We start from the raw sequence: 288,358 nt of genomic DNA on the forward strand, positions 1-288,358 counted from the left end.
ACACCTGTGGCCGCGCCGGTGGCTCCAAGGCCGAGCAGCATTGCGATGGTTATGCCTGTTATTACTTCTCTCTTGTGCAGCCGGCTAGGTTCTTCAAAAGGGTGGTACATTTCTTCTTCTTGGTGATACAGGACTCTAGGAACAATTAAAACTTGGACACAAAAATCAGAAATTTGTCACCCTGACTTTCAGTAGGGCAAGGGCATCCCTCCCCAACAAGGGTGGACATTTTGGCATAGCATATGGGAAAAGGGTCATAGTTTTCTCCGGTCCTCTTTTGGTGCGGAGCATTATCGCTATCAGTTGGGTGCTTTTTTTGGGCCCGAGATAGTCCCCCAACTCCGCCCACCATAGGGACCTCCTCCAGTTCCCAATGCATAGGCCAGTACGTTTCTGGGACAACGGTAACATCTGATCCCGTGTCAATCAAAAAGGGGAGACGAATAGCAGAGTCACCTGGGTTGTTATGGAGACAGCAAACTCCCCACACGATCGGCGGGTGGCTGCCCACTTTCATGGCCAAAGCCACCCAGGGATCTCGCTCCCAGGAGTTTGTTCCTGCTGTGCCTGGAGCGCAGACAGGTTTAACTGAGCCATCGGTTGAGCTGTGGAATTGGTCATTTCCCAGGGGGGCAGTGGGTGCGGGAGCTCCATGGCCCATTGAGGATTGGCATAGCTGGGCCGCTTCATGTCCCGAGTGGGAGGGAGCTGTGTGCGGCCTGGATGCCCCCTCCCCCTCCCGTTTCCCTGGAGCTTGGATCTGCATTCTCTGGCAAAATGTCCATTTTTCCCACATGCCCAGCATGGCCCCCTAGGTCAGGTCTGGCGTGGGGGAGCCGCTGTTGATGGAGGCTCTAATTGGGGGCAATTCATTACAACGTGGCCTGCCTGGCCACATTTAAAGCATGCCATTAAGCTGGTTATTTGTTGCTGCCTGTTCCGAGCTTCCCCTCCCCCCTCCCAAAGACATGTGCTCAGAGGTCCTTTGTTCCAAGCGCGGGCAAAGCCAAATGTAACTCAGACTCTTCAGCAGTGTCTGATTGGCCGGTCACCCCGGGTTCGCCCCCCAGTCCTCCCCTTTCCCCTTCTCCTAATAAAAGATGGTCGAGGAGAGGCCACGCCCTCTCACTCAGCTCAGCGACTTTCCTGCGAACATCTCTGGTTGTCTGTCTCGTTTGAAAGCTTCTAACTGCAGGGAATTGAGCGGGCAGGGAGCTATATTTCTCCCTCTTTGCTTCTGCTGATGGTATTTGCTCTGCAGCTGATTCAGGTACCGATTTTAGAGCTACCAAAGTGCTAGATCGCCCTTGCTACCTCTCAAGGCTGCTCGGGGCTTTCTAAGGCATTGAAATACAAGCGCTAGCCGGTATAAAGCTGAAAAGATACCTTCCACAGTTATTGCAGGGCAGACGGCTGCCTGGATTGGGGCCAGATGTTCTTCTTTTGCGACATGCTTAATCATATCTGCAATACTGGACCCGGCTGGTAATGACCGTAAAATGTCCTTGGTGGCAGAATTGCATTGTTGACGCAAGCATTCTGCCACCACAGGGCCCTTTGCTTCTGGGGGCAAAGCAGAGGAATCGACTGCTGCTTGGAGGTGGTCCACAAACTGTGTGAAACTTTCGCTCTCGTTCTGCTTTATTGTGGACCATGGCGATGGTCTGGCAATAACTCTGGAAGCAGAGCGAATAGCTTCTCTAGCGGCGCGGGTAGTTGCCATGACTTCGTGGGCCCGTAGGCCCTCGGCCTGCGCCTGGGGTGTGATCATGGTTGGGTCCGTGCCCATTAGCCGCTGTAAGCTGGAGCCGTGGAGGAGGTGGTCTGCCCCAGCTACTAAGGCTAGTTGCTTTGCGCAATTGTCTTCCCACTCTTGTTTGAAAACAATCATCCCTGCCCCATCAAAAATTAATCTGCAGGTTTGTTTAACGTCAAATGGGAGCATGTCATCCCCTCCAAAAAGGCTGTCGATGAGAGTGGAAACCATAGCCGAATTAATCCCTCTGTCTGCAATTGCTTTAACAATTGCTTGCATATCTTTAGGATTTATCGGTGAGTAAGTCCTCTGGTTTCCGCCTTGCCCTCCTACCCGGACCGGGAAAGCTAGCGTGGCTGAAGGGGCCCATTCAGCACAGGCTGTTTTTATCTTTCTCCAGTCTGTAAGCGGAGTACGTTCTTTTTCAAATTTCCCCTTGTCCCGAGTAGGAGCGCGGTGGTTATAGCTTTTATCTATTCTTAAATAATCTTTGTCGGAGTCGGAGTCGGTTACGGACCATTCGTTGGGCCACTCGCTCCAGCTATAGTCCGACTCGGAGCTGGAAGTCGACTGACTGGATACTTCCGGGCTCCGGAGCTTTTTCACCAGGCTCCTACCCCGCCCCTTTCTCTTAGGATTGGGCCGTTCCTTCCCGCTGGGCTCGCCCCGCCTCCTGCTGAGGGAGGCCCTTGCTATATATGGGCATGTTTCCGGGCGAGCGCTCTGGTCGGCCTTGGTTCCCCCTCCGGGATTCCCTCCCCTTTTCTGTTCACGCACGTCTGCAGTATCTGGCGGACCTTCTTTGATCCCGCCGGCCCCATCTGCGTTACCTGGCGCACCACCCCCGCTCACGCTGGCTGCCTGTTTGTCTCCCTGCGCACCTCCCCCGCTTGTGCCGGCCGCGTGTGCGCCCCCCCCCCCCATCCCCTCCGGGGTCGGCGCCATTCTGCGGGGCATAGGGCGGGGGTCTCGCCCACGCCGTTTCGGACTCCGCTTTAACGGCAGCCCCCCGTGCCTCCTCCACCAGCCCGCCCCAGAATGACTGCACCCGCTCCTTTCCCTCTGTAGGTAGGGTTGGGCTGGGGGGCCGTGGAGAGGGTCCCTGCTCCTGCGAGCCTCTACGCTCGGCAGGGCTGCTTTCATCCGTTGTTTGTGTAGCCGCCCTGACTCCCAGCCGAGGTGTGGCTAGCAAACAGTTCCGTGTGGCTTTCCAGGTCTCCTGCTCTTGCAGGGCCTTACACAAAGCCTGCACGACTTTTCCCCATGATTTAAGGTATTTCCCTGAACCCAAGGACATTGTTTCGTCGGCCAGAGCCTTGGAACATTTGTCCCATACTTCTGGGTGGAGTATATCCACCGGTCGGTCTATGACCCCAATTTCCAAAAGCCTCGCAACAGAGAGAGTAAAATCTTTTGGCTTGCAATCAATGCCCCATTGCTTATGAATCTGAGATACAACCTTCGCGAGAGCTTCCATCCTCCTCCCTGGTCCGGGAGCGTGCCCCCCGCTGGGCTGGTCCTGCCACCGTTCACCCATCCAGGCGAATTCCCGATCCCGATTCCGATTCCGGATTCCCGGGTTTCGGCACCACTTGTTGCCTCTCGGAGGCGTAGCGACCTGGTTCAGGAACGGTACGACGACCACCTCAGGTCGTTTGGGCCATCAGCTCACAGGCACCAATGTGGTGGACAGCAAATGGCGTTTATTCATGGGTTACATAGGGTTAAATAACCTGGGTTTACTGCGTCACTTCCTTCTGGTCACATATTACCTGTAGAGGGGAGGGGTTCTACCTGTCCCGCACAATGCAATATCTTCCGAATGCCTGTCCCTAATCTCCTACAGACCTGTGTCGTGATTTTGCAATTCTCAGGGGATTACAGCGACAGACTATCGGCTCCATTGTCCCAGCATTGCAGCAGCCATGCAGAAATCTGCTCACCTGACTGGTGGCTGTAATCTTTTCACAAGTCTCGAAGTTCTAATGAGGTCAGGGACTGAGTAACTTCGGTTTCCTGTTTGACTTGCATCACTCCCTTCGATTTCTTTGTTGAAGGGCCTGCCTCTTGATCTAACCCCTCTTCCTACTATTACTTCTTCCTCTTCTTCCTCCCTTACTAATTGGTGGTATAGGCCTGCAACTTACCTTGTCCATTTGTTTTGTTTTCACTACTGGGACAATTACTGTAGTTGTTGTGGTTTGTGTCCCTGCCTCAGCCATAGTGTCCTCAAACACAGTTTGGGTTCCTGCCTCAACTACAGTCCTCTGAGAATATTGGACAGAGGCTCGGTAGGCCCAGGCCAGGCCCCAGTACAGGGTGAGAAGCTGCTCAGATTCATGGGAGTAAACAAGAAACCCTTCCATCAGTCGGTGGACCAGTTTCTTAGGGTTGTTTACCTCTTTAGGAGTAAATTCCTAGGCAATGGGAGGTGATAACTGCCCTAGGAACCTGCCCAAATCCCTCCACACATCTTTCCACCCAGGAACTGGGTGCCTCAGGGCAGATTTTAACAGCTCCTCACCCAAAGGTTGTTTCCTCTTGTACCAGGATGATGACAAATTCCATGAATTCCATAGTGTAACAATGGTATTGGCTAATACTATTAATAATATCAGGTAGCTTATATAAGGATTGGCAATGACCATAGGAGCCTGCAGTAAAAAATCATCCATATTCAAATTCCCCCTGGGCAGAGAGGAGTTATTCATTCATACTCATTGTTTGTTTCAACATGTTCCCAAACTTAGCAAAATAAAGATAAGCAGTGTGGCTGCCGAAGGCCGTGTGCCACACAGAAGTTTACTGCATATGTTTCCATCCAGCCAGTTGTGGCCTCAACCATGGTGAGGATATAACTCTTACCTTGGCTTGTTCTTGGCAATGGCCCAATGTAATCAATTTGCCAGGCTTCACCATACTGGAAACCCAGACACTGCCCTCCACTCCAAGGAGGCTTCACTCGTGTGGTACACTTGATGGCAGTACGTGTTTCATACTGATGGATAAATAACCTGTGTGATGGCCTCCATGATCAGGTCCACCCCTCGACTGTGAGCCCATCTGTATGTTGCATCCCTTCCAAGATGCCCTGATGTTTCGTGGGCCCATTGAACTACAAATAACTCACCCTTTCTTTCCCAATCTAGCTCCACCTGAGCTATTCCAATTTTGGCAGCCTTATCTACCCATTCATTGTTTTGATGCTCCTCAGTGGCACGACTTCTGGGCACATGGGCATCTACATGACATACTTTCAGAGTCACGTTTTCCATCTGTGCAGCAATGTCCTGCCATAATGCAGCAGCCCAGATGGGTTTACCCCTGCGCTGCCAATTGCTTTTCTTCCACTGCTGCAGCCATCCCCATAGGGCATTAGCCACCATCCAGGAGTCAGTATAAAGTATGGGCCACTTTTCTCTCTCAGCAATCTCTAAGGCTAGTTGAATGGCTTTCACCTCTGCAAATTGTCTTGATTCACCTTTTTCTTGCTCCTCGCCAAAATTCATTTTTCGTCAGCTCATGTCCCTCCTGCTACTTTACCTCCTGTAACATACAACTTACACTATAGGTGATTCTTACTCCAAGGTTAAATCTCCTTGAGGTATACAACGGGTCTCCCACTGGATCACAGCCTCCTCCAGGCATCCACCCGCTCTGGCATGGGCACCTCCTCCATAGGCTGTGGGTGGATCTCTGCATACTCCATGGACCTCCATGGGCTGCAGGGGAACAGTCTGCTTCACCATGGTTTTCACCATGGCCTACAGAGGCATCTCAGCTCCGGTGCCTGAAGCACCTCCTCCCCCTCCTTCTCCACTGACCTTGGTGTTGCCATGTTGTTTTCCCTCACATGTTCTCAACCCCTCGTCTTCTCTGACTAGAAGCAAAATCTTGTGACTTTGTTTTTATTTTCTTCTTAAATATGTCATCGCAGAGGTGTTACCAACCTCTCTCATTGGCCCAGTTTTGGCCAGCAGCATGTCCATCTTTCAGAGCCATCAGAGATTGGCTCTGCTGGACATGGTGGGAAACTTCCAGGAGGTTCTCACAGGAGCCACCTCTGTGGCCCCCCTGCTACCAAAAACCAGGCCGGGCAAAACCAATACAGTGGAGTTTTTCAAAGCCTCACTCCCAGGTATCCCTGGTGTGTTGGTGTGACCCAGCCCTCTGCAGGGCTGGGGCTTCGTAATGCCAATCAATCCCAGCCCCACCCCTGGATCTAGTTCCCTGAAGAGTCAGACTCAGGGAGTGGCTCAGAAGCCTAAGCCGCACCCCCCCGGGCGGTGCCCGGGCACAAGCTGCCTCCCCCGGTTTGGGAAAATTCTCGGTTACTCGGTTGTTCATTGGTTCTGTTATAACCCCCGCCTCTCGGTTTACCCCAGTGGTTCTTGTTACATTGTATCCTCCCCCTGGCTTGTAACTCATTGGTTGTTTTCCCCTTTCACCAGGGTTTTCAAATTGCCTATAAAACTGAGGACAAGGCTCCGAGGAGCCATCACATAGGATTCCAGCCTGTTTGGGTTGCAAAACTTCTAACAATAAACCTGTTAGAAGCCAGACCCGAACAGCCTCTCTCTTCCTTTATCTCCGAGATAATGTAAGCCAACATCATCAGCTCCTGCTGTGTTTCCTCTGCCGAGAAGCCAGCTAGCTAGCCCAGCAAGCAGCTCTTTTCCTGATCCCGAAGTCGCTTCTGCGACGGGCAGAAGTAACACAGCTGGACTCCCTCTGACCTGGGGCATGCCAGAGTTGGTGCTTCGAGCACCAAACCCTGCGTTACTGGTGCAGTGTGGACGACAGTAATTTTGTTGCTTAGCTAAATTGGGGTTTTTTTTAGATTAAGCAAAAAATTCGTTTTTCCCTTTCCCTGGCCTTGGAGACTGCGGCAACAATCCTTTGGCGGCCTTTGCTTTTTTTTCCTGATCTGTTCCGTTTGGTTTTGGCCCGAGATCAGGGAGCTGACGGGAGATGAATCAGCCGAGACTGGTGGGTAGCCATGGGGGGGCTGGTCCATCTTGGCCCAACCTTGGAAAAGCCGACCTAGCGAAAGAAACAACCCTAAATCCACCAGCTTCATCTGCTGTGAAGGGGAAACCAACATCAGAGATTCACCAGGTTCCCATCTGTTTTTTTTCTTCCTGAGCTGCTGCATGAACTTTTTGGTTTTTTCTTCCCTGAGACAGAAGCTGGGCGCCATTTTGTTCCTCCCCACCACGTGGTCAGCCGTTGTTTTTTCTCTTTCCCTTGAAACCTAAGTGGTATGTAACAAAAGGTTAACCACAAGTAATATTGTAACAAGATGTGCAGGTAAAGCAAGCAAGATAGCAGAGGAAGTGAGATAACATGCTCAAGCAAAAGCAAGATAGCAAGTGTTAATGGAACTTGCAAACTGCAAAATTAGCTAAAAACAAGTTAGTCTGAAAAACAAGAGCACAAAGCATGCTCTGAAGATAGAGGTAAAAAGTTCAAACGTGAGGAAGACTACAGAAGTCTTCATCAAAAGACCACCAGAAGACTGATGACCACCACAGAATGAACTGACACATGCATGAAAACAACAAACTGTTATAAAACCATGACACAGCTTTATGCAAATATGAATATGCTAATGAGATGTTGTAATCGTGACGTTACGTGGAAAGACTTTTAAAATGTAACCAAAGGCTAAAGAAGAGTGAGTGAGTTTTTGGTGGAGAGATCCCCCTCACTCCCAGAGCTGAATAAACAAATACCTGCTCTATAGCCATCTGACTATAGTTTTATTTTCTTGTCTAGTTTTGGGCATCGCCCTGGCATTTTTGAGTTCTTTTTTTGTTTCGGGGGGGGGGGGGGGGTAAGGTTCTGACAATTCAATATCTATCATTCATTAATTTTTTTTCCATGTCGTATGGGCACTTTGTCAATAAACAGTTGGGGTTTTTTCACTTTCATCCACGAATATTCATTTCTTATCGGTGGAAAGAGATTTCTGAAACCCTTTTCTTTAGAGGAAACACTCATTCCAGCACGTTTTCTCCTAAACTTGTCTCTAAACCGAGACAATGCACTTCAGCTGGGCTATTGATGTCACCCCCAGCGCTGGCCTGCTGCCCATAGGCCTGCCTCTGGTGAGCCTGGTCTTATCCCCTGCCCCCTTCAAACCTAGTTTAGAGCCCTCTCAATCTGCCCTGCCATCTCATGGGCTAGAATCCTTTTCCCCCTTTTAGACAGGCAAACCCTATCTGTCTCCAGCAGGCCTGGTGCTGTATAAACTGCCCCATGATCAAAAAACCCACAATTCCACTGATGGCACCAGTCTTTAAGCCACGTGTTGATCAGGTGAGTTCTCTTGTTCCTTTCAGTATTCTTCCCTGCTACCAAAGGGATTGAGGAAAACACCACTTGCACTCCTGTCCCTTTACCCAACTGCTCCAGTGCCCTGAAGTTCCTTTTAATCATCCTTGGACTTCTCTCATCAAGCTCATTGCTGCCAACCCAAACAGCCAAGTGGGTAATAATCAGAAGGCTGTACCAGACATGGGAGTTTCCTATCAATGTCTCAGGCCCCAGAGAGGCAGTAGAGGAATGGGTCTGACTGGCATATCAGGCCCTCTGTTCCCCTCAGAAGGAAATTGCCTATGACAATAACCCTTCTTTCTTCACTGACTTCTAACCCTTGATAAACCAGTGTCAATAGCAGGCTGGTGATCCTTTAGCATGGACTGAGTTTAACGGTGCCTGTGTCTCTGCTTGTGTACATCTGCCTGGGTGTTGCTTTGGGAATCCCCTGGTTAGCAAGGTGACAGAAATAAATTTACTCTTTGTGTTTTAGCCATGGGTTTGTGGTTATCCCAGCTGTTATGGATTGAATGGGAGCTTTAGACAAGGCCTGTCTTAGACTCAGATTTTTGGCAGCAGCTTTATTTAGATGACCCCCACCTAAATCACTCTGGCTCGCAAGTTCTTAAGAATGGCCAATTAGGTCTACTATAAAATGAATAATTTCTTGAATAAACAGGAGGTAACAGACAAAAGGCCTTAAACAGAGTTACTTACTACACAGTATAAAACAAAAGAATTACTAGTAGATTACATAAAACAGTGCACAACATTAAGGTACCTATATTAAAGCTACCAAAGAAATAATATAGGTTAGGAGTCAATGTAACTTACCACCAAAATGACAATAGTGTACACAGAGTCCTTTCACTCAGCCCTCAAAGGAGTAACCACAAAGGAGGCATCCCAGACTTTGGGGACAGACCCCCATACATTTCCAGGGAATGTGCAGATTTCTGCTTTGTGAAAGTTTGGTGTAACTTTTATAGTTTGTAAAGTGGAATGTCTGTCAGTCAGAAATTCCAGCTTATCTTTCCACATCTCGATTCCTCAGCAAGGTGTTTACTGTCAGCTGAAAGCATCAATTCCATGGCACTGAAATAACTCACTACAAGGCAAACTGTCCTGACTTATTTCATCAAGGCTCATGTGAGGCTTATGTGAGGCTCATGTGAGAGTGAGATGCGCTGAGTTATTTAATCAGCTAACAAGCAATAGATAAGCTCTCCTGTGGGGGGGAGAGATGCCCTGCTATACCAGCTGCCTGCCTTTGATGACTCACAGAGACACGTATCCTGTGAAGAATATATGTATGCTGCCCTGATGAATAGGGATGGGATCAGGAAACCTAAGGCACAGAGAGAGCTGAATTTAGCAAGGGATGAGAAGAATAATAAGAAGGGATTTTACAGGTACATTGGCCATAAAAGGGAGATCAAAGAAAATGCACCCCATCCAGTAAATAAGACAGGAGAACTGATAAGAACAATCAACATGGAGAAGGCTGAGGTACTCAACAATATTTTGACACAGTTTTCAATGGTAATTTCTCTTCCCACATCTCTCGAGCCCCTGAACCTCAATGCTGGTACTTAGACAACAAAATCTCTCCCACTGTAGCAGAAAATCACGTTCGAGACAACTTTAGGAAACTGAACATACACAAGTCCATGGGACCCCACAAGATGCATTCCAAGGTCCAGAGGAAATTGACTGATGTAGTTGCCTGCACCTGAGTTGTGGCAGTTCCCAGTATCAATACAGACTGGGAGATTAATGGATTAAGAACAGCACTGCAGAGAAGGACTTGGGGATATTGGTGGATGAAAAATTGTATGTGAACTTACAATGTGCACTTACAGCCAAGAAAGCCAACCATATCCTGAGATATATCAAAAGAAGTGTGGCCAACAGGTCGAGGGAGGTGATTCTTACCCCATACTTTGCTTTCGTGAGACGTCACCTGGAGTACTGCATCCAGATCTGGGGTCCCTGCCCATGGCAGCATGTTGGACTAGATGATCTTTAAAGGTCCCTTCCAACCAAAGCCATTCTATGATTATATGATTCCATGATTCTATGATTCTATTAATACATTCAGGTTGTTTAACTGTCTCCCAAAACTCAAGGGTCCTGTTATTAAAAACTGTGTATTTCCTGTTGTCAGAGACTGGAATCTTATGGTTCATGGCTTAAACATTATTATGAACCTTTTTCCTGTTATGGCAAAACTGTATAAAAAAGCCCACCCCTCTGTTACAGTGCGGATTACTGCAACACAATGTATCAAACAAGGAGGCCCATGGAAAAGAAATATATATGGACCGATTCTTGATAGATGTTTCAGAGGTGTTTATTTCTCCAGCCGCATGGCCGGAGGTTTGCCGAGGAACTGCTACAATCACGGGACCCGAGGATCCTTGCCGGTGCAGGGGAACACAAAACAACCAATGGGGAACGAGGCTGACCAGGGGCTAGGGAAACCCCATGTCTACCCCCCAGGGCCCCTCTCCCAGGACCACATGGCAGGGGGGAAGGGACCCTGACATTTCACCCGTTTTATTTTAACAAAAAGAGATTTAAAACTTAACATTGAAAACAACAAGGACAGTTTCAAAACAAAACAAGCCACCCTCCTCAGTCTTTGAATGTCCAAACAGATTCTGTGGAACATCTTAAGGCTGACAGAAGGGAGACAGGACTCTCCGAGCATGCTTTGTGGGGAAACTGAGGCAGGAGAGGGTTTAATTTCTTCCCTCCCCCTTTTCATCCCCCCCTCTGCATCAGAGCGGAGTTGTAGGGAAAGGGAATTGTATAGGGAAGCCATGGGGTGAAAAACGGATTAGGAATAAACTGGGGATGGGGTAAACTTAGAAAAGGGTTTATATTGGATATAGGGTAAAAGGGGAAAGTAGGTTGTGGGTAGGGAAGTTGCTGGGATGGATATTGTTTATAATTTTGTGCATAACGGCTGCCTTTGACTGGAATACCCCCAGGCCCAGTAACATTTGCTGCTTGTAAACCCTTCTTTCCTTGCACTATATCAAATTGTACAACTTCCCCATCTCCTACACTTTGCAGGTAATTTTTAGGGTTATTCCTTTTAATGGCAGTTCTATGGATGAATAAATCTTCCCCTGTATCATCTTGTGTTATAAATCCATAGTTGTTTTTGACATTGTACCATTTCACAGTTCCTGTGACTTTCGTGGCCACAACTCCTCCTATCACGTGCTTGCGTGTTTGTCATGGCTGCTTGTCCTGCGTGGTTGCTGCCTCGCCGACTCCGATGTCTCAGCCGGGCCCCCGCATTGCGGCTGCTCCGCGCCCTCCGAGCAGCGCTGCTCCGGAGCGTGTCTGGGCTCTGCACTGCCCCGCATTGCCATCACCGCCGGTCCCGCGCCCTGCGAGCGGTTCCGCTCTGCCAACTCCACGCTGCTTTGAGAGTGGCCACGTTTCGGCTCCCTCACTTGCAGTCAAGTGGTTGGGGACCCTGAGACAGGGATGGGGTCCACAATAAGGCACGAGCTCCCAAGGGGGCCGGGCACATCCAGCACAGGCACCTCCGCCGGCACGGCTGCAGTCACGCGCTCCTGGGATGGCTGCCGCACGGTCTCGGCCATGGGATTATGGCCATCCTCTGCTCTAGGGGTAATGGGACCATAGAAATGCTCCTCAAGAGCTTCACTGATTACAAGGGATGCACGGAGAGGTTCTATCACCAGTGCATGTTTTGTTTGATCCCTTATCTCATCCCAGATCTCGTGCCAAAACCACCCATGATTAATTCCAGTAATTCCAGGAGGATTAATATCAAAAAGTAAGTCTCGAGAAATATAAAAGAAATTTTTGAAAAGCCAGTTAAAAAAATGTTCTAGATCTCCCAGTTCCAATACTTTCTTGTTTTGTTGTTCAAGGATTCCTTTAACTTCTAGATACATTTTTTTCTGTGGCTCAGAGAGCCACATTTCCCACAATTCTTCCATAGTCCAGAGAGAATATCCAAACCAAGGTGAGAAGAGAGAGATCTAGAGTGGTTTTTACTCACGAATTTCCTGTCCTTAGGGATCGGTGTCTTGCCAGCAATTCGCCACCATTTGTTACAGTGCTGATTACTGCAACACAATGTATCAAACAAGGAGGCCCGTGGAAAAGAAATATATATGGACCGATTCTTGATAGATGTTTCAGAGGTGTTTATTTCTCCAGCCGCATGGCCGGAGGTTTGCCGAGGAACTGCTACAATCACAGGACCCGAGGGTCCTTGCCCGTGCAGGGGAACACAAAACAACCAATGGGGAACAAGGCTGACCAGGGGCTAGGGAAACCCCATGTCTCCCCCCCAGGGCCCCTCTCCCAGGACCACATGGCAGGGGGGAAGGGACCCCGACACCCCTCCTTGAAGATACCTGACTGGAACTTTGGACTGTGAGTTAAGCCATGTAGATAAGATAAAGGGAACACTAGTGTTCAGTCATCTCAGGTCTAGGAAGCAGTAAACAAGGCTGAGGGAAAAGAATGCATCCACAAGAAAGCCAATTGCAACAGAAAATCATCCCTGGCTGGGTTGGGGTGTGGGAGACCACAGCCCGCAGAAGCCAGGTTTACACAGATTCCCCCCCAACCGAGGGGGGAGGAGGAGATTTCAGGTGTGTGGCGTAACCTCTGGTCGGAGGCACTGAACACCCATCCTCCCTTACACAAACTGTTCCATCTGTGAAACCCCCAACCCTGGAAAGGCCACATCCACGGGACATTCACGTGAGAGGCAGCTGAGGGGATGTCATAATCCATCAAGGACCCCCCGAAGTACCCCCCCCAGAGTCATTCCTGAAGCCTTGCACCACAGCATTCATATGATGCAAAGTGATGCAACAGACCCAGAGTCTGCTGCAACAGAGTGTCAGACTTGCCCCCCCTCTGGGAGAGGTACCTGGACATTCCCGCCTGGCCTGAAGGTATATTAATCCATTGGATTCTATGCTTTCTGGGGGACACTCACCACCAAGAAGACCAGCTGGAGAGGATCATGGGGACACCAGTGGGATCCATGGAGTGGTAATATTTTATGTAATGTCTCTGTCACTCTCTTTCTGTCCCTCCAGCTCTTTTATATTTCTTTCTCTTCCTTCTTCTCTCTCTCTCTCTCATATTTACTATTAAATAAAATCCATACTATTGACTTTGGCATATGGTCTTATTTGCACCTTAATTTGGGCAGAGGCATTTCTAATAACTTTAAAAACTGGACCGTAACACCTGTTAACACCATCACTTTTTTGCATACCAGAAAATTAATGCTAAAAGTAATGCCTCTGTGACACTTCATATTACAGAAGGATGGCAGAATTCTTCATGTTTTTATCTTAGGGCTTCTTTGGAATCACAATAAGGTGCAGACTATTTGAAAGCACACAAGAGATTCATTGTTCTGTTCAAATTTTTAATTTGAGCCTTATATCTTTATTGCATTTTTTAGTCACTTTTGACCCAGATTGATCCTTAGTCTAGCTTTGCTGAACTAAATGGATTTACACTGGGAATTAATTTGGCTCATTATGGTAACATCTATTCAGATGTTTTCAATGTTTTCTTCATTTTAAAAGAGTGAAAACTTACTCCCACAAATAATATTCCCTCAGGGAAAGGGAGATGAAAAAATACAGAGAAAGAAACAAGAGAGTGTATTGGTTTTGCTTGGCCTGGTTTTTGGTAGCAGGGGGGCCACAGAGGTGGCTCCTGTGAGAACCTCCTGGAAGTTTCCCACCATGGTCAGCGGAGCCAATCTCTGATGGCTCTGAAAGATGGACATGCTGCTGGCCAAAACTGGGCCAATGAGAGAGGTTGGTAACACCTCTGTGATGACATATTTAAGAAGAAAATCAAACCAAAGTCACAAGATTTTGCTTTGTAGTGGTTTGGTCCAAAATACTCATTACTATTTGCCTTCTGTGAGATAAGAATTAGGAGAAACGCAAAGCAGGCACAAAACTTGAAAGAATATATAGAAGTTTATTAACAGACCTAAAAGAGGAAAAAAAAAATAAAATCATACCTCACCTTCAGAACACTTCTCCTCCCCCCACCTTTCTCCCTTCTCCCACTTACAATGTAAAAAGACAACCCTTGAGATGTTCAGTCTGTTTACCACTTCCATAATAACCTTGTTCAGTTCATTTAGGAAGAGGAGTCTCTCTTGCTCATGCTATGAACACATTATCACAATGAGACAGCTGCCCGGGTTGGTTCTCTGCTTGCATCATGTGAGAGTCCCCTCCCACAACTTGCAGCTTTTCCCACAACTGCTTTCGAGGGTCCAATCTTGAGCTACTGGGGTAAAATTTTAAGGTTGAGCTGTTCAGAAACAAAAGTTCTCTTCACCCATCTCTGGGAGAATTTTCATCTCTAAGAATAGAGGCCCTCCTCCTTTCCTGGGAGAAAAAAAAGCATCTTCATCTCTAGGACTATCTCTGGGAGTATCTCTAGGAACAGAGGTCTTTTCCATTTGGAGCAAGAGTCCTCATCGCTTCCATCTCTCCCTGTTCAAACTTCTCATCAAATTACAGCTGCTTCAGCATTTGCTTATTCCAGCACAGGTGCTTTTGCTCACAAGTACAGTTTGAATGCTCCACCCCCCATGCTTTCATGAAATTAAAACGGGTACTCTGATATATCATAGTCTATCACCACCATAGCTTTACAACAGATTTTCAGCTTTAAGCATCTCCTCTTTCCCCTCCCTCAGGTTTTCAGCTCTTCACAGCACTAAAAGGGTTAATCTCACCCAGGTCTTGCAGCTGGAATGTCGCTTATTGCTGTTGGTGACATGATCTTTGCCGGGCACTGGGCAGCTTCAGCTGAATCTTCAGCAGCACTGGAGAGGGGGGGCCGCTCTGTCTGCACGTAGCAGGGCTGTGGGGGGACCGAGGGTGGAACAGGGCTAATCGGCTCCAGGATGGCTGTGGCCTGGCTTGGCCTGGCCCGAGTGGGGCCTAACCTAGGCCTGCCGGGCCCCGTACGGGCCCTGCAGCTACTTGTCCCAGCGCCGGAAACAAGACAGCCCTTCCCCAGGCTTTGTCCATTCTTAAATGTGGACCACAGAGGTGGTCAAAATTTTAAGTGGCTTAAAAAATTGTCCATATTCAAACTAGCCAGCTGATAGGTTCTGTCAGGTCATAGAGGAGCTGTAAGCACCTCTTTGCAAGAACATCACTTCCGGGACTATGCTTGCTAACCCATGACAGCTTCTAGTCAGAGAAGAGGACGGACTGAGAACATGTGAGGGCAAACAACATGGCGACACTAAGGTCAGAGGAGAAGGAGGGGGAAGAGGTGCTCCAGGCACTGGAGCCAAGTTTCCTCTGCAGGCCATGGTGAAGGCCACGGTGAAGACCATAGTGAAGCAGGCTGTCCCCCTGCAGCCCATGGGTCCACGGGAGATGCAGAGATCCACCCGCAGCCCGTGGGGGAGGTGCCCATGCCAGAGTGGATGGATGCCTGGAGGAGGCTGTTGTAACCACTGGGCTCTGTCTAGCAGACTGCTGTGGCCTGAAAGCTCAGCGAGGGTTTCCTAGGGCCATGCAATTAATTGCATCCCGGAGTCCATTTCAGACAGCCCTACGATCTGGCTCCGGCAGCTAGCAGCGTTACAATGCAGTGGATGGTAAAGAAGGTAGAGAAGGGTCTCTCATGAGGGTTTGAGATGGCTTTAATCACATCTTGTCCCTGAAATGTTCAGAGGTAGAGATACAGCATGGTCTGGGTGCGGGATGGTTTTGTCAGGGGTCCAGGGGCGGTCTCTGGGTGGGGTTGGGGTACAGAACAAACCGGGAGAAACCGAGGGAGTGGCCAAGGCCAGGGAGGGAACGGGGGGAACATACAGAATTAGGGGGTTAACAGGCCACCACAGGCTGTGATCCAGTGGAAGACCCAGTGGAGAGAGAGGGCCCTTGCTTCCAGGCTGGAGCAGCCTGTCCTTGGAAGACTGCACCCCATGGAAGGAGAGACCCACGTCACAGCAGTTTTGGGAGGACTGTTTGCCCGTGGGAGAGACTCATGTTGCAGCAGGTCTGGTAGGACTGGTGCTTGTGAGAGTGGACCCACGTCGGAGAGTTTCATGGAGAAGCATCTCCCGTGGGAGGGACCCCACAGTCTCACAGGGGAAGGACTCCTCTCCCAGAACAGCAAAAGAGAATCTCGGTGATGGACTGACCAAGCCCCATGCCCTGTCCTCTGCACTGTCGATGGGAAAAGGAGGGAAGGGCTGGGGGAAAAAGGTGTTTTTAAGGGCTTATTTTACTTCTCATTATCCTCCTCTGATTCTGTTAGCAATAAAATAACTTTGTGTCTTTGAGACTGTTTTGCCCTTGAAATGTTTTTCTCCCAGTCCTTATCTCAACTCATGAATCCTTTGTTAACTTTTTTTTCTTTCTCTCCTCTGCCCAGCTGTGGCAGAGGAGGGTGAACGAGCGACTCTCATGGGTGCCTGGCGCTGGGTCAGTGTCAAACCACAATAGAGAGAGATAAAAATACAGAGAGATAAAGAAGTACAAACAACAAAACTCTCCAATAATTATGATGGAGCCCATGCAGGAACAAGTTTTCTGGCAGGACCTGTGGCCCTGCAGGGGACTCACACTGGAGCAGTCCATTCCTGAAGGACTGCAGTCCATGGAAAGGATTCACAAAGGGAGTTAGTGGAGGACCGTCTCCTGTAGAAGGGACTCTATGATGGAGCAGGGGAAAAGTGTGAGTAGGAAGGAGCCGTAAAAACATGTGATGAACTGACTGTGATCCTTGTTCCCTGTCCCCCTCTGCCACTTGGTAGAAGGTAGAGAAATCGGGAGTGAATGTGAGCCTGTGAAGAAAAGAGGGGTGGGGGTGGAAGTGTTTTAAGACTTGTTCTTATTTCTCATTACCCTACTCTGACTTCTGATTGGCAATAAACTAATTTCCTTGAGTTCAGTCTGTTTTGCCCGTGATGGTAATTTCTGAGTCATCTCCCGGTCCTTAACTGATGAGCCTTTAGTTATATTTTCTGTCCCTCATCCTGTTGAGGAGGGGGAGTGATGGACAGGCTTAATGGGCACCTGCCATCCAGCCAATGCTAGCCCACCACAGGTTGCCATGTAACGTTGCACAAATACTTGATGTTTTTTCCTGTACAGGTCAAAGAATCATTGGGATGAAAATGGTAATTTAAAGGAAGAGAGATTTTATTGAAATGGAAAAAAGAGAACTGAAGGGCATGAAAGCAGCTGAAAAATGATACTGTATTTGACTGTCTAGGAAATGGCTGGGTGTTTTTGGGATGTCTTGCCCGTTTCCTAAAGAATGAGATATATGTGTGTTGCTTAATCTAGCCTCATATCCGGGTGGCTGTGATAACAAGGTTATGTCTATTCTAATGGGTTTCTTAAAATTTGCCAATTGTGCAACATCAGAGGTTCTAGGGAGAGCACCAGTACAGGTGATTTTTTTTTTTTTATCAGTGGTATTTAATAATGCATGATACATTCTTCTATAGCTTGCTTGCACTAAAGGTCCTACTGATCCCATATAAGTTCTTTAAAAAAGAATCGATTTTGCTTAGTGATTGCAACTTTGGTCTCCTATTGCGGTGACCCAGCCCACTGTTGGGCTGGGGCAGTTGAATGCCAATCAAATCAGGGCTATCCCTTGGGTGGATTTCCCCACGCAGGACAGTGAGTCGGAGGGTGGGTCAATGGACGGCACAGAAGCCTAAGCCGCATCCCCCTGGGTGGCACCCGGGTTCAAACCACCTCCCCCTGTTTGAGAAAGTTCTCTGTTATTCGGTTGTAACTCCCGCCTCCCGGTTTCCCCCATTGGTTCTTGTTAACTTGTATCCTCCCCTGGCTTCTATCTCATTGGTTGCCTTCCTTTTCCCTGCCGTTTTCCACCCCCTACAAAACTGAAAGCAAAAGCCCCTCGGTGCCTTTTTTTCTGGTTCCTGGACCCTTTAACAATAAAACTTGTTGGAACCCATACCAGAGGCCCCTCTCTTTTCCTTTGCTTCCAGATTAACGCGAGCCAGACCATCGGCCCCTGACGTGCTTTCTTTGTGGAGGAACCAGCACGCGTGCCCAGCCAGAGCCTTTCCTGCTACCGAAGTCAGTCCTGAAGGACGTCGCAGAAGTAACACTGCATCCCCTCTGACTGAGGGCATGCCAGAGCTCGTGCTAGCGAGCCAGGGACACTGTTAGGTTGGCGCCCAACGAGGGGCCCACGCGCGTGGGTCCCCGTGACATCCTTGCTGTCAGTGGACAGCAAGAGTAAACGACTTTGGAGCCACCAACGCCTCTCACTGCGGCACACTCTGTTTTAAGAGGAGTGCGCTGAGAGGAGCCTGCCAACTCCCGATCCCAGAGAACAGCTTGTCCTGGAGGACCCCACCCATGCTTTTTAGTTCCAGGACCGTACGTCTGTGACTGTGAATTTGTACTGAACTGAAATTTGTGTGAGTATCCCCAGTCCCTGGGAATTTTAGTTTCATTTTCCTTTTTGCGGGTGGTGGGTGGAAAGAGTGTTGAGAGAGCAATGGGCTCAAAACTCTCTCAGCCTCAAAGAGAGGTATGCATCCAAGTTGCAGAGTCCCTTAAAGTTAGTGGGTTTAAATTTTCAAAGGCGTTGTTAAAACAGTTTGCCCGCTGGCTTTTCTTTTACTTTCCTCCTCGCTTGCTTTCTGGCAGGCTGTAGGCGATAATATCGCTGATTTGAAGCAGAGAGGGAACACCTCTGGAGAAAAGTTTTTCCCCCCAGTTTTCGTCATTCAGGACTTGCATAAAATGAACCAGAAAGTAAAATAAAAGCCCAGAGTTCTCCCCAGTTCTCCCCGTATTCCTCTTTCCTCTCCTCATGTCCCTCTTTCCACTTCCCCTTCATTGGAAAAACCAAGAGAGGAAAAATGCCCAGAGGCACAGGGCTGCTACCTTCTCCGTGACCCCTCTCAGTCTTCTCAAATACCCCATCAAAATAGCCCTGGCCAGGCTGCTTCGACTTCTTCCCAAACCCAGTATCCTATGTCCTTTTCCCTGGTTGTAAGTCTAGAAAATTGTTCTAAGTGCCATCCGCCATTTTGCCCCCCCATCCCACATGCCTACAAAATGGCGGAGACCGCATGGCAAAGTCTGCCTTTTTGCCTTCTTCTTCCCACAATCCCTTTCCCCCTCCTCCTCTCAACCCTTTCCTGTTTCTACCCCTGGACATGACTGTTTTGAGCTCCTCCCACATGTCAGGTACCACCCCCTGTGTCGGGAATCCCTGCCCTTCCTGTGACCACTCCTCCTTGTCCTCGGTTCCTGCCCACTGTGACGGACCTTCCAGCTCCCACGCCCCCCCTTCCGGTTCCCACGCCTCCTCTTCCAGTTCCCACGGGGTAGAAACCGGAACCAACACCATCTTGAAATTGGATCCGGGAGCCCCCTCCTATCCCTTCGCCACTCCGGTTACCTATGACTGCGCTGGCAATAACCCCACATGGAAACCTTTTGACCCCTCTGGGCTCAAAGAGCTTTGCAAAGCCCAGAAGGAGTTTGGGAGGGAGAGTCAGTATTTTAAGAACCTCCTGCGGGTAACTCTCACCACTACAGTGATAGTCCCATATGACCTCAAAAGCATTTTTTCCTGCTTGTTTTCCCCATCCGAATTCCAAATGTGGGAAGAAGGTTGGAGAAAGCAACTAAGAGAGGTCCTCCCGATCCTACTGCAGGACCCAAACAATGCAAGAGTTTCCATGGCTCACCTTACCGGTGAGGGGTTGTTGGCCAAGCCACGGAACCAGGCTCTAAACACACCAGAGCCGGTCCTGAATGCTGTAAAGCATGCGGCAGAGCAAGCATTTTTAATGATGCCCCCTAAATTGGCACCTCAATTGAATTATACAGAGATTCGGCAGCTACAAAATGAGCCATTTATTGATTTTGTTGATAAACTGAGGCTCGTAGTGGAGAAACAAGTGGAAGACCCAAAACCAAAAGAACATATTATAACTCAAATTGCAAAAGCTAATGCAAATGAAGCCTGTAAAAAAGTGATTTTCCATTTGATCCTCCACTGACCCTAAACTAGATGATTCGTGCTTGCACGACATTAGTCCCAATTAACCAACCAAATTTAAAACCAATGGGGAATGTAGTAAGAACCGCTAGTGTTTCTGAAGCAACAGCACCCCAGGACAAAAAGAATTCTAATTGAGTCTGTCACAGGTGTGGTAAAGCAGGGCATTTAGCCCAGAATTGTAGAGCCCTGGCTCCAATTAATCCGAATTTTTGAGCTGTCTCCTCAGGGCAAATGACATCACCTGCCTTCATTGGGATGCAGCCAAAAAACTAAGGAAGCAGCGCGGATCTGCTGCCCTGCGTGTGGACACAAATGAAAAAGCCACAACCAGAAAAACTGTTACCATGACCACCGCAACTCAAATGGACTCAGTGACACCCCAAAGAGTCATTGTGAGTTGCGAAAACCTGAAAGACTGTATATTGCTTGTGTTGGGAGATGTTGTACATGTGCCATCTGACATCTGTGTACCACCAGAAATTGTCCAAGTGGGGTCACAAGGGTTTTTCACGATAAACATCCAGTGTGTTAACCCGCCCTTTTTCCTTGCTGCTAACCAGGTTGTTGCCCAAGCCAGCCTCATGCCCAGCAGTCCACTACAGAACTACAAACCCTCTGTCATCTGGGCTGAGGTAGTTGGGAATGACAAACCTATGCTTAACTGCAAGCTGTCATGCCAAGGCTCGGACATCAGCCTGGCAGGAATGATGGACACAGGAGCAGACGTGACAGTCATTTCCTCCAATGATTGGCCGTCACACTGGTAGTTGCAGCTGGCAGAAGGTATCGTGACTGGTGTGGGAGGGTTGATATCTGCCCAGAAAAGCAGGACGATTGTCCACATCGAAGGTCCAGAGGGACAGATAGCATCGGTCCACCCGTTTGTAATTAACTCTGGGTTTACATTGTGGGGCAGAGATCTCATGTCCCAATGGGGGGCCCGGGTCAAAATTCCATCTCGACCCCAGGATTTTTAATAGGGTCCACTGCAGAGCACCCCATCCAGAAGTTAAATTGGATCACTGACAAATTTATCTGGGTGGATCAGTGGCCTCTGAAAAAACACAAATTAAAGGCACTCACCGCACTTGTAGAGGAGCAATTGAAAAAGGAAAACATTGAACCCTCCAATAGCCCTTGGAACTCCCCGGTATTTGTAATCAAAAAGCCAGGGAAAGACAAGCGGTGCCTTCTCCACGACCTGAGAAAAATAAATGCAGTCATTGAGAACATGGGACCTCTGCAGCCTAGAATGCTTTCACCCTCCATGCTCCCTAGGCAGTGGAAGTTAGCAGTAATTGATATCAAGGACTGCTTCTTCCAGATCCCACTACACCCAGACGATGCGCCTCGGTTTGCCTTCTTGGTACCTTCCATCAATGAAGAGGCCCCCATGCAGCGCTACCAGTGGCAAGGTCTCCCGCAAGGCATGAAAAACTCACCCACCATCTGCCAGTGGTATGTAGCTTGCATTCTGTCCCCCATCTGAAAGTTGGCAGCAAAGGCAGTAGTGTTCCACTACATGGATGATGTTTTGGTGTGTGCTCCTAATCAAACCTACTTAGACTGGACATTGGAGAAAGTAATTGAGGCCTTAGAGGCAAATGGATTTGAAATCCAGGCTGAAAAGGTCCAGAAGATCTCTCCATTTAAATACCTTGGACTAAAATTCCATGAACAGACTGTGGTTCTCCAACAAATCAAAATTAATGATGATCCCAAGACCTTGCAGGAACTCCATCAGCTGTGTGGGTCCATAAATTGGGTGAGGCCGCCCCTAGGGCTGACGACAGAAGATCTCGCTCCTCTGTTCAACCTCCTGTGAGGGAAAGATGACCCCACATCACCTAGGCATCTAACAGAGGAGGTGAGACAGTCCATCTGTAAGGTACAAGAAGTGCTGTCGTCTCGGCAGGCACACCGCAGCGCCCCAGGTCTGTCTTTTCTATTTATTGTGTTAGGGGAAATGCCATACCTCCGCGGGCTGATATTTCAATGGGACGAAGTGCAGAGAGATCCCCTGTTGATCATCGAGTGGGTTTTCCTCTCGCACCAGCTGTCCAAAAGTATCACAATGCCACAGGAGCTCATGGCTCAGTTAGTGATGAAGGCTAGATCCCGCCTCCGCACCCTTGCAGGGTGTGACTTTACATGCATCTACTTACCAGTGACAACTAATTCGCTTGATCACCTAATACAAAACAATGTGCATGTCCAATTCGCCCTAGACAGCTACTCAGGCCAAATTTCTATACACAATCCAAAACACAGAGTGTTTAATTCACTCTTCAAACTGATTCCAAAAGAAATTCAAAGCCGGAAACCCTTAGATGCCCTGACAATATTTTCAGATGTCTCCAGAGCGTCCCGCAAATCTGTAATCTCTTGGAGGGATCCTCGCACTCAGAAGTGGGAGTCTGATGTGCAGGTAGTCGAAGGATCCCCACAAGTTGCAGAACTTGCAGCCGTAGTCAGAGCATTTGAGCGGTTCAATGAGCCATTTAATCTGATAACTGACTCAGCCTATGTTGCAGGTGTAGTTTCCAGGGCAGAGAGTACTTTACTAAAAGAAGTTTTAAACCCAAAAATTCACAATTTGCTTTCAAAACTGATTCAACTGATCTCCCACCGAAAGCAACCATTCTATGTCATGCATGTAAGATCACACACTGACCTGCCAGGATTTATTGCTGAAGGGAACAGGAGAGCAGACACCCTAGCAATGCCAATCGAGTTAGTGAATCTGCCTAACAGATTCCAGCAAGCCCAGCTGAGCAATGTAATGTTCCATCAGAATGCTCCAGCTCTCATCTGAATGTTCCACCTCACTAGAGACCAGGCGAAAGCCATTGTGGCGACATGCTCAAACTGCCAAAACCACCAACTTCCATCATTGGGTCAGGGGGTTAACCCCCAAGGCCTAGGCAGTTGCAAAGTATGGCAAACAGATGTCACCCACTTCCCCCAGTTTGGCCGCCAGAAATATATTCATGTTTCTGTGGATACCTTTGCTGGTGCGACCTTCGCCTCAGCTCACCGTGGAGAGAAAGCCAAAGATGTTGTCAACCACTTAGTCCAGGCCTTTGTTGTGTTGGGGACACCAAAGAAAATTAAAACTGACAATGGCCCAGTGTATATCTCCGCATAATTAAAAAGATTCATGAGCGAGTGTGGTGTGGATCACATCACTGGCATCCCTCACTCGCCCACAGGCCAATCCATCGTGGAAAGGAAACATCAGACACTAGAAAAACTGTTAGAACAACAAAGAGGCGGCAATGAAATCACCACCCCCATCCTAAGACTTTCTAAAGCATTGTTCACTTTAAACTTTTTAAACTGTTCCTATGAGGAAATATCATGAGACACTTCACAAACTCTGCTAAAAATAAACTAACTGAGAGACCTGAGGTCCTAATTAAAGATCCTGACACATTACAAATACGTGGCCCATACCCCCATGTCACCTGGGGTAGAGGCTACAGGTGTGTTTCACCTCCCTTAACCAGCTGGTGATGCTGTGCCTGATGCCCTTCAGGACACAGCTGGCCCTCCTGGCTGCCAGGGCACTGCTGACTCATCTTCAACTTGCCATCAACCAGGACCCCTAGATCCCTTTCCACAGCAGTGCTCTCCAGAGCCCTGTTCCCCAGTCTGTACATCCAGGGTTGCCCTGTCCCAGGTGCAGAATCTGGCACTTGTCTTTGTTAAACTTCATATGGTTGGTGATTGCCCAGCCCTCTCATTTGTCAAGGTCTCTCTGTAAGGCCTCTCTGCCTTCGAGGGAGTCAACAGCTTCTCCCAATTTAGTGTCATTGGCAAACTTACTAAGTATACCTTTAAGTCCTGCATCCAAGGCATTTATGAAGATGTTGAAGAGAACTGGGCCTAAAATGGAGCCCTGCAAAATCCCATTAGTGACTGGTCGGCAGCCTGATGTTACCCCATTCACTATAACTCTTTGTGCCCAACCCGTGAGCCAGTTGCTCGCCCATCACATGAGGTGTTTATCCAGTTGAATGCTGGATATTTTGTCCAGAATGATACTGTGGAAGGCTGCATCATAAGTTTTACTGAAATCCAAAAAGATTACATCAACTGTCTTCCCTTGATCAACTAGGTGGGTGTTGGGGTTCTAGGAGTTCTCCTTTTGTTTTTCTCTTTCTCTTAAAGAATTTTCCCCATACATTGCCAAGAGACACTAAAGACTGGGTACTTAAGAGAGACAAAAGACCTAGCCACAGGAGGAGGAGTCCAGCTGGCTACCCTCTTCTACCTGGGGTTTTCTCATGTAGGGCGGACATGCCATGAGATTTGGACTGGGAAAAGGGGGTTGGGTAGATTGCCTAGCTCTCTTGCTCTCTTGGCGTTCAGAGGAGAGAGGCTGCTGTCGCTGTGGGGAGAATTCGTCGCCACTGCGGGCTTCTGTTTTCGGCTGCCTTCCTTCTACTGCAGAACCCCGGGATCCCAAGCCTGCCTTTTCCCTGCCCCGCTGAAAGCCAGGCCGCGGCTGCCCTGCCCCTGCCATTCCTTTGCCACTACTCTGAGCCTTCACTACACTGTAGCTCCGCACGCCCTGCCTGCTCCGGAGTTTGGTGCATCTTGCCTATCACCCGGGATTTTTTTTGTGCTCATCCCTGCTGTTCCAACCTGCTGTTCCCAGAGGTCTTGCTGAGACGCTGGGATCGGCTGCCCCTGGGAGTTTGTGAAGCTTTTCTTCCATCCCTTCCTGTCTCAGCCAAGCCGCCATTACTACATGTTCCCTGAGCTCGCGCCACAGCACCCCCTGCAGCTGCAGGGGAACCATCACACCTGCCCTGCCCACCAGGAGCTGCCAGCGCCCCTGCTGTCTGTGACCATCACTGCACCAAAGGGGAAAGTGCCTGACAGCCGAGAAGGCTGTCACTGGGTTTGTGGTTCTGTTCATTGTTACTGCCATAGTTATTGTTGCTTGTTTGCCTTGTTATATATATATATATTGGTAAAGAACTGTTATTCCTATTTCTCATATCTTTGCCTGAAAGCTCCTTAATTTCAAAATTATATTAATTTGGAGGGAAGTGGGTTACATTTTTCCATTCTGTGAGAAATGAGACAACTCTTAAAAAGATTAATTTATTGAAAACAGAAAAATTGAAAAATTACAAAAATTAGAAAAAAATATAAAAATTTGGGATCCTATGGCTCAGTAGATAGTATGCCCCAGGAGCGCAGGGATTTGAGATCTTCTGGCTGAGACAGCACTAGACCTCAGGTAGAGAAAAAGAACTTGCAGTGCTGGGCTGACTTTAAAAAAATTACTAAAGGCCCCTTAAAAGGAGTAAGGCTTTGAATGCCCAGCACCGACGTCTACTACAGCTAGCCTGCAGAGAGAGAGAGGAAGAGGCCCCGCCTCTCTGCTTCGTTCTTTTTATAGTGTCTTTGCTCCACCCCCAGTCCGCCCACAGCCCGCCTCTTCAGTTTAAAGTGATTGGTTCTTTCCCTTTGATAGATCATCTCCTTCCACCAATGGCTCATCGTTGTCAGAGGGGTGGTATTAGTTGAGATAAGGGAGCTACAATGCCTTCATTAAAATTCAGGTATTCAGGTTGCCATGGAGCTTGCCTGCAGAGTAATGGCTCTGAGGCTAAAAATAGCTGCTGGCTATTTGAACTGAGGTTTTTTGGCCTTGGAATCAGAATGCAAGTGAAAACACTTAAAAAAAGGAAGGTCTTAAAATACATCCAACACATCTTAAAACACTTGTAAAAGTATACAGTAAACACAGGAAAGGTAGCTCTTATGGTGTACCGGTGGTTTGAAGTTTGAAAGGGGCAAGTTAGTGATTTTTAACTGGGGAATTTTTAACTGGGAAGGGTGCAACTCTCTTAATAAACTACTTTGAACAATTGAAAACACTGATAATGGAACTGAATTTTTGTACCTGGGCTGATGGGTTAATTTTAAGATTTAATCTAAAAATATTTAACTCAAAATTAATTAATTAAAGCACTTAATATGCAAAGACCAAGCACAAATAGGGATTTCATGTATGACACATTCCAAGGGAGGCTTCTGCCTTCCTTAGCAGACACCTGTCTTTCAAACCAAGACAGTGGGTTACCTTGTCATGGAAGGAAATTAACTTTGACAAGCAGGACTTTCCCCTCATGAAGTTGTGCTGGCTGTGACCAGTGACTGCATTGTCTTTCAGGTGTTTTTCAATAACTCCCAGAATAATCTTCCCTGTAATTTTACCAGTCACCGAAGTGAGACTGATAGGCCTTTAGTTTCCAGGGTTATCATTCTTGCCCTTCTTGGAAACTGGGACATTTGCCAGCTTCCAAACAACTGGGACCTCTCCAGATTCCCAAGACCATTCACAAAGCATTGAGAGAGGCCTCACAATGACATCAGCCAGCTCTTTGAGTACTCTCGGATGAATCCCATCAAGTCCCATAGACTTTTAGGGATCCAGCTGGAGGAGCAGATCCCACACAAGTTCGGGTCAATTGGGAGTTTATCATTCTCAAAGCCACAGTCCTCCAGCTCAGGGCACTGGGACCCCCTTGGTCTGTCATCAGGGTTGAAGACAAAGAAAGCTTTAAACACCTCTGCCTTGTCCATGTCCCTGTTTGTGAGGTGACCATCCTCATCCTCTAATGAGCTGCGGAGATTGAAGAGGCATGGACTCTGCTGGGTGTTGTAAGCAAAGGCAGTTTATTGTACAAGTTACCAGCGTTTTATAGTTTGCTACTCCTGGGCAGATCCATAGGCTCAAACCCCCCTGCCCCATTCCCATAGCAACACTATCAAGTCCTTGCAGATTCCCTCTTGCGACAGCAGTGTCCTGGCTAATCATCCTTTTGCGCCAGAGGCTCGGGTTATGGCGTCCTGTTGTCCTGGGTTGCAGTGTATTCTATTGCCATCCTCGGGGGCTGTTGAAACCAGGAGGAGCAGTGTTTCCTTGCCTCCTCCCCCCAGACTATCTTTCTGTTAATGGCCCATCATTGTCCTGCCGCATGACTCAGAGATAACTCCCTCCAGACCATCTTCTGTTAATGAGCCTAATCAACACCTGGCCTCATGACTCATCATCCCATTGTGAGATGCTCCACCCAGAGGGAGGAACCAAGCATTCCATCCTGGATATAATCTGAGATTCTGAACACCAAAGACATCCTTTCTACTGGATTCCCAGAGGACAGGAGCTACATAACCACCACTGGACCTTTTGAGGAAGAGCAGACCTCCTTCTACAGAATCACCTCTTCAGGAGGACTGCAGCCACCATTCTACCGGACTGCTACCACCACCCTGATTAACAGGGTGTCAGGTTGTATCCTGACTCAGTTTAACCCAGTGTTTTCTACCTTTAATTTTTTTTTCCTTTTATTTCCCTATTAAATTGTTATTCTCACTTGGTGTCTCCCACTAGTTTGTTTTCAAACTAGTACACCTGTTCATCCCATGTTTTGCCTCTTCTTCTTGCCTTGGGCTTTGTTTCATCTCTGCTTCTTGTTCTTGCCTTGAGTTTTTATCTGTCCCATGGCTTTCGCGGCACCAAGGCTAGAAGGTCTGCACAACTACCAGCTTTCGTCACTCTCTGTCTCCTGTCAATTTCCCCTCTCTGTTCAATGATCATTATTTGCTTTATTGATTTATTAAATAATCTCTGAATACATGAATCAAGCAAGGCAAGCATATCACTATGATTAACAGCACCCCTAATATAAACATTCCCATCTTGACTAAATTTTTGATCCATCTAGTGATCCCCCAGTCTCCAAAAAGCCTATTCAACCAATCAGCACTCTCTTCTACTTTTAATTTGGCTACACTATCTTGTAAAGCTTTAATACTCATGTTAATAGATTGTGAGTGATCAGAAAGGTTCATACAGCACATTCCATAAAAATCTTCACATCCATGTCTGTGCTAGAAGCAAGAAATCAACAGCAGCTCTATTCTGCAATGTAGCATGTCTAATTGAATCAACATCGGTTAAAAATCCTGTTAAAGCATTAGTTTGTTGAGCTAGCCAGCAGCCTAGCTTGTTTAACAATACCAGTGCCTTTCTGGCCGCTACTCCTGGAGCAAAAAAGGAGGCTGCCCAACGTCATTATAGTGACCAAAAGTTGAGGTTATCATCACAATCAGGGGCAAATGTATGAATACTGCGCTTTTTTTCTGCGGAAATCTATGTTGCAAAATCACGGATCTGTTAGGTGTTAACAGTGAGAGTCGCCCCAAACTGCAGAGGCCTTCCTTAATATGTGATGGAATAGCAGCCCAAGCTCTGTCTCCACAAATAAAAAACACTCCTGCTGGTAGTGATAGTGGGGCATTAGTAGAGTGAGAGATAATATTAGTAGTGTAATTACAGCAAGCACTTGCATTTCTAAATATAGGCTGGGTCGGAGAAACATCCCATGCTTTAGATTGGTTGGTCTTGAAATAATTAAACTTAACACAGAGGTCCATTTTTATGGACCCCAAAAGCTCTATTTCTTGGGGTTCAAGAGTTTCATTAGGGAGATATGGGACCCATTGGTCCCAAGCATTGGCATGATTCTCTGAATCAAGAATGTGAGCTTGAGAAGGATGTGGCCACTCATCTAAAGGTAAACCAACAAGGCAAGTAGAAAATAGATTCTCAGGAGAGGCCGTGGCCAAGCATAAGGTATCCTGCTCTGTTAGATTGGTTAAAGTTCTCCATACATTTGGTTTTGGCTGATTAACAGGCCAAGCAAGCGTAACAGAAAGAAGCATTAATACTAAAAAAGCTTTTGTTAGCATAAAGCAAACTTTATCTTTTAACAAGAGTACTGCTAGAATATTTGGCCACTGTAGTGGGCCATTGTTCAGCAAAGACTTCCAAGTGTTCAGGCAAGCCACAGCTGTGCCCAAACACTAGAGTCTTTATCTATATATCACTGATTCAAGAATATTAATCCGTTTGTGTATTTTGATCAGCTGGTTGTTCGATGAAGGGTCTGATGTTCTTGGCTGGAACCCAACGAGGACCGGTATCTGTGGAAACACAAGCATAACCCCTTCCCCATGTAATGAGGGGAAATGGACCTATTATTTTCCCACTTTCTGGGTCTTTTACAAGGACTCGTTCTTTCTGCCCTGTGTCTAATGACGTTTCCTTAGAAGTAGAAAAGTGTTTTATTATAGGGGGAACCTTGCTATCACCATAGCAATTTAAAAAATTAAAAACGTACAGTGCCTTGTGTAGCCTTCCCATTGGGGTGCACCCCTGCATCCCCCCTTTCTGTTGTGCTAAAAGATGCTTAAGTGTTGAATAAGCACATTCAATAATTGCTTGTCCTGTAGGGGAGTGAGGGATGCCCATAATATGAGAGATTCCCCATAAGGTGAAAAAGGAGGAAAGTTGTTGAGAAGTGTAAGCAGGACCATTATCAGTTTTAATCTGCTGGGGAATCCCTAAAGCTGCAAAAGCTGCCAAAAAATGGTGGCAAACATCTTTCGCAGTTTCTTCTGTGTGGCATAATGCAAACAATGCACCTGAAAAGGTGCCAATAGATGAGTGAATATATTTGAGGCGGCCAAATTCAGGATAGTGAGTGACATCCATTTTCCATACCTGGAGGCTTTGTAGGCCACGTGGGTTAATTCCCGATGAGCCCGTCACAAAATTATGACGCTGACAATCAGGGCAAGCAGCAATGATATCTTTCGCTTGTTGGCACTTTAAAGCAAATGTGCAACAAAGGGCTGCAGCATTCTGGTGAAGAAAGGAATGGCTAAGTTTGGCTTGTGCAAAACGATCGGGAAGTACCTGAACAGGTAAGGTAAGCAAATCAGCTTGTCGGTTTCCTTCTGCTATAAAACCAGGTAACGTTGTGTGAGAGCGAACATGCATAACAAAATAAGGATGTTGTCTGGTGTCTAAAAGGAAAATTAATTGTTGCAACCACTGAAAAAGATCAACATTAGAAACTTCTCTCAAAACAGCAGCTTCAGCTCCTTCAACAATACCTGCAACATAAGCAGAATCTGTTATCAAATTTAAAGGCATGGGCCATTTTTGAAAAGCACAAACAACTGCAGCTAATTTCACAATTTGTGGGGACCCAGAAACTACAATCACAACGGAGGCCCGTGTACCAGTCTTATCATCCCTCCAAAGTAAAACAGATTTGTGGGATCAGCCAGAGCCATCAGTAAATACTGTAAGAGCTTGTAAAGGCATCTCACTGTGCTTGGGTTTTAAAAGAATATTAAAATTAGTAGTTAACAATTTATGAGGTGGTGAATGGAGGGTAATGTGACCTGAAAAATCAGCAAGTGCAGACTGAAAAGGTCTTGATGTCTGTAAAAGCCAATCCAGAAAAACAGTAGTTATAGGTACACAAATTTGTTCAAAATCACGACTTGACAACATTTGCAATCTCTGATGTGCCCTAATGATAAGCTGTGCAAACATTTCATGTTGATTAACAATTGTCTTTGTCAACTAATGAGGTAAAAAAATCCATTCAATGATAAGCAAAGGGTTGGCTGTATTAGGATCTCATTGGTAAAACAAGGCATGTGGCTGTCGTGAAGGGTTTAAAAGAATCAGTGAAAATGGAAGATCAGGTGCACATCGTGATGCTTGCCTATGGGTGATGGCATCTGCTACCTTTTGCAAGGCCAATTGTGCTTTATGATTCAAATGTCTTGGGGAAGACAAGTCAAGCTCTCCTTTTAATAATGCAAAAGGGGAGCTAGATCTGAATTTGTGATTCCCAGCAAGAGCCTTACCCAATTAATAGCTCCTAATAATTTCTGTGCTTCATGTAATGTAGAAATTTTGTTTTGAATTTGTAATTGCTGTGGCTGTACAGTTTGGAATCTAATATGCCAACCTAGATGTCACCACGGGGTCATTTGTTGAATCTTATCCTAGGCTATTTGCAATCCTGTACATTTTACAGCTTCTGTGGTAAGGGCCAAGGTTTCCTTCATGCCTTCTTGTTTTTCAGCTTGTCTTGGGGTGACTTTATGATGTGTATCCTCTATCGCTGCTCTATGCCCAGAAATTAATTTTGTGCCTTTCTGTGCCTTTAAACTGAGCCTGAGAGGGGGGACAGAAAAAAAACAGAGCAAACTTTTCAAAATAGTTGTTCAAGGACGCAGATACACACTCGTCTGCATTCTGCTGCTGCGGTACAAAGAGCGGAGGAAGCGCCCTTCTTGCTTTTCAGCCAGCTTTTGTCTCCTTTTCTCCAGAGAGAGATGGAGAGTTGAACTTTGTTTCCCTGCGACTTTGGTTTTTCCCTTCTTCTCTTCTGGACTGTTTCAACATCAGAACACATCGGGAGAATTTCCACCGAGGCCCCAGAGGTAGGCCCACACCAACCCAGCTCCGAGGAGGAGGAAAGAGACCACACCTACAGAAGGACTCTGAAATCTTCCGAGTCTTGAAAAGGATAATAATGCTAAATATTAAAATCTCTCGCTGTGGAGAAAAAACCTGGGAAAGTGTTAGAGTCCTCCCTTTGGTCTCCTCTGATCTGGGACTTGGTCCAGGGCCAGGCCCTCTGTCCTTGGTGGAAAGTCCTCCCGATGTGTTCTGATATTGAAGCAGTCCAGCAGAAAAGGGAGAAAATCCAAAATTCTGGGGAAGGAAAAAAAGTTCAACTCTCAGTCTCTCTCTGGAGAAAAAGAAGCTGAAAAACTGGCCAAAAGCTGACTGGAAAACAGCAAGCCAGGTACTTCTTCGCTCTCCTGCCGCAGTTGAAAAAAAAAGTCTCTATTTCTGTGTGACCTTGAACAAGCTGCAAACTGCTTTGAAGAAGTTTTGCTCAAGTTTTCCTCCCCCCTCTCAGGCTCAGTTTAAAGGCATAGAAAGGCACAAAATTAATTTCTGGGCATAGGGCAGCAATACGGGATACACATCATAAAGTCACCCCAAGATGTGTGTTTGTTAAATAAGTAGTTTTTTATCTCTTTCACTTTCTTCCAAGGAAAATTATTTTTTTTCCCTGAACCTGGTGGGGGAGGGACGGCTGTAACCTGCCTTCTATCAGAGGATATTTTCCTCCAATTTGTCCAAACCGGCACAATTAATTAGTGGCGCCCAATGCATGGCTCAAAGGAAAGTGAAAAAACCTGTACTAATTACATTTTGGTCTGAATTTAATTACTTTGTGTTGGGGTAAAGTAGTCACCATGTTGCTTGAGTTCATAATGTCTCTCTGCCTTGATGTACTAATGCCTTTCTGGTCCCTAGGCCTGTTTGCCTATCCACAACTTGCTCCAATCTTGTCCCTGATACGTAACTTTTGCCAAGCAGGGGCACGAATCTGGTTTCCTATTTTGCTGTGCTCGGTGATAATGATTTATAAGAAGTTAACAGAGGTACAGGCAGTTGTTCAAACTGTGTATGATATGTGGTTTCTCTGTCCTAACCCCAGTCCTAGTTTCAGTAGCCTGTTTTGGGAGTTTATTAGTAATTGCACCTAGTTTATTAGAAGACGAGGAGATGGGGTTTCCCAGCCTTTCATCTCCCTTCCCTTTAAATTTGATACATTATCTTTTGAGAAGGTTAAGTTTCCCCTGGATCTTAAAGAGACCACCTTCCTGGTATTTTATCTGGTAAGCTTCCTCTATGTGGTTCGCAGCTTGTCTAGAATGAGAGCTCAGATTTCCAGGGTGACTGATGAGACACCTGACCCAGAGGTGGAAAATCCTGAGTGGTGTGGGGAATGGGAGGATATGGGCCAAACCCTGAAGGAATTCTCTGACCCAATAGCTTGGAATTTCCCATCTGAACAAATTCAGAAACCAGCTGAGGTAGGGAAATATCTGAAAGAGAAATACAATGACAATTCTAATGAGAAAAAAATTATTGCAATATGTTGGGCTTTGGCATATGCCTATCGCACACTGCTAGGTACTGTAGAGCAGCAGGTAAAGGTAGAGGGGCAGGAAGATAAATCAGCAGACACCCCAGTCACTCAGGCTGCAGATAAACCAGACAGCAAGCCTAAGCTATTAACAGTAGCTCCTGTCACGAGGAAAAAGCACACAACCAAAACCGATTGCCCAGTGAAAGATGAGGGTGATGCAGGGGAAGGAACCTCAAAGCCACCAACTGACTCAGGCACAGAAACCATTACTGAGTCCATGTCCGTAAAGGACCTTCATAGCCTAAGAAAGGACTACACCCAACGGTCTGATGAATCCATAAGTTGGATGGTCCGTATTTGGGATGCTGCAGGTGATGATGTGATGCTGGACGGTGCTGAAGCGAGGCATTTGGGAGCCCTGTCACGTGATCCAGCTATCGACCAAGCGATAATAAGGGGGGCTGACTCTGTCAGTCTCTGGACATGGGTCTTGAATGGCGTGAGGGAAAGATATCTGTGCACAGACAATTTCTATATTGTGAAAAACGAGGTTCACTCTTAGTAAAATTTTAAGGAAAGTTTAATAAAAGGAACAATTAGGAGACAATAGCAAAAAGGGTATTGCAGCCGGGTGCTTTGGCAGAGATCCAAAGGCACAACTCTACATCCAAAAGATCATCTTTAAAAGTACATCTCTTATTGCATATTCATTACAATCATACATAATTCATAAATTCTTTGGAGTTTCTGTGTATCGTCCCATCAGCCTTATCTTCCTCCTTGGTTCCATTCAGTCTCTGCTCCCTCCATAAATTCTTCTCTCTGGTTTCGGTTCTTCTTCTCCTCTGATAAGATACTTCAGGAATGTGAAGGCTTTCTCTACCTATCTTTTTTAAATTGACTACAGAAACAATAGACATTCTATATCATGTATTACATTACAGAACCTAGGTAAAGTTTTTCTAACATTAAGGAACATGAAAAAAGCCAACATCACAATACATTCATAACAATTATGTAACATGCGAAAAGCCAACATCACAATACCATTTATAACATATATGCAGCCAACTCAGTGGAAGACCATAGAACAAGGGATCCAACACTTGAGAGAACTAGCGGTGGTAGAGATTGTCTACACACTTGGCCCAGGATTGAGGAGTCCAGACAGGGTCAGAGTTGACCCCGTGATGTGGCAAAAACTCATATGACTTGGGCCACAAGAATACGCTTCTGCTTTAGCAATAATGAAACCGGATGACAGTGGGAATGAGACTGTGCGGGATATGGCGATGAAGCTCTGAGCATATGCAGATGCCATGTATGGCCCAACACATGCAAGAATCGCGGCTGTGGAAACACGTATGCAGAAAATGGAAGATAAGATGGAGGACAATCACCAGGAATTTAAGAAGGAGATTAAAGAGGGCCTTCTCCAAATCTCCGCAGTACAGATCAGAGATTCTGATACCAAATGCAGACGTCCCCCAGAGAGAGAGAGAAGGTACATCCCACAAAGGGAGCTGTGGGATTTCCTGTGTGACAGTGGGGAAAACATGAGGAGGTGGGATAGACAACCCACTTCTGCTCTGGTAGCACGAGTGCGTGAATTGAAGGAGCACAAGACTCAGAAAGGAAGTTCCACCAAAATGGAAGTAGCTTCAATTGCCTGTAGCCGAACCGCCAGAAATGATGGAAGAGACGATGACATGTCCAATCCCCTTGAAGGAACTTCTGAAATGTATGCCCAGGGAAAGAAGGATAACCAGGCATAGAGGGGCCCCGCCTCTAGCCAGGTAGAGGCCAGGGAATATTACTGCAGGCCTAGGCCCTATTACCATGTCCCGCAGCTGTAGGGAGGAGGAGGAGAGAAGATCCATCAGGAAGGAATTGTGCAGCAAGATTGATTTATTTAATTATTTTACAATCTCTTTTGTAGACTTTTTTCTTAATAGCCTAATTGGACAAGGATCAGGCATCCCTTGGGAATAATTGGCTAAAATCCTAAAACATCCATTGTCAAAATATTTTTCTACTGTACCATAAACAAGACTTTTCAAGGCTGCAGGTGGTTTGGTTGTTTACACAACTCTGCTACCTTTTCTGTGAGAGAGAAAAGTTTCTGACAGACTTAGAAAATAGCAAGAAAATCCTTGCTAGCAGCATTTTTGTATTGACAAGGGAAAACCTTGTTTTTCGGACTGTGTGGATTCGTTGGCCTGGTACATCAGAACCACAAAAATATGATGCCTTGGTTGACACCGGTGCGCAGTGTACAATAATCCCATCGCAACATGAGGAGGTATAATCTGTTTCTATTTCTGGTGTAACAGGTGGATCACAAGATTTGACCCTGGTGGAAGCTGAGGTGAGCCTGACTGGAAATGAGTGGAAGAAACATCTCATTGTGACTGGTCCAGAGGCCCTGTGCATTTTGGGCATAGACTTCTTCTGAAGCGGGAATTTCAGAGACCCAAAGAGTGCCAAGAATATTTCTCTGCCTGTTTTTAAGGGTTCTTACCCCCCTGAAGAACACTGTTTTAGCTTCAAACCTTGGAAAAAATTACCAACAGTCAGACAAGAACTAGAAAATACACTGGTGTGAATTAGGTGATAGGCTACTATGTAAGATTGTCACGGGGTGAAAAATTTAGAGGTTTTGGGCTTCTCTTTGTAGTACATAGATAAGAGTAAAAAAAATCAAAATTGAGGATTGTTGTTGTTCTCTAAACCTTCCTCTCCTTCTTCTACTACTCCATATTCTGCAGTAAAAGTAGTTTGGAATGATTGGATAGAAATTCCGCAGTTCCTAGTCATGTTACTGAATAATTGGTAAGAAAGTGAAAATAATGTACGTTTTTTAGTAACTAGTGGTTAAAATACCTTTAAAAGGCTGGGTAAATCTTGATAATCAGTCTCATTCCTACTTTTCTTCCTTTTATGCTGTACCCGGGTCACACTAGTGGCTCTATTCCTCTGATAAGACTTAATAAACAGCTATCTGGAAGCACTGAAACTAAAGGAGACGTCTCGGTTTATCTCTCAAACTCCTTGCAAGGACTTTCAGCAAATTCTCTCCCATCAGGAGAGACTTAATTTACGGCACGGTAAAGTGTCACAAAGGGACTCAAGTGGGCTTTTGGAATAGGTGCTGTGGAGACAGAGGGCATTAGGCAATTGAACACCTTGCCTGAATTATCAGAGAACCCATCTGCAGTAGGCTTTCTGAAGGTGGAAGAACAAAGAGTACCAATTGCCACCCCGACAGTGCACCGCCGGCAGTACCGGACAACTCGAGATGCTGTGATTCCCATCCACAAGATGATCCGTGAGCTGGAGAGCCAAGGGGTGATCAGCAAAACCCACTCACCCTTCAACAGCCCCATCTGGCCTGTGCGCAAGTCTGAATAAGAATGGAGATTGACTGTGGACTATCGTGCCTTGAATGAAGTGACTCCACCGTTGGGCTCTGCTGTGCCGGACATGTAGGAGCTCCAGTACGAGCTGGAGTCCAAAGCAGTGAAGTGGTATGCCACCAGTGACATTGCCAATGCATTTTTCTCCATTCCTCTGGCAGCAGAGTGCAGGCCTCAGTTTGCCTTCACATGGAGGGGTGTGCAGTACACTTGAAACCGGCTGCCCCAGGGGTGGAAGCACAGTCCCACCATTTGTCATGGACTGATCCAGACTGCACTGGAAAAGGGTGAGGCTCCAGAACATCTGCAGTACATTGATGACATCATTGTGTGGGGGAACCCTGCAACAGAAGGGTTTGAGAAAGGAGAGAAAATCCTCCAGATTCTCCTGGAATCTGGGTTTTGCCATCAAGAAGAGCAATGTCAAGGGACCTGCCCGAGAGATCCAATTCCTGGGAGTGAAATGGCAAGATGGACGGTATCAGATTCCTACCGAGGTCGTCAATAAGATCACAGCAATGTCTCCATCAACCAACAAGAAGGAGACACAAGCTTTCCTAGGCACCATAGGCTTTTGGAAAATGCATATTCCTCAGTACAGCCAGATTGTGAGTCCTCTTTACCTGGTTACCTGCAAAAAGAATGATTTCCATTGGGGCCCTGAACAGCAGCAATCCTTCGCCCAAATCAAGCAGGAGATTGCTCATGCGGTAGCCCTTGGCCCAGTCAGAACAGGACCAGAAGTGAAGAACGTGCTCTACTCTGCAGCCGGGAGCCATGGTCTGTCCTGGAGCCTTTGACAGAAGGTGTCTGGTGAGACTCGAGGTCGACCACTGGGATTCTGGAGTCGAAGCTACAGAGGGTCTGAAGCCAACTACACCCCAACAAAGAAGGAAATCTTGGCAGCCTATGAAGGAATCCAAGCTGCCTCAGAGGTAATCAGCACTGAAGCACAACTCCTCCTGGCACCCCGACTACCGGTGCTGGGGTGGATGTTCAAAGCAAAGGTTCCCTCTACCCACCATGCCACCAATGCCACATGGAGCAAATGGATTGCTCTCATCACACAGCGTGCCCATATCAGAAAACTGATTCGCCCTGGGATTTTGGAAATAATCACAAATTGGCCTGAAGGTGAAAACTTTGGTCTCACTGATGAAGGAAAACAAGAACAACTGACATGTGCTGAAGAAGCTCCACCGTACAATCAATGGCCAGCAGAAGACATAGGCTACGCTCTTTTCACCAACAGTTCTTTTCGCATAGTAGGGATGAAATCAAAGTGCAAAGCAGCTATATGGAGTCCCACATGACGGGTCGCAGAAGCTACTGAAGGAGAAGGTGGGTCGAGCCAACTCGCTGAACTCAAAGCTGTTCAACTAGCCCTGGACATTGCTGAAAGAGAGAAGTGGCCAAAGCTCTACCTCTACACTGATTCATGGATGGTAGCCAATGCTCTGTGGGGTTGGCTGTAAAAGTGGGAAAAGGCTAATTGGCAGCGTAGGGGAAAACCAGTCTGGGCTGACTGGAAAGACATCGCTGCCCAAGTAAGAAAGCTAGTTGTGAAAGTCCGCCATGTAGATGCCCATGTCCCCAAGAGTAGGGCTAATGAGGAGCATCGAAACAATAAGCAGGTAGATCAGGCTGCAAAGATAGAAGTGTCACAGATAGACTTAGATTGGAAACACAAGGGACAGTTGTTCCTAGCTCGATGGGCCCATGATGCCTCCAGTCATCAAGGCAGAGATGCCACCTATAGGTGGGCACGAGACTGAGGGGTGGATCTAACCATGGACAGTATCTCCCAACTTATTTATAGTGGGATATCCCCAGCCACTGCCCTGGAGGGATGTCTGCTGAGATAAGGAGATTGAGTAATCTCTCAGCAGGACTCCCTGGAAAGGCAACTACTTTTGAGTCATGGTGAAGAAAGGTAGACCCACAATCCTTTGGGAGACACTATGCAGATTTTTCTGTAACCCATTAGTCTGTCCCAGACCCTCTGTAATCCATTGGTCCTCTTGCTGATCCCCGGTATCCCTATAAAGGCAAGCTCCCTCGAATCCCTCGGGGGAGGTCGTCCGTGGCTCTTCCCTTTGCCGGAGGGGACCCATAATAAAGCTACCTTCATGCGGAACCAGCCACATGGACCTTCTCGTCTCTCTCTCTCGTCTGGTTTGGCCTAGAGGCTGCCTTGCAGAGCTGAGCTGAAACCACGAGCTGATATCACTAAAGAGCTGACAGCCTCTGCAAGGGCTCCTCTGCCAGCAGCTGAGAGGAAGACACCGGACCCCGGGAAGGCGATTCCTTTCGGGACCATCTCCCCGAACCGGTCATCTCTTCCTGGGTCACAGCCTGGGACCCCCCTCACCAGCTGTAATAACTGGCGCCCGAACGGCCATTGGACCCCGGAGCTCCGGACCTGGCCTGAGCTGCGTCTTCATCGCCAAGACAGAACCAGCCGTTCGTGTGCTGATCCTCTGAAGATAGACTGAAGTTTTAGCAGGCCTTTCGGACGGGGACAGTTCGAGATCCTCGCCTCCGACCTAGGACAAAGTCCCTGAGGATCGGACTGCCAGACCATCCCCCCAGCAGACCTTTCCAGGAGCCAGCCCCACCAGAAAACGGGATTTGTAAGTTTTAATTTGGGGCTCTGCTCTCCTCTTGCAAGCATTTTAAGTAATTCTGGGGGTTTTTTTCTCTCTTTTTCTGCTGAGGGAGGAACTTAAGATGGGACATAGGCAAGCTAAACCCAGCCTTTCCCAAACTGAGAGAGACCTATACCCCTTTCTTCTGACCCTTCTCTTAAAATCTGACTTTAAATTCCGTAAAGGTATTCTTTCTAAGAAAAATCTTAAATCTTTCAGTAATTGGATATCTCTAAATTTCCCACATGCTACCACAGATTCTGTTCTTTCTGATTCATTCTGGGACAGTGTGGGGAACAAACTGTATTCCTCTCTGATGCCTTTTCCTGGTCTTAAAATCAAGAGGCATACACGGTTAGAAGGGGAAAAGGGATTTTACCTTGGTATTTATTTTAAGGATCCTTAGATGTACACGTCTAGGTCATATGCATCGAGATGCACCCCACCGAGTCTATCTCTGTGTCTCTCCTTCTCCTCCCCCCCAACATTGGGTATAACATTATAGGTTTTACTAATTAGCATATCTATCAAAGATTCCCCAATGAGAGGCTCAAGTGAGCCCCCCCTCTCCAAGGAACCTTCCCCTGGATGGTTCTATCTTGGTTTACAGAATGTGTTCTGGAGAGGACCTTGGGGTCTGGGGCACACTAATCCCTAATTACGAAGCTTCTAAAATGTTTAGTCTCTTAGCTTGACAAACAAGTCCAAGAATGTAGGCAAAAAGCACTAGGAATACAGAAGTTGTAAAAGGTATAACAGGGGTATAAAAGAAAAGGCAAAAATCTTCATGGCATCATTTCCCCCCTTTGAGAGACTAACAAAACTCTATCTTGTCTAGTCTCTACTCTACTTTTCTACCCGCAGAACCGGTTTACACAACCGGCTGCTCCACAGGAAATTACATAGATAATAACTACAATTACAACTATTATGAATATTTCTTTCACCCAGGCCCAGTTTGGTAACCATGAGGTGAGGGTATCAAAAATATGATCAAATTTTAAAGTGTTATTTCTAGAAGCCACTTCATGTAGAATTTGAGTTCCCTTCCAAATTTCATCCAAATCTTTCTTAATTCTCCTCCATTGGTCCACATAAGAACAAGAGGTATTGACAATAGCACATACGCCTCCTTGTGCAGCAAGTATGAAATTGAGAGCTATCCTGTTTTGCATAACTGCACGGGACAGACTGTCAACTTCCTCCTGTAAGGCTGAAATTGCATCTGCAGTATGCTGCTCAATATGTTCAATGACAGCCGAGATGTTTACAATTGCTCTCTCCAGTTCAACTACTCCATAAGCGGGTACAAGGGCTCTGATTATGCTATGAAAAAGTGTGGGACGTTCAATGAGGGGATTAAGAGATCTTTTTCTCCTCTCATTTGGTTTTTCAAGATGGTCAAATATTGTTATATTTGGGACCACAGCCCCAATAGCACAAGCCTGGTCTTTGTTCATGGGCATAACATTCCATGCCTGATCACCACATATCCAATACAACCCCGTCCCAAACGGCTGAGCCAGTCTCCACCCTGTCAATTTCATCTTTGCCGCAATTCTTGGGTCTATTATTTCTCTGAAATGGGTCTGATGACAATATGAAGGAAGAACGGCTTTTCCTGTGACGTTTACAATTGCACAAGGAACCTTATAGTTTGCACGCTCTACCAGGCCACTCAGGGTAATGGGAGGCAGAAGGGTGCTATTAATTGGTTCCCACGTTTCAGTGCGGTTCTCTTCCATTAAAATGCCAATCAATGGCCAGTGACCCTTCCCATCTAGGGGTGGTAACTGAGTACAGATCCAGCAATCGCTCTTATTAAGAATTTTGTAAACATTTTGGACCACAGTCTTATGCAAATCATGGGGTGAACCCGGAACCATGGTTACCAGTTGGGCAAACAGCAAACATGTAAAAACCAGTTTAGACTGCATCTTTCTGATTTGTATCAGTCTCTGTCTTCTTGGTGATTTCGGGAGCAGAAGCTTTCTTCACCTTGGAGTAGTGAATCCACGGTCCCTTGCTAGCAACCTTGACTGCAGTAAAAGTGGTCAGCAAAACTTGGAATGGTCCCTTCCACTTGGCTTGCAAGGGGTCGCTGTCCCACCACTTGGTGTAGACCCAGTCTCCAGGCTGGAATGGATGAGCAGGTGTGTCCAATCCTATTGATTTGGATAACACGATGAATCTCTGGAGCTTCTGCCAAGTGGAACTCAGAGCCATTAAATATTTCTGCAAATCATTTTTACCTCTCATATGAATTTCCCCTGGGATATGTGGAACCTGGTATGGCCTGCCATATAATATTTCATAGGGACTGATGTTGTCCCTTCTTGGCTGTATGCGGACTCTCAGCAAGGCTATAGGCAGGGCTTCAACCCATGTCATGGATGTCTCTTGACAAATCTTGCAAATCTGGGTTTTGAGGGTCCCATTCATGCGTTCAACTTTGCCACTTGCCTCGGGCCTGTATGGTGTGTGCAGGTCCCAGGTAAGTCCCAAAATCTTGCTAACTTCCCCAACCACTGTTGCAACAAAATGTGGTCTCCTATCTGATGACATTCCTAAAGGAACCCCAAATCTTGGTATTATATGATTAAGCAAAGCTTTTACTACTTCTTTTGCTGTGTTGGTGCGACAGGGGAAAGCCTCAGGCCATCCACTGAAGGTGTCAACCAGTACCAGTATATACCTGCATCCCTCTTTGTGTGGCATCTCAGCAAAATCTATTTGCCAGTAGTCTCCTGGGAGATCTCCTGTCTTTGTCACTCCTAACACAACTCTCTTGCTTGTGTCAGGGTTGTTTTTACAGCAGGTTTCACACTTGCTTGTTACAGATTGTATAATATCAGTCATTCCTCTCCCTATCACTACTTTCTTCAAATGTTTTAAAAGATTTTCTGCTCCCCAGTGGGTATTTTCATGCTCTCGTTGGGCTATTTCCCGAAGGATCAGAGGTGGAACTACAACTTGTCCTACTGGGGTAACAGCCCACCCACCTTCTTTGATTTCAGCCTTAAGGAACTAAATTAATTTGTGATCCCTCTGATCGTATTTTGGGGTAAATGATGACAGATCTATCTCTTTCTGTGGTACCACTGCAAAAATGCCTTTTTCTGCAATCCCCCTGGCTGTTTCGTCAGCAAAACAATTTCCCAGTTCGGGGGCTGTTTTCCCTTTTTGATGACTCTTGCAATGCTTGGTAGCCACTTCTGTAGGCTTCCACATGCTCTGTAAAAGTGCAAGAATTTGTTTAGCATGCTTAACTTCATTACCTTGAGCAGTCAGCATATGCAATATGCATATGCAAATATGCTATGGGCATGAACAACACTGAAGGCATATTTGGAATCAGTCCATATGTTCACCTTCTTCCCCTTGCTCAGCTCTAGAGCTCTCGTTAGTGCAATGAGTTTAGCTTTCTGTGATGATACATCTGGAGGCAAGGCTTTTGCCTCAATGATTTTATCTGAGGTGGTTACGGCGTAACCGGTCATCCTCCTACCGTTTCTCATGAAGCTGCTTCCATCAGTGTACAGTTCCCAGTCTGGATCTTTCAAAGGAACATCTTTCAGGTCTGGTCTGCTGGAATAAGTTTCCTCTATTGTCTACAAACAATCATGCTCAGGCACACTGTCAAGTAATGTAGATGATAAAAACATCGCAGGGTTTACCACAGAAGTTGTCTTTAGAGTAACATCGTCCTATACCAACAACATAGATTGGTATTTGAGCATCCTGCTAGGGGATAGCCAGTGTCCCCCCTTTTGCTCCAGCACATTTATCACTGCATGGCGTACATACACGACAATGTGCTGCCCAAGGGTGAATTTACGGGCCTCCTGTATCAGAAGGACTGTTGCTGCCACAGCTTTCAAGCATCCTGGCCAACCTTGGGCCACAGTGTCTAGTTGTTTTGAGAAATAGGCCACAGCTCTTCACTGGTCTCCAAGGTGCTGTGCCAGTACCCCCAGAGCAACATTCAGTCGCTCATGTGTAAAGAGTTCAAAAGGTTTAGTCAGGTCCGGCAGCCCCAGAGCTGGGGCTGACATCAAGGAATGTTTCAGCTGTTTAAATGCAGCTCTGGCATTCTTTGTCCACATGATTGTCCCCTTTTCAGCTGCTTTAAGGACTTCATATAAAGGTCTCACCAGTATACCATAGTTTGATATCCACAGGCGACACCAACCTACCATTCCCAGGAAGGCCTGCATCTCCCTTACGGTACGGGGCTCTGGAAGTCGACAGATGGCTTCCTTCTGTTCTCTGCTGAGTTGGCGATGTCCACGGAAAATTTCCAGGCCCAGGTATACTACTGTTTCCCTGGCAACCTGTGCCTTCTCTTTCGAGACCCGATACCCACTTTGGCCCAAAAAGTTCAACAGACTTACAGTGAGCTTCATGCAGTCATCTTGTGTCTTGGCCGCTATCAAGATGTCATCAACATACTGGAGAACTGCTCCTCCTGGTTCTTGTTTCTTCCGGTCCTCAAGCTCCTTTGCCAGCTGGTTTCCAAATATGGTCGGGCTGTTTTTGAATCCTTGTGGTAAAACTGTCCAGGTGAGCTTGGTTTTCCTCCCTGTTTCAGGATTCTCTCACTCAAAAGCAAAGAGTTCTTGGCTATTCTTATGCACAGGAATGCAGAAAAAGGCATCCTTGAGATCTAAAACAGTGAACCACCCTAATTCATTTGTTAGTGTTGTCAAAAGTGTGTAAGGATTTGCTACCACTGGGTGTATGTCCTCTGTTATCTTGTTGATTTCTCTCAAATCCTGTACCAACCTGTAGCTTTTACCATCAGCTTTCTTTACTGGCAAGATTGGTGTGTTGTACCTGGATTCATATTCTACTAACAACCCAAATTTGAGAAACTTTTTAATCACAGGTACTAATCCCTTACGAGCTTCTAATTTCAGAGGATATTGTCTTTGTCTTACTGGTGTAGCCCCTGCTTTGAGTGTGATACTCACAGGTTCAGGTCTTTTGGATCTCCTAGGAGAATCACTGGCCCACACTATTTGAATGACAGCGTCTTCAACTTCTTTGGGAATTTTTCCATGGCATTCCTGTACAAGTATAGCAGCTGCTTCGATAATTTTAGATTCTGGGATTATAACTTTCATTTCCCCTTCCTTTGAAAACTTAATTTCTGCTTCCAATTTTTCTAATAAGTCTCTGCCCAATAATGGCATTGGGGAATTTGGCATATACAGGAACTGGTGAGTGACCCAGTGTTTTCTCAATTTAAATTTTAAAGGTTGGAAAAAAGGCCTTGTTTCACTTAACCTTGTAGCTCCAATCACATCCACAGTGTCTTGACTCAGTTTACCTTTTAAAGTATTTAACACAGAATATGTTGCCCCTGTATCAACCAGAAATTCAACATCATCATTCTCCAGCTTAGCTGCAACCGAAGGCTCTGCTGGGGTAGTTACCTTCGGTCCCCGTCAGTCCATATTTACGGTTAGTTCCGAAACTGAGGGCTTCTTTTCTGCTCGTGATGGACACTCATTTTTCCAGTGCCCCCGTTTTTTGCAAATTGCGCATTGGTCCTCAGATAGGGGAAAAGGGGGCCCCCTTTTTGATGTTTCAAATGACTTTTCCTTATCATACTTCTTCTTGTGGTGGGGTTTATGATGTTTATCTGCTAAGTCTTTGTTCTGGTATACTTTCCAGGCTACAGTCAACAATTTACTTATGTCCAGTGGCCCATCTATCTTTTGCAGCTTTCTCTTTATGTCATTAGCAGATTGACCTATAAACAAGTAGGCCAGGTGGATTTGCTGCTCAGGTGAGTCAGGGTCTAAGGTAGTGTATTTTTGTGCAGCCTCTTTAAGCCTATTTAGAAACTCTGTGGGGGTCTCATTTGGATTTTGTTTAATTTCATATAACTTAGCCCAATTCACTGCTTTAGGAACAGCACATTTTAACGCAACAACCACCCATGCTTGGTATGGCTTCAGCTTTTCCATCTGTTCTGGGACATTAGGATCCCAGTTAGGGTTCGCTAGGGGATAGATATCATTAACTGACCCTTGGAGACTCCCAGTTGCAATTTGAGTTTCTATAGCAGATATAGCAGCTTTGTTGACCATTTCTCTCTCTGTTTTATCCAATAATTCATCTAGCATAACATTTAGATCACCCCAATCTGGGTTTTGGGATTTTATGGCCATTTCTACATGCATAGCTACTCTCTATGGGTTGTCCCTGTACTTCCCAATTGAGTTTTTCCACTGCTGTAATTCTCCGAGAGAAAATGGTACTTTTATATAAATGGTTCCTTGATTTCCCACAGCCTGTCTCAGAGGTGCTTCTAATGCAAGTTTTTCCTCCCCCACTTTTCCTGCTTTGGACCTTGTGTGTTTAGCGACGGGACTGACTGCTCTCATAGCTTCTCGGGCTATTCTGCCCCTTCTTCTACCTCCCTCCCCGTGAGAACCATCTGTATCAAAATCATCTCATTCGCTTTTAATTGGTTCATTGGTTTTAAAACTTGTTCCAGGCGAATATTGATCAGGAACCATCTCGCTCTTTGCGGCAGTGGAGGGGTAGGGAGGCAGGGGCTGCAAGCAGGTTCTCCCGTCCCTAGCTCTGTAAGAGCCGCCTGGGTCGGGGCCATCCCATCTGCCCTCAGCTTTAACACTGCCTGTGCCGCAGGGTGGGGAGAGCGAGCGGCTCCTCCTGTCTCTGGCTCACGAACTTGCGGTTCTCTGTATTGGGGAATACCGCCGCAATTGCCCGTGTCCATTTCTATCTTCACCTCCGTGTTCAGGGTACTCGGGGAAAGGCAGCCAGCCTGCCCCTTCCCCTCTCCCTTCCCCGTCTCTGCCTCTGGAAAAGTCAGGGGGCAGCGGCCAATCTGCACCTCCTCTGCCTCTGGATTGGTTAGGGGGCGGTGGCCAATTCACCCCCCCTCCGCCTCCGGGGCCGTCAGGGGGCGGTGGCATATCTGCCTCTTCTCTGCCTCTGGGGCGGTCAGAGAGCAGTGGCCAGTCTGCACTTTCTCCGCCTCTGGAAAAATCAGGGGGCGGTGGCCAATCCACCCCTTCTCTGCCTCCGCGCCCGCCCTCCGCCCCTGACAAGGCTGGGGGTGGGGGGGCCCAGCACCGCTCCTCCGGCTTGGAGCTGGCCCCCTGCTCCCTCCCCTGCCCCCACTCGGACAGCGGCGGGGACAGCGGAGGCGGCGGCAGCGCCGCTCCCCCACCCCCCGCCTGTGTGGGCTGCCCCGGCGGTTAAACGGGGGGGGGGGAGCCCCCCCCCCACATTGCGCAAAGCTGGTGCTACCATATCTGTATCTGTCATATCAATTTCTCTGTCCATATTAGCATACGAGTCAGCTTGCTGCGGCTTTTTCTTTCCCTTTCTCTTCCTCAAAGTCATTTCCATATTACTTTTGTTTATTACATATGCTTCTTCCCCATTCAAATACATAGTAAAAAGTTCTGCATATCTTAGATCATCAAACCTACGTAATGATCTCACTTTTACCATCAGGTCATTAATGATGTTATTTTCCAAACTCTCATAGCGGGGTCAATTTCTTTGACTTAATTTTAAAGTCAGCCAAACCCGTGTGGACAGTCTGATCAATTCTCGGGTGTCTAAAGTAGTTTTTCGCCCTGTCAGCCATTTCCAGTGTTTTATTTTCAGCTCCAACGGGCTGTTAGGAGGAATTTTTTCATTCACACCACCCATGTTTTCTCACAGACAGGAAAGCTCTGCCAGAGGAAAGCTCTTAACTCTGGAATTCAGCCTGCAATCTGGCCTTGGAATTCTGATTTCCCAGGCAGTTTATCTAGGTTACTACACAAACACTTCAAAACAGCACTTTAAAATACTAAAAAGCAACTAGTTTTAGCAAGCAGTCAAATGTGCACGCGCGAAAATCTGATCTTAACAGGATTCGAACCCACAACTCCTGACGTCTGAACTAACCAACCAACCAACCAACCAACCTCTGAGCCTCTCTTGCGACTGCGTAGGGTGCAGCCTCTGGGCTCCTGGAGGGCGTCCCCTCCTTTCTACAGTTTGCAGGGGAAAAGTTTAAGCTTTCCCCTTTTTTGGGCTTCTGTGCCCCCAACCTTTCCAACCCCCTCGGAGATCTCTTTCCCTAGTGCTAGCACAGTCTTCGTGGTACTGATCTCCTTTTCACTCACCTCTTTCCGTGCTTCTGCCTTTCCGTGCTGGGTCCTAAAGTCCTGGTCACAGTCTTAGATTGTTGCTCCGGCCCCTCTGTAATTTGCCGGCAAAGAGAGGGGCAAAGCAAGATGTGTTCCAACCCAAGACTGCGAGTTTCAAGGTCTTTAGGGTCCCTTCGTGGTCGCCAGCAACTGATGCCTTTTCCTGGTCTTAAAATCAAGAGGCATACACGGTTAGAAGGGGAAAAGGGATTTTACCTTGGTATTTATTTTAAGGATCCTTAGGTGTACACGTCTAGGTCATATGCATCGAGATGCACCCTACTGAGTCTTTCCCGGTGTCTCTGTGTCTCTCCTTCTCCTCCCCCCCGACACTGGGTATAACATTATAGGTTTTACTAATTAGCATATTGTCTCGGTTTTGAAAGACAGGTGTCTGCTAAGGAAGGCAGAAGCCCCCCTTGAAGTGGAAGATATAACCCCTTTTCCCTCTAAGTTATTATATTTTGAAATCAAGGGCCTTTAGGCAAAGATATGGGAAATAGGAATAACAGTTCTTTACTATATATGTGTATATATATATATATGTATATAACCAGTCAAACAAACAGCAATAACTATGGCAGTAACAGCAAACACAAACCCAGTCCCAGCCTTCTCGGCTGTCAGGCTATTTCCCCTCGGGTGCAGTTCCGCTCGCAGCCGGCAGGGGAGCTGGCGGCTCCCGGTGAGCAGGGCAGGTGCGATGGTTCCCCCGCGGCTGCAGGGGGCGCTCCGGAGCGAGCTCGGGAAACACGCGGCAATGGAATACTAGGAATACAGAAGTTGTAAAAGGTATAACAGGGGTATAGAAGAAAGGCAAAAATCTTCATGGCATCACTCAAGCCTCGGGAAACCTCTCCGTTTTCAAATTCATTCCTTTATTTCATTTACTGTTTAAAACGTGTTGTGCGAAAACCCCCCCTCAGCCAAACCCCTTCTCTGCCCTTCCCCCCTCCCACCCCCCCCTCCGCCTCCGGCAACGGCCAGCCAGAGCGCGGACTCAGCCAGCCGCCCCGGCCCTGGCCAGGCAGGGGCGCCGGCCACCCCACTCCCCTTCCCCAATCCCCTGTTCCCGACGGTCCTCCCGTACCCGGCCCCCCCCCGCTCGCCCCCTCGGTTCCGCTGTCACCCCCCAGGCAGCGCACGCGGCACCCATCCCAGACCCATTCCCCCTCCCCGGGATGGATGCCTCTGAGCCCCTCCCAGCCCCATCTCCCTGTGCCCCTGGTATCCCGCAACCCTCCCCGCACGACACCACCCTTCCCCCTCTCGCACCGGCCCGCGGTGCCTCCGACCCCCCCCCCCCCACCCCACCGCGTCCCACGCCCCCGCATCCCAGCCTCCTGCCGCGTCCCTGCCACACGTGGTCCTGCCCCCTCCCCACCCCAGCGCGGCGGCCCCGTCCCAGCAAGCCGCCCCGCCGCCGCTGCCCCCCCCGCACCCACGGAGCAGCCATGGTACAACACGGGACTGGTCCCGCAGAGCTCCGTGCACACCCAGTGGGGCACGGAACAAGCGTCACGCGCTCCCGCCAGCGTCTGCCCCTCTCGCCGCTGGCGGAACGCAGCTATCCGCGGCACTGCCTCAGGCTATCGCCCATAGAATGGAATCTCCCTCCCTCCTTCCCCCACCGCAAATGGCCCTGCCACCCTGGCAGGCGCCGGAACACCCGCTCCTCCCCCCGCCAGCTGCATCTTGCGCAATCCCTGCTGATGTTCCCCCTCTCCCTGCACCCCCCCCCCCCTCCCCCTACTACGTGTTCTTGCGCAATCCCCATTCCCCCCGCTGCTGTGCTAGAACCTACTGACCCCCCCCCCCACCCTCCTTTCGCCCACCCCGACTCCACATGGAATTGCCAAACCGGAACTACCTGTAACCCGACCCCCCCCCAAACGACCTGCTGCTGTACAACCTCTCCACCCACATGCTGCCATAACAGGACCCCTTCCCATCCCTCAAACCACCCCTGACCCCCCGCGACTCCCGCCCTGCCTAAAGCAGAGCCGACATTTCAAAAACGCCGTGCTACGCGCCCTGTATCCCGGCCCCGCCCTGCCACAACTTATTCCTCCTGTTCAGATGACAGTAGCAGCAGCTCTGACTCTGAATCTGAAGACCGGTGGGCACAGACACGCAGGGAAGCGAACCGGGAGGGGGATTGGGAGTTGGCTCAGAAAATTTCAGCTTTTCCAGTCATTATAGGGAGAGGGAGGAGGGGTGGTCCAACTACAAAAACATGGGAACCTATCCCATACAAAGAAATCAAAGAGCTTAGCAAGGCAGCAAAAGAACATGGGAGAGGGTCATATTTCTTTAGAAACTTATTGGAAGCCACTTTCTCTGCCTATACATTAGTACCACATGATATTAAAAACATTATTAACTGCATCCTTTCCCCTGCCGAATATATGTTATGGGAAAGGCATTGGAAAAGACATTTAAAAACACTGTCTGACACTTATGCTAAAGATGCAAATCAGACAGATTGGACAATAGAACAACTGGCTGGAGAAGGTGACCTCCAAAAACCCCTAGATCAAGCTACAACCTTACCTGAAGTAGCATTACAAGACATAGCTATTGCAGCTAAGACATTGCTGTTTCTTACCCCTGATGATTCTGTTCCTACACAATATTTCTCTAACATCAAACAGTCAGCAAATGAAAGCTTCATTCAGTTTGTTGATCGTTTGAAAGCTAGCTTAGAAAAACAGATAGAAAGTCTGGATGGACGAAAGGAACTTTTGGGTAAACTTGCCATGGTAAATGCTAACGAACAATGTAAGAATATCTTGAGGGCCCTACCCATGGACACAGAACCCACAATAGAACAAATGATAGAGACCTGTACTAGACATACATCCACAGAGAACACAATGACCCAAGCAGTTGTAAAGGGCATCACAGAGGGAGTTTCTGGTGCATTTGCTGCAGCAGTCTCTAAGGAGAATGCCCGCTGTTTCTATTGTGGCGAACTTGGACACTTTATAAAGGACTGCCCACAAAGGTCACCCACCCAGGACCGTCGTGCCGCCTACCAAAGGCACCAGAGACAGCAACAGCACCAGCAGCGTCCAAAAAACTTCTATCGGAGCGCGGTGTCAAGGCCCCACGCCCAGACAACAAATCAAAGGCCATACTACCCCAGCCCGGCTGTGACCTCCACATCAGACCACCGAGAGCAGACAGCTGGACCTCGCCCAGCACCATCATCCCAGGCGATCCCAGAACACATGAGAAGGATCCAACACATGGAGCGCTACCTATCGGAACGAGACGCCAACTGGTAACATCACTGCCATTTAACTTTGTTGACAAGCGTTTTTATCGTATTCCCACAGGAAAGTATGAACCAGAGAACGGCCCATGGGACATTCTTATCCTAAGCGATTCCATCCATGGTCCAGAACAACTCTTTGTATTACCTGAGATACAAACAGTGCACCCTGGACAGGAGATTCTTGTCCAGCTTTGCTGCACGAACACACCTTTCTTTCTCCCACAGGGAACACCGATTGCTCAAGCTTTTTTACTTCCACAGAACCGCCCAGAACAGCTTCCTCTCAATCCTACAGCAATGTGGATAGAGATTGTGGGCTCAAACAAATCGACCATCAAGTGCAGCTTGTTCTGTAAAGGAGAGAGGGTCTACCGCCCAGGGATGCTGGACACCGGAGCAGACGTGACCATCATCGCCCGCTCCGAGTGGCCCGGGAATTGGGAACTGGAGCCAGTGGCAGGTATGATCTCCGGGATTGGTGGAGTTGCAGTATCCATGAGGAGCAAACAAAATGTTGTCATTGAAGGACCTGAGGGCAAGATAGCGACCACCCGACCATTCGTGGTAAGAGCTCCCATCACCCTATGGAGCAGAGACCTTCTATCCCAGTGGGGTGCCACTCTTACCATTCCCAGCCAGGATTTCTGACTGGGGCCACTGAGAAACGTGCGCTGCCATCTACCCCCCCCCGCTCACCTGGAAGACTGACAACCCAAAATGGACAAGGCAGTGGCCCCTTGATAAAGAAAAATTCAGTGCGCTGGAAGTCCTGGTGGAAGAGCAACTTGCCAAAGGTCATATCACTGAGACTACAAGTCCTTGGAATTCTCCTGTCTTTGTACTGAAAAAGCCCGGCACAAACAAATGGAGACTACTCCATGACCTACGAAAGATCAATGAGGTCATTGAAGACATGGGCCCCCTCCAACCCGGCCTGCCATCACCATCAATGCTGCCCCGAGACTGGCTGCTGGCCATCATAGACATTAAAGACTGTTTCTTTAGCATCCCGCTCCATCCCCAGGACGCACCATGGTTCGCCTTCTCCATCCCCTCTCTTAACAATGAAGCCCTACTCAGAAGATACCATTGGCTCGTCCTCCCACAAGGCATGAAGAACAGCCCAACCATCTGCCAGTGGTACGTCGCCCACATTCTATCCCCCATCAGGAGCCTATTCCCAGAAGCAATCATTTACCACTATATGGATGACATATTAATCTGTGCATCAGAAAAAACTTACTTGGACAGAACTCTTAAAAAGACAATTGAAACCATAGAAGAAGCAGGGTTCGAGATCCGTGAGGACAAAGTGCAGCACTCCAGCCCATGGACTTACCTCGGCCTCCAGATCCGTGAGAGAACCATCGTACCCCAGCAACTCGCCGTCAAAAAGGACCCTAAAACCCTAAGGGACTTACACAGCCTGTGCGGATCCATAAATTGGATACGGCCCCTACTGGGAGTCACAACAGAAGACCTCGCTCCCCTCTTCAACCTCCTCCACGGTGGCAAAGACTTGGACTCTCCATGCGCCCTCACACCTGAAGCCCGAGATACCATCACCAAAGTTCAAGAAGCCCTGTCTTCACGCCAAGCCCATCGCATTGAACCCAGCCTGCCTCTCCAGCTTGCAGTTTGGGTAAAGCTCCCCGTTTCCACGGACTGATCTTCCAATGGGACCCTAAACTCAGAGACCCTTTGCTGATACTTGAATGGGTCTTCACAAGCCATCAACCTACAAAAAAATTAACCACCTTCCAAGAAGTAATGGCACATTTAATAAAAAAGGCCAGAACTCGTCTCCGCTGTCTTGCAGGGTGTGAGTTCACATGCATATACTTGCCATTGACCACTGAAGATCTAAAGCAGTTGCTCCAGACCAATGAGAGCCTCCAGTTAGCCCTAAATAGCTACACAGGCCAAATTTCCATTCACATGCCAAAACATAGACTTTTCTACCCTGATGCAGCTTTTAAATTGATTCCAAAATTAATCCAAAGTAGAAAACCTCTTAAAGCTCTGACCATCTTTACCGATGGGTCTGGCTCGTCTGATCGGTCTGTCATGACATGGAGACAACCCAATACCCAGAAATGGGAATCTGATATCCAAATAGTAGAGGGATCTCCACAGATTGCTGAATTAGCAGCTGTTGTCAGAGCCTTTGAGAAGTTTAAAGATGAACCTTTTAATTTGGTCACAGATTCGGCTTATGTCGCTGGCATAGCTATAAGGGCTGAACATGCTTTTCTAAAGGAGGTCTCCAACCAAAAATTATACCAATTGGTTTCTACATTAATCCATTTAATCTCGCACAGAAAACAGCCTTACTACATTATGCATGTGAGGTCACACACTGACCTCCCTGGTCCCATTGCTGAAGGGAGCAGGAGAGCAGATGCACTGGCCATGCCAGCAGAGACTGCAAATGTCCCTGACATCTTTGCCCAGGCGAAGTTGTCACATGCATTTTTTCACCAAAACATTCCTGCACTCGACAGAATGTTCAAGCTTTCAAAAGATCAAGCAAAAGCGATCATTGCAACGTGCCCGAACTGCCAGAACTACCAAATACCATCTATGGCTACCAGAGTCAACCCCCGTGGTCTGAACAGCTGCCAATTGTGGCAAACTGATGTAACCCACTTCCCATCCTTTGGGAGATCCAAATACGTGCACATGTCAGTTGACACATTTTCTGGGGCAGTGTTTGCGTCAGCCCATGCAGGAGAAAGTGCCATCTACGTCATCAAGCATTTTCTCCTTGCCTTCGCCACCCTGGGAGTCCCTGAAGAAATCAAAACAGATAATGGGCCTGCCTACACCTCTCACAAGTTAAAAGATTTCTTCAACCAATGGGGAATAAAACACAAGACAGGCATACCTAGCAATCCCACAGGACAATCCATCGTAGAAAGGACCCACCAAACCCTCAAAAGAGTCCTCAACCAGCAACGGAGAGAAACAGAAATCTTGTCTCCTGTTCAAAGACTCTGTAAGGCTCTCTATGTCATTAACTTCCTAAATGATACATCATCAGAGCCTGACCCCCCAGTACTCCGCCACTTCTCAAATTCAACCCAAGCTAAGCTCACGGAGAAGCCACCAGTGCTGGTGAGGGACCCTGAAACACACCAGGTCTCTGGGCCTTTCCAATTGATTACCTGGGGGAGAGGCTACGCCTGTGTCCAGCTACCATCTGGCCCAAAGTGGTTCCCAGGAAAAAGTATTAAACCATACTTAGGCCCTACAAACGCTGCTACCACAAACACCAAGAACTCCCTGAGACAAATACAGGACCTCCCCAAAACCAGACCAGCTCGGCATGGAGACGAAAACATCGCCAGATGCCCACCAACCAGGAAAAAGATCGCCCCACCACATGGCAGCAGACGAAACAGAAAGCTGAACAAGAAGCTACAGCAAAAAGTCAAGCCATAGGTCAGACACAGCCTGAGAAAGCTGATCCTTAGTTTATATGTTATCACCCCTTGTTACCCCAGAACATCCCCTTCCCTGAACCCTTGTCAAACCTCCCTAAACCCCAAAACCTCCCCTCTCACCACAAAGCTAACAAATCTTGCTTGTATTCCCTCTCAGAAGCCCCATCCCTGCCCAAAGATGAAATGTATCTACGTTGATGCTGTCCTCACCGCTGCCTCGATGACCTAAAAGTAGATAATGACCTTTTTGGACGATGGGGAATAACGGGATGGATTGCATCTTTGATTAAGGGTGCTTTGTGGGTATTCATTGTAATTATTATTGTGTTACTTATGTTCTCTTGCCTCCTACGTTGCTGCAGAAAGGCTGCTGGGAATGCCTTTTTAATAAATACAGAAGGGGGAGTTGTGGGATATGCCCAGCCACTGCCCTGGAGGGATGTCTGCTGAGATAAGGAGATTGAGTAATCTCCCAGCAGGACTCCCTGGAAAGGCAACTACTTTTGAGTCATGGTGAAGAAAGGTAGGCCCACAATCCTTTGGGAGACACTATGCAGATCGTTCTGTAACCCATTAGTCTGTCCCAGACCCTCTGTAATCCATTGGTCCCCTTGCTGATTCCCGGTATCCCTATAAAGGCAAGCTCCCTCGAATCCCTCGGGGGAGGTCGTCCGTGGCTCTTCCCTTCGCCGGAGGGGACCCATAATAAAGCTACCTTCATGCGGAACCAGCCACATGGACCTTCTCGTCTCTCTCTCTCGTCTGGTTTGGCCTAGAGGCTGCCTTGCAGAGCTGAGCTGAAACCACGAGCTGATATCACTAAAGAGCTGACAGCCTCTGCAAGGGCTCCTCTGCCAGCAGCTGAGAGGAAGACACCGGACCTAGGGAAGGCGATTCCTTTCGGGACCATCTCCTCGAACTGGTCATCTCTTCCTGGGTCGCAGCCTTGGACCCCCCTCACCAGCTGTAATAATTTATGACTGTGAGACATGCGCTGCGATCAAGCAGGCCAAGCGGGTGAAGCCCCTGTGGTATGGTGGGCGGTGGTCCAAATACAAGTATGGGGAGGCCTGGCAGATTGATTACATCACACTGCTTCAAACCAACCAAGGCAAGCGCTATGTGCTCACAATGGTAGAAGCCACCACTGGATGGCTGGAGACCTACCCTGTGCCTCATACTACAGCCCGTAACACCATCTTGGGTCTGAAAAAGCAAGTCCTTTGGAGGCATGGTGTCTCGGTTTTGAAAGACAGGTGTCTGCTAAGGAAGGCAGAAGCCCCCCTTGAAGTGGAAGATATAACCCCTTTTCCCTCCAAGTTATTATATTTTGAAATCAAGGGCCTTTAGGCAAAGATGTGGGAAATAGGAATAACAGTTCTTTACTATATATATATATATATATATATATATATATATGTATGTATATGTATATGTATATAACCAGTCAAACAAAACAACAACAACTATGGCAGTAACAGCACACACAAACCCAGTCCCAGCCTTCTCGGCTGTCAGGCTATTTCCCCTCGGGTGCAGTTCCGCTCGCAGCCGGCAGGGGCGCTGGCGGCTCCCGGTGAGCAGGGCAGGTGCGATGGTTCCCCCGCGGCTGCAGGGGGCGCTCCGGAGCGAGCTCGGGAAACACGCGGCAATGGCGGCCTGGGATCCCGGGAAGGGATGGAACAAAGGCTTCACAAACCCCTGGGCAGCCGATCCCGGACTCTCAGGAACAGCAGGCTGGAACGGCAGGCTGGAGCGGCAGGCTAGAGCGGCAGGCTGGAGCGGCAGGGACGAACACAAATCCCGGGTGGCAGGCGAGATGTATCCAGATGGGAGAACCCCACGGAGGCCCAGGCAGGCAGGGCGAGCAGGGCTACAGCGTTGCGAAAGCTCGATGCAGCAGCAGCGGGGCAGGGCAGCCACAGCTCGGCCTCCAGCAGGGCAGGGAAAGCGGCTTTTGGGGTCCCGGCGTTGTTTCCAGCAGGAAGAGAAGAACGGCCAAAAAGAAACAGCAGCTCCTTTCTCTGCAGCTTCTCTCTCCGGACGCTCAGAGCGAACTGACCCCACACCCAGGTGTAGACAAAAGGAGTAGCCAGGCCCGCCCCACTCCCTTTTTTTGTCTTTCTTAAGTACAGCTATTTGTCCCCTAGCAACATGCATATGGGAGAAAATTCCTTTAACAGAAAAAAAACCTAAGACTAAACTAAAACCCCAACACATGGTACCCCTGAGAGAATTGAATCTGACAACGGGACTCATTTCAAGAATAGCCTTACTAACACCTCGGCTAGGGATCATGGCATTGAGTGGGTGTACCATATCCCTTACCATGCACCTTACATGCAGGCAAAGTGGAACCGTGCAATGGATTGTTGAAAACCACCTTGAAGGCACTGGGTGGGGGAACTTTCAAAAATTTGGAGCAACATCTAGCAAAGGCCACCTGGTTAGTTAACGCCTGAGGTTCCACCAATAGAGCTGGTCCTGCCCAATCTGAACCCCTGCATACAGTAGGTGGAGATAAGGTCCCAGTAGTGCATGTCAGAGGTCTGTTAGGAAAGACTGTTTGGGTAAATTCTGCCTTGAGTACAGACAAACCCATCTGTGGGGTTGTCTTTGCTCAGGGACCTGGTTGCACATGGTGGGTCGTGCAGAGAGATGGAACAAAATGTTGTGTACTGCAGGGAGATCAGATTGTTGGATGACAACCACATCTAATGTGGAATGCCTGTATACCACTGCTTGCTGAGTGTCGCTGTCACTGTTTGTACATAGCTGTATTTATATATATATATATATATATGTATGTATTAATGTGTGTGTGTAGAGTTAGAATATATCAGTTTGGGGATAGAGCGGACATTATGGGATAAGGGGTGGAATGTCTTGGGGTGACTTTATGGTGTGTATTCCCTATCGCTGCTCTATGCCCAGAAATTAATTTTGTGCCTTTCTATGCCTTTAAACTGAGCCTGAGAGGAGGGAGAGAAAAAAAAACCGAGTGAACTTTTCAAAACAGTTGTTCAAGGACACAGATACACACTCCTCTGTGTTCTTCTACTGTGGTAGCAAGCGCGGAGAAAGCATCCTTGTTGGGGAGGATGAAAGTTTGGTAAGAAAGTTTCACAGGTATGTAGGCTTGGCAGAAAGATCTCTGAATATAGAAACTGGGGATGAGGTAGAAATGGAAGCAAGTTTTGGTACAGAGTAAGAAATGTTTTGCTGAAACAGTGATCGCTGAGTAACTGAGAAGGCAAAGGTTGGAGATGAGTTGGAAGGAGATTTTTAGGAGTAGGACAAAGGTATGTGACTACAAACAAAGACATGTTTTTCACCAAGTAAATATGTCTCAAGAAGAGCATAAGTAAATAGAAAACATGTCTTTACCAAAAAGAGAGATATGGCAGGCAAACAAGAAATGTTGATGTAGCAAGAAGAAAGGTCTGAGAATTTTCCACTGTAAGCTTAAATTGTAACTTACTTACTCTTGTGATTGGATAATAATGACTGTAATATGGTGATGGTAGTAGTTATGATAGGCTATAGGCAAATGTAAAGGTATTGTGTATGGTGCTTCTTGGTTGTTATGTGTTTAGATACTCTGCAAAGAAAAGTATATAATGCTTTGTAACTTGAACAGAAAGTGGCTTCAGGGATGCCTATAGCTGGAGCTGGCAGCTGTAGGGCTGGCTCTGGATACCCACTCCCTGAAATGCTGTAACTTCGCCTATGCAATAAACAGCTTTCAAGAGAGCTGCCTGAAGTCCAGACATCCTTCGTGAAACTTTCTCCTATACATCCTTCTCGCTTTTCAGCCAGTTTTCGGCTCCTTTTCTCCGGAGGGAGATAGAGAGTTAGACTTTGTTTCCTGGGACTCCAGTTTCTTCCCTTCTTCTCTTCTGGACTGTTTCAACAACATCAGAACACATCGGGAGAATTTTCCACCGAAGCCCCAGAGGTGGGCCCACACCGACCCAGCTCCAAGGAGGAGGAGAGAGACCACACCTACAGAAGGGCTCTTAAATCTTCCAAGGTTTCTCTCCACAGCGAGAGGTTTTATTATTTAGCATTATTATCCTTTTCCTGTGTGTTTGTTAAATAAATAGTTTTTTATCTCTTTCGCTTTTCTCCAAGGAAAATTATTTTTTTTCCCAACCTGCTGAGGGAGGGGATGCTGTAACCTGCCTTCTATCACAGGATATTTTCCTCCAAATTTGTCCAAACCGGCACAGAGCTGCAATGAGAATATCATCCATACAGTGATATAGTAACACATGAGGCTTTGCCTGTCGTACTGGGCTAAGGGCCTGTGCGACAAACCACTGACAAATTGTAGGGCTGTTTTTTATCCCTTGGGGTAAAACCACCCAGTGGTATCTTTGCAAAGGCTCTTGCATATTTAGGCTGGGCACAGAAAAGGCAAATCTTGGTGCATCCTCTGGGTGCAGAGGAATTGTAAAAAAGCAGTCTTTAAAATCAATGATTGTCAAGTGCCAATCTCGAGGAATCATAGTAGGTGATGGGAGTCCTGGCTGCAGGGCTCCCATGTCCTCTATGACTGCATTTATTTTTCTGAGATCATGAAGCAAACGCCACTTACCACTCTTTTTCTGAATGACAAATACAGGAGAATTTCAAGGGCTTGTAGAGGGAGCAATACGTTCTGCTTGCAATTGTTCTTTAACCAGATTTTGTAAAGTGCACAATTTTTCAGTTTGTAGAGGCCACTGAGAAATCCATATCAGGTCGTTAGTTTTCCAGACCAGCTTTAGGATAGTGCGCTGTTCAGCGGCCCCCACGAAAAATCAGATCCAATCCTGACTCCCATTTGAGAAAGCATGTCATGGCCCCATAACACCATGGGAATTTGTAAAACAAAAGGCTTGATGGTAGCAGTATGTCCCTCAGGACCCACAATTTGAATGAAATCTTTGTTTTTAAAGCTGGTACTGCTCCCCCCAATACCAGTGAGTGCTTGGGGAACCGCAGGCTTGTGAAATGACTGTAACATCAGCTCCCGTATCAATAATGTCTGTGAGCGTGACATGCTGTCCTTGCCAGGAGAGTTTACATTTAAAAGTGGGACGCTGTACAGTCAACTGCCAAGCCCAAAAGATTTGAGCTGCTCCTGTGGATCCAAAACCCTCCTCCCTCCTCTGTTTTTGCACTGTGTTAGTAGGCATTGATGCTGTAAAAAATATTAATGGAGCAATTTTGGACCCTTGGGGTACAGTACATGGGGGAAAGGGAGTCCAGACCATGATTTTAATTTCTCCTAAAAAGTCTGCATCAATTACACCTGGAAGTACAAACAGTCCCGTTAAAGTAGTTGAAGAACACCCCAAAAGCAGTGCACTCCATCCTTGTCCTAAAGGGCCGTTGACCTCTGAGGAGATCAGATGGACGGAGGAGTCTAAAATAGTTACTGTACAAGCGGCGATGAGGTTCAAGCTGGCACTGACGGAGGTGGCTGGTTGCAAGGCTGAAACACTCCTGCTGCTGAGGGGGTCGGCTGAGTGATCTGTGTCTGGGCGCGGGGCCAGCCCGCGCTCTGTTTTGCGTTTCCCGGAATTGGTTTGCTGTCAAAAGGTCCGGGATCAAAGGGATCGTCGTCAAATTCTGAGTCCCCATCAGAAGCGGCAAATTTCATTGAGAGAGCCTGTGCCGGAGCGCCAGCAGCTTGTGTTCGCGTGGGCGGCGGAGGAATAAAAGACGTCAGGGATTCTCCTGAGGTACTTTGGCAGGGAGTTGCAGCCGTCGGGGGGACTGGGGCCGGGAAGCGCTGCACAGCGGGTGGCGCAGGAAAGCCGGCAGAGGCAGCAGCGCGGGGGTGCAGCGCGGCGGGTGGCATGGGAGAGCTGCGGCTAGAGCCAGCAGCAGCAGTAGCCGACTTTTCCCTGGCAGTCTCTTGAACTTTAAGAGTCTCTAAAATTACTCTCCAAACAGGTAACAATTCGGCTACTAATTTGTCACTTTTAGTTGCTTTGTCCCAAAGTCTCACCCCCACTTCATCCCACAGTTCCGCTGAAAAACCTGTGCTGGGACTTAACTCTTTAACATGTGATTCCGCCCAGCGCAAAATCAGCTTGAGAGAGGAAGAAGCAACCGATTTCCCTTGCTTCTTCAAAAGTTTAGACATAAGTTCATAAACATGCTTCTCTTCTGAGGACATATTACCGCCCATGTTCCCCACAGCTCACCTTCAAAACCAGAAGGAATTGATCGGCCAAATTCCCACTTCCTTTCAGTGGCACTTCCAGTTCTGCGGAGCATCTCTGCCGGATGCCAGATAGGCAATTTGTCGTACTCCTCGCATGGGTACACCATTTGCAGAGATTGAAGAGGCACGGACTCTGCTGGGTGTTGTAAGCAAAGGCAGTTTATTGTACAAGTTACCAGCGTTTTATAATTTTTTACTCCTGGGCAGATCCATAGGCTCAAACCCCCCTGACCCATTCCCATAGCAACACTATCAAGTCCTTGCAGATTCCCTCTTGCGACAGCGGTGTCCTGGCTAATCATCCTTTTGCGCCAGAGGCTCAGGTCATGGCATCCTTTTCGTTCCGTGTTTTGCCTCTTGTTCTTGCCTTGGGCTTTCTTTCGTCTCTGCTTCTTGTTCTTGCCTTGAGTGGCTTTCGTGGCACCAAGGCTAGAAGGTCTGCACAACTATCAGCTTTCATCACTCTCTAGCTCCTATCAATGGGCCAGTGTTATTTCTTCACTGCCTTTTGTTATTAATATCTTAAAAAACCCTCTTTTTATTGTCCCCCACAGTACTGGCAGCTTCAAGTCCAGTTGAGCTTTGGCTGCATTAATTTTCTCCCTCCAGTGACAAGCAGTACCTCTGTATTCTTCTCATGTCACCTGACCTTGCTTCCACTGGGCATACACCTTCCTTTTTTGCCTTAGCTCCAAAAGAAGATCCCTGTTCTTTCAAGCCGGCCTTCTGCCTTGCCTGCTTGACTTGTGACATTTAGGAATTGCCTGCTACTGTGCCCTTAGGAGGTGGTACTTAAAAAGTGAGCAGCACTGATGGACCCCAGCACCTGCAAAAACATTTTCCCAGGGAACCTTGCTCACTAGTTCCTTGAGCAGCCTGAAGTCAGCTCTCCTCATGTCCAGGGTTGCAGTTTTGCTGGCACTTTTCCTTCTATCAACACAGATTTTAAACTTGATTGCTTCATGGTCACTGTGGCCATGACAGTCACCAATCTCCACTTCACTTACAAGACTCTCTCTGTTGACAAGCAGCAGATCAAGAAGGGCACCCTTCTGAGTCAGCTCCCTTAGGACCTGTACCATGAAGTTGTCATCCAGGTGTTTTAGGAATCTTCTGGACCTGTTTGTGCCAGCTGTGTGGTGTTCCCAGTTAACATCCAGCAAGATGAAGTCCCCCACAAGGACAATGGCAGCTGATTTGCAGGTGTCCCTTAGTTCCTTGAAGAATAATTAATTGGTGTCATCATCCTGGCTAGAAGGTCTGTAGTAGACTCCTACGGTGACATCTGCATTATTTTTTTGCCCCTTGATTCTTACCCAGAGGCTCTCAACTGTGCCATTGCCAACTGTGAGCTCCATACATTCTAGCCCCTCCATTACATACACCACCACCCTTCCACCTCGCCTGCCCTGCCTATCCCTCCTGAAGAGCCTGTAACCATACATCATGGCACTCAAGTCACAGGACTCATCCCACCAGGTTTCACTTATACCAATGATGTCATGTCTCTGGGACTCAGCCAAAGCTTTGAGTTCCTCTTGCTTGTTCTTCATACTTCATGTGTTGGTATAGAAACATTTCAGGTGTGGTTTATTGTAGCTGACACCTCATGGAGCAGATTGAGAGATCTCACTAGAGCTCATTTCCTCAAGTTTTAGCACACTATCCCATCGCTCATCACTAGTGAGCTTGGTTTTGTCCCTTTCCCCCTTCCAAGCTAGTTTAAAGCTGAGAACAAGCCCCGCTAGCTCCTGTGCTAGAATGCTTTTCCCCCTCTGAGAAAGGTGCATCCCATAAGGTGTCACTAGACCAGGTGTTGAAGAGACCATCCCATGCTCAAAAATCCCCAAATTATTCTGATGACACCAGCCTTAGAGACGTGTAGATCTGATGGGTCTGCCTGTTCCTTTCAATATTATTCCTTGCTACTGGGAGGATCAAGGAAAACACTACCTGTGCTCCTGATCCTTCAACCAATCATCCCAAGGCCCTGAAATCCCTTTTGAGTGGTCTCGGACTTCTCTTTGTTATCTTATCACTGCCAACTTGAAGAACCAACAGTGGATAATAACCAGAGGGCTATACTAGACTGGACAGTTTCCTAATAATGTCCCTTACCTGGGCCCCAGGGAGGCAGGAGACTTGTCTTGGTTTTGAAAGACAGGTGTCTGCTAAGGAAGGCAGAAGCCTCCCTTGAAGTGGCAGATGTAACCCCTTTCCCTCCGAGTTATTATAATTTTGAAATCAAGGGCCTTTAGGCAAAGATGTGGGAAATAGGAATAACAGTTCTTTACTATTATATATATAACCAGTCAAACAAACAACAATAACTATGGCAGTAACAGCAAACAATCACAAACCCAGTCCCAGCCTTCTTGGCTGTCAGGCTCTTTTCCCCTCGGGTGCAGTTCTGCTCACAGCCGGCAGGGGTGCTGGTGGCTCCCGGTGAGCAGGGCAGGTGCGATGGTTTCCCCGTGGCTCCAGGGGGCGCTCCGGAGCGAGCTCGGGGAGCACGCGGCACTGGTGGCCTGGGATCCCGGGGAAGGATGGAACAAGGGCTTCACAAACCGCTGGGCAGCTGGCCCCGGTGTCCGGCTGGAGCTTCGGGAACAGCAAGCTGGAACGGCAGGCTGGAACAGCAGGGATGAGCACAAATCCCGGAGGACAGACGAGATGTATCCAAACAGAGAACCCCCCGAAGGTCTAGGCAGGCAGGGCGAGCATGGCTACAACACAGCGAAGGCTCGAAGCAACAGCGGGGCAGGGCGGCCACAGCCCGGCCTCCAGCGGGGCAGGGAGGGCGGCTTTGGGATCCCGGTGTTGTTTCCAGCAGAAAGCAAAGTAGCCGAAGCAAGCAGACTCCTCTCTCTCTCAGACGAAGAGAGCGAACTGACCCCACACCAAGGTGAAACAAAAGAGTAGCCAGGCACACCCCACCCTCAGTGGGTAGCTCTTTGTTTTCTTAAGTATCCAACGATCAGCGATTTGTTCCCTTAGCAACATGTATGGGGGGGAAAAATTCCTTTAACAGAAAAAAAACTAGGACTAAACTAAAACCCCAACAAGACTCTTAGAATTTTTTTATTTATTTAAATTGACAGTGCTCTGCTCTACCATGCTACATTTGCCACAAATATTATAGTTTTAATAAATTGAGAGCCCCAAGGCCAAATAAAATGAAATTATTCAAATAGCTCAATGTGTTGGTTTAACACAGCCTGGTTTTTGGTGGGGGCAGGGGAACCCACAGAGATGGCTTTGTGAGAAGCTCCTGGAAGTTTCTATTATGTTCAGCAGAGCTAATCTCTGAAGGCTCTGATGATGGACATGTTGCTGGCTGTCACGATCCACTAATGCAAGCGGGGATCGTGATGGTTCATTTATCGATCTCAGAGTGTAAAAGGACACAAGAGGTTTCAGTTTTAATCAAAACAGTGCACCTTTATTAAGTGCCCACAACACAGTAATGCAATAGAAGAGAGTAAGAGAGAGAGAGAGAGAGAGAAACAAAGTAGAGAGGGGGAAAAAGAGGGGCAATAGCTACCAACGGATGAGACGAAGTCCTCGTGGTCTTCCGCCAATAGATTCGTCTTCTTTCCGTGGGGAGATCTCCTACTTGGTTGTTTCAGAAAGTCCCTTTATAGTCCTTTTCAAAAGCAAGGGGCAACTGGCCAAGAGGTTGGGAAATCTACAGCCATTGTTATGGGGTCCGTTGCTTTGGGAAACAGGTACAGGACAGACGTACAAGACAGGTGTACTGGAGAGGTGTACAGGACAGGTCATTCCTTTCCGCTTCAGCGCAGTCATTCCTGCCTGGGCAGCAAGAACGGCGCAGTCCATTGTGACCTGCACTAATTTTCCTCAGGAATGAGTACCAGTTCCCAGTGGGCACACCCGTAGGCAACACTTGGCAGACATCCCACCTCAGCAGGGCCAGGACTCCTGTGTTCAGTCTCTGTCCTCGGCGATGATCGTGAGGCAGATGAGGGATCTTCGGACCGTCTCTTACACCACCCCGTGACTCACGATTGTCGTCAAGCGAGCTCCATCAGCACAATTTCGTAATGTCATTGTGAAGTCTTCAGGACTCGTCAATGTTGGTAGCATATCCCGGAAAAGGGTAGAGGACATAAGAAAGGAAGGTAAAGGAAAGAAAAGAAAAAGAAGGAAACAAAAGAAAGAAGTAAATAATTTTATAATCAGGATACACATGTGATTTTTTAATCAAAATACCTCTAATTTCTTATCACATCTTATTTTAATACTCGTGTAGTTCGTCTCGTGTCAACAACCTTGGGGATGTCCACAGTGGATGGGACGTGGACATCTATTATAGATGCCAATTGTGTTAACCGTTTCATCATTCTCCAATTCATGATGTATAAGACTGCTGATAAAGCAAAACCAATCAAAACCAAAATCAAGAGAACAATGATGGGATGACACAATTTGTTCAGGACACCTGTAGCAGTGGGTGACCACCCAAAAAGAGTATCCCACCACCTGTGTTCAGCATCTTTCTTTACCCTTTCTAGAACACAATGTATTTCTTTCACATTGTGATGAACAGTTACCAAGGTTTTCTGTCCATTTTTCTTGATCTTTTCCAAAATTTCAATTAAATCTTGGTGAAGCAACAATTGCTTTACCAAAGTAAGGTTCATCCCAATGGGGGTAGGCAATAATCGGTGGATCAGTGTGTAATTGGACTGTAAAAGGTGATAAGAAGTAACTGGGGCTAAATATGAAAAATCACATCCTATGATTTTAGTAAAGTTACAAACACAAAAATTTGAATGATTTTTAGTATCTACTACTACATTTTCTACAAATACTTTATCACAAGCAGTTCTTAAGCATGCACATCCATTACCTATATAGACAAGCACTGTTTCAGGAATTTCGTTAGGATGAATTTCAAAATGACAGATATTTTGTTCTGTATCTAAACAAATGTCTTGAGCTCTAATTGCATTACTTTCACAGGTAAACCCTTGTTGTTCTCCGACAATACAAGTTTCTAAATTAACAGTTTGCCACTTCTCACCAATTTGACGGGCCCATTCTCTATGCTCGAAAGGATAGAGAACAGCTCCATCATGGTTCAGTCCTAATGCAATGACAGGGAATATCAAATGCACTGAAGCATTACTTATGGTTAGTACAAAGGCTGTGGCTGTGTTTGTGATGGGATCGTAGGTAAAATTTACTAAGTTCCACCAGGATTGGAATTCTCTTTCAAAATCAGCAGCACTGTCCCAGATGATTTTCCAAATTTCAGTAGGAAAAGTGCCTTCTTCGCCTTCTCTTATAATTGAGGCAGCAACTGACTCCATCCATAATTGAGCCTGGATGCAGCTGAGAGCCAAAGAAACGTTGTTTTGTGTAGCATCGAGTGCGTCAATTATCAATTTGTGGTCATTCACATTTACCTTTTCCCAATTTGGTAATATGTTTGATAACAACCACTGATGGCTTCCCAAGGCTAATAGGGATGACTGTAGTGGTTGTTGTATTTTAGTCAAATCTGTAGTTGTGGCAGCCAATTTATTCATTAGTACTTCTGAATCAATACTATTTAAGATTCCCAATCCTGTTCCCATAACACCGGTTATGTCTCTTTGAGTTCGTTTCTTAGAAGGGTTCCGCTTTTGCAACCAGGTTGTCCACCCCTCGAAGGAAGTTTGCAAAAAAGGTGAACAAGCTGGCTGAACTTCTGAGACATTGTTTTGCATCAGCAACTTGACTTGTTTAAGGGACCATGCCGGATTGAACAATATTTGTTGTTGGCCTGTTTTCCTGATTATATATGGTCCGATTTCGAAAATTCTTGGGCTTAGCATAACCGGTGGTTGGGTGGTAGGTATTACAACATCAATATCAAGTTCTCCCCAGTATTTTGTATTGTTTTTACCACACATGACTTTACGGGATAATTGTACAGCAGTTAAGTTTAGCCAGCAATCTTGGTTTTGAATTTCACAAAACAAAACGCGGCTGTGAGGTCCAATGCTATAACTATGTATAGGTTTAGTAAAAGATCCATCAATTAATCTACATCGTATTGAAACATCATCACCTTGGGTTACCATAAATGGAGGAAAAACGTTATTCTTGTCATCTAGCATAAGAGAGGTACTTATATCATGGTACGTAATTACTGCACTCAGTATGGTCCTTGCTACGGCATTTATTTTGAATTTGTAAGTTAAACCTTTCAAACTTGCCTGATCTGTCTGGTTATTTTGCCAATTGCATGTTACATAGGCTGATTTGGTTAGAGTAAAATTATACCCGCAGTCAGTTAGTTCATTTTTGCAAAGCTTCGTGATTTGCACATTGTTGGTACTGGGGTCTAAGGTGTAATTACCGACATTCTTCTGACAGCAACACAGGACGAAGAGGGTTTGTTGGTCACATGCCCACTCCGTTGTAGGGCAGAGTTTGGCCGTAATGTTGGGGTGCAAATCACTTTTCCCATCTGGTTTTAGAAGATTCCCGGCAATTGTAATGGTGGAAGCTTTCTCGGAGAAAGATCCTTCTACTTTTCTACATCTTACCTCAATTCTTTCACCAATTGTTCCATTTAGGGTTGTAATCCAATCCTTCAAGTCCCATCCCCATTCATTTGAACGGTATACCTCAGAGTCATGCAGTACTACAGTGGCTAGGTTTGGACGACGATTTCTGGGATAGGATCCTAGAGTGCTAGTGTATCTAATGGTAGCTTCGGACCATGGCCACTCAGCTGGTTTTTGGCCCTGGTATTGTGATAGGATGCAGAAAAGTATCACCAGTTTTATCATGGTTTATGTGGTCTTTATGTCCCTCGGAGTTCTTCTGTGAAGAGTAAACACAAACAGAGTCTGCCACCAAAGACAGAAAATTAGAATGATGGAATTATCCAGCGTGTGTGTATCCGATGCTCTCTCCCTAGGGCATCAGAGGCTACCCATGCATATTTATTCAGAGGACTTTTTAGCACTAGTGGTACTTCTCCTACAGTAGGAAGGTCTACCAAAACAGGTTGTCCAGGGTAGTGTGCAGGATTCTTAGGATCATTTGGTCCCTGTAGTGAAGGAATCGTGCTTGGAGCTGTTGGGCAAAAGGCAGTGATTTTAGGACACCCGTTTACCCCCCATCTATCATTCACACCTTTCACAGCTTCCCATAGCCGAACATCCCAATTTCCCTCCTGGGGTTTCAGAAGTCGTTTCAGGAGACCATTGGTCCTTTCTACAATGCCGTTAGCTTGAGGGTAGTAAGGGGTGTGAAAAGTCCATTTAATCCCTTCACTTTTTGCCCAGTCCTGTACAACTTTGACAGTAAAGTGAGACCCATTATCAGATTGAATTTCTTGTGGTTTTGGGAAAGTTCCAAACCATCCCTGCAATGCTTTGACAGTGTTCTCTCCTGTAGCTCTTTTAAAGGCATCGGCCTGGACTAACCCAGATATAATCTCCACTCCTACCAGCACAAAGTGTTTACCTCCTGACTTTTTAAAGGGGCCAATATAATCTACCTGCCATGCATCCCATAAGCCTTTACCTTTTCTTAAATGCAGAGGGTTGTCTTCCAAAGGGTGTCTTTCCAGCCGTCTGCGGCATTGTTCACAGGTTGATATGCATGTTTTACACATTTCTCTGGTAACAGGCCAACCACGAGCAAGGGCTTCTTTGTACCAATCTTTTGCACCTGTGTGTTGTCTTTTTACATGCAACCATTCTAATAAGTGCTCCCAGTCCTCTGTAATCTGGTCCTTTTTCAAAGGACTTAGTCTTGCTATTTCATCAGCTTTATTGTTCCATTCTCCTGCTGGATTCCCATCTGTCTGGTGAGAGGCTACCCACCCCACGGCAAAATTCCCTTGTCTCGCAATATTTAGAATTTCTTGCCACTTTTCCTTTTGCCATACTGGGATTCTGTTAACTTCCCAGTCATTTTGCTGCCAAAAACGAAGCCACTCAGTACATCCCTTAAACACAGCGTAGGAATCGGTGTAAATACAGACAGGAGAAGTATTCTGTGCCTCACGTTGGAAAACACTCCAAACAGCTATCAGCTCACCAACTTGGGCGCTGCCTTCCCCCTCTGTGATAATCCGTTCACCTGAGGGAGTGTGGAGGACTACAGCCTTATATTTCCACACCTTTCCTTCTCGCTTGGCTGAAGCATCCGTAAACCAAGAATTTGCTGACTGTTCGGGGGAAAAAGGAGGGGCTACTTTAATGACTGAGGCAGGTTTGTCTTGGCTGCTACCCAAGTTTTCAGTCTCTTGGATTGCCAGATTTTTTACAGCTCCTTCAGTTACTGAGAAGACGCTACAATAATGTTCAATCTGAGCGTACCACTTTCTTACTGAGGCCCTCTGGGCCACCCCGTCAGGTGGGGGAGTCCCAGTAGAGACTGCCTTAATAACTTTAAAAGGGCCTCTTAAAACAATTGGTTGTTGTCGTGCAATCTTCTCTACTTCTATGAGAGCTAAGCTAACCACAAACAATCCTTTCTCCCAGGTAGTGTACCTTTTTTCAGCGTCTTTAAAGCCATGGGAGTAAAAACCAACAGGCCTCGTCGGACCCTCAGGACCCCGCTGCCATATGTGTACTGACAACCCTGAGGAGGCAAACCCCCATTCCACCTGGAAAGGATCTGTAGGGTGAATAGGGCCCAGGGCTTGGTGAGCTGTTGCTTCAAAAATCAACAGCTGCAATGCTTCTTCTTGAGAAGCACTCCATTCCCATTTTATCCCTTTTCTCAACAAGTTGTAAAGACGTCTGGCAATTATGGAAAAATCTGGGATGTGTTTTCTTCAGAATACTAATAATCCTAAAGCATGTTGGAGATCTTTTTTGGATTCAGGCATTTTAATCTTATCTAAAGAGGTTAGGGTATCTGGTGGGATACATGTCATACCTCCTTTCCACCAAATTCCCAAAAATTTCACTTCATGTGAAGGATTTTGGATTTTTTCTGGGGGAATTTGCAAATCAAGGCTTTCTAAGTGGGAGATTATTTTCTGTTGGGTATCTCCCACTTCTTCTATTTCATCTCCTCCCACAAGGATATCATCAATGTATTGATAAACAGTCACACTGTCAGCTTTGGGTATTCTTTCTAACTCTTGGGCTAAAGCGTGATGAGCCAGGGTAGGAGAGTGTTTGTACCCTTGGGGAAGACTAGTGAAAGTGTATTGCTGTCCTTCCCATGTGAAAGCAAAACGGTCCATATCTTCTGGCTGTAAAGGTATCATAAAAAACATGTCTTTGACATCTATAGGTGCCATGATTGAATGAGCCTTTTCTTGAATTAATGTTATTAATTCTGCCAGATTTGGGACTGCTGCTGTAAGAGGGTCTGTGTTGGCATTTAGCCTGCGAAAATCTATTGTCAGCCTCCACTTCCCATTAGGCTTTCGCACTGGCCACACCGGAGAATTGAAAGGAGAATGAGTATTAACTATTACTCCTTGTTCTCGTAGCTCCTGTATCACTGGCTTGATACCCTCTTTGGCACCCAGGGGGAGGGGGTATTGTTTCACATTAGTTACTTTGCTGAATGGTAGGGAGGGTGCAGCTTGGAGCAGTCTGATGTTAAAACGTGGTGTGCCAAAAGACCACAGAATACCCTCTGAGTCCTCCCACTGTCTCCCAACGAGGGCATTCATCCCTAATAAGTTGGTTGGGATATTTCCAATCACCATATTAACAGAGAGTTGATTTTCCTCTCCTGGCAAAGTGAGCTTGACTAGGGCCACATTCATAGATTCTGTTGTTCCCAAGGCATTTAAAACACAATATCGGTTCTTCGTTGGAACAATTCCACACCTCTGGGCATCTTTCTTTGTCAGCGCAGAAATTCGTGCTCCAGTGTCAATCAGAAAAGTTACAGGGCCTGTAATAGCTGTGATCATTATATCTCCTGTTTTATTTCTAGTGAGCATTCTCAGATATACCCATGCTCCGTCTCTTCGCCCACTGACAAGAGACGGAGGGTCTAGTTTCCCTGGTTTTGAGGGAGAGGTCGTTTTGGCTCACTGCACAGACTTTGAGGGAGAGGTTGCTCTGACTCACTGACCAGATTCTGAGGGAGGAGGGGTGCGCTGGGTTGAATTGACGGATTCGGTAGAATGGGTTTTCGGCACTGCCAGTTAGACACTACCTTACTCAATTTATCTAGGGGTAAGCCATTCATCACATCTTTGGGGACCCCTTTTTTGATACCTAATAACCACCAATGCTGACGATTAGAGATCCGTTTTACATTCTCTGGTTTTTCACTATGAGGAGCCCTAATGTGCCTGACACCTTTTGTTTTTTCTGATTTTTCCTCTGGGATTTTTATAGGTCCATATTTCCTACTGTAATTAATCAGATCTTCTGCAACCTCGCTCCATGTCCAAACTTTGCGATCGCTGGCAGGTGAATTCGATTGTGAACCTGGCGGCTGAGAGGAGGTTGAATATGGAGTAAACCCAGGATCAGTAGATCCGGTTCGGTCGCTCGGGTTTCCAAGGAATCTATCCAGCCTTTCTACGGGACCTACAGCTGCTATGGTTTTTTGAAGGACAATTGCTGTAGGTTTGAGTGATTCTGGAAGGCCTCGAATTAAAGGGGTCATCAGTTCAGGTTTCACAGGTAATTGCATGGGGGATTCATATCCAGGAGTTAATTTCCTTTCGTGGATCATTTGCAGACAGGCGGCTTTGTGGACGCTTTCTAGAAGTTGATCGGGGGTACCAACTATAGCTAAAGGGTCTCCCCTTTCTAAAGGATTGAGTGCCCCGGACCAGGAAGCTGCACGCTGAGTCAGGGACCATGTGCCACGTTGGTCTCCTGTTGTCAAGAAAACTCCATGTCCCCAGTATCCACTGGCCTCCTGTTCAGTTAATTGAATTTGGTCTCCTCCAGTGAGGGACACTCAGAAAACATATTCCGTCTCAGATTCATGGGGGAGCCGCCCATACTCCTTTTTTAACTTAGCCAATTCAGTAGCAGTGTATAGTATTTGTTTAGTGGTGATATGCGGTTCAAGATCTTCATCATTGATATAATTATATTCTGTTTTAATCAGAGGTCTTATACAAGGGCAGCAGTTTTCCCCACAATTTTTTACTAGTATTAGTTCCTTCTGGGGGTATATTTGGTTAATGTGAGGAGTTTCCTTTTCCTCTGTCTCCTTTGGTGAGTCGGTATTCTGTGAATTCTTAAAATATTCCTCTTTTAAAGCAGTCTCTAGCAAATGATTTTTATTCTTCTCTTCATCTAATTGTTTCTGTAAAATCTCCACTAGGTTTTGAAGGGAATCTATGATTGCTTTCTCCTCAGTACATCGCTTCAAGCGATGATCTATAGCTGCCGCAAGGCATGCCCCTAAAACAGAGCAGATTATGGTTTTATTTCGGCCAAATTTAAATCTAGTCTCATGTTGTAAAGAACATACTCTATCAGTTACATTATCCAAATTAAACCAGTTATTTTGAGCCCATTTTTCCCCTCCCGGAGAGGGCCGGGCATTGTGTTTTGCTAGCAGAGCATAAAACGCAGCTTTAACTTTTGCACTAGGGTTTTCAGTCATTTTATGAAGGGATCAAAACCACCATAGGGAGGTAAAAGTTAATTACACACTGCGACACACACAGCTTCGCTGCGTCTCCCTTCTTTTCCCTGGGTGGGTGAAGAGACCAAATCTGCTTGGGAGGTACTCCTTCAGTTAAGTTACTTATGGTTGTCTCTTCACTACACCAAGCAGTCCAAATTCACGCACACACCAAAAAAAACCCCAAAAAAACCACAGTTCCCCCTTTTACACTAAGAGATCTTTTGTGAAAAATCTGAAGACAGAGCCCTCAAATGAGTATGGGGTGCTTTTCACCTAGGCGTGTGCAGTTTGCGGGAAATTCGAGTCACCCCCCTTGCTTTCTAGACACCGCTCACCCTTTTCAGGGTGTTGGGCTAGGTGCGGCTGGAGTGAAACGTCCTTCCCCTATTACAGACTACACACAACCTTGCAAACCCTTCTGTCTGTCAGATCCTGTCCGTGACGCCAGTTTAATGTCACGATCCGCTAATGCAAGCGGGGATCGTGATGGTTCATTTATCGATCTCAGAGTGTAAAAGGACACAAGAGGTTTCAGTTTTAATCAAAACAGTGCACCTTTATTAAGTGCCCACAACACAGTAATGCAATAGAAGAGAGTAAGAGAGAGAGAGAGAGAGAGAGAAACAAAGTAGAGAGGGGGAAAAAGAGGGGCAATAGCTACCAACGGATGAGACAAAGTCCTCGTGGTCTTCCGCCAATAGATTCGTCTTCTTTCTGTGGGGAGATCTCTTACTTGGTTGTTTCAGAAAGTCCCTTTATAGTCCTTTTCAGAAGCGAGGGGCAACTGGCCAAGAGGTTGGGAAATCTACAGCCATTTTTATGGGGTCCGTTGCTATGGGAAACAGGTACAGGACAGATGTACAAGACAGGTGTACAGGAGAGGTGTACAGGACAGGTCGTTCCTTTCCGCTTCAGCGCAGTCCTTCCCACCTGGGCAGCAAGAACGGCACAGTCCATTGTGACCTGCACTAATTTTCCTCAGGAATGCGTACCAGTTCCCAGTGGGCACACCCGTAGGCAACACTTGGCAGACATCCCACCTCAGCAGGGCCAGGACTCCTGTGTTCAGTCTCTGTCCTCGGCGATGATCGTGAGGCAGATGAGGGATCTCCGGACCGTCTCTTACACTGGCCCAATTAGAGAAGTTGGTAATGCCTCTGTGATGATATATTTATGAAGGAAAAAATCTGCACACATTCTCTTCTTCTTCCAAGGAGCGGGGAGGCGCCAGGGCCAGGGGTGACCACGCAGCCATGTGCTGCCGTGGCCTCTGGTGACCATCTTGGCGCGGCTGTGGCCATGTGCAGCCACAGCCATGTCGGGTGCGGCCACGGGCATGTGGCGCCACAGCCACCACCATGCCCGGCGCAGCCTGAAGCGAATTGTGCCGGCCTAGCTGTTCCTAGCCAGCCGTGCTGTGAGCAGAGGGCAGGAGCAGCAGCGGCGGCTCCTCTTTCTTTGTGCCTTGCATAGGGAGAGGCGTAAGATGGTGCCAGATGGCCACTGCAGCCGGCACTGCCCAAGTGGTGCCGGTGGGGCCACGTGGCCAATAATGGAAACATGGCAAGCGACTCCTTGGCCCGGAGCACAGACGAGATCAACTTTTTCATCTCTGCGAAACTCTATAAGAACTTTTAAATTAATAGAACTTGAGAACAATAATACCTATGGACAACAATTTTCTTCCAAGTCAGAAAAATGGAAAAAGTGAGGACACATGAGGAGAACCAACATGGCAACACTGAGGTCAGTACAGAAAGAGAGAGAGGAGGTGCTCCAAGCGTCGGAGTTGAGATCTCTCTGCAAGCTGTGGTGAGGACTATAACACAACAAATTGTTTCCCTATAATCTCTGAAGTGCATGGGGGGATGCAGAGATCCACTCACAGCCCGTGAGAAAAGGTGCTCACACTGGAGCGAGTGAATGCTGAAAAGCTGTAATCTAGTAGGAAACTTGAACAGAGAGAGAAGACCCTTGCTTCCAGAGATAAAGAGAGCTCTAACTTCCAAACTAGAGCAGCTTATCCTTAAAAACTATACCCCATGAACTAAATGACCCACACTATGCAGTTTTGAGAAGACTGCACCGCTCATGGGAGGGACTCATGTTACAGCAGGTCGGGCAGGACTGCTATTTCTGAAAATTAAGACCACGCTAGGAAAGTTTGCAGAGAACTGTCTCCCGTGGGAAGGACCCCACAGCACAACAGAAGAAGGAAACTCCTTTCCCTAAGCGAACTGAAGAAAGATTTTCCGAGTGAGAAACTGTTGCAATTATTAAAGGATCAGGGGCATGGATCATTGATAGAATTATGGGATCTATAGAAAAACTGTACAAGCAATAGGCCTAGAAGCAAAAGGCCTGTGTGTGAGAAACTGCCTGCATGAGAAAGCACTGGTTTGAGAAACAAGCCTGGGAATAAAGAGGGAGTTTGAAACGATGCAGCTGTCCTGATAAGGTGCTAACCAGGGAACAGGAGGGGTAAACACCGAATTCTTTTAATCATAACATGACTATGGAGGCTTGCCAATGTAGGTCCAATTATGTAGAAATAGAAATGTGCTGTGATAAGCTTTAAGCCACTTAGGAGTTAACAAGCTGGTATACTATATAAGTGCTTTTGGATTGCTAATAAACCGGAGTTTGCGCTTATCAACCACATTGGTTTTGGACTGTATTCCTCCCCCCGTCGGGATCCCCGGGCCTCGTCCTTTTACAATTCCAACATCTGGCGCCCGAACTCGGAGCTCAGACTCGAACTCGGAGCTCAGACTCGAACTCGGAGCTCGGGACTCGGCCTCGGACTCGCTCCTCTCGACCCGGTGGGAGCCGACTGCGGTGCCGGAGCAGCGCCGGCGGGCGTAAGGATCGGTGGCTCGCCTGATCCCAGCCTGGACCGACCTGACATCAGGGGTTTGCCGTTTGGCTGACAAAGGCTAAACCTGAAGGCTGCACGACCCTGACAGCAGGGACAGCGCGGTGACACGCGGCTTTGCGGGTAGACGCAGGTTGTGGTAAGACACAGTTTGTGGTAGGACACAGTTTGTGGTGAGACACAGTTTGTGGTAGGATACAGTTTGCGGTTGGGACGCAGTTTGCGGTTGGGACGCAGTTCGCGGTAGGACGCAGTTATGGAAACTGAGGTGGCCTTTGGTTTATTTTTACGCTTTTTAGAAAAGCAGGGAATTAAGGAGATAAACCTTAATAAGGAATTGGTATGGTTAGTGGAGTTTGGAATGGCGAGAGGCTATTTTAAAGAGTCAGGATCGCTGTTTCATGAGCAGCAGTGGAAAGAGTATGGTGACTGTTTGTGGAATTTGGTTATCGACGACAATAAGGAAGCTAAGAAGTTGATGAAGCCGTGGAGAGCAGTTCTTAATTGCTTGAAACACTATCGGTTAGAGAAGCAGGTAGCAGCAGTTGCTACAGCTCATTTAGACGGCGAGGATCCTCCGCCAGGTATAATGACACTTGGGAGCGATTATGTTCCCACGCCACCAATAGGGTGTTCCGTGCCTGTGAAACCCCCTACAGATCCGACACCGGGTGCCGTACCTACTGCACCCCCGGTGAGAAAGCAGGCCGAGTTATTGGACGGCGACAACAAACAGGCCAAGAAGCCGCTAGATGTCGCCATAAGCCTGCTGGAGCTGACATTCGCAGAGCATGTAACACCCCTAAGTTACAATGTAGTCGGGTTGATTGGAGAAATATCGTTAAAACAGCCCTTGAAAATGAAGATTACGAACTCCCCGAGGCGATCGGGGATGCGGTTGCCTTCGCGATAATATACCAAGCAGCTGGGGATGATGTAGTAGGAGAATATAGTCCGGTAAACTGGAAGTTGTTAACTCAGCTGCGGGGCAGAGTCAATGAGTCCGGCCTGCACAGTGAGCCAGCCAAGCAGATGTTAAACTACGTATGGGGCTGTGGGATTCTTTGCCCAGAGGATATTAAAACTATTATGAGAATGATTATGACCCCTTCACAGGTTATGCTGTGGCAGGCGCACTGGCAACGCCGTTGTGATGCCTCTGCTAATACCCACCGTGACACACAGGACCCCTTACATGGGGTTACGGTGGAGCAGCTTATGGGTGTTGGGCAGTTTGCCAGAGTGGAAATGCAAGTGCAAGTGGGACCGGAAAGGTTATTGGAGGCTATGAGACTTGCCCGACAGGCAATGTCCTTTGTAAAAACAGCACCCCCTCAGCCTTCTTATCTGTCAATCAAACAAGGCAGGGATGAATCCTTTTCGAGTTTTGTTGATAGGGTTACTAATGCTATACATAATTCAGATGTACAGGATTTTATGAAGGGACCATTGTTAAGACAGTGTGTCATGGAGAATTGCAATCTGTACACCTGGTCCATAATAGTTACCTTGCCAGCTGACGCGCCGGTAGAGCTGATGCTAGATAGAATGAGCCGAGTGCCAGTAGGGCCACAGGCAATGTTAGTGGAAGCTGTTAAGGAGATAGGGAAAGATCTTGTGCAAGCCCAGACTCAAGCCTTTACAGCCCTTGCCCCCTTGAAAGGGGTGGAAACACCAAGAGATGGGTGCTATATTACCTCTAATGAAGTCAAGTGCTACCGATGCGGCCGAAAAGGGCACGTGAAACGGCAGTGTCAGGTCCAGCGAGTATGGTGCCGTAACTGCAATCTCAGTACTCACTCCACGGAAGCCTGCCGGAGGAGGCCGGGAAACGGGAGACCGAGCGCGAAGCGTCGCGGCGCGCAGACACCAACATTGGCCCCAGCAGTAGCGATGCCAGTCTCCGCAGCTCCCTGCAACCTACCGGCTGCCTTCGGCCAGCAACCCGAGGAAGCCTCGGCTTGGACCTGGCAACAGCAATAGATGTGAGACTGATCGATGGCCGGCCCCAGAGGATTCCAGCTGGCATTAAAGGGCCCCTGATTATCAATGGACAGTGCTATGGAGCTTTGCTGTTAGGCCGCTCTTCTAGTAGCCTGAGAGGACTTTTTATATTGCCCGGCCTAATTGATAAGGACTATGAAGGAGAAATTTGCATTATGGCTCAAACTCATTTTCCACCTGTGCACATCTGTACTAGTTTGAAAACAAACCAGTGGGAGGCACCAAGTCAGAATAACAATTTAATGGGGAAGTTTAAAGAAAAGGGAAGAAAAAAAAACTAAAAGAAAACACTGGTTCAAACTGACAGAGTCAAGATACAACCTGAGTCCCTGTTAGGCAGGGTAGTGGTAGCAGTCTGCTAGAATGGTGGCTGCAGTCCTCTGAAGCGGTGATCCTGTAGAAAAGAGGGTCTGCTCTTCCTCAGAAGGTCCAGTGGTGACTGTGTAGCTCCTGTCCTCTGGAAATCCAGTGGAAAGGCCTCCTCTCTGGTGTTCAGCCTCAGCTTATATCCACGCTGGGATGCTTGGTTCCTCCCTCTGGGTGGAGCATCTCACAATGGGGTAATGAGTCATGAGGCCAGGTGTTGATTGGGCTCATTAACAGATGATAGTCCAGAGGGAGTTATCTATGAGTCATGCGGCAGGACAATGATGGGCCATTAACAGCAAGATAGTCTGGGGGGAGGAGGCAAGGAAACACTGCCCCACCTGATTTCAACGGCTGATGGGGATGGTAATAGAATACACTGCAACCCAGGACAACATCCCAGCACACAGCAAGATCGCTCAATTAATTCCTCTGCCCCACCTGACTGCAGCTATAGCCGAGGGAACGCCGGAGCGGGGAACGGGAAATTTTGGTTCAACTGGGAGTCTCGCTCTTCTCACTCTCCCACTAGCTCAGCGGCCAGTTACTACTGCAGTGTTCACTCGTGGCAGTGATTCTATAACATTGTCTGCACTTTTGGACTCGGAAGCAGACCTGACAATCGTGGCCAATTCATGCTGGCCTCTGCATTGGCCCCTTCAACAGGCAGCAGGGGGGGTCGAAGGTGTCAGGGGCACCGCTTCAGTGCAGCGCAGCCGGGAGCGACTTCAAATCATACTAGACGGACGCACTGCATCTGTTGTAGTTACAGTGATGCCTCTGCCTGATAAAGTTAACGCTTTAATAGGGAGAGACATGCTCAACCAGCTGGGTTTTGTGCTAACCACTGACATGCCTTTTTGGTAGCGGCTGCTGCACTGACTTTCCCGATAGCCTTGCACTGGATTACAAATGCCTCGGTGTGGATCGAGCAGTGGCCGCTCAAAGAGGAAAGTCTGCAGCAAGCTCATGCACGAGTGCATGAACAGTTAAATCAAGGACATTTGCGACCATCTACGAGTCCATGGAATACACCCATCTTTGTAATCAAGAAGAAATCTGGGAAATATCGGCTGTTGCATGATTTGCGTGCTATTAATGCTCAGATGCAAGCTATGGGGACCCTGCAACCTGGTCTTCCCAATCCTGCAGTTGTACCTGAGAACTGGCACTTATTGATAGTGGACTTAAAGGACTGGTTTTTTACTATACCATTGCATCCTGATGATATGCATCGTTTTGCTTTTACTCTCCCTGCCATAAACAGGGCAGGGACTGCTTTTCGATATGAGTGGACAGTACTCCCACAGGGGATGAAGAACAGTCCCACTTTGTGCCAGATGTATGTTGATGCTGCACTGAAACCGGTTCGAGTGCAGTGGCCGAAAGCCATCATTTATCATTATATGGACGATATACTGATCGCTCAGCCAGACCCAATCACCCCCCCAACAGGAGCTCCTGTTCACCAGTCAGCTGAACCGGTATGGCTTGATTGTTGCACCTGAAAAGGTTCAACGTACACCTGTTTGGAAGTACCTGGGGTGGAATATCACTGAGGCACAAATCAGGCCACAGAAGGTGACAATTCAAACCAATCTCAAAACCCTGAAGGATGCACAAAAACTCTTGGGTGACCTGCAGTGGCTGCAGCCGGTTGTTGGCATCAGTAATGAGGATCTGGAGGTGCTGCGGCCCCTGCTGAAAGGGACCGATCCTTCCTCGCCTGTTCGGCCCACACCAGAGCAGGTGGATACTATCCAGCGTATCAGTACTGTTATTGCAGACAGAGCAGTTGATCGAATGGACGCTGATGTTCCAGTCGACCTTACTATCCTCCACGGAGAGAGTCAACTTATTGGTGCATTGACTCAGTACAAAAAGAAAAAGGGGGAGCAAGTTAAGGTCCTAGAATGGCTGTTTACAAGCCTACAGCCTAAAACAATGTTGCAACAGAAAATTGATAATGTGGCAGAATTGATACAGAAAGGCCGCACCTGCATAATACAAGTTACTGGGCAAGAGCCAGGAACGATCTACTTGCCAATAAAAAGGACTGAGCTCGAGTGGTATCTACAAAATTCTCAAGCTTTGCAAATTAGCTTGCTAAGCAATGCCCAGCAAATTGAAATACAACCACTCAAGGCCCCAGTACTGAAATGGATGACACAGCATACATGGATTCAGATTCCCAAAAGGAGCAAGCACCCACTACAAGAAGTGGTAACAGTGTTCACCAACGCTGGAAAGAAGTCCCGACGAGCAGCTGCGACGTGGCAGGTTCAAGGACAATGGTGCCATCAGATACTAGAGGCTGAACCTGGAGACTCTTTGCAGACCCTTGAATTAGCTGCAGTGGTCTGGGCCTTTAAGCGATGGTTGTCTGTTAAGCTTAATGTAGTAACAGACTCATTATATGTTGCTGGCATTGTGGAGCGGATAGAGGATGCTAGGATAAAAGACATAAATAACAGACGCCTGTTTGAACTACTGCGCCAGCTCCAAGCAGCTATTGGTCAGAGATCGTGTACCTATGCTATAATACATGTCAGGAGTCATCTATGGACAGAGGGCCTGGGCGAAGGGAATGCCTATGCAGATCAGTTAGTTTCTGTGACAGTGCCATTGAATGAATTTGCAAAGGCACGGGAAGCCCATAACACATTCCATCAGAATGCCAGAGGTCTTCATAGACAGTTTGACATCACCATGGAAGAAGCCAAAGGAATAATACAGGCATGTCCTACATGCAGTCATCATGGCCCGGGTCTCGGTGTCGGGGTTAATCCCCGAGGCTTAGGCCCGAATGAACTATGGCAAATGGATGTGACCCATGTTCCTGAGTTTGGCAGACTGAAATATGTGCATGTCACCATAGACACTTGCAGCAAATTTATATGGGCATCAGTGCAGACAGGTGAAAAGTCCCTTCATGTAATACGACACCTGACGAGCTGTTTCGCCATGATGGGTGTACCAGAGCAGATCAAGACAGACAACGGTCCTGCCTACATTAGCGAGCGGCTGCGAAAGTTTTGTCAGCAGTGGAGTGTGCAGCACGTCACTGGAATCCCTCATGTACCCACAGGGCAAGCTATTGTAGAGGGTGCTAATCAGACACTGAAGTTATATTTAGCTAAGTTCAAGGACATTTTAGATGTGCAGGAAAAATTAGCAAAAGCCTTGTATGTATTAAATTACTTGTGTTTATTTGGGGATAGTGACGTTGCACCTGCCTATCTTCACAGTGGTATTGCAGAAGCAAAAAGGAAAGTAACAAAGCCTTTTTATGTGATTGTTGGGGTTTTAGTTTAGTCTTAGGGTTTTTTTTCTGTTAAAGGAATTTTCTCCCATATGCATGTTGCTAGGGGACAAATAGCTGTACTTAAGAAAGACAATAAGGGAGTGGGGCAGGCCTGGCTACTTTCTTGTCTACACCTGGGTGTGGGGGCAGTTCGCTCTGAGCGTCCGGAGAGAGAAGCTGCAGAGAAAGGAGCTGCTGCTTCTTTCTTTTTTGGCCGTTCTTCTCTTCCTGCTGGAAACAACGCCGGGACCCCAAAAGCCGTTTTCCCTGCCCTGCTGGAGGCCGAGCTGTGGCTGCCCTGCCCCGCTGCTGCTGCTTCGAGCTTTTGCTACGCTGTAGCCCTGCTCGCCCTGCCTGCCTGGGCCTCCGTGGGGTTCTCCCATCTGGATATATCTCGCCTGCCACCCGGGATTTGCGTTCGTCCCTGCCGCTCTAGCCTGCCGCTCCTGCCTGCCGTTCCCAGCCTGCTGCTCCTGAGAGTCCGGGATCGGCTGCCCAGCGGTTTGTGAAGCCTTTGTTCCTTCCCTTCCCGGGATCCCAGGCCGCCATTGCCCGCGTGTTTCCCGAGCTCGCTCCGGAGCGCCCCCTGCAGCCGCGGGGGAACCATCGCACCTGCCCTGCTCACCGGGAGCCGCCAGCGCCCCTGCCGGCTGCGAGCGGAACTGCACCCGAGGGGAAATAGCCTGACAGCCGAGAAGGCTGGGACTGGGTTTGTGTGTGCTGTTACTGTCATAGTTGTTGTTGTTTTGTTTGACTGGTTATATACATATACATATATATATATATATATATATAGTAAAGAACTGTTATTCCTATTTCCCACATCTCTGCCTAAAGGCCCTTGATTTCAAAATATAATAACTTGGAGGGAAAAAGAGTTATATCTGCCACTTCAAGGGGGGCTTCTGCCTTCCTTAGCAGACACCTGTCTTTCAAAACCGAGACAGTGATGTATAGGCACCCAGCTACAGGGATCTGGCAGGGGCCCGCTGAGGTTTGATATTCAAGCAGGGGGTACATGTGTGTGCTTACACCAGCAGGACCTCTGTGGGTACCCAGCCGCTGGACTCGTGCTGCGACAGAGCCTGCAGTGAACAGCACCGACCCTGGATCCAGAAGTGCATCCACGTGAGGAGGAAAGGTTGAAAAGGGCTGTTGTGCCCTCGGCATATAGACTGCAAACCTGACTTGGAATAAGGGCTCACCTTATGTCAGGAACTGCTTCAACTGTGGTTTTGTGAACTGTAGAGCTTGGGTTAAAATACTTTGTGATTGTTGTAATAAGAGAATTTGGGTATAACACCAAACATAGAAGTAAGGTGAAAAAATTGTTTTTTGACTGTCTTGAAACAAGAGCATTAGCAGGCATTTTCAATCAGCTGTCTGCCCATTTAGATCAAGTGAAAGCAGTTAATTTAGTTAGCATTTATGTTTTTATCTAGTATTTTAGCAGCCAGGGCTTACGTTATTTTGCTTAAACTTGCTTGCTGGGAGAGGGATAAGTTTAATATAACTTTGCAAATGCTCAATAAGTTAAGTATGTTATTAGTGTTAGACATATAAGATTATAAGATCAAGCAGCCATTGATTTCTTACCATTAGCTCACAGCCACGGCTGTGAAAGCTTCCAAGGTATGTGCTGTATAAATCTTTCTAACCACTTTTTCCTACTTCACAAGCAGATAAGTGAGTTACTTCAATTAACTGCGCAATTACAGAAAAAAAGAAAACGGTCTCAACTTAGAGGGATGGTTAAAGTTATTACTTTTAAAATCATGGCTAGTTTTATTTGTGTAGCATTTGATTACTGTAGAATTAGTAATATTATTAATAATAGTGTGTTCACCTTGCCTTCCAATGCTTGCAGAGGATAATATACAAAGTCACTACATCTGTGACCGATCAACTATTGCTTGTACAAAAAGAAAAAGGGGGAATTGTTGCAATTATTAAAGGATCAGGGGCATGGATCATTGATAGAATTATGGGATCTATAGAAAAACTGTACAAGCAATAGGCCTAGAAGCAAAAGGCCTGTGTGTGAGAAACTGCCTGCATGAGAAAGCACTGGTGTGAGAAACAAGCCTGGGAATAAAGAGGGAGTTTGAAACGATGCAGCTGTCCTGATAAGGTGCTAACCAGGGAACAGGAGGGGTAAACACCGAATTCTTTTAATCATAACATGACTATGGAGGCTTGCCAATGTAGGTCCAATTATGTAGAAATAGAAATGTGCTGTGATAAGCTTTAAGCCACTTAGGAGTTAACAAGCTGGTATACTATATAAGTGCTTTTGGATTGCTAATAAACCGGAGTTTGCGCTTATCAACTATATTGGTTTTGGACTGTATTCCTCCCCCCCGTTGGGATCCCCGGGCTCTCGTCCTTTTACAATTCCAACAAGAAACTGACTAACAGAACCCGTTTTGTCTCCCTGCGGTGTTGGTGGGAAAGAGGGAGGGCCTGGGAAGAAGACAGTGTTCTAAAGGTTTATTTTAGTTCTCATTACCCTCTTTTAATTCTGTTAATAATAAATATTTTTATACTGTTTAAATTTGAACCTATTTTACCTTAGAGTGTTTTTTCCCCTAATCCTTAACTCATGAACTCTTTGTTTTGTTTTCCCCTCCTCTGCTCAGCTATAGTAGAAGAAAATTAGTGAATGATTTTTTCGTGGGTGCCTGGCTTTTAACCAGTGTCAAACCGCGACACAAACCCATCTTGTCTTCACCCTTGCTACTATAATCTTTTGTATCTGAATAGATTCCCTTTGAAGTCTATTTTCTCTATTCTTTCATTTTTGTAATGTTGAGTGCTTTTTGTCATTTTCTTTTACCTGCTACATATTTCAAAGGAACGATTAAAAATGTCAGAATGCCATAGTTTATGTCTCCATGGCAGTTGTTGCTATTAAATTATCTTTTCCGAAGTATTTGTGTGTGGTGCGAGATTTAGATTCACTCTGAACCTCTCTCTTGGGATTTTCTCAAAGTTAGCTAAAATACCAAAAATATTATTTGTCTATCCGAGTAGACTTCTTGTGTTTCAGTTTCCAGTTCACACATGAAGTAATGTGTTGGTATACAAGAGAGATATTTTGTTATTTCGGTTATAGATACAATTTAAAATTGTTCTTCTGTGATGATATCAAGGCATGTTCTGTTATGATGGTGACTATATATAAAGTGGATCAGGGTGAATAGTTTTTGCCTTGAAGAGCTGCTTAAAGGCAGAAACGTGGTAAAATTTTCCAGGTCAAATGCCAGTAGCATACATCCTTTCATGCTCATGCAGGTGTAGTGCCATGAGACAACAGGCATGCTTGTTTTTGTGCTCAGGATGAAAGTCAAAATGAATCTGCAGGCACTTCTTTAAGAGGCTGTTTCTAGACCATTTGAATTCTCTCAAGTAAAAGGAAGGTTATTGTCTAAGCATCAATGTTGATAGGAAAGATGTGTGCTAATGTCTTTACAAACAATTCTATGGGTGAAGGTATGGGTGTTAACGTCTTTGAAATGGGTCTTAATGTCTCTTAACTTCAAGCAGCAGGTTTGATACAGAGCCCAGACAGCTTGACTCCTGAAATAGACAAATGGGTCAGCACTAGCCTGAGTTTCTGAACTTTGGGGGAAAATGACAGGTTCAAGGGGGGATATGTGGTAGGTGGTTTGGGAAGACTGTACCTTCCTAGTACCTCAGCCAATGGAGAAATGAAGAGGGCAACCTGCGGCCAGGAGTTTAGGATAAAAGGAGGCTGAACCCTCCGAAACCTCGAGAGAGTAAACTTCGTGGGCGTGTGCCCCAGTGAACTCTCTCCCTTTATTCGAATAACATTGCAGGACTCTTCTGTCTCCTTTATGGACATAAACCTCTGGTGTCGTGAATAGTTTTCCAAACAATGTACAAGAGCTCCACATTGGCAGACAGCACCGGGTTTTGTGTCTGCAATACAGGACACTAGCATTGGTAGGGTAGGATGCTTTTGAACCTGGGAAGTGGTGTGTCTTATGCATCTCTTGCTGGTGTGCTGTGATCGCTTCAGGCTTCTGTCTGGCTAGGCTTTTCAGAAGGCTTCACAGTACTTTAACACAGTGTTATAAACATATATTGTAATATTGGCTTCTCGCAAGTATTAAGGTAGATATTATATAATGTTAGAAATGCTTTTGCTGTGTGGATGTAGATTTCTTTCTTTTTAGCAAGAATATTAGCAAGTGTGAGCAAGTAAGATAACCTCCAAGCGAACAGAGGATGAGGCCCGAGAAGCTGCTAATCAACACTTTGTCCAGGGAACAAAGGGGCCCAAAGGCAGCCGTTATCACCGCTCTGCCCGGGGGACAAAGAGGCCCAAAGCTGCAATCAGCCCTGACTGTCTGGAGAATTAAAGAGGCCCACTCAACTATCAGCTCTCACCTAGCGAGCCCAACCCCAAGCATCAAAAGAAATAAAACCGAAAGGCAGAAGAATACGCATGCTCTAAAAAGGCGGAACCAAGGAGTGGCCATGCAGAACAGCTCCTGGAAAAGTTTGAATATGAATAAAGAACAGACAGTAAAAATGGTATAAAAAGGACTCACCTCGAGCATCAGGTGTGCTCTTGGCAGAGTGCCAAGGCACCCGGCCATTACCTCTTTGCTTTATGTGTCTCTTATTGTCTTTATATTAAACTTTTTAAATTCTCAGAAGAGAGTGGACCTCGTTTGTCACAACAGGTTAGGGAAAAAGGTGATTAATTACCATGTCTATTCATCATTCATTAGAAGAGACTGCATAGGAGCTTCTGTAGCAGTGTTTCAGCTTTAGTGCCACCTGTAACCACAAGCTCGGGATCACCATGGAGAGGATCCATGCAGGGGACCATGTAAGGGTTCAATCTCTAGCAATCCTGGGGCTACAGATGGGGAAGGGACTGTCTTCAAAAAGCAAAGTGTGGCTCATGGGGGTAAAACGATTACTCAGGCCTGAAGCTTCCAGTGATTCCAAATCAAAATCGTGACGTTGTAGGCATAACAGGAGAGGAAAAGGAAAAGGCAGGAAAAGAAAGCTAATGGGGCCGGTGGGGTGACAGGGCTGGCGTTAGCCGAGGCAAGGGAACAGAGTAGTGCCATGCCCAGCTGCCTGTGCACACCACCACAGGTCCCCTGAATGAATCCCCACGGCAGGGACAGACACTTGCCACCAACCGCCTCGCCGGGGGAAGAAACCATCACCACCCTCAGCAGCACACGCAGGCACCTGGCACATCCCACTCCTATCCCATCGAGCCACACATGAGACGCAAAAGAGGGCCCCGACATCTCTGCGTGTACACCTCGGCCATTCCACCCAGCCTCCCTGGATTGTGCCAGGGCGCATGCATGGAGGTGTCATTATGCCTTATGGCTGAAGCTGCTGCCAGTAGCAGCCTCCTTTTTCCTCCTTCTCCCTGCAAGCTGCTGATCTGCGGATTCAATTTAACCCCCGCCAGACTAGTACTTGTCTCTCAACACTTTTCTCCGGGCTTGATTATGTTGCCCCTTTCGTCCCGAACACCACCTGACCACCTGCCTGCTTGCCCTGCAGGGAACCCAGCTGCCTGCCTGCCCCTCCCGGGTCATTGTTACAGTCGGCCGCGTAGGGGGCCGGGCCACAGAGCTCTTTCTGTAAGGCTGAGGAACACGGCTCACTCCTGCGAGGTTAGCAATCTGGTGATCTCTCATGTCACGTGGCGAACGTCACGCTCCCGCCCTGCGCAGAACCAGTTATTGTTCCCGTGCCTGATGGGGAGAGTAGTGGAGATTTGCTTGCTTTGTTCCCTGATAGGAGCCTTTCATCGTCTAGTTATCCTCCCTATGTGGAGGTGAAACGGGAGGGGCAGGGTTGGCTAATATTGAGCAATCTTGACGCGCTACGATTCCGTCTGCGCAGGCAGTTCAGCGGACAGCTTAGTTGGGCCTCTGGCTGCCGGGGTCCTGGTATGACCTCTGTGAGGCGAGATGTGAGTCAAGTGGGCGTTAGTGGGCGGTTGGTCTTTGATGGATGTTTGGCTGCTAAGGTGGAGGTGGCGTGGAGCGGCAGATTTATGAGCTTGGAGGAGAGGGAGGCTGAGCAGCTGGAGCAGCAGCAGCGGCGGGTGAGAGCGACTCGAACATCATGGTGAGAGGGAGGATAGCTCCTATGTGTGGGCCGGTTGGGGGACTCGGGCTGCGCGACTGGGTCTCTGGAGATGTAACCTCTCCACTGGAAGGAGCTGAATGGGTGAGACGTACTTATGGGTCTCACTTGGCTCTGTGCTTTCGAGCCGGGGGTAGGGGCCCTCTTTGCTCCTCTGCTCTCTTGTGACTTAGGGCTGAGGATGTGACTTATTAGGGATGAGGGGATGTCTGGAGCAGAGAGTAAGCCAAAAAACCCAAAACACCCAACGCCCCCTCTCCCCCAGCAAAAAGTGTTATAGCTGGTCTCTGTTACCAGTACTTGTTGGAGAAATACTGTTCTGTTTTAAATCTCACAACGACTTTATACTGGCATGTTTTTATGTCACAATGGTTATTTTCAAATCTGGTTCTTTTTCAGTCAGAAGTAGTCAAAATTGCTGCATTTTATGGTCTGTATCAGGTTTAAGATGCACTTTTCTAATTAGAAATGTGCATACGTGTATATATGGGTATTCACACCCCATATAGCCAAGAAAGAATAGAGCATGTAATGATTTGAATCAGCTGTTATCTTTAAATGTATTTTAAAAGCTTTACCAAATGCTTTGATTTATGAGATATTTGGCTTCAGGTGACTTTTAAAATAGATGTCTTAGCATAGACACAAGCTATTGCACCTGTCAACTTACTGTAAATCAGCTTCTTGTAATACAGACAGAAACAGAGAAGAATGAAGCTTGACTGGTGTAATTTTTACTAATGACGTAAGCTGTTTGGATATCTCTAGTTTAAATAGCAGAGAGATTAGTATTTTATGAGCTCACATCCTTTGCTATAAAGATATGCTGAACTCTGTGTTTAGGTCTTAATTAAAACTTGCAACACCAGGATTGGCTGAGTCCACTTTTAATATACTTGCCAAATATGAGATATATGGGGCATCCTAGGACTACATTTGTACTGGTATAAAAAGTCCATTTTATATGTGCCATTAACACATATTTCTGATTCTACTTGTACATCTGTTAGTTCTGTTTGTTTAGGAACCTGCAAAGAAATGTTTAGCTGTTGGGTGGTTTGTGGGCCTTGTTTTGGGGTTTTTTTGTTGTTGTTGTTTTTCCCCTTTAATGCATATCTTTTTTTTCCATAGAGGTTAGAATATTGAATCAAAATATTTTTAAATACTTGTACTGTTTGTAGGATTCCATGGGTGCTATCATCAAGCACTGTACTTGAAACTGGCTTTGGAAGGTTGTGGGCAAATAGCTAGTCCACTCAATGTAGATCCTTATTTTAAAAAATCTAACAAACCCCAAAGGCTTTTTTTTGTTGCCTTATGGGCTTGAAAAATCAGAACCTATTTTCCTTACTAACTAGCTGGAAGTATGGACAAATAATCCTTGCATGTGATTCCATGATATAAGGAAAATTAAAAGATTATCTGTGGTGGTCTGCTCTTATGCTGTTTGAAGGCTGCAATCTCCAGCTGCAAATCAAGAGCAGAATGAAATGTTCACCAGTTTCTTTTGCGTTAAAAAGTTTATAAATTAAATTATCAACATAATTTGCTAGCTACACTATTCCAAGTTTTTGCCATTGGGACTCATGTATGTAGTTATTATGCTCACAAATTTAAATTCTACACAAAGATCCTAATACTACCCAAGGCCATGTTTTGACTGTTCAGCAGAGGCATCAAAGACAGTTCGTAAAATCATCAAGGTTAGAAGAGACCTTTAAGACCATCAAGTCCAACCATTAACCCAGCACTACCCCTAAACCACATCACCCCGTGCCAGATCCAGATGCATCTTGAACACATCCAGGGATGGTGACTCCACCATTTCCCTGGGCAACTTGTTCCCATGCCTGACCAGTGAAAATTTTTTTTTTCTAATATCTAATCTGACTCTCCCCTGTCTCAGTTTAAGGCCATTTCCTCTTGTTCTCTCACTGCAGGCACAGGAGAAGGCACCAGCCCCCACCTCACTACAACCTCCTTTCAGGTAGTTGTAGAGAGCTATGAGGTCCTCCCTGAGCCTCTTCTAAACAAACCCAGTGTAGTGGTTTGGTCCAAAATACTCATTACTGTTTATCTTCTGTGAGATAAGAATTAGGAGAAATGCAAAGCAGGCACCAAACTTGAAAGAATATAAAGAAGTTTATTAACAGACCTAAAAGAAGAAAAAAAAATCATACCACACCTTCAGAACTCTCCTCCTCCCCCCACCTTCCTCCCTTCTCCCACTGACAATTTAAAAAGACAACCCTTAAGATGTTCAGTCTGTTTACTACTTCCATAATAACCTTGTTCAGTCCATTTAGAAAGAGAAGTCTCTTCTTGCTCGTGCTATGAAAACAGTATCACAACGAGCCAGCCGCCCACTTCCAAATATTGTTCAGTCCATTTAGGAAGAGGTCTCTCTGCCTGCATGTGAGTCCCTTCCCCCAACTTGCAGCTTTTCCCGCAACTGCTTTTGAGGGTCCACTCTTGAAGTTTTTGGGGTGCAATTTTAAGGTTGAGCCATTCAGAAACAAAAACCAGAGGCCCTTCTCCTTCCCTGGGAGCAAAGGGTCTTCCTCATCTTCATTGTTAGGACTATCTCTGGGAGCATCTCTAGGGACTGAGGTTTTCTCCTTTCCCATTTGGAGCAAAAGTCCTCATCTGGTCCATCTCTCCCTGTCCAAACTTCTCATGAAATTACAGCTGCGTCAGCATCTGCCTATCTCAGTGCAGGTGCTTTTGCTTATGAGTTGAACACTCCACCCCCCATATCTTCATGAAATTACAATGGGATACTCTATCATAGCTTCACAACAGAATTTCAGCTTTTAAGCATCTCCTCTTTCTCTTCCCTCAGGTTTTCAGCTCTTCACAGCAATAAAAGGGTTAATCTCACCTCGGCCTTGCAGCTTTGCAGCTGGAATGTTGAATGTTGCTTATCGAAGCGGAGAGGGGGGAGAGCCAAGCCAGAGCTAAGCCGCTCTGGCTGCCCACGGCAAAGCCGTGGGGGGGGTTCCACAGGTGGAACAGGTCCATTGACTCCAGGATGGCCGTGGCCCGGCCCGCTGGCCCCTGCACGGGGCCCGCAGCCACCTGTCCCAGCACCGGAAACGAGAGAGAGAGCTCTGGGGGGTTTGTCTATTCTTAAGTGTGGATCACAGAGGCAGTCACAACTTTAAGTGGCTTAAAGAATTGTCCATATTCAAACTGGCCAGCTGATAGGTTCTGTCAGGCCCCAGAGGAAGCTGTAAGCACCCCTTAGCAAGGACATCCCTTCCGGGACTATGCTTGCTAACCTATGACACCCAGCTCCCTCAGCTGCTGTTCCTCATAAGACGTTTTCTAGACCCTTCACGAGCCTTGTTGCCCTTCTCTGGACACATTCCAGCACCTCAATGTCCTTTATGAAGTGAGGGGCCCAAAACTGAGCACAGTTCTCGAGGTGTGGCCTCACCAGTGACGAGTACATGGGGACAATCACTTGCCTCGTCCTGCTGGCTACACTATTCTTGATAAAGGCCAAGATGCCATTGAATTTCTTGGCCACCTGGGCACACGCTGGCTCATAGTGAGCTAGCTGGCAACCAGCACCCCCAAGTCCCTTTCTGCCCAACAGCCCTCAAACCACTTCTCCCCCAGCCTGTAGTGCTGCATGGGTTTGCTGTGACCCAAGTGCAGGACCTGGCACTTAGCCTTATTAAACCTCATGTAGTTGTCCTTAGCCCATTGATTAAGTCTGTCCATACTCTCTGTAGAGCCTTCCTACCCTTGAGCAGATCAACACTCCCACCTAACTTGGTATCATCTGCAAATTTACTGAGGGTGTTCTCAGTTCCCTTGTCCAGATCATCAATAAAGAGATTAAACACGTCTGGCCCCAAAACTGGGCCCTGGGGAACACCACTAGCAACTGGATTTAGCTCCATTCACCACAACTCTCTGGGCCTAGCCATCCAGCCAGTTTTTTACCCATCAAAGAGTCCACCCATCTAGGCTGCAAGCAGCCAGGTTTTCTAGGAGGATGCTGTGGGAGATGGTGTCAAACACTTTACTGAAGTCTAGATAGACAACATCCACGGCCTTTCCCTCATCTATTAAGCAGGTCATTTTGTCCTAGAAGGTGTACTAGTTTGAAAGCAAACCAGTGGGAGATTCCAAGTCAGAACTACAATTTAATAGGAAAATTACAATAAAGGCAATAGTACAGAAACACTGGCTTAAACTGACAGAGTCAGAATACAACTTGACACCCCGTCGATCTGGGTGGTGGTAGCAGTCCAATTAAATAGTGGCTACAGTCCTTGTTGGAGTGATGAATGTGGTTCTGTCAAAGCAGTTATCCTGTAGAAAGATCTGGTCCTTCTCCAGTGGTGGTTGTCGAGCTCTTGTCCTCTGGGAATCCAGTGGTAGATCCTGCTTGTGGTGTTCCAAGCCTCCAATTATATCCAGGTAGGAATATTTGGTTCCTCCCCCTGAGTGGAGCATCTCACAATGGGATGATGTAATTTTATGAGTCATGCAGTGAGACCTTGATGGCCCATTAGCAGAGATAGCCACTGGAGGGAGTTATCAGGGCTGAGTTATGGAGAAGATAAAGAACACTGCCCCACCTGTTTTAACAGTTTATGATGATGGTAATAGAATACATACTTTTGGTTGCATCTTAAATTGTAACCTAAAACAGAAGGATATCTGGTTGGTGACATAGGACCTGCCTTTTGGAAATTCATTTTGGCTGGGCTTGATCCCCTGGTTGTCCTGCATGTGTCATGCAATAGCACTCAAGATGATCTCTTCCATAACTTTGCCCAGAACTGAGGTTAGGCTGACCAGCCTGTAGTTCTCTGGATCATCCTTCCAATCCTTCTTGTAGATGGGCATTACATTTGCTAATTTCCAGTCAGTTGGAATTTCTCCAGTTAACCAGGATTGCTGGTAGATGATTGAGAGTGATTTGGCAAGTTCCTTTGCCAGTTCCTTTATTACTCTTGGGTGGATCCCATCTGGGCCCATAGACTTGTGTCTAATTGGCATAGCAGGTCACTAACCATCTCCTCCTGAATTATGGGGGCTTCACTCATCTCCCCATCACCAACTTTGAATCACGCCGAAACCGGGCCAGGAGACACTTCAGAGACAAAGTCAGAGAAGTGGGTATTTGCTTTATTCGGCGCGCCGGGTGTGTGGGGATCGCTCCTCCAAACACACACACTGGTGCTTCCTACAACACAGTATTAAGGGTTAAATTATGAATATTCATCACATTCCTTGGGACAGGTGTGGTTATACAAATTATTTCTCAGAAGTCATTAATATCATTAGCATATGGGTCACGCATGCGCTGTATGTCCTGGTGGTCGCACTGAAGAAGGCTCCTCTTCTTCCTCGGGGGTCTTTCTGATGAAGACCAGTAGTCATCCTCACAGTTCACTTTTCACCTTTCTCCCTGGGCATGCGTAGTCCTTTGAGGAATGAGTCAGCAGTCTCTGAGATAATCCTTGTCCCCTCTATCTTGACAAGATTAGGGTGAATTCAGCTTCTTAAGTTTTGTAATTAACATCTGCTGTCTGAACTAACATTTGCTGTCTCCCAATAGTTAACTTGTGCTTACATGAGTTAGTTATTGACTGCCCTTTCCTCAGCTTTCAGCTCTGGGAGCTGTGTATCCTGAGGACAACTGGTCTTGATATTGAAGACTGAGGCAAAGAAGATATTAAGTACCTCTGTCTTTTCCTCATCCCCTGACACTACACTACCGTCTGCATTCAACAAATGATGGAGACACTCCTTGACCCTCCTTTTGCTGCCAAGGGACTTATACAAATTTTTTTTTGTTTTCCTTAACTGTAGTGGCCAAATCAAGTTCTAGTTGGGCTTTGGCCCTTCTAATCTTCTCCCTACATGACCTCGTGACATCCTTATAGTCCTCCCAAGTTACTTGACCCTCCTTCCAGAGACGATAGATTATCTGTTTTTCCCTAAATTCCAGACTAAGTTCTCTGTTTAACCAGGTCAGTCTTTTTCCCTGACAACTTGTCTTTCTATACATGGGAACAGCCTGCTCCTGAATATTTATCAATTCCTTTTTAAAGTACATCCAGCCTTCCTGGACTCCTTTGCCCTTCAGGACTGATTCCCAAGGGACTCTGTCAATCAACCTCCTAAACAGGCCAAAGTCTGCCCGCAGGAAGTCCAAGATGGAAGTTCTGCTGGTGCTCCCCCTTACTTCACCCAGTGTTGAAAACTAACATTTTGTGGTCACTATGCCCAAGATGGCCACTGACCACTACATCACCCACTAGTCCTTCTCTGTTCAAAAACAACAGGTCCAGCAGGGCACCTCCTCTGGTAGGCTCATTTACCAGTTGTGTTAGGAAGTTGTCTTCCACACACTCTAGGAACCCCTAGACTGCTTCCTCTTTGCTGTGTTGTATTTCCAGCAGACATCTGGCAAGTTGAAGTTGCCCACGAGTACAAGGGCTGGTGACCATGAGACTTCTGCCAGCTGCTTGTAGAATGCCTCATCTGCTTGTTTGTCCTGGTTGGGTGGTCTGTAACAGACTCCCACCATGATGTCCACCCTGCTGACCTTCCCCCAATCTTTACCCAGAGGTACTCAACCATGTAATCTTCATCATCGTCAATTTTGATGCAATCAAAACACTGTAATATACAGAGCTACCCCACCACCTCTCCTGCCTGTCTCTTCTAAAGAGCTTATAGCCATCCATTGCACCACTCAGATCATGTGAGTCATCGCACCATGTTTCCATGATAGAGACTACATCGTAACTTTCCCGTTGTATGATGGCTTCCAGCTCCTCCTGCTCACTGCCCATGCTGCATGCATTGGTGTAGATGCACTTCAGCTGGGCTATGGATTTCACCCCCAACACAGGCATGCCACCCCTGGGCTTATCTCCAGTGAGCCTGGTCCTATCCCCTTCCCCCTTCAAGCCTAGTTTAAAAACCTCTCAATCAGCCTTGCTAATTCCTGGGCCATAATCCTTTTCCCCCTCTGAGTCAGGTGTACCCCATCCAACATGAGCAAGCCTGGTGCTGTGTAAGCTGCCTCATGGTCAAAACCAACAAAATTCCACTTATGGAACCAGCCTCTTAGCCATGTATTTATCAGTTGTCTTTTCCTATTCCTTTCAGTATTATCCTCTAATATTGAAGGAATTGAGGAGAAAACTACCTGCGTACCTACTCCTTTAACCAAGTGCCCCAGTGCTCTGAAGTTACACTGGGACATTTTCCTTCAATCTCATCTCTACCCACCTAGAATACTAAGAGAGGGTAGTAGTCAGAGGGCTGCACCAAATCAGGAAGCTTCCTGGCTACATCTCTTACCCGAGCCCCAGGGAGGCAGCAGACTTCCCTGTGGGTTGGGTCCTGTCTGCATATCGGGCCCTCCGTTTTCCTCAGTAGGGAGTTGCCTATAAAAATTACCCTTCTTTTTTCCTTTTTGGAGCTGATTGCAATATGTCTGTGTGAAAAACGAGGTTCACTCTCCTGTGAGAATTTAAAGGGTTTAATATAAAGACAATAAGAGACACATAAAGCAAAGAGGTAATGGCTGAGTGCCTTGGCACTCTGCCAGGAGCACACCTGATGCTCGAGGTGAGTCCTTTTTATACCATTTTTACTGTCTGTTCTCTATTCATATTCAAACTTTTCCAGGAGCTGTTCTGCATGGCCACTCCTTGGTTCCGCCTTTTTAGAGCATGCGTATTCTTCTGCCTTGCGGTTTTATTTCTTTTGATTCTTGGGGTTGGGCTCACTAGGTAAAAATTGATGGTAGGGTGGATCTCTTAATTCTCCAGACAGTCAGGGCTGATTGCAGCTTTAGGCCTCTGTCTCTCCGGGCAGAGCGGTGATAACGGCTCTCGGACTCTCCTGGCCTCCCATTCTCCAGGCGGAGTAGCCTTTGGGCCCCTTTTGTTCCCTGGACAAAGTGTTGATTAGCAGCTTCTTGGGCCTCATCCTCTGTTAGCTTGGAGGTTATCTTACTTGCTCACACTTGCTAGCATTCTTGCTAAAACGAGAGAAAACTACATCCACACAGCAAAAAAAATTTTTAACATTATATGATATCTACCTTTATACTTGCGAGAAGCCAATATTATAGTACATGTTTATAACAATCCCCCCTTTTTCTATTTTATAAATCATTTGGCTTGAGCAATAATTCTTTTTTCTTGGCTTCTAATGTCCGTTCGTTCTTTTCACAGATCAATTTGGCTTCTTCGAGAGGGTCTTTTATATCACTTTCTCTTTTTAATACCATAATTTTTTGTGCTGTTCCAGACATAGCCAACTTTGGGTCAGTAGGCATTGCCACAACTTGCATGCCTTGAACTACGCTGGTGTACTAGTTTGAAAACAAACCAGTGGGAGGCACCAAGTCAGAATAACAATTTAATGGGGAAGTTTAAAGAAAAGGAAAGAAAAAAAAAAAACTAAAAGAAAACACTGGTTCAAACTGACAGAGTCAAGATACAACCTGAGTCCCTGTTAGGCAGGGTGGTGGTAGCAGTCTGCTAGAATTATGGCTGCAGTCCTCTGAAGCGGTGATCCTGTAGAAAAGAGGGTCTGCTCTTCCTCAGAAGGTCCAGTGGTGGCTGTGTAGCTCCTGTCCTCTGGAAATCCAGTGGAAAGGTCCCCTCTCTGGTGTTCAGCCTCAGCTTATATCCACGCTGGGATGCTTGGTTCCTCCCTCTGGGTGGAGCATCTCACAATGGGGTAATGAGTCATGAGGCCAGGCGTTGATGGGCTCATTAACAGATGATAGTCCAGAGGGAGTTATCTATGAGTCATGCGGCAGGACAATGATGGGCCATTAACAGCAAGATAGTCTGGGGGGAGGAGGCAAGGAAACACTGCCCCACCTGATTTCAACGGCTGATGGGGATGGTAATAGAATACACTGCAACCCAGGACAGCTGGTGATTAGCCGAATAAAGCAGGGGATCAAGCAAGGGAGAAATATTAGACCAGCTGTCGCACATAATGGTGGAAGAAGCTAGGCTTCTTCCTCTTCTTTCCCCAATATGCCATCCCACCAGTTAGCAGTCATCATTGATTCCCATTTTTGGACCGGTACATGGGCTATTTTTCTGATATTGTTGGCGATATCTAGAACGGCATCCCCATTGTCATCAATTTTTAAACAACAATCCGATGTATTGAACTTCCCGCATACACCCCCTTCTTCAGCCAGTAAATAGTCTAAAGCCAGCCTATTTTGATATATTGCAGCTCTGGTTTGGTGTTGCTGGCTAACTATTAATTCCATAGCCCCGGCTGTTTCATTGGTTATGATTTCTACAAGGGCTTGGAGTCTGATGATACGATTTAGCATGTAAATTGGGGTTCGATATCCCCAACTTCCATCTTGTGCCCAGGTAGCTGGCCCATATGTTTCTAATATTCGTTCAGGGGGCCATTCCTTATCTTTCCATTTTTGGAATCCTCCAATCAAATCTCTTTTCTTTCTTTTGAAGTCTTCATAGACAGGTATTCCTAATTGATCTCCCTCTGGTTCTGGTAAAAGGAAAAACCCTGGTTGAATGATTCCTAGTGTACAACTCCCTTTCCAATGTGAAGGGAGTCTTGGGTATGCCCTTTTCCCACATATCCAAAATAAGCCATCTGGTGCTTTCCAATAATCACCTTCTTGTTGATTTATATTCTCCCAAAATTTGGATATTTCTGGGATTTCAAAATAAGGATTTTTCCCTGCGTCATTACACTGAAAGAGTCCAATTTCATTATCATATACACAGTCTTTTCTTTTTTTCTGAGCCCAATACCAAGTTGGTTTTTCTGGGACCCACCACGTTGAAGTTTTGTTACTTACTCTATACCTTTTACAGGGAGTGTTTCCTACTTCATTAAGAAAGTTTTTCCCAGTTCGCCAGAGGCATTCTTCCCCTATCACTGTTGAACTTAAAATCCACCCCTCAGGTCGGTTCCCCCCTCTTATATTTGTCCGGTTCCATTTAAGGAGTTCTACCCGGCCTACGCTGCTACCTTTTCATGGCCATTCTTCTGTCATCAGAGCTCCTCCACAGACCCAACAGTTGGTTATGTTAAGTTCTTTACCTATCCTCTCCCCCAGTTCTACAAACAGGTTTTTTCCTAACCTTGGGGTTTTTTCCTCTTTTAACTGTTGTTTAAGCTTTGCATACAGGTCCTGACGTGAGGTGAATATAGGGCGAGGTTGCTGTGCTGGCTTTGTATTTTTACTTACCACTTGTTCTTTTACCAAATCTTGGACTGTTCCCATGGTGGCAGCTGTGAAGCAAATCCATTTTTCTCCTTTTGGACAATTACTTCCTAGTCTGTTTCCACTTGTTCCTAAATTTTCTGTAATCCAATATTTTTCCCCTTTATGCATGCAAATACCTAATTTGGACGATTCATAACAGTGACTGTTGATATGGGCATGAATAATAAGAAAGAAGCCCCTGTGTCTTTCCATGTAAAGCTTTCGATAGCATTTGTAACATGGTCTTGCCGGTGTCCCGAAAGGGACCAGGATAAGTGACAAAAGAAGGAATAACAGAGGTCCGGCATGGCTTATACTCCCACCTCCCTTGCCTATGAGGTTGCAACCCATAGCAGGTGTATTGGATCTTCTCGGTGGCGAGTACAGTGGCCAGCCCGGTCTTGCCCTCTATTTCCTTGTCACTTCCTTTGTAGCTTTTAGGCAAATTTCTTTTGGCACCTTTTTTTAACTGTAGTATCTTATTGTATTTTAAGTATTTCCCATTCAACAGGCACTAGTAATTCCCATCTGCAGAGCAAAGTTATTGCTTTTGTTGCTTATTATTTTGTCTGGATAGGGGGTGGATTTTGTGCTTGACACCCTTTACAACTAGGGTGTCGATGGTGTGAAATGCCAATTTCCCCACAGATGAAATACTTATATTTGACCTGGCTGGCATGCCCCGTGTTAGAATGATTCAAACAGGGTGTATGATGTGGCACTGATGGAAGTTGTGATTCTCCCCCTTCTTAATACAAATCACAGGCTAGAATCAGAATATGAGAGTTCCCTGTTTGATACAGTCCCAACCCTTCCTGTTTGAAGTGAGAATATTCTTCTCCAAGATGTCCCAGAATTTGTCCAGGGGGCACTTGAAACCACTGATATAAATTTGGCTTTTACTTCTCAGTTAGGTGTGATTCTTTGCATATTCCTTGGATTATTTAGATTGTTCCAGTTCATTGCCACCTGGCCTCCGTTTAAGAATCAATTTGGTATCACCTGGTTTGGATATTACAGTCCATTCTTCAGGTTCTTTTACAGGTCCTTTGATTCTGCTGGCATGGATCCACCTTCGTTCCTTGGTCTGGATTGTGGCCTCAGTCGTCAGCAGTACCTGAAAAGGACCCTCCCATTGTGGAGTCAAAGATTGTTCTTTCCATGTTTTTACCAGTACCCATTCCCCTGGATGGATATTATGAATTTTGAACTCCAAAGTTGTGGTTTGAGGGATCAATCCTTTCAGCCGCAAATTTTCAAGTGTTCTGGCAATTGTGGTGACATATTTTCTGACACTTCCTTCCCCTACTTCATAAGTGGCTGTTTCATGTTGAGTGGTAAGGAAGGGTAATCCGAACATCATCTCATAAGGAGATACTCCCAGGTCTGACCTGGGCTGTGTTCGGACTCTCAACAGAGCCAAGGGTAAGCACTTTACCCACGACATTTGAGTTTCAATCACTAATTTTGTCAAAGTTCTTTTCAAAGTCTGGTTCATTCTTTCTACTTGGCCTGAACTTTGTGGGTGCCAGGGGGTATGTAATTCCCATTTTATTCCCAAGACTTGAGTTATTTGTTGTAAGACTTTGGATGTAAAATGTGTTCCTCTATCTGAGTCTATTTTATTAATCATTCCATATCTGGGCATAATTTGTTCCAGAAGGGTTTTGCATACTACGTTAGCTGTCGCTCTAGTAGCAGGAACTGCTTCTACCCAATGAGTTAGATGGTCTACTATTACTAATAGGAACTTCCATCTCTGTACTTGAGGAAGTTCAGTGAAATCTACTTGGATACTTTGGAATGGTCGCAGGGCTAACTCACGGCCTCCTAATGTTGTTTTTCTCATTATTTTCCTATTCACTCTTTGGCAAGTTATACAGTTCTCAGTTATTTGTTTTGCTACCCCAAAGATTCCAATACACCCATAATTTCTTAAAAAATGATCACACAAAGCTTGAGTACCCCAATGAGTTTTTTGATGCATATCTTCTAATATTCTCTTAGTGAGTGGCTTATTAAGTAACTGTCTCCCATCAGGGAGTTTCCATTTTCCAGATTGATCTTGTTCTCCCCCTATCTTAGATAATTCCTTTTCTTCTTCTTTACTAAATTTGGGGATTTCCAATTCTCCCCTTTCTGGGGTCAAGATTAACATAATTCGTTTAGTCCCATTTTCTGCTGCATCTTTGGCTTCTTGGTCTGCTAGATTATTCCCTCTTATTTCTGGGGTCATCCCTTTTTGGTGTCCTTTGATATGCACTACAGCTAATTCTTCAGGCAGTTTTAATGCCTCCAAAACTTCTGAAATCAGGCCTTCATATATCAGTTCTTTCCCCTTTGAATTTAGTAAACCCCTTTCTTCCCAGATCTTTCCAAAGGTATGTATTACCCCAAAGGCATACTTTGAATCAGTATAGATGGTCCCCTTTTTGTGTGCTAAATGCTCCAGTGCTCTCTTTAGAGCGTATAATTCACAAGATTGCGCCGACCAATTTGAAGGTAGTTTTCCTTTTTCGATGATCTGCATATTTATCCCATCGACTAAGGCATATCCTGACATTCTTTTTCCTTGCAAGCATCTGGATGAACCATCCACATATATTCTTTCCCTTTCTAAGAGGGTTTGTTCTGCTAGATCTTCCTGAACTTTTGTTTGGTATTGAATAATTTCCAAGCAATCATGTGCCAGGTCATCTTTTGGTTCTCCATACAGGAATTGGGCTGGATTGAGGCTTTTGCTCGTTTCTATAGTTAGATCATTACTGACAATTAGAATTGCTTCATATTTTAATATCCTGGAGTCTGTTAACCATTTTTCAGCTCTTTGATTTAGCACATTTCGGACCGCATGGGGCGTGTATACAATCAGTTTATTTCCAAAGGTGAGCTTACGGCTCTTCTCCACCAAAATAGCAGTAGCTGCTATGGCTTGAATGCATACTGGCCAGCCACGGCTTACTGGGTCCAATAATTTAGATAAATAAGCTATTGGTCTTCTCACCCCTCTTCCCATTCCTGGAATAATACACCATGAGCTACTCCATTTTCTGCATTCACATATAAATGAAAGGGCTTTTCTAGTGAGGGTAAGCTTAGGGCTGGTAACGAGGCTAGTTTCAATTTCAGTTTTTCTAATTTATCATTGTCCTGGGTTGCAGTGTATTCTATTACCATCCCCATCAGCCGTTGAAATCAGGTGGGGCAGTGTTTCCTTGCCTCCTCCCCCCAGGTTATCTTGCTGTTAATGGCCCATCATTGTCCTGCCGCATGACTCATAGATAACTCCCTCTGGACTATCATCTGTTAATGAGCCCAATCAACACCTGGCCTTATGACTCATTACCCCATTGTGAGATGCTCCACCCAGAGGGAGGAACCAAGCATCCCAGCGTGGATATAAGCTGAGGTTGAAAACCAGAGAGGAGACCTTTCCACTGGATTTCCAGAGGACAGGAGCTACACAGCCACCACCGGACCTTCTGAGGAAGAGCAGACCCTTTTCTACAGGATCACCGCTTCAGAGGACTGCAGCCATAATTCTAGCAGACTGCTACCACCACCCTGCCTAACAGGGACTCAGGTTGTATCTTGACTCTGTCAGTTTGAACCAGTGTTTTCTTTTAGTTGTTTTTTTTTCTTTCCTTTTCTTTAAACTTCCCCATTAAATTGTTATTCTGACTTGGTGCCTCCCACTGGTTTGTTTTCAAACTAGTACATAATTTGGCGCCCAAGGTGGGGCAGCTCTGAGAGAAAGTCAGAATTACAATTTTGTGTTAACAGAAACCTATTCACCATGGTGCTCAGCTTGTCTACGTGGGTACTGTATCTTGCTCTCTATATTTTTCCTCACATGGGGAACTACCTGCCTGTAGTATTACTCCTGTTACAACCAGGGAATGGTATGAGAATTGCTTTAATGGTTTATTATGTCTACAGCATAATAACCTGCGAGGCGATGAATACCATTCGGAGTATATACTCAGTTTTGTTTGGCTGTCCTAGTCTGGGCTCCTATGTCTGGGATCTCCTCAACAATCGCACCCAGCCCCTGGTGGGAGGAGTAGAGAGTGGTTTCTTCCAGCCTTTCAGGCCAGGCACAGCAGTTTTTGAAAACATTGAATTCCCTCTGGATGTCAAAGACGGCATAAACTTGCTGTTAGTTCTGCTTTGTCTTCTCTGTACAGCCTGCACCATGTACACCATGCTTAGGATCAGAGCCATGGCACAGCATCCTCAGGATGAGGGAGGGAAAAAGAGCAGAGCAACAAACATCATGCCTACGCAGACTGACACAGAGGAGAAAGGAACCAAATGCAAAGCAACAGCATCCATGTCTACTCAGACTGTCACCGAGGAGAAAGAACCCAGATGCAAGACAACGGCGTCCATGTCTACGCAGACTGACACAGAGGAAAAAGAAACCAAATGCAAAGCAACAGCGTCCATGTCTACGCAGACTGACACCGAGGAGAAAGGACCCAGATGCAAGACAACAGCGTCCATGTCCACGCAGACTGACACAGAGGAGAAGGGAACCAAAAGCACTCTCAGTGTCCCCATGCAAACCGTCACCGAACCAGAACAGCCTAAACCAATTGCAGTTGCCCCCGTTCAGAAGAAGAAATCAAAAAGCAAATCAGCCCGCATTGTGACTGACGAGGATGCAGCAGGACCTTCGCACCCAGCAGAAGAGGCAGAGCCAGAGATCATCACTCGGTCGCTATCCCTGGGTGAGCTGCGTGACCTGCGGAGGGAATTCACCCGCCAGACGAATGAGTCTATCCTGACCTGGCTGCTCCGCATCTGGGACGCTGCAGCCAATGACACCATTCTGGACGGAAGTGAGGCCAGGCAGCTGGGATCTCTGTCCCGGGATGTGGTCATTGACCAGGGGATCGGGAGAACCCAAGAAACTCTCAGCCTCTGGCGGCGACTGCTTACAAGTGTAAGGGACAGGTACCTTTGTAAAGAAGACCTCCAGGTGCACCAAGGGAAATGGAACACAATGGAACAAGGTATCCGGTGCCTGAGGGAATTGGCTGTGCTGGAGATCATTTTCTCAGAAGACGAGAGATTTCCTAAGAGCCCAGATGGTGTCCAGTGCACGTCACAGATGTGGTTGAGGTTCGCACGCCTTGGACCAGAGATATACTCCCGTTACCTGGCAACGCTGCAATGGAGGGAAGGCGAGGACAGGGTGGGCGTCTTGGTGAACAAGCTGAGGATTTACGAGGACACCGTCACAGCCCCGTTTCGCACCCATGTCTCATCCGTGGAAACAAGTCTTTTGGCTGAGCAAGTCCGGAGCTTGATTGAAGAAGGCCATCAGAAACTGAAAAAGGAACTTAAGGAAGACATTTACCCGATCTCGCCAGAACCAACAAGAATCTCTGCCATTAGGAGCCGGCGTCCCCCAACCAGGGAGAGAGGATACACCCCACGAGGTAACCTCTGGTTTTTTCCTTCAGGAACATGGAGAAGACATGAGTAAGTGGGATGGAAAACCCACCTCCTCCTTAGCAGCTCGGGTACGTGAACTAAAAAGAGGGACAACTACCACAAGAAGCGCATCTAGAGTCAATATTGCTCCGGTCTCTCGCACACAGAACTCCAGACGGTACCGGAATGATAATATGACCGATCCTCTTGAAGGGACCTCAGGAACGTATTCACCGGAAGGGAGCAACATGCAACATGACCAGGAATAGAGGGGCCCTGCCTCTAGCCAGGTAGAGGAAAGGGAGAATCGGGTCTTTTGGACTGTGTGGGTCCGATGGCCTGGCACATCTGACCCACAAAAATACACGGCTTTGGTTGACACCGGTGCTCAATGCACTCTGATGCCATCAAGGTATGTGGGAGCAGAACCCATTTCTATTTCTGGAGTGACAGGAGGATCCCAGCAGCTGACTGTACTGGAAGCTGAAGTGAGTTTAACTGGGAACGAGTGGCAGAAACACCCCATCGTGACGGGCCCGGAGGCCCCGTGCATTCTTGGCATAGACTATCTCAGAAATGGGTATTTCAAGGACCCAAAAGGACATCGTTGGGCTTTTGGGATAGCTGCTGTGGAGACAGAAGATATCAGACAACTGAGTACACTGCCTGGCCTCTCAGATGACCCCTCTGCTGTGGGACTGCTGAGAGTTGAAGAACAACAGGTGCCAATCGCCACAGCAACAGTGCACCGCCGGCAATACCGCACCGACAGAGACTCTGTGGTTCCCATCCATGAGATGATTCGCAAACTGGAGAGCCAAGGGGTGGTCAGCAAGGCCCATTCACCTTTCAACAGCCCTATATGGCCAGTGCGTAAGTCCAGTGGAGAATGGAGGCTGACGGTGGACTACCGTGGCCTGAATGAGGTCACGCCACCATTGAGCGCCGCTGTGCCGGACATGTTGGAACTTCAGTACGAGCTGGAGTCCAAAGCAGCGAAGTGGTACTCTACTATTGACATTGCCAATGCCTTCTTCTCCATTCCCTTGGCAGCAGAATGCAGGCCCCAGTTTGCTTTTACCTGGAAGGGTGTGCAATACACCTGGAATCGACTGCCCCAGGGGTGGAAGCACAGTCCCACCATTTGCCACGGACTGATCCAGACTGCATTGGAAAAGGGTGAGGCTCCAGAACATCTGCAATACATCGATGACATCATTGTGTGGGGAAACACAGCAAAGGAAGTGTTTGAGAAAGGAGAGAAAATCATCCAGATTCTCCTGGAAGCTGGCTTTGCCATCAAAAGGAGCAAAGTCAAGGGACCTGCTCAAGAGATACAGTTCCTGGGAGTAAAGTGGCAAGATGGACGGCGTCAGATTCCCACTGAGGTCATCAATAAGATCACTGCGATGTCTCCACCGACCAACAAGAAGGAAACACAAGCTTTCCTAGGCGCCATAGGTTTCTGGAGGATGCACATTCCCGAGTACAGCCAGATCGTGAGTCCTCTCTACCTGGTTACCCGCAAGAAGAATGATTTCCACTGGGGCCCTGAACAGCAGCAAGCCTTCGCCCAGATCAAGCAGGAAATCGCTCATGCGGTAGCCCTTGGCCCAGTCAGAACAGGACCAGAGGTGAAGAACGTGCTCTACTCTGCAGCCGGGAACAATGGTCTGTCCTGGAGCCTCTGGCAGAAGGTGCCTGGTGAGACTCGTGGCCGACCACTGGGATTCTGGAGCCGAAGCTACAGAGGGTCTGAAGCCAACTACACTCCCACAGAGAAGGAAATCTTGGCAGCCTATGAAGGAGTCCAAGCTGCCTCTGAGGTAATTGGCACTGAAGCACAGTTGCTTCTGGCACCCCGACTACCGGTGCTGGGTTGGATGTTCAAGGGAAAGGTTCCTTCCACGCATCACGCCACCGACACCACATGGAGCAAATGGATCGCCCTCATCACACAGCGTGCCCGTATTGGAAACCCGAATCGCCCTGGGATTCTAGAAATTATAACAAACTGGCCTGAAGGTGAGACTTTTGGATTATCTTCTGAAGAAGAGGAAGAGCAAGTGACTCGTGCTGAGGAAGCCCCACCATATAATGAGCTACCGGAGACTGAAAGACGTTATGCCCTCTTCACTGATGGATCCTGCCGAATTGTAGGCGCTAACCGAAAGTGGAAAGCTGCAGTATGGAGCCCCACACGACGAGTTGCACAAGCTACCGAGGGACAAGGTGGATCGAGTCAGGTTGCAGAGCTTAAAGCCGTCCAGCTGGCTTTGGATATTGCTGAACGAGAGAAGTGGCCGAGGCTCTATCTCTACACCGACTCGTGGATGGTAGCTAATGCTCTGTGGGGATGGCTGGATCGCTGGAGAAAGGCCAACTGGCAGCGCAGAGGGAAACCCATCTGGGCCGCTGAGATTTGGCAGGACATCGCCACCCGAGTAGAGAAGCTGACCGTGAAGGTTCGACACGTGGATGCGCACGTACCCAAGAGTCGGGCTAATGAAGAGCATCGCAACAACGAGCAGGTGGACCGAGCTGCTAAGGTGAAAGTATCTCAGGTGGATCTGGACTGGCAGCACAAGGGAGAATTATTCCTAGCTCGTTGGGCCCATGATGCCTCTGGTCATCAGGGGAGAGATGCAACATACCGATGGGCCCGTGACCGAGGGGTGGACCTTTCCATGGACAGCATCTCACAGGTCATCCACAGTTGTGAGACCTGTGCCGCAATCAAACAGGCCAAGCGAGTGAAGCCTCTGTGGTACGGTGGACGATGGTCAAAGTACAGGTATGGGGAAGCCTGGCAGGTTGATTACATCACCCTTCCCCAAACCCGCCAAGGCAAGCGCTACGTGTTGACCATGGTTGAAGCGACAACTGGATGGCTGGAGACCTACCCTGTGCCTCATGCTACAGCCCGGAACACCATCCTGGGCCTGGAAAAGCAAGTCCTGTGGAGACATGGCACCCCTGACAGGATCGAGTCGGACAACGGGACTCATTTTAAGAACAGCCTCATCAACACCTGGGCCAGAGAACACGGTATTGAATGGATACATCATATTCCTTATCATGCACCAGCTGCCGGAAAAGTTGAACGCTGCAATGGACTACTTAAAACCACCCTAAAGGCACTTGGTGGGGGGACCTTCAAAAATTGGGAAGTGAACTTAGCAAAGGCCACCTGGATGGTCAATACCCGAGGGTCTATCAATCGAGCTGGTCCCGCCGAGTCTGAACCCTTGCACACAGTGGATGGAGATAGAGTCCCTGCAGTACACCTGAGGGGTATTTTAGGAAAGACTGTTTGGATCAATCCCACCTCAGGCAAAGGCAAACCCATCCGTGGGATTGTCTTTGCTCAAGGACTTGGTTGCACTTGGTGGGTAATGCAAAAAGATGGGGAAACCCATTGTGTACCGCAAGGAGACCTAATCTTAGGTGAGAACGGTGCGTAGGGTTTCATTGTATATGTGTATATATATATATATACATATATATATATATATGTATATATATATATATATACATATGTGTGTGTAGAGTTTAAAGAAGGTATTGATTTGGGATGATGTAGATGGTAATAGAATAAGGGGTGGATAATGTTCTGGGTTGCAGTGTATTCTATTACCATCCCCATCAGCCGTTGAAATCAGGTGGGGCAGTGTTTCCTTGCCTCCTCCCCCCAGGTTATCTTGCTGTTAATGGCCCATCATTGTCCTGCCGCATGACTCATAGATAACTCCCTCTGGACTATCATCTGTTAATGAGCCCAATCAACACCTGGCCTTATGACTCATTACCCCATTGTGAGATGCTCCACCCAGAGGGAGGAACCAAGCATCCCAGCGTGGATATAAGCTGAGGTTGAAAACCAGAGAGGAGACCTTTCCACTGGATTTCCAGAGGACAGGAGCTACACAGCCACCACCGGACCTTCTGAGGAAGAGCAGACCCTTTTCTACAGGATCACCGCTTCAGAGGACTGCAGCCATAATTCTAGCAGACTGCTACCACCACCCTGCCTAACAGGGACTCAGGTTGTATCTTGACTCTGTCAGTTTGAACCAGTGTTTTCTTTTAGTTGTTTTTTTTTCTTTCCTTTTCTTTAAACTTCCCCATTAAATTGTTATTCTGACTTGGTGCCTCCCACTGGTTTGTTTTCAAACTAGTACAATCATCATCTTTTGTGGTCCATTGTATATTGTCTCCCCCTGTTAATTTTTCATATAAAAATTTTACTGCTTGTGTATATCCTTCAATCCATAGTCTGCAATATCCCAGTAGCCCCAGCAGTCTTCTAACCTCCTTCTTTGAAGAGGGAGGAGGGAGGGATAAAATCCCTGTAATTCTTTCAGGACTTAGTTTTCGGCTACCTTTGCTTATCAGGATTCCACAAACTGTAATTTCCTTTTTGATGCCCTTAGTCCCTTTTCCCCAAGAAAATTTAGAAGCTTTATAGTAGCTTCTTTATCTTTAATTTCAACTTCCCCTGATATTAGAAGATCATCTACATATTGGATAATTTGTATTCCTGGGGGAGTGGGGAAGGTTTGTAATATTTCTCCCAAGGCTTGCCCAAATAAATTTGGGGCCTCACAATACCCCTGTGGCAGTTTAGTCCACCTCAATTGGTTATTTTTCCCTGTGTTTGGATCTTCCCATTCAAAGGCAAAAATATTCCGGCTTTCTTCTGCCAGTGAGCAGGCCCAAAAGGAATCTTTAAGATCCACCACACTAAACCACTGATGTTGAGGTGGAATTTTGCTTAAAAGAGTGTACGGATTAGGAACCATAGGGTAGCAGGTCCGTGTTCTTTTGTTTACTTCTCTGAAATCTTGCACTAATCTATAATTTCCATCAGATTTCTTCACTGGGAGAATAGGGGTATTATGAGGGGATTTACAAGGTTCCAGTGTCCCATCCTTTATTAATTCTTCTATTACTGGTTTTAAGCCTTTTCTCCCTTCTAAAGATATAGGGTACTGACGTACACGAATGGGACATTCTTCTTTGTCAATTGTGACCCTTATGGGGTCAATATCTAGTCCACCCCTATTCCCTTCCCCAGCCCAAACCTCTTTGTTAATTTTTCTCTCATCTTCTTGGCTAAGTTTTAACACTTTGGCCGTCATTTTCCCTTCTTCTGGTATGACTCCAATCCCCAGTTGGATTTGTAAATCCCTTCCCAATAAATTGCTGCCAGCCCCAGGAACTAACAAAACATCCCCTATCCCTATTTTTGTTTCCCCTTCAATGACCACATCTTTAATGACAGGGACCTTAAATCCTTCCCCCTTTGCTCCCGTTACTTTTATAATATCATTACGTACATCACACCCTTTTGGAATATTCATCACACAAGTCCTTTCTGCCCCAGTGTCAACTATAAGTTCTACTACTTCCTCTTGGGGGCCTACTTTTAAAGTTATCAAGGGCTCCAGATGGTATTTATCTCCCAAAAAACAGAGCCCATGACTTCCCTATTTCTCTTCTGTGTGTGTCTCTTGAAAGATTTTCATATCCCTCCTCAGGTGGGGGCATTCTCTTTTATAATGCCCTTCTTCCTTGCAATAGAAACAGGCATCCCTGGGTTGTTCTTGGAATCTTGACCGTGCTGAGGTTTTACTTTTCTCCCTTCCACCATTTCTGAGCCCTGAATGTTTAGGAGTAATACCTGAGGGCTTTTGATTTAGATTTTTTTGGAAGGTACTCTCTCGCATAGTGGCTATCATGATCTTTGCTTTCACTTTGGCTTTTTCTTCATCCCTCCGGACATATATCTTTTGAGCTTCCCTTACTAGGTCTTGTAATGGTTTCTCGTACCAGTCTTCTATTTTTTCCAGTTTTTTCCTAATATCTGGCCAGACATGAGTGACAAAGTTAACTCTTAGCAGGGCTTGCCCTGCTAGGGACTCTGGGTCTATCCTAGAATATTGTTTCATATTCTTTCAGAGCCTCTCCAGCCACTCAGTCGGGGTTTCTTCCTTCCCTTGCTGCCCCTCAAAGGCCTTTCTGACATTTTGTCCTCGGGGTGCCCCCTCTTTTATTCCCTTGATTATCAAATTACGATAATCATTCATATGTCCCCTCCCAGCTTTATCATTTTGGTTCCAGTTAGGAGGTGTAATGGGCATTTTCTGATCCCCGGGTGGACCTTGTTGATTTTCTCTTTCCCAAATTTTTATTCCAGCAATTCTAATCATTTCTCTTTCCTCTTGGAAGAATATTATTTTCATTATTGATTGCATTTCTTCCCAAGTGAAAATGTTGGGACCGAAGAACTGGTCCAACTGTTCAGCTGTACCTATGGGGTCTTCTAATAATCTTTTAATTTCTTTTTTGAAATTCCTAACCTCTGTAGAGGTTAGAGGGGCATTCACAAAGCCAGTTCCCCCTCCTCCCATAGGTACTTCTCTTAATGGAAATAAATGAATTTCTTGGCTTCCCTCTGTTTGTTTAGCAATGGAGGCATTGTTGGGCTGCCTCTGAGCCTTAATGGCACCTCTTGTATTCTGGTATGGTGCTCCTTCGTTAAGAAGAGGGTTTATTTGGGAAGAAAGCACTAAACTCCCCTGGGGAGGAGGGGCAGATTCAGAGTCTGGCGCTGAAGCCGAATATTCTGAAGTGCAGAGGGTGGGGGTGGGGTGTGGCAGTGAAGCCAAGTACTCCGGAGCGCAGGAGGTGCGGTCCGGCGCTGAAGCCGGGTTTCTCAAGGCAGGAGAGGTGGGGGCTGAAGTCGGGACGTGTGACGTTTCCCTTGATTCAATTGAGGGTGCTGGGATTCCCGAGATATATGGGAAGGGTGGGATCCCCGGCATGGGCGGGGGCAGGGCTCCCCCCCAGCTCCATTGGGGCGGGAGGGCTGCCGGGGGAAAGGCCCCTGGTGCGGGCGGAGGGATGGCTGGCAGAGGAGACCCTGGAGCCGGGGGAAGGGGGGCAGCCTCTGGCACTGGCGGCAGAGGAAACCCCGGAGCTGGGGGGGGGGGGGGGGGCAGCCTCTGGCACTGGTGGTGGAGGCAATACTTCTAAAGGGTCCCACCCTTTTTTCTCTTCTGTTTGCTTCTCCTCTGGGGTTTCTGATATTTTAAAGACTTTGGTTCCCAGAGGTTTTGTAATTCCTGTCCAGCAAGAAGCATATTCTCCCTCCTCAGGGTGAGATGGCTCTTTTGAATTTACAAATACATTTAGAGCCTGGCAAATCCATGCCTCATCAGACCCATATTTTGGCTAGTACACATGATCAGATCTGATTTCCTTTTTTACCCACTCTTTCATGCAGAATTGAATCATTTTTACTTTATCTTTTCCTTTTGTAGAAGGATCAGTTTCCCAGTTCGCAAGTTTGACTCCAAGGGGACTGTCTTGGGGTATATCCTCTGATACCCTTTTATAATTTGAACTTAATTTACTAGGTTGTTGTCCCATTTTTCCAGGGGTTCTCTATTCCAACTTACTCTTTTCAAAATATCAATTTATCCCCCTGTCTTGGAGTGACGTTATGATGTGTATCCCATATCGCTGCCTATGCCCAGAAATTAATTTTTGTGCCTTTCTATGCCTCTAATCTGAGCCTGAGAGGGGGAAGAGAAAAAAACTGAGCAAAACTTTCTCAAAGCAGTTTGCAGCTTGTTCAAGGTCATATAAAGATAGCAGGTTTTTTTCCCCCCAGCTGCGGCAGGGGAGCGAGGAAGCACCCGGCTTGCTGTTTTCCAGTCAGCTTTTGGCGAGTTGTTTTCAGTTTCTCGTTCTCCGGAGAGATACTGAGAGTTGGACTTTGCTTTTCCTTCTCTGGAATTCCGGAATTTCTCCCTTTTCTACTGGACTGCTTTCAACCTCAGAGCACATCGGGAGGACTTTCCACCGGGCACAGAGGGCCTGGCCCTGGGCCAAGCCCCAGCTCCGAGGAGACCAAAGGGAGGACTCTAACGCTTTCCCAGGTTTTTCCTCCACAGCGAAAGATTTTACCATTTAACCTTATTTTCCTTTCCCGGGTGTTTGTTAAATAAATAGTTTTATCTTCTTCATTTTCCTTCGAGGAAAATTTTTTTTTTCCTGAACCTGGTGGGGGAGGGGTGGTTTTTCCTTCTCTCAGAGGATATATTTCTAAATTTGGCCAAACCGGTACAAATTTAGTGGCGCCCAACTGTGGAGCTCGAAGGAAAGTGAAAAACCTGTGCTAATTACATTTTGGTTTGAATTTACTTATTCTGTGCTGGGGTAAAGTAGTCATCATGTTGGTTGAGTTCATAACATTTCTCTGGCTTGATGTATTCATATATTTCTCGTCCGTAGGCTTGTTTAAGGTACTAGTGCCTTTCTGGTCCCTAGGCTTATTTGCCTATCCACAACTTGGTCCGATCTTATCCTTGATAAGGAATTTTTGCAGAGCAGGGACACGAATTCGGATTTCTATTTTGCTGTGCTCGGTGATAATGATTTATAAGAAGTTAACAGAGGTACAGGCAGCTGCTCGAAGTGTGTATGATAAATGGTTTCTCCCTCCTAACCCCCGTCCTAGCTTCAGTAGCCTGTTTTGGGAATTTATTAGTAACTGCACCCAGATTGTTAGAGGAGGAGGAGTCGGGGTTTCCCTTCCCTTTAAATTTGATAGGTTATCTTTTGAGAATGTTCAGTTTCCCCTGGATGTTAAAGAGACCACCTTCCTGGTATTTTATCTGGTAAGCTTCCTCTATGTGGTTCGCAGCTTGTCTAGAATAAGAGCTCAGATTTCCCGGGCGACTGCCGAGACACCTGACCCAGAGGTGGAACATCCCGAGTGGTGTGGGGAATGGGAGGATATGGGCCAAATCTTGAAGAAATTCTCTGACCCAATGGTTTGCAATTTTCCCCCTGAACAAGTTCAGAAACCAGCTGAGGTGGCAAAATATCTGAAAGAGAAATACAATGACAATTCTAATGAGAACAAGCTCCTTGCAATATGTTGGGCCTTGGCATATGCCTATCGCACACTGCAGCAGGTAAGGGTAGAGAGGCAGGAAGATAAATCAGCAAAGCCTGCAGATACCCCAGTCACTCAGGCTGCAGATAAACCAGACAGCAAGCCCAAACTAGATGGAGAATCTAAGCCACTGACAGTGGCTCCTGTCACAAGGAAAAAGCACACAACCAAAACTGATCACCCAGTGAAAGATGATGATGATGCAGGGGAAGGGACCTCAAAGGATGCAGGAGCAGGAACCTCAAAATCACCAATGGACTCAGGCACAGAAACCATTACTGAGTCCATGTCCATAAAGGACCTTCACAGCCTAAGAAAGGATTACACCCGACGGTCCGATGAATCCATAATAAGTTGGATGGTCCGTATTTGGGATGCGGCAGGTGATGATGTGATGCTGGACGGTGCTGAAGCAAGGCATTTGGGATCCCTGGCACATGATCCAGTGATCGACCAAGCCATGAAAAGGGGAGCTGACTCTACCAGTGTCTGGAGACGGATTTTGACAGGCGTGGCTGAAAGATATATGTGTGGAGATGATCTCTACATGCAGCAAACCCCATGGAAGACCATAGAACAAGAGATCCAACGCCTGAGAGAACTAGAGGTGGTAGAAGTTGTCTTCACAAATGACCCAGGACTGAGGAGTCCAGACCGGGCCAGAGTTATTCCATACATGTGGCGAAAACTCATACAACTTGGGCCACCAGAATACGCTTCTGCTTTAGCAATAATGAAACCGAACTACGGTGCGAATGAGACCGTGCGGGATATGGCAGTGAAGCTCCAAGCATATGCAGACTCTGTGCATGGCCCAACACATGCAAGAATCGCAGCTGTGGAAACACGTATGCAGAAAATGGAAGATAAGATGGAAAGGAATCACCAGGAGATTAAAGAGTGCCTTCTCCGTGGACGTTCCCCAGAGAGAAGGTACACCCCACGAAGTGAGCTGTGGGATTTCCTGTGTGACAGTGGGGAAAACATGAGGAACTGGGGCAGACAACCTACTTCTGCTCTGGCAGCATGAGTGCGTGAATTGAAGGAGCGCAAATCTCTGAAAGGAGGATCTACCAAAAAGGAAGTAGCTCCAGTGGCCTGTAGCCAAACTGTCGGAAATGATGGAAAAGACGATGACATGTCCAATTCCCATGAAGGAATCTCTAAGATACAGGCCCAGGGAAAGAAGGATAACCAGGCACAGAGGGGCCCTGCCTCTAGCCAGGTAGAGGTCAGGGAAAACCGTGTTTTTTGGACTGTGTGGATTCGCTGGCCTGGTACATCAGAACCACAAAAATATGATGCCTTGGTTGACACTGGTGCGCATTGTACAATAATTCCATCGCAGCATGTGGGGGTAGAATCTGTTTCTATTTCTGGTGTAACAGGTGGATCACAAAATTTGACCTTGGTGGAAGCTGAGGTGAGCCTGACTGGAAATGAGTGGAAGAAACATCTGATTGTGACTGGCCCAGAGGCCCCGTGCATTTTGGGCATAGACTTCCTCCGGAATGGGTATTTTAGAGACCCAAAGGGACTCAAGTGGGCTTTTGGAATAGCTGCTGTGGAGACAGAGGACATTAAGCAATTGGACACTTTGCCTGGGCTATCAGAGAACCCGTCTGCAGTAGGCCTTCTGAAGGTGGAAGAACAAAGGGTACCAATTGCTACCTCGACAGTGCATCACCGACAGTACCGGACAACTCGAGATGCTGTGATTCCCATCCACAAGATGATCCGTGAGCTGGAGAGCCAAGGGGTGGTCAGTAAGACCCACTCACCCTTCAATAGTCCCATTTGGCCTGTGCACAAATCTGAAGGAGAATGGAGATTGACTGTGGACTATCGTGCCTTGAATGAAGTGACTCCACCATTGAGCGCTGCTGTGCCGGACATGTTGGAGCTCCAGTACGAGTTGGAGTCCAAAGCAGTGAAGTGGTATGCCACTATTGACATTGCTAATGCATTTTTCTCCATTCCTTTGGCAGCAGAGTGCAGGCCTCAGTTTGCTTTCACCTGGAGGGGTGTGCAGTATACCTGGAACCGACTGCCCCAGGGGTGGAAGCACAGTCCCACCATCTGCCATGGACTAATCCAGACTGCACTAGAAAAGGGTGAGGCCCCAGAACATTTGCAGTACATTGATGACATCATTGTGTGGGGGAACACTACAGCAGAAGTGTTTGAGAAAGGAGAGAAAGTTATCCGGATTCTTCTGGAAGCTGGTTTCGCCATCAAGAAGAGCAAAGTTAAGGGACCTGCTCAAGAGATCCAGTTCCTGGGAGTAAAGTGGCAAGATGGACGGCGTCAGATTCCCACTGAGGTCATCAATAAGATCACAGCAATGTCTCCACCAACCAACAAGAAGGAAACACAAGCTTTCCTAGGTGCCATAGGCTTTTGGAGGATGCGTATTCCTGAGTACAGCCAGATTGTGAGTCCTCTTTACCTGGTTACCCGCAAGAAGAACGATTTCCATTGGGGCCCCGAACAGCAACAAGCTTTTGCCCAAATCAAACAGGAAATTGCTCACGCCGTAGCCCTTGGCCCAGTTAGGACAGGACCCGAAGTGAAGAACGTGCTCTACTCTGCAGCCGGAAGCCATGGCCTGTCCTGGATCCTTTGGCAGAAGGTGTCTGGTGAGACTCGAGGTCGACCACTGGGGTTTTGGAGCCGAAACTACAGAGGGTCTGAAGCCAACTACACCCCAACAGAGAAGGAAATCCTGGCAGCCTATGAAGGAATCCAAGCTGCCTCAGAGGTAATTGGAACTGAGGCACAACTCCTCCTGGCACCTCGACTACCAGTGCTGGGGTGGATGTTCAAAGCAGAGGTTCCCTCTACCCCCCACGCCACCAATGCCACATGGAGCAAATGGATTGCTCTCATCATACAGCGCGCCCGTATCGGAAAACTGAATCGCCCTGGGATTTTGGAAATAATTACAAATTGGCCTGAAGGTGAAAAATTTGGTCTCACTGATGAAGAAGAACAAGTGATACGTGCTGAAGAAGCTCCACCGCACAACCAACTGCCATCAGAAGACACACGCTATGCTCTTTTCACCGATGGTTCTTGTCGCATCGTAGGGATGAAGCGAAAGTGGAAAGCAGCCGTATGGAGTCCCACACGACGGGTTGCAGAAGCCACTGAAGGAGAAGGTGGATCAAGCCAACTCGCTGAACTCAAAGCTGTTCAACTAGCCCTGGACATTGCTGAAAGAGAGAAGTGGCCAAAGCTCTACCTCTACACTGATTCATGGATGGTAGCCAATGCTCTGTGGGGATGGTTAGAAAAGTGGGAAAAAGCTAATTGGCAGCGTAGGGGAAAACCAATTTGTGCTGCTGAAGAGTGGAAAAACATCGTTGCTCGAGTAAGAAAGCTGGCTGTGAAAGTCCGCCATGTAGATGCCCATGTCCCCAAGAGTAGGGCTAATGAGGAACACCAAAACAATGAGCAGGTAGATTAGGCTGCAAAGATAGACGTGTCCCAGATAGACTTGGACTGGAAACACAAGGGAGAGTTGTTCCTAGCTCGATGGGCCCATGATGCCTCCAGTCATCAAGGCAGAGATGCCACCTATAAGTGGGCACGAGATCGAGGGGTGGATCTAACCATGGACAGTATCTCCCAGGTTATCCATGACTGTGAGACATGCGCTGCAATCAAGCAGGCCAAGTGGGTGAAGCCCCTGTGGTATGGTGGGTGGCGGTCCAAATACAGGTATGGGGAGGCCTGGCAGATTGATTACATCACACTGCCTCAAACCCGCCAAGGCAAGCGCTATGTGCTCACAATGGTAGAAGCCACCACAGGATGGCTGGAGACCTACCCTGTGCCTCACGCTACTGCCCGGAGCACCATCCTGGGCCTCGAAAAGCAAGTCCTTTGGAGGCATGGTACCCCTGAGAGAATTGAATCTGACAATGGGACTCATTTTAAGAATAGCCTTATTAATACCTGGGCTAGAGAACATGGCATTGAGTGGGTGTACCATATCCCTTACCATGCACCAGCTGCAGGCAAAGTGGAACGGTGCAATGGATTGTTGAAAACCACTTTGAAGTCACTAGGTGGGGGAACTTTCAAAAATTTGGAGCAGCATCTAGCAAAGGCCACCTGGTTAGATAACACCTGAGGTTCCACCAATAGAGCTGGTCCAGCCCAATCTGAATCCCTGCATACAACAGATGGAGATAAGGTCCCAGTAGTGCATGTCAGAGGTCTGATAGGAAAGACTGTGTGGATAAATTCTGCCTCGAGTACAGACAAACCCATCCGTGGGGTTGTCTTTGCTCAGGGACCTGGTTGCACATGGTGGGTAATGCAGAAAGATGGCACAACACATTGTGTACCACAGGGAGATTTGATTGTTGGGTGAGAACCACTGTAATGTGGAATGCCTGTGTACCACTGCTTGCTGAGTATCACTATCACTGTTCGTATATAGCTGTGTATATATATATATATATATATGTATTAATGTGTGTGTAGAATTAAAATATCTTAGTTTGGGCATTGAGCCAACAATATGGGATAAGGGGTGGAATGTCTTGGAGTGACGTTATGATGTGTATCCCATATCGCTGCCCTATGCCCAGAAATTAATTTTTGTGCCTTTCTATGCCTCTAAACTGAGCCTGAGAGGGGGAAGAGAAAAAAACTGAGCAAAACTTTCTCAAAGCAGTTTGCAGCTTGTTCAAGGTCATATAAAGATAGCAGGTTTTTTCCCCCCAGCTGCGGCAGGGGAGCGAGGAAGCACCCGGCTTGCTGTTTTCCAGTCAGCTTTTGGCGAGTTGTTTTCAGTTTCTCGTTCTCCGGAGAGATACTGAGAGTTGGACTTTGCTTTTCCTTCTCTGGAATTCCGGAATTTCTCCCTTTTCTACTGGACTGCTTTCAACCTCAGAGCACATCGGGAGGACTTTCCACCGGGCACAGAGGGCCTGGCCCTGGGCCAAGCCCCAGCTCCGAGGAGACCAAAGGGAGGACTCTAACGCTTTCCCAGGTTTTTCCTCCACAGCGAAAGATTTTACCATTTAACCTTATTTTCCTTTCCCGGGTGTTTATTAAATAAATAGTTTTATCTTCTTCACTTTCCTTCGAGGAAATTTTTTTTTTTTCCTGAACCTGGTGGGGGAGGGGTGGTTGTGCCTTCTCTCAGAGGATATATTTCTAAATTTGGCCAAACCGGTACACCCTCCCTTTGAAATACTAACTCATTTCTTTAAAACACCAACTTCACTGCTGTAAAATACTACCCACCCTTTCACAGTACAAAAAACAAAAAAAAATTTATTATAGCCCACCTTCTCCAAAAACAAAGTTAACTTCTGATTACACAGTTTTTCATTCACACATTCACTCTTTTTTAATATTTGTTCACTCACTCATTCTTACTCACAACAGAATAATAAGGTACCTCTTTCAAGTCACTTGTTAGTATCCACCCATGGGTATTATATAATCCTTAGGATCCTGGGTGTTCTTGGATTTCCCTCAACCCAGCATATGGGGGGGGGGGTGTAGCTCCCACTTTGCAACCCCTTCCCTGGGACCCCGTCCCAGTCACCCCGGGAGATTCTTTCACTCTTCTTATCTCTCACTTTGTCTCCTCGCTGGCCGCTGTTCTCGCGAACAAGACGGAACCGCAGCACTCAGAGACTGCCACACTCCCTTCGCAGATCTGGGGGTAACCAGTCCGCGTCTCATTCACACACACTCATCTCCCGTAACCACCCTCTTTTTGTTTGGACAATACTTACCGGTCCTGTTTCTTTTCCAGTGTCTGTGGGATTTTTGTCGAGAGCGCTCTCTTTCATTTGCTTTATTTTTGTGTCTTTCTTGTCTTCCGGGTGTTGCCCTGCTGCCACCAAACCGCGCCAGAGGATGCTAAGCAAGGACCCTGCCAATGTGGGCAGAGGGCGCCTTACCCTTGCTTCTTGAATCCTCCTACGCTTTTCAGAGGCGAGGTGTAGATCCGGGACGAGCCCCCAATTGTGAAAAATGAGGTTCACTCTCCTGTGAGAATTTAAAGGGTTTAATATAAAGACAATAAGAGACACATAAAATAAAGAGGTAACGGCCAAGTGCCTTGGCGCTCTGCCAAGAGCACACCTGATGCTCGAGGTGAGTCCTTTTTATGCCATTTTTACTGTGTGTTCTCTATTCATATTCAAACTTTTCCAGGAGCTGTTCTGCATGGCCACTCCTTGGTTCCGCCTTTTTAGAGCATGCGTATTCTTCTGCCTTGCGGTTTTATTTCTTTTGATGCTTGGGGTTGGGCTCGCTAGGTGAGAGCTGATAGTTGAGTGGGCCTCTTTAATTCTCCAGACAGTCAGGTCTGATTGCAGCTTTGGGCCTCCATCTCTCTGGTCGGACTCTCCTGGCTGCCCCTTCTCCGGGCGGAGTAGCCTTTGGGCCCTTTTGTTCCCTGGACAAAGTGTTGATTAGCAGCTTCTTGGGCCTCATCCTCTGTTAGCTTGGAGGTTATCTTACTTGCTCACACTTGCTAGCATTCTTGCTAAAAAGAGAGAAAACTACATCCACACAGCAAAAGCATTTCTAACATTATATAATATCTACCTTTATACTTGCGAGAAGCCAATATTGTAGTATATGTTTATAACATCTGGTTGGCTGATTCTGCTTAGACAACCCCCTAGGTGGTCCTTCATCAGAATAATTGTTTTCCTGGCCCTCAGTTTCCAGAGCCTCATACCTATTCTGTAGGGGGATGTGGGGAGGGGAGGGAGGACATGAGGGAATTTGCCTGCCACCCCAAGCAGGGACTTGCCTCTATTTCCACCCCCCCTTCCCCCACCCCACCCGTCTCCTAGGACACTCCACTAGGTTCCTCCACTTCCTGAGGTACATTTGCCTCAGGGCAGGTAGAGAATGGCTCTGCCAGTCAATCTCTTCCTCAGTTCTCTCTTTATATTTGGAATTATCTTTGTAATGGCAGAACTTTCTATTTAAAAATCACTCTGGAGAGTAATAGCTTCCATAGTTCTTGCTCATGTGTTAATTGAGAAAATATGGGTAAACTGGATTTTAAAAAATTTGTAATAATATAACCTCATCTTATTTTTCTTTTTACCTTAATTTCACCTTGGGTTTTTTCCCATTGTCATCAAATTCTTTGGACTAGATCTTTTAATTTAATAATACATTTAGTATATATTAGTGTTCTGCATAATGGACATTATATATTGGTTGCTTCAGTGATAATGATAGTTATGATTTTAGAAATACCTTTATTCTGGTTGTGAGTTTTCTACAGCAATAACTTGATTTGTTTAGTAGTCATTAGCAGAGAGTTCTATAGTCTTCATGTGTAGAGAACCTCAGTGAAAAAAAGAAACAGGACTGTTAAAATGCAGTTGATTGGCTGTAAGGTAATTTTCTTTTTAAACAAAACACCTTATCTCAAAGGGAGTTGTGCTGTTGTTGACTACTTCAGTCTAGCAGTTTATGACCCTCCTTTGAACATGTGGAAAAATACTGGTCAAGAAAAGTGATCTTCAGGTGGGAAAGGCCCATGAAGGTGAACAGTTCGATGGTAGTCCTGACTTCCTTGTGTGTTCTTGATGCCACTCTGAATCTTTTTTCTTCTCTGCTGTGCTTTAAACAGTGGTAGGAAGCAAGAAACAAATTTAAGAAAAATTAGTTATGAAAACAAAACACCTCTAAACTTTGAAGAGACCTTCTGATGTAACGTCTTTCCCAAAGCTAGCTTTGTAGATACTTTATGCTTACAAACGATAAGATTTGTACGTGCCTTAGAGCCTTTAAATATCAGATTATCAACCATATCAGCTATCATTCTGACTGTTTTGTAAAAGTAGTCTTCACAGAAAGCATTCATTTAAAGACTTGATAGAGTGAGCTCTCTTTTCTTTCGCAATCTTATAAAATATTTATATGATGTAGTAGCCAATTTTAAATTACATTTGCATTTCAGCTGAGTACTTTCTTGTTTTTACTAGTGCAGCTTGAGCATGCACATATGGATGAAAGATTTTGCATGTAGAAAAGCCCAGTCTAATAGAGCAATAATCTGTTACTGATTAAATGGCATTTCAAATACACTGTGTTCATTTAGCTTCTAAACTTCACGAATGCCATTACATTTTTTCAACTGTACCAGATGAGTATTCGTTGCATTCTCCTAGAGACCTTGCTGATAGTTGCTAAAACAAGCTTTTCCATTTCTCACTTGAAAATTTGCAGCCTTTTTAGTATGTTTGTATGCTACTATTAAAAAAATTAAATTGATGTGCCTCGAATTAATATCTATAGAATCTATAGGATACTAGAATGCACTTGTAAAACCAAGATTTTTAAACAAGACTTGTGTTCTAGATGACCCAAAAAATGTGTATTGTATTCCATTTTACCTCTGCGTCAATCTGTGTAGTGTTACTGTCCCTTTAAGACCCGGGGGTCGGAAGCAGAACTGGAGTGTTTTACCCTGTGTTTGCAGAGGCGGGGGGTTCGGGGTTCCCTTTAAGAGACAAGGAACAGGCACACAGAGTGTTCTTTCATTTGCTAAGAGAGTGCCCTGGGGCAGGTGGCAGAAGCTCTCTTCTGTTTCTCTCTGGGCTTTGGAGAATTTCGTAATACCTTTTCGTCTGCGGTTGCTAGGGGCAACCCCCATCTCTGGAGCTGGGGGAGGACATATTCTTCGGACCTTTCTTTCGCTGCTGCTGCTCGGGACAGTCACACTGGGAAAAGTGGGACCCCTCTTCACTCTCCACAAGTTCCGGCCGCTGCCCCAGTTTCAGCCGCCACTGCCAATGGGACCAGGGCTGCAGCGCCGAGCGGGTGCCGACAGGACTGGGGCTGCAGGTTTTGGTACTCGGCCAGTCCATTTTCTTCACCCCCCTGCAAGCAGCAGCGACACGGAACTGCAGCACTTACACCAACTGGGTCCAGCCAGCCGCAAAGAAGCAGGGAAACTGACATTGCAGGTTCAGAGCTGCCCCAGACAACGCCAGCACCAGGGAAATTGGCACCGCAGGGGCATGGTTGAGCTGAGTGGGGCTTCTCTGCCATTTTGTATTTGTTCCCTGGGCCATGCGGTCGCCTATGGAGGCTGCCAAATTGGGGGCAGGCCTTCTCTGCCATCTTGCTTTCTTTGTTCTTGGGGAGTCCACGGAATTCAGCACCTGTGTATCTAGTGCTTATTACCGTTATCTTGGTTGTTGCTGTTTTGTTTTTAAGTAAACTGGGGTTTTTTTTCACTTATAGCTTCTTGCATTTGTCTCTCCTTATTGGTGGAAGGGGAGCAGTTAAAACTTTGGGGAAGGTAGCTTGTTTCCTGTCATGGGTTAGCTAGCATAGTCTCGGAAGTGATGTTCTCGCAAAGGAGTGCTTACAGCTTCCCCCATGACCTGACAGAACCTATCAGCTGGCCAGTTTGAATATGGACAATTCTTTAAGCCACTTAAAGTTGTGACTGCCTCTGTGATCCACACTTAAGAATAGACAAACCCCCCCACAGCTCTCTCTCTCGTTTCCGGTGCTGGGACAGGTGGCTGCGGGCCCCGTGCGGAGGCCAGTGGGCCCGGCCCAGGCCAGGCTGGGCCACGGCCATCCTGGAGCTGATGGGCCCGGTTCCACCTGCAGAACCCCCCCCACAGCACTGCTGTGGGCAGCCTGAGCAGCTTGGCTCTCCCTCCTCTCCACTGTGATAAGCCACATTCCAGCCACAAGGCCAAGGTGAGATTAACCCTTTTAGTGCTGTGAAGAGCTGAAAACCTGAGGGAAGAGAAAGAGGAGATGCTTAAAGCTGAAATTCTGTTGTGAAGCTATGATATATCAGAGTATCCCGTTGTAATTTCATGAAGATATGGGGGGTGGAGTGTTCAACTCGTAAGCAAAAGCACCTGCGCTGAGATAGGCAGATGCTGATGCAGCTGTAATTTCATGAGAAGTTTGGACAAGGAGAGATGGAAGCGATGAGGACTTTGGCTCCAAATGGGAAAGGAGAAAACCTCAGTTCCTAGAGATGCTCCCAGAGATAGTCCTAAAGACGAAGATGAGGAAGACCCTTTACTCCCAGGGAAGGAGAAGGGCCGCTGTTCTTAGAGATGAAAATGTTCCCAGAGATGGGTGAAGAGAACTTTTATTTCTGAACGGCTCAACCTTAAAATTGTACCCCAAAAACCTTCAAGAGCGGACCCTCGAAAGCAGTTGTGGGAAAAGCTGCAAGTCAGGGGGAGGGACTCACATGCGAGCAGAGAGACTCCTCTTCCTAAATGGACTGAACTAAGTTATTTGGAAGTGGGCGGCTGTCTCGTTGTGATAATGTTTTCATAGCACAAGCAGGAAGAGACTTCTCTTTCTAAATGGACTGAACAAGGTTATTATGGAAGTGGTAAACAGACTGAACATCTTAAGGGTTGTCTTTTTACATTGTCAGTGGGAGAAGGGAGGAAGGTGGGGGGAGGAGAAGAGTTCTGAAGGTGTGGTATAATTTTTTTTCCCTTCTTTTAGGTCTGTTAATAAACTTCTTTATATTCTTTCAAAGTTGTGTTGGGGTTTTAGTTTAGTCTTAGGTTTTTTTTCTGTTAAAGGAATTTTCTCCCATATGCATGTTGCTAGGGGACAAATAGCTGTACTTAAGAAAGACAAAAAAAGGGAGTGGGGCGGGCCTGGCTACTCCTTTTGTCTACACCTGGGTGTGGGGTCAGTTCGCTCTGAGCGTCCGGAGAGAGAAGCTGCAGAGAAAGGAGCTGCTGTTTCTTTTTGGCCGTTCTTCTCTTCCTGCTGGAAACAACGCCGGGACCCCAAAAGCTGCTTTTCCTGCCCTGCTGGAGGCCGAGCTGTGGCTGCCCTGCCCCACTGCTGCTGCTTCGAGTTTTCGCTACGCTGTAGCCCTGCTCGCCCTGCCTGCCTGGGCATCCGTGGGGGTTCTCCCATCTGGATACATCTCGCCTGCCACCCGGGATTTGCGTTCGTCCCTGCCGCTCTAGCCTGCCGCTCTAGCCTGCCGCTCCAGCCTGCCGTTTCCAGCCTGCTGTTCCTGAGAGTCCGGGATCGGCTGCCCAGGGGTTTGTGAAGCCTTTGTTCCTTCCCTTCCCGGGATCCCAGGGCACGGGTGCCGCGTGTTTCCCGAGCTCGCTCCGGAGCGCCCCCTGCAGCCGCGGGGGAACCATCGCACCTGCCCTGCTCACCGGGAGCCGCCAGCGCCCCTGCCGGCTGCGAGTGGAACTGCACCCGAGGGGAAAGGGCCTGACAGCCGAGAAGGCTGGGACTGGGTTTGTGTGTGCTGTTACTGTCATAGTTGTTGTTGTTTTGTTTGACTGGTTATATGCATATACATATATATATATATATATATAGTAAAGAACTGTTATTCCTATTTCCCACATCTTTGCCTAAAGGCCCTTGATTTCAAAATATAATAACTTGGAGGGAAAAGGGGTTATATCTGCCACTTCAAGGGGGGCTTCTGCCTTCCTTAGCAGACACCTGTCTTTCAAAACCGAGACAAGTTGGTGCCTGCTTTGTGTTTCTCCTAATTCTTATCTCACAGAAGATAAACAGTAATGAGTATTTTAGACCAAACCACTACACTGAATTTGTGTTTCTGCCCGGTTACAAACCCAACCCGCTGCATTTCCCTACTAAGACAATTTGTTACATCAGAAAGTAAGCAGTTGGCATCGCGTTTCTGAAGTTGAAGTTGTAAATTAGATTCTAACTGCTTTTTCAGGCGTGCATTTATATGAGTAATCTTGGTGCATATAACTGTTGACTTCAAGGCTGTCATCTTGCAGTGGTGGAGATGGTTATTATTAGTGAACAAGTAGTTTCAAAGTCTTGTATAAAACTAGGTGTTGAATTATTTGCAAGATCGGGGTATGTGATACAGTGACTGCTTGTAGGATCCAAGGGGAAATGGTCAGTGACCTGATATGCCACTTAGACACTCAGAAGCCTATGGGGCCAGATAGGATCTGAGAAAGGCGTTTATTATGGTGTCCTGCAGTGGTAGGGAGGAGAAGAGAGATCCAACAGGCAGGAATTGTGCAGCAAGATTGATTTATTTAATTATTTTACAAACTCTTTTATAGACTTTTTTCTTCATAGTCTAATTGATCAAAGGATCAGCCATCCCTTGGGGTGATTGACTAAAATCCTAAAACATCCATTGTCAAAATATTTTTCTACTGTACTATAAACAAGGCTTTGCAAGGTCGCGGGTGTTCATAGTTTATAGAACTCTACAAATATCTTCCGTGAGAGAGATAAGTATCTCACGGGACTGGAAAGAAGCAAGAAAAATTCTTGCTAGCAGCAATATTTGTATCCACAGGCATTGATCAATAGTTAACTCATGTAAGCACGAGTTAACTATTAAGAGACAGCAACTGTTAATCACAAAACCTAAGAAGCAAGATTTGCCTTAATCTTGTCAAGATAAGAACAGGATCCGTTGAAAACCAGCACAGAAACCACTAAATCACCCAACAAATGACTGTGCATGCTCTAGAAAGAAAGGTGAAAAGTGCATTGTGACGAAGACTACTGATCATCAGAAAGACCCCTGAGGAAGAAGAGGAGCCTTCCTCAGTGCGACCACCACGGTACACAACGCATGTGTGGCACATATGCTAATGATATTAATGACTTCCAAAAGTAATTTGTATAACCACTCCTATCTCAAGGAATGTGATGAATATTCATGAATTTTACCCATAATACTGGATTGTATGGAGTCCTGTGTGTGCGTGTTAGGAGGAACGATCCCCCACACACCCGGCGCCAAATAAAGCAAATACCCGCTTCTCTGACTCTATGTCTGAAGTGTCTCTTGGCCCGGTTTGGGGTGATTCAGATCCACCCGAGGGAGCTGGCAGAATTACTCACAGTGGCACTTTCAATCATTTGTCATCAGTCCTGACTAACCAGAGAAGTTCCAGTTGACTGGAATTCAGCAGATGTGACTCCCATCTAAAAGAAGGGCCTGAAGGAGGATCTTGGGAACTACAGGTCTGTCAATCTGACCTTGGTGCCAGGGAATGTAGTGTAGCAGATCATCTTGAGTGCCATCACATGGCACATGCAGGACAACCCAGGGGATCACACCCAGACAGCATGGGTTTAGAAAAGGCAGGTAGGTCCTGCTTGAGTAACCTGGTCTTGTTCTAGGACAGGGTGACCCGCTTAGTACATGAGGGAAAGGCTATGGATGTTGTCTATCTAGACTTCAGTAAAGCTTTTAACACCACTTCCCACAGCATTCTCCTGGAGAAACTGGCTGCTTATGTCTTGAACAGTGTAGTGGGTTGACCTTGGCTGGGTGCTAGGTGCCCATCAAGCTGCTCTATCATTCTCCTTCCCAGTGGGACAGGGGAGAGAAAATAGGATGGAAAACAGCTAATAAGTTGAGATAAGGCAGTTTACTAAGGAAAAAAACCCCAAAAACCAAAAAGTTTGCACGCTCAGAAGCAAAGGGAAAAAATTAATCTCTACTTCCCATCAGTGAGCGATGTTCAGACACTTTTCAGGAAGCAGGGCTTCAGCATGCATAGTGGTTGCTCTGGAAGTGTCTCTGCATCAATGCACACAGCATGGGAAACAAGCAAGAGGAGTGGGGAACCATGGTGCAATTAGAAAATTCTGACCTCATTGCTATCACAGAAACATGGTAGGACAAATCACACAACTGGAGCACTGCAATTCTTCCTCCCTCCCTTAGCTTTTATACCTGAGCTGATGTCATATGGTATGGAATATCCCTTCGGTTAATTTGGGTCAGCTGGCCGCATTGTGTCCCCTCCCAGGATCTTGCCTACTCCCAGTCCCTTGATGGGGAGGGAGAAATGTTACAGAGACAGCGCTGCTCAGCAGTAGCCACAACAATGGTGTATTATCAACACCTTTCTAGCTACCAATGCAAAGCACAACACTGTGAGGGCTGCTAAGGAAAAATGAATTCTCAGTTAGACCCAATACAATCTCCACCCCTTATTCCATACCGTTTGCATCATACTCGGATCCCACATAATTTATATATCTTCCAACTGTTCCACTGTATTTATTTCTCATTACTGGAATCCCTTCTTATCCACACATGCAACTTCAAGTACATCCCTAAACCATCTCTATACCAAACACACATTTTCATTAACTACTATCCCCTGTCCTTTCACAGATAGATATTATTTTCCCATTTCATGGGCTTCCTCCAACCCTCCAGGTCCATGATGTGGGCTCCATTCCATAAGGAGGTCAGGACAGGAGAAGCAGCATACTTGATTGTTGGGCACTGGCCCAGCTTGGGTCATCATTGCATTCTCCTTGCTCCTTGCAAAATTCATTCTTCATCAGTGTCTTGAGGTGACTTTATGATGTGTATCCCCTATCGCCGCTCCATGCCCAGAAATTAATTTGTGCCTTTCTGTGCCTTTAAACTGAGCCTAAGAGGGGGGAGAAAAAAACTGAGCAAAACTTTTCAAAGCAGTTTTGTTTCAAGGACACACACACTCCTCTGTGTTCTGTGGCAGAGAGAGGAGAAGCATCCTGCTTGGTTTTTTTCAGCCATTTTTTTTTCAGTTTTCTTTCCCTCCAGAGAGTTGAACTTTGTCTTCCTGGGACTTCGACTTTTTCCTTCTTTTCTGGACCGTTTCAACTTCAGAACACATTGGGAGGATATTTTCCACCGAGGCCCCGGAGGAGGGCCCACCCCGTCCCAGCTCTGAGGAGGAGGGGAGAGGCTACCTACAGAAGGACTCTGAAATCTTCCCAGGTTTCTCTCCACAGCGAGAGGTTTTATTATTTAGCATTATTATCCTTTTCCTGTGTGTTTGTTAAATAAATAATTTTTATCTCTTTCACTTTCCTCCGAGGAAAAAAATTTTTTTTTTCCCAGAACCTGGTGGGGGAGGGGTGGTTGTAACCTGCCTTCTATCAGAGGATATTTTTCCTCAAAATTTGTCCAAACCGCTACAATCAGTTCATGTAATTCCTGCTACTTTACTTCCTGCAACCTACAACTTACGCCACAGATTATTTTTCCCCCAAAGTTAAATCTCCTTGAAGCACACACCAGGTCTCCCCATCCTTCCACATTACCCACCAAGTACACCCAGGTCCTTGGGCAAAGACAATCCCACAGATAGGTTTGCCTTTTCCCATGGGAGGAGAAATCCACACCAACTTCCCCAGCCACTTCCCTATGTGTAGTACAGGGATCTTATCTCCTCCCGCAGTGTGTAAGGGTTTTGTTTGGGCAGGTCCAGGGCGGTTAGCAGATCCCCTAGTATTAACCAGCCAAGTGGATTCTGCTAAATTTGCATCCCAATGCTTCCATGTCGCATTACCTAACACTCAACATAGTGTTCAGCAGTCCATTATACCTCTCAATCTTCCCAGAGGCTTGTGGGTGGTAAGGGATGTGATATACCCACTCAATGCCATGTTTCTTTGCCCAAAAGTTTATGAGGTTATTTCTAAAATGAGTCCCATTGTCTGATTCGATTCTCTCTGGGGTACCATGTAGCCATAAAATGTGTCTTTCAAGGCCTGAGATGGTGTTTCAAGCAGTAGCACGGTTTACTGGGTATGTTTCCAGCCAGCCAGTTGTTGCCTCTACCACGGTGAGTATGTAGCTCTTACTTTGGCATTTGTGGCAGTGGTCTAATGTAGTCAATTTGCCAGGCCTCACCATATCAGAAACCCACCTACTGCCCTCTATTGCAAGGAGATTTCACTCATGTGGCTTGCTTTATTGCAGCACGTTTCACATTTGTGAATAACCTGTGTGATAGCCTCCATGGTAAGGTCCACCCCTGATCACAAGCCCACCTGTATTTTGCATCCCTTCCTAGATGTCCTGATGTTCCATGGGCCCATTGGGCTATAAATAGCTCACCCTTTGTCTTGGTTTGAAAGACAGGTGTCTGCTAAGGAAGGCAGGAGCCTCCATTGGAATGGAAAATGTAACCGCCTTCCCTCCAAATTATTATAATTTTGAAATGAAGGGGTTTTCAGGCAATTATATGAGAAATAGGAACAACAGTTCTTTACTAGTATATATAACAAGGCAAACAAACAACTATGGCAGTGTCCCAGTTTGAGACAAATTCGGAGGAATGTCCGAATTTGAACATCCTCTGATAGAAGGTAGGTTGCAGCCACCCCTCCCCCACCAGGTTCGGGAAAAAAAATTTTCCTCGGAGGAAAGTGAAAGGGAAAAAACCTATTTATTTAACAGACACAATGCACAATGGGAAAAGAATAATGCTGAAAAATAAAACCTCTCGCAGTGGAGAGAAACCTGGGAAGATTTCAGTCCTTTCTGTGGGTGTGGTCTCTCTCTCTCTGTCTCTTCTCTGGAGCTAGGTTCAACGTAGGCCCCTCCGGGCCTCAGTGGAAAGCTCTCCCAGTGAGTTCTGGTATTCTCAACAGTTCCAGAAGAGAAGAAGAAGCCTAAGTCCCAGGAAAAAAAGTTTAACTCTCCGTCTCTCTCTGGAGAAACAGAGCCAAAAGCTGGCTGAAAAGCAGGAAAAGGTTGCTTCCTCTGCTCTTGCTGTTGCAGAAGCTATCTCTGTGTCCTTGAACACAAAACTGCTTTGAAAAGTTCATCTGGTTTTTTTTTTTTCCTTCTCTCGCACCCAGTTTTAAAGACACAGAAAGGCACAGGAATCATGTCTGGGATAGGGAAGACGATAGGGAATACAGTATCATACAGTCACCCCAGGACAGGCAGTAGCAACAAACAGAACCAGAAACCCAGTAACAGCCTTCTCGGCCGCAGGCACTTTCCCCTTTGGTGTAGTTACGGTCACAGCCAGCAGGGGTGCTGGTGGGCTCCCAGTGAGCAGGGCAGGTGTGGTGGTTCCCCCATGGCTGCAGGGCGCGCTCAGGCGCAAGCTAGGGGAGCACGTGGTAATGGCTGCTTGGCCGAGACGGGAAAGGATGGAAGAAAGGCTTGCTTCACAAATCCCCAGGGGCAGCCCATCCCAGTGCCCCAGCAGGACCCTCTGGAGCAGCAAACTGGAATGGCAGGAATGAGCAAAAATCCCGGGTGGTAGATGAGATGTATCAAACTCTGGAGCTATAGTGGGAACCCCGGGATGTCTTGACAGGCAGGGGGTGAGGAGCTACAGTGTAGTGAAGACTCAGAGCAGTGGCAAAAGAATGGCGGGGGGCAGTGGCAGCCCCCGCTCCAAGCGGGGCAGGGAAAAGCGGGCTCAGGATCCTGGAGATTTTTCACCTGAGGCACCCGAGCAGATGGTGAAAAGTCCCTCTTTTAGTGAGGTAGGGTGTTAAATAGGGTCCCAAAGCAATGGCTGCTCCAGCGAGCAGAGCTCCACTCACAGTAGAAGAAAGACAGCAGAAAGCAGAACCCCACAGTGGCGATGAATTCTCCCCACAGCGACCGCAGCTTCACCCCCCTCCGAACACTGAGAGAACGAGAGCTAGGGGCTCCACCCAACCCCGTTTTCCCAGTCCAAATCTCCCGGCATCTCTGCCCTACATGAAAAAACCCCAGGTAAAAGAGAGTAGCCATCTGGACCTCTCCCCAGAGCTGTGGCCATGTCTTTTGTCTCTCTTAAGTATCCAGTTGTTATTGTCTCCTAGCAACACATATAGGGGAAAATTTTTTAAGAGAAAAAAAACAAAAGGAGAACTCCTAAAACCCCCATACCCTTTCACTCCCTGTCTAGGTCTACCTGAGCTATTCCAATCTTAGCAGCCTTATCTACCTGTTCTTTGATGTTCTTCAGTGGCATGAATTTTGGGCACATGAGCATCTACATGAGGTACCTTCAGAGCCATGTTTTCTACCTGTGCAGCGATGTCCTGCCACAATGCAGCAGCCCAGATGGGTTTACCCCTGTATTGCCAATTGGTCTTCTTCCATTGCTGCAGCCACCCCCATAGGGCATTAGCCACCATCCAGGAGTCAGTATAGAGTACAGGCCACTTTTCTCATTTGGCAATCCCTAGGGGTATTTGGATGGCTTTCACTTCTTCAAATTGGCTTGACTTGCCTTCAGCAGCCTCAATGACTCGTCATGTGTAAAAACCATTGATCACCACTCTCTGAGTGCAATCTGTTAGCCATTTTCCTACCCATCTTGCAGACCACCCATACAGTTTGTATATTGCCAGTTTCTCCAGGAGAAGGCTGTGGGAAACAGTGTTGAATGCTTTGCTGAAGTCCAGGTGTCTTGGTTTAAAAGACAAATGTCTGCCAAGGAAGGTGGGAACCTTCCCGGAATGGAAAGATGACCCCTCCCTCCAAGTTACTGTAACCTTGAAATTACAGGACTTCCAGGCAAAAAGAACATATGAAAAGGAATAACAGTTCTTTACTAGAAAATATATATTAATTGAGACAGAACAAACAACACAATAAATGACGTTTCCCACCCACTAAGCACTGTTTCCCCCTTGGTGTAGTTATGACCACAACCGGCAGAGGCCGCTGCTGGCTCAGGCGAGGCAGAGAAGGTGCAGTAGCTCACTTGCAGCCAGCAGGGGGCACTCGGATGCAAGATCAGAACCTCCCAGGGGGGCAATTGAGGCTCGAATGAAAGGGAGGAAGGGAGCAGGGCTCGACCACAGTGCTGAGCCACCACGCAGAAAGAGATCCGGTGGAGACTGCCCTGGCTCCAGGCGGCACCCCATGTGACGGCTCAGGATTCCCAAGTGGCAGAGAGGCAGGGGAAAATCAGGCAGGTTCACTCATAGTGCCAAATTGCAGCGTAGCAAGGTCCCAGAGCCAAATAGACAAAAGCTCCCACAGCAGCCATGTGTCTGACTCCACTGGCAGAAGGAAGGCAGGCAGGACCCACTCCCCGCAAGGTCTTGGGCACAGACTACACCTCTCATGCAATATCTCCTGAACTGCAAGGGATGGGGGGGGAAAGGGACTGCCTGGGCAGCCTTTAAGAACATGCATGCTAAAGCAAACTCCCCCCCCATTATCACAGCTGTGACTCATCATTATGGGTCATCCCCCATGACAGCAGGTAAACAACATCTGCTGATCTCCCCATGTCAACAGAAGATGTTATTTTGTTGTAGGTTATCTGATTAGTCTGTCATGACTTGCCTTTGGTAAATCTGTGCTGGCTCTTCCCAATTACCTGCTTCATTTGGTTTGTGATAGTTTCTAGGAGGACTAGTTCAATTACTTTCCTAGGGATGGAAGTAAGACAAATGGCCTGTAGTTTCCTGGGTCTTCTTTTGGGCCCTTGTAGATGGGTATGACATTTACCCTCTTCCAGTCATTAGGGACATCCCCTCATCTCCATGTGTTACAATCTGGTTTAGAGCCAGGAAAGCAAAGCAATCTAAGTCTCTGAGCATAAACCGGAAAGAACCTGGAAGGTTCAAAATATCCCCAGAAATGAGATTAAAACCAAACGAGGTTAGATGTTGTTGCCAAAAAATGGATGTATTTTACTTGATAGTAAAAGAGGCAAAGAGAAGGGAAGAGAAAAGAAAGAGAGAAAGAAAAGAAGTGTGCGTCTGGGGTGGGGGAACAGGGAGAGGTGACAGGGGTTAGGTGGAAGCGTATCACCCATCTGAGGGTCCCAACGTCTCGTTGCTCCCCTCCATCTGGTCTGCTGGTGGTGAGGGTCCCCCGTTGCCGCTGTGGCCACGCCGCTACATGCTGCCACATGCCATGCCACGCTGCCACACCACACGCCACCACACGCCAAAGAGTGCAGAACTCCATGGATTAATATACACTTTGGGCCAGGTGGGAACCCCCACGTGTCTTTCTTACAGGGGCCAGCTTGACACACTGTCCCTTGCAACACTGAGGGTCTGTTGCATCATCTCTGGTGCTCTGGTGCAGGGTCTGGGGACCCCTTGGGGGTGGCCCCTGTGATGGGCCATGTCACCCCCTTCTGCTGTGGATAAACTTCCCCCCGCCCGGTGAGGACCCCTCAGCTTGGCTCCTGGGCACAGTTGGAGGATGGGCAGTCACTGTGCCTCTGACCAGAGGCTTTTCCAAGATACCCAGAGCCTCTCCTCCCTCCACCCCTTGGTTCGAGGGTCTGTTCGAGCCTGGCAGCTGATAGCCCTGGGGCTGTGGTCCTCATCTTGGAGGTGTTAAGCCTATGCTCAGTGAATGTCCCCAGCCCTGAGTTGTTACTTTATCTTATCTTCATCAGCGAGCAGTGTCAGGCCTCAGGGCCCCATTCAGGGTGTGGGAGTCTTCTCTTCAGCTTTTGTAATACAGTTTTAAAAGTCCTTTAAGAAAATGTTTAAGTCATAAAATATAATATTTCAGTCTCTGACACCATGGCTTTTCAAAAATTATAGACAGTGGCCTTGCAACAATATCAGCCACTTCTCTTTAACACCCCAGCGTGGATTCTGTCTGGGCACATAGATTTATGTGGGTTGAGCCCTCGCAAGAGGCCACAGACCATCCCTTCATTACTGGTTGGTTGACACGTGCATTGTAGCTACTTGATCCTGTGATCTGGGGTCCAGCTATGCTAGTCAAGACAGAGGCAAAGAAGGTATTAAGAACTTCTGCCTTCTCAGCATTATTGCTGACTAGTTTCCTTGCCCTGTTTAGCAATGGGCCTATGTCTTCCCTGTGCTTCTGCTTACAGCTCATGTATCTGAAGAACATGTTCTTGACATCTCTGGCCAATTTCAGTTCTAGCTGAGCCATGTGAAAAATGAGGTTCACTCTTAGTAAAATTTTAAGGAAAGTTTAATAAAAGGAACAATTAGGAGACAATGGCAAAAAGGGTATTACAGCCGGGTGCTTTGGCAGAAATCCAAAGGCACAACTCTACATCCAAAAGATCGTCTTTAAAAGTACATCTCTTATTGCATATTCATTACAATCATTCATAATTCATAAATTCTTTGGAGTTTCTGTGTATCGTCCTATCAGCCTTATCTTCCTCCTTGGCTCCATTCAGTCTCTGCTCCCTCCATAAATTCTTCTCTCTGGTTTCGGTTCTTCTTCTCCTCTGATAAGATACTCCAGGAATGTGAAGGTTTTCTCTGCCTATCTTTTCTAAATTGACTACAGAAACAATAGACATTCTATATCATGTATTACATTACAGAACCTAGGTAAAGTTTTCCTAACATTAAGGAACATAAAAAAGCCAACATCACAATACATTCATAACAATTATGTAACATGCGAAAAGCCAATATCACAATACCATTTATAACAGCCATAGCCTTCCTGACTGCATGCCCTAGCAATGTTCTTGTAGTTCTCAATGGCTATTTGGCTGCCTTTCCATAGCCAGTAAGCTGCTTTTTTCTTTTAAGCACACCCAAATGCTCATTGTTAAATTGTGTTAGTCTCTTGTTCTGCCTTCTTCCTTTCCCTTTGTAGGGGATTGTGGTGGGTTGACCAAGCCACTCTATCACTCTACCTCCTCAGAAAGATAGGAGGAGAAAAAAGATTAAAAACATGGGGGTCAAGATAAAGGCATTTCAATAGGATATATTTTGTCATTAAGATATTATTAACTAGCAATATCCAGAGGTTGATGTTTAGGAATAATTATGCACATAAATATTCTTATACCACTACTTGTGCGGATTTAGCAAAACTTGGTTTGTGGGGGCAGAGGAGAGAAAAAAAAAGAAGAGCTGTCTGAAACTTCTATGTCCGGCATAGAGTCAATAGTTGAAAGCTCTGACGATGGGCAGGTTACTAGGACAATTAGACAAGCTGGCGACGCCTCTGTGATGACATATTTAACAAAGGAGAAACCGCGAGAAGCCCTTTTTTCCTGCTTCCCTCTGAGGGGTGGCGAGGGGTTCCCCGGGCCCCTTCCCGGAGAGGGACGCCGGGTCCTCCCGGTGCGGCAGCTGGGGCTGGGCCACTGGGAGGAGCCACCCCGGAGCCGTGACCAGCTGCAACCAGCCGCGTGGCCCGGACCGTGCAGCGCGGGCTCCCTGGGGCTGGCGTAGTCCGCACGGTGCTGGCAGGCCCTTCTTGAAGCCGGCGCAGCTCGCGCGGAATCAGCAATAAACACCACGCAGCCGGCAGCAAGAGACATAGCGAGTATTTTTCCCAATGCGGAGCCCAGACAAGATCAACTTCTTAGCTGCAACTTGCAGGCACTAACTTTCTTCCAAGTCAGAGGAAAGGAAAAGTAAGGTCACGTGAAGAAGAAACATGGCGGCACCAAAGTCAGTTGGGGAAGGGAGAGGGCAGAGGCGCTCCCAGTGCCAGAACTGAGATTCTCCTGCAAGCCATGATGAGGACTATAATGCAACAAACTGTTGATACAAGGGAACTAGGGGTTAAGAGATGATATATTAGGAGCTTCCTGTTAAATGATATATACTGCTTGCTTAACAGTTATTGTGCTTGCCAAAAGCAGGAAGGGAGGATGCGAGGCTATTGATAAGAAGAAGTAACCGCCTATCACTGTTTCCCTATAATTCATGAGGTGCATGGGGGGGGTGCAGAGATCCATGCTCAGCCCGTGAAGAGGAATGCTCACACTAGAGTGTATATATGCTGAGAGGCTTTTAAAGATTGAAGAAGATAGCCTTTGCTTCCAGGCTAGAACACTTCATCCTTAAAAGACTAAACCCCATGAACTGTTATTGAATCAGGGGGGGATGGGGAAACAGAGGTTAAATGATTTGCTAAGAAGTTGTTTGTTAGAAGCAATGCATACAGCTTGCTCAACACTTATTGTGCCTACCAAAGCAGGATGAGAAGATATAAGACTATTGATAAAGGGAAGGAATCTTGACCAAAGATCCCATTTTCAACCCAAAACTAACTCAAACCAGTCTTGAATGTTGGGGAAGATGAAACAGGAAAGCCTTATAAATATGATTGCCTGACAAAAGATTTTGGGAATATGAAAACTATAAGCGACATCGAAATGAAAGCCACCTTTGAGATACCAAGTCTTAGTTACTGAACAACTGGAAAACAATGGTATGGCCAACTGAATGTAATCCCCTCTTGATTGAACAATACCCTCTGCTTGCAGGCAGGTCCAAGGGTCAGAGCAGACCCTACTAGCTCAGCAGAAGGGGTCCAAAGAGTAGTTTTTAGAAGTTAAGATGTAACACTCTATGGTAATATAAGAACTCTTATAGGCTGTATGTAAATGCTATAGGATTTGTATCTTGTATTAGATTGGTTAGTGACAATTAGAATATTCAGTACAGAAGATGATTTATTGTATTGTAACCAGGACTTCAGACACTCTTACTAGACACTCGTACTATACACTCTTACTATACACACATTCTCTCTCACTACTTCTTCACCCTCATTCCTCTCTCTCCCCCTCTCTCTCTTTGCTTACCCGCTTACTCTCTTGCTCTCTTGGGCCTGCTCAGAGCTGCCAGCTGCAGCTCTAAGCAGTGCCCCTGTACCCACGCCCTTTGCAATAAACCACATGTTCCAAGATCTGACTACAGAGATCTCTCGTCTCCGTCCGTCTACGCCCGGTCCCGACCGTCCGAACCCGCACCGAGCACCCCCCAGACAGAGTTCCTACACTTGAAGTTTGGACTTGGGCCAGGGACATAAAGAGCATGCGCAGGGAAGCAAGGTGAAAAGTTCAGGATGAGGAAGACCCTTTACTTCATTTGAAGAAGACTCTTATTTCATCCTGGAGACCCCTGCCCACGACCACCAGATGACACTGCGCAAGCTCAACGCAGATGTAAATGACTTTTGGACTCATTGTAATACTAGGCGGGGCTAGGTAATGAATATGTATAGGCATATTGGGAAACTTAATGAACATGGAACTTTTAACCCGATATATACCAAGCTGAATGCAGCTGTTGGCACGCATGACTTTGGAGGAATTATCCCCCATGGGTCCCAGCGCTGGAATAAACATACCTACTTGTCATGGGTTAGCTAGCATAGTCCCAGAAGTGATGTTCTGCAAAGGGGTGCTTACTTGTTTCCTCTGTGACCTGACAGAACCTATCAGCTGGCCAGTTTGAATATGGACAATTCTTTAAGCCACTTAAAATTGTGACCGCCGCTGTGATCCACACTTAAGAATAGAAACCCTGAGGCACAGGCTCTCTCTCGTTTCCAGTGCTGGGACAGGTGGCTGCGGGCCCCGTGTGGGGCCAGTGGGCCTGGCCCAGGCCCTGCTCGGGCCAGGCCGGGCCAGGCCACGGCCATCCTGGAGCCGATGGGCCCGGTTCCAACCGTGGAACCCCCCCCCCCAGCAGGGCTGTGGGCAGCCGGAGCGGCTCAGCTTCCCCCCCCCCTCCACTGCAGCCAAGATTTCAGCAAAAGCGGCACCGCTGTCCGGCAGAGGTCAGGTGACCAACAGCGATAAGCCACATTCCAGCTGCAAGGCCAAGGTGAGATTAACCCTTTTAGTGCTGTGAAGAGCTGAAAACCTGAGGGAAGAGAAAGAGGAGATGCTTAAAGCTGAAATTCTGTTGTGAAGCTATGATATATCAGAGTATCCCGTTGTAATTTCATGAAGATATGGGGGGTGGAGTGTTCAACTCGTAAGCAAAAGCACCTGCGCTGAGATAGGCAGATGCTGACGCAGCTGTAATTTCATGAGAAGTTTGGACAGGGAGAGATGGAAGCGATGAGGACTTTGGCTCCAAATGGGAAAGGAGAAAACCTCAGTTCCTAGAGATGCTTCCAGAGATAGTCCTAAAGATGAAGATGAGGATGACCCTTTGCTCCCAGGGAAGGAGAAGGGCCTCTGTTCTTAGAGATGAAAATGCTCCCAGAGATGGGTGAAGAGAACTTTTGTTTCTGAACGGCTCAACCTTAAAACTGTACCCCAAAAACCTTCAAGAGTGGACCCTCGAAAGCAGTTGTGGGAAAAGCTGCAAGTCGGGGGAAGGGACTCACATGCGAGCAGAGAGACTCCTCTTCCTAAATGGACTGAACTAAGTTATTTGGAAGTGGGCGGCTGTCTCGTTGTGATAATGTTTTCATAGCACGAGCAAGAAGAGACTTCTCTTTCTAAATGGACTGAACAAGGTTATTATGGAAGTGGTAAACAGACTGAACATCTTAAGGGTTGTCTTTTTACATTGTCAGTGGGAGAAGGGAGGAAGGTGGGGGGAGGAGAAGAGTTCTGAAGGTGTGGTATAATTTTTTTTCCTCTTTTAGGTCTGTTAATAAACTTCTTTATATTCTTTCAAAGTTGGTGCCTGCTTTGCGTTTCTCCTAATTCTTATCTCACAGAAGATAAACAGTAATGAGTATTTTGGGCCAAACCACTACACTACTTTACTACTTATTCCAATAGTGGAGTCTTTTCTGCATATCATTATGACCCACGCTGGCAGTTGTGGGAAAACTGTGAGACCCATGGGAGGGATTTCATATCTGCAGCAGGTTTGGGTGAGCTGTTGCTTGTGAAGGTTGAAACCACGCTAGAAAAGTTCGCAGAAAGTTCTCTCCTGTGGGAAGGATCCCACAGCACAGCAGAAGAAGCTCTTTTCCTTAAACATGAAGAAAGACTCTTGAGAAATTAAATACTGACCAAAACCCCATTTTTGTTTCCTTGCGCTGTTGGTAGAAAGAGGGAGGGACTAGAAAAGAAAGGTGTTCTTAAAGTTTGCTTTAGTTCTTATTACCCTTTTAATTCTGTTAATAATAAATCTTCTGTATACTGTTTAAGTTTGGAACTTGTTTTGCCTTAAAGTGTTTTTCTCCTGATCCTTATCTCACTCATGAAAATGAAGTTTTAATTCCCCCTCCTCTGCTCAGCTATAGCAGAGGAAAATAAGTGAATAGTGTTTCATGGGTGCTTGGCGCTTAATCAGTGTCAAACCCCGACACTACATAAATGTGGCATTTTGTGTGCTGATTGAAAATGTGCACGTGCTCCTTTTCATGAGAGAATATTTTGAAAAACATATCAGTTAAAAAAAGTGATGTTATTTCTTTGTTTTATCTTTGGTGGTTTTTAACTTGCATATATTGGTAAATTTCACTTGTATGTCTACATTTGAGGGTTTGCTTTTTGTTGCTTGTTTTTTCTTTCTTGTGATGTTTTAACCATGAAAGTGTTGCATATAAATAGAAAGATGAAATTTTGAGTCATAAATGCAAATTGTATAAATTGTTAATTTTTAGTAGGTTTGTGCAGTGTCAGTTGTTAAATCATGTCAGAATTTAAGACCCCACCAAAAGCAAGATTGTGATCAATGATGTAATTTTAAGGTACAATGTCTTGTGAAATGTCGTGTTGTAATGTTGCCTAACATCAGTTAAATGGAGATGTTTTATTTGAGCTGTCAGATCCTACATACATTACTGTTATTGTGGTTTGAGAATGCCTTTTCTTTTTGGATTATTACAGCACGTTCTGGGGGATTTCTTCAAAACTGATGCAGTATTGCTTTTCTTCCCCTGCAGTTTAAAAAGAACCAAAAATTTTATCCCTACTATATAAAGGTGTTGTAGGTGCAGGGGGGTGCTCGGTGCGGGTGTAGACGGACGGTCGGGACGGTGACGGATGGTGACGAGAGATCTCTGTAGTCAGATCTTGGAACATGCGGTTTATTGCAAAGGGCGTGGGTACAGGGGCACTGCTTAGAGCTGCAGCTGGCAGCTCTGAGCAGGCCCAAGAGAGCAAGAGAGTAAGAGGGTAAGCAAAGAGAGAATAGTAAGAGTCTACAGTAAGAGTGTATAGTAAGAGTGTATAGTAAGAGAGAGAGCACGAGTGTCTAGTAAGAGAGTATAGTAAGAGTGTATAGTAAGAGTGTATAGTAAGAGAGAGAGCACGAGTGTCTAGTAAGAGAGTATAGTAAGAGTGTAGTAAAAAGTGTCTGAAGTCCTGGTTACAATACAATAAATCATCTTCTGTACTGAATATTCTAATTTTCACTAACCAATCTAATACAAGATACAAATCCTATAGCATTTACATACAGCCTATAAGAGTTCTTATATTACCATAGAGTGTTACATCTTAACTTCTAAAAACTACTCTTTGGACCCCTTCTGCTGAGCTAGTAGGGTCTGCTCTGACCCTTGGACCTGCCTGCAAGCAGAGGGTATTGTTCAATCAAGAGGGGATTACATTCAGTTGGCCATACCATTGTTTTCCAGTTGTTCAGTAACTGAGACTTGGTATCTCAAAGGTGGCTTTCATTTCGATGTCGCTTATAGTTTTCATATTCCCAAAATCTTTTGTCAGGCAATCATATTTATAAGGCCTTCCTGTTTCGTCTTCCCCAACAGGTGTATTTAAAATATTTTAAAAAATGAAAAGTACTCCAGTGCCTTTTTTTAAACATGCTGATTTGTTATTCACTTATTTCTCTGCAGGGTGTAATAGGTGTACAGCTGGTGATTACTATGGTAATGGCTACTGTCATACAGAAGATCATACCTCACTACTCTTTTGCTCGTTGGCTTCTCTGTAGTGGCAGGTAAGATACGAAAAAGTTGCTGCATTGTGTTTGAATATGGTAACACAATTATGCATTAGTGTCTTGGTTTAAGACAATTTAAGAGATAGGCACTCTGGAATGAGTTGCCTCCTGTTATAGTATTAACCAATCTCTTTCCACCAATAAGGAGAAACTAAATATGAGTAGATATAAGTGAAAAAATAACAGTTTACTAACAAGCAAAATTGTAACAGGCAAAAATAACAGTAAATACTTGCAATGTACAAAATTGCTAAGTCTCACAAACTCCATGGGAACAAAGAGAAACCCAAAATGGCAGAATACCCCTCTGTCCCAAGATGGCAGCCTTCGCAGGCAGCTGCATGGTCCAAGACACAAAAGGAAAAGATGGTGTCCCAGAAGAAACCCTCCTGGGAAGGTAGGATCTTACAGAGCCGTTCTAGTGGCAGACGAAGAATTGCTGGCTGTCATGGGAGAAGTGGAAGCTTCAGACAAGCCCTGCCTTAGCCTCAGAACTTGGCAACAGTTTAAATTTAAGGAATCACTCTGGCCCACAAATTCTATTGATGGCAAATCAGATAAATTTATTAAAAAAAATTATTTATTAAACAGATGAAATAACAGATGAAAGATCTTAATCAGAATTACTTACTACACAGTATAAAACTAAACTACTAGTAGATTACAGCATAACATAAAACAGTGCACAACATCTCGGTATCTATATTAAAGCTAGCAAAGAAATAGTATAGATTAGGAGTTGAATGTAATTTACCACCAAAATGAAAATAATGTACACAGATTCCTTCACTTAACCCCTGGGGAATAACCATGAAGCAGGTGTCCCTACTCTTGGGAGAAACTTCACACATTTCCAGGGAAATGTATAGAAGATTTCTGCTTTGTGAAAGTTTGGTGCCACTTTTATAGTTGTAAATTGAGGTGTCAGTCAGAAATCCAACTTACCTTGTCAGATCTCACTTCAACAGTGAGATGTTTATTGACAGTTGGGAGATGCCACACCAGTGTTAACCCCATGGAGTCAAAATTACTCACTACAAGACAGCTTGTCCTGTTTGTTATCTGATGAGTTAACAAACAACAGATAAGCTCTTGTGGGGGGTAAGATGCCCTGCTACACCGGTATGTGTGAAGTCAGTGCCACCGCTTGCCATTTCCTTCTGCCACCTGCTGGACTCCCCTGGTGTTGGTGCTGCTGTCTTCCGAGCCACTGGTGTAGGGGGAAAAAGAAACGTTCTCTTGGCACTGATGCAGGGTGGACCAGTCCCGGGACCGGCTCAAGCTTCACACTGCCCGCAGGGTTTGCAAAATTCACTCTAAAACAGTTTCGGTTTATGAAATGCAGTTTTTCCGAGTTGCTTCTGTTGCAAGCCAAGAAGAACCTGCCCGAGACAACTTCTGACAAAGCAGAGCCTCTGCCTTGAGCAAAAGCCACCAGGCAAATGAGAGAGCCCCGCTCCTGTGCTCCCACTTAATAAACCCAGGCAGCCTCTGGGACATTATCAACCTCTTATTCCATATAATCTGATTAATGCCCAAATTAATACCTTTCAACTGTACGCATATATGCCTATATACATATAACTATATACAAATGCAATTATTTCAGTAGCCACTGACCACCCCCCAGGATATGGACTAAGTTCATTGGGTCCATGACTGATATAACTGGAGCAGTCCATAGTCATCCATGGTAGTTACAATTTGCAGTGGAAGTGACATTCAGGAACCAGTGTTGCATATGCATTTCAATATTACAGGCTGTTCTCACCCAAACTCAAATCCCCCTGAGGCATACAAGATGTGTCCCCATCCCTCTGCATTACCCACCAAGTGTAAACAGGTCCTTGAGCAAAAACAATCTCACAGATGGGTCTGCCTTTGCTCAAGGTGGGATTAATCCAAATGTCTTTTCTAACATACCTCTCATACGCACCCCAGGGACTTTATCTCTGTCTGCTGTACGCAGATGTTTAGACTGGGCAGGGCCAGCTCAGTTAGTGGAACCTCTGGTGTTGACTAGCCATGTAGCCTTTGCTAAATGCAGATCCCACTGCTTGATGATGCCACCACCTATTGCCTTCAGTGTGGTTTTTAACAGTCCATTGCACCATTCAACTTTCCCAGCAGCTGGTGCCTGATAGCAATACCATGTTCTCTAGCCCAGGTGTTTATAAGGCTATTTTTGAAATGAGTCCCATTGTCTGACTCAGTTCTCTCAGGGGTGCCATGTCACCACAGGAATTATTTTTCAAGGCCCAAGATGGTGTTCCAGGCATTGGCGTGAGGCGCAGAGTACCTCTCCAGCCACTCAGTGGTTGCTTCTACCCTTGTAAGCACGTAATGCTTGCCTTGACAGGTTTGTGGGAATGTGATGTAATTGATCTGCCAGGCCTCCCCATACTTAGACCACCACCCCCCATACCACAGGGGCTTTACCCACTTGGCCTGCTTAAACACAGCATACATTTTGCAATCATGGATTACCTGTGATATAGTGTCCACGGTTATGTCCAACCCTCGGTCATGAGCCCATTGGTATGTCACATCTCTTCCCTGATGACCTGAGGCATCATGGGCCCACCAAGCTAGAAATAACTCACCCGTATGTTGCCAGTCCAGATCTACCTGTGACACTTTGATTTTGGCAGCCCGATCCACTTGTTCATTGTCCTCAGTAGCCCAACTCTTGGGCACACATGCATCTACATGATGGATTTTCACAGCCAGCTTCTCTACCCGGGCAGTGATGTCTTGCCAATCTTCAGCAGCCCATCTGGGTTTTCCTCTGTACTGCCAATTGGCTTTTCCACCTTTCCAGCCACCCCCACAGAGCATTTGCTACCATCCATGAGTCAGTGTAGAGGTAGATTGTTGACCACTTCTCTCGCTTGGCAATGTCCAAAGCCAGCTGGATGGCTTTCTACTCTGCAATCTGATTCAATCCACCTTGTTCCTAGGTAGCTTCTGTGACTCACCGCGTAGGGCTCCATACAGCTGCTTTCTGTTTTCGATTGGTCCCTACAATACGGCAGGATCCATCAGTGAAGAGAGCATATCGTCTCTCACTTTCTGGTAGCTGGTTATATGGTGGGGTCTCCTCAGCATGTGTAACCTGCTCCTTGTTGCAGTGGGAATACTGCAACATACATATATCAAACCAGGAGTCCCGTGGAAAGGAAATATATAGGACAGACAGATTCTTGATAGCTGTTTCAGAGAGATGTTTATTTCTCCAGCCGCATGGCCGGGGCTCTGCCAAGTGTCACGATCCGCTAATGCAAGCGGGGGTCGTGATGGTTCGTTTATCGATCTCAGAGTGTAAAAGGACACAAGAGATTTCAGTTTTAATCAAAACAACGCACCTTTATTAAGTGCCCACAACACAGTAATGCAATAGAAGAGAGTAAGAGAGAGAGAGAGAGAGAGAGAGAGAAACAAAGTAGAGAAGGGAAAAAAGAGGGGCAATAGCTACCAACGGATGAGACGAAGTCCTTGTGGTCTTCCGCCAATAGATTCATCTTCCTTCCGTGGGGAGATCTCCTACTTGGTTATTTCAGAAGGTCCCTTTATAGTCCCTTTCAGAAGCGAGGGGCAACTGGCCAAGAGGTTGGGAAATCTACAGCCATTGTTATGGGGTCCGTTGCTTTGGGAAACAGGTACAGGACAGACGTACAAGACAGGTGTACCGGAGAGGTGTACAGGACAGGTCATTCCTTTCCGCTTCAGCGCAGTCCTTCCCACCTGGGCAGCAAGAACGGCGCAGTCCATTGTGACCTGCACTAATTTTCCTCAGGAATGCGTACCAGTTCCCAGTGGGCACACCCGTAGGCAACACTTGGCAGACAATCCCACCTCAGCCAGGCCAGGACTGCTGTGTTCAGTCTCTGTCTTCGGCGATGATCGTGAGGCAGATGAGGGATTTTCGGACCGTCTCTTACACCGAGGAACTGTTACAGTCACCAGACCAAGGGTCCTTCTGCCCGCACAGGGAAACACAAACCAACCAATGGGGAACAAGGCTGAGCAGGGGCAGGGAAACCCCGTGTCTGTCCCCTCAGGGCCCCTCTCCCAGGGCTACATGGCAGGGGAGGAGACCCCAACACCTCACCCGTTTTATTTTAATAAAAGGAGAATGAAAACAACTGGATAAACATAGCAAGAACAGTTTCAAAACAAAACAAGCCACCCTCCGGAGTTTTTAAATGTCCAAACAGATTCTGTGGAACATCTCAGGGCTGACAGAAGGGAGACAGAAATCTCTGAGCATGCTTTGTGGGGAAACTGAGGCAGGAGAGGGTTTAACTTCTTCCCTCCCCCTTTTCATCCCCCACTCGGCATTGGAAAGGGATTTTTGGGGAAACAATTGGCAAAAGCATGGTTTTGTGAGGGAAACCATGGATGAAAAAACGGATTAGGAATACACTGGGGGTAATAGGACATAGGGTAAAAGGGAAAGGTGGGATTAGGAAAGGGAGACTGTAGGGGGGACTTACAATGGAGATATTGTCTAACATGACTACGATTTTTTGCATATATACTGCCTTTTACAGGAACACCATCAGGCCCAGTGACCTGTGATGCTTGTAACCCTTTTCTACCTTGTATAATTTTGAATTCCACCACCTCTCCATCTCCCAAGCTTGGGATGCATTTTTCAGGGTTATTCTTTTTAATAGCAGTTCTATGCACGAATATGTCTTGCTGGTTGTCACACCTTGTTATAAAACCATAATTTTGCTTAACATTATACCATTTTACTATCCCTGAGATCTTAGCTACTATAATCTTTTCCTTTTTCCAAGTGGCTGCTGTTTTCTGTCTCGCTGCGTCTTTGCTCTCTCTTTCGGTCGCTCCCGTGTTGGAATTGTCGGAGCTGCTGGTGCCTGCGCGCTCTTCCCGGGGTCACGTTCGGGGCTGCGTGGGCCGGGCCGGGCCGCGCCGCTCAGTTCTCCGTGCGTCGCCTCCTCTGGTTGCAGCTTTGCTGCTGATGCCAGGCACTGTACCCACGTCTCGGCCGGGCCCCCGAGCGACGACTCCCCCGTGCCCTGCTCCAGCGCGCGTTTCGGTTCGGCGCGGCTCCGCTCCACCGCCGCCAGCCGCTGCCCACGTGCCGCCCCTCTCGGTCGGGCGTTCACGGGGCTCGCTCCACCACGCACTGCGCGGGGCCGTGCGGGCACCGCCGGTTCCCGCCGCGGCTCGCGTGTCTCCGCCCGTGCGCGGGAACTGCCTCGCTGCTGCTCGCAGAGCACTCGGTGCACGTGGCCTGGGTCGCACGGTCCCTGCGCCAGGCTTCCCTTCGCCAAGACACAGCTGACATTGCTCAACAGTCTTGGTAACTAAATAATATTCACGAAAATATTCTTCCATCGGCATATATTTTGACTCCAATATTAACTGTGTCCAAACGGTTTTCCAAAAGCCCTTGGTAAGAATTAAATCCCAAGAAACATAGAAAAAGTTCTTAAACAACCATGCCAGGAAGTGTTTCAGTTCTTTTTGAGCTTGAATTAAGCTAAAATTTACAAATCGTTGTTCAAGAATCATTTTAAGTTTAAGATAAATGTCCATATGCGGCTCTGAAAGCCAAGAGTCTTCCCACGGTTCCTCCATAGTTTAGATATGGAATAGAAAAGCAAAACCAAGAAGAGGAATCCAAAGTTTCCAGGGTTTACTCACACAAATCAGTTGCTTAGGGATCGGGGATCGTTCTGCTCACAAATCTCTACCAGCTCCTCTTCCTCTTCAGATGATAATCCAAAACTCTCACCTTTGGGCCAGTTCATGATGACTTCCAAGATCCCAGGGTGATTTGGATTTCCTGTTTGAGCTCACTGTGTGATTAGATCAATCCACTTACTCCAGGTAGCATCGGTGGCATGATGTGTTGCAGGGGTTTTCCCTTTAAACATCCAGCCCAGCACTGGCAGTCACGTTGCTAGAAGCAGCTGTGCTTCAGTGCCAATCACTTCTGAGGCAGCTTGAACGCTTTCATAAGATGCAAAAATCTCTTTTTCAGTTGGGGTGTAGCTGGCCTCAGATCCTCTGTATGCCCGACTGTCTTGGGTTACAGTGTAAGGTGTAACCAAAAGTGGGTATTCTACTACCATCTACATAAACTGTTAAAATGGGAGGAGCAGTGTTCTTTCTCTTCTCCATGACTCAGCCCTGATAACTCCCTCCAAGGAAGAAGCAGCCACCCTGGGGGGAGGGGGGGCGCATCCCCGCTAATGGGCCATCAAGGTCTCCCAGCATGACTCATAAAATTATATCATCCCATTGTGAGATGCCCCGCCCAGGGGGAGGAACCAAACATTCCAACCTGGATATAATCAGAGGTTTGGAACACCACTATAGCACTACCACTGGATTCCCAGAGGACAAGAGCTCAATAACCACCACCGGACCTCCAGAGAAGGACCAGACCTTTTCTACAGGATCACTACTTTGGCAGAATCACATCCATCACTTCAACGGGACTGCAATCACTGTTTAATCAGACTGCTACCACCACCCTGACCAACAGGGTATCAGGTCATATTTTGACTTTGTCAGTTTAAACCAGTGTTTCTGTGGTATTGCATTTATTTTAAATTTTCCTACTAAATTGTATTTCTGACTTGGAATCTCTTACAAAATATTTATGTGGAGTTGACACTGAACCATGCTGTAAATCAAGTCTCTCCGGATGGGAGAGAATTTGCTGAAAGTCCTTGCAAGGAGTTTCAAAGATAAACCGAGACTTTTCCTTGAGTTTCAATGCTTACAGATAGTTGTTTATTAAGTCTTATCAGAGGAACAGAGCCACTAGCGTGACCCAGGTACAGCATAGAGCACAGAAAAGCAGGAGTGAAGGCCTCTCTATCAAGATTTAAACAGCCTTTTAAAGATATTTTAACCAATAGTTGCTAAAATTGTACATTATTTTCACTTTCCTACCAATTATTCAGTAACACGACTAGGAACTGCAGAATTCTCTATCCAATCATTCCAAACTACTTTTACTGCAGAATATGGAGTAGTAGAAGAAGGAGAAGAAGGTTTAGAGAACAACAACAATCCTCCATTTTGATATTTTTTACTCTTATCTATTTACTACAAAGAGAAGCCCAAAACCTCTATTTTCACCCTGTGACAATCTTACATAGTAGTCTACCACCTAATTCACACCACTGTATTTTCTAGTTATTGTCTGACCGTTGGTAATTTTTTCCAAGGTTGGAGGCTAAAACAGTGTTGTTCAGGGGGGTAAGAACCCTTAAAAACAGGCAGAGAAATATTCTCGGCACTCTGGGTTCCTACATGGAGTTAATTCCTCTGTTTGTTTGCTTTCAAACTGACTCCAGAATCCGAGAGGTTGTCCTTAAGTCTCTCCAAGTATCTTCTGCCAGAGGCTCTGGGAAGGACCATTCTCCCCAGCTGCAGTGTAGAGCATGTTCTTTACATCATGTCCTGTCCTGAGAGGCCCAAGGGCTACTGCATGAGAAATTTCTTGTTTCATTCATTCAAAGGCTTCCTATTGTTCAGGGCCCCACTTGAAGTCATTTTTCCTTTGTGTCACAAGGTAAAGAGGACTTACAATCTGGCTGTACTCCAGGATGTACATCTTCCAAAAACCCATGTGTCATGGGTTAGCAAGCATAGTCCCGGAAGTGATGTTCTTGCAAAGGGTTGCTTACAGCGTCCTCTGTGACCTGACAGAACCTATCAGATGGCCAGTTTGAATATGGACAATTCTTTAAGCCACTTAAAATTGTGACCGCCTCTGTGATCCGCACTTAAAAATAGACAAACACCCCCCCCCCGCCCCCCCCCCCGCCCCCCCCCCCCCCCAGCTCTCTCTCGTTTCCGGTGCTGGGACAGGTGGGGCCCAGGCCCTGCTTGGGCCGGTCCGGGCCGGGCACAGCCATCCTGGAGCCAATGGGCCTGGTTCCACCCGCGGAACCCCCCCACAGCCCTGCTACGTGCAGACGGGTGGCTCCCCCTCTCCAGTGCGGCCAAGACTCAGCTGAAGCTGCCCTGCTGTCCGGCAAAAGATCATGTGACCAACAGCGATAAGCGACATCCCAGCTGCAAGGCCTGGGTAAGATTAACCCTTTTATTGCTGTGAAGAGCTGAAAACCTGAGGGAAGAGAAAGAGGAGATGCTTAAAGCTGAAATTCTGTTGTGAAGCTATATCAGAGTACCTGTTGTAATTTCATGAAGGTATGGGAGGTGGAGTGTTCAACTTGTACTTGTGAGCAAAAGCACCTGCGCTGAGACAGGCAGATGCTGAAGCAGCTGTAATTTAATGAGAAGTTTGAACAAGGAGAGATGGAAGCAATGAGGACTTTTTCTCCAAATGGAAAAGGAGAAAACCTCAGTTCCTAGAGATGCTCCCAGAGATAGTCCTAGAGATGAAGATGAGGAGGACCCTTTGCTCCCAGGGGAGAAGGGCCTCTGTTCTTACATATGAAATTCTCCCAGAGATGGGTGAAGAGAACTTTTATTTCTGAATGGCTCAACCTTAAAATTGTACCCCAAAAAACCTTCAAGAGTGGACCCTCGAAAGCAGTTGTGGGAAAAGCTGCAAGTCGGGGGAAGGGACTCGCATGTGAGCAGGGAACCAACTCGGGCGGCTGTCTCATTGTGATAATGTGTTCATAGCATGAGCAAGAGAGACTCCTCTTCCTAAATGGACTGAACAAGGTTATTATGGAAGTGGTAAACAGACTGAACATCTCAAGGGTTGTCTTTTTACATTGTCACTGGGAGAAGGGAGAAAGGTGGGGGGAGGAAAAGTGTTCTGAAGGTGTGATATGATTTTTTTCCTCTTTTAGGTCTGTTAATAACTTCTTTATATTCTTTCAAGTTTGGTGCCTGCTTTGCATTTCTCCTAATTCTTATCTCACAGAGGGTAAATAGTAATGAGTGTTTTGGGCCAAACCACTACACTAAATTGGTGTTTCTGCCCGGTTACAAACCGAACCCGCTGCACCATGGCACCTAGGAAAGTCTGTGTTTCTTTCTTGCTGGTTGGTGGGGACATAGCAGCTGTCCTAAAAATCACCTCTGTTGGAATCTGTTGGTGTCCATCTTGCCACTTTACCCTTAGGAACTGAATTTCCTGGGCAGATCCCTTGACTTTACTTTGATGGCAAAACCAGCTTTCAGGACAATCTGGATTATTTTCTCCCCTTTCTCAAAAACCTCTGCCAGGTTCCTCCATACCATGATGTCCTTAATGTACTGCAGATCTTCTGGAGCCTCACCCTTGTCCAGTGCAGTCTGGATCAGTTCATGGCAAATGGTGGGACTGTGCTTCCACCCCTGGGGCAGTCAGTTCCAGGTGTACTGTGCGCCCCTCCAAGTGAATGCAAACTGTGGCCTGCACTCTGCTACTAGAGGAACGGAGAAAAACACGTTAGCAATGTCAATAGTGGCATCACTTTGCTGCCTTGGACTCCAGGTCGTACTGAAGTTCAAGCATGTCTGGCACAGAAGCACTCAGTGATAGTGTGATTTCATTCAGGCCATAATAGTCCACTGTCAGTCTCCCCTCTCCATTAGACTTACCACAGGCCATATGGGGCTATTGAAGGGTGAGCGAGACTTGCTGACCACTCCCTGGCTCTCTAGTTCACGGATCATCTTATGAATGGGAACCACGCTGTGTCGGCTTGTGCAGTATTGCTGACAATGTACTGTAGTGGTGGCAATCAGTACCTGTTCTTCAACCCTCAGCAGTCCTACAGCAGAAGGGTCCCCTGAGAGACCAGGCAAGGTGTTCAAATGCCTAATACCTTCTGTCTCCACAGCAGCTATCCCAAAAGCCCACCTGGGTCCTTTTGGGTCTTTGAAATACCCACTCCTGAGGTAATCTATACCAAGAATACACAAGTGTGGGGTATGCCCAGCCCCTGCCCTGGAGGGATGTCTGCTGAGATAAGAGATTGCATAATCACCCAGCAGGACTCCCTGGAAAGGCAACTACTTCTTTGGTCACGGCGAGAAAAGACAGACCCACAATCCTTTAGGAGACTCTATGCAGATCCTTTGTAACCCATTGGCCTTTACCCATCCCCTGTATCCCTATAAAAGCTAGCCCTCTGCCCCTGTGAGATGGAGATGCTCACCCGTAGCTCCCCTTCGCCGGAGTATGGATAATAAAGCTACCTCGTGCTGAACCAGCTACTTGAGCCTCCTGTCTCTCTCTCTGGTCTGGCTTGGCCTGGAGGCTGCCCTGCAGAGCTGAGCTGACAATCACTAAAGAGCTGACAGTCTCTGCACAGGCCCTCCTAGCTAGCAGCTGAGGGAAGACACCGGACCTCGGGAAGGCGATTCCTTTTGGGACCATCTTTCCGGACTGGTCACCCCTTCCTGGGTCAGAGCCACTGATCCCATCTCCAGCTGTAACACACAAGGCCTCTGGACCAGTCACAATAGGGGTTTTTTTCTACTCCTTCCCAGCCAAGCTCACCTCAACTTCCAACAGTTAACTGATCCCCCTGTGTCTTGGTTTGAAGGACAGGTGTCTGCCAAGGAAGGCAGGAGTCTCCCTTGGAATGGAAGAAAAAAATTGCAACTCCCTTCCCTCCAAATTATAATAATTTTGAAATTAAGGGGCTTTCAGGCAAAGATATGAGGAATAGTAATAACAGTTCTTTACTATTATATATATATGTATAACAAGGCAAACAAACAACAGTAACTATGGCAGTACCAACAAACAGAACAGAAACCCAGTGACAGCCCTCTTGGCTGTCAGGCACTTTCCCCTTTGGTGCAGTTACGGTCGCAGCCGGCAGGGGCGCTGGTGGCTCCTGGTGAGCAGGGCATGTGAGATGATTCCCCCGTGGCTGCAGGAGGCGCTCCGGAGCATGCTCAGGGAGCACGCGGTAAAGGCAGCTTGGGATCCCAGGAAGGGATGGAACAAAGGCTTCACAAACCCCCTGGGCAGCCGATCCCAGTGCTCGGCCGGACCCTCAGGAACAGCAGGCTGGATCAGTAGGGATTAGCACAAATCCCAGGTGGCAGACAAGATGTATCAAACTCCGGAGCTGCAGTGGGAACCCTGGGATGTCCCGTCAGGCAGGGCGTGTGGGGCTACAGTGTAGCAAAGGCTTGAAGCAACGGCAAAGGAATGGCAGGGACAGGGCAGCCGCAGCCCGGCTCCCAGTGGGGCAGGGAAAGACGGGCTTGGGATACCGGGGTTTTCCCTGAGGCACCTGAGCAGATGGTGAAAAGGTCCCTCTTTTAGTGAGGTAGGGTATTAGGGTCCTAGCTTGCCACTCCAGCGAGCAAGCTCCACTCATGGTAGAAGGAAGGCAGCAGAAGGCAGAAACCTGCAGCGGCGACGAATTCTCTCCACAACCACGGCAGCCTTTTTTCGCTCCAACCGCTGGGAGAACAAGAGCCCTCGGGGCTGTACCCAACCCCTTTATCCCAGTTCAAATCTCGTGGCATCCCTGCCCTACTGGAGGAAACCCTGGGTAAAAGAGAGTAGCCAGTTGGACCCCTCCCTCTGTGGCCAGGTCTTTTTGTCTCTCTTAAGTACTCAGTAATTTGTCTCCTGGCAACACGTATGGGAAAATTCTTTAAGAGAAAAAGAAAAACAAAAGGAGAACTTCTAAAACCCCAACAACCTGTCACCCCCAGAAATGGAAACAGGTTCTGCCCCCACATGTCCCAATGGTATCAGAGTACATTGTGTGCTGGTGTCAACCAAAGCCTTGTATTTTTGTGATTCTGATGTGCCAGGCCATCAGAGTTACACAGTCCAATAAGACCCAATTTTCCCTGGCCTCTACCTGGCTAGAGGCAGGGCCCCTCTAGTTCTGGCAATTGCTCCCTCCTTGGGCATACATTCTGGAGGTCCCTTCAAGGGGATCGGACGTGTCATCCTCCCTTCTGTTATGCATAGCAGCTCGGTCATGGGAAACTGGAGCTACATTCATTCTTGCAGAACTCCTTCTGTTAAGTAGTTTTTTCCTTTAGCTTACACACCCATGCTGCTAGAACAAAAGTGGGGTTTCCATCCCATCTTCTCATATCTTCCCCATGCTCACATAGGAAGAACCACAGGTCAGCTCATGGGGTGTACCCCCTCTCCCTAGCTGGGGGACATCTGCTTCTGATAACAGGTACTCTGGTCTTTACTGACGAGACTTGGAGAAGGCCCTTTTTAAGCTCCTTGCTGAGTTTCTCTCTTCCAATTTCTATGTATGCTTGGTCAAGTCTGTTTCCATGGCTGAGACTTGGGCTCATGTTGGGGCATGGACAGTATCTTCATATGTTTGGAACCTTCTTGTCATAGCACCCACTTGCTCATTTTCCTCATTCCACTGCAGTGACGCTAGGAACTGGGAGTATGCTTGGGTCCCAAGTGGTGCGAGCTTGAGCCACATCAGTGTTGTACATTTTACCAGATCTGAACTCTTAGTGGTGTGGTTGTAATTTGAGAAAAGGATCTCTATCACAGCTAGTTCTCGCAAACATTGGATTCCTTGCTCCATGGTTTTCCAAGGGCCTTGCTGCAGCTGGAGATCTGGGCAAAGGTATCTCTCATTCCCACTTGCTAAAAGTCATGTCCAGAGGCTGAGAGGTTAAGGACTCCTCACGACCCCCTGATCGATACCCACATCATGTGACAGAGATCCCAAGTGCCTTGTTTCAATACTGTCCAAAATTGGACCATGACCTGCAGTGTCCCAGACTTGGATAAACCAGCTCAATATAGACTCATCAGGTTGTTGGGTGAAGTCTTTTCTCAGATTGCAGAGACTTTCTAAGGACAAAGATTCAGTGATTATTTCTGGTTCTGATTCCTCTGCTGGCTGTGAGGGTCCTGCCTCCCCATTGTCATAAACAGGGTGAATGGATTTGGTCTTGTATTTTCTCCTTTGGACAGGGGCGACTGCTATTGGCTTAGGCTGCCCTTCTGGTTTAACTGCAGCCTGAGTGATCGTGGTGTCTGCCGATTTGTTTGCCTTCCCCCTCTGGCTGTAGCTGCTGCTGTACGGTATCAAGCAGCGTGCAATAAGCATTAGCCAGGGCCCAGCACAGTGCAATAAGCTGCCCCTCTTTGGAGCTGTCATTGCAATTTTCTTTCAGATATTCTGCTATCTTAGCTGAGTTCTGTATTTGTTCAGGGAGGAAATTCCAAACTATTGGGGCAGAGTATTTCTTCAGGACCTGGCCTATATCCTCCCACATTCCATGCCACTCAACATTTTCCACCAATGGGGCAGATCTCTGAGCAACCTCCCTGGAAATCTCAGCCCCAATTCTAAATGGGTTGTAGACCGTATAGAGGAGACATAGCAGAATTAGCAACAAAAATATGGTGTCTTTAACATCCAGAGGGAAATGAACATTCTCAAAAGGTGATGTGTCTGACCTGAATGGGGAGAAGCAGGTAAAAGACTGGGAAAAATAATTCCCTCCTGTTCCCCCAACAGGCTGGGTGTGATTATTAATAAACCCTCAGAAGTAGCAGCTGAGACCAGGACAGGCAAACAACAGTGAATACACATCCCAAATACTCTTCATTGCCTCTGCTGTTATCTGTACATAAGCTAATATTGTAGAGTGTATCAACAAAGCAATCTTGGTTTGTGCCCCTGATCCAAAAAAGATCCATATCTGTCTTGGGGTGACTTTATGATGGGTATCCCATATCGCTGCCCTATGCCCAGAAATTAATGCTTGTGCCTTTCTATGCCTTTAAACTGAGCCTGAGAGGAGGAAGGAAAAAATGGAGCAAAACTTTTTCAAAGCAGTTTACAGCTTGTTCAAGGTCACACAGAAATAGAGACTTTTTTTTCCAGCTGCGGTGGGGGAGCAAGGAAGCACCCGGCTTGCAGGTTTTTTTCCAGTCAGCTTTCAGCCAGTTTTTCAGTTTCTTTTTCTCTGGAAAGAGACTGAGAGTTGAACTTTTTTCCTTCCCTGGAATTTTGGATTTTCTCCCTTTTCTGCTGGACTGCTTCAATATCAGAACACATCGGGAGGACTTTCCACTGAGCACAGGGGGCCTGGCCCTGGGCCAAGCCCCAGCTCCGAGGAGACCAAAGGGAGGACTCTAACACTTTCCCAGGTTTTTTTTTTCACAGCAAAAGAATTTATTATTTAGCATTATTATCCTTTTCCCGTGTGTTTGGTAAATAAATAATCTCTCACTTTCCTTTGAGGAAAATTTATTTTTCCCGAACCTGGTGGGGGGAGGGGTGGTTGTGCCTTCTCTCAGAGGATATATCTCTAAATTTGACCAAACTGGAACAATATCTCAGGCAGATTGTCCCATATATACAGAGAAGTATACAAGCCTAGGTGCCACAGCCCCATGATTAGACTGAGCAGCATGGTGACCAGCAAGTTTGGTACCCAATACCAAATGTTCCTTACAAAAATTCTTATTTTTTTATTTTCTCTCTCATGCCTCTTGTAGTTGGGCAGCAAATTTGTCTCGGTTTAAGACAATTTAGGAGGTAGGCACTCTGGAATGAGTTGCCTCCCCTTACAGTATTATCCAATCCCTTTCCACCAACAAGGAGAAGTGAAATATGAGTAGATATAAGTGAGAAAATAACATCTTACTAACAAGTCAAACTGCAACAGGCAAAAAATAACAGTAAATAATCACTAGATAAAAATTGCTAAGTCTCACAAACTCCACGTGAACAAAGAGAAACTCAAAATGGCAGAATACCCCTCCATCCCAAGACGGCGGCCTTCACAGGTGACTGCACAGTCCAGGAGACAAATGGAAAAGATGGCAGACCAAAAGAAACCCTCCTGGGAAGGTAGGAGCTTACAAAGCAGTTCTAGTGGGAGATAAGGATTGCTGGCACATGTGGGGTCAGTGCCACTGCTTGCTGCTTCCTCCTGCCACCTGCTGGATTCCACCGGTGTTGGCCCTGCTGTCTTCCAAGCTGCTGGTGTGTTGGGGGAGCGGAGAAATGGTCTCTCGGCACCAATGCCTTGTGGCCTGGCCCCAGGACCGGCTCAAGCTTTGCGATGTTGATAGGGTTTTCTAAATTCACTCTGAAACAGTTTCTAATTGCGAAATGTAGTTTTTCCAAATTGCTACTGTTGGAAGCCCAGAAAATCCTGCCTGAGACAACCTCTGATGAAGCAGAGCTTCTGCCTTGAGCAAAAGCCTCCAGGCAAAACAGAGGGCCCTGCTTCCCTGCTCCAACTTAAAGTCCAGGCAGCGCCTGCCCCCACTGTTCTTTTTCTGGCTGCAGTGCTGGATCCTAAAGAGACAGTAACAATTTTTGGGCACAGAGAGATATGGAATACAATAATGGTTTGGGTTACCCAGGACAAGTAGAAGCAGTAAACCAAACTAATTTAAATTAATTTTAAAAAAATTAATTTACTATTATTGGATTTTAATAAAACTATAGTATTGTGACACTGGACTTATAGGCTCAAAGTGTAAGACAGTGTTGTTGTAAAAGAATAGGCTTAAAGTTTGTTGCTTTAATCATATCAGTCAAAGTTAGCTGCTATCCAACTCATATTTTTAAAGGCATAAGCCACATTTTAATATTATAAAGCTAAATTGAATATGTGACACTACAAGTACAGAAGGATTTTTTTTCTGTATTTCCTCAGTATTTTTAATAATCTGTCTGCTGATTAGCCTTGCATATAAAGAGTGCTTAGGTCCTTACTAAAAATTGTTTTTTAATGCTTCATAGGACAGGATTAGTATAAATGTCAATATGCTACTTTATAACAATAGATTAAATACATGAATTGCAAGGGGAGCATTTAATATTTCCAACCAAGTGTGCTGCCTCCCTGGCGCCTGGGTAAGGGACATCACCAAGAAACTTCCCAGCCTGGTACAGTTCTCTGATTATTATCTGCTATTGGTTTTCCAGGTGGGTAGCAACAAAGTCCCAGCAAGAAGTCTGCAGACAATCAAGAGGGACCTCAGGAACTTGAGACTATTGGTTGAGGGATCTCGAGCACAACTGTGTTCTGTCCTGCCAGTTGCGGGGAATGATAGGACAAGAAACAGGAAAATCATGAAGATGAATAACTGGCTTTAAGACTGGTGTTACCAGCAGAATTTTGGGATTTCTGATCGTGGGTCAGTTTATACAACACCAAGCCTGCTGGCAACAGATGAGGTCCACTCATCTCAAAGTGGAAAAGGATTTTAGCTCAGGAGTTAGCAGGGCTCTTTGAGAGAGCTTTAAACTAGATTTGAAGGGGGATGGGGACAAAGCCAAGCTCAACAGATGTCACAGTGGGGAAATTGCAACACGCGTATCAATCAACGAGGCCCGTGGAAAAGAAATATATATGGACCGATTCTTGATAGATGTTTCAGAGAGATGTTTATTTTCCCAGCCACATGGTTGAGGATCTGCCGAGGAACTGAGGCAATCATGGGACCCGAGGTTCCTTGCCCACACAGGGGAACACAAAACAACCAATGGGGAACAAGGCTGACCAGGGGCTAGGGAAACCCCGTGTCTCCCCTCCAGGGCCCCTCTCCCAGGACCACATGGCAGGGGCAGGGCCCCTACAAACAGAGATAAACCTGGGGGTACCATGCCAATGTTTGAGGGACAGTGTGCTACCAAGGTCCTTTGGTCTACCATCTCAGTGCAGGTAGGGGATTAAGATCCATGCAGCAGCAAAGACACAAGGGGTTTCGATGTGTTAGAAACCACAGAAGTGCCTGAGAATGGTCACACAGGAAGTAAAAGACCAGTTGTCCTAAAGGTACCCATCCATCTGAGCTAGAAGAAAGATACAGGGAGCAGAAGGAAGCCCCCATAATCCAGGAGGGAATGGTCAGTGACCTGCTACACCACTGAAACACACACAAGTCCATGGAGCCAGATGGGATCCACCCAAGAGTACGAGGGAGTTGGCCGAAGTGCTCACCAAGCCACTTTCAATCATTTACCAGCAGTCCTGGCAAACCAGGGAGGTCCTAGGTGATAGGAAGTTGGCAAATATGATGCCCATCTACAAGAAGGATTGAAACTACCAGGCCTTTCAGCCTGACCTTGGTGCTGGGGGAAGTCATGGATCAGGTTCTCTTGAGTGCCATCATGTGGCATGTACAAGGCAACCAGATGATCAGGCCCAGTGTCTTAGGTTACAATGTAAGATGTAACCAAAAGCATGTATTCTATCACCATCTGTTAAAACCAGGTGGGGCAGTGTTCTTTATCTCTTCCATGACACATCCCTGATAACTCCCTTTCTTTTAATGGGCTATCAAGCCTCACTGCATGACTCATAAAATTATATCATCCCATTGTGAGATGCTCCGCTCAGGGGAAGGAACCAAGCATTCCTACCTGGATATAATCTGAGGTTTGGAACACCACACTCAGCCCTTACATACTGGATTCCTAGAGGACAAGAGCTACATAACCACCACTGGACCTTCAGAGGAAGGCCAGACCCTTCTACAGGATCACCACTTCAACAGAACCACATCTATCACTTCAGGAGGACTGCAGCCACCATTTAATTGGACTGCTACCACCACCCTGACCAACAGGGTGTCAGGTTGTATCCTGACTCTCAGTGTTTTTGTACTATTGCATTTATTTTTAATTTTCCTATTAAATTGTAGTTCTGATTTCTAGTCTCATTGGTTTGCTTTCAAACTAGTACACCCAGCCAGCATGGAGTTATGAAAGGCAGGTCCTGCTTGACCAACCTGGTCTCCTTCTATGACAAAGTGACCCGCTTAGTGGATGAAGGAAAGGCTGTGGGTGTTGTCTACCTAGATTTTAGTAGAGACTGACAGTTTACCACAGCATTCTTCTGGAGAAACTGACTTCCCCACAGTTCAGACTGGTGTATTCTTCTCTGGGCCCAGCCATCCAGCCAGCGAGTGGTAGAATTACATCCAGATGGCATCTGGTCACTACTGGGGTTCCTCCGGGCTCAGTATTGGGGCCAGTCCTGTTTAATGTCTTCATCAACAACCTGGACAAGTAGATTGAGTGCACCCTCAGCAAGTTTGCAGATGACATCAAGTTTGGTGGTAGTGTTGATCTTAAGAGTAGGGAAGGGTCTGCAGAGAGATCTGGACAGGCTGGATTGATGGGCTGAGGCCAATTGTACAAGGTTCAACAAGGTGAAGTGCTGAGTCCTGTGCTTGGGTCACAACAACCTTCTGCAGCCCTACAGGCTTGGGGCAGAGTGGCTGGAAAGCTGCCTGGTAGAAAAGGACCTGGGGATGCTGGTTGCCACCAACTGAACATGAGCCAGCGTGTGCCCAGGTGGCCAAGAAGGCCAATGGCATCTCCTCTTGTATCAGAAATAGTATGGCCAGCAGGTCTAGGGAAGTGAAAAATTAAAAAGCTTAAATTTGAGAAGAAATATAGATGTTTTCAACAGTAAATCTATACTGTTTTCAGAGTTTGAACAGAATTTCAGTATTCATATTAACTGAACTTTGTTAATTGGCAACTCAGGTATTTGCATAGGCCTTTGAATTTTTAACTGATAAATCAATCCCAATTACTTTTAAATATTCTCAGATACTTCTGTCTTATTTTGGGGTCCATTTTAGGAAAAGAGAAAACTGATGTTTTGTTGGTCATTCATTCATGATTTGATTCAACCAGGGAATATCTGTGGTGTTGTTTCTATTCAAATTAATTTGCATATGTCAAAGGTGCAGTTCTGGAACCTCACCTTTAACCATATCTAATCTGGAACACATATGAACTCCAAATCTTTAAGTCTACCTTTATTAAAATGTTTCAATCTCTAAACCAAAAGATTTCAAACACAAGGTATGTAGGGCTTATTTATTTGACTCATACTGTTAATTACTACTATGAATCACTTGAACAGTAGTTCTAGAGTGTAATTATATTGTAGTTATGGTTAAAGCATCATTGATTTGTACTAGTACACTACACAGAACAAGAAATTTTCTGTGCTTCTTTATTAGGTGCTGTATGTCTATCTGTAGGAAAGCTTCCAACACAAGTGATTTGCATGATTGAAAGGGGTTATCACTTACTTGTAGTGCATTCAAAATGTCAAGTTCAAATCTGGGAGATGAGTGCTCAAGCAGATGAGCAGATTACTATTTCTGAACTTCACCACACTTTCTCTAGATCATATAAAAAAATTAAGAAATAAAAAAAGTATCTTTGTAGTTTGTCTTCGATGAAAAGGTAGCTGCTTTGTTACTTCTCAGTCTTACAGTGTCTGTTTTGTATCCAAGTTCCTTTGCAAAAACAATAAATGTTTCATTTGGGACCTCATATGATGAAAGTGAATTAATGAAATAATTTTCACTCTTACAGATCCCTCAAGAAAAACAACAAAATTCACTTCCACCTTCATGTCAATGTCTAGTCTGGGTTTGTTTGGGGTGGGTGTTTTTTTGAGGGATGGGGATTGGTGAGGTGCTTTTCTGTTTGTGTTTTTTTGTTTTTGTTTGGTTTTTGTGTTTGAACTGACAGTGAATTCCTTCAGGTGAAATTTATAATATTCAATGTTTTTAATTTCTGTAGTATATTATTAGCTTGTACTAAACTTATTTTCTATTGAAAAAAATTCCAGCATAAGTCAAATATTTAGCACAATTACACCTACATACACCCATGTGGAAACCTCTATTAAACACATTGTGTTCTTTATACCATTGCTAGCTTGAACTCTCATACTAATTCTTAAATTATTTTAAGATGTCAGTGAGCTCTATGCAAGTGCCCATTAAACACTTTATTATACCAGCAATCAAACTTCCCAAATTGGAAATTTCTCCTAAAGCATTCATTGCATGTTTGTCCCACCATTGTTCTTCCTTTCAACCTTCCCATCCTCCACTAAAGTTCAGTTTAATGTCAAACACTCCAACCTGTGTGGTGCAGTTGATCCACTTGAGAGAAGGGATGCCAGCCAGAGGAACCTTGTCAGGCTTGAGAAGTGGGCTCATGAGAACCTCATGAAGTTCAACAAGGCCAAGTGCAAGGTGCTGCACATGGGTCAGGGCAATTCCTAATATTAGTACAGACTAGGAGATGAATGGATTGAGACCAGCCTTGCAGAGAAGGACTTGGGGGCACTGGTGGATGAAAAATTGGACGTGAGCTGGCAATGTGTGCTTGCAGCCCAGAAAGCAAATTCTGTCCTGGGCTGTATCAAAAGCAGTATGGCCAGCAGGGCAGGGGAGGGGATTCTGCCCCTCTATTCTGCCTTCGTGTGATCCCACCTGGAGTACTGTGTCCAGTTCTGGGGTCCTCAGCACAAGAAAGACATGGGCCTGTTGTAGCAGGTACAGAGGAGGCCATGAAGATGATCAGATGGCTGGAGCACCTCTCCTAGGAAGACAGGTTTGTTCATACTGGAGAAGGTTCTGGGGAGACCTTATTGCAGCCTTTCAATGCTTAAAGGGAGCTTATAAGATGGAAGGAGACTTTTTACATGGGCAGATAGTGAGAGGACAGGGGGCAAGAGTTTTAAACTGAGAGTAGATTTAGATTGGATGTAAGGAAGACTTTTTTTGTTTTTTAAATATGATGAGGGTGGTGAGACACTAGAAGAGGTTCCCCAGAGAGGTTTTAGATGCCCCATCCCTGGAAGTATTCAAGGCCAGGTTGGATGGAGCTTTGAGCAACTTGATCTAGTGGAAGATGTTCCTACAAGGTGGTTGGACTAGATGACCTTTAAAGGTCCCTTCCAACCCAAGACTATCTATGAGTCTTTTACCTCCTTCAATCACCCTGAGCAGTGCAAGGGAATGGGAGTTTGTCTTTGCCACTCTTTATTCCTCATGATTTTTCTCTTCTGCAGGGTGGGGTCCCTCCCACGGGGTACAGACCTTCAGGAAAATCTGCTTTAACACGGGCTCTCCTCAGGCTGCAGCTTCCTTCAGTGCACATCCACCTGCTGCATTTAAGGGTTCTCCATGGGCTGCAATGTGAATATGTGTTATGGTGTGAACCTCCATAGGCTGCAGGACAACCTGCTTCACCATGATCTTCACCACTGGGTGAAACAGTATCTCTGCTACGGTGCCTGAAGCATCTCCTCCCCTTCCTCTTTCACTGACCTTGGTGTCTGCAGGATTGTTTTTCTCATTTCTATTTTTTTTCCTCACTTCTCTCTCACAGTTGCTGCACAGTGTTTTTTACCCTTTCTTAAATATGCTATCACAGAGATGCTACCAACATCACTGCTTGGCTTGGCCTTGGGCAGTGGTGGGTCAATTTTGGAGCTGGCTGGAACTGGCTCTGCCTGATATAGGGGCAGCTTCTGGTGTCTTCTCACAGAGGCCACCCCTACAGACATCCCCCCCTCCCACACCCCCACTGTCAAAACCTCCCCATATAAACCCAATGTACAAATATTTTTCTACGCTACATTTAAATACCTTTCATTTACAAATATTTATGCATTTTTAATCTGTGCTGTTCATTTTTTCTTCTTTCTAGTAAGAGTTGAATATATCACTGTGGTGTTTTTCAGGACAGGAATGTAGATGTTAAGATCTGGTCTGTGTAAGAAAAAAAACTGGTTATGGTTATTCCATAACAGCTGTTACAGATTTTTTTAAAGTTACTTTTCTTTTTAGAAGAGTAGTTATCCTTAGTAAAATCATTTAGAACATGATTCTCATAAGTAATTGTAATGACATAGTGACCTTTTTCCAAAATAGGTAGTCTTTGCTGTAGTCGATGACAACTTGAAAAATTGGTGTTTTAAGAAACACAATTGCTTTCACTTGAATGGCATGTTGATAGTTTCAAACCTTTCTAATTATGAGCATGTCCTTTTTATACTGGAGACAGTTGAAGTTCAGCTGTAATTCATCAGTTAAGACAATGTTGGTACTTCTAACACAAAGGTATTTTGGTTAGGTGCTGCAAAATACATGGTTTAATGTGTGTATGTATGTGTGTTGATATATAGTTTTACTTGTAAAAAGCACTCTGAATTGCTCATACTGACATTGTTTTACTTGAGTTGTTTTTTTCCTTAGTTTACAATGGTATCGGCATCCTACTGAAGAAGATCTAAGACTTTTTGCAGGGAAACAAAGAAGCAAGAGCAAAAAGGATAGGTAAAAACTTAAGTGGTCTTTTTTGGTTTTGTTTTTTAATTCATATAAGTAAGTACTTTACTGGCAAACCTCTGAATTTGTGTGAGTCTTAAACTTCTTGCATATAATTAATTGGCCTGCTTGCTTTGATTACCACAGCTCTATACTGAACTGTGTTCTTTTGGCTTAACAGAGTGCTTAACATGCCCAATTTGTACAGAACTGGGTAATTCCCAGTCTTCAAAAGTCATCTGTGACATTGCTAGTTTGATGGCAAAAAAAATTCTTAATGGATCTATTCAAAGACTGAGAATAGGAAATCTTATATTCAACTGAAGCTCTTCAGCTTGAAGCAAGATGAGAAAGATTTGAGTATATTAGCTGAACGGAGGATTACTGTGAGCTGCCATTCTTATGCAGCTGTGAAAAGGGTAAATGGGTTCCTAGGATATATTGGGCGAGGTATTTTGTCACGGGCAATTAGAGAAGCCCTCCTGTTGAGTCATGAGGTTCAGAAAGGACCCCCTCACTTTCTAAACTACTCCTCAGAGAGGACCCTGTGTGCAGCTGGATCCAATTCTAGACTGCAGACTTAGTCAACAGTTTATGTCTAAAGGATTGTATAGGTGTAATTGAGCCTTTACACAACTTTGTCCTGCAGGATTAAGGATGGTAAACCAAATATATTTATATAAGTATTATAAATAATTTATTCAAATTGATGGTGATAATGATCAGACTAAAAGATCTTAATCAGAAGTATTTACTATGCAGTATAGGTAGCTATAACTACTAGTATAGTGCACTATTTATTGAAGCAATAATGAAACAATTATATTAAAGCTAGCAAAATAATGATGAAGTAGAGATTGATGTTACTTACCCATACCAACGACCATGGGCAAATCTCTTTTGCTCAGCCTAGAGGAGTAACTTTGAGGGGTGTCCCCACTCAAGGGAGGAATCCCCACACATACTCCAAGAAGGGATATGTTAGAAGGCCCTACTGTTAAAAAGTGGGACTGGGCTTTTATAGTTCAGGAAACATTGTTCTTCCTCAGAATATTTAACTTTGGGATTGATGAGTCAGGCTGGTCTCAGCATTCTTTGACACTGAAAGCAGCATGACCTCCCCCTTTTCCATCCAACACTTTTGCAAATAGGGTATTGTTTGAGCTGTTTTACCCCCACATAGGCAGAGCATCCTGCTACATATTTCCAGTAGAGAGAGGGAAATGTTAATCCTGTTGCACAAGACCACCAATGTAGAACTTCATCTTGATTACTGTGTACAGTTCTGATTGCTCGTGTTCAAGAAAAATGAATTGACTCAAACGGGTGAAGAGAATGACTGCTAGGATGATCCAGGAAGCAGAAAGCCTGTCTTACAAGAAGAGGCTAAAAAAAGAGCTTGCCTTGTTTAACCTAGCACAAAGAGTCCAAGAAGGATAGGATAGCTGTCTATCAACTTAAGCTGGAAACAGATTTCTTATCTTCAGCCATGAAGCTCTGGAACAGCCTCACCAGAAGTGTTATTGGGGCAAGAACAAAGACTGATCTTGAGGTGGTGGAGCTGGCTATGTTTATGCAAGATTTCTGAACTGAAAATGTTTAAAACAAATACCCAGTGACTTGCTTTTTGGTGAAATAGGTGGTTTCCTTTGGTCTTTTCTTTTTTATTATTATTCCAGTATAAACTGCTCTCTTAAAATTGTAACTTTTGTGGTAATTCATAAACTGCACATATAACCTGTTCATCATAAAATCAAAGCTTTTTTTTTTCAATTTCTTACTTAAGCTATATGGGTAGCAACCTTATTTCCCAAACGTTGGGCTAAAAAATTAAGCCTTTTCTTTAATATATAATTCTTCAATATTACATGTTTGTCACAATATTCTTTGATAGTCAGAAAATAATTTTATCCAAGTTTTCTGTAACAAATTGAAGCAAAATTGTTAATACTATTGCAATTCACAACTCTGCATTTAACCAGTGATAATTATTCATATTTAAAATAACTTCAGTTACATAAGTTACATGTTTCACCAATATGAGCCTTCAACAGGAAAACACAGTTGCATTACCAAATAACATTTGCAGTTTACACTGAATGCCTTTCCTCAACCTTGGCAATCTTCTGCCACCCAAAGCATGCATATTCTCACTTTCACCAGGGCAATCATATCCTCTCTGCTGTGTGAAAGTATGGCATGATAATGCGTACTTACATATGAGCTTAAATTTTGTAATCTTGGAAAAATTTACTGTGAATCTTGGTAGAAAACAGTATCACAGATCACCTATTTGCATTAAGTCCTTCTCCACTTGTTAAACTTTTTCATGTAATGTTTCAAATGTGGTGCTATGTTTTTATGTCTACACAGTCAAATTCTGTTAATGTCATTTTATTACTATGATTGGGGTATTTGTCATAGTCTATAAATATCTAACCAAGAAAATATAGTTTTAATATATATGTAGTTGTTTGTAATAAGGTAAATTTTATTGACAGATGGATGTGAAACTTCAAAGGGAATCAGGATGGTAATGTGGAGACTTAAATGCTGCTTTCTTTACTTTGCTAATATAACAATAACATGTATAATAACCTTAAGTTCCACTCAGTGGATATACCTCTCTGTTCTCTGAAGAAGCTGCTTGTCAGGGCAGGCCCAAGACAAGAGACAGAGACATAAGATTCAAAGGGTCTTGCAGGCAGTAGCTTGGAGAAGCCAAGCTCTGCCTGCTAATCAATTTTATTAGCTCTCCTGATACCACAACAACGGCAGCTGAAGACTTAATATTTACAGATCGTCTCATTTGGACATCTTTATAACCCTGACACTATCTCCTGCCTTCACCCAGGGTGTGCGCCCACATCCTCCAGTGGACCAAACTTAGCAGGATAACAGGTGCCCAGGAACCTCTGGGTCATGACCCACCCAATCAGTCAAATACTGCAAGGTACCCCAGAATATCCTGGAATCCAAAATAGCCCAGACACAATATTCTCTCTGGCCCTGGACCATAACTGGAGATGGTGGTAGAGATTGATGAGGTCTGATGACCACTGTGCCCTGCTGTCAGTGCATCATGACAGCGCTGAAGGACCTTACATGCACAGTGGGTTGGCAGGGATATACAGTCCCTCATCACAATACAGACAACCATCCTTCTCCTGCGAATTCTGTGAAGTATCCCCTGCCCAAAACTAATGGCCAAAGGATCACCAGCCAAGTTCTGATGCACAGAACTAAGGTATTGGCTGGCATAGCAGCAAAAAAATTTTGCAGAGAGAAGTGACAGGGTAGCAGATCTGCCTCAGCATCTCCCTCTGAGGCTTCCTGACAGACCAGGGCATCTGCCCTGCCATTCTGTTTACCCAGCCTGAAGGTGACAATAAATGGAAACTGAGACCGAAAATTTGCCCAACAATTCAGCTGGGAGAGAAGCACTTCAGATTCCTAAAATATTCCAAATTTCAATGGTCAGTCAGAACCAAAGGGGGTTCGGCAGGTCCCACAAGAAGGTGCCTCCACTCAGCACATGCCTCCACGAGGGCCAACAACTCTTCATCCCAGTCACTGTAATTCCTCTCTGTGGCAGTCGACTGGCAGGAGAAATAGGCATAAGGATGAAGCTGTCCATTCAGTGAATGACACTGAGAAAGTACTGGCCTGATGGCATGGACAGAAGCATCTGGCTCCATCACAAAGGGGTGACTGGTATCCGGGTGGGCCAAAAATGGGACCATCGTAAATGCCTGCTTCAAGTCATCAAAGGCCCCCTGAACCTTGAGTGTCCACTGAAAAGGGACACCCTTATGAGTCAATGCTCTGAGCGGAGCAACCTTTTGAGCAAAATTCCAAGTAAAATGCCGATTAAAAATTAGCAAAGCCTAAAAAATCACTGCACACCACACACCACCAGGGGACACTGCCAACAGAGAAGAGTATCAGTCTTTTTCATGACTATGCTCATGCCCTCGGGGGCAATTGACTAACCCAGGAAGTCCATATGCTGTTGGAGGAAGGCATACTTCAGCTTCGCATAAAGGCAATGAAGCCAAAGCTGGGAAAGATCCTCTTGAAAGTGAACAACATGTTCCTCCCACATCCTCAAGTAAACTGTCATGAGTATGTACAATGACATAATTGTCCAACAAGTCACAGAAAACATTGGTGACAAAGCCCTGAAAGTTATCAGGGGCATTAGAGAGGCCAAAAGGTATCACACAATACTCAGAATGGCCATATGTGCAAACAAAGGCCCTTTTCCACTTGTTGCCCTGATGAACACAAAAGAGATTATAAGACACTTTAGTAAACCAGCATGCCCCCTGTAAATGCTCCAACAACTCAGGAATGAGGGACGGGGGGATTTGCAATATTGATCCCTGATGCTCCACACGTGGCCTCAAGCTGCTTCTTTACAAAATTTATAGTGGCACCAAGGGAGGGAAGTGGAGTATTGAATAAAACTTCAGGTTAAACTGTCCTATGTCTTCAAGGTGTCTGGACAATTAATCCACTATGTCAGAGGTTTATGTCCAAAAAGGAGACAGAGGAGTCCTGTAACTTTATTCGAATAAAGGGAGAGACCATGGGGCACTTCCCTGGGGTCTCTCAAGTTGTTGGAAGACTGATTCAAAGGAATCTACTCCACAGTAAGGTACTGTAAAGTAAAGCACACCTTTATTGGCCTTGCCAGGGGAAGCATGCAGGGGTTTGCACCTCCATATGCATGCTCACCATGTTCATCTTACACAGGTTATTTATACATTTATGAGTTCGGCATCCACCCTTTTTGTTCATTTATCTAAAAGTTAGTCTTAAGAGGCTGGGGTCTTACATAACTTGTGGTTTCTTTATCTTAGGGTTACAAACACGCCATGCTATTCTTATCTAATGCATTCATCACACACCTATTTTGCTAATACACACTTAATTTTACTATTACACACTTTGTTGCTATATTAGTTATACTTCATTTATAATTGTGTATTGATTATGTTCTTATTCTCTTATTACATTTTTCTACCCTTTGAGACAGTTCTTCTATTTGTGATTAAAACAGCAGTTAGCATGCATCTTCCTTCTTATCACTTAGCCCATAGGGGATAAGCCCTTGTTTTGCAGAAAAACAGTTAGCCAAACCCATTAGCTTGCATTCCTTTCCCTTATCATCTTAGTCCACTGGGGTTTGTTTTTTTTCAAGAGCAGTTAGCGTTAGGCATAGCATCTCCTATTCACTTATCATCGTAGCCCCTTCCAGGCCTAGGCTTCTTGTCTTGCAAAAGCAGTTGCGGTTGAGCATAGCAGCCAACACTTAACTTTTATTAATCTATACTTTATACTAAGGTGCTTATGTTAAAGGAGTCCTGTGTTTCAGGACGCAGCTTCCTTTTTATCCTAATTTCCTGGCCGCACTTCCCTCTCTCTTTCCCCATTGGCCGAGGTACTTGAGAGGTATAGACTTCCCGAATCGCCTAATACAGATCCCCTTCTAATGTGCATCCCCCCCCCTTCTTTTTCTTTGTGTCTTTGTTCTTTTTCTCTAAGTCCAGGAATTTAGCACGGCCTTGGGTGAGCAACAGTCTGTGTCAATTAGTGGAATTCCTATGGAATCTATGGTTCTTCCCATTGCTTCTTTCACCTCTCAGTATCTGGGTTTATCTACCAGCAGGCTCACAGTTTGTAAAGACACCTCCCTCTCATTCCTTTCAAAGGCCACCATCTCTGGCTGTGACAGAGGACAGATATGGCCCGAAGGGAGAGGAGCGTCTGGGAACATCTCGATGGAACAATCGTACACCAGATGGAGAGAACCAGGCGAGTGCAAAAGCTGCTCCGCTTTAGAAGCTTGTGTGAGAAACGAAGCCCACTCCTCTTTTTGGGGTTTTATAAATTTAATAAGGGACAATAGGGGACAAAGGTCATTTAAAGCAAACGGACAGCTTAGCTCATAGCCAGAGGCAAGCACACTTACACAAACTTCCCAGTTATATGCTTTAATATCATGCATATTAATAAACTACAATGTATATGAATAGTTTTTTCTGAGAACTAATTTACAATTTTTTTATAAGGGATTAACATAGTCCCTCCCCCAACCGGCCTTTTAGAGCATGCGTATTATGATTGTGGGGGTATTCGGGGGTCTTCTCTGATGAAGGCTCGCGTCTTCCTCATATCTTGAACTTTTCAACTTTGTCTTTGGAGCATGCACAGTTATGGTGTTCCTAGGTCTTTCTAGATCCAACTGGTTTAAATTCTTTACTTTGTGATTTATTGGCTTCACTTTTGCCCACTTCTCATTAGTACATCCTGCTGCTTCCCTTATCTAGCTATATTTGTCTATTTTTGAAATTATCCTCCTGGCGTTTCCATTTATTTAAGCATTAAGCGATCGGGTAACCATATACTAGCTATTACATTGTATAGAAGGTTATGATTCAGATTATATAGGTATCTTATAACTCAAGCTATATTAGCATCTTGTAACTTTGACCCCAGTTATAATGTTAACTAGTTAATATCTGCATAGCGAAGTTATTCTTAACATGTTTGCACATAATATTTCCTAACATATTCTAATACATAATATTTCTTACATTTCACTACCTGCAAAAGCCAATGCTATAATAGCTGTTTATCACACTTGTTTAGTGGCAACCTGCAAAATCATCTGGCGCCAGCCTTCGGGCTACCTCTGTAGGAACATCGCTGGCCAGGCCATGAATATAGAGGGGTAACAAAAGGTCATCCCCCTTAATTCAACTCCGACGACATGCGCAGGAGATCCACGGTGTAGTCTGCCACACTCTGCCTCCTCTGGCGCAGACTGAGCAGGGGGTTAAAAAACCCAAACGGAACAAAAGAAAGCTGTCCTTTGCGTGATCACCAGGAAAAGCATTATCCCAATTAAAAAACATAATCTAACTTACTATTCTATATTATAAGACAAACTTTTGTTTGTACCGTATTTCAAAGACTATTTAGTAGAACTAGAAAAGGCTAACAATGATGACTAGAAGTAAAGCTTCCACTTAAGGAGGAGTAGGCTAAGATTTACTAGTCCAGGAACTGATTGAGGGGCGGTTTTGCTAGAGGTATGTATCCGTGTCTTGGTTTGAAAGACAGGTGTCTGCTAAGGAAGGCAGAAGCCTCCCTTGGAATGGCAGATGCAACCCCCTTCCCTCCGAGTTATTATAATTTTGAAATCAAGGGGTTTTTAGGCAAAGATGTGGGAAATAGGAATAACAGTTCTTTACTGTTATATATCTATATGTGTATAACCAGTCAAACAAACAACAATAACTATGGTACTAACAGCAAACAATCACAAACCCAGTCCCAGCCTTCTCGGCTGTCAGGCCCTTTCCCCTTGGGTACAGTTCCGCTCGCAGCCGGCAGGGGCCCTGGCGGCTCCCGGTGAGCAGGGCAGGTGCGCTGGTTCCCCCGCGGCTGCAGGGGGCGCTCCGGAGCGAGCTCGGGGAGCACGCGGCACCGGTGGCCTGGGATCCCGGGAAGGGATGGAACAAAGAAGCTTCACAAACCCCTGGGCAGCCGATCCTGGTGTCCGGCCAGATCCTCGGGAACAGCAGGCTGGAATGGCAGGCTGGAATGGCAGGGACAAGCACAAATCCCGAGTGGCAGACGCAATGTATCCAAACGGGGAACCCCCCAGAGGTCTAGGCAGGCAGGGTGAGCAGGGCTACAACGTAGCGAAGGCTCGAAGCAACGGCGGGGCAGGGGGACCACGGCCCGGCTCCAAGCGGGGCGGGGAAGGCGGGCTTTGGGATCCCAGGGCTTCTCCAGCAGAAGGAAAAGCAGCCAAAGAAAACAGCCTCCCTCTCTTTCGGAATGCCAGAGACGGACTGACTAAACACCCAGGTGAAACAAAAAAAGGAAGCCAGCTCTTTTGTTTTTCCTAAGTACCCAGCCATTTGTTCCCCTAGCAACATGTATGAGGGAAATTCCTTTAACAGAAAAAAAACCAGGAGAGCTCCTAAAACCCCAACAATCCGCTTTGCAAGAAGGTGGATAGGGAGTAATAAACTTACTACCCTGTTATATACAAGGAGATGCTGAATTAAATCAAGAGTAGGTTTAAGCATTTTTTTAATTTGGGACACAAATTGTGGAACATGCTGCTACAAGATACTTTGAAGGCCAACGGATTTCAGACTGGTTTAGAAAGGTATTCAACAAATTCATGTCACTTATTAAAAATGATGGTTTCAAGGGTTGCAATCCCTGGCTCAGGTTATTCTCAAGTTGCTAAATGCTGGAAGCCAGGCAGGATTTAGCAGTGTGAGGATCAACCTTTGCTTGCCTTATTCTTTCCCTTTGTATAAGAAAATAGCCACCTAGCCTGATAGGAGTAAATGGATCTTTGTGTGATTCTTTATGAAGCTTCTATATATTGCTGTCATGCTGTGAAGGAGTGGTTAAAATCTGGAACAGAGCTTTGAACCCTGCCTCTGTATCACAGTGTACTTTGTTGTTTTGCCCAAAGAGAGCATGCAGGGCTATTACTTTTAAAATTGTAATTTAAATTCTAGCTAATTAATACAGTGATACATTTTTTGGGCTTATTTTCATAAGCAGGATGTGAATTGAAACAAGTTTCCTTTTAGATTAGAAAACTACCTTAAATTTGTCTTTGCCTGATGGCTAGTAGGACAGATCTTTCAAGGATCTAGGTTAGTCCAGCTCAGGTGACACACTTGCTAAGCACCCTATTGTGACAAAAGGACCCAATTCTATTTTGAAAATTTTATCTTTATTTTTTCCTAACAACTTTGATTATCTTCTGAGATCAATTATTTCTTGTTATTTCCAGTGAATGGTCAATAAATCAACACTCTCAAGTATGTCTTACTCATTTACTTACTTTCAATCCAAAGACTTTAACACTGCTCTCTTTTAGTCTACTGGCCTAGACCTCAACTGAAAATTCTCAAATTAGCTTTGATTTTCTCCAGTGTATTTCTATGGCAGGGTGGATATGTTCTGCATTGTACCTGTAGTTGTATCAATAAACTGTTAAGGCTGGGGAGCCAATTGGAACACTTGTCACAAAAATTCCTTAACTGGCCCATGCCAACTGAGGAGAGAGGCTAGGATGCAAAGTATAGAATTATAAGAGTAAATATTTATTCATGCACATGAGGTGTCCCGGCCAAATTGGGGCACCCCGAATGTGGTTTTACACGGGGTTCTTAGACCCTTCAAGCATTCAGGTAGAACATGATTTGACTAATCACTAACACCCACACTACTGATTACTAATCATAGGAAAGCTTTGCAAAGCAACTATATTTCTGCAGTGTTCTTGCTGGTTGTCTATTGATCCAGACATCCCTGGAGTCAGTCTTGCTATAGTTACTTATCTATGATGCCAGACAACTCTGGGAGGGTTTCAAAGACACGTCAGAGGGGCTAGGATGCACTGGTGTTATCTCGGTTGTCCAGGGGTATCCTTTATCCTTCATGAGACAGCTCTGAGCTTTCAAGAAGCAAAGTCCTTATTTCCAGGGCTGAGCTGTCCTTTAGTTTGTTTTACTTGAGCATGAACAATACCAAAGTCTCCAGTAAAATTCCACTACCTTATTACAGCACAGTGTATAATGTGATCTAATATATATATATAAACAAAGTTAATGTACTTTCATACTATAAAAACTGATTGATATAATAGTTAGGAAAGGGAATTTTCATAGCACACCCTATATCTTCCTTCCTATCTGAACAGCGAAGCTTGCTTTCAGAGGAAACTAGTATGTTGGAGTAGATGGTGCCCACCAGATCCTGTCCTAATACATACTCAGGACATATAGATGACATTTAGACCTATATGTGTAATCACAGTAGTATTTAAGAGGCTTGCAAGGTAAAGATAATAATTATTGACATACCTGCTTTTTTCTCAAGATATGTGCTTACTTGAACTTGAATTAATGCTTTTACCTAGGTAGATGAAAATGTCTGTACATGGGGGGAAAATGGTCTGCATACTACTTAAATTTGAAATGTTATTATATAATGAACAAGTTAGTTTTGTTGTATCTGTGTGTGTTTTATTGTTTGTTTGGGATTTTTTTTAACAGAAAATATAATGGTCATATTGAAAACAAGCCCCTAACCATTCCAAAAGACATTGATCTTCATCTGGAAACAAAGTCTGTGACTGAAAGGGACACTATAGGTAAGAATAGATACAAACAACAGCATATTATATCAAATATATCCTGATGTTGCAATAAATACTGGAATATTTTTTCAATAGATAATGAAAGAATAACAGTACAACTGATTATAAAGAATGTGAGAAAGAAAAATTTAGGCCTAAATATCTTTTGTTGTTCCATGGGTGACATCTTAATAGCAGTATTAGAAAAATAAGTAGATGAAATCCAGCATAAAGCACATCTACTTCTGCAATAGGCATCCCTAGCAATATGAGACAACACCAAAAGGATCACATCACTCACTGTCTTTGAAACAGATGTAAAAATAGCTTTGTACAAGAAAATGGTAACTGGCAGATGTTGAAACATACTTTCTGCTCTTCTAAAATAGGAAATGCACTGTAGCACTGAAACCTAGTTCTTTCACTCACACCTCTGAAATTTTGAAGTAAAATATTTAGAAACCAAAAGTAACACTGCAGAAATGCACAGCATTTGTTTGAAAGTTGAGGCTTTTTTAAGAAATAGTAATTTTTGACTCCTTAAACACAACCAATTTTTCTGTTCGTGGTGGGCTGACCTTGGCTGGATGCCAGGTACCCACCAAAGCTACTCTATCCCTCCCCTCCTCAGCTGGACAGGGGAGAGAAAGTATAACAAAAGGCTCATGGGTCAAGATAAGAACAGGGAAAGATTACTCACCAATTGCCATCATGGGCAAAACAGACTTGACTTGGAGAAATTAATCGGATTTGTTACCAATCAAATCAGAGTAGGATAATGACAAATAAAACTAAATCTTAAAAACACCTTCCCCCTATACCTCCCTTCCTCCTGGGCTTAAATTTATTCCTGATTCTTTCCCTCCTCCTTCCCAGTGGCACAGGGGGACAGGGAATGGGGGTTGCAGTCAGTTCATTACACGTTTCTGCTGCTGCTTCCTCCTCAGGGGCAGGACTCCTCACACTCTTCTCCTGCTCCAGCGTGGGGCCCCTTCCACAGGAGAAAGTCCTCCATGAATTTCTTCAGTGTGGGTCCCTTCCATAGGGTGCAGTCATTCAGGAACGGACTGCTCCAGCATAGGTACCCTGCAGGGTCACAAGTGCAATGCTCCAGTGGGGATTCCTCTTTCCACGGGTCTACAGGTCCTGCCACAAATCTGCTTCAGCATGGACTACCCATGGGGTCACAGCCTCCTCTCAGGAATCCACCTGCTCCAGCACGGGTCTCCTCCATGGACTCAGCTCTGGTGCCTGGAGCACCTCCTGCCCCTCCTTCTCCACCGACCTTGGTGTCTGCAGAGTTGTTCCTCTCACATATTCTCACTCTTCTCTGGCTGAAATGGTTTCTGTGCAATAGCTTTTTCCCTTCTTTAATATGTTATCACAGAGGTGGTACTGCCATTGCTGACTGGATTGGCCTTGGTCGGTGTTGGGTCCATCTTGGAGCTGGCTGACATTGGCTCTATTTGTGTGGTGGTGCATCCTGCCTGTAGCCCCCTCGCTACCAAAACCTGGCCACACAAACCCAATAGAACATGTGATACATATTCTCCTCCTAGCCACATTTTATAGGCATTCATTGTGTGCATAAATATAGAGAGAGAGACAGAAAGCAAGCAAGCAAACATAATGCTGAGCAGGAGATGTTGCAGCTTAAATTATCCAGGACAGTGATGAAAAGACCTGTAACGGAAATGCACAGCTTTTTAAAACTGGCATGTAAGCAAAGCATTCGCAATTCTTAATTAGTGTAATTTGCTTCAAGCAATATTTATGGGTCTCCCCAAGAATAAAACTAGCATCAGTTTATAGATACTGAAACAGTGTAGGGTTTATTTATCCTAAAAAGGTTATATATGTAAATATATGTTAACTCTAACCAAATAGGTATTTCAAAATAAATCTTAGACTTTCATTGAAATACCTGAGTTCAACCAATTTCACATTTTTGACAACAGATACCTTGTAGTCAAAAGACAGATGCTCAGTAATATTCTGTGATTTTTTAACTTCGTTGATGTAGGATGGTGTTTGACAAGGTGTGGTGGGCTGACCTTGGCTAGCCCCAGGTGCCCACCAAGCCACTCTGTCATTCCCCTCCTCAGCTTGTCACCAAAACCCAGGAAATAAACTCTCCAACCCATCTGTTAGGTTAGAAAGTCAACATTACTTTCTTCAGCGCTGAGGTACATGGGAATTGCTCCACCTATCATGTACATCAGTGTAGCGGGTTGAGTTCGAAACCGGGCAGAAAACACCAATTAAATGTAGTGGTTTTGGTTCAAAATATTCATTACTTACTTGTTTTCCTTCTGTGAGATAAGAATTAGGAGAAAAGCAAAGCAGGCACAAACCTTAAACAGTTGCAGTACAATGAAAGAGTTTTATTACTAATAGAATTAAAAGTAAAGAGACAATAACAAAACAAAATCAAAGCAAATCCCCCCCCCCCCCCCCCCCTCCAGCCAGCACTTCTCTCCTTTTACCTAGCTCACACAAGGGATAACAGAACATGGGATGTTAGTCAGCGTTCCAGTTCTTGAAAAGTCTCTCTCTTATGCTTAAGGGAAAAAAGGGTTTTTCCTTCAGTTGCACGTGGTTCCCAAACTGCCACTAACAGCAGATCCGCCCGGAAACAAACAATCTGCTGTGTGTAGAACATCTCTCCCATGAAAAATCTCACAGTTCTTTCACACTGCAAAACATGGGCCATCACATGGGGTTATTCATCTTTTTAAGGATAAGTTCTTTTGGCCTGCACACAAAGGCTCTTCTTCGCCACAAGTCTCTAACAGCCTCTTACTACTATATAGCCTGGCATTGGCATTCTTCACAATCTTCACAGGCACACGAAGACACTCCATCCCCCCATGTTCTTCAAATGGATTAAAGAGACAAACAGTTTGTGGTATTACAGTTTCTTACCACGGCATGCAAGAAGGTTTCTTTTAAGCTGCGCGCCAGAATCGTGGCACCGCCCTCTTTTCTCCCAGTCGCCATTTCCAGCTCCGTCCCACATGGCTCACTTCTCTTTCTCTCTGACTCTGACGCCGCCATGCTGAAGGGTGTTTTTGTTCGGGCTTTACGGTGGGGAAAGCCTCGCTCCCTTTGTGCTGCTGGCTGCGTGGTGTCTTCTTCAGTTCAGCACGAAGTGTGCTGGCTGCAGACAGGATGCTCTGCCGGCTCCCGCTGACTCCGCCGGCTCCGCATGGAGAGGAGAGGGACCCGCCGGTCCCCAGAAGCCGCGCTGGGTGGGTTTAGCTGTGAGCAGTCCATGGCTGGTTTTAGCTGCCTGTGGCTCTGAGGCAGTCCCCCCCCCCCAGCCACCCAGGGTCCGTGCCACAGCGTTGGGAGAGGGGGAAAGGGGCAGTGGCCCCGGCCCGGCCCGGCGGGGCCGGGAGGCTCCGGAGCCCCCACCTCCCAGCAGGCGAGCTCCGACCAAAAGGAGAAGTCCCGCCTTTCTGTGCGGTTTAAATATGTAAATTGTGAGAAGCGTAATTGGTCTTAAAGACTGTCCATCAACTCAGGGTCAACCCAATACAATCAGTTATCAAAATTTTTAACTATTTATACATTTTAGCAAACAAAGGAATTAGTGTCCATTGGATACAAGTTACATAGTTCTCTTATTAATTAGTACTCTCTCTTCTATTGGTTAATGATTTCTCACTTCTGATGCTCGTTAGTACATATTTTCAGTCTTTTCATTATCTTTTTCCCAGATAGGGAGATTTTCAGTACAGTTGCTGAATTGTCTTTGTTAGTTTCTTCTTTATCTCTGGTTTCTGCAAAATGTCCTTGTAGTCTATAAAGTCTGCATTCCTGGTGTCCAGTTCTCAGCAATATCGCTCTCTCCCAGGCTTTGTTAACTTCCTCCGCCAGGTCTGAGAGCACTGAAGCATGTCAAGCTCTAAACTTTAATTTGTTTTTCTAACACATGGACATCACCCAGAGCTTGCCTGTCAGCCACTATGTGTTTCACGGATTAAATCTCCCCTCTTGTTGATTTGGTCCCAACATTTTCCCCTACTGCTGCATAGACTTCTTTTTAAAGAAATACAACTTGTTCAGTAACAAGCTGAACAGGGGAGAGAAAAAAACTAATGAAAGGCTTATGGGTCGAGATAAGGACAGGGAGACATCACTCAGCAATTACCATCATGGGCAAAATAGACTCGACTTGAGGAAATTAATTGTATTTATTGCCAATCAAAACAGAGTAGGATAATGAGAAATAAACCCAAATTTTAAAACACCTTCCCCCCCACTCCTTCCCTTCTTCCTGGGCTCAATTTTGTCTGTCTTGGAGCTGGCTGGCACTGGTTCTGTCAAACATGTGGGAAGCATCTAGCAGCTTCTCAGGGAAGCCACCCCTGTAGCTCCCCCCATACCAAATCCTTGTCACACAAACCCAATGCAGAGGAGCAGACTGCACTTCATTGTCAAGAATTGTTCTTTGCAGTTCCTAGCATCTATGGGAGAAAGAAAAACTCTCTTTTTAAATCACCCAACCTGCATGGAACATAGCATGTTCCCCAGAATGTTTAGGATGGTGTTTACACAATGAGTTACTGGTATACAAGAGATGTTATCAAAATCTTGAAGAATAAACCATCAATGTTTTAAGTTTGATTTTTTTAAAGAAAAAGAGGAAGCAATTCTATGTAGTACATTACATGATTGTCAATGAGCTTTTAGTCTTAAACAGAGAATCAAACTTCTTATCTAGAATTGTAGCTAGACTTCAGTGGATAACTATTTTTTTAATCTTGATTTTGAGATCTAAATTAGCCATGATTTTTTAAGTTAGCAGGTTAATGCATAAAAGCTGAGATGATAAAATACTAAAACCCTGTAACCTTATAAATTGCTGAGTGATAATCCAGTATCAGGTAACAGAGGTGAAGTTCAGGTTAAAACAAGAGGTTGCTGAGTGAAAAAACAATTGTCTCTTAACCTGGATAATCTGGATCTAGACTGATCTAGACCTCAATTATTTGAAAATAATCTTTAATTGTCACCCCTTTTGGTATATGTTGGTAATTGCCTTAAAAATATAATTGTAATTTTAAAGATTTGCAAACTTGTATTTTTCAGCATTGCATTATTTTCCTGAATATCAGTGGCTGGTGGATTTCACTGTTGCAGCTACAGTTGTGTATGTGGTGACTGAAGCTTATTGCAGTATCATGAAGCCCTCACAAGAAATGAATATCAGTGTAGTATGGTGTCTGCTTGTCTTGGCCTTTGCAGTGTATCCTTTACTGTTTTTTAAAATCATTCTATCTGTTCCAAATAGTTTATATCATTCTTAAATTCATATAAATCCCTGTATTGTTGGTTTTCAGAATAAATAAATATGTATTTATCATTGCCTTTGCTTAAGTCTTTACTAGGAAGACCAGCCTTTGGGAATCCCAGGCAGAAGAGACCAGAAGGAAAGCCTGGAGCAAGGAAGCTGTACCCTTGGTGGAAGAGGATCAGGTCAATGAATACTTGAACAAACTGGACATACGTAAGTCCATGGGCCCTGATGGGATGCACCCACGACTGCTGAGGGAGCTGGCAGTTGTCATTGCTAGGTCACTCGATTATCTTTGATCGAACATGGTGGTTGGGAGAACTGGCCTAAGACTGAAAGAAAGCAAATGTCACTCCTATCTTTGAGAAGGGCAAGAAGGAGGACCCAGGGAACAATAGGCTGCTAAGCCTCACCTCAGCCTCTGTGAAAGTGATGGAATAACTAATCCTGGAAACCATTTCTAGGCACATGAAGGACAAGAAAATCACCAGGACTAGTCAGCATGGCTTCACCAAGGGCACTGGATATTGTCTACCTGGACTTCAGGGAGGCTTTCAACCCTGTCTCCTATAAGATCCTCATAGACCAGCTATTGATGTGTGAGCAGGAGAAGCAAAAAGTGAGGTGGACTGAAAACTGGTTGAATGGCCGGGCCCAGAGGATGGTGATCAATAGCAGCGCAGTCTAGTTGGAAGTCAGTGACTAGCAGTGTACCCCAGGAGTCAATGCTGGATCCAGTCCTGTTCATCTTCATTAATGGTCTGGATGATGGGGCAGAGTGTACCCCCAGCCAGTTTGCTGATGACACCTGTACTGGGTCTGGCTGAGATGAGTTCATTTTACTCATCCCCAAACTGGGAGGAGTGGCTGATACACCAAGGGGTCATGCTGCTATCCAGAGGGACCTGAACAAGCTGCAGAATTGGGCTGACAGGAACCTCATGAAGTTCAACAAGGGGAAGTGACAAGTCCTGCACCTGAAGGGGGGATAATCCCATGCACCAGTACACATGATGGGGGCCACCTAGTTGCAAAGCAGCTTAGCAGAAAAGGACCTGGGGGCCCTGGTAAGCACTAAGTTGAACATGAGCCAGCAATGTGCCCATGCTGCAAAGACAGAGAATGGCATCCTGGGCTGCATTAGACAAAGTATTGCCAACATGTCAAGGGAGGTGATCCTTCTACATTATTTTTTCAGTGCTGGTGAGGCCACACCTGGAATCTTGTGTCCAGTTCTGGGCCCCCCAGTGCAAGAGAGGCCTGGCCATACTGGAGAAAGTCCAGAGAAGGGCCACAGAGATGATGAAGGGTCTGGAGCATCTCTCAGGAGGAAGCACTGAGACAGATGTGACTGTTTGAGCAAGACAGGAGAAGGGTCAGGGAGAGGGGGGGAATCTCATCAATGTATATAAATATCTGAAGGGAGCGTTGTCCACAAAAATCGGATTTGTTACCCCATGTGCGACAAGCCAATAATTACACACTCGAGAGAGACACTGATTATTTATTTCCGAGTTGTGCAAGCCTGGGTGCCTGGTGGAATTCCACAAATCAAGCACACCAACTATCAAAGCTTTTTACTATTTATATATTTTAGCAAACAAGGGAATTAGTGTTCATTGGCTACAAGTTACATAGTTCTCTTATTAATTAGTATTCTCTCTTCTATTGGTTAATGATTCTTTTGCTTCTCATGCTAATTAGTCTGCATGCTCAGTCTTTTTCTTCTTTTGGGTCAGTGGGTTTCTTGAGTCAGTGGTCTGTGAGTCAGTGGTCATGGTCTCCCCCTGCTGGAATTGCCTTTTATCCAGTTGGAGCTGATTTCAGCACAGTTGCTGAGTTGGCTTTATTAGTTTCTTCCTTGTCTTGGGAGTTCTGCCAGATGTCCCATAAACTCTGAATTCTTTGTTTCCATTATCAGTAGGCATCCTTCTTCCCAAGCTTTGTTAAACATCCCCCTAGGTATGAGATCATTGAAGCATGTCCAGCCCTAAACTTGAACAAGGCAATTCTACTAACAAGTAATTTGTTTTTCTAGCACCTGAACATCACTTAGAGCTTGTTAGCTGCTCTCTGTTTCATGAATTAAATCTCCCTACTTGTTGATTAGGCTTGAAAGTATACAAAGCTCAAACATCAAAGAACATCCTTTATTAAGAAAATTTTGCATATTCCACATTTTGCAACAGAAGGGTACAAAGAAAAGGGAGCCAGATTCTTTTCTGTGGTGCCCAGTGACAGGACAAGAAGCAACGGGCACAAAGTGAAATACAAGAGGTTCTGTCTGAACATCAGGAAGCACTGTTTTACTGTGAGGGTGATTGAGGGAGATGAAGCAGAGCCTGTCCTTTCTAGAGCCTCTACATGATGACAGTGATGCTATTTGCTCTATCAAGGCTTGAGTCTTCTCCCATATCTCAACCAGTAATGAGCCCAGTTCCCGTGAATACTGTGACTCAAGCTGTTGTATCCGCTCCATGCACCACTGAAGAACTTCCACAGCATCTCGTGCAGATGCACCTGCACTGGCTTGGGGACCAAACATCTTCACCCAGTATTCCCAGTGGGGAAGATCTCTCCAAGCTAAGCATCAGGGCAGGCCCAAGACCAGAGGCAACACCATAGGATTTTAAAGTTCTAGTAGAAAATAGTCAGAGAGGCTAAGCTCTGCCTGCTTGCCAGTTCTATTAGCTCTCCTGATAACACACCAAGGACAGCCATAGACATTTTACAAAACACTGTCCTTTGTTTGAATAGCCATGTAACCCTGACATCTTGCTTTTTCCTTGAAGTGAATTAGCAATGGCAAGATGTTCTGACATGCTTTATTTTCTCCTGCATATAATTGATATATGTATACACAGATATTACAGCTGGTAGTGGGGTCCGAGGCTGTGACCCAGGAAGAGATGACCGGTCCAGGGAGATGGTCCCGAAAGGAATTGCCTTCCCGGGGTCCGGTGTCTTCCTCTCAGCTGCTGGCAGAGGAGCCCTTGCAGAAGCTGTCAGCTCTTTAGTGATATCAGCTCATGATTCCAGCTCAGCTCTGCAGGGCAGCCTCTAGGCCAAACCAGACCAGAGAGAGAGATGAGAAGGCCCGTGTGGCTGGTTCCGCACGAAGGTAGCTTTATTGTGGGCGAAGGGAAGGCCAGTGACGAGCTTTCTCCCTACAGAGGTGAATTGGTCTTCTTTTATAGGGATACAGGGGATCAGCAAGGGGACCAATGGATTACAGAGGGTCTGGGATAGACCAATGGGGTACAGAACGATCTGCATAGGGTCTCCCAAAGGATTGGGGGTCTACTTTTCCTCACCATGACTCAAAAGTAGTCACCTTTCCAGGGAGTCCTGCTGGGCGATTGCGAAATCTTTTATCTCAGCAGACATCCCTCCAGGGCAGTGGCTGGGCATATCCCACAACTCCCCCTTCTGTATTTATTAAAAAGGCATTCCCAGCAGCCTTTCTGCAGCAACGTAGGAGGCAAGAGAACATAAGTAACACAGTAATAATTACAATGAATACCCACAGAGCTCCCTTAATCAAAGATGCAATCCATCCTGTTATTCCCCATCGTCCAAAAAGTCATTGTCTACTTTTAGGTCATCAAGGCTGTGGTGAGGACAGCATCAACGTAGATACATTTCATCTTTGGGCAGGGATGGGGCTTCTGAGAGGGAATACAAGCAAGATTTTGTTAGCTTTGTGGTGAGAGGGGAGGTTTTGGGGTTTAGGGAAGTTTGACAAGGGTTGAGGGAAGGGGATGTTCTGGGGTAACAAGGGGTGATAACATATAAACTAGGGATCAGTTTTTCCAGGCTGTGTCTGGCCTACGGCTTGACTTTTTGCTGTAGCTTCTTGTTCAGCTTTCTGTTTCGTCTGCTGCCGTGTGGTGGGACGATCTTTTTCCTGGTTGGTGGGCATCCGGCGACGTTTTCGTCTCCATGCCGAGCTGGTCTGGTTTTGTGGAGGTCCTGTATTTGTCTCAGGAGAGTTCTTGGTGTTTGTAGGAGCAGTGTTTGTAGGGCCTAGGTATGGTTTAATGCTTTTTCCTGGGAACCACTTTGGGCCAGATGGTAGCTGGACACAGGCGTAGCCTCTCCCCCAGGTAATCAATTGGAAAGGCCCGGAGACCTGGTGTGTTTCAGGGTCCTTCACTAGCACTGGTGGCTTCTCCGTGAGCTTAGCTTGGGTTGAATTTGAGAAGTGGCGGAGTATTGGGGGGTCAGGCTCTGATGATGTACCATTTAGGAAGTTAATGACATAGAGAGCCTTACAGAGTCTTTCAACAGGAGACAAGATTTCTGTTTCTCTCCGTTGCTGGTTGAGGACTCTTTTGAGGGTTTGGTGGGTCCTTTCTACGCTGGATTGTCCTGTGGGATTGCTAGGTATGCCTGTCTTGTGTTTTATTCCCCATTGGTTGAAGAAATCTTTTAACTTGTGAGAGGTGTAGGCAGGCCCATTATCTGTTTTGATTTCTTCAGGGACTCCCAGGGTGGCGAAGGCAAGGAGAAAATGCTTGATGACGTAGATGGCACTTTCTCCTGCATGGGCTGACGCAAACACTGCCCCAGAAAATGTGTCAACTGACACGTGCACGTATTTGGATCTCCCAAAGGATGGGAAGTGGGTTACATCAGTTTGCCATAATTGGCAGCTGTTCAGACCACGGGGGTTGACTCCGGTACCCATAGATGGTATTTGGTAGTTCTGGCAGTTCGGGCAGGTTGCAATGATCACTTTTGCTTGATCTTTTGAAAGCTTGAACATTCTGACGAGTGCAGGAATGTTTTGGTGAAAAAATGCATGTGACAACTTTGCCTGGGCAAAGATGTCAGGGACGTTTGCAGTCTCTGCTGGCATGGCCAGTGCATCTGCTCTCCTGTTCCCTTCAGCAATGGGACCAGGGAGGTCAGTGTGTGACCTCACATGCATAATGTAGTAAGGCTGTTTTCTGTGCGAGATTAAATGGATTAATGTAGAAACCAATTGGTATAATTTTTGGTTGGAGACCTCCTTTAGAAAAGCATGTTCAGCCCTCATAGCTATGCCAGCGACATAAGCCGAATCTGTGACCAAATTAAAAGGTTCATCTTTAAACTTCTCAAAGGCTCTGACAACAGCTGCTAATTCAGCAATCTGTGGAGATCCCTCTACTATTTGGATATCAGATTCCCATTTCTGGGTATTGGGTTGTCTCCATGTCATGACAGACCGATGTGACGAACCATCAGTAAGGACGGTCAGAGCTTTAAGAGGTTTTCTACTTTGGATTAATTTTGGAATCAATTTAAAAGCTGCTTCACGGTAGAAAAGTCTATGTTTTGGCATGTGAACGGAAATTTGGCCTGTGTAGCTATCTAGGGATAACTGGAGGCTCTCATTGGTCCGGAGAAACAGCCTCAGATCTTCAGTGGTCAATGGCAAGTATATGCATGTGAACTCACACCCGGCAAGAGAGCGGAGATGAGTTCTGGCCTTTTTTATTAAATGTGCCATTACTTCTTGGAAGGTGGTTAATCTCTTTGTAGGTTGATGGCTTGTGAAGATCCATTCAAGTATCAGCAAAGGGTCTCTGAGTTTAGGGTCCCATTGGAAGATCAGTCCGTGGAAACAGGGAGCTTTACCCAAAACTGCAAACTGGAGAGGCAGGCTGGGTTCAACGTGATGGGCTTGGCGTGAAGACAGGGCTTCTTGAACTTTAGTGATGGTATCTCGGGCTTCAGGTGTGAGGACGCATGGAGAGTTCAAGTCTTTGCCGCCGTGGAGGAGGTTGAAGAGGGGATCAAGGTCTTCATTTGTGACTCCCATTAGGGGGTGTATCCAATTTATGGATCCACACAGGCTGTGTAAGTCCCTTAGGGTTTTAGGGTCCTTTTTGATGGCGAGTTGCTGGGGTACGATGGTTCTCTCACGGATCTGGAGGCCGAGGTAAGTCCATGGGCTGGAGTGCTGCACTTTGTCTTCACGAATCTCAAACCCTGCTTCTTCTATGGTTTCAATTGTCTTTTTAAGAGTTCTGTCCGTTTTTTCTGATGCACAGATTAGTATGACATCCATATAGTGGTAAATGATTGCTTCTGGAAACAGGCTCCTGATGGGGGATAGAATGTGGGCGACGTACCACTGGCAGATGGTCGGGCTGTTCTTCATGCCTTGTGGGAGGACGAGCCAATGGTATCTTCTGAGTGGGGCTTTATTGTTAAGAGAGGGGATGGAGAAGGCGAACCGTGGTGCATCCTGGGGATGGAGCGGGATGTTAAAGAAACAGTCTTTAATGTCTATGATGGCCAGCAGCCAGTCTCGGGGCAGCATTGATGGTGATGGCAGGCCGGGTTGGAGGGGGCCCATGTCTTCAATGACCTCATTGATCTTTCTTAGGTCATGGAGGCTTTTTCAGTACAAAGACAGGGGAATTCCAAGGACTTGTAGTCTCAGTGATATGACCTTTGGCAAGTTGCTCCTCCACCAGGGCTTCCAGCGCGCTGAATTTTTCTTTATCAAGGGGCCACTGCCTTGTCCATTTTGGGTTGTCAGTCTTCCAGGTGAGCGGGGGAGTAGATGGCAGCACGCGTTTCTCAGTGGCCCCAGTCAGAAATCCTTGCTGGGAATGGTAAGAGTGGCACCCCACTGGGATAGAAGGTCTCTGCCCCATAAGGTGATGGGGGCTCTTACCACGAATGGTCGGGTGGTTGCTATCTTGCCCTCAGGTCCTTCAATGACAACATTTTGTTTACTCCTCATGGATACTGCAACTCCACCAATCCCGGAGATCATACCTGCCACTGGCTCCAGTTCCCAATTCCCTGGCCACTCGGAGCGGGCGATGATGGTCACGTCTGCTCCGATGTCCAGCATCCCTGGACGGTAGACCCTCTCTCCTTTACAGAACAAGCTGCACTCGATGGTCGGTTTGTTTGAGCCCACAATCTCTATCCACATTGCTGTAGGATTGAGGGGAAGCTGTTCTGGGCGGTTCTGTGGAAGTAAAAAAGCTTGAGCAATCGGTGTTCCCTGTGGGAGAAAGAAAGGTGTGTCCGTGCAGCAAAGCTGGACAAGAATCTCTTGTCCAGGGTGCACTGTTTGTATCTCAGGTAATACAAAGAGTTGTTCTGGACCATGGAGGGTATCGCTTAGGATAAGAATGTCCCATGGGCCGTCATGTGGTCCATACTTTCCTGTGGGAATACGATAAAAACGCTTGTCAACAAAGTTAAATGGCAGTGATGTTACCAGTTGGCGTCTCGTTCTGATCGGTAGTGTTCCGTGTGTTGGATCCTTCTCATGTGTTCTGGGATCGCCTGGGATGATGGTGCTGGGCGAGGTCCAGCTGTCTGCTCTCGGTGGTCCGATGTGGAGTTCACAGCCAGGGTGGGGTAGTATGGCCTTTGATTTGTTGTCTGGGCGCGGGGCCTTGACACCGCACTCCGATAAAAGTTTTTTGGACGCTGCTGGTGCTGTTGCTGTCTCTGGTGCCTTTGGTAGGTGGCACAATGGTCCTGGATGGGTGACCTTTGTGGGCAGTCCTTTATAAAGTGTCCAAGTTCACCACAATAGAAACAGCGGGCATTCTCCTTAGAGACTGCTGCAGCAAATGCACCGGAAACTCCCTCTGTGATGCCCTTTACAACTGCTTGGATCATTGTGTTCTCTGTGGATGTGTGTCTAGTACAGGTCTCTATCATTTGTTCTATTGTGGGTTCTGTGTCCATGGGTAGGGCCCTCAAGATATTCTTACATTGTTCGTTAGCATTTACCATGGCAAGTTTACCCAAAAGTTCTTTTCGTCCATCCGGACTTTCTATCTGTTTTTGTAAGCTAGCTTTCAAACGATCAACAAACTGAAAGAAGCTTTCATTTGCTGACTGCTTGATGTTAGAGAAATATTGTGTAGGAACAGAATCATCAGGGGTGAGAAACAGCGATGTCTTAGCTGCAATAGCTATGTCTTGTAATGCTACTTCAGGTAAGGTTGTAGCTTGATCTAAGGGTTTTTGGAGGTCACCTTCTCCAGCCAGTTGTTCTATTGTCCAATCTGTCTGATTTGCGTCTTTAGCATAAGTGTCAGACAGTGTTTTTATGTTGGGTGGAGTCGCGGGAGAGAAGCACTCAAGGCATGATGTTCAGCAAGTCTCGTTTATTATCATAAACTACACTTACTTATAGTACTACTAATTAGCTCATACATATTGCAAAAGCTGAGCTCCTTATTGGTTGGAGCTATTCTGTGGGATCTGCAAACATGGTGGTCTTATCTTCCTCTTCCATATGGTTTCTCTCTGCTTACTTATCTGAATGCACATTCTGTTATCTATGCAACCTCTTGCTCAAGGACTCAGTGTCTGCATCTTCACTAAACCTGCTGTGTCATCATGACCCTTGCTTTTTAGCCATTCTTCAGAAAGACTCTCAACACTTCCCCTGTTTTCTTTTTGCATGATCATAGTCATATTGACTGACTTCAAAATTAAATTTTTTTTACACATGACATTATACAGCTAAGCATAAGTAAACCAAGCAAAACAATTATTAGCAACAGCATTAAAGATTTAATCACACTTTTCATCCATCCTTCTAAGCCCATCCACTCTGTAAGTCCTTCTAATCTGAAAAATCCGGAGTCTTTCTTTATTTTTTGGGAGTGTTCAATCAAATTCTTAATTTCGGCATGGATGGACTTAGAATGATCCTCAAGATCCATACAGCACATTCCTTCAAAGTCTTCACAGCCATGGCCGTGGGCTAAGAGTAGAAAATCTATAGCTGCTCTATTCTGAAGCAGGGCGTGTTGGACTGAACTCAGATCTTCTGCAAGTTCAGACAACACTCGGCTGGTACCGTTTGCCTGTTTAACTACCCAACATGCCAGTTTTTCTAAGTGACGATGGGCTCGTGCCGCAGCTGCACCAGGAACAAAAAGGGAGGTAAAAAGCACTTCTGATTTGCTCCATAGCGTGAGGTCATCCTGACATTCAGGTGTTATAGTTTCTGTTAAAGACCTCTGCCATCGTGTTCGGTGTGTAGCATTAGGATGGTGCTGTGGAAGTGCAAGACTCAGTTGGCCAAAGGTACAGGGCCCACCTACAGGCCTGGATGGAATACCTGACCAGGCACGATTCCCACAAATTAGGAAAAACCCTCTGGGTAACTTTCGAGGGAAAAACGTTCCAGGGGCTGCAAGAGATCGATTTCTCACGGTAACGTTGCACCATTCTAAATCCCACTGTGAAGCATTGCCAATAGGATAAATCAAGGTGGGGTTGGATTCATTCAGTCGACAGCCATTAAGGCTGCCCTCTTGGCATAAATTACATGAACTATTAATATAAATACAGGCTGTAGTGTTAAGAGAATCAACTAGTTCTATCTCTTGTGGCTCAGGGCCCACCGGGAGTTTATCATCCCAGCTATCATACTTCAGTAGGCCAGCGGTAATATTCATTGTGGATTTTAATGGTCTAATAATTTTGAACTGGTTCTGGGTCTCGATTACGAAGTTACGCCATGTATTATCTGTTAGTGGTACTCCAACTAAGCATGTCAAAAATGGGGTACTGGGTGTGGCTAAGGAGGCACAGAATGTTGTGGTGTTCAATTCACGTGCCAAGGAGACCCAGATATTATCTCTAGGGTCAAACACCTTAGGAGGATAGGAAAGGGGGTGACCCATTACTGAGCCTGCGATTAGCAGCACGATGCTTAAACCGCCGGCAAACATGATCCCACTTTCTTGGGTCAACTTGCCACTGAATGGGGACCCCGATATTTGGTTGGCATGAGGATTGCAAAACTACAGAGTAGCTATCGGCTAAGATCTTTTTTGCTAAATGCTGTACTGACCACGTTAATTCTCTTAGCCGCAGATCTTCAAGATTTTCAACTAATTGCAAACTGTCAATGATATTTTTGCCTGTGAGTTGTACTAATGCTCCTTGAGCTGTCTCACGGTGCCAGTGAAAACTGCAAGACTGACACCAAAACCCTTCTGATAGATGTCGCTGGTGGACCCACCACTGTAAATTACAGCCTCCGCAAAGCAATCTTACCCACGCCTTATGATTATTACAATTACATGCAAAGCAAGCAGATTGGCAAAAGCGCAAAAAGTGTCTCTGCAAATGTGGGAGGAGATAAGTTCTCAATTTTTTCCTCTGAGTCCACAAGGAAGGTGACGTGAAACTGCTGCTCAATTTCCCATAGGATTTGCGAGATCTTCTTCTGTATTCTTATCTTCTTCCTCAGTTGTGGACTGCTCATTTAGGACAGCAGGCTTAGTCCATTTGGCCGGAACCCATAGGGGACGTTTTAGTTGTAATAACAGATCAAAAAGTCGCTGGTTTTTCACTTCCTTGATGACAGCGTCCTCGATTCTAGAAACAATTCCTACAACATAAAGAGAGTCTGAAATGACATTGAGGGGTTCCGAAAAATGAAGGGCGGCCCACAGTACTGCTACAAGTTCTAAGGTTTGTAATGTATCAGTAGGGGTAGCTGCGATCTTATGGTGGCACCATTGTTGATTATAGTGCCAAACAACGGCAGCTGTCCTGGTTCTGCGTCTGGCATCAGTAAAAACTGTCAGAGCATCAGGGATAGGCCCTCGGTGCTGCAACGGTTTGGATATCCAGGTCCAGCTTCCCAACCAGTTGAGTAATTTTGGAGCTAATGGGCCAGTGTGAACTTCTGCTCCAGAAGAGAGCAATGCTTCAGTGAGCTGCGAGGAGTTGAGTAGGTACCAGTCTAAGGTAGGTTTTTCCATGGGGAGGTAGATAACTGCAGGTTCAAGGCCACTAATTTCCCAGGTGCGTAGACGTCCTTTCTTTAAAAGAGTTGCTAAATTTTCAATCTTTGGAGTAACTGTTTTTCTTTGCTGCAAGGGGGGCGAAATCCATTCTAGAACGGAGATGTCCCCCGTTTTCTTTTGCTGAGTAATGGCTCCTAAGAGATGTTCTCCGCTGTTCCAGACAGTTAAGGATAAGGGGGTGTCGGGGTCTAGACGGTCAACAAAGCCTCTGGAGATACAGGATGTAATTTGCTGCAAGACTTTAGACTGTTGCGGCGTAAGCGTCACAGGAGTACATGGGTCTGTGCCCTTTAGCAAAGGACGTAGCTGTTCCAATAGCATGTTGGGAATTCCTGTAATGGGTTTAAGCCATTGTAGGTCTCTTAGAAGTTTTTGGGCCTCATTTAGGTTTGAAATAGATGCTTGAATATGTAACTTCTGAGGTTTTATTCTCTGAGCGGTAATAGTCCATCCTAGATATTTCCATGGAGCAGAAACTTGTATTTTGTTGGGTGCCACAACAAGGGACCAGGCAGCCAAGGAGGCAACAATAATTTGCATCTGGGCAGGGGTGAAGGGATCCCTTTGAGCAAAGAGAATGTCATCCATGTAGTGATAAATAATGGCATCAGGCATCTGTCTCCGTAAGGGTTGCAAGGCAGCATCAACATACAGTTGGCACAAAGTAGGTGAGTTTTTCATCCCTTGCGGCAATACAGTCCATTCAAATCGTCTAGCTGGTTCTCCTTTATTCAGGGCAGGTAAGGTAAAGGCGAAGCGCTTGGTGTCATCTGGATGTAATGGAATAGTCAAATTCCTGCGGCTGTACATTCGCGACGAATATGACCGGGTGTCCCACAGCAATAACACTTCATGCGGCCACCTGGAGCTGGGCGGGGACGTGCTGCTGCCGCTTGGAGAGGAGCAAGGGCTGCCATAACCTGATTTTGAGAGCTAATAGCCTGTTCTTTAAGCCCTTCACCTAATTTTGCTAAGGCTTGTGCTAAGAATAGTTGCGAGCCAGTGGGCATGGTCGCAGCTTTCTCTAAAAGTTGCTGGACAGTCCAATCCCCTGGGGTGGAAGTAATAAGGGCACGAGTGGCTTGGTTACCATTTTGTAGGAGACATTGTTTTAATAATGGGTCGTGCATGTGCTCTTGCACCCCGGCTTTTGAAATGGCTTCCATAACTTTGTCAACAAAAGAGCCTAAAGATTCCTCTCTGCCTTGCTTAATGGTCATATACATAGGAATTCCACCCGGGGCTCGAACTTTGTCCATGGCTCTCTTAGCAACTGCCATGGCCTCCTGCAATTTAGCAGGGCCTAGTGCAGCCTGAGCCTCAACCCTCATATGTTGACCCTGTCCTAGTAACTCATCAACCGTAATGTCAGCCAAGGGGTCCCCCTGGGGTCTGTTAAGATCTGCGCTCACAGCTGCTTCTTCTCTCCAGCGAGCGTCAAAGAGTAATCGCTGGTGCGGGGTGTACGTTAATTTAGTGATGCCTTTAATGTCAGCAGGAAGGAGAGTAAAGGCATTAAAAATATAATCAAGCATCTGTTTTACGGGCTCGCTCGTAACACCGTAATTCCCCACCGTTGCTCGTAGCTGAGCTAACAGCTTCCAGTCGAGGTTAGTAACTTGCGCAATATTGCCTCCCTGTGGATTAGGAACAAACAGAACAGGGAAAGCCAAGCTTTCCTGGGCAGCCGCTAGCATCTCTGCATCGCCCTTATGCAAACCGTCACGAGCGAGAGCTGCCCACAGCTCTCTATGACCCTTGGCCATGGCCTCCGCGAGGTCAGAATCTGCCCCAGGGACAGGCTCATGGCTTAGGAAAGGGTTTTGCGAACGAGAGCGATCCGGAGGAACAGACAGCTGCGGCTGCCGCGGCTGCTGCGAGGGGGACGGGGGCGGGGACTGCAGGGGAGGATCAGGGGGCGCAGAGGGTGAGTGTGAAGCCGGGCCAGAGGCAAATGCCTCAGGTGGAACCTCGACTGTAGCAAAGGTGGGGGGGTTAGGGGCAGCGGAGTAAAGGGAAGCAGCAGAATCGTAATTACGGTTTTTATCATGGGCTGCCTTAATTTTTTCTGCTGCCCTTTTCTCTGCTTGTACCATTAAAAGTTCATTATAGACAACTCTACATAGTTTAGCCATCTTTTTAGCTGGCTTATCGTCATCTAAGACAAGATCCCAGAGTTTGTCACTATACGCGCGCCACTGACTTAATTCATGAATGGAGTGGGGGTCAGCGAAAAAACCGTAAGAGCGCGCATGCGTTAAAAGAGCGGGGAGGTCTTTATCAAGATCAATCCCTTTAAAATTACGCTTAAGCAAAAAAGCCTTAAAAAGTTCCTGTGCTGCTTGCCTTTCCATACTTACGACGGTACCGTTGCTAGCCCCTCCAGGCTTCGGCAGCACGTATCGGCGAGCCCGCCTGTGCGGTCACTCGGGCGCGGAGGCAATCGCTGCAGTATACGTGACCTCTTTCGCCGTCCGTCTAGCTGCGGGACCCGACCCCAACGCAACTCCCCCATCGCATAAGGCAAGGGCAACTTCTCCTGTTCGGGTGCCAGATGTCGGGTGGAGTCGCGGGAGACAAGCACTCAAGGCATGATGTTCAGCAAGTCTCGTTTATTATCATAAACTACACTTACTTATAGTACTACTAATTAGCTCATACATATTGCAAAAGCTGAGCTCCTTATTGGTTGGAGCTATTCCGTGGGATCTGCAAACACAGTGGTCTTATCTTCCTCTTCCATATGGTTTCTCTCTGCTTACTTATCTGAATGCACATTCTGTTATCTATGCAACCTCTTGCTCAAGGACTCAGTGTCTGCATCTTCACTAAACCTGCTGTGTCATCATGACCCTTGCTTTTTAGCCATTCTTCAGAAAGACTGTCAACATTTTTAAATGTCTTTTCCAATGCCTTTCCCATAACATATATTCGGCAGGGGAAAGGATGCAGTTAATAATGTTTTTAATATCATGTGGTACTAATGTATAGGCAGAGAAAGTGGCTTCCAATAAGTTTCTAAAGAAATGTGACCCTCTCCCATGGTCTTTTGCTGCCTTGCTAAGCTCTTTGATTTCTTTGTATGGGATAGGTTCCCATGTTTTTGTAGATGGACCACCCCTCCTCCCTCTCCCTATAATGACTGGAAAAGCTGAAATTTTCTGAGCCAACTCCCAATCCCCCTCCCGGTTTGCTTCCCTGCGTGTCTGTGCCCATCGGTCTTCAGATTCAGAGTCAGAGCTGCTGCTACTGTCATCTGAACAGGAGGGATAGGCCGTGGCAGGGCAGGGCTGGGATACAGGGGGCGTAGCACGGCGTTTTTGAAATGCCGGCTCTGCTTTACCCAGGGCAGGGATGGCGGGGGGTCCGGGGTGCTTTGAAGGGTGGGAAGGGGTCCTGTTATGGCAGCATGTGGGTGGAGAGGTTGTACAGCAGCAGGTCGTTTGGGGGGGGGTCGGGTTACAGGTAGTTCTGGTTTCGCAATTCCATGTGGAGTCGGGGTGGGCGAAAGGAGGGTGGGGGGGGGCAGTAGACTCTAGCGCAGCAGCGGGGGGAATGGGGATTGCGCAAGAACCCGTGGTAGGGGGAGGGGGGGGGTGCAGGGAGAGGGGGAACATCAGCACGGATTGCGCAAGATGCAGCTGGGAGGGGGGAGAGCGGGTGTGCCGGCGCCTGCCAGGGTGGCAGAGCCATTTGCGGTGGGGGAAGGGGGGAGGGAGATTCCATTCTATGGGCGATAGCCTGAGGCAGTGCCGCGGATAGCTGCATTCTGCCAGCGGCGAGAGGGGCAGACGCTGGCGGGCGCGCGTGACGCTTGTTCTGTGCCCCACGATGTGTGCACGGAGCTCTGCGGGACAGGTCCCGTGTTGTACCATGGCTGCTCTGTGGGTGCGGGGGGGGGGGCAGCGGCGGGGCGGCTTGCTGGGACGGGGCCGCCACGTTGGGGTGTGGGGGAGGCAGGACCGCGTGGAGCAGGGACGCGGCAGGAGACTGGGACACGGGGGCGTGGGACGCGGTGGGGTGGGGGGGGTCGGAGGCACCGCGGGCCGGTGCAAGAGGGGGAAGGGTGGTGTCGTGTGGGGAGGGTTGCGGGATACCAGGGGCACAGGGAGACGGGGCTGGGGGGGGCTCAGAGTCATCTATCCCGGGGAGGGGGGATGAGTCTGGGATGGGTGCCGTGTGCGCTGCCTGGGGGGTGACAGCGGAACCGAGGGGGCGAGCGGGGGGGCCGGACAGGGGAGGACCGTCGGGAACAGGGGATCGGGGAAAGGAAGTGGGGGGGCTGGCGCCCCTGCCGGGCCAGGGCCGGGGCAGCTGGCTGGGTCCGCGCTCTGGCTGGCCATTACCAGAGGCGGAGAGGGGGGGTGGGAGGGGGGAAGGGCAGAGAAGGGGTTTGGCTGAGGGGGGGTTTTCGCACGACACGTTTTAACCAGTAAATGAAATAAAGGAATGAATTTTGAAACGGAGAGGTTTCCCGAGGCTTGAGAGGAATACAGTTTATTCCCCACACTGTCCCAGAACGAATCAGAAAGAACAGAATCGGTGGTAGCTTCAGGGAAATTTAGAGATATCCAATTACTGAAAGATTTGAGATTTTTCTTAGAAAGAACACCTTTACGGAATTTAAAGTCAGATTTTAAGAGAAGGGTTAGAAGAAAGGGGTATAGGTCTCTCTCAGATTGGGAAAGGCTGGGTTTAGCTTGCCTATTTCCCATCTTAGTTCCTCCCTCAGCAGAAAAAGAGAAAAAAAACCAAAATAACTTAAAATGCGCGCAAGAGGAGGACAGAGCCCCAAGTTTAAACTTACAAATCCCGTTTTCTGGTGGGGCTGGCTCCTGCAAAGGTCTGCTGGGGGGATGGTCTGGCAGTTCAATCCTCAGGGACTTAGTCCTAGCTCGGATGAGAGGGTCTTGAACTGTCCCCGTCCAAAAGGCCTGCTAAAACGTAGGTCTATCTTCAGAGGAGCAGCACACGAACGGCTGGTTCTGTCTTGGCGATGAAGACGCAGCTCAGGCCAGGTCCGGAGCTCCGGGGTCCAATGGCCGTTCGGGCGCCAGTTATTACAGCTGGTGAGGGGGGTCCCAGGCTGTGACCCAGGAAGAGATGACCGGTCCAGGGATGTGAAAAACGAGGTTCACTCTCCTGTTAGAATTTAAAGAGTTTAATATAAAGACAATAAGAGACACATAAAATAAAGCAAAAGGATAATGGCCGGGTACCTTGGCGCTCTGCCAAGAGCACACCTGATGCTCGAGGTGAGTCCTTTTTATACCATTTTTACTGTCTGTTCTTTATTCATATTAAAACTTTTCCAGGAATTGATCTGCATGGCCACTCCTTGGGTCCGCCTTTTTAGAGCATGCGTAGTCTTCTGCCTTGTGGTTTTATTTCTTTTGATTCTTGGGGTTGGGCCCGCTAGGTAAGAGTCGATGGTAGGGTGGATCTCTTAATTCTCCAGACAGTCAGGGCTGATTGCAGCTTTGGGCCTCTTTGCCCCCCGGGCAGAGCGGTGATAGCGGCTCTCAGACCCTCCTGGCTGCCCTTTCTCCGGGTGGAGTAGCCTTTGGGCCCTTTTGTTCTCTGGACAAAGTGTTGATTAGCAGCTCCTTGGGCCTCATCCTCTGCTCCCTTGGAGGTTATCTTACTTGCTCACACTTGCTAACATTCTTGCTAAAACGAGAGAAAACTACATCCACACAGCAAAAAGCATTTCTAACATTATATAATATCTACTTTAATACTTTGCGAGAAGCCAATACTATAATATATGTTTATAACAATCCCCCCTTTTTCTATTTTATAAATCATTTGGCTTGAGCAATATTTCTTTTTTCTTGGCTTCTAATGTCTGTTCGTTCTTTTCACAGATCAATTTGGCTTCTTCAAGAGGGTCTTTTATATCACTTTGTTTTTTTTAATACCATAATTTTTTGTGCTGTTCCAGACATAGCCAACTTTGGGTCAGTAGGCATTGCCACAACTTGCATGCCTTGAACTACGCTGGTGATTAGCCGAATAAAGCAGGGGATCAAGCAAGGGAGAAATATTAGACCAGCTGTAGCACATAAGAGGAAGAAGCCTAGCTTCTTCCACCATTCTTTCCCCAATATGCCATCCCACCAGTTAGCAGTCATCATTGATTCCCATTTTTGGACCGGTACATGGGCTATTTTTCTGATATTGTTGGCGATATCTAGAACAGCATCCCCATTGTCATCAATTTTTAAACAACATTCAGATGTATTGAACTTCCCGCACACACCCCCTTCTTCAGCCAGTAAATAGTCTAGAGCCAGCCTATTTTGATATATTGCAGCTCTGGTTTGGCGTTGCTGGCTAACTATTAATTCCATAGCCCCGGCTGTTTCATTGGTTATGATTTCTACAAGGGCTTGGAGTCTGATAATACGATTCAGCATGTAAATTGGGGTTCGATATCCCCAACTTCCATCTTGTGCCCAGGTAGCTGGCCCATATGTTTCTAATATTCGTTCAGGGGGCCATTCCTCATCTTTCCATTTTTGGAATCCTCCAATTAAATCTCTTTTCTTTCTTTTGAAGTCTTCATAGATAGGTATTCCTAATTGATCTCCCTCTGGTTCTGGTAAAAGGAAAAACCCTGGTTGAATGATTCCTAGTGTACAACTCCCTTTCCAATATGAAGGGAGTCTTGGGTATGCCCTTTTCCCACATATCCAAAATAAGCCATCTGGTGCTTTCCAATAATCACCTTCTTGTTGATTTATATTCTCCCAAAATTTGGATATTTCTGGGATTCCAAAATAAGGATTTTTCCTTGTGTCATTACACTGAAAGAGTCCAATTTCATTATCATATATACAGCCTTTTCCTTTTTTCTGAGCCCAGTACCAAGTTGGTTTTTCTGGGACCCACCACGTTGAAGTTTTGTTGCTCACTTTATACCTTTTACAGGGAGTGTTTCCTACTTCATTAAGAAAGTTCTTCCCAGTTCGCCAGAGGCATTCTTCCCCTATCACTGTTGAACTTAAAATCCACCCCTCAGGTCGGTTCCCCCCTTTATATTTGTCCAGTTCCATTTAAGGAGATCTACCGGGCCTACGCTGCTACCTTTCCATGGCCATTCTTCTGTCACCAGAGCTCCTCCACAGACCCAACAGTTGGTTATGTTAAGTTCTTTACCTATCCTCTCCCCCAATTCCACAAACAGGTTTTTTCCTAACCTTGGGGTGTTTTCCTCTTTTAACTGTTGTTTAAGCTTTGCATACAGGTCCTGGCGTGAGGTGAATATAGGGCGAGGTTGCTGTGCTGGCTTTGTATTTTTACTTACCACTTGTTTTTTTACCAAATCTTGGACTGTTCCCATGGTGGCAGCTGTGAAGCAAATCCATTTTTCTCCTTTTGGACAATTGCTTCCTAGTCTGTTTCCACTTGTTCCCAAATTTTCTGTAATCCAATATTTTTCCCCTTTATGCATACAAATACCTAATTTGGACGAGTCATAACAGTGACTGTTGATATGGGTATGAGTAATAAGAAAGAAGCCCCGGTGTCTTTCCATGTAGAGCTTTTGGTAGCATTTGTAACATGGTCTTGCCGGTGTCCCAAAAGGGACCAGGATAAGTGACAAAAGAAGGAATAACAGAGGTCCGGCATGGCTTATACGCCCACCTCCCTTGCCTATGAGGTTGCAACCCATAGCAGGTGTATTGGATCTTCTCGGTGGCGAGTACAGTGGCCAACCCGGTCTTGCCCTCTATTTCCTTGTCACTTCCTTTGTAGCTTTTAGGCACCTTTTTTAACTGTTTGTGTCTTAGGTATTTCCCATTCAACAGGCACTGGTATTTCCCATCTGCAGAGCAAAGTTATTGCTTTTGTTGCTTATGATTTTGTCTGGATAAGGGGGTTGATTTGTGCTTGACACCTTTTACAGCTAAGGTGTCGATGATGTGAAATGCCAGTTTCCCTCCAGATTAATTACTTATATTTGACCTGGCTGGCATGCCCCGTGTTAGAATGATTCAAACAGGGTATATGATGTGGCACTGATGGAAGTTGTGATTCTCCCCCTTCTCAATACAAATCACAGGCTAGAATCAGAATATGAGAGTTCCCTGTTTGATACAGTCCCAACCCTTCCTGTTTGAAGTGAGAATATTCTTCTCCAAGATGTCCCAGAATTTGTCCAGGGGTCACTGATATAAATTTGGCTTTTACTTCTCAGTTAGGAGTGATTCTTTGCATATCCCTTGGATTATTCAGATTGCTCTAGTTCTTTGCCACCTGGCCTCCGTTTAAGAATCAATTTGGTGTCACCTGGTTTGGATATTACAGTCCACTCTTCAGGTTCTTTTACAGGTCCTTTGATTCTGCTGGCATGGATCCACCCCCGTTCCTTGGTCCGGACTGCGGCCTCAGTCGTCAGCAGTACCTGAAAAGGACCCTCCCATTGTGGAGTCAAAGATTGTTCCTTCCATGTTTTTACCAATACCCATTCCCCTGGGTGGATATTATGAATTCTGAACTCCAAAGTTGTGGTTTGAGGGATCATTCCTTTCAGCCGCAAATTTTCAAGTGTTCTGGCAATTGTGGTGACATATTTTTTGACACTTGCTTCTCCCACTTCATAAGTGGCTGTTTCATGTTGAGTGGTAAGGAAGGGTAATCCGAACATCATCTCATAAGGAGATACTCCCAGATCTGACCTGGGCTGTGTTCGGATTCTCAACAGAGCTAAAGGTAAGCACTTTACCCATGACATTTGAGTTTCAATCATTAATTTTGTTAAAGTTTTCTTCAAAGTCTGGTTCATTCTTTCTACTCGGCCTGAACTTTGAGGGTGCCAGGGGGTATGTAATTCCCATTTTATTCCCAAGGCTTGAGTTATTTGTTGTAAGATTTTGGATGAAAAATGTGTTCCTCTATCTGAGTCTATTTTATTAACCATTCCATATCTGGGAATAATTTGTTCCAGAAGGGTTTTGCATACTACGTTAGCTGTAGCTCTGGTAGCAGGAACTGCTTCTACCCAATGAGTTAGATGGTCTACTATTACTAATAGGAACTTCCATCTCTGTACTTGAGGAAGTTCAGTGAAATCTACTTGGATACTTTGGAATGGTCGCAGGGCTAACTCGTGGCCTCCTAATGTTGTTTTTCTCATTATTTTCCTATTCACTCTTTGGCAAGTTATACAGTTCCCAGTTATTTGTTTTGCTACCCCAAAGATTCCAATACAACCATAATTTCTCAGAAAATGATCACACAAAGCTTGAGTGCCCCAATGAGTTTTTTGATGCATATCTTCTAATATTCTCCTAGTGAGTGGCTTATTAAGTAACTGTCTCCCATCAGGGAGTTTCCATTTTCCAGATTGATCCTGTTTTCCCCCTATCTTAAATAATTCTTTTTCTTCTTCTTTACTAAATTTGGGGATTTCTAATTCTCCCCTTTCTGGGGTCAGGATTAACATAATTCGTTTAGTCCCATTTTCTGCTGCATCTTTGGCTTCTTGGTCTGCTAGATTATTCCCTCTTATTTCTGGGGTCATCCCTTTTTGGTGTCCCTTGATATGCACTACAGCTATTTCTTCAGGCAATTTTAATGCCTCTAACACTTCTGAAATCAGGCCTTCATGTATCAGTTCCTTCCCCTTTGAATTTAGTAAACCCCTTTCTTCCCAGATCTTTCCAAAGGTATGTATTACCCCAAAGGCATACTTTGAATCAGTATAGATGGTCCCCTTTTTGTGTGCTAAATGCTCCAGTGCTCTCTTTAGAGCGTATAATTCACAAGATTGCGCCGACCAATTTGAAGGTAGTTTTCCTTTTTCGATGGTCTGCATATTTATCCCATCGACTAAGGCATATCCTGACATTCTTTTTCCTTGCAAGCATCTGGATGAACCATCCACATATATTCTTTCCCCTTCTAAGAGGGCTTGTTCTTCTAGATCTTCCCGAACTTTTGTTTGGTATTGAATAATTTCCAAGCAATCATGTGTCAGGTCATCTTTTGGTTCTTCATAGAGGAATTGGGCCGGATTGAGGCTTTTGCTTGTTTCTATACTTAGATCATTACTGTCGATCAGAATTGCTTCATATTTTAGTATCCTGGAGTCTGTTAACCATTTTTCAGCTCTTTGATTTAGCACATTTCGGACCGCATGGGGTGTGTATACAATCAGTTTACTTCCAAAGGTGAGCTTACGGCTCTCCTCCACCAAAATAGCAGTAGCTGCTATGGCTTGAATGCATACTGGCCAGCCACGGCTTACTGGGTCCAATAATTTAGATAAATAAGCTATTGGTCTTCTCACCCCTCCCCATTCCTGGACTAATACACCATGAGCTACTCCATTTTCTGCATTCACATATAAATGAAAGGGTTTTTCTAGTGAGGGTAAGCTTAGGGCTGGTAACGAGGCTAGTTTCAACTTCAATTTTTCTAATTTATTATCATCATCTCTGGTCCATTGTATATTGTCTCCCCCTGTTAATTTTTCATATAAAAATTTTACTGCTTGTGTATATCCCTCAATCCATAGTCTGCAATATCCCAGTAGCCCCAGCAGTCTCCTAACCTCCTTTTTTGAAGAGGGAGGAGGGAGGGATAAAATCCCTGTAATTCTTTCAGGGCTTAGTTTTCGGCTACCTTTGCTTATCAGGTGGCCAAGATATTTTACTTCTGATTCCACAAACTGTAATTTCCTTTTTGATGCCCTTAGTCCCTTTTCCCCAAGAAAATTTAGAAGCTTTATAGTAGCTTCTTTATCTTTAATTTCAACTTCCCCTGATATTAGAAGATCATCTACATATTGGATAATTTGTATTCCTGGGGGAGTGGGGAAGGTTTGTAATATTTCTCCCAAGGCTTGCCCAAATAAATTTGGGGCCTCACAATACCCCTGTGGCAGTTTAGTCCACCTCAATTGGTTCTTTTTCCCTGTGTTTGGATCTTCCCATTGAAAGGCAAAAATATCTCGGCTTTCCTCTGCCAGTGGGCAGGCCCAAAAGGCATCTTTAAGATCCACCACACTAAACCACTGATGTTGAGGTGGAATTTTACTTAAGAGTGTAGGGATTAGGAACCATAGGGTAGCAGGCCCGTGTTCTTTTGTTTACTTCTCTTAAATCTTGCACTAATCTATAATTTCCATCAGATTTCTTCACTGGGAGAATAGGGGTATTATGAGGGGATTTACAAAGTTCTAGTGTCCCATCCTTTATTAATTCTTCTATTACTGGTTTTAAGCCTTTTCTCCCTTCTAAAGATATAGGGTACTGACGTACACGAATGGGGCATTCTTCTTTGTCAGTTGTGACCCTTATGGGGTCAATATCTAGTCCACCCCTATTCCCTTCCCCAGCCCAAACTTCTCTGTTAATTTTTCTTTCATCTTCTTGGCTAAGTTTTAACACTTTGGCCGTCATTCTCCCTTCTTCTGGTATGACCCCAATCCCCAGTTGGATTTGTAAATCCCTTCCTAATAAATTGCTGCCAGCCCCAGGAACTAACAAGACATCCCCTATCCCTATTTTTGTTTCCCCTTCAATAACCACATCTTTAATGACAGGGACCTTAAATCCTTCCCCCTTTGCTCCCGTTACTTTTACCATATCACTACTTACATCACACCCTTTTGGAATATTCATCACACAAGTCCTTTCTGCCCCAGTGTCAATTATAAATTCTAATACTTCCTCTTGGGGGCCTACTTTTAAAGTTATCACAGGCTCCAGATGGTATTTATCCCCCAAAAAATAGAGCCCATGACTTCCCTATTTCTCTTCTGTGTGTGTCTCTTGAAATATTTTCAGATCCCTGTGGAAGGTATCTTTTCAGCTTTATACCGGCTAGCGCTTGTATTTCAATGCCTTAGAAAGCCCCGAGCAGCCTTGAGAGGTAGCAAGGGCGATCTAGCACTTTGGTAGCTCTAAAATCGGTACCTGAATCAGCTGCAGAGCAAATACCATCAGCAGAAGCAAAGAGGGAGAAATATAGCTCCCTGCCCGCTCAATTCCCTGCAGTTAGAAGCTTTCAAACGAGACAGACAACCAGAGATGTTCGCAGGAAAGTCGCTGAGCTGAGTGAGTGTGGCCTCTCCTCGACCATCTTTTATTAGGAGAAGGGGAAAGGGGAGGACTGGGGGGCGAACCCGGGGTGACCGGCCAATCAGACACTGCTGAAGAGTCTGAGTTACATTTGGCTTTGCTCACGCTTGGAACAAAGGACCTCTGAGCACATGTCTTTGGGAGGGGGGAGGGGAAGCTCGGAACAGGCAGCAACAATTCCCTATTTTTTTTTCTTTAAAGCTGGGTTGTAACTCTTAGTAACTTAAAAGTGCATAGAACAGTAACAAAACAATAGTGCAAAATATAATTGTAATCTATCGTCCTTACAACTCAACAGTACCTAGGATGCCTTTAAACTAGTTCCCCAGTCAAAACTCAGGGGTTTAGTTAGGACATCTATGGTATGGAGTATCAGGATGAAGATTTACAAAATACAGTGCAAAAACCTGAGTGCAAAACAGTGCAACTTAAGGGATTAACATAAAGATCTGCAGTAGGGGGTTTACATGAAGGTGCAAAATCAGGATTCTTTTTTACAGTGTCTCTTCCAGGAGGCAGTTTTAACCTCCTTAACTTTTGAGGAAGTGACATAAGGTTTTACCCACTTCCCTGGGATCCATCTCAGTCCTTGAGGGGTAGATACACTGGCATACCCACGTCCCCAAGTTACAAGTTTGTACGGTCCTTGGATTTTTTGAGTCTCTGGGTCCTGGATCAGGACTTCTGGATTTTCCTTCAGTTTCTGTCTCCCGGTGTTCTGGAAATGATGATAGATGGGAGGGTTTGGATCCTCAAAGGTGCCATTCAGGAAGTTTATGGTAAACAGTGCTTTGCTGAGTCTGAGTACAGGTGAGTTGAGTTTGGTGGTCCCTGATTGTTGTAGCAGCATTTGCTTGAGGGTTTGATGGGCACGTTCAACAATGCCTTGTCCAGTTGGGGAGTGAGGAATACCTGTAACATGTCGAAATCCCCACTGCTGACAAAAGTTTTTAAACTCCTGGGAGGTGTAGGCAGGTCCATTATCAGTTTTTATCTCCTCAGGTATACCGAGCACAGCAAAAGCTTGGACAAGATGTTTTTCAACATCCTTAGCCTTTTCACCTGCATGTGCAGAGGCATACATAGCACCAGAGAAGGTATCAATAGAAACATGAACGTATTTTAATCTCCCAAATTCAGGGAAATGTGTGATGTCCATTTGCCACACTTCACTGCTATTAATGCCTCTGGGATTGACCCCCATGCCCAGTGATGGAAGCTGTAGCTTCTGGCAGTTGGGACATGTTGCCACTATTGCTTTTGCCTGTGTCCGCGACAGATGGAACATGCCGATAAGAGCAGGAATATTTTGATGGTACATGGCATGGCTCAATTTTGCTTGTTCAAAAACTTGGGGGAGCTTTGGTAAGTCAGCTGATAGAACTATATCTGCTGGCATAGCCAGAGCATCAGCTCTACGATTACCTTCCGCAATAAATCCTGGCAGGTTTGTATGTGATCTCACATGCATGACAAAATAGGGATGCTCTCTGTGGGAAACCAGATAAATTAATTTTGAGAGCAAATCATAAATTTTCTTGTTTGAGATTTCTTTTAGGAGAGCATGCTCAGCTCTAACAGTTACTCCAGCTACATATGCTGAGTCTGTGACCAAATTAAAGGGTTCTTTGAACCTCTCAAATGCTCTAACAACAGCTGCTAATTCAGCTACTTGTGGTGATCCCTGGATTACCTCGATGTCAGATTCCCACCTTTGCGTCTTTGGATTTTTCCATGTGACCACGGACTTTTTACTTTTTCCTGAGGCATCAGTAAAAACGGTAATCGCATCGAGGGGTTTTCTACTTTGAATCTCTCGAGGGATGAAAGAGAATGCCAGATTAAACATGTCATGTTTTGGGTAATGATTGGAGATTTGGCCTGAGTAACTATCTAATGCAAATTGTAAATTTATATTATTTTGGAGTAGGTGATCTAACGTGTCAGTTGTTACAGGTAAGTAGATGCATGCAAAGTCACATCCTGCCAGGGTGCGGAGCCTTGCTCTACCCTTCATGATAATTTTTGCCATTAGTTCTTGTGGCTGTGTGATGGTTTTAGGAGGATGGAGTGGAAGGAATACCCATTCAATTATGATGAGGGGTTCCTTCTGCTCTTTGTCCCACTGAAATATGAGGCCATGAAAGCGTGGTACCTTCCCTAGAATGACAAGCTTAAAGGGTAGGGAGGGCTGATACCTGTGTGCTTGTCTGGTGGAAATGAGCTCTTGTATCTTTTTGAGAGACTGCCTTGCCTCTTCTGTCAGGGATCTAGGGGATGCTGGACCACCTTCCCCTTTTAACAGGTTTGCAATAGGAGCTACATCCTCTGTGGTGAGTCCTAACCAGGACCTTAAATACTTCAGTGTCCCACAGATCTGTTGCACTTCCTCTAGTGTTTTTGGGTTATTATTAATGGTGACAGGTGTTGGGGTGATAGAGGTTTCTGTGATTTTGAGTCCGAGGTATTTCCAAGGGCTTGTTCTCTGCATTTTTTCAGGTTGTAATTCAAAGCCCTTGGCCTCTAGGGCCTCAATCACCATGTTAAGTGTCTGCTCGAGATACTGATTATTGGGAGCACACACCAGCACATCATCCACGTAATGCAGGATGATGGCTTTCTCTGCTTTGGCACGGATGGGAGATAGAATTTTAGCAATATACTCTTGGCAGAGAGTTGGGGAATTTTTCATACCTTGGGGAAGCACAAGCCAATGATAACGTTCCATGGGAGTTTCACGATTAAGAGATGGTACAGAAAATGCAAATCGAGGGGCATCTGCAGGGTGGAGTGGAATATGAAAGAAGCAATCTTTAATGTCAAGAACAGCTAAATGCCAATGTTGTGGGAGCATTGAAGGTGATGGCATACCTGGTTGAAGGGGTCCCATTTCTTCAATAACCTTATTAATTTCCCTAAGATCTTGGAGTAGCCTATATTTGTTCTTTCCCGGTTTTTGTATTACAAACACGGGTGTGTTCCATGGGCTGTTAGTTGGAACTATATTTCCTTTAGCCAATTGTTCAGCTACTAATGTTTTGAGTGCCTCTAAGTTTTCTTTTTTTAGCGACCACTGGTTAATCCACACGGGTTCATCTGTTTTCCAAGTTAATTTAAGTGGATGGCACTCTGCTTCAGTGGCCTGAAAGGGAAAATTTTGATGTCTAGGGGTGATATCCATTTTTGTTCCCCACTGAGACATGGCATCCCTTCCCCACAGGGTGAATTTGGTGTCTAGGACATACGGACGAAGTGTCGCTATTTGTCCTTCAGGACCTTCAATTTGGATGGTGTGTTTGGACTGCTTTGCAATTTGGGTACCTCCAATCCCTTGTATGATGCCCTGAGATTGCAATTCCCATTGCTCAGGCCACTTATCAAATGGAATGACAGACACATCAGCACCTGTGTCTAACATTCCCATTATACTGATTTTATGTGATTTGTAACGGAGCTTACATTCTATTACAGGTTTGCCGTTTCCCAAAACCTCAGTCCAACAGATGGCTGGGATATGACCATCTGTGGGCAGGTATTTGGGCAGTGGAATGGCCTGTGCAATGACTTGACCCTTTGGCATAAAGTACGGTGGATATATACATTGTACAATTAGGTTAGAACACCCGTTCTGATCCATTTTCATGAGTGTGGGTGTAACCTCTATCCCAGCAGGTGTTTCCCCGAGTGTCCCCAATAACAAAAAGGTATGTGAATTCTGGCATGTGGTCCACATTCTGGAATGAAATGGGTATTACAGTCTGTTTGTTGTTGTAGAAATGGTGTGCTTTATCACAGGTTACCTTAAACCTGAGTCCAGAAGTCCAAGTTGCTTTGTCTGCAGCCCTATTTATGTCTGAACGCGGAGCTGTTAGGACGCGTTGAGTCGCTAGTTTCCCTGCTGTTGACCTGGGGAAACAGTCTTTGGAGAGTTTTTATCAGCAGTTATAATGGCTCTGCAATTGCGAGCTACATGTCCCTTTTTCTGACAACGATAGCATACAAAGTTACCGCGCGATTGATTTTCTCCTGTACCCGTAACATTCTCTACAACTTCCCCAACCATCCCCACTTTTTTCAAAAAGGGAGCAGCTGTGTTCAGCTGCACCTTCTTCGTACAGACTTCGAGGATGGATTCAACAGTTGGAGGAGGATACAGCGGGAGAGTGAGAATGACTTGTTTGCAAGCATCATTTGTATTAACTTGGAGAAGTTCGAGTAGGAGCGCTTGTTGGAGGTCAGGATTAGGGACCTGGGAAGAGACAGCTTCGCACAAACGGTTATAAAAGTGAATAATATTTTCATTTGGCAATTGCTTGATGATGGTATAATGAGAATTAGGAGTTTGAGATGGTAATAATATTAAGGCCTTTTCAGCAGCATGTGTGATTTCAGTAAGAACTGGATGAGGGATAAGCATTGCTTGTTTTTGAGGATTTGCCATATTACTGTCACCAGATAAAAGGTCTAATGTGATGTAATTGTTTTCAAAATCCAGGTAATTATCTGGAGTTTGCCACAAAATTTTTAATAAATCAGATAAAATTATTTTCCATTGCTTTTTCCACATCATAAAATCAGCAGGTGTGAGAAGAGTTTGCATTAATGTAAGTAAATCATGAGGTACAAGTAAGTGAGTTGCAAAAGTAGCACTTAAAAGGCTCTTAAAATAACTACTATGCATTCCAAACTCCTTAATTGCCTTGCACAAATCCTTAATATCAGAATAAGAAAGGGGTTTCCAGTCAGGGTTCGCTCCATTGCTAGTACAAGAGAGTGTAGTAGAAGCATTTGGAGTTACTTCCTGGTAGGCATGGGTTCCCGGATTCAGAGGGGCAGTCACGGGATTGCGGGAACCTGGGGCGGGACAATGGGAAGCAGGGGCGGGGAGTGGAGGGGCAGGGGCGGGGAGTGGAGGCGGGGACACGGCCGGAGGAGGGGAGGGGCTGGGGGCGGGGCTGTGGGAGGCAGGGGCGGTACTTGAGTCATGGGCGGGAACAGAGAGAGGGGTGAAACACGACGCTGTGGGGGCGGGGTTGAGGGCGGGGTCAGGTTGTGACGCCGGAGTGGGAGGGGATGGGGACAAGAAGGGATTTGTGGGATGGGGGAGAAAGGGATTGTGGGAGGTGTAGTTTGGAGAGGAAGGAACATTGCGTTCGCCATTACTGGAGACAAACTCGGAGAAACGGGGTTGGGGGGAGGGGTTTTTTCCCGGGCTGCGAGCACATGGCAATGGCTGCCCCTGGGAACAAAGAGATCAGGGGAGAAGGGGTTTTTACGCGCGCTTGAAACATGAGGGCTAGAAACTGGGGAAAAAGGAGTGGAGAAAAGGGGTTGGAGAGGTCCTGGGACAGGCTCCGGATTCCCATCCAAGGCAGGGTGCTGAGGAAACACGGGTGAGCCAGGAGGACGATAGCTCTCCTGTGCTGAGAAGCAGTCTGCTTTAGCTGTGTTTTCCAGCGTAGGGGAAGAGGGGTCAGGGACACAGGGGTTGGAAGAGGGTATAAGGGAATTAACAGGGGGGTTTTGCAGTGACTTTTCATGTACTGCCTTTTTCTCCGGCAGAGTATAACTTAGTAACAGGAGAGGAAAGAATTTTGAAACTGTTTCGTCTCCTGCACGCCTAAGAGAGGAGAGTTTTCTCCCCACCTTATCCCAAAATTCAGCAGATCTTATGTCTTCGGAGGTCAGATTAGTAAAGTACTGAAAAAGCCATTGTACAAAAGATTGAACTAGATTTTTAGGGTATTTATGCCCAGTTAAAGAAAGGTAACTTTGAACTTGGTGGTATATTTCTCTATGGTGTGCAGAAACTTCAGATCCCATTATAAATGCACACCAAACCTCAACCTCTTACTCGCCAAAAAGGAGGAAAGAAAAAGAGAAAGTTTACACCGGCACCAGCTTAAGACAGGAGCCCCTAAACCAGCAGGGAAATACTCACCAGAATTCTGGATTTATCACAGGAAAGCAGGTCCGGAGAAAAAAAACACGCGAGAAGGTCCTTCTGCTTTCCAGCCGTTCCCTCGCCACGTGGTGTGGGGGAGGTTACAGGCTGAGGCTCTGGGCTCGATGTTACACAAAAAGTAACAGCTCGCTACACAGAGCTGGCACGGCAGGACGTGCAGAGCTAACTCCAGCAGACACACAGCTGCCGGGACACCCTGAAAGTCTCTCAGAACCGGAGTTCAGAGATAGCACGTTAGGCGCCAAATGTGGAAGGTATCTTTTCAGCTTTATACCGGCTAGCGCTTGTATTTCAATGCCTTAGAAAGCCCCGAGCAGCCTTGAGAGGTAGCAAGGGCGATCTAGCACTTTGGTAGCTCTAAAATCGGTACCTGAATCAGCTGCAGAGCAAATACCATCAGCAGAAGCAAAGAGGGAGAAATATAGCTCCCTGCCCGCTCAATTCCCTGCAGTTAGAAGCTTTCAAACGAGACAGACAACCAGAGATGTTCGCAGGAAAGTCGCTGAGCTGAGTGAGTGTGGCCTCTCCTCGACCATCTTTTATTAGGAGAAGGGGAAAGGGGAGGACTGGGGGTGGACCCGGGGTGAGCGGCCAATCAGACACTGCTGAAGAGTCTGAGTTACATTTGGCTTTGCCCGCGCTTGGAACAAAGGACCTCTGAGCACATGTCTTTGGGAGGGGGGAGGGGAAGCTCGGAACAGGCAGCAACAGATCCCTCCTCAGGTGGGGGCATTCCCTTTTATAATGCCCTTCTTCCTTGCAATAAAAACAGGTATCCCTGGGTTGTTCTTGGAAACTTGATTGTGCTGAGGTTTTATTTTTCTCCCTTCCACCATTTCTCTATCTTGAACGTTTAGGAGTGTTACCTGAGGGCTTTTGATTTAGATTTTTTTGGAAGGTACTCTCTCGCATAGTGGCTATCATGATCTTTGCTTCCACTTTGGCTTTTTCTTCATCCCTCCGGACATATATTTTTTGAGCTTCCCTTACTAGGTCTTGTAATGGCTTCTCATGCCAGTCTTCTATTTTTTCCAATTTTTTCCTAATATCTGGCCAGGCATGTGTGACAAAGTTAACTCTTAGCAGGGCTTGCCCTGCTAGGGACTCTGGGTCTATCCCAGAGTATTGTTTCATATTCTTTCAGAGCCTCTCCAGCCACTCAGTCGGGGTTTCTTCCTTCCCTTGCTGCCCCTCAAAGGCCTTTCTGACATTTTGTCCTCGAGGTGCCCCTTCTTTTATCCCCTTGATTATCAAGTTACGATAATCATTCATATGTCCCCTCCCAGCTTCATCATTTTGGTTCCAGTTAGGAGGTGCAATGGGCATTTTCTGATCCCCGGGTGGACCTTGTTGGTTTTCTCTTTCCCAAATTTTTATTCCAGCAATTCTAATCATTTCTCTTTCTTCTTGGGAGAATATTATTTTCATTATTGATTGCATTTCTTCCCAAGTGAAAATGTTGGGACCTAGGAACTGGTCCAACTGTTCAGCTGTACCTATGGGGTCTTCTAATAATCCTTTAATTTCCTTTTTGAAATTCCTAACCTCTGTAGAGGTTAGAGGAGCATTCACAAAGCCGGTTCCCCCTCCTCCCATAGGTACTTCTCTTAATGGAAATAAATGAATTTCTCGGCTTCCCTCTGTTTGTTTAGCAATGGAGGCATTGTTGGGCTGCCTCTGAGCCTTAATGGCACCTCTTGTATTCTGGTATGGTGCTCCTTCGTTAAGAAGAGGGTTTATTTGGGAAGAAAACACTAAACTCCCCTGGGGAAGAGGGGCAGATTCAGAGTCCGGCGCTGAAGCCGAATATTCTGCGGTGCAGAGGGTGGGGGTGGGGTGTGGCAGTGAAGCCAAATACTCCGGAGCACAGGAGGCGGGGACCGGCACTAAAGCCGGGCTTCTCAAGGCAGGAGAGGTGGGGGCTGAGGCCGGGACGTGTGACGTTCCTCTTGATTCAATTGAGGCTGCTGGGATTCCCGAGATTCCCGGGAAGGGTGGGATCCCTGGCATGGGCGGGGGCAGGGCTCCCCCCCCGCTCCATTGGGGCGGGAGGGCTGCCGGGGGAAAGACCCCCGGAGCCGGCGGAGGGGGGGCTGCCGGGGGAGAGGCCCCCGGAGCCGGCGGAGGGGGGGCTGCCGGGGGAGAGGCCCCCGGAGCCGGGGGGAGGAGGGCAGCTCCTGATCCTGGCAGCGGGGGAAGCCAAGGAGCTGGGAGGGGGGGTGCAACTCCTGGTGCTGGCGGCGGGAGCAATACTTCTAAAGGGTCCCACCCTTTTTTCTCTTCTGTTTGCTTTTCCTCTGGGGTTTCTGATATTTTAAAGACTTTGGTTCCCAGAGGTTTTGTAATTCCTGTCCAGCAAGAAGCATATTCTCCCTCCTCAGGGTGAGATGGCTCTTTTGAATTTACAAATACATTTAGAGCCTGGCAAATCCATGCCTCATCAGACCCATATTTTGGCCAGTACACATGATCAGATCTGATTTCCTTTTTTACCCACTCTTTCATGCAGAATTGAATCATTTTTACTTTATCTTTTCCTTTTGTGGAAGGATCAGTTTCCCAGTTCGCAAGTTTGACCCCAAGGGGACTGTCTTGGGGTATCTCCTCTGGCACTCTTGAACTTATTTTACCAGGTAGCTGCCCCATTTTTCCAGGAGTTCTCTATTACAGCTTACTCAAAATACCAATTTATCCCCCCCTTTGAAATACTAATTCATTCCTTTAAAACACCAATCTTCACTGCTGTAAAGTACTACCCACCCCTTCACGGTACAAAAAACAAAAAAATTATTACAGCCCACCTCCCCAAAAACAAAGTTAACTTCTAATTACACAGTCTTTTATTCACACATTCACTCCTTTTTAATATTTATTCACTCACTCATTCTTACTCACAACAGAATAATAAGGTACCTCTTTCAAGTCACTTGTTAGTATCCACCCATGGGTATGAAATAATCCTTAGGATTCTGGGTGCTCTTGGATTTCCCTCAACCCAGCACTGCTAGCATCCAACCCCAACTTCTCTTGGGGTACTTTTAGACCCTGGGTGCTCTTGGAGTTTTCCTCAACCCAGCATATGGGGGGTGTAGCTCCCACTTTGCAACCCCTTCCCTGGGACCCCGTCCCAGTCACGCCGGAAGATTCTTTCACTCCTCTTATCTCTCGCTTCGTCTCCTCGCTGGTCGCTGTTCTCGTGAACAAGACGGAACCGCAGCACTCAGAGACTGCCACATTCGCTTCGCAGATCTGGGGCAACCAGTCCGCGTCTCATTCACACACACTCATCTCCCGTAACCACCCCCTTTTTGTTTGGACAATACTTACCAGTCCTGTTGCTTTTCCAGTGTCTGTGGGATATTTGTCGAGAGCGCTCTCTTTCATTTGCTTTATTTTTGTGTCTTTCTTGTCCTCCAGGTGTTGCCCTGCTGCCACCAAACCGCGCCAGAGGATGCCAAGCAAGGGTCCTGCCAATTTGGGCAGGGGGCGCCTTACCCTCGCTTCTTGAATCCTCCCACGCTTTTCGGAGGCGAGGTGTAGATCCCGGGCGAGGCCCCAATTGTGAAAAACGAGGTTCACTCTCCTGTTAGAATTTAAAGAGTTTAATATAAAGACAATAAGAGACACATAAAATAAAGCAAAGGGATAATGGCCGGGTGCCTTGGCGCTCTGCCAAGAGCACACCTGATGCTCGAGGTGAGTCCTTTTTATACCATTTTTACTGTCTGTTCTTTATTCATATTAAAACTTTTCCAGGAATTGATCTGCATGGCCACTCCTTGGGTCCGCCTTTTTAGAGCATGCGTAGTCTTCTGCCTTGTGGTTTTATTTCTTTTGATTCTTGGGGTTGGGCCCGCTAGGTAAGAGTCGATGGTAGGGTGGATCTCTTAATTCTCCAGACAGTCAGGGCTGATTGCAGCTTTGGGCCTCTTTGCCCCCCGGACAGAGCGGTGATAGCGGCTCTCAGACCCTCCTGGCTGCCCTTTCTCCGGGTGGAGTAGCCTTTGGGCCCTTTTGTTCTCTGGACAAAGTGTTGATTAGCAGCTCCTTGGGCCTCATCCTCTGCTCCCTTGGAGGTTATCTTACTTGCTCACACTTGCTAACATTCTTGCTAAAACGAGAGAAAACTACATCCACACAGCAAAAAGCATTTCTAACATTATATAATATCTACTTTAATACTTTGCGAGAAGCCAATACTATAATATATGTTTATAACAAGGGAGATGGTCCTGAAAGGAATCGCCTTCCCGGGGTCCGGTGTCTTCCTCTCAGCTGCTGGCAGAGGAGCCCTTGCAGAAGCTGTCAGCTCTTTAGTGATGTCAGCTCTTTAGTGATATCAGCTCATGATTCCAGCTCAGCTCTGCAGGGCAGCCTCTAGGCCAAACCAGACCAGAGAGAGAGACGAGAAGGCCCGTGTGGCTGGTTCCGCACGAAGGTAGCTTTATTGTGGGTCCCCTCTGGCGAAGGGAAGCCAGGGACGAGCTCTCTCCCTACAGAGGTGAATTGGTCTTCTTTTATAGGGATACAGGGGATCAGCAAGGGGACCAATGGATTACAGAGGGTCTGGGATAGACCAATGGGTTACAGAATGATCTGCATAGGGTCTCCCAAAGGATTGTGGGTCTACTTTTCCTCACCATGACTCAAAAGTAGTCACCTTTCCAGGGAGTCCTGCTGGGCGATTGCAAAATCTTTTATCTCAGCAGACATCCCTCCAGGGCAGTGGCTGGGCATATCCCACACACAGATGTAGATTTTCACACTATCATAGAATGACTTGGGTTGGAAGGGACCTTAAAGATCATCTAATTCCAACACGTGTGTCCCTCCCCCTCCCCCCCCCACCACCATGGGCAGGGGTGTCACCCACTAGATCAGGTTGCTCAAGGCCCCATTCAACCTGGCCTTGAAATCTTCAAGGGATGGGACATCCACAACCTCTCTGGGAAACCTGTTCCAGTGGCTCACCACCATCTGAGTAAAGAATTTCTTCCTAACATCTAATCTAAATCTCTCTTCTTTTATTTTAAAACCATTACCCCTTGTCCTATCACTATCTGCCCATGTAAAAAAGTTGCTCTCCCTCATTTTTATAAGCTCCCTTCAAGTACTGAAAGGCTGCAATGAGGTCTCCCCAGAGCCTTCTCCAGACTGAACAGCCCCAACTCTCTCAGCCTGTCTTCCTAGCAGAGGTGCTCCAGCCCTCAGATCATCTTTGTGGCCCTCCTCTCAACCCGCTCTAACAGGTCCAGGTCTTTCTTGTGCTGAGGACCCCAGAGCTGGATGCAGTACTCTAGATGGGGTACCGTGAGGGCGGAGTAGAGGAGCAGAATCCCCTCCCTCAACCTGTTGGCCACTCCTCTTTTCATGCAGCCCAGGATGCAGTTGGCCTTCTGGGCTGCAAGTGCATGCTGCTGGCTCATGTTCAGCTTTTTGTCCACCAGAACCCTCAAGTCCTTCTCTGAAGGGCTTCTCTCAATGACTTCTTCTCCCAGTCTGTGCTCATGTCTGGGATTGCCCCAACCCAGGTGCATCACCTTGCACTTAGACTTGTTGAAGCTGATTAGGTTCTCATGGCCTACTTCTCAAGGTTGTCTGGGTCTCCCTGGATGGCATCCTATCTTTCTGTTGTGTCAGCTGCACCACTCAGTTTCATGTCATCTACAAACTTGCTGAGGGTGCACTCGATCCCACTGTCTATGTCATTGATAAAGATATTAAAGAGCTCCGGTCCAAGGACAGAGCCCTGAGGGACACCACTCATCACTGGCCTCTACCTGGACATAGAGCCACTGTCTATAACTCTGGCTGTCGATCCAGCCAATTCCACAATGTTCATGCAAGTTTTGTAAGGTAAACAGAGAATCTGGGTATGAAAGTTTACTTAGTCCCTGCAGAATCCAGAGGAATGGATTTTGATTAATTTTAACAAGGGAAGAAACTTTGAAAGTTTTGCAATTTGGTGACAAGTTTATCATGGTGTTTGAAGCAAAATATAGTTCCAAAACTACTATGAAATACTGGTTTTGAACTCACTTATAAAAACCAAGAGTAAGCACATTTAATAATTGATTAGAGCTGCATAAAGCTGTTCCCTACATAGTTGACCTCTGATGCATATGCCTGCCAAGTGTTAAGAAAATTTCACAACTGGCCTGTGCAGGCTGAGGAGAGAGGCTAGGATGCAAAGTATAAGATTACAAGAACAATTCTTGATTCATGCACATGAGGTGTCCCATTCAAATCGGTTCACCCCAAACGCAGTTTTACACATAGTTCTTAAACCTTTCAAGCATTCAGGCACAACATGATTTGACCAATCCCTGCTTAACACACACATGATGCTGTTTTGCAGAGCAACTATAATTCTATGGCATCATCACCATCTGCTTCTTTCTTGATCTAGATGTCCTAGTCTTGCTACAGTTAGTTATCTGTAATGCCAACTAATGGGAGGGTTTCACAGGAGTGTTTGTTAGAGGGGCTAGGATGCTGGCATTATCTTAGTAGTCCAGGGGTATCCTTTATTCTTCAAGGTGGGGCCTGTCCTCCTCCTTGCAATGAACCGGGGCCCTTTAGTCATGCTGACTTAACCATGACTATGCAGTATACAATGTAAATGATATATATCTATCTTAAGAAAGTTTATACAATTTTGTACTATAAAGACTAATTGGTGCAATAGTTAGGGAATGAGATTTTTGTTCCTAACACAAGCTATTTTGCAGTGCTGCTCATTGCTGTTTTGCCTACTTTGCAGCTATCTCACCTTGTTCATCTGTGCTAACCTAGTTTATCTGATCACTTTATTTGGCAGAGAAGGAAAGACAATGTAAAAGAAAAGTCGCTGCTTTCAGTTCTAGTGAAGTACTTGTGGTTTTTTTTCCTTGCAGCCATCTTTGTTGTTTCAACTCTTTTAAGCATAAGATTGCTCATATGCCATACTGTGTTCCTGACGTATAATGAGTTTCACAGAATCACAGAATCAATTAGGTTGGAAAAGGCCTCTGAGATCATTGAGTCCAACCTATGACCTAACACCACCATGTCAACTAGACCATGGCATTAAGTGCCACATCCAGTCTTTCCTTAAACACCTCCAGGTGTTACCAAAAATTCAGCAAAATAAAAAAACTCCTTAACACCAGCATAGCATTAAGAAGCAGGCATTCTTTATTTGGCCGGATGCAGGGGGGGATAGCTCCTCCCAAAGTTGTGCATACTGAGTACAGGAAAGTTTCTGTTTATATACTGTATTTTGCATACATATTCATTGAGTGTCCCGGACTAAACATACATGTGATAATCATTTCCCCGAATTCATGAACATATTTCCCCTCCCCTTTATGCATGTGTTCTTCTATCCTGGGGGTCTCTCTGGTGATCCCTGGTGGTCGTAGACCCCAATGTTCCAGCTGGCCTGGCTGAGTTGGCAGAACACTGAGGCTGGTGAACTTCCAGTCCTCCTTCTTACACAATGGGCATTGCACAGTTTCCATAGTCCAGTAGTTTTGGAGAACAAGCATTGTGTTAGCTCACCAGGCATAGGCCATTTATCATCTGGTAACACAGGGATGGTGACTCCACCACCTCCCTGGGCAGCCCATTCTAATGTCTAATCACCCTTTCTGTGAAGAAATTCCTCCTGATGTCCAACCTAAACCTCCCCTGGTGCAGCTTGAGACTATGTCCTCTCCTCTTGTCACTGGTTGCCTGGGAGAAAAGGCCGACCCCCACCTGGCTGCAACCTCCTTTCAGGAAATTGTAGAGAACAATAAGGTCTCCCCCGAGTCTCCTCTTCTCCAGGCTAAACAACCCCAGCTCCCTCAGCCACTCCTCATAGGACATGTGCTCCAGACCCTTTGCCATTTTTGTTGCCCTTCAGCTTGATGTCTCTCTTCAGGCCTGTCCTCATGGAGGTTTCTCATGAGAGGAATGTGAAATTGAACTTTTTCTCTCAGGGAGAACTTATTTAGCAAGAACCCCCATGCAAGTGTCCTGACCTAGGTGCAGCACCTTGCACTTGGTCTTGTTAAACCTCATGAGATTCCCATGGGCCCACTTCTCGAGTTTGTCCAGGTCCCTCTGGATGATGTCCCATCCTTCAGGTGTGTTAACAGCACCACTCAGCTTGAAGTCATCTACAAATTTTTCTGAGAGTGTACCCTATCCCTTTGTCTATGTCATTAATGAAGATATTAAATAGCACTGGTCCCAATACGGACTCCTGAGGGACACCACTTGTCACTGATATCCATTGGGACTCTGAGCCATTGACCACTACCCTTTGGATGCGACTGTCCAACCAATAACTTATCCACTGAACAGTCCACTCATTGCATCCATCTCTCTCTGATTTAGAGAGAAGGATGTTGTGGCGGACCATGTCAAAGACTTTACAGAAGTCCAGATGACATCTGTAGCTCTTCCCTTGTCCACGGATTTAGTCACTCCATCATAGAAGGCCACTGGGTTGGTCAGGCAGGACTTGCCCTTGGCGAAGCTGTACTGGTTGTCTTGAACGACCTCTCTGTCCTCCATGTGTCTTAGCAGAGCTTCTAGGAGAATCTGTTCCATGATCTTCCCAGGCACAGAGGTGAGACTAACAGGTAAGTTGTAATGCTAGGTTTAAGTTAGCAAGCAGCAGCTTTCCCTGAGAGCTCAGCAGAGCTGCTTAGGGCAGTGCGACCATAGTTGCCCTCTCATTGTCCATTTCAGACTGCTCCATGGTTTTGCTCCGGCAGTTATCAGCGTTACAACCAGTGATGGCAAAGGAGGAGAGAAGGGTCTCCTCATGAGGGTTTAAGAGGATCTTTTAATAGTTACATCTTGTCCCAGCAATCCCCAGAGGCAGAGAGACCTTGTGATCTGGGTGCAGGGGGGTTTTCTCAGGGGCTCAGGGGTGGTACATGGGCGGGGTTGGGGTACAGGAACCAATAAGGAGAGCCCAAGGGGGTGGCCAGGGCTAGGGGCAGGGGAACGTGGGGAGGGAACAATGTAAAAGGCATTTAATAAATGAATCAGTGGGAAATACAAGACCACAGTCAGTAGTTCCCAGGGTCCTCCTTTCTACGCTTTTTAAAAATGGGTACAATGTTTCCCTTTTCCCAGTCACCTGGGACTTCCCCTGACTGGCATGACTTTTCAAATATCATGGAGACTGGCTTGGCAACTACATCAGCCAATTCCTTCAGGACTCTGGGATGCATCTCATTGGGTCCCATAGACTTATATATGTTTGGGTTCCTCAGGTGGTCATGAATCTGATCTTTACTTACAGTGGGAAACACTTTGCTCCCCCAATCCATCTTGCAGTCCATCCACTCAAGAGATGTGTGAAGAGAGGTTGCCAGTGAAGACTGAGGCAAAAAAATTGTTGAGTACCACAGCCTTCTCCTCATCTATTGCTACCAGCTTTCCAGCATTGCTTATCAAGGTATTCCTTCTTTGACCTTCCTTTTCTGGCTGACATACCTGTAGAAGCCCTTCCTGTTATTCTTTGCGTCTCTTGCCAAATTCAGTTCCAGCTTTGCCTTGGCCTTTCTCACCCCATCCCTACACAATCGTACTTCTTCTCTATACTCTTCTCAGGTCACCTGTCTTTGTTTCCACTGCCTGTGCATTTGATTCTTTAGTTTGACAAGCAAGTTCTGACTCAGCCATGCCCGTCTCATCTTCCTTGCCCAATTTCTTGCTCCTGGGGATCGCTAGCTCTTGCGCTCTATAGAAGACTTCCTTTAAGATCTGCCAGCTCAGTTCCACTCCCTTGTCTCCAAGGGCAGTTTCCCAGGGGATCCTATTGACTAGCTCCTTGAAGAGCTGGAAGTTTGCTTTCCTAAAGTTCAGGGACCTTACTTTACTCCTTACCTGACCCATGTCCCTCTGGATGGCAAACTCCACCAGTGCATGATCACTGCAGCCCAGGCTGCCTCCAATCTTGATGAGCCCGATAGAGTTTGCTTACATTGGTGACCATCAGATCCAGTATCTCATCCCCTCTGGTAGGGCTGTCTGTTACCTGGCTCAAGAAGTTATCCTCCATGCATTCCAGGAGTCTCCTGGATTGCCTACAGCTTGCCATGCTACTTTTCCAGCAGATATTGGTGTGGTTGAAGTCCCCCAGCGGGACAAGAGCCTGCAAGCACAATGCCTCCTGTAGCTGGAGCAAGAAGGCTTCATCAATAGGCTCCCCTTGGTCAGGCAGCCTGTAGTAAACACCAACCACAGGGTTCCCTTTGTTGCCTCGGTCTCTGATTCTTACCCACAGGCTTTCAACCTGCTCATGGCTGCTCTTCAGAGACAACTCTACACACTCAATCCATCTCTTGATGTAGAGGACAACCCCTCCACCTCTCCCTCCCTTGTCTCTTCTGAACAGCCTGTAGCCATCCATAGTTGCATTCTAGTCATGGGATTCATCCCACAAAGTTTCAGTAATGGCAACAAGATCGTAACTTTCTAGCAGCTCAGTGGCTTCCAATTCCTCCTGTTTGTTGCCCATGCTGGGTGCACTGCTGTAAAGGAACCTCAGCTGGGCTGTCGGCTGTGTCGCCTTCCTAGAGGAACACCCCTTAATTCCTTTGAGATGTTTTCCTGGTGTTTTCCTGTAGATATAAGTGAAAAAACAACTTACTAACAACAGCAACAAGCAAAAAAACCCCAGTAAATAATCATTAGATACAAAATTGCTAAATCTCACAAACCCCACAGGAACAAAGAGACACCCAAAATGGCTGGGTACAGTTCCCTTCCAAGATGGTGGCCCCCACTGCTGACCGCATGTAGGGAGACAAAAGGAAAATGGTGTCAGGACAATCCCATTATTGATAGAAGTGCTTCTTGGGGCATCCCATTCCCTGCTGTTTGTATGTATACCCTGTGTTTTCTGCTCTCCCACACCAAATCCAGCACAAAGTTACTTTATCTGATGTTTGAATATTTCTAAGTGTCAGAGAAAATATTTTGGTGTTTTTAAAGCAAAAAATTTATTTTGTCTTTTCTGACACTTTTATATATATATATAGGTTCTTACAACTTCTCTTATGCGAAGAGTTAAGTTTTTGTTGCTTCCACTAATCAGGATGCCCTGAAATTTAAGAAAAGGAAATCTAATTGAAAGGGTACAGATTTTGTAAAACTACCTGGAAACTTTTGTGTTTACTTGGGAAAGCTCAGCAGACATTTGAGAGAGCAGCTTTTGCATTAAATGCTTATTGTGTGGGCTTTTTTGCTTCTAAGATAAAGGGCAACAAATCTGTCCTCTCTTGACTTCTTCTAAAATGTCTTGCCTTTCATCAAGGAGGGAATAGAAAAATCAATGTCTATGTTTTCCTTCAGAAAAAAAGAGAGAATTATGTGAGGAGGAGCACCTTTTCTACCTTTTCCACATTCTTCTCCCCAAAAGAACAAAAAGCTATTAATGTTATATACACAGTATACATATATATGCACTATATATATGTGTATTTATGTGTATGGATGTATGCATGTGTACAAACATGCATTCACATATAAAGCCAAGACTGAGGAAATATTTTAATCAAGATTATTTCAGCAGCAAACATGCAGTGACTTGAAACGTGCTATATTTCTGCCTTTGAACTCTGGATTTTTGTAGTGAAGAATCTTGAATACATCCACTTGGGGTTGTGCATTCTGACAGAACATATATAACTCCACTTCTGCATTTGCCGTTGTGTAGTTTGAGGGAATATTTTTCATCTATCTTGATATTTTACATTGAAGATACAGTTGTCTTATTTTTTGTTTGATATAACTTCTGTAAATTCTTAAAAGTGTGTAAAATTTACATTTAAACTTTGGTTTAATTATTCTCAGGTTGATAGTGAATACCATCGCATTTGGCTATCAGTAAACCGAAATGAAAACAAAATTGCATTCCAGAATAGTGTATTCCTAGCTACCCATTATGTGATTGTGTGCCGGTGCTTATTCAGTTCCTACAATACTGTAAAGCATAATTAACCTCAAATTGGCCAAATACTTATTACTTTTTAAAGCATTTGCATGTCTTAAAACAGTCTTAGTGTAAATGACCAAAATACAGGTTTATAATTAATAAATATAGTTATTTTGCAAACTTGATTTTCCTTGACATTTTTCTTGTATAGTAAGATACTGTTTTCATTGACCACCCATTATTTCATAGTAAAGGATGGAGGTGAAAGATCAGTCTGTGTCACCTTTGGCTTCTTCTTTTTTGTGAAAGCAATGGCAATCCTGATTGTGACAGAAAGCTATCTAGAGTTTGGACTCGAATCAGGTAACTCCTTTCTTCAGGGTTTGCAATAGCTCTAGTGATTACATTACCTGAAAAGTTAATTTTAAGCAGCTTAGGTGGTCTTGAGAATATCTGTATTTAAATAAACTCTATATGTAATGCACTTGTAGGAAATATTGCTTTGGAATGTCAGTTCTGAAGGATATCCTGTATATTTTCCTTGCTTTGTTTTAAATGATGTCATCTTTACCTGGGTTGTTTGCTTTGCTAACTATATTTACTTCCCAGTTTTATTTTTAACCCATTTTTGCCTTTGTTGTGGGATGACACTGGCTGGATGCCAAGCAGCCACCAAAGCCGTTCAGTCACTCTCCTCTGCAGCTGGACAGAGGAGAGAAAATTTAACAAAGGGTTCATGGGTTGAGATAAGGACCAGGAGGGATCTCTCATCAAATATCATCACAGACAAAACAGGCTTGAATTAGAGATATGAAGTGAATTTATTGCTAACAAAATCAGAGCAGGATAATGAGAAGTAAAATAAAACCCTTAAAACCACCTCCCCCCCACCCCTCCCTCCTTCCATCTCTACCTCCTGCACCAGTGGAGCAAGGAGGCAGGGAATGGGGGTTATGGTCAGTTCATCACCCAAGGCTTCTCCTGCTGCTCAGGGAGAGGAGTTGTTCCCCTGCTGTACCATGGGGTCCCTCCCACAGGAGACAGTTCTCCATGAACTTCTCCAACGTGAGTCCATCTCATGAGCAACAGTTCTCTGCAAACTGCTGCAACGTGAGTCCATCCCACAGGCAACAGTACCCCTCAGACTGCTACAGCGTGAGTTACTCTTCCACAGGGTGCAGTCCTTCAAGGACAGGCTGCTCCAGCATGGGAGCAGGGCCCCTCTCTCCACAGGTCTCCTATGTGCTCACAGCCTCCTCCAGGCATCCACCTGCTCTGGAATGGGGGTCCTCCAAAGGCTGCAGGTGGATATCTGCATCCCTGTGGCCCTCCATGGGCTGCAGGGGGATATTCTGCTTCACCATGGTGTTCACCACGGGCTGCAGAGGAATCTCAGCTCTGGCGCCTGGAGCACCTCCTTCCCCTCCTTCTCCACTGACCTTGGTGTCTGCATAGCTGTTCTTCTCACATGTTCTCACTCCGCTCTTCTCTGGCTGAAATTAAAACTGCGCAACAACCTTTTTTTGGTTTATATTTCTTCTTCAATATGTTATCACAGAGGCATTACCACCATTTCTGATTGGCCCAGCCTTGGCCAGCAGCACGTCCATCTTTGGAGCCACCAGACATTGGCTCTGCTGGACATGGAAGAAGCTTCTAGCAGCTTCTCACAGGAGCCACCCCTGTAGCCCCCCCCCCCCCCCGCTGCCAAAAAACAGGCCATGCAAAACCAATATACCTTGCATAGTAAAGTCAAGCTCCTCTACTGAAAAAGTTACTTACTTTCTTAAAAATGAATGTTCTACTCAGATTTATGAAATGTACAAATATCAGAAATGTTTTCAAAGACTTAATAATTGAGTTTTATTGCATTGTTACATACTAGTTAGCACATGAAAGAGCTATGCTAGACATAATTTGTTGTTAATAATAATAATGATGCTTGTCAAAAAATTTTTACAGTATGTCCTGTTACCTAGAATTTAAAAAAAAAAGAGATTTTATATTTGTACTTTGATATTATACATATGATTTATGTCTCTGCAGGATTCTCAAATTTTTCAGAAAGTGCTATGCAGTTTCTTGAAAAGCAAGGTTTGGAATCCCAGTAAGTTTCTGGAAATACACTGGTCTTCATTATGTTGCATTTATAACTGAACCATATGGATTTTCTTAGCAAGCATTTGTCTTGCATGTTTTGCTCTTCTACGCAGTTATAAACTCTGTATTAATGTGAAGAGGTGGATTAATGAAAATGTTCCATAAATATTTACCAAGTAACTTAAGTTGCATTTGTGTATTTCCTTTTTATTCCAAAATTATTCCAGTCCATAAAACACAGTTAAAAACTATAAAAGTATTTCTCATGGTACTTCTTAAACAGTCCCTTCAGATTTGAAAAGATTGCTTAAAACAGGAGAAAAGTATATTTTGCAGTTCCTGTGGTATGCAGGAGGATGAGAGTACAAAAGCTACAATAAAAATGGAATTAGGAGTAAATTTTTACTTTTTACTTTCAGTCATGTTTTCAGGCTATAATAGTATTTTCCTCTTGGCGAGCACATCTGCTTGCTACAGTGCATCCAAATTTTGTATAGAGTGACACAGCTTATGATGTTGCTTATATATACAATCACTGTCATAGACAGCCTCTGTGTATTTTAAATGGAATTCTGTTACAATCCTTGCCTTAAACCCATGATCTAAAATGCTTGTATGTGGTATGTCATCACTGTGGGAATATAAATTCAAATTTCTTGTTTGGAAATTCTCAAGTATTGTATAAGAATTATAGTATTTTCTTTGTTTGTGAGGAACAGAAGTTTAAAATATATACTTAGATTAATATGTCATTTATAGATATGGATATTTAATGAGAAAGAAACCCTTCATCTGAATCATATGTGTTTCTTAACCTTTCTTTCCTCTGCTTTTCATAAACTATTCTGAATTTACTAATTTCTGTATTAATTTTTCTGTTTGTGTCCATTTCCTTTTAGACATTCACAGTGCTTTGGCTGTTTACAGCAGTGGTTGAGTTGATGATGGTGTCTCTTGGTAGTTTGAATGGCATAACTTAAAAATAAAAATTTTCCTTTGACCAGTTGAAATGTATCTGTTCTTCTATTAAAAGTACAATGATTGAATTCATTCCACTATCTATTTTTATTGCATAAATTGTAAATCACAATATAAAATTAGCCTTTTTGATGTTTATTTTTGCTCTGATAACAAATTTAACATCTTGTAGGAAAGAGCTTAGGTTTTGGTTTTCTTATACTGAAGAGCTTTTTATTCTTTTTAGTAAATAAATAGGTGGCTTGCTTGGTTTTTATTTCAATTTGATTAACTGTTAGATACTGTTGATTTGAATGCAGTTTCTGATATCCCCCCCCCCCCCCCCCCATGTTTATTTCCTTTCTTTTCTTTTAGGGGTCCTGTGTCTAAACTAACCTTCAAATTGTTCCTGGCTGTTCTGTGTTCACTTATTGGTGCTTTTTTGACATTCCCTGGCTTGCGACTGGCTCAAATGCATCTTGATGCTCTGAATTTAGCAACAGAAAAAATAACACAGTAAGAAAATATATATACATAGGTATACGCTACTCAGTCTTAAATCTCAGTTTAAGGTCTGAAAATGAAAAAAATCGAACAATTAAGAAGGTAGTGGCTGACTAAGAATTCTGTTGCTGCCTGTTTTTCATATCTCCAGAAGATTTGTGACATGCCTCTTTGTGCTCAACCTGACCTCTGCCAATCTATTACATTCTTTGTCTCAAAAGTGGAATATGAGTTAAAGCAGCATTCCTTTTCTTTCCTTGTGTGAGAGATCCACCATGAATGTTTCTACTTCCTGTTTCCTTTCCCCCCAACCTTTTTGGAAATTAAAATGACTGACTGGAAAAAGAGGTGCAGACAGATTTTTGTTTTTCTTCTAGATGGCCCTTTGTTAATAAAATTAGGTTAAATGCAAAGAAAAAAACAGAAAATGAATAGCTTCAGAAAGGCAGTCAAGTTGAAACACATTAAAAGGGAACCTCAGTAATCTAAAACTCAGTAAAAACTTCTGTTAATAAATATCGAATTTAGACTAAGATATAGGAAATGCATTCAATTATTAAAGTGCTAAAATGAAAAGTAAATTTAAATTGTCCTTTAAAGTATCTCAGTATTTCTTGCATTGTGATGACCCAGAATATATAATAAGTCTCAGAGGTTAGTACAAGTTTAAAGGAACATTTTCATTTTCAGCTGTTGTTGAATTTAGAAGTAAAATGTTCTCTTATATTTAACTATTTCTCTTCAGCATTCTCTGGTTGAGGAAACAACTCTAAATGTCTTTCATAGATCATAACCTCTGAATATTTAATGCAGAATAATGACACAAATTCTGCAGTATAGGCCATTGTGATCATTTAGGTGGGCCACTTTCATAAGAGAACCATTAGATTTTCTCATATGTAAATTATTTCTCCTCAAACTGAAGTGTATTTTTTTTCCAAAAAATGCCCTGTTTAAAAAATTAAACTATGTTTAAAATGTATCCTTTACTCTTGATAAATTGTTAACTAATTACTTTGTATTAGATTTGGGCTCTCATTCTAGATGAATACATCCAATTACAGCTGCAAGCTACTGACTGTTGTATCTGTTGTTAAGCTTCAGTCTGTGTAGAGTCACCTCTTAAACTTCTGAGTTTTTAATTTTTATGGTTTTCAATATTTTAAAATTTCTTGTGCCTCTTCTGTAACTATCCTCTAATTTTCCAACATCTATCTTGATCTGGGCACAGGAGATCTCAGGCAGAAATATAAAATAAAAAGAGTTTTTAAAAATATGTGAATAGCAAAAGGCAGTGCCGAAATAACATTGGCCCATTACAGGATGAGGATGGTCACCTCAAAGAGGGACATGGACAAGGCTGAGATGTTTAATGCTTTCTTCGCTTCAGTCTTCAACATTGGTGATGGGCTCTGGGACCCCCAGAGCACTGAGCTGGAGGACCCTGACTGTGAGAATGATCAACTCTCAGTTGACTCTGAACTTGTGTGGGATCTGCTGCTCTTTTTTTCTTAAGAAAAAGAGACAAAAAAATAACAAAGACAGAGGAAAATAAAACCCAAGAAAGGCAATCCTCAAAGAGATGGCTGATGTCATCACAAAGCCTCTCTTGATCATTTTTGAGAGGTCTTGGAAATCCAGAGAGGTCTCAGCTGACTGGAAGCTGGCGAACATTGTCCCTATTTTCAAGAAGGGCAAGAAAGAGCCCCCCGGAAACTACGTGCCTATCAGTCTCACTTCAGTGCCTGGTAAAATAATGGAAAAGATTATTCTGAGAAGTCTTAAAAAACACATGGAGGACAATGCAGTCATCAGTCATAACCACCACAACTTCATGAGGGGAAAGTCCTGCTTGTCAAACCTGATTTCCTTCTATGACAGGGTAACCCATCTAGTTGATCTAGGAAAGCCATTAGATGTAATCTTTTTGGACTTCAGGAAAACTTTTGATGCTGTCTCCCACAGGATCCTTCTGGACAAAATGTCCAGCACACAGCTGAATAACTGTATTGCACGATGAGTCAGCAACTGGCTCATGGGTCAGCACAAAGAGTTATAGCAAGTGGGGTTACATCAGGCTGGCACCAGTCACTAGTGGGGTTCTGCAGGGCTCTATCTTAGGCCCAGTTCTTTTCAACATTAACTACTTGGACACAGGACTTGAAGGAATACTAAGTAAGTTTGCTGATGACACTAATTTGGGAGGAGCTGTCGACTCCCTTGAGGGCAGAGAAGCCTTGCAGAGAGACCTCGACAAATTAGAGGGCTGGACAATCACCAACTGTATGAAGTTTAACAAGGGCAAGTGCCAGAATCTGCACCTGAGATGGGGCAACCCTGGATGTGTGTATAGACTGTGGAACAAGAGACTGGAGAGCAGCTGCAGAAAGGGACCTGGGGTCCTGGTTGATGGCAAGTTGAATATGAGTCAGTAGTGCCTTGGCAGCCAGGAGGGCCAACTGTGTCCTGTCCTGGGGTGCATCAAGCATAGCATCACCAGCCGGTCAAGGGAGTTGATTGTCCCACTCTGCTCTGCACTGGTGTGGCCTCACCTCGAGTCCTGTGTGCAGTTTTGGTCACTGCAATATAAGAAAGACATTAAGATTAAGGAGCATCTGAAGGAGGGCCATGAGGACGGTGAAGGGTCTGCAGGGGAAGCAGTATGAGGAGTGGCTGAGGTTCACTTGGTTTATTCACCCTGGAGGGACTGAGGGGAGATCTCATTGCTGTCTTCAACATCCTCATGAGGGGAAGTGGAGGGACAGGTGCTGATGTCTTCACTCTCGTGACCAGTGATGGGACTCGAGGGAATGGCATGAAGCTGAGTCAGGGGAGGTTTAGGTTGGATATTAGAAAAATGTTCTTCACCCAGAGGGTGGTTGAGCACTGGAACAGGCTTCCCAGGGGAGTGGTCACAGCATCAAGCCTGCCAGAGTTCAAGAAGCATTTGGACAATGCTCTCAGGCACGTGGATAGATTCTTGGGGGTGTCCTGTGAAGGGCCAGAAGTTGGACTTGAGGGTCCTGATGGGTCCCTTCCAACTCTGCATATTCTATGATTCTATAATTACCTAATGGGAGACTTATAGGGACCAGCGACTTAAAAAAAATAATTTTAGATTAGGCAAATGATGAATTGCCACCTCAGTAACATGGTCAAAATTACTAACATGAATCTTGCATATATAAATAGGGAATAAAATTTTGGGTAAAATAGAATTGAGATATTCTGGTGTCAATTTTAATTTTGACTGCCTGTTTGGTTTTCCTTTAGCAGAATCCTTTTCCATATATATTTTGGAATCCTCTTAATCAATTAATACAGTTTTCCTACGCATTCACTCCATTTCCAGAGCCTGCTTCAAGAGTCTTTCAGCCTTTCTACCTTTACTCAAATAAACATAAAGTGGTTCTTGCCACTCTTTGGCACATTCCAGTCCACTAAGGCAATAGGCTGTCTGTCATGGGTCTTAAATGTCATGTCTGTCTTAAATAAGTAGAAGCTTATTTCACAAGTTACTGAAATGCTTTGGACTGCTCCTTAAGCTTCCTAAGTAAAAATCTTCATTAAACTGGATGATCTGACCTGTGAAAAGTGTTTCTTCTAATCTGTTTAGATAATTGAAAATAATCTGAGTACATTTTTAATAAAGAAAAAAATCACTAGTATAGCAACATATTTTCCATAAATATCCATCTAAGATACTCACTCTCTAGACTAAAACAGTAGTGGCTACTGCAGTTTGGTATTATGCCATTGTATGGAAATTTTCAACAACTATGTTTTACTATAGTGTGGTAAAAATGCATGTAGTTCCTTTGGTTAGTTTGTTTGAATATCTAAAAAACTTGCTTTTTTTAAAACCACAACCAGTTTGATTTCACAGTATGTAATATTACTGTTTTGTTGAGACTTAAGCCATACTTTAAAAAAGGGAAGTAATCCTCTTATTTACCTTTTCTCCCCTATTGTAAAACTTGTATTACTCTTCTGTACCACCAATTTCAACAGTACGGTAACTGTATTTAATAACTCACTTCCTTTTTTTTCCTCTTCCAGAACATTGCTGCATATAAACTTCTTGTCTCCTTTACTTATGGTTCTACTGTGGGTAAAACCAATCACTAAGGACTACATTATGAACCCACCTTTGGGCAAAGAGAGCATACCTTTGTAAGATTCTCTTTAAAAATTCTTTCTGGGGTATTGAGGCTGAAACCTTAAGTCAAAGTAGTGCCCTGTAAAAGTCATAGCAACAAGGAAAACTTAAAATTGTGGCTGTGACTAGCATCTATCATGAAAGGTATTGTAGAAGTTCCAACTGAGCTGTAAAGGGCTTCTGTTGTTTAGGAAGAATGAGAATTAGTTGCAGAGTATTGAATCCAATGAAGAATGGTAAGGCAGTGGTTTCCAAAGAGCTGCTATCTTCTGGCATCTCTGCATCAGAGTTCTGCATTGTTCTTCCTAGGGACAGAATACCATGTCATTGCCAGCTTCTAATACCTTACATCTTACTTATTGGTCTAAGAGAGAAGTGATTTCACTGAAGATGATTGAGATACATTGGTATGAGAACTGACCTAAGGTCCTTAGTAATATGAAACTTGTCTTAAAATCTGTGTGTAGATGAAGTGCATATGAAATTCACTAGCTAAAATATTTTAAAGAATAAAAATGGAAAGAATTTTCAGGAATAATTGTATCTGAAATCAGTATTGTGTAAGTAGCATAGGTAATTGTCATTGTCACTTTAGTAACAATTCAAAATAGTATTCAAATTGAGCTGAAACTGATATGATTTACTGTCACTTTTATTGCTTTCTAGATCTAAAAGATGCTTCTAAGATAACTGTGATCACTGAACTATTGCATAAAACATTGTAAATATATAATTTTTGTTTCCATTTTACTCTTCGGTTAATGAGAGTTGTGCTATAGCAATGTATCTAAGGCAGTTGGAGATGTTATCTACAACTATATATCAAAAAACTTGTAATTATCTGTAAGAGCCTGCTTTTTAGTGTCCTCTTTTTGTTACTCAAAATTCAAGCATTTAATTGTTTGCAAACAAATGGGTAGTAATTTGGATTTAATGCTGTAATAGGGCCCACCAAGCTGCTCTATCACTCCTCCTCTTCAACTAGACAGGGCAGAAAAATATGATGAAAGACTTGTGGGTTGAGATAAGGACAGGGAGATCACTCAGCAATTACCATCACGGGCAAAACAGACTCGACTCAGGGAAATTAATTTAATTTATTGCCAATTAAACAGAGAGTAGGATAATGAGAAATAAGAACAAATCTAAAAACACCTTCCCTCTGCTCTTCCCTTCTTCCCAGGCTCAACTTCACTCCCAAATTCTCTACCTCCTTCCCCAGGAAAGACAGAGGGACATGGAATGAGGGATTCCAGTCAGTTCATAACACTTCCTCTCTGCCACTTCTTCCTCCTCACACTCTTCCCCAGCTTCACCATGGGATACCACACACAGAGACAATCCTTCGCAACCTTCTCCTTTTCCTTACAAATGATGCAAACAAATAACTCTGTAGGGGTAGGTGACCTTTAGAAAAAAACATTGCCCTTTTATCCACAGAATGTCTGAAGATACATTTGACACCATGCGGTTGTGGATTATAATCCTGTTGTGTGCTTTACGGTTGGTTTTGATGCGCAGTCACTTACAGGCCTATCTGAATTTAGCCCAGAAATGCATGGATCAGATGAAAAAGGAAGCCGGCAGAATAAGTACAAATGATTTACAAAAAATGGTAAGTATAACTGCACTAAGGTTGTATATGTTTGGGTGCTCTGTGCAAATGCTTTTCATAGAAAAACATAAATGTCTGGTTTGTTGTCTTCCTTGGCACCAGAACTGAAATTTGAATGAAGGTTCCTAAACTATATCCTTTATAAAAATATTACCATTACAACAAAATTCTGCAACCCAAAATATGCAAAGATACATCATCCATATTATTCAGATGTTTTAAGTTGTTTCTCCTTTGTTCTAAGAGATCCCACCATGAAGAATTCTTTACAAATATCTTGGCAAGTCTTATGTTTGTCTTGATGAGTGTTTCTGTTCAGCATGAATTGAGTTTGAATTTGTCAGAAGGATGATCCAGGAAACTACAGGCCTGTCAGCCTGTCACGATCCGCTAATGCAAGCGGGGGTCGTGATGGTTCGTTTATCGATCTCAGAGTGTAAAAGGACACAAGAGGTTTCAGTTTTAATCAAAACAGTGCACCTTTATTAAGTGCCCACAACACAGTAATGCAATAGAAGAGAGTAAGAGAGAGAGAGAGAAAAAAACAAAGTAGAGAGGGGGGAAAAGAGGGGCAATAGCTACCAACGTATGAGACGAAGTCCTCGTGGTCTTCCGCCAATAGATTCGTCTTCTTTCCGTGGGGAGATCTCGGACTTGGTTATTCCAGAAGGTCCCTCTATAGTCCTTTTCAGAAGCGAGGGGCAACTGGCCAAGAGGTTGGGAAATCTACAGCCATTGTTATGGGGTCCGTTGCTTTGGGAAACAGGTACAGGACAGACGTACAAGACAGGTGTACCGGAGAGGTGTACAGGACAGGTTGTTCCTTTCCGCTTCAGCACAGTCCTTCCCACCTGGGCAGCAAGAACGGCACAGTCCATTGTGACCTGCACTAATTTTCCTCAGGAATGGGTACCAGTTCCCAGTGGGCACACCCGTAGGCAACACTTGGCAGACATCCCACCTCAGCAGGGCCAGGACTCCTGTGTTCAGTCTCTGTCCTCGGTGATGATCGTGAGGCAGATGAGGGATCTTCGGACCGTCTCTTACACCACCCCATGACTCACGATTGTCGTCAAGCTAACTCCATTAGCACGATTTCGTAGTGTCGTTGCGAAGTCTTCAGGACTCGTCAATGTTGGTAGCATATCCAGGAAAAGGGTAGAGAACATAAGAAAGGAAGGAAAAGAAAACAAAAGAAGGAAAGAAAAGAAAGAAAGAAATAATTTTATAATCAGAATACACATGTAATTTTTTAATCAAAATACCTCTAATTTCTTATCACATCTTATTTTAATACTTGTGTAGTTCGTCTTGTGTCAATAACCTTGGGGATGTCCACAGTAGATGGGACGTGGACATCTATTATAGATGTCAACTGTGTTAACCGTTTCATCATTCTCCAATTCATGATGTATAAGACTGCTGATAAAGCAAAACCAATCAAAACCGAAATCAAAAGAACAATGATGGGATGACACAATTTGTTCAGGACACCTGTAGCAGTAGGTGACCACCCAAAAAGAGTATCCCACCACCTGTGTTCAGCATCTTTCTTTACCCTTTCTAGAACACAATGTATTTCTTTCACATTGTGATGAACAGTTACCAAGGTTTTCTGTCCATTTTTCTTGATCTTTTCCAAAATTTCAATTAAATCTTGGTGAAGCAACAATTGCTTTACCAAAGTAAGGTTCATCCCAATGGGGGTAGGCAATAATCGGTGTATCAGTGTGTAATTGGACTGTAAAAGGTGATAAGAAGTAACTGGGGCTAAATATGAAAAATCACATCCTATGATTTTAGTAAAGTTACAAACACAAAAATTTGAATGATTTTTAGTATCTATTACTAAATTTTCTACAAATACTTTATCACAAGCAGTTCTTAAGCATGCACATCCATTACCTATATAGACAAGCACTGTTTCAGAAATCTGGTTAGGATGAACTTCAAAATGACAGATATTTTGTTCTGTATCTAAACAAATGTCTTGAGCTCTAATTGCATTACTTTCACAGATGAACCCTTGTTGTTCTCGGACAATACAAGTTTCTAAATTAACAGTTTGCCACTTCTCACCAATTTGACGGGCCCATTCTCTATGCTCGAAAGGATAGAGAACAGCTCCATCATGGTTCAGCCCTAATGCAATGACAGGGAATATCAAATGCACTGAAGCATTACGTATGGTTAGAACAAAGGCTGTGGCTGTGTTTGTGAGGGGATCGTAGGTAAAATTTACTAAGTTCCACCAGGATTGGAATTCTCTTTCAAAATCAGTGGCACTGTCCCAGATGATTTTCCGAATTTCAGTAGGAAAAGTGCCTTCTTCACCTTCTCTTATAATTGAGGCAGCAACTGACTGCATCCATAATTGAGCCTGGATGCAGCTGAGAGCCAAAGAAACGTTGTTTTGTGTAGCATCGAATGCGTCAATTATCAATTTGTGGTCATTCACATTTACCTTTTCCCAATTTGGTAATATGTTTGATAACAACCACTGATGGCTTCCCAAGGCTAATAGGGATGACTGTAGTGGTTGTTGTATTTTAGTCAAATCTGTAGTTGTGGCAGCCAATTTATTCATTAGTACTTCTGAATCAATACTATTTAAGATTCCCAATCCTGTTCCCACAAAACCGGTTATGTGTCTTTGCGTTCGTTTCTTAGAAGGGTTCCGCTTTCGCAACCAGGTTGTCCACCCCTCGAAGGAAGTTTGCAGAAAAGGTGAACAAGCTGGCTGAATGTCGCGGGTTCGGTTTGCAACCGGGCGGAAACACCAATTTAGTGTAGTGGTTTGGTCCAAAATACTCATTACTGTTTATCTGCTGTGAGATAAGAATTAGGAGAAATGCAAAGCAGGCACCAAACTTGAAAGAATATAAAGTTTATTAACAGACCTAAAAGAGGGAAGAAAAAAAAAAAAAATTATACCACCTTCAGAACTCTCCTCCTCCCCCCACCTTCCTCCCTTCTCCCACTGACAATGTGAAAAAACAACCCTTAAGATGTTCAGTCTGTTTACCACTTCCATAATAACCTTGTTCAGTCCATTTAGAAAGAGAAGTCTCTTCTTGCTCATGCTATGAAAACATTATCACAACGAGACAGCCGCCCACTTCCAAATATTGTTCAGTCCATTTAGGAAGAGGAGTCTCTCTGCCTGCGTGTGAGTCCTTTCCCCCCGACTTGCAGCTTTTCCCGCAACTGCTTTCGAGGGTCCACTCTTGAAGTTTCTTGGGGTACAATTTTAAGGTTGAGCCGTTCAGAAACAAAAACAGAGGCCCTTCTCCTTCCCTGGGAGCAAAGGGTCTTCCTCATCTTCATTGTTAAGACTATCTCTGGAAGCATCTCTAGGTACTGAGGTTTTCTCCTTTCCCGTTTGGAGCAAAAGTCCTCATCTGGTTCATCTCTCCTTGTTCAAACTTCTCATGAAATTACAGCTGCGTCAGCATCTGCCTACCTCGGCGCAGGTGCTTTTGCTTACGAGTTGAACACTCCACCCCCCATATCTTCATGAAATTACAACAGGATACTCTGATATATCATAGCTTCACAACAGAATTTCAGCTTTAAGCATCTCCTCTCTCTCTTCCCTCAGGTTTTCAGCTCTTCACAGCAGTAAAAGGGTTAATCTCACCTCGGCCTTGCAGCTTTGCAGCTGGAATGTTGAATTTTTCTTATCGCAGTGGAGAGGGGGGAGAGCCAAACCGCTCCGGCTGCCCATGGCAAGGCAGTGGGGGGGGGTTCCATGGCTGGAACAGGTCCATGGCTCCAGGATGGCCGTGGCCCGGCCCGGCCTGGCCCAAGCAGGGCCTGGCCGGGCCCGCTGGCCCCCACACGGGGCCCGCAGCCACCTGTCCCAACGCCGGAAACGAGAGAGAGCTTGGAGGGGGAGTTTGCCTATTCTTAAATGTGGATCACAGAGGTGTTCACAACTTTAAGTGGCTTAGAGAATTGTCCATATTCAAACTGGCCAGCTGATAGGTTCTATCAGTTCCCAGAGGAAACTGTAAGCACCCCTTAGCAAGGACGTCCCTTCCGGGACTATGCTTGCTAACCTATGACACTGAACTTCTGAGACATTGTTTTGCATCAGCAATTTAACTTGTTTGAGGGACCATGCCGGATTCTTCATGTCCCTCGGAGTTCTTCTGTGAAAAGCAAACACAACAGAGTCTGCCACCAAAGGCAGAAAATTAGAATGATGGAATTATGCAGCGTGTATGTATCCGATGCTCTCTCCCTAGGGCATCAGAGGCTACCCATGCATATTTATTCAGAGGGCTTTTTAGCACTAGTGGTACTTCTCCTACAGTAGGAAGGTCTACCAAAACAGGTTGTCCAAGGTAGTGTGCAGGATTCTTAGGATCATTTGGTCCCTGTAGTGAGAGCGTTCCCAAGGCATTTAAAACACAATATTGGTTCTTTGTTGGAACAATTCCACACCTCTGGGCATCTTTCTTTGTCAGTGCAGAAATTTGTGCTCCAGTGTCAATCAGAAAAGTTACAGGTGCCCGTTTAGGGCCTGTAATAGCTGTGATCATTATATCTCCTGTTTTATTTTTAGTGCGCATTCTCAGGTACACCCATGATCCGTCTCTTCGCCCACTGACAAGAGACGGAGGGTCTAGTTTCCCTGGTTTTGAGGGAGAGGTCGTTTTGGCTCACTGCACAGACTTTGAGGGAGAGGTTGCTTTGACTCACTGCCCAGATTCTGAGGGAGGAGGGGTGCACTGGGTTGAATTGACGGATTTGGTAGAATGGGTTTTCGGCAGTGCCAGTTAGACACTACCTTACTCAATTTGTCAAGGGGTAAGCCATCCATCATATCTCTCTGGACCCCCTTTTTGATGCCTAATAACCACCAATGCTGACGCTTAGGGATCTGTTTTACATTCTCTGGTTTTTCACTATGAGGAGCCCTAATGTACCTGACACCTTTTGTTTTTTCTGATTTTTCCTCTGGGATTTTTATGGGTCCATATTTCCTACTGTAATTAATCAAATCTTCTGCAACCTCACTCCATGTCCAAACTTTGCGATCACTGGCAGGTGAATTCGATTGTGAACCTGGTGGCTGAGAGGGGGTTGAGTATGGAGTAAACCCAGGATCGGTAGATCCAGTTCGGTCGCTCGGGTTTCCAAGGAATCTATCCAGCCTTTCTACGGGACCTACAGCTGCTATGGTTTTTTGAAGGACAATTGCTGTAGGTTTGAGTGATTCTGGAAGGCCTCGAATTAAAGGGGTCATCAGTTCAGGTTTCACAGGTAATTGCATGGGGGATTCATATCCAGGAGTTAATTTCCTTTCATGGATCATTTGCAGACGGTCGGCTTTGTGGACGCTTTCTAGAAGTTGATCGGGGGTACCAACTATAGCTAAAGGGTCTCCCCTTTCTAAAGGATTGAGTGCCCCGGACCAGGAAGCTGCACGCTGAGTCAGGGACCATGTGCCACGTTTGTCTCCTGTTGTCAAGAAAACTCCATGTCCCCAGTATCCACTGACCTCCTGTTCAGTTAATTGAATTTGGTCTCCTCCAGTGAGGGACACTCGGAAAACATATTCCATCTCAGATTCGTGGGGGAGCCGCCCATACTCCTTTTTTAACCTGGCCAATTCAACAGCAGTGTATGGTATTTGTTTAGTGGTGATATGCAGTTCAAAATCTTCATCATTGATATAATTATATTCTGTTTTAATCAGAAGTCTCATACGAGGGCAGCAGTTTCCCCACAATTTTTTAATAGCACTAGTTCTTTCTGGGGGTATATTTGGTTAATGTGAGGAGTTTCCTTTTCCTCTGTCTCTTTTGGTGAGTCAGTATTCTTTGAATTCTTAAAATATTCCTCTTTTAAAGCAGTCTCTAGCAAATGATTTTTATTCTTCTCTTCATCTAATTGTTTCTGTAGAATCTCCACTAGGTTTTGAAGGGAATCTATGATTGCTTTCTCCTCAGTACATCGCTTCAAGCGATGATCTATAGCTGCCGCAAGGCATGCCCCTAAAACAGAGCAGATTATGGTTTTATTTCGGCCAAATTTAAATCTAGTCTCATGTTGTAAAGAACATACTCTATCAGTTACATTATCCAAATTAAACCAGTTATTTTGAGCCCATTCTTCCCCTTCCAGAGAGGGCCGGGCATTATGTTTTGCTAGCAGAGCATAAAACGCAGCTTTAACTTTTGCACTAGGGTTTTCAGTCATTTTATGAAGGGATCAAAACCACCACAGGGAGGTAAAAGTTAATTACACACTGCGACACACACAGCTTCGCTGTGTCTCCCTTCGTTTCCCTGGGTGGGTGAAGAGACCAAATCTGCTTGGGAGGTACTCCTTAAGTTACTTATGGTTGTCTCTTCACTACACCAAGCAGTCCAAATTCATGCACACACCAAAAAACACAGTTCCCCCTTTTACACTAAGAGACCTTTTGCGAAAAATCTGAAGACAGAGCCCTCAACTGAGTACGGGGTGCTTTTCACCTAGGCATGTGCAGTTTGCGGGAAATTCAAGTCACCCCCCTTGCTTTCTAGACACCGCTCACCCTTTTCAGGGTGTCGGGCTAGGTGCGGCTGGAGCGAAACATCCTTCCCCTATTACAGACTACACGCAACCTTGCAACCCCTTCTGTCTGTCAGATCCTGTCCGTGATGCCAGTTTAATGTCACGATCCGCTAATGCAAGCGGGGGTCGTGATGGTTCGTTTATCGATCTCAGAGTGTAAAAGGACACAAGAGGTTTCAGTTTTAATCAAAACAGTGCACCTTTATTAAGTGCCCACAACACAGTAATGCAATAGAAGAGAGTAAGAGAGAGAGAGAGAAAAAAACAAAGTAGAGAGGGGGGAAAAGAGGGGCAATAGCTACCAACGTATGAGACGAAGTCCTCGTGGTCTTCCGCCAATAGATTCGTCTTCTTTCCGTGGGGAGATCTCGGACTTGGTTATTCCAGAAGGTCCCTCTATAGTCCTTTTCAGAAGCGAGGGGCAACTGGCCAAGAGGTTGGGAAATCTACAGCCATTGTTATGGGGTCCGTTGCTTTGGGAAACAGGTACAGGACAGACGTACAAGACAGGTGTACCGGAGAGGTGTACAGGACAGGTTGTTCCTTTCCGCTTCAGCACAGTCCTTCCCACCTGGGCAGCAAGAACGGCACAGTCCATTGTGACCTGCACTAATTTTCCTCAGGAATGGGTACCAGTTCCCAGTGGGCACACCCGTAGGCAACACTTGGCAGACATCCCACCTCAGCAGGGCCAGGACTCCTGTGTTCAGTCTATGTCCTCGGTGATGATCGTGAAGCAGATGAGGGATCTTCGGACCGTCTCTTACACAGCCTAAGCTTGATTTTGGGCAAGGTTATGGAAGAAATCCTCCTGAGTTCCATTGCATGGCACATGCCAGACAACCAGGGGATTAAGCCCAGACAACATGGACTTACGAAAGGAAGGTCCTGCATGACCAACTTGATCTCCTTCTAGGACAAAGTGACCGGCTTAGTAGGTGAGGGAAAGGCTGTGGATGTTGTCTATCTAGACTTCAGTAAAGCATTTGACACCATATCCCGCAGCATCCTCCTAGAAAAACTGTCTGCTCTCAGCTTGGATGGGTGGACTTTTCGATGGGTAAAAAACTGTCTGGATGGCTAGGCCCAGAGTTGTGGTGAATGGAGCTAAATTCAGTTGGGGCCAATTGCTAGCGATGTTCCCCAGGGCTCAGTTTTGGGGCCAGTCCTATTTAACATCTTTATTGATCACCTGGATGTGGGGATTGAGTGCAGTAAATTTGCAGATGACACCAAGTTAGGTGGGAGTGTTGATCTGCTCGAGGGTAGGACAGGCTCAATCAATGAGCTAAGGACAACTGCATGAGGTTCAATAAGGCTAAGTGCCAGGTCCTGCACTTGGGTCACAGCAAACCCATGTAGCACTATAGGCTGGGGGAGAAGTGGTTTGAGGGCTGTTGGGCAGAAAGGGACTTGGGGGTGCTGGTTGCCAGCTAGCTCACTATGAGCCAGCGTGTGCCCAGGTGGCCAAGAAATTCAATGGCATCTTGGCCTCTATCAAGAATAGTGTAGCCAGCAGGACGAGGCAAGTGATTGTCCCCATGTACTCGTCACTGGTGAGGCCACACCTCGAGTACTGTGCTCAGTTTTGGGCCCCTCACTTCATAAAGGACATTGAGGTGCTGGAATGTGTCCAGAGAAGGGCAACAAGGCTCATGAAGGGTCTAGAAAATGTCTTATGAGGAACAGCAGCTGAGGGAGCTGGGTTTGTTTAGAAGAGGCTCAGGGAGGACCTCATAGCTCTCTACAACTACCTGAAAGGAGGTTGTAGTGAGATGGGGGCTGGTGGCTTCTCCTGTGCCTTTAGTGAGAGAACAAGAGGAAATGGCCTTAAACTGAGACAGGGGAGAGTCAGATTAGATATTAGAAAAAAAAATTTCACTGTTAGGGTGGTCAGGCATTGAAATAGGTTGCCCAGGGAGGTGGTGGAGTCACCATCCCTGGAGGTGTTAAAGAGGCATCTGGATCTGGCACTGGGTTATGTTGTTTAGTGGTTTAAGGGTTACAGTGGCAGTGCTGGGTGGACAGGTGGACTTGATGGTCTTGAAGGTCTCTTCCAACCTTGATAATTCTATGATTCTATGAAACTTGGGGGGGTATAGGATAAATGGTGTTTTCTTAGCTACAGCATGGAAAAGCAAGTAAAATTTAGATAGAAGGGCAAAATGTTGTTACCTAATCCCAACTGTAATTGTTAAATTTGGGCAAAATTTAAGATAGAATAGTTATATGTTGGTATAAAATAAGACATGTTTAGTTCTGTGAGACCACTCTCAAATGCATTAGCCTAGATATGAAACCATCTGTGCATCTTGGTACTGTGGCAAGTGATAAAAAGGAAAGATTTACTTGAGGGCCTTTTTTTAAAGCAAAGCAATAGAGCCAGCAAACAGAGGAAATCGATAGAAAATTGTAAGCTTGATATGGAGTCATTATGTGTTTCCTGCAAAATAAACTTATTTCTAGTGTTGCATGATAGCGGTGCCTGATAATCTTTCTGAGTCAGGGTGTATTCCAGAAGGAATATTGCAATATGCCATAGGACAAAGCTTCCTCTCAGTTTTTAGAGCATCACTACTATAATCTTGTCTTTGTTATTTCATATATGTAATAACATACCAAGTGACTGGCACTGGACTTCAAAAAAAGTTAGGAAGTACAACTATCAGCAGTTGTTTATGAGAGAACTGTTCTAGTTGTGAATGCATAGTTTTAGTTTTGGGAGTTTTCATCTCATTGATTAAATGTATGTGGTTTTTCCTAAATCCATTTATCCAGTACTTTGAAAAACTTTAAGAAGCTCAGGGCCACTAAATATAATCCTATCTGGTTTTACTAGCCATGCCTGCTTTCTTTTCTTCTGGTACTTTTGCCAGTAAAGTCTTTCCTATCTGTTTTCCTACAGTGATCATTGCTTTTTTTTTTATTTGCTCTTTTCATCATACACCATCAATTATCTTAAAATATTTTGTCTCATTCTTTTTCTTCTGTCAATGTTTTACTGCTTTTTTTTTGCATTTTAGTTTTCTGATGCTTGATCATCTCAAAGCCCTTTGAGGCTTCAAAGCTATTTAAAAAAAAAAGTCAGGCGTGCCTTCATCTTTTTTTGCCACCCTGCATTGTGTTATTTTCTAAAACCCAGTGAACTTTTACTGCTTGTTTGCTATTTATTTGGGATATGGTTTAGTGGTGAACAGAGTGGTGCTGGGTGAACAGTTAGATTCAATGACCTTAGAGGTCTTTTCCAACCTTAATGATTCTATGATTCTATTGATTTAATTACTTTTTTACCTTCTTCATTTGATCTAGCCTTTTAGGTCAACAGCTTATGTAAAATATGTAATGTAGCAATCTTGAGAAAGCTGGAACAGATTGGTAATGGGGGAGGGATAAATCTGAGTGGTTCTCAATGAACCATAATGTGTACCTGAAATGAAGATCATTTAAATGCTTTGTTATTGATGAACTGCGAATGAAAATTCCTCGTCATTGTTTTTAAAGTACTGGTTTTATCTGTTTGGAGATCTTGCAAATATCTCACTTTGAAAAGGGACTACGATATTAACCAAAGTTTCATTTACCTTTGATCAGGCTTTGGACTGTTTCTACAGTCACAGTACTGCATTTTTGAAATGGGATTTAGTTTGTAAATCACTTAGCATAATCATATATTTAGCTTTGAGATGGCTCACAAAATTCTAGTGTATTCAAATATGAATATTTGAATTATAGCATTCAGTTTGGATAAGCAAAATTGCTCTTGTTTTTATTAATAGAACCACTACTTTTAATTATTTTCTTTCAGCAATTCCTTTTGGGATTGTAAGTGTCCTGAAACTAGAATTCATTATAGGGACCTTCATTAGGTCTTTTGAAGACAATATATCACATACTAAAATATGCTATAAAACTTGTAAAATAGGGGGGAGTTTTGCATAAGAACTGGGGGTTTTTTTATTAATTGCTTTTTTTTCCTTAACAGATGCATAAACGTTTGCTTTGATCACCCAGAACTCATGGATTACTCTTTTCTATTTTCCCAGGTGGCTCGGGTATTCTATTATCTTTGTGTAATTGCACTGCAGTATATTGCACCACTGGTAATGGTCCTTCACTCAACTCTGCTTTTGAAAACACTAGGTAGGCAAAATTTGATGAACAAAACTGTTCTATTCAATATCGGACATTTATATTTTCAGTCTCCTGAAGAAAATTAGAATCTAGTCCAACCCTCCTGCTCAAGCAGAGTCAGCTACAGCAGGTTGCCCAGGACTGTGTCCAGTTGGGTTTTGAGTATCTCAGAGGAGGGAGAATCTACAACCTCTCTGGGCAACCTGTTCCAGTGTTTGACCACCCTCACAGTAAAAAAAGTGTTTTCTTGTGTTCTCATGGAATATTCTGTGCTTTAATTTGTGCCCATTGCCTCTTATCCATCAATGGGCAGTACTGAGAAGAGCCTGGCTCCCTCTTCTTCATTCCCTCCTATCAGGTATTTATATGGAGTAATAAGATCCCCCCCTGGGCCTTCTCTCCTCCAGACTCAACAGTCCCAGTTCTCTCAACCTCTCCTCATATGAAAGATGCTCCAGTACCTTCATTATCTTTTTGGCCCTGAGATGGACTGTCTGCAAGTATGTCCATGTACTGGGAAACCCAGAACTGGACACAGAATTCCAGGTGTGACCTCACCAGAGCTGAATACACAGGAAGGCTCACCTTGACCTGTTGGCAAACAGCTGATAAACAGCTTTTAAGATGTGGTCTTCTCTTGCTGCTTTTGACATCTTTCAACAATGAGCTGTATAAAGCATTGTTTATTTAACTTTATGGATATCTGGTAATTTTTTTTCAATACTTCAAACTTTAGTGAACTTTTTGGACAGAAATTGTAAGGTGTGGGGTTTATTTCATTATTGGGAGATCTGATGTCACTGGTTTTTTCTTTCTTTTGAGGAATGTCTTTCACAGTTTACCATGCAATACCAGCATTCATTTTGCCAAATGTGAACAGAAAGAAATAGGCATTATTAGTCTGTGATTCATTCCATTGTAAAATAGACATCTACATCTGGTGAGATGAGTCACACCCAGCACTGATAGGGTCCCAAGGCAACTGATTCATATGTAAAAATTAGGATGTCAAAAGGTAAGGTGAATCCTACCCTGATATCTTACTAGTATTATCAGAAAGCTATGTGGATGGACACAATTAGCATTTATTAATTTATAAGTAAAATTGTGCAATTTTTTTGTTTGTTTGACAAATATATATAAGCTGATTATTGAGTTGCTAGAAATAACATAATTTAAAATCTAACTCTACAAGTATCTTATATGTTACTCTGTTTTTTAACAGGTAATTATTCTTGGGGCATCTACCCAGAATCTAATTCTGACACTGCAGTAGAAAACAATCTGCTTCCCAGTTCAGTTTCTTCTGAGTCTCCATCTGTTGATGGAAAGACAAAAATAACTGTAGTGAAAATAGCAGTGGCTTTGGGAAGCCTAAAAAATATTTTCACTCCTCTCCTATTCCGAGGACTCTTGTCTTTCCTCACCTGGTGGATTGCTGCTTGTCTTTTTTCCACAAGCCTCTTTGGGCTTTTCTATTATCAGTACCTGAGTGTCGCATAAACTGATCAACCGACGAAGCAAGTATGAGATCAAATTCTAGATAGAAACCCAAGTACCCAAGAGGAGATGAAGAAAAAACTGTATATTAAGAAAAAACATATCAGCATTTATTCTTAAACACTTATTCTGTTTTCTCAGGGTGATTATTCTTTATAATGTTTAAAATTACAACTGGATTTGTTACTTTTTGTTACTGAAATGGTAGGTAACTAATTGAATTATGGTACTGGGATTGACTGACATTATTGTGTGGTGGGTATTAGTGGACATGTTGAAAAGATAACACTTCAGAGTATATATTTTCCATAAACAGCAAGCCTCCCTCAAAATTCTGTATTTTAAGAATCAAGAGTCAGTGAATGAACTACGTCAGTAGGGTACCATTTATGTAAATGGTGGCTGCCTAGTAAGCAAAATCTTGAAACAGCCATACAGTGAAACATTAGGGGGTTTTAAAAAAACTTGGATAGCTCTTGATCACCTTTCTCCAAGAAAAATGGAATAATCCAACAGGACAAGGGAGATACTGTATATTACAGTGACAAAAGTTGTATAAAATTTAAATTTAACACAGGAATAAATATGTGAACCTGGCAGGTATTGCTGCCTAAATATATGCATTAATGCTTGTGCAGTAAGAAGGTGTCCTGAGGTGACTGTATGATACTGTATTCCCTATCGTCTGCCCTATGCCAGACATGAATCCTGTGCTTTTCTGTACCTTTGAGAGAGAGGGGGGAGAGCCGGTAGAATTCCTTCGGCTCTGCATTCAAAACACAGATAAGCTCGCTGGCTTCTGCTGCCTGGCTGCTCCACTTCTGCAGCAGGGAAGAGAGTTACATTCCTTTTGCTTTTTAGCTAGTTTCATGTTCGTTAGCTAAAGTATGGAGCCCTGGGACTTTGGCTTCTTCTTCTTCTCTTCTGGAACTGTTCAGAACACCAGAACATCAGAACTTCACTGAGAGGCCTTTCCACCGAGGCCCAGAGGGGCCCATGCCAAACCCCAGCTCCGGAGAGGAGAAAGCCACACCCACAAAGGACTTGGAAATCTACCCCGTTCTCTCCACAGTGAGAGGTTTCTTTATTTAGCATTATTCTTTTTTTCTCCTGAGCCTGTGTGCACTTTACTTGTTAAATAAATAGTTTTTTTAAACTTTCCTCCAAGGAAATTTCTTTCCGAACCTGTTGGGGGAGGGGTGGCTGTAACCTGCCTTCTATCAGAGGACGTTCATTGAGGACGTTCCTCCAAATTTGTCTCAAATCGGGACAGAAGGGTGTCATAAATATTATTTCAGTCCTTGCAGTAATTTTGAAGTAATGGCCATGTGGGGCATCTGGGTCTTTTGAATTTCTTCTTGTCAGGTAATGGATAAATTCCATTGAAATAACAAAATAATTGAAGTAGATTACTGACACCAGTCAATTATTTAAAAATAAAATTGTTTAATCCCGCTGATTGCTGTATCTGCTTAATGTTCATTTAAATATATATTATATATAAAATATATATTATATATTAAATCTATTAAATATTGAATCTTTATTTTAAATTGCTAAATGTATGTTACATGGCAGTGGGACAGGGATATATGTGTATCTAGTAATTTCAAGATCCCTTTGAAATTTTTTTTACAGTTCACTTCAAAGGGCTATTTGGTTTTGGTGCCTCTATAAAGGTACTTACCTATATTAAAAAACCTGTTAATCTTGATGTTTCTGCTCTTTCACATCATCATCTTTTGTCAGTCTAATCAGTGTTAACTTGGTTTTATAGTAATAACTAATAACTTTTGACTTCAGAAATAGATTTTCTGTATAATAAAGAAAATTTAGTAAGGAGGAGTAAAGCATTAACTTTACAAATTTTGTTTAGTTGGAAGGATAGATCTTAAACAATAATGACATTTTTTCAAAATTCATATAATCAGAAAACAGGAATGGCAATTTATATGCAGTAGCTTTTTAAAAAAGATAATATCACTCTGTTAATATTAGTTGGGGGTTTGTTACTGGTTTTTTTACTCATGAATTTCTGTAAAGCCTTGGCATATAATAAGCATTTATAAATGGAAAAGCTTAACAAATATTTAATCCATCTCAAACTACCATATGGGAAAGCAAACTGTCAGTGAATGTAGAAAATGAAAGATTTAAGATGGTGATAAACTGTCTTGTTATACTGAATGTTTTTAAGCTATTTATTAATTTATTAAATTGCACTTACTGATACAAGGAAAAAATGTATATACACCATCTTTTACCTTCTGCATGCATTTGGGATATCTGAGAACAACTTGCATGATTTTTGCAGTTTCATTGCAGTATAGTATTTCAGTGCTACTGGTACTGTAAGCTCTGTTTTTCACACTATCTTTTTGTAACTGATGGTGACAAATGTTCAACTGTGTGAATTGGCCTAAAGAATATTTGACTTTATAGATTCATATCTTGAAACATTCCTAGGAAATGTCATTCAGGCTAATAGAATGTCAAAATAGGATGGGTCCAGAAATATTGGATCGACTTTCTGTTAGTTTGAAATATATGATTATTAATGGAATTAATAAAGCCAGCCTTTAAATTACAGACAGTTACATTATAGTTAGATATCCATGGTTAATGTTTTGTACAGGAAAATGATAAAACATAGTGCAGTTTCTTGTGAACTTGGCCCAGTAAGCTCATTAGATTAGATGTAACCTATTATTGCAATCTGAAGGATAGAAAGGAATGTTAGATACTGGAGAAAGCTTTAAAATACTGCTAAGTAACAGTTTCTGTTGCCATAGATATTTATTTAGAAAGTTCATAACTGAAAGTGAGCTATGGTTATATAAAATATAATTCGGCAAAGGTAATTGATTGTGTGTGTGTGTTGGGGTCTCCTCCCCCTGCCATGTAGCCCTGGGAGAGGGGCCCTGAGGGGACAGACACGGGGTTTCCCTGCCCCTGGTCAGCCTTGTTCCCCATTGGTTGTTTTGTGTTTCCCTGCGCGGGCAAGGACCCTCAGCCCAGACTGTGAGAGTTCCTCGGCAGAGCCCCGGCCATGCGGCTGGGGAAATAAACATCTCTGAAACATCTACCAAGAATCCGTCCATATATATTTCTTTTCCACGGGACTCCTGGTTTGATATATGCATGTTGCAGAATCCCCACTGTAACAAATGGTGGGGAATTGCCAGCAAGACACCGATCCCTAAGGACAGGAAATTCGTGAGTAAAAACCACTCTAGATCTCTCTCTTCTCACCTTGGTTTGGATAGTCTCTCTGGACTATGGAAGAATCATGGGAAATGTGGCTCTCTGAGCCACAGAAAAAAATGTATCTAGAAGTTAAAGGAATCCTTGAACAACAAAACAAGAAAGTATCGGAACCGGGAGATCTAGAACATTTTTTTTAACTGGCTTTTCAAAAATTTCTTCTATATTTCTCGAGACTTACTTTTTGATATTGAACCTCCTGGAACTAGTCATGAGTGTTTTTGGCACGAGATCTGGGATGAGATGAGGGATCAAAAAAAACATGCATTAGTGATTGAACCCTTGCGTGGATCCCTCGTGGTCAGTGAAGCTATTCAGGAGCATTTCTATGGTCCCATTACCCCTAGAGCAGAGGATGGCCATAGTCCCGTGGCCGAGGCCAAGTGGCCGCCATCTCAGGAGCGCGTGACTGCAGCCGTGCTGGCGGAGGTGCCTGCGCTGGATGCGCCCGGCCCCCTCAGGAGCGCGTGCCCTATCGCGGACCCCATCTCTGTCTCGGGGTCCCTGGCCGCTTGGCCGCGAGTGAGGCAGCGACACCGCCAGCGCCGTGGGTGCCGTGGGCCACATGCAGCAGAGAGGCGGCCCCCACGAGCAGTCAGGAACCGGGGCTCAGCGTGGAAGCCTGCTCTGAGCATATGGCTCAGAGAGCCCTGTGGAGGGAGAAGCAGCGGTTTCCACAGCGACACGAGAAGCCGCACAGCTCCGAGCTGAAACGAGGCCGCTCTCAAAGCAGCATGGAGTTGGCGGAGCGGAACCGCTCGCAGGGCGCGGGGCTGGCGGTGATAGCAACGCGGGGCTGTGCAGAGCCCAGGCATGCGTCAGAGCAGCCACGCTCAGAGGGCGCGGAGGAGCCGCAACGCGGGGGCCCGGACGAGACATCAGAATCAGCGAGGCGGTGGCCACGCGGGACCAGCAGCCACGACAAACACGCAAGCACGTGATAGGAGAAGTTGTAGCCACGAAAGTCACAGGAACTGTGAAATGGTACAATGTAAAAAACAACTATGGATTTATAACATGAGATGATACAGGGGAAGATTTATTCATCCATAGAACTGCTATTAAAAGGAATAACCCTAAAAATTACCTGCAAAGTGTAGGAGATGGGGAAGTTGTACAATTTGATATAGTACAAGGAAACAAGGGTTTACAAGCAGCAAATGTTACTGGGCCTGGAGGTATTCCAGTCAAAGGAAGCCATTATGCACAAAATTATAAACAATATCCATCCCAATAACTTCCCTACCCACAACCTGCTTTCCCCTTTTACCCTATACCCAATATGAACCCTTTTCTAAGTTTACGCCATCCCCAGCTTATTCCTAATTCATTTTTCACCCCATGGCTTCCCTATACAATTCCCTTTCCCTACAATTCCTCTCCGATGCAGAGGGGGGGATGAAAAGGGGGAGGGAAGAAATTAAACCCTCTCCTGCCTCAGTTTCCCCACAAAGCATGCTTGGAGAGTCCTGTCTCCCTTCTGTCAGCCTTAAGATGTTCCACAGAATCTGTTTGGACATTCAAAGACTGAGGAGGGTGATTTGTTTTGTTTTGAAACTGTCCTTGATGCTTTCAATGTTAAGTTTTACATCTCTTTTGTTAAAAATAAATGGGTGAAATGTTGGGGTCTCCTCCCCCTGCCATGTAGCCCTGGGAGAGGGGCCCTGAGGGGACAGACACGGGGTTTCCCTGCCCCTGGTCAGCCTTGTTCCCCATTGGTTGTTTTGTGTTTCCCTGCGCGGGCAAGGACCCTCAGCCCAGACTGTGAGAGTTCCTCGGCAGAGCCCCGGCCATGCGGCTGGGGAAATAAACATCTCTGAAACATCTACCAAGAATCCGTCCATATATATTTCTTTTCCACGGGACTCCTGGTTTGATATATGCATGTTGCTGAATCCCTACTGTAACAAGTGTGGTTGAACTTCACAGAGTTTTTGATAAGTATGTACACTGTTTTATTCTTCAGAGGTCACACATTAAGGCATTAAGATCAATGCTTCTGGCTATTGCTGCTTCATTGTTCCACAGAACTGAATAGTTGACCTTCTGGTAAGCAGTTCAAGTGGGAAATTATCTTGATTTGGATTCATTTAATCCTTACATGAGTCCAGGAGGCTTATTTAAAAACTAAAATGTAGCAGTAAATGTCTTTGAAATGTGTGGTGACACAGGAACTAGAAGAAGCATATTGCTATATTTGGTGAGCAATGCTTTTTACAACTACCTGATATGCTCAAAAGTGACTCATAGAGTTTCATAGTCCTGACTTCCACATATATTATGTAAACTTCAAGGAAGTATCTGCTCACTTGTTCCTTTAAAGCAGCAGCTGGCAAATGCTTATTGTATTGAAGAGCCTTATCAGCACTAGGGAAAAAAAGTAGCTCACAGAAATAGAAAATGTTGTGGATAGGTAAAACCTTATAAAATGAAGGCCTTGTTACCCTTGTAAAATCATGGTTCACGTCTGTTACTTTGGCTAAGTAGAAAAGGATTCTGGGTAATGACTCAGCTGGAATAGTGGTAGAAAACAAGTTACGTAACCGTAGAAAACAAGTTATGTAACCATCACACGTTCACATCCCAGTTTATGGTGGTTGGTTGAATTATGCTTGCTGTTACTTGAAAGGTATGTGACTGATAAGGCCTAATTGCTTAAAAAGGCCTGGTTTTTGAATTAAATGAGCTCCCTTCTGCACCTGCCTGGAGAGTCTGTGTCGTTTCTTATCATAACAATTGGCACCCGAACAACGGGATATCAGATTACAGCGAAGAAGTGGACTTCGACCAGCACTGAAGCCCCGCAGACCCAGAACGACAGGATATCAGATTGCAATGAAGAGATGGACTGCAACTCAGCAACTCTTATGACTCTGGACCCCTAAACTGCAATCAGAAAGCAGAGCTCAGACCCTGCTACAATGACAGGAGACTTTATTTGCAAACCACAATCCGACGGAGAGCAAAATGCCGACAAAGCCTATAAGGTTAGGTCAGTGGTATTCGCTGGACAAAGAACCACAAGACTGTGAGTATCCTGTGATCAAAGGGTGTCCCAGGAGCATGGGTGCAGCTTAAAGATAGTGCAGCACATTCTCCACATTGGAGCAACTTTTATTATGGGTTAAAGAGCCCTGTAACTGTTTCCTAAATGGGAAAGGCTTTGACGTTAAAAAGTCCTGCGAGTAGCTCTGGCAGGGAGTGTTGGAAAAGATACTGATAATGAACCTGGGAACGTATCCAGGGAGCCGATCGATCCTCAACTTAGAGTAACAGACTCAAAACACGCACAATGTTGCGGGCACTAGTGATGCCCCCCAGAGTGGCCTCTTTGCACGGCACTCCTCCTGGAGCAGGCTGCTCCCTCCTCCCCCCCCCCCCCCCCCCCCGCAGCGACTGCTCTGCAGGGTGCCTCCCCCACAAGCGGCTCCTCCACTGCCCACAGTGGTTCCTGTCGCTGTTGGGGCAGCCACAACACAGACAGTGACTCTTTCAAGGGCTAAAAAGCCATTTATTAAACAAAGCAGCCTCTTTTATACACCTTCTGTATGTTATCATTCGTGTTACATATTCATTGGCTGCTAAACTACTACAATTGATGCCTTTTCCTGGTCTTAAAATCAAGAGTCATACACGGTTAGAAGGGGAAAAGGGATTTTACCTTGGTATTTATTTTAAGGATCCTTAGGTGTACACGTCCAGGTCATATGCATCGAGATGCACCCCGCCGAGTCCATCCCCCCAACATCGGGTATAACATTATAGGTTTTACTAATTAGCATATCTATCAAAGATTCCCCAATGAGAGGCTCAAGTGAGCCCCCCTCCCCAAGGAACCTTCCCCTGGATGGTTCTATCTTGGTTTACAGAATGTGTTCTGGAGAGGACCTTGGGGTCTGGGGCACACTAATCCCTAGCTACGAAGCTTCTAAAATGTTTAGTCTCTCAGCTTGACAAACAAATCCAAGAATGTAGGCAAAAAGCACCAGGAATACAGAAGTTGTAAAACCGTATAACAGGGGTATAAAAGAAAAGGCAAAAATCTTCATGGCATCATTTCCCCCCTTTTAGAGACTAACAAAACTCTATCTTGTCTAGTCTCCACTCTATTTTTCACCCGCAGAACCTGTTTACACAACCGGCTGCTCCACAGGAAATTACACAGATAATAACTACAATTACAACTATTATGAATATTTCTTTTACCCAGGCCCAGTTTGGTAACCATGAGGTGAGGGTATCAAAAATATGATCAAATTTTAAAGTGTTATTTCTAGAAGCCACTTCATGTAGAATTTGAGTTCCCTTCCAAATTTCATCCAAATCTTTCTTAATTCTTCCACTTTGGTCCACATAAGAACAAGAGGTATTGACAATAGCACATACACCTCCTTGTGCAGCAAGTATGAAATTGAGAGCTATCCTGTTTTGTATAACTGCACGGGACAGACTGTCAACTTCCTCCTGTAAGGCTGAAATTGCATCTGCAGTATGCTGCTCAATACGTTCAATGACAGCCGAGATGTTTACAATTGCTCTCTCCAGTTCAACTACTCCATAAGCGGGTACAAGGGCTCTGATTATGCTATGAAAAAGTGTGGGATGTTCAATGAGGGGATTAAGAGATCTTTTTCTCCTCTCATTTGGTTTTTCAAGATGGTCAAATATTGTTATATTTGGGACCACAGCCCCAATAGCACAAGCCTGGTCTTTGTTCACGGGCATAACATTCCAGGCCTTATCACCACATATCCAATACAACCCCGTCCCAAATGGCTGAGCCAGTCTCCACCCTGTCAATTTCATCTTTGCTGCAATTCTTGGGTCTATTATTTCCCTGAAATGGGTCTGATGACAATATGAAGGAAGAACGGCTTTTCCTGTGGCGTTTACAATTGCACAAGTGTCATAGGTTAGCAAGCATAGTCCCGGAAGGGATGTCCTTGCTAAGGGGTGCTTACAGTTTCCTCTGGGACCTGATAGGACCAATCAGCTGGCCAGTTTGAATATGGACAATTCTCTAAGCCACTTAAAGTTGTGACCGCCTCTGTGATCCACACTTAAGAATAGACAAACTCCCCCCAAGCTCTCTCACGTTTCCGGTGCTGGGACAGGTGGCTGCGGGCCCCGTGTGGAACGCCCCCCACTGCCTTGCCGTGGGCAGCCGGAGTGGCTTGGCTCTCCCCCCTCTCCACTGCGATAAGAAAAATTCAACATTCCAGCTGCAAAGCTGCAAGGCCAAGGTGAGATTAACCCTTTTATTGCTATGAAGAGATGAAAACCTGAGGGAAGAGAAAGAGGAGATGCTTAAAGCTGAAATTCTCTTGTGAAGCTATGATATATCAGAGTATCCCATTGTAATTTCATGAAGATATGGGGGGTGGAGTGTTCAGCTCGTAAGCAAAAGCACCTGCGCTGAGATAGGCAGATGCTGACACAGCTGTAATTTCATGAGAAGTTTGGACAGGGAGAGATGAACCAGATGAGGACTTTTGCTCCAAATGGAAAAGGAGAAAACCTCAGTTCCTAGAGAGGCTACCAGAGATAGTCCTAACAATGAAGATGAGGAAGACCCTTTGCTCCTAGGGAAGGAGAAGGGCCTCTGTTTTTGTTTCTGAACGGCTCAGCCTTAAAATTGCACCCCAAAAAACTTCAAGAGTGGACCCTTGAAAGCAGTTGGGGGAAAAGCTGCAAGTCGGGGGGAAGGGACTCACATGCAGGCAGAGAGACCTCTTCCTAAATGGAATGAAAAATATTTGCAAGTGGGTGGCTGTCTCGTTGTGATAATGTTTTCATAGCATGAGCAAGAAGAGACTTCTCTTTCTAAATGGACTGAACAAGGTTATTATGGAAGTGGTAAACAGACTGAACATCTCAAGGGTTGTCTTTTTACATTGTCAGTGGGAGAAGGGAGGAAGGTGGGGGGAGGAGGAGAGTTCTGAAGGTATGGTATAATTTTTTTTTCCCCTCTTTTAGGTCTGTTAATAAACTTCTTTATAGTCTTTCAAGTTTGGTGCCTGCTTTGCGTTTCTCCTAATTCTTATCTCACAGAAGATAAACAGTAATGAGTATTTTGGGCCAAACCACTACACTAAATTGGTGTTCCCGCCCGGTTACAAACCCAACCCGCCACAACAAGGAACCTTATAGTTTGCATGCTCTACCAGGCCACTCAGGGTAATGGGAGGCAGAAGGGTGCTATTAATTGGTTCCCACGTTTCAGTGCGGTTCTCTTCCATTAAAATGCCAATCAATGGCCAGTGACCCTTCCCATCTAGGGGCGGTAACTGAGTACAGATCCAGCAATCGCTCTTATTAAGAATTTTGGACACATTTTGGACCACAGTCTTATGCAAATCATGGGGTGAACCCTGAACCATGGTTACCAGTTGGGCAAACAGCAAACATGTAAAAAACAGTTTAAACTGCATCTTTCTGATTTGTATCAGTCTCTGTCTTCTTGGTGATTTCGGGAGCAGAAGCTTTCTTCACCCTGGAGTAGTGAATCCACGGTCCCTTGCCAGCAACCTTGACTGCAGTAAAAGTGGTCAGCAAAACTTGGAATGGTCCCTTCCACTTGGCTTGCAAGGGGTCGCTGTCCCACCACTTGATGTAGACCCAGTCTCCAGGCTGGAATGGATGAGCAGGTGTGTCGAATCCTATTGGTTTGGATAACACGACGAATCTCTGGAGCTTCTGCAAAGTGGAACTCAGAGCCATTAAATACTTCTGCAAATCATTTTTACCTCTCATATGAATTTCCCCTGGGATATGTGGAACCTGGTAGGGCCTGCCATATAATATTTCATAGGGACTGATGTTGTCCCTTCGCCTTGGCTGTATGCAGACTCTCAGCAAGGCTAGAGGCAGGGCTTGAACCCATGTCATGGATGTCTCTTGACAAATCTTGCAAATCTGGGTTTTGAGGGTCCCATTGATGCGTTCAACTTTGCCACTTGCCTGGGGCCTGTATAGTGTGTGCAGGTCCCAGGTAAGTCCCAAAATCCTGCTAACTTCCCCAACCACTGTTGCAACAAAATGTGGTCCCCCCTCTGATGACATTCCTAAAGGAACCCCAAATCTTGGTATTATATGATTAAGCAAAGCTTTTACTACTTCTTTTGCTGTGTTGGTGTGACAGGGGAAAGCCTCAGGCCATCCACTGAAGGTGTCAACCAGTATCAGTATATACCTGCATCCCTCTTTGTGTGGCATCTCAGCAAAATCTATTTGCCAATAATCTCCCGGGAGATCTCCTGTCTTTGTCACTCCTAACACAACTCTCTTGCTTGTGTCAGGGTTGTTTTTACAGCAGGTTTCACACTTGCTTGTTACAGACTGTACAATATCAGTCATTCCTCTCCCTATCACTACTTTCCTCAAATGTTTTAAAAGATTTTCTGTTCCGCAATGGGTACTTTCATGCTCTTGTTGGGCTATTTCCCGAAGGATCAGGGATGGAACTACGACTTGTCCTATCGGGGTAACAGCCCACCCACCGTCTTTGATTTCAGCCTTAAGGAACTAAATTAATTTGTGATCCCTCTGATTGTATTTTGGGGTAAATGATGACAAATCTATCTCTTTCTGTGGTACCACTGCAAAAATGCCTTTTTCTGCAATCCTCCTGGCTGTTTCGTCAGCAAAACGATTTCCCAGTTCAGGGGCTGTTTTCCCTTTTTGATGACCCTTGCAATGCATGATAGCTACTTCTGTAGGCTTCCAAATGCTCTGTAAAAGTGCAAGAATCTGTTTAGCATGCTTAACTTCATTACCTTGAGCAGTCAGCAGGCCACATTCCTTCCAAATAGCTCCGTGGGCATGAACAACACTGAAGGCATATTTGGAATCAGTCCATATGTTCACCTTCTTCCCCTCACTCAGTTCTAGAGCTCTCGTTAGTGCAATGAGTTTAGCTTTCTGTAATGATACATCTGGAGGCAAGGCTTTTGCCTCAATGATTTTATCTGAGGTGGTTACAGCGTAACCGGTCATCCTCCGACCGTTTCTCATGAAGCTGCTCCCATCAGTGTACAGTTCCCAGTCTGGATCTTTCAAAGGAACATCTTTCAGGTCCGGTCTGCTGGAATAAGTTTCCTCTATTGTCTGTAAATAGTCATGCTCAGACACACTGTTAAGTAATGTGGATGATAAAAACATCGCAGGGTTTACCACAGAAGTTGTCTTTAGAGTAACAGCATCCTGTTCTAACAACACAGATTGGTATTTGAGCATCCTGCTAGGGGATAGCCAGTGTCCCCCCTTTTGCTCCAGCACATTTATCACTGCATGGGGTACATACACGACAATGTGTTGCCCAAGGGTGAATTTACGGGCCTCCTGTATCAGAAGGACTGTTGCTGCCACAGCTTTCAAGCATCCTGGCCAACCCTGGGCTCCATTGTCTAGTTGTTTTGAGAAATAGGCCCCAGCTCTTTGCTGGTCTCCAAGGTGCTGTGCCAGTACCCCCAGAGCAACATTCAGTCGCTCATGTGTAAAGAGTTCAAAAGGTTTAGTCAAGTCCAGCAGCCCCAGAGCTGCGGCTGACATCAAGGAATGTTTCAGCTGTTTAAATGCAGCCCTGGCATTCTCTGTCCACATAATTGTCCCCTTTTCAGCTGCTTTAAGGACCTCATATAAAGGTCTCACCAGTATACCGTAGTTTGATATCCACAGGCGACACCAACCTACCATTCCCAGGAAGGCCTGCATCTCCCTTACGGTATGGGGCTCTGGAAGTCGACAGATGGCTTCCTTCCGCTCTCTGCTGAGTTGTCGATGTCCATGGAAAATTTCCAGGCTCAGGTATACTACTGTTTCCCTGGCAACCTGTGTCTTCTCTTTCGAGACCCGATACCCACTTTGGCCCAGAAAGTTCGACAGACTTACAGTGAGCTTCATGCAGTCATCTCGTGTCTTGGCCGCTATCAAGATGTCATCAACATACTGGAGAACTGCTCCCCCTGGTTCTTGTTTCCTCCAGTCCTCAAGCTCCTTTGCCAGCTGGTTTCCAAATATGGTCGGGCTGTTTTTGAATCCTTGTGGTAAAACTGTCCAGGTGAGCTGGGTCTTCCTCCCTGTTTCAGGATTCTTCCACTCAAAAGCAAAGAGTTCTTGGCTATTCTTGTGCACAGGAATGCAGAAAAAGGCATCCTTGAGATCTAAAACAGTGAACCACTCTAATTCATTTGTTAGTGTTGTCAAAAGTGTGTAAGGATTTGCTACCACTGGGTGTATGTCCTCTGTTATCTTGCTGATTTCCCTCAAATCCTGTACCAACCTGTAGCTTTTACCATCAGCTTTCTTTACTGGCAAGATTGGTGTGTTGTACCTGGATTCACATTCTACTAACAACCCAAATTTGAGAAACTTTTCAATCACAGGTACTAATCCCTTACGAGCTTCTAATTTCAGAGGATATTGTCTTTGCCTTACTGGTGTAGCCCCTGCTTTGAGTGTGATACTCACAGGTTCAGCTTTTTTGGATCTCCCAGGAGAATCATTGGCCCACACTATTTGAATGACAGTCTCTTCAACTTCTTTGGGAATTTTTCCATGGCATTCCTGTACAAGTATAGCAGCTGCTTCGATAATTTTAGATTCTGGGATTATAACTTTCACTCCTGTCCTGGGTTGCGGTGTATTCTATTACCATCCCCATCAGCCGTTGAGATCAGGTGGGGCAGTGTTTCCTTGCCTCCTCCCCCCAGACTATCTTACTGTTAATGGCCCATCATTTTCCTGCCGCATGACTCATAGATAACTCCCTCTGGACTATCTTCTGTTAATGAGCCTAATCAACACTGGGCCTCATGACTCATTACCCCATTGTGAGATGCTCCACCCAGAGGGAGGAACCAAGCATCCCATCGTGGATATAAGCTGAGGCTGAACACCAGAGAGAAGGCCTTTCCACTGGATTTCCAGAGGACAGGAGCTACACAGCCACCACTGGACCTTCTGAGGAGGAGCAGACCCTTCTTTTTCTACAGGATCGCCACTTCGGGAGGACTGCAGCCACCCTGACTAACAGGGTGCCAGGTTGTATCCTAACTCTGTCAGTTTAACCCAGTGTTATCCGCTTTTATTGTTTTTTTCTTTCCCCCTCCTTTTATTTCCCTATTAAATTGTTATTCTGACTTGGTGTCTCCCACTAGTTTGTTTTCAAACAACTCCCCCTTCCTTTGAAAACTTAATTTCTGCTTCCAATTTTTCCAATAAATCTCTGCCTAACAATGGCATTGGGGAATTTGGCATATACAGGAACTGGTGAGTGACCCAGTGTTTTCCCAATTTAAATTTTAAAGGTTGGAAAAAAGGCCTTGTTTCACTTACCCCTGTAGCTCCAATCACATCCACAGTGTCTTGACTCAGTTTACCTTTTAAGGTATTGAACACAGAATACATTGTTAACTCAACAACCACCCATTTCTGGTATCGCTTCAGCTTTTCCATCTGTTCTGGGACATTGGGATCCCAGCCAGGGTTTGCTAGGGGATAGATGTCATTAACTGACTCTTGGAGACTGCCAGTTGCAATTTGAGTTTCTATAGCAGATATAGCAGCTTTGTTGACCATGTCTCTCTCTGTTTTATCCAATAATTCATCTAGCATAACATTTAGATCACCCCAATCTGGGTTTTGGGATTTTATGGCCATTTCTACATGCATAGCTACTCTCTATGGGTTGTCCCTGTACTTCCCAATTGAGTTTTTCCACTGCTGTAATTCTCCGAGGGAAAACGGTGTCTTTATATAAATGACTCCTTGATTTCCCACAGCCTGTCTCAGAGGTGCTTCTAATGCAAGTTCTTCCTCCCCTCCTTTACCTGTTTTGGACCTTGTGTGTTTAGCGACGGGACTGACTGCTTTCATAGCTTCTCGGGCTATCCTGCCCCTCCTTCTACCACCCTCCCCGTGAAAACCATCTGTATCAAAATCATCCCAATCGCTTTTAATTGAAATTGCTTCATTGGTTTTAAAAATTGTTCCAGGCGAATGTTGATCAGGAACTGCCTCGCTCTTTGCGGCAATGGAGGGGTAGGGAGGCAGGGGCTGCAAGCAGGTTCTCCCGTCCCTAGCTCTTCAAGAGCCGCCTGGGTCGGGGCCATCCTGTCTGCCCTCAGCTTTAACATTGGCCGAGCCGCAGGGTGGGGAGAGCGAGCGGCTCCTCCTGTCTCTGGCTCACGAACTTGCGGTTCTCTGTATTGGGGAATGCCGCCGCACTTGCCCGTGTCCATTTCTGCCTTCACTTCTGCGTTCAGGGTACTCGGGGAAAGGCGGCCAGCCTGCCCCTTCCCCTCCCCCTTCCCCGTCTCTACCTCTGGAAAAGTCAGGGGGCAGTGGCATACCTGCCCCTTCTCCGCCTCTGGGGCGGTCAGGGGGTGGTGGCATACCCGCATCTCTCCCACATCCGTGCCCGCCCTCCGCCCTTGACGAGGCTGGGGGCGGGGAGGCCCCGCGCCGCTCCTCTGGCTTGGAGCTGGTCGCTCGCCCCCTGCCCCGCCCCCGCTCGGACAGCGGTGGGGACTGCAGAGGCGGCGGAGCTGCCCCCACCCCCACTTGTGCGGGCTGCCCCGGCGGCGGCGGAGCCACCGCTCCTCTATCCCCTGCCCCCACCTGTGCGGGCCGCCCCGGTGGTTGAACGGGGTGGGGAGACCCCCCCCCCCCCCCCCCCCCCCCCATTGCGCAAAGCTGGTGCTACCATATCTGTATCTGTCATATCTATTTCTCTATCTGTATTAGTATACGAGTCACCTTGCTGCGGCTTTTTCTTTCCCTTTCTCCTCCTCAAAGTCATTTCCATATTACTTTTGTCCACTACATATGCTTCTTCCCTGTTCAGATACATAGTAAAAAGTTCTGCATATCTTAGTTCATCAAACCTACGTAATGATCTCAATTCTACCATCAGGTCAGTAATGATGTTACTTTCCAAACTCCCATAGCGAGGCCAATTTCCTTGACTTAATTTTAAAGTCATCCAAACACGTGTGGACAGTCTGATCAATTCTCGGGTGTCCAAAGTAGTTTTTCGCCCTGTCAGCCATCTCCAGTGTTTTATTATCAGCTCTAATGGGCTGTTAGGAGGGATTTCCTCATTCACACCACCCATGTTTGCTCACAGACAGAAAAACTCTGCCAGAGGGAAACTCTTATCTCCGGAATTCAGCCTGTAATCTGGCCTTGGAATTCCGATTTCCCAGGCAGTTTATCTAGGTGACTACACAAACACTTCAAAACAGCACTTTAAAATACTAAAAAGCAACTAGCTTTAGCAAGCAGTAAATGCGCGCGCACGAAAATCTGGTCTCAACAGGATTCGAACCCACAACTCCCCGACGTCCCAACCAACCAACCAACCTCTGAGCCACTCCTGCAGCTGCGTAGTATGCAGCCTCTAGGCTCCTGTGGACTCCAAGGAGGGCGTCCCCTCCTTTCCACAGTTTGCAGGGAAAAGTTTAAGCTTTCCCCTTTTGTGGGCTCGTGTGCCCCCAACCTTTCCAACTCCCTCAGAGATCTCCTTCCCTAGTGCTAGCACAGTCTCGGTAGTATCGGTCCCCTTTTCACTCACCTCTTTCTGTGCTTCTGCCTTTCCGTGCTGGGTCCTAAAGTCCTGGTCACAGTCTTAGATTGCTGCTCCGGCCCCTCTGTAATTTGCCGGCAAAGAGAGGGGCAAAGCAAGATGTGTTCCAACCCAAGACTGCGAGTTTCAAGGTCTTTAGGGTCCCTTCGTGGTCGCCAGCAACTGATGCCTTTTCCTGGTCTTAAAATCAAGAGGCATACACGGTTAGAAGGGGAAAAGGGATTTTACCTTGGTATTTATTTTAAGGATCCTTAGGTGTACACGTCCAGGTCATATGCATCGAGATGCACCCTGCCGTGTCTTTCTCTGTCTCTCCTCTCCCCAACATTGGGTATAACATTATAGGTTTTACTAATTAGCATATCTATCAAAGATTCCCCAATGAGAGGCTCAAGTGAGCCCCCCTCCCCAAGGAACCTTCCCCTGGATGGTTCTATCTTGGTTTACAGAATGTGTTCTGGAGAGGACCTTGGGGTCTGGGGCACACTAATCCCTAGCTACGAAGCTTCTAAAGTATTTAGTCTCTTAGCTTGACAAACAAGTCCAAAAATGTAGGCAAAAAGCACTAGGAATACAGAAGTTGTAAAAAGGTATAACAGGGGTATAAAAGAAAAGGCAAAAATCTTCATGGCATCAAATAGACTCATTGGCTATTATTAACTACAACATATTATCATTGGCTACCTATGGCATAAGCATTCAAGCATTCAGAAAAATAGCAGGTGTGGATATGTTGCAGTTTTTCTCCTTCTATTGTTTAACTTTCATGCTTCTGTTGATACATTTTCATGGGTAAAAACTAATTGTTTTTCTTCTCACGGACTTTTCTCACAGTCCTTCTCTAGCTGAAGTAACAGGCCTGAGCCATAATTTTACAAAGGCCTTCATTTTATAAGGCTTTACTTAAATGCCACATCTCCCCCTTTTTTGTCTTTTAAGTAAAGGGTTCATGTATTCTAATGTTAAAACAGACTGCACCTGTAAAGTCACCACCCCACCAAGACTGCCACTGGCCACTTGCTGGCCACAGGACAAAACACTTGGAATACAGATCACAACCAACAAAACCCACCAAGAACAACCATGCCACCGACAAAGCTACTCATAACATAGAAAAACAAAAAAATAGTGTCCCATGTCCCCAGGGAGAGAGAGATGCTTCTTCTTCTGCACTTGGCAGTAAATGGCTACTGTTCCAAAGTTCCCATGGCTGGAGCTCAGGGGCCACGCCGCCCAGATAGGAGGGAGTCCACCAGCTGGAACTGCAGACCCCAACACCACCAAATGTCTCTATGGAAGCATGAAACAGGGAACAACTGAAGAAGGTCAGCAGGAACACAACAACATCATGGTAGATGCAGTAGGACACAAGGCAGTTGGCAGGCTGCCTCCGCAAGCCTTCAGGTCACAGCCATGTTCCTGGCAGTCCTAGTCCTGCTCCTGCCTTGGCCACAAGGGCTGGATGGTGATTGGGTCATTTTCCCTCTCGCCGAGCCTTATTTTCTCAGAGGCAATTGATGTTTCCCAGGTCAGGCAGGTATTCATGCTAGACTTGTTGGCAATAAAACACATGCGTACCTTCTCCCCTAGGTTAGTAGATCAGCTCAGCCTTGCCATTGCACACCCAATTGTGGATCCTTACATAAAACCTTTTAGAAATTGGTTCCACACATGCAAATCTTCAGACTGATAGCTCTCTGCTGGGGATCAAAATTGATGATCTGCCTGCAAAAACTTTAGTGCAAATATTGTATCATCTAGATATCCCTGAGAGGTCATATTCCCCCTTTTTTGTTTTTATGATAACATGTGTGTTTGTCACTATGAACGTGAAGGCAACATAAAAGCAAGACAATACATGTAATAAAACAATAAACCTATACCCAGCAAAAAAGCAAAGTAAGACATGCAATCAGTATCACACGACAAAAGGATAGTGCTTTAGAACAATACACTTTCAATTGCCTAAACGCTGGACCATCACCCAGAGTCGGCTGTAGCTGGTGAACCCTGTTTCACAATGAGGACCTGGAGGACCTTCCCGGACAAGGCCTCCAGGTGTACCTCGAAAGGGGGTCCAGCTTCTATACATCCAAATCAGCAAGTCAAAGTGACTCAGTTACATTTTTAGTGCAGAAACACCTGGGTCTGTTGGCATGGTTCCCAATCAGGCCAAGCATGGGCTTGGCCAGAGCCAAGGCCTTAACTGGAAGGGTTCCCCTAACATATCCTAGAAATAAGCCTGTATTAATAACACTTGGAAAAGTTTCTTAAAGTGATATGTCTTGCAGATAGCTACATAACAGTATGTGAAAGTCTGTAAAACACCTGGCTTTATCATTCATCCTTAGCTAAATAGTCAATGGTACCATAAAAAAACTGCAAAGAAAGGCATATGCATAACATCAAATAACATCTTATGGAAAATGCCTTTTCTAAAAAGTCAGTGAATTCATGCTATGATATTAAGAATATATTCAGAATCAATAATACATCTACAGTAACTTATTTTAAAAAATCGAGAGTATACTTCTTCATTCTCTGTGCTCGATAGAAAGTTCTCCGGATGTGTTCTGATATTGAAGCAGTCCAGTGGAAAGGGAGAAAATCCGAAATTCCAGGGAAAGGAAAAAAATTCAACTCTCAGTCTCTCTCCGGAGAAAAAGAAGCTGAACAACTGGCCAAAAACTGACCTGGGAGCAGCAAGCCGGGTGCTTCCTCACTCCCCTGCCGCAGCTGGGGAAAAAAAAAAAATTGCTATCTCTGTGTGACCTTGAACAAGCTGCAAACTGCTTTGAAAAAGTTTTGCTCAGTTTTTCCTTCCCCCTCTCAGGCTCAGTTTAGAGGCATAGAAAGGCACAAAAATTAATTTCTGGGCCTAGGGCAGCAATATGGAATACACATCATAAAGTCACCCCAAGACATTCCACCCCTTATCCCATATTGTTGGCTCAATGCCCAAACTAATATATTCTAATTCTATACACACACATTAATACATATATATATAAACAGCTATATACGAACAGTGACAGTGACACTCAGCAAGCAGGGGTATACAAGCATTTCACACTACAGGTGGTTTTCACACAACAATCAGATCTCCCTGTCGTACACAACGTGTTGTTCCATCTTTCTGCATTACCCACCATGTGCAACCAGGTCCCCAAGCAAAGACAACCCCACGCATGTGGTTCTCCGTCCTAACCCCAGTCCAAGCTTCAGTTGCCTGTTTTGGGAATTTATTAGTAATTGCACCCAGACTGTTAAAAGAGGAGGAGATGGGGTTTCCCTTCCCTTTAAATTTGATAGGTTATCTTTTGAAAATGTTCAGTGTCCCCTGGATGTTAAAGAGACCACCTTCCTGGTATTTAATCTGGTAATCTTCCTCTTTGTGGTTCGCAGCTTGTCTAGAATGAGAGCTCAGATTTCCAGGGTGACTGATGAGACACCTAACCCAGAGGTGGAAAATCCTGAGTGGTGTGGGGAATGGGATGACATGTCCGATTCCCATGAAGGAACCTCTAAGATGCAGGCCTGTGGGAGACAGAGGAGTAGAAACTCCTGCAATTAAAGGACGCTTTGATTTACAACCCTGGAAGAGACTAGGTCTGGCTTAATTGACAGAGATTTATAGACTTCAAGCGAAAGGATTCCAAACTTGTATTCCTACAGTTATAAGTAAAATTGTACACTGGGTGTTTTGGTGGAGGGTTTTAAAATATAATAGTGTGATTTTATATAGTTTAAGAATGTAGATGGTATAAGAGAGACATCTGTGTGTACGTGACATGAGAAGTTATTGGTCAAGACATTGCTGCACTGCAGTAAGAAGTGCCACAGGTGATAGGTCATAAATCTAAAACAAAGTGTCGTTTTAAGTGTCTATTGGATTAGAAAGTTATAAATTATGATGTAACCCTAAATCTTGTGACTAGTCACCATTACTCAGAGCTGTTGTAAAATCTCACGCCTTGACTGATGCGTTTGTTATTTTAAACAATAAATTCGTGTAATTGGATAGTCCCATCCCTGAAAGTTATTTTCCTCTGACATGTGAATGCGCGGGAAATTTGACACAGGCCCAGGAAAAGAAGGATAACCGGGCATAGAGGGGCCCTGCCTCTAGCCAGGTAGAGGTCAGGGAAAACCGTGTTTTTTGGACTGTGTGGATTCGCTGGCCTGGTACATCAGAACCACAAAAATATGATGCCTTGGTTGACACTGGTGCGCAGTGTACAATAATTCCATTGCAGCATGTGAGGGTAGAATCTGTTTCTATTTCTGGTGTAACAGGTGGATCAGAAAATTTGACCTTGGTGGAAGCTGAGGTGAGTCTGACTGGAAATGAGTGGAAGAAACATCTGATTGTGACTGGCCCAGAGGCCCCGTGCATTTTGGGCATAGACTTCCTCCGAATCGGGTATTTTAGAGACCCAAAGGGACTCAAGTGGGCTTCTGGAATAGCTGCTGTGGAGACAGAGGGCATTAAGCAATTGGACACTTTGCCTGGGCTATCAGAGAACCCATCTGCAGTAGGCCTTCTGAAGGTGGAAGAACAAAGAATACCAATTGCTACCTCGACAGTGCATCACCCACAGTACCAGACAACTCAAGATGCTCTGATTCCCATCCACAAGATGATCCGTGAGCTGGAGAGCCAAGGGGTGATCAGCAAGACCCACTCACCCTTCAATAGTCCCATTTGGCCTGTGCGCAAATCTGGAGGAGAATGGAGATTGACTGTGGACTATCGTGCCCTGAATGAAGTGACTCCACCATTGAGCGCTGCTGTGCCGGACATGTTGGAGATCCCGTACGAGCTGGAGTCCAAAGCAGCCAAGTGGTATGCCACTACTGACATTACTAATGCATTTTTCTCCATTCCTCTGGCAGAAGAGTGCAGGCCTCAGTTTGCCTTCACCTGGAGGGGTGTGCAGTAAACCTGGAACCGACTGCCCCAGGGGTGGAAGCACAGTCCCACCATCTGCCGTGGGCTGATCCAGACTGCACTAGAAATGGGTGAGGCTCCAGAACATTTGCAGTACATTGATGGCATCATTGTGTGGGGGAACATCACAGCAGAAGGGTTGGAGAAAGGAGAGAAAATCATCCAAATTCTCCTGGAAGATGGTTTTGCCATCAAAAAGAGCAAGGTCAAAGGACCTGCTCAAGAGATCCAGTTCCTGGGAGTGAAATGGGAAGACGGACGGCATCAGATTCCTATCGAGGTCGTCAATAACATCACAGCAATGTCTCCACCAACCAACAAGAAGGAGACACAAGCTTTCCTAGGTGCCATAGGCTTTTGGAGGATGCATATTCCTGGGTATAGCCAGATCGTGAGTCCTCTTTACCTGGTTACCTGCAAAAAGAAATTTCCATTGGGGCCCTGAACAGCAACAAGCTTTTGCCCAAATCAAGCAGGAAATCGCTCATGCGGTAGCCCTTGGCCCAGTCAGGACAGGACCCGAAGTGAAGAATGTTCTCTACTCTGCAGCTGGAAGCCATGGTCTGTCCTGGAGCCTTTGGCAGAAGGTGCCTGATGAAACTCGAGGCTGACCACTAGGACTCTGGAGCGGAAGCTACAGAGGGTCTGAAGCCAACTACACTCCAACAGAGAAGGAAATCTTGGCAGCCTATGAAGGAATCCAAGCCGCCTCAGAGGTAATCGGCACTGAAGCACAACTCCTCCTGGCACCCCGACTACTGGTGCTGGGGTGGATGTTCAAAGCAGAGGTTCCCTCTAGCCACCACACCACCAATGCTACATGGAGCAAATGGATTGCTCTGATCACACAGCGCACCTGTATCGGGAAACTGAATACCCCTGGGATTTTGGAAATAATCACAAATTGGCCTGAAGGTGAAAAATTTGGTCTCACTGATGAAGAAGAACAAGAACAAGTGACATGCGCTGAAGAAGCTCAACCGTACAACCAACTGCCATCAGAAGACACACGCTACGCTCTTTTCACTGACGGATCCTGTCACATTGTAGGGATGAAACGAAAGTGGAAAGCAGCCGTATGGAGTCCCACACGACGGGTTGCAGAAGCTACAGAAGGAGAAGCTGGATCAAGCCAACTCGCTGAACTCAATGCTGTTCAACTAGGCCTGGACATTGCTGAAAGAGAGAAGTGGCCGAAGTTCTACCTCTACACTGATTCGTTGATGGTAGCCAATGCTCTATGGGGTTGGCTGGAAAAGTGGGAAAAAGCTAATTGGCAGCATAGGGGAAAACCAATCTGGGCTGCTGAAGAGTGGAAAGACATCGCTGCCCGAGTAAGAAAGCTGGTTGTGAAAGTCCTCCATGTAGATACTCATGTCCCCAAGAGTAGGGCTAATGAGGAACACCAAAACAACAAGCAGGTAGATCAGTCTGCAAAGATAGAAGTGTCACAGATAGACTTGGATTGGAAACATAAAGGAGAGTAGTTCCTAGCTCAATGGGCCCATGATGCCTCAGGTCATCAAGGCAGAGATGCCACCTATAGGTGGGCACGAGATCGAGGGGTGGATCTGACCATGGACAGTATCTCCCAGGTCATCTGTCCTGGGTTGCGGTGTATTCTATTACCATCCCCATCAGCCGTTGAAATCAGGTGGGGCAGTGTTTCCTTGCCTCCTCCCCCCAGACTATCTTGCTGTTAATGGCCCATCATTGTCCTGCCACATGACTCATAGATAACTCCCTCTGGACTATCATCTGTTAATGAGCCCAATCAACACCTGGCCTCATGACTCATTACCCCATTGTGAGATGCTCCACCCAGAGGGAGGAACCAAGCATCCCAGCGTGGATATAAGCTGAGGCTGAACACCAGAGACAAGGCCTTTCCACTGGATTTCCAGAGGACAGGAGCTACACAGCCACCACTGGACCTTCTGACCCTCTTTTCTACAGGATCACCGCTTCAGAGGACTGCAGCCACCATTCTAGCAGACTGCTACCACTACCCTGCCTAACAGGGACTCAGGTTGTATCTTGACTCTGTCAATTTGAACCAGTGTTTTCTTTTAGTTTTTTTTTCTTTCCTTTTCTTTAACTTCCCCATTAAATTGTTATTCTGACTTGGTGCCTCCCACTGGTTTGTTTTCAAACTAGTACATAATTTGGCGCCCAGGGGTGGGGCAGCTCTGAGAGAAAGTCAGAATTACAATTTTGTGTTAACGGAAACCTATTCATCATGGTGCTCAGCTTGTCTACGTGGGTACTGTATCTTGCTCTCTATATTTTTCCTCACATGGGGAACTACCTGCCTGCAGTATTACTCATGTTAAAACCAGGGAATGGTATGAGAATTGCTTTAATGGTTTATTATGTCTACAGCATAATAACCTGCGAGGCAATGAATACCATTCGGATTATATACTCAGTTTTGTTTGGCTGTCCTAGTCTGGGCTCCTATGTCTGGGATCTCCTCAACAATCGCACCCAGCCCCTGGTAGGAGGAGTAGAGAGTGGTTTCTTCCAGCCTTTCAGGCCAGGCACAGCAGTTTTTGAAAATATTGAATTCCCTCTGGATGTCAAAGACAGCATAAACTTGCTGTCAGTTCTGCTTTGTCTTCTCTGTACAGCCTGCACCATGTACACCATGCTTAGAATCAGAGCCATGGCACAGCATCCTCAGGATGAGGAAGGGAAAAAGAGCAGAGCAACAAACATCATGCCTACGCAGACTGACACAGAGGAGAAAGAAACCAAATGCAAAGCAACAGCGTCCATGTCTACGCAGACTGACACCGAGGAGAAAGAACCCAGATGCAAGACAACAGCGTCCATGTCCACGCAGACTGACACAGAGGAGAAGGGAACCAAAAGCACTCTCAGTGTCCCCATGCAAACCATCACCGAACCAGAACAGCCTAAACCAATTGCAGTTGCCCCCGTTCAGAAGAAGAAATCAAAAAGCAAATCAGCCCGCATTGTGACTGACGAGGATGCAGCAGGACCTTCGCACCCAGCAGAAGAGGCAGAGCCAGAGATCATCACTCGGTCGCTATCCCTGGGTGAGCTGCGTGACCTGCGGAGGGAATTCACCCGCCAGACAAACGAGTCTATCCTGACCTGGCTGCTCCGCATCTGGGACGCTGCAGCCAATGACACCATTCTGGATGGAAGTGAGGCCAGGCAGCTGGGATCTCTGTCCCGGGATGTGGTCATTGACCAGGGGATAGGGAGAACCCAAGAAGCTCTCAGCCTCTGGCGGCGACTGCTTACAAGTGTAAGGGACAGGTACCTTTGTAAAGAAGACCTCCAGGTGCACCAAGGGAAATGGAGCACAATGGAACAAGGTATCCGGTGCCTGAGGGAATTGGCTGTGCTGGAGATCATTTTCTCAGAAGACGAGAGATTTCCTAAGAGCCCAGATGGTGTCCAGTGCACGTCACAGATGTGGTTGAGGTTCGCACGCCTTGGACCAGAGATATACTCCCGTTACCTGGCAACGCTGCAATGGAGGGAAGGCGAGGACAGGGTGGGCGTCTTGGTGAACAAACTGAGGATTTACGAGGACACCGTCACAGCCCCGTTTCGCACCCATGTCTCATCCGTGGAAACAAGTCTTTTGGCTGAGCAAGTCCGGAGCTTGATTGAAGAAGGCCATCAGAAACTGAAAAAGGAACTTAAGGAAGAGATTTACCACATCCCGCCAGAACCAACAAGAGTCTCTGCCATTAGGAGCCGGCGTCCCCCAACCAGGGAGAGAGGATACACCCCATGAGGTAACCTCTGGTTTTTCCTTCAGGAACATGGAGAAGACATGAGTAAGTGGCATGGAAAACCCACCTCCTCCTTAGCAGCTCGGGTATGTGAACTAAAAAGAGGGACAACTACCACAAGAAGCGCATCTAGAGTCAATACTGCTCTGGTCTCTCACACACAGAACTCCAGACGGTACCGGAATGATAATATGACCGATCCTCTTGAAGGGACCTCAGGAACGTATTCACCGGAAGGGAGCAACATGCAACATGACCAGGAATAGAGGGGCCCTGCCTCTAGCCAGGTAGAGGAAAGGGAGAATCGGGTCTTTTGGACTGTGTGGGTCCGATGGCCTGGCACATCTGACCCACAAAAATACACGGCTTTGGTTGACACCGGTGCTCAATGTACTCTGATGCCATCAAGGTATGTGGGAGCAGAACCCATTTCTATTTCTGGAGTGACAGGAGGATCCCAGCAGCTGACTGTACTGGAAGCTGAAGTGAGTTTAACTGGGAACGAGTGGCAGAAACACCCCATCGTGACGGGCCCGGAGGCCCCGTGCATTCTCGGCATAGACTATCTCAGAAATGGGTATTTCAAGGACCCAAAAGGACATCGTTGGGCTTTTGGGATAGCTGCTGTGGAGACAGAAGATATCAGACAACTGAGTGCATTGCCTGGCCTCTCAGATGACCCCTCTGCTGTGGGACTGCTGAGAGTTGCAGAACAACAGGTGCCAATCGCCACAGCAACAGTGCACCACCGGCAATACCGCACCGACAGAGACTCTGTGGTTCCCATCCATGAGATGATTCGCAAACTGGAGAGCCAAGGGGTGGTCAGCAAGGCCCATTCACCTTTCAACAGCCCTATATGGCCAGTGCGTAAGTCCAGTGGAGAATGGAGGCTGACGGTGGATTACCGTGGCCTGAATGAGGTCACACCACCATTGAGCGCCGCTGTGCCAGACATGTTGGAACTTCAGTACGAGCTGGAGTCCAAAGCAGCGAAGTGGTACTCCACTATTGACATTGCCAATGCCTTCTTCTCCATTCCTTTGGCAGCAGAATGCAGGCCCCAGTTTGCTTTTACCTGGAAGGGTGTGCAATACACCTGGAATCGACTGCCCCAGGGGTGGAAGCACAGTCCCACCATTTGCCACGGACTGATCCAGACTGCATTGGAAAAGGGTGAGGCTCCAGAACATCTGCAATACATCGATGACATCATTGTGTGGGGAAACACAGCAAAGGAAGTGTTTGAGAAAGGAGAGGAAATCATCCAAATTCTCCTGGAAGCTGGCTTTGCCATCAAAAGGAGCAAAGTCAAGGGACCTGCTCAAGAGATCCAGTTCCTGGGAGTAAAGTGGCAAGATGGACGACGTCAGATTCCCACCGAGGTCATCAATAAGATCACAGCAATGTCTCCACCGAACAGCAAGAAGGAAACACAAGCTTTCCTAGGCGCCATAGGTTTCTGGAGGATGCACATTCCCGAGTACAGCCAGATCGTGAGTCCTCTCTATCTGGTTACCCGCAAGAAGAATGATTTCCACTGGGGCCCTGAACAGCAGCAAGCCTTTGCCCAGATCAAGCAGGAAATCGCTCATGCGGTAGCCCTTGGCCCAATCAGGACAGGACCAGAGGTGAAGAATGTGCTCTACTCTGCAGCCGGGAACAATGGTCTGTCCTGGAGCCTCTGGCAGAAGGTGCCTGGTGAGACTCGTGGCCGACCACTGGGATTCTGGAGCTGAAGCTACAGAGGGTCTGAAGCCAACTACACTCCCACAGAGAAGGAAATCTTGGCAGCCTATGAAGGAGTCCAAGCTGCCTCTGAGGTAATTGGCACTGAAGCACAGTTGCTTCTGGCACCCCGACTACCGGTGCTGGGTTGGATGTTCAAGGGAAAGGTTCCTTCCACGCATCACGCCACCGACACCACATGGAGCAAATGGATTGCTCTCATCACACAGCGTGCCCGTATTGGAAACCCGAATCGCCCTGGGATTCTAGAAATTATAACAACCTGGCCTGAAGGTGAGACTTTTGGATTATCTTCTGAAGAAGAGGAAGAGCAAGTGACTCGTGCTGAGGAAGCCCCACCATATAATGAGCTACCGGAGACTGAAAGACGTTATGCCCTCTTCACTGATGGTTCCTGCCGAACTGTAGGCGCTAACCGAAAGTGGAAAGCTGCAGTATGGAGCCCCACACGACGAGTTGCACAAGCTACCGAGGGACAAGGTGGATCGAGTCAGGTTGCAGAGCTTAAAGCCGTCCAGCTGGCTTTGGATATTGCTGAACGAGAGAAGTGGCCGAGGCTCTATCTCTACACCGACTCATGGATGGTAGCTAATGCTCTGTGGGGATGGCTGGATCGCTGGAGAAAGGCCAACTGGCAGCGCAGAGGGAAACCCATCTGGGCCGCTGAGATTTGGCAGAACATCGCCACCCGAGTAGAGAAGCTGACCGTGAAGATTCGACACGTGGATATGCACGTACCCAAGAGTCGGGCTAATGAAGAGCATCGCAACAACAAGCAGGTGGACCGAGCTGCCAAGGTGAAAGTATCTCAGGTGGATCTGGACTGGCAGCACAAGGGAGAATTATTCCTAGCTTGTTGGGCCCACGATGCCTCTGGTCATCAGGGGAGAGATGCAACATACCGATGGGCCTGTGACTGAGGGGTGGACCTTTCCATGGACAGCATCTCACAGGTCATCCACAGTTGTGAGACCTGTGCTGCAATCAAACAGGCCAAGCGGGTGAAGCCTCTGTGGTACGGTGGACGATGGTCAAAGTACAGGTATGGGGAAGCCTGGCAGGTTGATTACATCACCCTTCCCCAAACCCGCCAAGGCAAGCGCTACGTGTTGACCATGGTTGAAGCGACAACTGGATGGCTGGAGACCTACCCTGTGCCTCATGCTACAGCCCGGAACACCATCCTGGGCCTGGAAAAGCAAGTCCTGTGGAGACATGGCACCCCTGACAGGATCGAGTCGGACAACGGGACTCATTTTAAGAACAGCCTCATCAACACCTGGGCCAGAGAACACGGTATTGAATGGATATATCATATTCCTTATCATGCACCAGCTGCCGGAAAAGTTGAACGCTGCAATGGACTACTTAAAACCACCCTAAAGGCACTTGGTGGGGGGACCTTCAAAAATTGGGAAGTGAACTTAGCAAAGGCCACCTGGATGGTCAATACTCGAGGGTCCATCAATCGAGCTGGTCCCGCCGAGTCTGAACCCTTGCACGCAGTGGATGGAGATAGAGTCCCTGCGGTACACCTGAGGGGTATTTTAGGAAAGACTGTTTGGATCAATCCCACCTCAGGCAAAGGCAAACCCATCCGTGGGATTGTCTTTGCTCAAGGACCTGGTTGCACTTGGTGGGTAATGCAAAAAGATGGGGAAACCCATTGTGTACCACAAGGAGACCTAATCTTAGGTGAGAACGGTGCGTAGGGTTTCATTGTATATATATATATATATGTATGTGTGTGTAGAGTTTAAAGAAGGTATTGATTTGGGATGATGTAGATGGTAATAGAATAAGGGGTGGATAATGTTCTGGGTTGCAGTGTATTCTATTACCATCCCCATCAGCCGTTGAAATCAGGTGGGGCAGTGTTTCCTTGCCTCCTCCCCCCAGACTATCTTGCTGTTAATGGCCCATCATTGTCCTGCCGCATGACTCATAGATAACTCCCTCTGGACTATCATCTGTTAATGAGCCCAATCAACACCTGGCCTCATGACTCATTACCCCATTGTGAGATGCTCCACCCAGAGGGAGGAACCAAGCATCCCAGCGTGGATATAAGCTGAGGCTGAACACCAGAGACAAGGCCTTTCCACTGGATTTCCAGAGGACAGGAGCTACACAGCCACCACTGGACCTTCTGACCCTCTTTTCTACAGGATCACCGCTTCAGAGGACTGCAGCCACCATTCTAGCAGACTGCTACCACCACCCTGCCTAACAGGGACTCAGGTTGTATCTTAACTCTGTCAGTTTGAACCAGTGTTTTCTTTTAGTTTTTTTTCTTTCCTTTTCTTTAACTTCCCCATTAAATTGTTATTCTGACTTGGTGCCTCCCACTGGTTTGTTTTCAAACTAGTACATCATCCATGATTGTGAGACATGCACTGCAATCAAGCAGGCCAAGTGGGTGAAGCCCCTGTGGTATGGTGGGTGGCGGTCCAAATACAGGTATGGGGAGGCCTGGCAGATTGATTACATCACACTGCCTCAAACCCGCCAAGGCGAGCGCTATGTGCTCACAATGGTAGAAGCCACCACAGGATGGTTGGAGACCTACCCTGTGCCTCACGCTACTGCCTGAAACACCACCCTGGGCCTTGAAAAGCAAGTCCTTTGGAGGCATGGCACCCCTGAGAGAATTGAATCTGACAATGGGACTCATTTTAAGAATAGCCTTATTAACACCTGGGCTAGAGAACATGGCATTGAGTGGGTGTACCATATCCCTTACCATGCACCAGCTGCAGGCAAAGTGGAACGGTGCAATGGATTGTTGAAAACCACCTTGAATGCACTAGGTGGGGGAACTTTCAAAAATTGGGAACAGCATCTAGCAAAGGCCACCTGGTTAGTCAACACCTGAGGTTCCACCAATAGAGCTGGTCCAGCCCAATCTGAACCCCTGCATACAGTAGATGGAGATAAGGTCCCAGTAGTGCATGTCAGAGGTCTGTTAGGAAAGACTGTGTGGATAAATTCTGCCTTGAGTACAGACAATCCCATCCGTGGGGTTGTTTTTACTCAGGGACCTGGTTGCACATGGTGGGTAATGCAGAAAGATGGAACAACACGTTGTGTACGACAGGGAGATCTGATTGTTGTGTGAAAACCATCTGTAGTGTGAAATGCTTGTATACCCCTGCTTGCTGAGTGTCACTGTCACTGTTCGTATATCGCTGTGTATATATATATATATATATATATGTATTAATGTGTGTGTATAGAATTAGAATATATTAGTTTGGGCATTGAGCCAACAATATGGGATAAGGGGTGGAATGTCTTGGGGTGACTTTATGATGTGTATTCCATATTGCTGCCCTAGGCCCAGAAATTAATTTTTGTGCCTTTCTATGCCTCTAAATTGAGCCTGAGAGGGGGAAGGAAAAACTGAGCAAAACTTTTTCAAAGCAGTTTGCAGCTTGTTCAATGTCACACAGAGATAGCAATTTTTTTTTCCCCAGCTGTGGCGGGGGAGTGAGGAAGCACCCGGCTTGCTGCTCCCAGGTCAATTTTTGGCCAGTTGTTCAGCTTCTTTTTCTCTGGAGAGAGACTGAGAGTTGAATTTTTTTCCTTTCCCTGGAATTTCGGATTTTCTCCCTTTTCCACTGGACTGCTCAATATCAGAACACATTGGGAGAACTTTCTACTGTGCATAGAGGGCCTGGCCCTGGGCCAAGCCCCAGCTCCAAGGAGACCAAAGGGAGGACTCTAACACTTTCCCAGGTTTTTTCTCCACAGTGAGAGATTTTATTATTTAGCATTATTATCCTTTTCCCGTGTGTTTGTTAAATAAATAGTTTTTATCTCCTTCACTTTCCTTTGAGGAAAATTTATTTTCTCCGAACCTGGTGGGGGAGGGGTGGTGACCTGCCTTCTCTCAGAGGATATATTTCTAAATTTGGCCAATCCGGCACATGGAGAGATTCAAGGCTAGCTGTGTGAATGTAGTGTCTTTCTGCATGCTGGTAGCATTAGGTAATTCCTTGCTTTGAGGCTGCTTAGAAAAGTCTGAATTATACAGAAATGCTGATATATTGCATGATTGGTAAAGCTTGTCATATAAGATGTATACTGCCTTTTCAAGAATTTTGATTTAGTGGTCTGATTGGACTGAATTAATACTGATTCTTTGCTGAGTTATAATGATGTTGGCTGTTACCACGAAAGTTGGAAACTTGTATACCTAGAAAAATATTTGCACGTCCGTACCGTCAGACCATCATTTATCACTATGTGGATAATATTTTAGTCTGTGGACAGGAAGATTCATATTTCTAAGAGATTGTGGCCCCTTAGAAAATTCAGTAGATCCCTCCTTGGAAATATTTTGGGAGGATATTAACAGAAAAAAATGTTAAGCCACATATGGTGGTTTAGCAAAACTTGGTTTGTAGGGGCAGAGGAAAAAAAAAAAAGAGAAAAAGCCAGCTGCTCAAAACTTCTGTGACCATCACAGAGCCAATAGTTGATGGGCAGGTTACTAGGCCAATTGGACAGGCTGGAAATGCCTTTGTGATGACATATTTAAGGAAGGAGAAACCAGAGAAGCTCCTTTTTTTCTTTTCTCCCCACCGAGGGGTGGTGGGGGGGTCCCTGGGCCCCCTTTCAGAAGAGGACTGCCAGTTCCTCCCAGCGTGGCGGCCAAGACTGGGCCGTTGGGAGGAGCCACCCCGGTGCGGCGAGCAGCTGTGAGCAGCCGTGCGGCCGGAAAATCCCCCCCAACTGAGGCCAGGACCGCGTGGCCGAGATTCTTCTGAAGCTGATGCGGCTCGCGTGGAACAGAGCGAAAACACCATGCAGCTGGCAGTGAGAGACATGGCGAGTATTTTCTGGATGCAGAGCTCAGACAAGATCAAGTTCACAGCTGCAACTTACAGACACTGACTTTCTTCCAAGTCAGAGAGAAAGGAAAAGTGAGGTCACGTGAGGAAGAAGAAACATGGCAGCACCAAGGTCGGTGGGGGAAGGGAGAGGGCGGAGGCACTCCCAGTGACGGAGCTGAAATTCTCCTGCAAGCCACGGTGAGGACTATAATACAGCAAATTGTTTTCCCTATAATTCATGAGGTACGTGGGGGGGTGCAGAGATCCACACGCAGCCCGTGAAGAGGAGTGCTCACGCTAGAGCACACAGATGCTGAGAGGCTTTTAAAGATTGAAGAAGAGAACCTTTGCTTCCAGGCTAGAACACCTCATCCTTAAAAGACTAAACCCCATGAACTGTTATGACCCACACTGGCAGTTGTGGGAAGACTGCGAGATTCGTGGGAGGGATTTTCACTGCAGCAGATTTGGGTGGGCTGTTGCTTGTGAAAGTTGAGGCCACACTAGAGGAGTTCACAGAGGGCTCTCTCCCGTGGGAAGGATTCCACAGCACAGCAGAAGAAACTCTTTTCCTTAAACATAGACTCTTAAGAAATGAAATACTGACCAAACCCCATGTTTGCTTCCTTGCATGGTTAGTGGAAAGAGAGACAATTGGGGAAGAAAGGTGTTCTGAAAGTTTGCTTTGGTTTCTCATTACTATTTTTACTTTTAATTCTGTTAGTAATAAATCTTCATACTGTTTAAGTTTGGACCTGTTTTGCCTTGAAGTTTTCCTTTTTCCTCAATAAACTTTATTTCACCTCATGAAAATGAAGTTATTAGTTCCCCTCCTCTGCTCAGCTATAGCAGAGGCAAATAAGTGAATAGTCTTTCATGGTGCTTGGTGCTTAACCAGCATCAAACCGCCACACAACAGCAGTTAACTTTAAAGCCTGGTGTCAAAACATTGCATGATTTACAAGAGTTACTGGGAGCAATTAGCTGAGTGAGGCCCATGGTAGGTTTAGCCACTCATCAATCATGCATTCCTTTCCTCACTTCCCCACTAATGTTATCTGCAGAAGCTATTCGAGTTTTAGATATAATTGGCTCATGACTCTCCACTGTAAAGGCAGGCAGAATTTTGCTAGCTTTACCTGTTCGCTTGCTTTTTTACCCCACAGCTTTAATAAGGTAATTTTATTGTGAATCTTTCCCCATGAAGAAACATGTGACAGCATTTCACATAGGTACAGCTATTTAGTAATTCAAGTATAGCTATTCTTCCTTGCCACTTATAGATTGAACTTGGACTTGATATCAAAACAGTTTAAGTATATTGATGGACCCCAAGTGGAGAAATTGAAGTAAACAGTAGCACACTCCTTTAGAATCATCTGGAACCGTGACTTTGTAGCTGTTTATATATACATGTCAGTCTTATACATCCACTGACCTAACAGAGTTACATGTGCAAAACTCGTGGCAGTATTATATAGCTAGGTCCTTGATGTTTTATCCTTAAATATTTATATCCCATTACCTTTAATAGCCCAAGGTCAAAGCTATTGTACTGACAATCACAACAAGCCATCTTACCATCTGCGAACTGATCAGGTTTTAAATGTAATTTGCCAAGACATACAATGTTGTCATTTTTTTTTAGTACAGTTGCAATTTGGAAAATCATGCAAAATTGTACCAGAAAAGTCCTGACTGTGAACAGATATTTGCAATAATGTCTGTAGCTACCATGAGCTATTCTCACAATTAAATTATGTAAAATCACAACGTATTTGCCACACCTTTATAATCTCTCCAGTAAATCCATGTTGCTGCTATTTCATTTACGAATCAGTTGTTTGCTTGCATATTGTTCATTGATGTTTAACTGTTGTATGAAAAAATTTTCGGTAGCCTTCTTGTAATGATAGAGTCAAGATGAGTTAAATTCTGTTGTATCTGAAACTTTTAAAGGAACACTCTCAACTCTGACTTTAGTTTTGTTAAATTTAAGTGATGTTAGGTTTAAGTTCTGTTAATTTGAAGTTCTGTTACATTTAAGTTCTGTTAATTATAAGTTCTATTAAGATTAATTTCTGTTTGGTTTCAGTGATGTTACCCTTAAGTTCTGTTCAGTTTACTTTCTGTTACGTTTAAGTGACATTAAGTTTGAGTGAAGTTAAGTTTAAGTTCTGTTGAAATATGCTCATTTAAATTACAAGATACAGTTCTTTTGTTATAGAGAGAAGATTGAACCAACTGAAACAATTATGATGAAGAATTGGTAAGCAACTGTGTAAGAATATAAGATAATAAGTCGTGCAAAAAAAAAAGTGAAGATGTGGTTTATTAGATCCTTAATTCTATGGGCATAACTACATTGCTCAATTAAGATACTTATTCATAACAATCTTTGCTGTTTTATCTTTCATAGGTAGCACAGAAGAATGAGTAATGATTCCAAGTTATGGATATTGTTGATTGTAAGGTGTTTAGTGCTTCCTTTCTTGCTTTTACTTTGCTTTACTGTCATATATGGAGAAATATAATCTCAGTTTTTTAGATCAGTTACTGTTTCTGTATTAATGATTCTGAATGTTGTTAATGTCATAGTGTGAATTCACTGACATTTTATAAAGGGCATTATCCATATGATATTATTTGATGTTACACATATGCATTCCTATGGTTGTTTGCAGTTTGTTCATGGTACCATTGACTACTTAGCTAAAGATAAATGACAAAGCCAGCTGCTTTACAAACTTTCACATACCATTGTGCATCTATCTGCAAGACATGTATCATTTTAAGAAACTCTCCCAACTGATATTAATAGAGGCTTGCTTGTAGGGTATGTTAGGGAAACCCTTCCAGTCAAGGCCTTGGCTCTGGCCAAGCCCATGCCTGGCCTGATTGGGAACCATGCCAACAGGCCCAGGTGTTTCTGCACTAAAAATGTAATCAAGTCACTTTGACTTGCTGATTTGGGCTTATAAAAGCTGGACCCCCTTTCGAGGTAAACTTGGAAACCTTGCCTGGGAAGGTTTGTCCAGGTCCTCATTGTGAAACAGGGCTTGCCAGCTATTGCAGACTCTGGGTGATGGTACAGTATTTAGGCAATTGATGGTGTATCATTCTAAATCACTATCCTTTTTCTTGTGTGCTACTGACTGCATGTATTACCTTGCTTGTTTTTGTTCGGTGTGAGTTTATTGTTGTATTACATGTATTGTCTTGCTTTTATGTTGCCTTCACGTTCATAGTGAGAGACATGCATGTTATCAAAAAAAAAAAAAGAAGGGGGACTATGGCTCCTCAGGAACATTTAGATAATGCAATATTTACACTCAAGTTTTTGCAGGCAGATCATCAATTTTGATCCCCAGCAGAGAGATATCGGTCTGAAGATTTGCATGTGTGGAACCAATTTCTAAAAGGTTTTACATAAGGATCCACAAATCGGTGTGCAGTGGCAAGACCTAGCTGATTTATTCACCTAGGAGAGAAGGTACACATGTGTTTTATCACCAACAGGTCTAGAGTGGCTACCTGCTTGTCTGGACAAACAGCGATTGCCTCAGAGGAGACAAGGCCCAGTGAGAGGGAAAATGGCCCAATCACCATCCAGGCCTCGTAGCCAAGGTAGGAGCAGGGGTAGGACTGCCAGGAACATGGCTGTGCCGGGAAGATTACGAAGGCAGCCTGCCAACAGAGGCCTTGCATCCCACTGCACCCACTATCATGTTATTGTGTTCCTGCTGACCTTCTTCGGTTGTTCCCTGTTCCATGCTTCCAGAGAGACATTCAGTAATGTCAAAGTCAGCATTTCCAGCCAATGGACTCTCTCCTGCCTAAACAGCATGGCCCCCGAGCTTCAGCCATATGAGCTTTGGAACAGTAGCCATTTACTTCCAAGTGGAGAAGAAGCAGCTCTCTCCCTGTGGACATTGGACACCATCCTTTGTTTTCCTATGCTGTGGGTCTCTGTCAGTGGCATGGTTGTTTTTGATGGGTTTTTATTGATTGTGATCTGTATTCCATGTATCTTATCCTGTGTCCAGCAGATGATCAGTAATTTTCTTAATAGGATAATGGCTTTACAGGTGCAGACTGTTTTGGCATTAGGGTACATGAACTCTTCCCACAAAAAAACAAAGAAAGGGGGTGTCGCGGGTTCAGTTTGCAACCGGGCAGAAACACCAATTTAGTGTAGTGGTTTGGTCCAAAATACTCATTACTGTTTATCTGCTGTGAGATAAGAATTAGGAGAAATGCAAAGCAGGCACCAAACTTGAAAGAATATAAAGTTTATTAACAGACCTAAAAGAGGGAAGAAAAAAATTATACCACCTTCAGAACTCTCCTCCTCCCCCCACCTTCCTCCCTTCTCCCACTGACAATGTAAAAAGACAACCCATAAGATGTTCAGTCTGTTTACCACTGACATAATAACCTTGTTTAGTCCATTTAGAAAGAGGAGTCTCTTCTTGCTCATGCTATGAAAACATTATCACAACGAGACAGCCGCCCACTTCCAAATATCGTTCAGTCCATTTAGGAAGAGGAGTCTCTCTGCCTGCGTGTGAGTCCTTTCCCCCGACTTGCAGCTTTTCCCGCAACTGCTTTCGAGGGTCCACTCTTGAAGTTTTTTGGGGTACAATTTTAAGGTTGAGCCGTTCAGAAACAAAAACAGAGGCCCTTCTCCTTCCCTAGGAGCAAAGGGTCTTCATCATCTTCATCGTTAAGACTATCTCTGGGAGCATCTCTAGGTACTGAGGTTTTCTCCTTTCCCGTTTGGAGCAAAAGTCCTCATCTGGTTCATCTCTCCTTGTTCAAACTTCTCACGAAATTACAGCTGCATCAGCATCTGCCTATCTCAGCACAGGTGCTTTTGCTTACGAGTTGAACACTCCACCCCCCATATCTTCATGAAATTACAACAGGATACTCTGATATATCATAGCTTCACAACAGAATTTCAGCTTTAAGCATCTCCTCTCTCTCTTCCCTCAGGTTTTCAGCTCTTCACAGCAGTAAAAGGGTTAATCTCACCTCGGCCTTGCAGCTTTGCAGCTGGAATGTTGAATTTTTCTTATCGCAGTGGAGAGGGGGGAGAGCCGAGCCGCTCTGGCTGCCCACAGCAAGGCAGTGGGGGGGGTTCCATGGCTGGAACAGGTCCATGGCTCCAGGATGGCCGTGGCCCGGCCCGGCCTGGCCCAAGCAGGGCCTGGCCGGGCCCGCTGGCCCCCACACGGGGCCCGCAGCCACCTGTGCCAGCGCCGGAAACGAGAGAGGGCTTGAGGGGGAGTTTGCCTATTCTTAAATGTGGATCACAGAGGTGTTCACAACTTTAAGTGGCTTAGAGAATTGTCCATATTCAAACTGGCCAGCTGATAGGTTCTATCAGTTCCCAGAGGAAACTGTAAGCACCCCTTAGCAAGGACGTCCCTTCCGGGACTATGCTTGCTAACCTATGACAGGGGGAGATGTTGCAGATAGGAAAAACCTTACAAAATGAAGCCTTTTTTACCCTTGTAAAATCATGGTTCACTTCTGTTACTTCGGCTAAGTAGAAAAGGATTCTGGGTAATGACTCAGCTGGAATAGTGGTAGAAAACAAGTTATGTAACCATCACGTGTCCACATCGCGGTTTATGGTGGTTGGTTGAATTATGCTTGCTATTACTTCAAAGGTATGTAACCGATAAGGCCTAGTTGCTTAAAAAGGCCTGGATTTTGCATTAAACGAGCTCCCTTCTGCACCTGCCTGGACAGTCCATGTCATTTCTTATCGAAACAAGAAAAAGGTAAAACCTGACTGAGGGGTTACTAGTTTTTATTCAGAATACTTTAATGTTTGTCTTGCTTTTTCCTCACTACTTAATTTTCTGAGAATTTTTTTAAGAAAAGATGCCTTTGACAAAGAATCTACATTTCTGTCTTCTTCCATTTCACCCTCCTTTTCTCACTCTAGTAATGGGACTTGTTATCCTGGTGTTTTTTCCTATCCATAGCTTTTTCCCTAAGTTAAGAACTGATGTGTCTAGAATTGATCCAGCTAAATTAGTTCAGGCTTGGGTGTTGGCAATTGAGAGATGGGATGCAGCTTGATGCAAGCAAAAGCCGATTTATTGTTTCTACAGCATGGCTTATATACTCTTTCTACTGCCTTAGTGAAAACCGCAATATCCATGTTTCCTAGCAACACTGATTAACCACCATCTTCCATGATTACCTTTAAACAAGACACAATGTAATACATAACATTCCTTCTACTTTCTTCAAGTTCTTGTTTGCTGTTCCCAGGGCTTGTGGCCCACTAAGGTTAAAATGTCCACATTGCTTACCAACTCTGCAGAACTTTCTGCTTGACTTCCCAACTGCCTCTCCATATCTCCCCCTTTCTGTTCTATTATTAAAATCCTTTATATAGACTTGTCTAACAATTTTTGAACACATTGCAAAATACATGGCAAGCAAATCATTAAAAGCAGCAACATGCCAAAACCATAAATTCCTATTTTGAACAAGCTTTTAAGCCAGCCAGCAAGCCCCCACCCTCCAAACAGTTGCTCAAACCAGTCTCCATTGCTAACAACTTTCAATTTAGTGGCACTGCTTTGGAGGGCTTGATGGTCTAAAAAAGCGAAGCCGGGGATAAAGTGCCAGAGCGAGGGTGGTCAGGATCCGATGAAGGACAGATGTTCAAAGATGCTCGGAATGGTCTCACGTTCTTTGCTGGGATCCACCTCGGACCATTTTCTGTGGAAACACAAGCATAACCTCTTCCCCATGTGACAAGGGGGTATGGTCCCAGAACCTTACCTGATTCTGGATCTCTAATAAGCACTGGGGCCTTTGCTTGACTTCTAGTTGAGAATTATTGCTAAAGTGCCTTACAATTGGAGAGTTAGGATCCATTAATGAGCAATTTAAAAAATTAAAAACATACAATACCTTCTGTAATTGCTCAGCTGGGGTGGCATTCCCCATTCCCCCTTTCTGTTGTAGCAAAAGATGCTTAAGTGAAGCATGGGCTCTTTCAATTATAGATTGGCCCGTCGGAGAATGGGGAATCCCCGTGACGTGTTACTCCCCATAGGGCAAGGAAATCTGCAACACTGGGAAGTATATGCTGGGCCATTGTCAGGTTTGACTTGCAAGGGAATGCCTAGTACTGCAAAAGCACTCACAAAGTGGCAGTGAATCTTTTGCCACTTCTCCTATATGACAGGATGCAAATAAAGCACCTGAAAAGGTGTATATGGAGGAGTGGATGTATTTGAGTCGACCAAATTCTGAAAAATGAGTGATGTCCGTTTGCCATAGTTGAAGGCTTTGGAGTCCTCTAGGGTTAACACCTCCTGCAATGGAGGGAAAGGAGTGTCTCTGGCAGTCAGGGCATACAGCAGCAATGCTGGAGGCTTGGCAGTTAGTCAAACCAAAAGCGTGTGCCAGGGCAGCAGCATTCTGATGAAAAAAAGAATGGCTAAGTTTTGCTTGGGCAAATCAGTCAGGCAATACTTGAACAGGTAAAGTATGTAAGTCCACCTGGCGATTTCCTTCTGCGATAAAACCGGACAAAGTAGTGTGAGAACGAACATGCATTACAAAGTAAGGCTGTTGCCTAGTGTCTTGGGGTTACTTTATGATGTGTATCCCATATCGCTGCCCTGTGCCTAGGAATTAATTTTGTGCCTTTCTATGCCTTTAAACTGAGCCTGAGAGGGGGGAGGAAACCCTAAGCAAAACTTCTTCAAAGCAGTTTGCAGCTTGTTCAAGGTCACACAGAAATAGAAACTTTTTTTTCAGCTGCGGCAGGGGAGCGAGGAAGCACCTAGATTGCTGCTTTCCAGTCAGCTTTTGGCCAGATTTTCAGTTTCTTTTTCTCTGGAGAGAGACTGAGAGTTGAACTTTTTTCCTTCCCTGGAATTTTGAATTGTCTCCCTTTTCTACTGGACTGCTTCAATATCAGAATACATTGGGAGGACTTTCCACCAAGCGCAGGGGGCCTGGCCCTGGGCCAAGCCCCAGCTCCAAGGAGACCAAAGGGAGGACTCTAACACTTTCCCAGGTTTTTTCTCCACAGCGAGAGATTTTATTATTTAGCATTATTATCCTTTTCCCATGTGTTTGTTAAATAAATAGTTTTTATCTCCTTCACTTTCCTTTGAGGAAAATTTATTTTCTCCGAACCTGGTGGGGGAGGGGTGGTTTTGCCTTCTCTCAGAGGATATATTTCTAAATTTGGCCAATCTGGCACAAATTTACTGGCGCCCAACTGCATGGCTCGAAGGAAAGTGAAAAGCCTGTGCTAATTACATTTTGGTTAGAATTTACTTATTCTGTGTTGGGGTAAAATAGTCACCATGTTGTTTGAGTTCATAACGTTTCTCTGGCTTGATATATTCATGTATTTCTGGTCCATAGGCTTGTTTGAGGTACTATTGCCTTTCTGGTCCCTAGGCCTATTTGCCTATCCACAAGTTGGTCCGATCTTATCCTTGATGAGGAATTTTTGCAGAGCAGGGGCACGAATTCGGATTTCTATTTTGCTGTGCTCGGTGATAATGATTTATAAGAAGTTGACAGAGGTACAGGCAGCTGTCCGAACTGTGTATGTGTCATAGGTTAGCAAGCATAGTCCCGGAAGGGATGTCCTTGCTAAGGGGTGCTTACAGTTTCCTCTGGGAACTGATAGAACCTATCAGCTGGCCAGTTTGAATATGGACAATTCTCTAAGCCACTTAAAGTTGTGACCACCTTTGTGATCCACATTTAAGAATAGGCAAACTCCCCCTCAAGCCCTCTCTCGTTTCCGGTGCTGGGACAGATGGCTGCAGGCCCCGTGTGGGGGCCAGCGGGCCCGGCCAGGCCCTGCTTGGGCCAGGCCGGGCCGGGCCACGGCCATCCTGGAGCCAATGGACCTGTTCCAGCCATGGAACCCCCCCCACTGCCTTGCCGTGGGCAGCTGGAGCGGCTTGGCTCTCCCCCCTCTCCACTGCGATAAGAAAGATTCAACATTCCAGCTGCAAAGCTGCAAGGCCGAGGTGAGATTAACCCTTTTTATTGCTGTGAAGAGCTGAAAACCCTAGGGAAGAGAGAGAGGAGATGCTTAAGCTGAAATTCTCTTGTGAAGCTATGATATATCAGAGTATCCCGTTGTAATTCCATGAAGATATGGGGAGTGGAGTGTTCAGCTCATAAGGAAAAGCACCTGTGCTGAGATAGGCAGATGCTGACGCAGCTGTAATTTCATGAGAAGTTTGGACAGGGAGAGATGGACCAGATGAGAACTTTTGCTCCAAATGGGAAAGGAGAAGGGCCTCAGTCCCTAGAGATGCTCCCAGAGATAGTCTTAATGATGAAGACCCTTTGCTCCCAGGGAAGGAGAAGGGCCTCTGTTTTTGTTTCTGAATGGCTCAACCTTAAAATTGTACCCCAAAAAACTTCAAGAGTGGACCCTCGAACGTGGGAAAACCAACTGCTATCTGTGTGTGACCTTGAACAAGCTGCAAGTCGGGGGAAGGGACTCACATGCAGGCAGAGAGACTCCTCTTCCTAAATGGACTGAACAATATTTGGAAGTGGGTGGCTGTCTCGTTGTGATACTGTTTTCATAGCATGAGCAAGAAGAGACGTCTCTTTCTAAATGGACTGAACAAGGTTATTATGTCAGTGGTAAACAGACTGAACATCTTATGGGTTGTCTTTTCACACTGTCAGTGGGAGAAGGGAGGAAGGTGGGGGGAGGAGGAGAGTTCTGAAGGTGGTATAATTTTTTTTTCTTTTCTCCCTTCTTTTAGGTCTGTTAATAAACTTCTTTATATTCTTTCAAGTTTGGTGCCTGCTTTGCATTTCTCCTAATTCTTATCTCACAGCAGATAAACAGTAATGAGTATTTTGGACCAAACCACTACACTATGATATGTGGTTTCTCCGTCCTAATCCCAGTCCTAGCTTCAGTAGCCTGTTTTGGGAATTTATTAGTAATTGCACCCAGATTGTTAGAGGAGGAGGAGACGGGGTTTCCCTTCCCTTTAAATTTGATAGGTTATCTTTTGAGAGTGTTCAGTTTCCCCTGGATGTTAAAGAGACCACCCTCCTGGTATTTAATCTGGTAATCTTCCTCTATGTGATTCGCAGCTTGTCTAGAATGAGAGCTCAGATTTCCAGGGTGACTGATGAGACACCTGACCCAGAGGTGGAAAATCCTGAATGGTGTGGGGAATGGGAGGATATGGGTCAAATCTTGAAGAAATTCTCTGACCTGATAGTTTGCAATTTCCCGTCTGAACAAATTCAGAAACCAGCTGAGGTGGGGAAATATCTGAAAGAGAAATACAATGAAAATTCTGAGAAAAAGGTTTTTGCAATATGTTGGGCTTTGGCATATGCCTATCGCACACTGAAGCAGGTAAAGGTAGAGGGGCAGGAAGATAAATCAGTAAAGCCTGCAGACGCCCCAGTCACTCAGGCTGCAGCAAAACCAGATCGCAAGCCCGAACCAGATAGTCTAAGCCATTGACAGTGGCTCCTGTCACGAGGAAAAAGCACACAACCAAAACTGATTGCGCAGTGAAAGATGAGGATGATGCAGGGGACGGAACCTCAAAAGATGCAGGGGAAGGAACCTCAAAACCACCTGACTGAGGCACAGAAACCATTACTGAGTCCATGTCCATAAAGGACCTTCACAGCCTAAGAAAGGACTATACCCAAAGGTCTGATGAATCCATAATAAGTTGGATGGTCCGTATTTGGGATGCTGCAGGTGATGATGTGATGCTGGATGGTGCTGAAGCGAGGCATTTGGGATCCCTGTCACGTGATCCAGTTATTGATCAAACAATGATAAGGGGCGCTGACTCTGCCAGTCTCTGGAGATGGGTCTTGAATGGCACGAGGGATAGATATCTGTGTGGAGATGATCTCTATATGCAGCAAACCCAGTGGAAGACCATAGAACAAGGGATCCAATGCTTGAGAGAACTAGGGGTGGTAGAGATTATCTTCACAAATGACCCAGGATTGAGGAGTCCAGACTGGGTCAGAGTTAATCCATTCATGTGGCAAAAACTCATACGACTTGGGCCACAAGAATACTCTTCTGCTTTAGCAATAATGAAACCGAACTACGGTGCGAATGAGACCATGCAGGATATGGAAGTGAAGCTCTGAGCATATGCAGATTCTGTGCATGGCCCAACACATGCAAGAGTCGCAGCCGTGGAAACATGTGTGCAGAAAATGGAAGATAAGATGGAGAAGAGTCTCCAGGAGATTAAAGAGTGCCTTCTCCAAATCTCGGCAGTACAGATCAGAGATTCTGATACCAAACGCGGACATTCCCCAGAGTGAAGGAACATCCCACGAAGTGAGCTGTGGAAATTCCTGTGTGACAGTGGGGAAGACGTAAAGAGGTGGGGTGGACAACCCACGTCTGTTCTGGCAACATGAATTCGTGAATTGAAGGAGCACAAGACTCAGAAAGGAAGTTCTACCAAACAGGAAGTAGCTCCAGTTGCCTGTAGCCAAACTGCCGGAAATGATGGAAAAGACGATGACATGTCCGATTCCCTTGAAGGAACCTCTAAGATGCAGGCCCAGGGAAAGAAGGATAACCAGGCATAGAGGGGCCCTGCCTATAGCCAGGTAGAAGCCAGGGAAAACGGTGTTTTTTGGACTGTGTGGATTTGTTGGCCTGGTACATCAGAACCACAAAAATATGATGCCTTGTGTACTAGTTTGAAAACAAACTAGTGGGAGACACCAAGTCAGAATAACAATTTAATAGGGAAATAAAAAGAGGAAAAAAAATAAAATATGAAGGCAGATAACACTGGGTTAAACTGACAGAGTCAGAATATAACCGGACACCCTGTTAATCAGGGTGGTGGTAGCAGTCCGATAGAATGGTGGCTGAAGTCCTCCTGAAGCAGTGATCCTGTAGAAAGGTCTGCTCTTCCTCAGAAAGTCCAGTGGTGGCTATGTAGCTCCTGTCCTCTGGAGATCCAATGGAATGGTTGTCTCTGGTGTTCAGAGTCTCAGATTATATCCAGGATGGAATGCTTGGTTCCTCCCTCTGGGTGGAGCATCTCACAATGGGATAATGAGTCATGAGGCCAAGTGTTGATTAGGCTCATTAACAGAAGATGGTCCAGAGGGAGTTATCTCTGAGTCATGTGGCATGGCATTTATGGGCCATTAACAGAAAGATAGTCTGGGGGGAGGAGGCAAGGAAACACTGCCCCACCTAGTTTCAACAGCTCATGAGGATGGTAATAGAATACACTGCAACCCAGGACACCTTGGTTGACACTGGTGCGCAATGTACAATAATCCCAACGCAACATGTGGGGGTAGAATCTGTTTCTATTGCTGGTGTAACAGGTGGATCACAAGATTTGACCTTGGTGGAAGCTGAGGTGAGCCTGACTGGAAATGAGTGGAAGAAACATCTCATTGTGACTGGTCCAGAGGCCCCGTGCATTTTGGGCATAGACTTCCTCCAAAGCGGATATTTCAGAGACCCGAAGGGACTCAGGTGGGCTTTTGGAATAGCTGCTGTGGAGACAGAGGGCATGAAGCAATTGAACACTTTGCCTGGACTATCAGAGAACCCATCTGCAGTAGGCCTTCTGAAGATGGAAGAACAAAGAGTACCAATTGCTACCTCGACAGTGCATCGCCAACAGTACCGGACAACTCAAGATGCTGTGATTCCCATCCACAAGATGATCCGTGAGCTGGAGAGCCCAGGAGTGATCATCAAGACCCACTCACCCTTCAATAGTCCTATTTGGCCTGTGCACAACTCTGAAGGAGAATGGAGATTGACAGTGGACTATCGCGCCTTAAATGAAGTGACCGGGTTGAAGGGCTCCCATGTCATCCATAACAGCGTTAATTTTGCGAAGGTCATGGAGCAAGCGCCACTTGCCAGTTTGTTTTTGAATAACAAACACAGGTGAGTTCCAAGGACTGGTGGAGGGGATAATGTTTCCAGCACTTCTCTCCTTTTACCCAGCTCGCACAAAGGATAACAGAACATGGGATGTTAGTCAGTGTTCCAGTTCTTGAAAAGTCTCTCTCTTATGCTTAAGGAAAAAAGGGTTTTTCTTCAGTTGCACGTGGTTCCCAAACTGCTACTAACAGCAGATCCGCCCGGAAACAATCAATCTGCTGTGTGTAAAACATCTCTCCCATGAAAAAATCTCACAGTTCCTTCATACTGCAAAACATGGGCCATCACATGGGGTTATTAATCTTTTTAAGGATAAGTTATTTTGGCCTGCACACAAAGGCTTTTCTTCGCCATAAGTCTCTAACAGCCTCTTACTACTTCTATATAGCCTGGCATAGGCACTCTTCACAATCTTCACAGGCCACATGAGGATTCTCCATCCCCCCATGTACTTCAAATGGATTAAAGAGACAGTTTGTAGTATTACAGTTTCTTACCACGGCATGCTAGAAGGTTTTTTAAGCTACGCACGAGAATCGCGGCACCGGCCTCTTTTCTCCCATCGCCGTTTTCAGCTTCGTCTCACGTGACTCACTTTGACTCTGAAGCCGCCATGTTGAAGAGTGTTCTTGTTCAGGCTTTACGGTGGAGAAAGCCTTGCTCCCTCTGTGCTGCTGGCTGCATGGTGTCTTCTTCAGTTCAGCACGAAGTGTGCTGGCTGCAGACAGGAGGCTCTGCCGGCTCCCGTTGACTCCGCCGGCTCTGCATGGAGAGGAGAAGGACCCGCCGGCCCCAGAAGCCGCACTGGATGGGTTTAGCTGTGAGCAGTCCATGGCTGGTTTTAGCTGCTTGCGGCTCTGGGACAGTCCCCCCCCAGCGACCCAGGGTCCGTGCCGCAGTGTTGGGAAAGGGGGGAAGGGGCAGTGGCCCCGGCCTGGCCCGGTGGGGCCGGGAGGCTCGGAGCCCCCCCACCTTCCAGCAGGCGACCTCGGACAAAAAGGGGCAGTCCCGCCTTTCCGTGTGGTTTAAATATGTAAAATTGTGAGAAGCGTCATTGGTCTAAACAACTGTCCATCAACTTAGGTTCAACCCAATACACATGCTTATCTAGTAATTTAGTAATGAGTTCAAATACGTCTCTTTCTTGGGCAGACACTCCTTTGCCCATGTTCTCCACAGCTCACCTCCTTATCCTGGAGGGATTCTTTGCCGGCCGGCTCCTGCTTCCTCTCAGCAGCACTTAAGTCCTGTGGGGCTCGCCGTCGGCCGCTCAGATTAGGCGGATCTTCGCTTCCTCACACGGGAGCACCATTTGATGGTGATTGAGAGATGGGACGCAGCTTGATGCAAGCAAAAGCCGATTTATTGTTTCTACAGCATGGCTTATATACTCTTTCTACTGCCTTAGTGAAAACCGCAATATCCATGTTTCCTAGCAACACTGATTAACCACCATCTTCCATGATTACCTTTAAACAAGACACAATGTAATACATAACATTCCTTCTACTTTCTTCAAGTTCTTGTTTGCTGTTCCCAGGGCTTGTGGCCCACTAAGGTTAAAATGTCCACATTGCTTACCAACTCTGCAGAACTTTCTGCTCGACTTCCCAACTGCCTCTCCATACTTGGGGGGAGGGGGGGTGGGATGTAGGTGGGGGATGTTCATTGTTTTGGTTTGAATTCATTTGTCTGTGAATGATTAGATCCTTTAAATAACTTTGAATTCCAGCTGAAATTTGAACAAACTTGGTATTGGTTGTTTAAGAACTGCACTTTTATTATAGAAGTGTCTTCAGACGATATTAGGATAGTGATAAATCCGAGTATTAGAGCACAATTCAAGGAAGTCCAAATATATTCCAACTAACCTCAGAGGAACAATTTAAAGTTTTGCACTTTGTCACAGTAACTGCAGCTAACTGGTAATAGAGGTCTTGGATTTAATACATAGAAAATATAAAAGTATCGAATCCTGAAACCTATTTAAGTCTCATAGAAATGTCGGAAGGCTTTACAAGATAGGCCTTATAATTATCCATTCTCCAAGCCCCATTTTCCATTTGAATATTATCTTGTTTTTCCTGATAAGTTTTTGAACCATTTTGAAATGCTATCCTTCATGTTTTGGCATATAATGCAATTTGTGCATTTATTTGTTATCCAGAAAACCTGAAATTTTACCTACAGTTTATTTTGTCCCTATGAAGTTACTAGAATATTTTGCCTAAGATTGAAGAATTAAGTGCACAGTGAAAAGAGAAAATATTGAATGGAAATGAGGCCCCAGAAACTGTGTGCTCTGTTGGGGAAATTTTCTATTATGGCTGAGTAAAATCTTAATAGCAGAAGGCATCAGCAGGTTGCTTATATCCTAAATCAAATATTAAAGGTGAATGCTTACCATAATGTATAAGACTCTTATTTTCAGCATCTACTGCCTAAATCTTAAATCCCAAATGATAAATTAAGAGCAATATTTGGACTTTACTGGTTGTGGTGGTTTTAAAAACTCAGCGGGAAAATTAAAACCACTCAAACCGCCCCCTTTCGATAGCGTTGGGGAAATACACAAAAAAAACCCTCAGAGGATTTATATGTTAGAGTCACAATTTACTAAAGAAAATAGCAATAAACACAACACTAAAAAGAAAATTGTACAAAAGAGAGAAATGGTTTAACCAACATGTCGTGAATAAGTTTTTTAAGATCACTTTAAGAATCACTGGCAAAGGTATCAGTAAAAACAGGTTTAATATAAAAGTGACAGCAGGACAAAGTTCATTGGCAAGGTTCAGTCTGCTACTTACTAGATGGTTAAGGCATCCCGAGGAAAAGCAACAAACAAAAATCCAGAGTCAGTCAATCCAAAGCAAAATAAACTCAAAATTATGGGGAGGGGAGGAGACAAAAGAATAGAAAGGGTAAGGATAAAAGGGAATATGGCCTAAAGGACCAAAAGCACTTAAACTTAACAGCACTTAACTTAAACTTTACACCATTTAAACTTAACAGCATTTAACTTAACTTATAACTTAAGCAATTTAGCAAAGGATTCCTATAGGATTTACTATACCACAACAGTAACTTACTTACAGGCCTAACTTACAAATCTAAAGTACTTAAGAATCTAGGAAAACAGCATTTCTCCCATATTTGATATAACATATGCACACTTGTATACACACAAACATAAACAGTCAGTGCAAGGTACCTGTAAAAAATTCCCCTTGCCGGAAGTGAAATACTCACTTCAGATGCCTTTGCATCTTCTCAACCAGTGAAGGGTTAAGCCTTGAGGAATGGGGGTATCAGCCCAGGATCTGTCATCATTTGCCGGTCCTCCAAATATAGCAAACTTGAGAATTCACTGGCTCTGAGACGCTCCACTCAGGGAGGTTGCTGGTTGCAGCCCACTGTGGTCCAGGAGAGCTCAAAGGGTCTCACTTTGCACCACTGTTTATAGGGCTGCAAGAGAGTGGGCTTTAGTCATAACAATGTTTCATCCTGGCTGCACTTCAATTCGCAAACTTTCCTTGAAAGTTTGAGAAGAAAATTATTATCCCACTTGGGTTTTTATTCAGGGAAAAAAAAGTTTCTAAGGCTGTTCATTTAAAAAAAGAGCAGGTGCTCGTTAGCCAGCACTAGTTCCTGGGAGCAGACTGTTTCTGATAAGCTCAAGAGGAGCTCAGTCCAGGTGCTGTTTATCAAGGCCGAGGCCTAACGAGCATTTCTGAGGGGGAGGAATGCACCAACAAAGGCAGGATATCGCCTGGTCCCCCCTAGGGCAAAAAAAAAGATGGCAAAGGACCCTGGCACTGGACCACGTGAGCTGAGACAACAAAGAAAAACAATATGACAACTTCCTGCAGTTTAATGCCCACCCCTGACCAGACAAATCACGGGAAACAGGGGCAAAGCAAAAACCTGGGAAGCTATTTTGTTCTAATCAGGAGCTGCACTGCTGGTATGCTGGCTTGTCGTGGTGGGCGGGTGCCAGCATCAGCAGTGGTGTGGGTATTGCAAAATCGCTCCGAAGAAGGAACCCCAACCCTGCACCCTCTCCTCTCTCCAGCCCTGGCAAAAGAGAGCCACAACCCTTCTGCTTCTGGTCCCCTCGCCTTCCCTGCTGAAAACTCCCCCATGCCCCCTCCGGTGGTTACATGGTGGTATTGAATATTCAACATTGAAGCTCCACTCCCCTTCCTTTGTAACCATAACACTGATATTTAATGTAAACAGCATATAGGCAACAAGTATTGTAGCTAAATGCTAGAACTTGTTAAGCAAGCTGATGTAGTCCATCTATACTTCAAAGTGACATTTGAGCAACTTTTACATTAGATGGATCTGTCATGCTTTGTGGCTTTGGCAATGCAGGTACTGTAGTTGATGGCATATCTAATCTTCATTCCTCATATTGGACTGAAAACAATCTGGGACATGGGGGAGTGAATTTGATTCAAAGAATCAGGAACAAAAGTGATGAGTTGAGATTTGTTCTGTGTAACCTGGTGTCATGGTTTAACCCCAGCCAGCAGCCAAGCCCCACGCAACAGCTCACTCACTCCCCTATTGCAGCCGGTGTGGGGTCAGTAGCTCTGACGAAGGAAGCTGTGACCGGTCCAGAGAGATGTTCCCGAGAGAGATTGTCTTCCCAGGGCCCGGTGTCTTCCCTCAGCTGCTAGCTGGAGTGCCTGTGCAGAGAGGCTGTCAGCTCTTTAGTGATTCTCAGCTCGTGATTTCAGCTCTTGCTCTGCGGGCAATCTCCAGGCCAGACCAGGAGGAGAGAGACGAGAGGCCTGTATAGCTGTTCCGCATGACGTAGCTTTATTATTCCGCACCCAACAAAGGGAGGCCAGGGACGAGCTTCTCTCTCTCTCACAGGGGTAGAGGGCTAGCTTTATAGGGATACAGGGGGTGGGTGTCAGAGGGTAAAGGCCAATGGGTTACAAAGGATCTGCATAGGGTCTCCCAGAGGATTCTGGGTCTGTCTTCTTCTCGCCATAGCTGAAAAGTGGTTGCCTTTCCAGGGAGTCCTGCTGGGAGGTTAAGCACTCTCCTTATCTCAGCAGGTGTCCCTCCAGGGTGGGGATTGGGCATACCCCACAACTCCCCCTTCTGTATTTATTAAAAAGGCATTTCCATCAGCCTTTCTGCAGCAACGTAGGAGGCATGAGAACATAAGTAACACGATAATAATTACAATGAATACCCACAAAACTCCCGTAATCAAAGATGCAATCCATCCCGTTATTCCCCGTCTTCCAAAAAGTTCATCGACCCAGTCTAGGCTCTTATCTACTTTTAGGTCTTTTACTAGTCCTTGTAGTTTCTGGATGTTCGCCTGGATGGATGTTGAGTGCGAAGAAAGATTGAAGCAGCACATCCCTTCAAAGTCTTGGCAGCCATGTCCGTGGGTAAGCAGTAGGTAGACTATTGCTGCTCGATTTTGTAGGGTTGCGTGTCTGGTAGTCTCCTCATCTCTTAAAAGATCGCTCAAGGCGGCAGATGTCACATTGGCCTGTTTGCTTAGCCAACACCCTAGGTGATTGATATCCCCAAGGGCTTTGAGTGCAGCTAACCAAGGAGTGAACACGGAAACTGCGACTTGTTCAGCCTTATTCCAATTGTAAATGCGGCTGTCACAGCTTTCATCAAACTCAGCAAAGGATCTCTTTTGATGTGTTGATACGTTTGTTTGTCTCCAATTATGTAACAATGTGATATTTGGGGTGAGGGTAGAAAGCTTGCCAAGGCTACAGGGGCCTCCTTGGAGACGTGAGGGGATCCAGCCCATACTCTGTCACCACAGACAAGAAACACTCCCCGGGGTAACACTTTTGGGTGGAGAGTGCACACAG

General features: G+C 45.6%; 1 protein-coding gene across 1 annotated transcript; it reads left to right on the top strand.

The window, feature by feature from the left end:
• Positions 1 to 86,348: 86,348 nt before the first annotated feature.
• LOC309584566 (transmembrane protein 161B-like) lies at positions 86,349 to 238,384 on the top strand (the record flags this gene model as incomplete). Its single annotated transcript, XM_082300648.1, has 12 exons — positions 86,349 to 86,478; positions 138,430 to 138,533; positions 160,504 to 160,584; positions 170,679 to 170,776; positions 175,859 to 176,015; positions 217,057 to 217,208; positions 218,892 to 218,952; positions 220,278 to 220,418; positions 224,466 to 224,579; positions 226,006 to 226,180; positions 236,794 to 236,890; positions 238,107 to 238,384. Exons 1-12 carry the CDS (start codon positions 86,476 to 86,478, stop codon positions 238,382 to 238,384), a joined length of 1,461 nt encoding a protein of 486 aa, XP_082156774.1. The 5' UTR covers positions 86,349 to 86,475.
• Positions 238,385 to 288,358: the final 49,974 nt, after the last annotated feature.

The sequence above is a fragment of the Coloeus monedula genome (genome assembly GCF_965178545.1).
Source record: "Coloeus monedula genome assembly, chromosome: W".
Taxonomy (NCBI): Eukaryota; Metazoa; Chordata; class Aves; order Passeriformes; family Corvidae; genus Coloeus; species Coloeus monedula.